Source organism: Schistocerca piceifrons, chromosome 1 (genome assembly GCF_021461385.2).
Source record: "Schistocerca piceifrons isolate TAMUIC-IGC-003096 chromosome 1, iqSchPice1.1, whole genome shotgun sequence".
NCBI lineage: Eukaryota > Metazoa > Arthropoda > Insecta > Orthoptera > Acrididae > Schistocerca > Schistocerca piceifrons.
This window is the reverse complement of record NC_060138.1, coordinates 1,064,746,864-1,064,979,561: the sequence shown is the minus strand read 5'-3', so window position 1 is coordinate 1,064,979,561 and position 232,698 is coordinate 1,064,746,864. Positions and strand designations below refer to the sequence as shown.

Here is a 232,698-nt window from a genome sequence, read left to right as displayed (position 1 = left end):
CACAGCATGTTCCGGAAAACGAACCTATCTTCATTCAGTTGCATGATAACTAAGTCTGAAGCCAATTTACGATCGCCATTTTATTGCAAAACTCTTACGCTCAAAACTGATTAATCGTCTTTCCATGAACACGCATCATTGTGTTAAAGATAGGTCTGTAACGTGGACATCGCAGATTTTCGTCGTTCATCTCATCATTAGAATAGCCCTTTCTCTCTTTTGCCTTTTATACTCACTACTACCAATATTAACAACTTACTTAACGGAAAGAGTGATTATAAATGGCGAGACCGCGAAAAGACTTATATTCACCTAACACTCTTTGGTTTTCTACGTTACATGTGCCACATCGCACGGAGAATTCACATTTAAAAAGGGAGAAAGAAATAAACTCAAGCTCATTATCCTGTGGTACATCGTATTATAGGTTAAAATCTACGAGGAGAATAGTAAATATTAAAACCAATTTCGATGAGTCGTCATGAGAGAAATATTAATTCACATCTTCATGAAGTTGCATCCACCAGTCCACAAATTTACTCAGCATGATGTCGGGCAGTGAGAACAACTGACACAGCTTTGTGAAGATGTGAACTACAATTTCTCTCAATATGACGATCAAAGATCATTGAAACAGTTTGCAATAATTATTATTTATTGCGATATGAACTGTATTATAAGTAAAAATTTAATACACAACAAAATAAACTTCAAGCACAAACCGAACTCGTTATATATGCTTGACAACTTATTCTACTCAATATAATTTTTGAAGAGTTATATAAGGTGTGTGGATGGATGTATATGACTGTGGCTAAGTGTAATCAGTGTCGGTAAAATAGAATTAGCGGTATAAAAGACTAATTTAGAGGACTATTGTAAAAATGGTCAGTGGTTTGTCATATTTTTCGCTGTTAACATGCATTATGAATGTAAAGAAACTCGTTCGATATTACAGTGAGAGACCACATTTATAATCCATTGAACAAGCAAACAATTAAACATCCTCTGTTGTGTTTGACTGTAGTTAAGTGTAATCACTGTGCGTAAAGAAGAATTATTGGTAGAAAAGACTAATGTAAAGGACTATCGTAAAAATGGTCTGTAAGTTGTCATATATTCCGCTGTTAACGGGCATTATGAACGTAAAGTAACTAGTTCGACATTACAGTGAGAGATCGCATTTATAATCTATTGAACTAGCAAACAATTAACCGTCGTCTGCGAATAACTCCAGGGAATGCTGACCGATAACGAAAACCACCGATATCACGACAAGTAACAGTTACTGTCATTTTAGGGCCTTATGCAGGTCATACCTTAAAAATGACAGGGGTTTACATGTGGAAATATCGGACTTTTGACGAATTTATCCAGCTACATTCTCGCTTATTATCAGAACATACAACATGATGGGAGAAGCTTAATTTCTCCTATGGGCAATATGTTTAACATTACAATCTGCATAATTGAAAGGATAGAGAGTCCTAATAAAAAGGCTAGGAAGTTCTCATTATTATGTGTGCATCTGATAAGTCGACAAACACGTTTTTTAAACCACGAGTCTTTAAAACTAAAAAATATTATTACTTTTTCCAAAGTTTATATCGTCATACCACCGTCACTTCAAGGCTTATATCTATCATGACTTCCCTGTCAAATTATTCTTTCTGAAGCTTATCAGCATGGCACACAGACTGTGCCCATACTGCAGGTGGTATGTTGTTTATTGCCTCACGCACAAGCGATTCAGTGTAAGCTATCTTGAATTTTTTTTTCTTCCACATAGCCTTAACCCTTTGCCAAATTGATTCCTTGCGGCTACACTGACAGTGACACACGGGTAAACGCAAAACTGTGATGAGCAAGCAAGTCAAATTTGAAAGTTCTGTCATGTGACTTGTATAAATTAACGTGCTGCAGGAGATCGGCATGAGTCTGGTTTACACTGTGCTTCAAATTTTTATTTTTAAGCCACGGAAAAATATCCGCTTTTCTGGTGTTCGTACTTGGCGCTGGGGCGCTGCAGCCATGGACTGTGCGGAGGTTCGAGTCCTCTCTCGGGCATGGGTGTGTGTGTTTGTCCTTAGGATAATTTAGGTTAAGTAGTGTGTAAGCTTAGGGACTGATGACCTTAGCGGTTAAGTCCCATAAGACTTCACTCACATTTGAACTTAGCGTTTTTCTGTAACAGTTGAATTATAACGCAATGATCGACCTTGAAGCAAGGTATGACAAGAATTGTGAATAACATCACGAAACTGACAGCGTTAATTTCAGAATGGTAGTTACTGCTGTTTTTCTTACACGTAAATATATGTTTATTTTCAGAAACAAAACCAGAAGAGGAGTCAGCATGCAGAATAATTATCCAGGAAACTACTCCTATGAGAAGTTTAAAACCGCCGGTACTATCACTGATTTTCCAGCAGAACTTCCTGGAATGATTCTAATTGACCCATGTTTCATCAAGGTAATACACTGTTGAACTATAATACACTGTTGAACTACCTTCTTCTCTTGTATCGTGAATCTTTATATGTGATGCAGTTCGTGCTGCACCTATGTCAATTCTCTGAAGCAAAAACTCTCTTCTTTACATATCTTGAACTAACGTCTTTACATTGACGAAGCGCTTACTTTGAAGCCAATTTTCTCCTGCATAACTGCAATACGTTTTTGTGATGTCAGGCATTCATCATTCATACGGAGCACTTTAAAACATCGTTGTTGAAAACCATCCATTTGTGTTACAGGTTCCTTGAGATTTCGATGCTTTCCGGGCGACACGAAACCTTTTTCTATGGTTCCTACACCTCTGACACTGTCGTTTACAATTCTCTTTACAGTTCTCTTGCCAACACCACATGGTTCTGGACCCCATTCTCGTGTTTTCAGATGTCAACAGTAGCAGACGTGCTTTCAGATTCACATGAAAGTTATAAATGCGGTAAATAATCCCCCTTGTCTGCTTGTGAAGCACTTCACATTTACTGCCGTCACCTCATTTTTTTAATCACACTTAAACATTTACGGATACATATTCACAGCTATACTGATACAAGATAAAAAAGAAAACAAAAAAAACTGACAGTTGAATGAATAATTCGATTGTCGCGAAGCAGCATGTGTAGAAGCGAGATTTTCCCTGTATAGTTGTAACTCGCTGCTAGCCACTCGAAAAGAGAATGAATATTATTGGCATCCGGTGGCTAGTGAAGGGTGATGCGCACGACGGCTGAAAATTGGGCTGCTATTTTACATGACGCGGACTTAGATAAGAAAATACTACACAGGAGTTGGTTTGGGAAGTCATTCCACACCCACCTTATTCACCTAAGCTTGCGCCCTCGGATTTTCACGTTTTCCACGCTCTATCCAATAACGTTCAAGGAACTTCCTTTCCAAATGAAAATGCGCTCTGTTTATGGCTCGACATATTCTTTGCATCAAAACCACGTGATTTCTACAGTCGCGAAATCGAAAAGTTGGCCAAGCGTGGAGGAGAATATATTATTAATGACTTAAGTCTCTGTTATGTATATCTGACGTGTTCATTAAGGTGGGATGGTTGGGAAGGCAGTAAGACAGGGTTGTAGCCTCTCCCCGATGTTATTCAATCTGTATATTGAGCAAGCAGTAAAGAAAACAAAAGAAAAATTCGGAGTAGGTATTAAAATCCATGGAGAAGAAATAAAAACTTTGAGGTTCGCCGATGACATTGTAATTCTGTCAGAGACAGCAAAGGACTTGGAAGAGCAGTTGAACGGAATGGATGGCGTCTTGAAGGGAGGATATAAGATGAACATCAACAAAGGCAAAACGAGGATAATGGAATGTAGTCGAATTAAGTCGGGTGATGTTGAGGGTATTAGATTAGGAAATGAGACACTTAAAGTAGTAAAGGAGTTTTGCTATTTGGGGAGCAAAATAACTGATGATGGTCGAAGTAGAGAGGATATAAAATGTAGACTGGCAATGGCAAGGAAAGCGTTTCTGAAGAAGAGAAATTTGTTAACATCGAGTATAGATTTAAGTGTGAGGAAGTCATTTCTGAAAGTATTTGTATGGAGTGTAGCCATGTATGGAAGTGAAACATGGACGGTAAATAGTTTGGACAAGAAGAGTATAGAAGCTTTCGAAATGTGGTGCTACAGAAGAATGCTGAAGATTAGATGGGTAGATCACATAACTAATGAGGAGGTACTGAATAGGATTGGGGAGAAGAGGAGTTTGTAGCACAACTTGACCAGAAGAAGGGATCGGTTGGTAGGACATGTTCTGAGGCATCAAGGGATCACCAATTTAGTATTGGAGGGCAGCGTGGAGGGTAAAAATCGTAGGGGGAGACCAAGAGATGAACACACTAAGCAGATTCAGAAGGATGTAGGTTGCAGTGGGTACTGGGAGATGAAGAAGCTTGCACAGGATAGAATAGCATGGAGAGCTGCATCAAACCAGTCTCAGGACTGAAGACCACAACAACAACAACTGCCATCAATGTGCAACGAGGAAAATGTCCAACAATGAAGACATTGAGAAACAGTGGCAAGAAAAGCATGCAGTAGCATGATCTAAAAACTATAATGGCTCAAGTGGGGGCATGGAGGCTGCTGCAGTTGTGAGGATGTTCTCAAGATCTGAGAACCAGTATGGTGTTAGATATACTAAATACCTTGGTGACTGGGACTTCCCTTCGTTCAAAGCTGTAACAGTCAAAAATCCATACAATACAACAATAGAAAAGTTGGAATGTTGGGCACATCCAAAAGAGGCTTGGTGGTAGGCTTTGTCGCTTGTTGAAAGAGAAGAAAGGTGAGGTACTTGAGGATGGAAAACCACTAGGAGGAAAAGGCAGGCTTACTCTGAAAGAAATTGATTCTCTTCAGTTTTTTTGTGGGAGAGCTATAAGGAAAAACACACTTAATTTAGAGGCAATGAGGCGTGCTGTGTGGGCATTTTTTTCCCCTCAAACTATACACTGACCAAACACCAATGCACAGTCTGTGTCCGAATGACGATTGGTGTAAGTTCAACAACAAAAATGAGATGTGGTCACATAAACACTCATTACCAGAACCTGTTATGAATGCAATTAAGCCCACATTCAGGTTTCTTGCAAACCCTTATTTATTGAGGAAGTATCTTCATGGAAAGACACGAAATGCAAATGAAAGCCTCAATAATTGAATTTAGATTAGATGCTCAAAAAGGACACTCTGTGGACTTGAAGTATTCAAAATACGTGTCTCTGATGCAGGTATGTTACAATAACGGAGATAATGGCAGAATAGAAGTGAGTTGGTATAGATCCTGATGTGTTTACAACAAAAGCATTTTACACGACTGATGAAAGCAGGGTCAAGAAAGCTAACAGATTAGTGTCAGTGTCAAATACAGGCCAGAGAGATTCGAAGAGGAGAGAAGAAAAACCTGGAGGCTGAGCAGCATCAGTATAGAGAATTTTAAAATTGAGGTAAATTTATTACTTGTATAAGTATGAGAAGAAAATCTTTGAATCTAATTTTCTCTGTTTTATATTTTTTTACGGCATTTATTAGCGGTAAATAAACCTAATGGCCAAGTACACTCGTTATGGATGTGTGTACTATTAATAAAATAATTATACCAGTCCACACACAACTAGAAAAACCAGAAGATCAATTGCAAAAATTTCATGCAGTATGTTGTTTGACCAGCCTAGAACTCTGCTCTTCCTATCGGCAGTTCTTACTGTCAAACGAGCCTAGGAACTAAACAGCTTTTTGTCAATGCAGGGAGAAGTTATCAACTTTGTGTTTTACTGTTTGGACTTAATGTACCTTCTGGTATATTTATGGTACTAGATATAGTTCTCCGAACAAATCTCTGAGACAAGTAAACACTATATGTTAACGACATCTTAACTGCAACTGCTGTGTGGGAAGAACACTTTGAGTTATTCGGCTGAACATTATGTAAATTTCCACAGGCTGGAGTCACGGTTAATTTGCGAAAATAAAGCTTTGCTCGTGGGGAAATAAAATTTTTGGGTCATGGCTGTGGTGCCTGAACCATGATGTGTGCATCCTGCATATGGGTGATGCGCCTATGCAACATTGCACTCGACCGTTGTTGGGGCAGTTCCCTCTTGCCACATCGCCCGTAACTCCTGCCTGAGCAATGAACTTGTGCCAAGTCACATGCAAGGTGACCTGTGCTGGCTGTTGCCCTCGTACCATGCCCTGTGCTGCTAGTGTGGGGGTGGTGCCTAAGCATCATGGCAGCACATAATCATAGTGGGGCAGTTCACTCATAGCATGTTGTATGCAGTCACTGCAGGCTTACATATGACCAGTGTGGGGGCAGTGCACTCACACTCTGTCACATGCAGGTGATGTCGAGAAGGCACTATCTCTGCATGGGTTGTGCATGACATCGCAGGAGGGGACCATTCCCACAACAATCATATATGACTTCTCATGAGGGCACTGCCCAAATTCCAATGTAAGATGCATGGCATGATGGCAATGTCCCTGCACAGTCAGTGCACGATGTGCCATGACAGCACTGCACTGCATTGGTTGCACGTGCCAAGCAAGAGGGCCCTGCCCCTCTCCAGTCATGTCCAGCATGGTGTGGGGGAACTGCTTCCACAAAGGTCGTGTGGGGCTTAGTGTGAGGGCACCACCCTCACTCTGGACGAGCACAATGTGGTGTGGGGGGCAATGTCCCAGACAGGTCATTCGTGATGTGGTGCGAGGGCACAGAGGACACACAAGTCACGTACAATGTGGCACGGAGAACTGCCTATGCAATGATCGCAAGCAAGGTCATGTGATGGCGTCACCCGCACACCAGTTGCACATGACTTGGTATGAGGTAACCACACCTGCACCAGTTGCACTTGATGTGGAAACAGGGCAATGTCCCTGCACTGTTCATGTAGTGTCGGTAGCTGGACCGACACTGTGGAGTTGATTGCTGAAAAAGAATGCTAAACTAACGCTGTGGCCGATAGTGCACGAACGGCAATAAACATACGGGCGTGAAGTCTGGAACATAAAAACTTATGAATGAATAAGAAGAAAAGTATGTAGATGATTTTTACTTATCTTTTATTTATCCTTGGAATACATCTCTCTTGAATACTCGTACGCTATAGGCACTGATACAAATGGCTCCTTGCTAGTTCGTAGCCCTTAACTTCTGATGGCTATTCTGTCTCTCGGCTAATGAGAGAGAAAGGCTTCGTACCACTGGGCGATAGCTAGGTTCGCGTACAACTGGGCGGTAGCTTGGTTCTCGTACAACTGGGGTCGAGTCCACTCTCGTATCACGAGACCTGCCTAGGTGGTGGCGCTAGGTCTGCGATCACAGTGGCGACACGCGGGTCCGACATGTACTACATGGACCGCGGCCGATTTAAGCTACCACCTAGCAAGTGTGGTGTCTGGCGGTGACACCACAGTTCACATGTTGCTTGGTGTGAGGGCCTGCGCAAGGTGGTGGAAAGGCACCACCCCCACACAGGATGTGCATGACGGGGCACAAGGCCACCCTCTCACAATGGTTGCAGAGTACCTGGCATGAGGGCAATGCCCACAATGCAAGGGCACCACTCCCACAATGGTCATACAAAAATGAGACATGAGGGGACCAAACTTGCAACAGTCACATGCAGTGTGGTGCACGGGCACCACACTGGCAATGATCACATGTGACATTGCATGATGGTGTGACTCCCTTACAACTCATGCACAAATTGATACAAAGGCACTGCTCCTGCACAGTCATGTGTGACATGGTGTGTGAGTACCACTCTACAATGTGCATGCATACTATGATGCAAGGGCACTGCCTTGACAATGGTTGCACACTACTTGGCACAGGGGCATAGCCCCTGTGTGGACATGCATGACTTGGCACAACAACACTCTCTCCACACAGGTCAGGTCGCACATAAAGTGGCGTGGGGGCACCGTCCCTGCACCAGTTGTTCACAGCTCTGGTTGAGGGCACTGCCCCCACATGTGTCATGAACAACATGCTGTGTGGGCGCCACTCCCACAACGAGTCAGTGTGGCATGACATGAGGGCACTGCCCTCGCACTGGTTGGGCATGTTGTGCTACAAGGGCACTGACCTCACACTAGTCTCATGTGAAGCGGTGCAAAGGAACAGCCCCAAAACCAGTTGTGCATGACATGGTGCAAGGGAATCGTCCCCACCATTGTTCATGACTGAAATGGCTGGAGGGCACTGCTCCCACTGGCTGCACGTGACTTTCCATCAGTGCACAATCCCTGTACCAGTCACGTATGGTGTGAGGCTACCACTCTCGGAACAGTCGCATGTGTATTGGCTTAAGGACATTGCCTCCACTACAGGCAACTGCAACATGGCACAAGAGCACCACCTCTCCGCCAGTCTCATGTGACGTGGTGCAAGGGCACAGAGATCGGAAACGTCGCAGTTAGTGTGGGGCACGGACGTGGCCCCTGCTATGAGCACATGTGTGGTGGTGCATTGGCACAGCCGCTGCATAGGTCACAAGTGAATTGGCATGAGGGCACCACTCACTCACTAATATGTAACATGGTGCAACAGCACAACAGCTGCACTGGTTATGTGTGATACAGCATGAGAGCATCGCCTCTGCAATAGTTGCATGTGATATGGTGCAAGGGCATCTCTCCAAACCATCAGAGAACAACTTCACGCAAGAGCACTGTTCCCACACTAGACATAATACGGTAACTGGCGCGACAGCATCGCCACCATACTGGTCATGTTGAACTTCAACATGGCATGAGGACACCATCCCTGCCTCACTCACAGCACATTACAGGCAAATGGCTCTGTCCTGATGATTTCAGGCCTTGTCACGCACGACCATTGGGGGGATAGTGCCCTTGTGGGACATCCCATGTGACTATTGCAAGCTTGGCACCCTTGTACAAAGTTGTGTGCTACTTGTGCAGGACAGTGCCCTCGTGCTGAATTGTGCATGATCATGTGGAAGCAGTGCCCTTGACCACATAGCAACTGACTGGTGAGGGGGATGTGCTGTCACACCACATCACAGGTGACCTGTTTGGGGTCGTTGCCCTCACACTATGTCGCACGCATCTCAAGTGGGGTGGTGCTGTCAGGCCATGTTCCACTCCACCATTGTAGGGGTGGTGCCATCAGGTGACGTCACACACGAGAAAGGCGAGGGCTGTGCTCTTTCACAAAATGGCACACAATAAGTGTGGGGAGCAGTAACCCTGCGCCAAGTTGTGCATGATCAATGCAGGAGTGGTGCTCTAACTCCACATTAAGCATAATGTTTGTGGAGCAGTCGCTTCACACTCCATCTTTCATGGACAGTGCAGGTGTGGTGCAATGGGCCATGTCACTTACGACTGGTGTAAATGTGATATCCTCACACAAAGTCGTGCACAGTTGATGTGGAAGCAGTATCTTCATCCACTCTGCACAACTGGTGCAGGGGTTGTGCCATTGCACCACCTCACAAGGGACATGTGCGGATGCTCTCATGCCACATCACGTGAGACTGGTGCAGGGGTGGTGTTCTTACATGAAGTCACAAGTGACCTGACAATGGATGTTACTAAATATTGCTGAAACTATGATGAATTCTAACATGATTTTTATCTAAATACTGGTCTGTAGCTATGCAGGAAAGATTACATAGGGAAGTTTTTTAACCCTGAGCCCTTCCAAGCCCATCAGGGAAATATAAGAAAATATTTTAAGAAATACTTGATTAAGATATGATTCTGGAGTAGTTCCATTTCACAACGAGATGTGATAGGAATTTTAAAAGCTAAACTGCTCATTGATATTAGAGAATAGTTAATTATTGTATCTGAGTCTAATGTCAAAGTATTCATGTTTGTATTAGATTACATTGACATGATATGATTAATGAAGACACAAAGGCATATTACCATTTGCACAGCAGTAATCATGAAGGAAACAGAAACAACACAGAAAATTGTAAACATCAACAGAATGATAATGGAGGATTCCACAGTCACCATAATAACAATCCAAACAATAGCCAAAACCACTTCAATATTAGAAAACAGAAGAAGCAAAATTACAGAGTCCGTTCTAGATATGCAAACAAAATTGGTGATCTGCAATGGCAATATGAGCCAGTTAACTACACCACATTCATTAATTGGGTGAATAATAGTAACATCAATAATGATAATTTGAGAGGAAATGGTACTACATTCAACAACCAACCACATGTATCACGTTCAGAAAACTAAATTCGAACCCGTTTAGTCCCAAATGGTCAGTCGAAGAATGGGAACTGGTGGAACAGGGATAGGTTAATTTAATGAAATATGACAATGATAATGGCATCTGGGATGAACTGATTGCTGACACCTCAAACTGTCAACCTCAATCACAAATTATGTCACAGTTGGCTATACATGCCATGATTGGAGACATACCTACCACAGTGTCAATAGCAACTGTTGCTGCAACAAGGATAATTTGTCTAGGCTTCTTTCAAAGATTATGCAGAAAAGTAAGCTGCCTACCTTGCCAGTCAATGGTTGTAGGATTGTAGGAGCTATTGGCGCATGATCTCAGATAATTAAATAGCACACCTACTTTCTGCTAGTTGTAGGCAATGTGACAATGGTAGGCACATTCCTAACAGTAAAGGCATTAATCGCAGACTGCACAACAGGTATTGATTTCTTGCATGAAAAGAAGGCTACACGAGTGCAAAGTGGACACTAATCTCATCAACTGTGATCTTGGCTTGGAAAATATTGACAGAGGATTAAAGTAGCGTTCATGGATAAAGAGAATACTAAATTACAGCAGCAGCATTCCGAAATAGTGACTAGGTTGAATACTGAACAGCAAATTGAATTAAAGTTGTCAGAATCTCAATGTCTGACTAGAATTCAGAGTACAGATTTGGTCAGTGTTTTATTGACTCATGCAGAAGTATTTGAAGAAAAATTGGAGTCATTTAATCATATTGATGTTGAAGCTCTTTTGTCTGTGTTTTCTTTAACAATAATATATGTTTTTGAGTGGGGTCCGCCTTTAGCAAAACAATTTTGTTTTTTGTCCCAGACATGTTTCACTGCAGTTGCAGCATGATCAGTGCGTTTTTTTATTATTACGGCTGTTAAACATAAGATATGTTCTTTACTGTTTAAATACATATAAATATTAATTTCTAAATCGTAATTACAGGTTTTTGAAGAGCACACAAAATTGTGTAGTCATACCTTCTTACCACATGGTGTGGTTTTCCTGCTATATTACGTTTTGCAGTGTCTGTTTTTCTTTACAGTTTGTCACCTGCAACTATATACAACTTAATGTAGGCTAAACATATACGATTTCTAAACCGTTATGGCTATGCCTGAGATTAATAATCTGTGTGAAAGGTTGTGTGTGTTTGTGTTTCTATTTACATTATGTTTCACCTATGGTTTCTTTTGTAGTCATCTTCTTCATTGTCAAGTTCTGTGTATTGAGTTGTCACTGTCTGGGACAAAAAACAAAATTGTGTTTTGCTTAAAGCGGACCCCATTCAAAACCATATGTTGGAGTCATTTAAGTTTATTTCTGTTACCTAAATATTTCTCCCCACAAACTATGCTGTCTGCTTGTATACCCCATTCCCTCATTGAAACATGCAGCTATTGCAATTGAGATATAAGTATCTGCCTACTCCCATACCCAGCTGCAATAAGGACAAAGGAAATACATGCCCATAACGATTTGAAAAGATATTGTGATTAGTAAGCTTCACAGTAAGAAATGAATACAGTGGAGACTTGATTAACCAGATTTAATTGTTGTCTTATGCCATTTGGATAACACAAAAATCCAGATAAGTATTAAGAAAAGGAATATCTGTATTATTTATGCTAGAAAGTAACCTACTTCAGTCACTAATGGTTATCTTCTACGCATATTGTCATATGGTCATCTGTCTAGGGTTAATCATATTTAGAAGTTTATTCAAAACAACAACAAAAATTAAGCTTATTGAAATCAACAAAAATCAATTTTTATTATGATACTATAACAACATTTTTGTATGTAGGTACATATTTTCTTAAAATTACGAAAATACTGCAACCTTAATCGTGAAATACCTGACAAAAGTAACTTGGGACAGTCACTGTAGCTTAATTTTGTTTAAAATAATTGGTAATGGTCATTTGGCACGAACGATTTTTTCTCCTCATTGCTGTTACATCACGAAATTGTTTTAATTGTAGTAAAGTCATGGTATCACACATTTTTTGAACAATTTGAAAGCTGTTCCTTGGGCTTGAAATACTTCTGCATTAAATGATTCTCCATCATTTTCTACATCTACGGTTTCCTCTGTTTCATCTTCTTGCATTTTCTGCTGTTTGTTTGCCTGTAATATATTTTCAATAATTACGTCATGTGCCATGATCTTTTAGCCAATTACAGCTTCTCTCTGACTGCCAAAGAGATCCAACGAAGTAGTTACACAATAACTCTTTGCTTTTTAAGCTCAAACACCAATCAAATGAAATATCTAAGTCAGTACAAAGAATTGTCATAAAAATCAAAGAGTAAAGCAGATTTTCCGTGCGCTCATCGCACAGAGTAACGCTGCGCTTCGTTGCGCATTTACAGATGTTTCTTCTGGCGATTCCCACATAGCCCCCCTTCCCCCCCCCCCCCCCCCCCCCCCCCCGCCTCACTGGTAGAGCGGAGCTCCGGGAGTGTAGGGGAATTTATATTCCACCCGACGCCTAGTGTGTACTGAAGGCGTTACTTGAACTTCCTCAGCCTTTGGTGCTGGCAGTGACGGTACCACTTCCTCTTGTGGCGCGGAGACGATGTTGTCCGTGTCCAGTTGTGTGAAAGACAACACTTCACGTCCAGCGTGTATGTTCTCTTCGGTCGGTAACATATGTGCAGGTTTGACCCGTTCCAACGATACCTCTTGTCTCTTCCCAGGAGAGCAGTCTGCAAGGACGAGAATATTGGGTCTGCAGCGGCGACTTGACAGCAACACATATGTACATGACAGTAGATCTTTGTGCGCAATCATAGCTACTGCCCCATGACTCGAGACGACGAACGGGCGAAGTCCGGTCATATGATCTCTCACCGTTTGCAGTACATAAGGCAATTCGGACTGTCGTCCTCCGGTTTCATCAGCGAAGAATTATGCAGGCAGTCTTAAGTGTTCACCACAAACCAGTTCTGAGTGAATGCTCCTAAATCCGCTTTTAATGCTGTACGCCCAAAGAAACCAGTGGCAAAGCTGAAAAGCTGACGACCAAGATTGCGTGTGGCACATTAAAGCTGTTTTTAACATTCCATGCCAGCGTTCCACCATTCCATTGCTTGGCTGGTATGCCGTGGTATGATGATGGTGGAAACCGCAGAGGTTGGCCAGTTCTGAGAACAGCGTCGATTCGATTTCACGCCTCTGGTCTGTAGTGACATGTAAAGGGCAGCCGAAATGTGCGATCCACGACTAAAGAAATACCCGTGCCCCCGTTTCCACAGACACGTCCGATAATGGAATCGCCTCCGCCCATCTGGTGAAGCGGTCCACTGTAGTGAGGAGGTAACGGTATCCTTCCGACGGCAAGAGAGGTCCCACGATGTCCATGTGCACGTGTGTGAAACGTTGCGTCGTAAGGGGAAGGTCTCCTAACGCTTTGTGCACATGTCGTCCAACCTTGGTCCTGTGAGAATCTAAGCATGTTTTTGCCCAACTACGCCAGTCCTCCTTTATATTGGCCACACGAATCTGTCCGTCATCAGTTTGACGCTGGCGTTTATTCCTGGATGAGCCATCCCATGGATACTGTCAATTATTGCCCTCCCAATTTCAGGTACAAAAGGTCTCGGTTTCCCCTGTGATACGTCGCACCAAACTCGGAAACGTTCACCAGCAGGTTGTATTCGCCGCAGACGTAAAGCAGATGTACTGTCGCAACGGAGTTCGGCGAGGTGTTGGACTGTCTCTTGCGCAGCAGGTAACTCCTTGCAGTCAGTAGCATGAGAGATCGAGTCCAACCGAAACAGGAAATCCGCCTGGACTTTCTCATCTACTTTTATGTGCTGCGGGTCTGTAGTGAATTGGGTGATGAATTCAAGTTATCTAAATTGTCTCAGTGAGCAGCCATCCTTGTTCCTACTGAAGGCGAAAGTAATCGGCTTGTGGTCTGTGAAAACCGTGAATGTTCTAGCATCCGATGGCGGCCGGAAGTGTCTGGCAGCTTCGTAAATTGCCAGCAAGTCCCTATCTTAAGCGCTCCATTTAACCTGTGTCGACGTAAGCTTACGGGAGAAGCCCAGGGGCTGCCAGATGCCTCCGACATGCTGGTGTAGAGCTGCACCAATGGCTTGCTGGCTAGCATCCACAACAATTGCCAGTCACGCCTGAGAAGCCGGGCGTGCCTGATGATTGCCTGACGTAGAGACGCCATAATCTTATCGAATGACGTCAACATCTCTGGTGTCCACTGCAAAGGTCGTTTGCCCACTGCGTCCTTGCCGGCTAGTGCTGATTTCAAAGTTGCCTGGATGACCGGTGCATTAGACAGATGTCTGTAGAAATTAACTGCTCCAAGGAACCGGCGAAGTTGGTGATAATCGACGAGGTGAGCCATGTCTTCGATAACGAGAAGTTTATCATGCAGTGGGATAATGTCGGCTGCTGTCACTGAGTATGCCAAGAATGGCACCTGACATCGTCGAAGCAAACACTTTGATTCAGTGACCGAAATGCCGTATGCATCAGTAAGCTGGTATACTGTCTTTAGTTGCAGCTCGTGTTCGTCGACAAACCGCTGCCAAGTTTGTGCCTCATTTTTCAAACCAAACGGCATACGGAGGTATTCGGATAAGCCGAATGGTGTCGTGACAGCCGTCTTCGGTATATCAGCAGGTGCGACCGGTATCTGGTGATATGCTTTCCAGCAATCAATGACGCTGAAAATAGTCCCACGTGCTAGCGCGAGCGTAAAATCCCTGATATGTGGTATCGGATAACGATCGGGAATGGTGCGTGTATTAAGTGCCCGATAGTCTCTTCCAGGTTTAGAAGCATGAAACCGGTATTTGGTTGCAATAATCACACTCTTTTGTTTGAAACTGATAAACAATATTCTACACATTTCTTCCGCCTCTCTGACAGGCTATGAACGCCATGCGAATAAAAAAGAGTTCTTCTTTTGAAGCGAACCAGTCAGCGAGCAATTTTCGTACTTTTTCATACGACCTGAAGCGTTGTGCAGCGAGAGCGTATCCCAGTGATGCAAATAGATGACAATCGGACGGAGTCAAGTCTGTAGAATAAGCCGCGTGCCATAGTATTTCTCAACTGAACACCAAGACCCGTTTTATTGCGTTGATGGGCCGTTATCACGGAGCAATACGACTTGCCTTTTTCCATATTCCGGTCGTTTTTCAGGTAATGCTCGATTTAAATCGATCATTTGCTGTCGGTAGCCATCAGTGTTAACACGTTTCACAAGGTTTTAGCGGCTCATAATAGATGACATTCTTCTCATCCCACCAAACACAGAGCATTGTCTTCTTTCCAAAGCGATTTGGTCTTGCAGTGGATGTCGATGGTTTGCCTGGATTTATCCATGATTTACGACGCTTAGGATTCTCGAAATACGAGGGTTGACTGAAAAGTAATGTCTCTACCTTCGTAACTCTTCAACAGTTGGCAGCACTGGTATGCGACAGGTACTGGTTTGTTCCATAGCCTCTTCTCCACAGCTCCAGTTGGCGGGAAGCAATTGAACGGTTGTGTTGTTACAGTGTAAGGTATGGAACCCTGCGCAGACGGTAGGTCAATGCGATTTAAGCAACGTGCTGTCATTGAATTCTTGATAGTAGAAGGTGTCACCCCAAAGTAGATTCATGAGAGAATGAAAGTAGTTTATGGTGATTGTGTTGGTGTGAGTACTGTGCGTCGTTGGGCGAGTAAGTTTAAAGATGAGGCGGGAACATTTGACCGTGACAAAGAGTTTGACGGCCTGTGACAGCAACCACCGAGTTTCCCAAGGAAAATGTTGAAGACTGATTCAGGACGAACGTCTTATCACTCAGACAGAAACTGCGAGCACGGTCGGTATTTCACAAGAACATGTGGGTCACATTATTGCTTTACATGGCTATCGGAAGATCTGTGCACGATGGGTACCCCAGATGCTGATTCCTGAAATGAAAGCACACAGACTTGAAATTTGCCAGGAACTCCTCTCACGTTACGAGAATGAAGGTGACGCCTTTCTCCATTCAATTGGCTGGCTCTGAGCACTATGGGACTTAACATCTATGGTCATCAGTCCCCGAGAACTTAGAACTACTTAAACCTAACTAACCTAAGGACATCACACAACACCCAGCCATCACGAGGCAGAGAAAAACCCTGACCCTGCCGGGAATCGAACCCGGGAACCCGGGCGTGGGAAGCGAGAACACTACCGCACAACCACGAGATGCGGGCTCTCCATTCAATTGTGACAGAAGACGTATCTGGGTACAACATTACGACCCGGAGGCGAAACCTCAGTCTATGGAATATCGACACAAAGGCTCGCCCCAGAAAAAGAATTTGAAGACGCAGCCCTCAGCTGGAAAAATCATGGCCACATTGTTCTGGGACGCAGATGGTGTTATCCATGTTGATTTTCTCGATTATGGAACACAATAAATTCAGAGCGTTACAGCACAACGCTGCGATCTCTGAAACGACGGCTAACAAGGGTCCGAAAGGAAAAGGGAAATGTTTTCCTACAGCATGACAATGCCAAACCACACACTTCACGTGCCACCGTATCAGAACTTCAGAGACAGAATCTCACCACTGTACGACATCCTCCATACAGTCCAAATTTAGCATCGTCTGACTTCCATCTATTTCCGATAATGAAAGACGATGTGTGGGGACATCATTATGCTTCTGATGAATACGTTGAGAGAACTGTGACGACTTCAGAAAACTGTATCCAATTGGCCGATGATTATGTGGAAAAGTGAATAATGTAATTAAAGATCACATTCTAAGGATTAATTAAGCGTTTGATTTATTGAAATCCATACCCAATTAACGAAGGTCGAGGCATTACTTTTCATTCAACTCTCGTATATCCATTTTTCATCACCTGTCACTGTTCGATGGAGGAACGGGTTTCTTTTGTATCTGGCGAGCGGCATTTCACAAAACATCTTCCGATTTACTTGTTGTCTTTCATTTAGTTCCTGTGGAACCAATCTTCCGACTTTCTGCACCTTTCCCATAGCTTTCAACCGAAGAGAAACGGCTTTCTGCGGCACATTCAATTGTTCGGCGAGTTTCTGTTGAGTCTGAGTATCATCTTCATCCAATAAGGCCTGTAATTCGTCGACTTGAAGTTTTTTCGGTGGTTTCCCGCGCTCGTCGTGTCTCACGTCAATATGACCACTTCTGAATTTTTTGAATCACTCGAAACAGTATGTTTTCCCAAGAGCACGTTCGTGGAAAGCTACGACAAGCATTCGATGCAATTCTGCAGCAGTTTTCTTCAAATGATAACAGAAAACCAATGCTGTCCGCAAATCGTAGTTTGCAGGCACAAAACTCGACATGTTTACGGGTTTGAAACAGATATCGATGAATGAAACTTGGGTTACTGTGTGTTGACATTCGTCGTCAGCAGTTGCAGTAAGCAGATGGCGCTGCAGACGCAGTCTCACGGACCCTACACTCACGGGTAGCACTGTCTATAGGGAAATTCCGGTTTTATACTTCTACACGTGGTACATCGGCTCCATGTCCCGTCTTTCCTCTTTACTAGATGAAGTGGCGATGACTACGGGCAGTCGGACTTACGGGCGAATTCAGAGGGCAAACTTCTTCGAATTCTGCCTTCGCTGCGGCGAAGCGACCAAGAGGTAACCTGCACGGGCGCTGAGACACTGACTGACCGGGTGTAGTCCTGATGTGATGACCCATGTTGTGCTTAACTGTGCGCACACGGCACGGAGTTTGCTGAGTTTGCTACGAGTGGCGCGAACCCTCCCCCCCCCCCCCCCCCTGCCGGTCATAAAACGTAGTCAGAGAACCTCTTCCTAGGGTGCATTTAATGCACTGCGTATCCCGCCAGATGCTCGACGAGTCAATAGCTACTTCAACTGCATATTGAAATACGAGGGGCAGAATGAGATTTTCACTCTGCAGCAGATATGAAACTTCCTAGCAGATTAAAAGTGTGTGCCGGACGGAGACACAAACTCGGCGCCTTTGGCTTTCGCAGGCAAGTGCTCTCCATCTGAGCTACCCCAAGAGCATTTGCCCGTGAAAGCCAAAGGTGCCGAGTTTGAGTCTCGGTCAGGCACACAGTTTTACTCTGCCAGGAAGTTTCAAATACGAGGGGCGTTTGAAAAGTCCGTGCAAAGCCCGAGAGATGGCACCACCGGCACGTATCGAGGTCATCTTTAGCTAGTAGCAGCTTTGAAAAGAATGCACACCAGGTTTCAACCATATTGGTCTATTTCTTTGTGTTTGGCATTAGTGTGAATCAAAGAAGTCGAGTGATTGTCAAAAAATGGACGAAAATGAATTTCGTGTGGCGATTAAACATTACTTTATGAAAGGCAAAACGCCTCAGGAGACTAAAGAGAAGCTTGATAAACATTACAGTGACTCTGCACCTTCGATTAGATCAGTGTATAAATGGTTTCAAAATTTTGGGCGTGGCCATATGGGCACAAGTGATGCTGAACGTTCTGGACGCCATGTGGAGGTTACAACTCCAGAAATCATTGTAAAATCCATGATATGGTGATGGATAACAGAAGAGTTAAGGTGCGTGAGATTGCTAGTGCTGTGGGCATCTCGAATGAACGGGTACATAATATATTGCATAAACATTTGGACATGAAAAAGCTATCCGCAAGATGGGTTCCACGATTGCTGACGTTTGACCAAAAACGGAATCGTGTGAAGTGTTGCAAGGATTGTTTGCAGCTGTTCAGGAAGAATCTGCAGGACTTCAAGCATCGTTTCGTCACTGTGGATGAAACATGGATACATTACTGTACTCCTGAGACCAAACAACAATCTAAACAATGGGTTACCAAGAGATAATCTGCACCGAAAAAGGCGAAGACCATTCCTTTGGCCGGAAAGGTTATGGCGACTGTCTTTTGGGATTCGCAAGGGTTAATCCTCATCGACTATCTGGAATAGGGTAAAACTATCACAAGTGCATGTTATTCATCTTTATTGGACCTTTTGTAAACAAGGCTGCAAGGACAACTCCGGCGATTGGACCGCAAAAAAATCCTTTTCCATCACGACAACGCACCAGCACACACCTCAGCAGTTGTGGTCGCAAAATTAATGGAAAGAGGATTCCAACTCATTTCATATCCCCCCTGTTCTCCAGACTTGGCTCCCTCGGACTACTATTTGTTCCCCAATTTGAAGAAATGGCTGGTGGTACAAAGATTTTATTCAAACAAGGAGATGATTCCAGCAAGTAATAGTTATTTTGCAGACTTGGACAATTCCTATTATTCGGACGGGATCAACATATTAGAACAGCGTTGGACGAAATGTATAAGTCTAAAAGGAGACTATGTCGAAAAATAAAAAAGGCTTACCCCAAACACGTAAGTAGTTTTTATTTTTGCACGGACTTTTCAAATGCCCCTCGTAAGAAATCCGCACCCAATAGTGCAATCACGAAAGTCCACGGTAAACTATGTTGTAAACCGAGGTCTAGATTTATCTGGCGTTTCCCATAAGTTCATTGTTGAAGTCTGGTTTGCTGTTGCGAGCTTTGAGATGGAGGACGCTTCACGTCGCAGCTTCTAACAGACAATGCACTGACGTCCGAACCTGAGTCGGGTTAGATAATCACGACTGCATTTAACGTCTGTGACAAAAAGTCGATGGGACAGCGAGGGTAAAGAAGAAAGGTTACTCACCAGTAGCTACCCCTCAGCGCTCTCAACTTGCAGTGGTAGGCGCTGGAGCACGAACTCGCGACCGGGCGGAGCCTATCGCCGGCCGCTGTCGCCATTTGGGTGAGTGCAGGGTGATGTGCACCGTGTCGCCTTGTTTACTAAGCGACGATGGTACCATTAGATAGCTCCTTAGACATGTTGCCACCTTCTTTGCTCTTCTTGTATGTGCCTGCCTTGCCTCCGAGTAACGTCGATATCTGTCACAGCAAGCCTGCTCTGCGGTAGACGATACTGAACGGTGCTGCGTTTGTTCTCCTACAACGGAATTAAATGTACGGTATCACCACCTTAGTTAACTACAGCTTATCTCTGTCTACTAAAGAGATCTAGCGAAGTAGTCAAGCAATAACTCTTTTTTCCTTTGAGCTCAAACACCAATCAACTGAAATATCTAAGTCAATATAGAGAACAGTCATAAAAATCAAAGAGTAAAGCAGGTTATCCGTGCACTTGTCGCCACAGAGTAATGCTGGACTTCACTGTCCATTCACAGATGTTCTTCTGGCGACTCCCATATTCTGAAAACCTTGATCATTACTGTCACAAGTGGGCCACTCTTCCATGTCATCAGCATAACGTTCCTGATATGTTTATATGTCTGTTCTTAGCTCGTTTATTTAACCCAAAACAGAATCATTCATATCGGTTACTGAATTTTCCTGCTTCCATTTCAGTATCCTGCTCCAAGCTTTGCTTCAAATCTTCCTTTAAATAAAATCCCACTCATCTACCAACATATAACAGCACTCCTTTATGTTCATTCGATTGAAAAATGACAAATTGATTTCTATATTATCTTCATCAACAGATAACAATCTACTTAAAAGTAGTTTTCTATAAAATCATTTTAACATTTCAATGATACTTGATCCATTGGTTGCTTCAAGGACGTCACATTAGAAGGCAACAATTGTGCTGTAAACACGGCGTTCTATCTCTCTAACACAGGGCTTAACAACTGGCCGGTTTTGAGCGCGAGTACTCGCGTCTGCTCAGGCATGTGCTCGCGAGCAGGTTCAAGGTCGCGGAGTAGGAAAGGAGGGGAGGGAGGGGAAATGCGCGCGCACGTTTGAATAGGGCCGCAGCACGCCCATTGAATTTGCACCTGCTGTGTAACGTTTAAAGTACTACGATCAGCTCTAACAGTCACTTCACTGGTTAAGAATCACGTCAAGTCGCCGTTGTGTAACCCCAACCATGCTTTCGCAGTTCAACCGCCATTGGCAGGAATTGTATCTGTTTACAGAAAAAGATGGAGTTGCAAAATGTTTAGTATGTCACAAAACGCTGAATTCTTTTAGGAAATTTAATTTGCAGCGACATTATATGTCGTACCACGCGAAAGACTACGGAAGTGGAAAATGTGATGGACCAGATCGTGCACAGGAAGTTATTAAACTTAAAAGGAAGCTATCCGAAGAAGATCTGGACGACGAAGAAAAATCAACAGGCAGCTCTCAGAGTGAGTTACAAAATTGCTTTGCTTTTAGCAAAATCCCTGCGCCCCTTCACTGATGTACGATTTAATAAAAGAGTGTTTGGTAGCTGCAGCGGAACATTTGTGTCCATCTCAAGTTGAACAGTTTCTGATTGTGCCATTATCTAACATGACCATTATGCGTCGCATACAGGACATGGCAGACGACGTCCAGAGCCAGCTTGCAAATATCTGTAAAGATTTTATGGCGTATTCTCTAGCTCTGGACGAAAGTGTTGATATCACTGGAACAGACAGCTTGTCATATTTATTAGAGATGTTAATAGAGATCTTCAGGTGAGGGAGGAGCTCCTCGATGTAGTAGCCATGAAGAACACTGCAACTGGAGGTGATATTTTAAGTAGTGTTGAAGAAAGTGTTGAAAATATAGGATTGTCGTGGAATTCTTTAGTTTCAGTGTCTACAGACGGTGCACCAGCGATGACAGGGAAAGAATCAGGTTTCGTTGCGCTGTTGAAGGAGAAAATGCAAAAATGATCGTGCCGAATGAAATAAGGGGCGTCCACTGTGTGATCCACCAGGAAAACTTATGTGCAAAGAGTATCACTCTAAAAAATGTGATGAGTGTTGTTGTTCGTACAACCAATTATATAAGGAAGCATGGGCTACAACACAGACAATTTAAAAGCTTTCTTGAGGATGTAGAAAACCAGTATGGTAGCCTGCCTTATCACAGCGAGGTCCGCTGGCTTAGTCGTGGCGAATTAGTAAATCGATTTTTTTGCCTATTAGATGAGATAAATATGTTCATGGAAATAAATAACATGTGTGTTCCTGAACTGAAAGAGCCTTCATGGAAATGTGATCTCGCGTTCTTAGCAGATTTAACTAGCCATCTGAATGCTTTGAACATTTCACTACAAGGTAAAGATCTGCTAATTACTCATTTCATAGATCGGATACGAGCTTTTAAAATGAAATTGACACTTTGGGGCCGGCCGGAGTGGCCGAGCGGTTAAAGGCGCTACAGTCTGGAACCGCACGACCGCTACGGTCGCAGGTTCGAATCCTGCCTCGGGCATGGATGTGTGTGATGTCCTTAGGTTAGTTAGGTTTAAGTAGTTCTAAGTTCTAGGGGACTGATGACCACAGCAGTTGAGTCCCATAGTGCTCAGAGCCATCTGAACCATTTTTGACACTTTGGGTGAGTCAGCTGGAAACAGGAAATCTAGCTCATTTTCCTAAATTACCATCCATGCAAGATGTTCACAAAAACTGTGAACGTTATTCACATAGTTTAGTTGCCCTTGAGGACGAATTTGATCAACGCTTTCAAGTTCTGACAGCACTAGACAGTGATTTTGATCTGTTCTCCTCTCCATAGTCAGCGAATATTGAAGAGATTCGTCCTGAGCTGCAACTAGAAATTATTGACCTGCAGTGTGACAGAGAATACAGAGACAAATTTCAGAACAAGAAAAACATTTTGGAATTCTACAGACACTTCCCTCAGGATAGATTTCCTCGTTTGCACAAACTGGCGGTTACAATAATATCAATGTTCGGTTCCACGTATGTTTGTGAACAACTGTTCCCTACAATGAAATGTAACAAGACACGCCTGAGAAACGCATTTTCTGATCGAAATTTAAACTACACGCTGCGCCTACAATGCACAAGAACAATTACTCCGAACATAAACGCAATTGTAAAGGGCAAAAAGTACAAGATAACCGAGAATCCCACACTTCAGTGACACCTTTTATTGTGTAACAGTTCACAAATTAATACGAATGTAGAGGCATACACTAAGCTAATAAAATTATCTGGTACGTGTATCATTTGTCGCAGTATAATTTGTGAGTGATATCCCTACAGGCGGCCGCGGATTTACATTGACTGGCGGCAGCTGTTATGTGCCCCACGTCACTTTCTCCACTCTCCGCTCTGGTCCGGTAGTGGGGGGTAGCGTGCTCGCGCTGCTCCGTGCTCGCTCCTTGCTGCTCACAGCTTGCTCCGCGAGCACGTATGTTGTGAAGCCCTGCTCTAACAGGTCAGCAGAAGGATGGGTTCGCAAATTATTCAGTAGAAGTAGGACTTCTCCTGGTTTGTCAGTTACGTTTTGAAATTTTTTTTACTTCAGGGATAAAATTGTGTGTATATCAATGAATATATCAGTGTTCATTCATGTACTTTTTTGTTTTTTGAAATTATAGGAGCCCTGATATTTTTGGAATGAGCAAAGGCATTTTATGGGTCCCAGTAGGGCCTGTACAAACTAATATTATTACTCACTCTTTATTAGTTTTATTTCCTAGAGCTGAACTCTCTTTATGAGAAGCTAAGGATTTTGATAATAATGATTTTCAGTTTAATCCAGTTTCATGAAAAATGTTAACAAAATCCAAGAAATAGTCATTTTCGACCAATTCTTTTTTAAAACCACCTTTAAAATAATTTGCTGCATCTCAATCAGCTGACAGTTTTTCATCTTGTATTTCCACTTCGCAAATTCCATGACGAGATTTTAAAACTCTACAATCATCTGTCACTTGCCACAAATGATTCATCACTACCTATTTGTTTGTTTAATTCTAGTGCCTACTAACAGGGCAAAGGACCAGTTGCTCAGTTGATTGTTTTTGTAAAAACTACCAATACAAAGCATCTTCCAAAATCTCATTTTTTTTTGTTTCATCATCACTTTTCAGTGTTTACTCCCATCTTTACCATCAAATTTAAAGGTGTACTTCAAAACTGGATTCGCCTTAATCTCACCTATCAATGGACTGCCTACGCCATACTTATCACTTAACTTACAACCAGTTTTCCTTTATTTTTAATGAATCTGAAATGTTCATTTTATCTTTAAGTTATAACACCATTCTCTTGCATTTTGACTTTTTCAGCAGACACATGACACGGAGCAGAGGTTGGCAACTGCCTAACTCAAAAATTAACGAAAGGCGCACTGTCTAACTTAAACAAAAATTAAATAAGCGACTCGCGGATTGCGGTGAGTGTGGGCGGGTAGTGCCAGCTATGTAGTGCCACGATATGTCCAGGCAGCACGAAATAAAGTATAAAGATGTTTGCTTGTGGTCGACGTTGGGGTAATTGCGAATCCATATAACTACTGAGATCCAGATAATTGATTCTCCATTGTAGTATGATAAGTGGGTAAACATCCATGTGTGAATGGATATGTAAAAGTAAGTGTAGAGTTAAGTTCTTTCATGAAACATGTGATATGTCATTAACATAATATTGATGTGTACTTGTGAACATTCAAGGGATAGTCAAAATAATGTGAACATCTGTATTTACTTGGTAATGGTTTATTAATAGGGGGTTGGACCCCTATTTGCCCGTAATACAGCTGCGATTCTTCTTGGAGTACTGGCATGTAATGATTGTATAGTCTCCAGTGGAATGTTATGCCACTCTTCGATCAGAACCTCTTCTAACTCCCGTAGTGACGAGGGAGGCGAAAATCTTCTCCGGAGTCCGCGCTCCAATACTGCCCACAAGGGTTCGATAATGTTCAAGTGCTGGGCAGGGAAGACGCTGCAGTTCATTGCACGCTCCTACTACCACGATTGTACTGTCCTGGTTGTGTGAATAGGTGCATTATCTTCCTGAAATATCTACGTCTACATCTACAAGGATACTCTACAAATCACATTTAAGTATCTGACAGAGGGTTCATTGAACCACGTTCACAATTCTCTATTATTCCAATCTCGTATAGCGTGCGTAAAGAACGAACACCTATATCTTACCGTACGAGCCCTGATTTCCCTTATTTTATCGTGGTTATCGTTTCTCCCTATGTAGGTCGGTGTCAACAAAATATTTTCGCATTCGGAGGAGAAAGTTAGCGATTGGAATTTCCTGAGAAGATTCCATGGCAACGAAAAAAGCCTTTCTTTTAATGATGTCCAGCCCAAATCCCGTATCATTTCAGTGACACTCTCTCCCATATTTCGCGATAATACAAAACGTGCTGCCCTTCTTTGAACTTTTCCGATGTACTCCGTCAGTCGTAAGTGGTAAGGATCCCACACCGCGCAGCAGTACTCTAAAACAGGACATACAAGCGTAGTGTAGGCAGTCTCCTTAGTAGATCTGTTACATTTTATAAATGTCCTGCTAATAAACAGCAGTCTTTGGTTTGCCTTCCCCGCAACATGTGTTCCTTCCAATTTAAGTTGTTTGTAATTGTAATTCCTAGGTATTTAGTTGAATTTATGGCCTTTATATTTGACAAATTTATCGTGTAAGCGAAGTTTAACGAATTCCTTTTAGCACTCATGTGGATGACCTCACACTTTTCGTTATTTAGGGTCAACTGCCAATTTTCGCACATTCAGATACCTTTTCTAAATCGTTTTGTTATTTGTTTTGAATTTCTGATGACTTTATTAGTCGGTAAACGACAGCGTCATCTGCAAACAACGTAAGGCGGCTGCTCAGATTGTCTCCCAAATCGTTTATATCGATAATGAACTGCAAAGGGCCTATAACACTACCTTGGGGAACGCCTGAAATCACTTCTGTTTTACTCGATGACTTTCCGTCAGTGACTACAAACTGTGACCTCTCTGACAGGAAATCACAAATCCAGTCACTTAACTGAGACGATATTCCATAAGCACGCAATTTCACTACAAGCTGCTTGTGGGGTACAGTGTCAAAAGCTTTCTGGAAATCCAGAAATACGGAATCGATCTGAAATACCTTGTCAATAGCACCCAACGCTTCGTGCGAATAAAGAGCTAGTTCTGTTTCACAAGAACGATGTTTTCTAAGCCCATGTTGACTGTGTGTCAATAGACCGTTTTCTTCGAGGTAATTCATAATGTTCGAACACAATATATGTTCCAAAATCCTGCTGCATATTGACGTTAATGATCTGGGCCGGTAAATAAATGGATTACTCCTACTACCTTTCTTGAAAATTGGTGTGACCTGTGCAACTTTCCAGTCTTTGGGTACGGATCTTTCGTCGAACGAATGGTTGTATATGATTGTTAAGTATGGAGCTAATGCATCAGCATACTCTGACAGGAACCTAATTGGTAAACAGTCTGGACCAGAAGACTTGCTTTTATTAAGTGATATAAGTTGCTTCCCTACTCTGAGGATATTTACTTCTACGTTACTCATGTTGGCAGCTGTTCTGCATTCGAATTCTGGAATATTTACTTCGTGTTCTTTTGTGAAGGCATTGGGGAAGGCTGTGTTTAGTAACTCTGCTTTGGCAGTACTGTCTTCGATAGTATCTCCATTGCTATCGTGCAGAGAAGGCATTGATTGTTTCTTGCCGCTAACATAGTTCACATACGACCAAAATCTCTTTGGATTTTCTGCCAGGTTTCGAGACGAAGTTTCGTTGCGGAAACTGTTATAAACATCTCGCATTGAAGTCCGCGCTAAATTTTGAGCTTCTGTAAAAGATCGCCAATCTTGGGGATTTTGCGTCTGTTTAAATTTGGCATGTTTGTTTCGTTATTTCTGCAACAGTGTTCTGTCCCGTTTCGTGTACCAAGGAGGATCAGCTCCGTCGTTTGTTAATTTATTTGGTATAAATCTCTCAATTTCTGCCGATACTATTTCTTTGAATTCAAGCCACATCTGGTCTACACTTATTAATTTGGCAGGAGTGGAGATGGTCTCTCAGGAAGGCGTCAAGTGAATTTTTATCTGCTTTCTTGAGTAGGTATATTTTTCGTTTGTTTTTGGAGGATTTGGGGGTTACAATATTTAGTCTCGCTACGACAACCCTGAATCCGTTTTGATGCTCGTTATTAACGCACGACTATTTGTTGCTTAGAGGTCAAGTTTGTTTTCACAACCATTTACTATTCGCGTTTGCTCATGAACTAACTGCACGACATAATTTTCGGAGAACGCGTTTAGCACAATTGCGGATGATGTTTTATGCGTGCCTCCGGAATTAAACGTGTATTTTCGCCAATATATCGAGGGTAAATTAAAGTCACCAACTGTATATCTGAATTGGAAGGTCGGTAATAGGATTCAATTATTATTTTATTCCGGTTGCCAACAATGACCTCTGGCCGTAATAACTCACAGGAAATATCTTCTTCAATTTCGCGACAAGATAAACTACTCCTAACAGCAACAAACACGCCACCGGCAAGGCGTATTTAGCCTATCTTTCGGAACACCATTAGGTTCTTCGCAAAAATTTCGGATGAGCTTATATCCGGCTTTAGCCAGCTTTCAGTACCTATAACGATTTGAGCATCAGTGCTTTCTATTAGCGCTTGGAGCTCTGGTACTTTCCCAACACAACTACGACAATTTACAACTGTTATACGATAGTTCCTGCATCCACGTTCTTCCTTTGTTCGGCCTGCATCCTTTGTGACTGAAGCCCTTCGTGTTTTCCCGAGACGCTCTAACCTAAAAAATGCCCATTCCACGCCACACAGCCCCTGCTACCCGTGTAGCCGCCTCCTTCGTATAGTGGACACCTGACCTATTCAGCGGAACCCGAAACCCAACCACCCTTTGGCGCAAGTCGAGGAATCTGGGCCTACACGGTCGAAGAACCGTCTGAACCTTTGATTCAGACCTTCCACTCGGCTCTGTACCAGAAGTCCGCCGTCGGTCCTGTCGACTATGCTGCAAATGGTCAGCTCTGCCTTCATCTAGCAAGCAAGACTGGCAGCCTTTACCTATTCTGTTAGCCGCTCGAAACCAGAGAGAATCTCTTCTGATCCAATGTGACACACATCACTGGTACCGGCGTGAGCAACCACCTGCAGCTGCCATGGCATCATTGTTGCGGAACAACATTTGAATCATGGGGTGCACCTGATCAGGTAAAATGTTCACATAATCGTTGGCTGTAACGCGGCTATTGAGAGTAATGATTGGACCAGCAGAATACCATGATACAGCTGTCCACACCATCACACTTCCACCTCCATGATAACCCGCTTTAATAAAGCAATCAGGATTGTAGTCTTCTTTTGACGTTCTCCAGACGTAAACCTGGCCCGATGTTGGAAATAACGAAAACGTTGACTCGTCGGACCATATGACGTGTTTCCACTGATCAGCCGTCCAGGATTTATGCTCCTGGCACCGTGTTTTATGCTTCTTTGCGTTGGTTGTCGTCACTAATGGTTTCGGTATAGCAGCTCGTCCATAAATATTCGCTTAATGGAGTTCTCGGCGGACAGCGTCGATAGATACGGGGTCTCTAAGATGGCTATTGAGCTCTGCAGTCACTTTAGCCACCGTAGTTTTGTGTTGTTTTGACACAATTCGTGTTAGGGTATGACTATCTCTGTCATTTAGTTTTGATTTGCACCCACTATTACGTTTAAAGAATGATATCTTGCGTAGGCTATCATGACTGTTGAAACAGTTACTCTTGAAATATTCGATAAGTTGGCTGTCTTGGTTACTAATGCTCCAGCTAATCGGGCGCCCACAACCTGCCCTCTTGGGAACGCTGTTAGATCTTTTATTACACGTTGATCTCGGCCTCTCAAAGCAAATACAAAGTGTGCACTACTCGTAAACAACCTGCACTGCTGCCTAGTCTACATCTACATTTACACTCCGCAAGCCACCCAACGGTGTGTGGCGGAGGGCACTTTACGTGCCACTGTCTTTACCTTCCTTTCCTGTTCCAGTCGCGTATGGTTCGCGGGAAGAACGACTGTCTGAAAGCCTCCGTGCGCGCTCTAATCTATCTAATTTTACATTCGTGATCTCCTCGGGCGGTATAAGTAGGGGGAAGCAATATATTCGATACCTCATCCAGAAACGCACCCTCTCGAAACCTGGCGAGCAAGCTACACCGCGATGCAGAGCGCCTCTCTTGCAGAGTCTGCCACTTGAGTTTATTAAACATCTCCGTAACGCTATCACGGTTACCAAATAACCCTATGACGAAACGCGCCGCTCTTCTTTGGATCTTCTCTATCTCCTCCATCAAACCGATCTAGTACGGATCCCACACTGATGAGCAATACTCAAGTATAGGTCGAACGAGTGTTTTGTAAGCCATCTCCTTTGTTGATGGACTACATTTTCTAAGCACTCTCCCAACGAATCTCAACCTGGTACCCGACTTACCAACAATTAATTTTATATGATCATTCCACTTCAAATCGTTCCGCACGCATACTCCCAGATATTTTACAGAAGTAACTGCTACCAGTGTTTGTTCCGCTATCATATAATCATACAATAAAGGATCCTTCTTTCTATGTATTCGCAATACATCACATTTGTCTATGTTAAGGGACAGTTGCCACTCCCTGCACCAAGTGCCTATCCGCTGCAGATCTCCCTGCATTTCGCTACAATTTTCTAATGCTGCAACTCCTCTGTATACTACAGCATCATCCGCGGAAAGCCGCATGGAACTTCCGACACTATCTACTAGGTCATTTACATATATTGTGAAAAGCAATGGTCCCATAACACTCCCCTGTGGCACGCCAGAGGTTACTTTAACGTCTGTAGACGTCTCTCCATTGATAACAACATGCTGTGTTCTGTTTGCTAAAAACTCTTCAATCCAGCCACACAGCTGGTCTGATATTCCGTAAGCTCTTACTTTGTTTATCAGGCGACAGTGCGGAACTGTATCGAACGCCTTCCGGAAGTCAAGAAAAATAGCATCTACCTGGGAGCCTGTATCTAATATTTTCTGGGTCTCATGAACAAATAAAGCGAGTTGGGTCTCACACGATCGCTGTTTCCGGAATCCATGTTGATTCCTACATAGTAGATTCTGGGTTTCCAAAAACGACATGATACTCGAGCAAAAAACATGTTCTAAAATTCTACAACAGATCGACGTCAGAGATATAGGTGTATAGTTTTGCGCATCTGCTCGACGACCCTTCTTGAAGACTGGGACTACCTGTGCTCTTTTCCAATTATTTGGAACCCTCCGTTCCTCTAGAGACTTGCGGTACACGGCTGTTAGAAGGGGGGCAAGTTCTTTCGCGTACTCTGTGTAGAATCGAATTGGTATCCCGTCAGGTCCAGTGGACTTTCCTCTATTGAGTGATTCCAGTTGCTTTTCTATTCCTTGGACACTTATTTCGATGTCAGCCATTTTTTCGTTTGTGCGAGGATTTAGAGAAGGAACTGCAGTGCGGTCTTCCTCTGTGAAACAGCTTTGGAAAAAGGTGTTTAGTATTTCAGCTTTACGCGTGTCATCCTCTGTTTCAATGCCATCATCATCCCGGAGTGTCTGGATATGCTGTTTCGAGCCACTTACTGATTTAACGTAAGACCAGAACTTCCTAGGATTTTCCGTCAAGTCGGTACATAGAATTTTACTTTCGAATTCACTGAACGCTTCACGCATAGCCCTCCTTACGCTAACTTTGACATCGTTTAGCTTCTGTTTGTCTGAGAGGTTTTGGCTGCGTTTAAACTTGGAGTGAAGCTCTCTTTGCTTTCGCAGTAGTTTCCTAACTTTGTTGTTGTACCACGGTGGGTTTTTCCCGTCCCTCACAGTTTTACTCGGCACGTACCTGTCTAAAACGCATTTTACGATTGCCTTGAACTTTTTCCATAAACACTCAACACTGTCAGTGTCGGAACAGAAATTTTCGTTTTGATCTGTTAGGTAGTCTGAAATCTGCCTTCTATTACTCTTGCTAAACAGATAAACCTTCCTCCCTTTTTTTATATTCCTATTAACTTCCAAATTCAGGGATGCTGCAACGGCCTTATGATCACTGATTCCCTGTTCTGCGCTTACGGAGTCGAAAAGTTCGGGTCTGTTTGTTATCAGTAGGTCCAAGATGTTATCTCCACGAGTCGGTTCTCTGTTTAATTGCTCGAGGTAATTTTCGGATAGTGCACTCAGTATAATGTCACTCGATGCTCTGTCCCTACCACCGGTCCTAAACATCTGAGTGTCGTAGTCTATATCTGGTAAATTGAAATCTCCACCTAAGACTATAACATGCTGAGAAAATTTATGTGAAATGTATTCCAAATTTTCTCTCAGTTGTTCTGCCACTAATGCTGCTGAGTCGGGAGGTCGGTAAAAGGAGCCAATTATTAACCTAGCTCGGTCCGTACTGAACACGTACAGCCCAGCGCAACACGTGCATTACCTGCGTTGTTGACCATCAAACACAACCATCTCATTACTCCCACTGTTCACATTATTTTGCCTATCCCCTGTAAGTTAAGTTTTGTTCAAACCCCTAATGAAATAGTAGAATTAACAAATCACAACGAAAGTTAATGATTCTTAGCAAAACTATATGACCACTCAGGTTTATTTAAGTGTGGATTTGAAAATGACCAGATTAGAAGTTAACTAGATGCTCTTTATGCAAAGAACTATTAATAGAATATTTCATCTTTTCTTCATTGGGTTCCTAAGTATTATAATGGAGATAGAAGGAATAGTAAGTATGCATGGAGATGTGTGTGTTATTTGCAAACAAAGACATAAATTTTGCTGGGGTTGTTGGTCAAAATAAAGTAATGGTCAAGCAAGCAGTTTAAATGCTACATACATGTGAGCTGTTGAGTACAGTCTAGTATCGAACTGCAAGACATTCTATGATAACTGGTTGCTGAGGAACAGATTGCACTCTAGATCGTTTTGGTGATTACCTGGCAGTTTTGGTTAACTATTCACCTCCCATGAGCATCACTCTTGATACACTCAGCTCTTCCTGAAAGGGTATAAGCGTTCAAAGGGCTGCCCATGTCGTGAAATAAAATGGCTAGAGATCTCAGACAGGTGAAAATTCCTTAAGTACAAAGGAGCAGAGTGTTGAAAGGATTTATTATTTTTTTGAAGCATAAAAGGTTTTCTATTACAAACTACTTAAGAGAATATGAGTAATATTACATAAACCTAGTTTCAATTGCGTTTCAAGATGGTGGTCTTTTTAAAGGCATGCAGCGTTTGAGGTTGTGAACCTGTAAGGTACCCCCTATTTTCAAGAATGTCCCGTCAAAACTACATGTAAGTAATAACCTAATGCACTGGTTGCCCTGAGGAGAACAATATTTATTCATATGGAATTACGAACAGTGCAGTGCATTAAGACTTTTGTGATTCGTGAAAGACGTACGTAAAAATGACGGAAAAACATTATCATTCAACGTTATTGTATTTAAACACAATATCGATTTATTATTCTTCGTTCTATGTTAAAAATATTAACAACTGTGAAACAGTCCAGTGTTTTGATGCAATTACTTACTCTGGTCTTGATCTTGGACGAGGGCAGATGTGAAATACATTGTAAGTGTATTTACGTTCCCTTTTGGTTAAATATATGTGTGTACTTGCTCTTAAAACCTTTACTTGTGTATCCTTAGCATCCCTACATGTTAGGAAAGTAATAACTTTTTTTTCAGAGTATCAGATCGCGCAATACAGTGCGAGCCTATGATTGATTGTCATCGGCAATTTACGAGGCCGTAACGTCTTATTTGAATTTTGTCAGTATTAAACGGCACAGAGCCGAGGAAATAACTTACAAATTTCACATTTTAATTATATTATTTAATTTATTATTTTAATTTATTTGCTAAGATTCATTAAATCCTTGTGGTTGCCGCATAACGGCTGTCTTTTATCTCAGCCACATAAATTCACAGAAATTAACTTACTCCGAAATAATCAATGGTAACCATGCCACACAATATTTCTCTGCGGGAACCCATGACATTAAAGTAGCAATAATTTCAATGAAATTACAATGCAAGAAGCACCAGAGATATTTTGTTAACACGCGAGCTAGTGCAGTGCTTCACACTGCTATTTGTGTGTTTCGCATTGCAGGCATTAAACCTTCAAATAATATTTCCATAAAAGAAACATTGTATTTTGTTGTGGTTCAAATGGCTCTGAGCACACTATGGGACTTAACATCTATGGTCATCAGTCCCATAGAACTTGGAACTACTTAAACCCAACTAACCTAAGGACAGCACACAACACCCAGTCATCACGAGGCAGAGAAAATCCCTGACCCCGCCGGGAATCGAACCCGGGCGCGGGAAGCGAGAACGCTACCGCACGACCACGAGCTGCGGACAGTTTGTTGTGTTGTCACATTTAGTGTGTGTGGCGTCATTTGATGTGGCACTATACCTGTATGTGCCCATAAATAATACAGTGTAATAAAATGCACGTGTACACACAATTAAAGTACACCACTTGACGTACAGAACAGAATACAACATACATATTAAAAACAGCACACTAGTCACGATGAGCAAATCCAAAACACGCCATCAGTTGAAGTAGGTTATGTTACGAAATTTGATGTCAGTAATGGGACTGAAAAACGTGGTGTGTCAGTCTCTTAAGTTACGCAAATGATTCCATGAAACTGGGTCAGCGTTGTCTAATAGAACAGAGTCGGCACAGATAATTAATTTAGAGAGATTCGCGTCAGTTGTACAAATTATTTATTCCAACCACAACAGGTTTCGGGATTTTAACATCTCATTTTCAGGTTTATGAAATTATTGTATTCAGTGACACATGACATGCGGATGGGCTAATCAGTGCAAGAGTTACAGTCACTGCATGTCGCTGGAAACCGTCTGTTGCCGAGAAAACACATGGCAGGAACGCCATTGTATTATTGTATTTGGTAACACCTATCATGCGGTCGGGCCTGTCAGTGCAAGAATTCCAATTACAGCCGGAATGATGAATGCAAGCATGCAAACGTGTATGCATTATGTAGTACAGGTGCCGAAAGTCAGTTTCGTGGGATAGTGTTCCGCGCCTGTCGCACTTGGTCGATCAATATTAGGGCGGTTAATATTGGTTGTGGATGACGCTGCAATTGTCGTCTAATGATGTCTCATATGTTCTCGATTGGAGACAGATCTCGTGATCGAACAAGTCAAGACAATATGTCGACACACTGTAGAGCATGTTGGGTTGCAACAGCAATGCGTGTGTGAGCGTTATCCTGCTGGAAAACAGCCCCTTGGAATGCTGTTCATGAATGGCAGCACACCTGGTCGAATCCGCAGACTGACGTATAAATTTGCAGCCAGGGTGCATGAGACAAACACGAGAGTCCTCTTGATATCATTCAATATAGCATCTCATACCATAACTCCAGGTGTAGGACCACTGTGTCTAGCACTGGCCTCCTCCTAACCACCACACGGCCATCGCTGGCAACGAGGCAGAACCAGCTTTATCAAATAACACACCAAACCTCCACACTCCCCTCCAAAGAGCTTTTGCTCGACACCATTCAAGTTGCAAATAGCAATGGTGTCGGTCAGTAGAATGCACGCTACAGGGCATCTGGGTCGGAACTGCGCTTGAAGTAAACAATTTGAAACACTTTGTTGGCAGGAGCAGAATTGTTTGGCAGTCAGCTTCAAATGACAGTTTTCTACATTTTCTGAATAGTGTTTCCCAAAAATAATGCTGCCTTCCCTCCAGAGATTCCCATTTGAGTTCCAGAAGCATCTCCAAAACATTTAAGTTTTGTTTTAACCTACCGGTAACAAATCTAGCAGCCCTCTTCTGAGCTGCTTTCATGTATTCCTTCAATCCGACCTGGTACAGATCCCAAACACTTGAGCAGTACTCAAGAATAGGTCACACCACCATCCTTTATGCACTCTCCTTTACAGATGAATCACTCTTTCCTAAAATTCTCCTAAAAAACCAAAGTCGACCATTTGCCTTCCCTACCACAGTTTTCACATGCTCATTCCATCTCATATCGCTTTGCAACATTACGCCCAGATATTTAAATGACTTGACTGAGTCAAGCTGGACAGTAGGAATACTGTATATGAACATTACAGGCTTGTTCTTCCTACTCATCCACATTAACTTACATTTTTTCCACATTTAGGGCTAGCTGTTATTCAACACACCAACTTTAAATTTTGTCTAAGTCGTCTTGTATTTTCCTATAGTCACTCCACTTTGACACCTTACTGGCATCACGGCATCAGAAAACAACCACAGACTGCTGCCCACACTGCCTGCCAAATCATTTATATATAGAGAGAGAACAACAGTGGTCCTATTACACTTCCTTGGGGCACTCCTGACGATACCGTTGTCTCTGATGAATACTCACCATTGAGGGCAGCATACTGGCTTCTATTATTTAAGAAGTCTTCGAGCCACTCCCGTATCTGTGAACTTATTCTATGTGCTCATACATTCGTTAATAGCCTGCAATGGGGCACCATGTCAGACGCTTTCTGGAGATCTAGAAGTATGTAATCTGTCTGTTGCCCTTCATTCGTAGTTCTCAATGTATCACGTGAGAAAAGGGCAAGCTGAGTTTCACCCAAGTGATACTTTCTAAAACCATGCAAAATCATGGATATAAGCTGCTTAGTCTTAAGAAAGTTCATTATATTCGAACTGAGAATGTGTTCAAGGATTCTGCAGCAAACAGAAGTTCAGGTTATTGGTCTGTAGTTTTGTGGGTCCATTCTTTTATCTTTCTTATACGTTGGAGTCACCTGCACTTTTTACCAGTCACTTGGGACTTTGTGCTGGGTGAGAGATTCATGATAAATGCAAGCTAGGTACGGAGCCAATGCCGTTGAGCACTCTATGTAAAATCGAATTGAGATTCCATCCAGAGATGGTGAGTTATTTGATTTCAAATCTTTAAGTTGCTTCTCTATGCCAGGTATGCTTATTTCTATGTCGTCCATATATGAGTCTGTCCGATGGTCAAATGATGGTATATTTGTATGGTTCTCATGCGTGAACGATTTCTTGAACATGAAATTTAAAACCTTGGCATTCATTTTGCTAACTTCAGCTGCCACATCAGACTGGTCAACAAGGGACTTAATGGAAGCCTTAGATCCACTTAGTAATTTTACATACAGCCAGAAGTATTTTGGGTTCTCTGCCAGATCCTTTGCTAAGGTGTGATGATAGTATCTTCTCTAGTAGTAACTACAAACCAAAGCTTTCATCAGTTGGTCTCCCTCCATAATAGCTGCAAGACGTCTAGCATGTTGGAGGAAGACATATTAATACTATCCACAGTCACAGAGGCCTCCTTTTACACTCTAAAGATCAAAAATGGTGGCATTTCTGATTTTGTTAAAGTAAGCAAAGTATGCTGGCTTCTTTTTATTTTTATATCACTTTGCCCGACAACATCCACATTGTAAATAATAATTTGTGTAGGTGCTTCACCAGTCTGGTGTTATGCTCCTTCCAACTGAATTTATTATCAGGTTGTAATCCCAGGACTATCACCATCAACCATTTTAGCTGTATCTTAGACATATCCGGAGAGGAAACCTTTCACAAGATCTCAACTACATGTAGTGCATCTGTTCAAAGTTAGTGACAACAAACTGGCTATGAACCTTTTATTAATGTTCACAAAAGACATCTTTTGAAGTGCATATTGATGGAGATAATGAAAAAGGGTACTTTTTGATAAAAATATTTATTATGTTTTACATTCAGCTTACCAATCCATCCTCAGCGCGTAACACTGTGTCACAAAATTGCTATCTTAGCATGGTGAGGCATACAGACAATATGGTTTGATTATATTTACACAACTGCAGTGAAGGGAAAGTCAGGTCATGTGGCATGCAACTGATCTATCCCACTGAACTCAGTATGCAGTGCCTTGTGGTCTCAAAGCGTTGACATCATCACCGTTTTTTCTTTGACTCGGCACGGACTTCTGGTGTAGCATGCCTTCGGCGGCACCTGCGAACCACAAAGAGGCAGAGCAACACTGGTACCAGCATGCAGACTGCAACGGCTGCTGCAACATCAAGCAATGCCAGCTGCCACCAGTAGAGGTCCAGTGCTGCACTGCGCAAGTGTGTTGCACCACCGTGCCGCAACACATACTCAGTCCAGAAGATGGCGCGCTCCAGAGGCTGCTGGGGCTGGTCATGGAACAGTTGCGACAGCTCTGCTGCACGCTGCCGGTACCTGAAACGTCATAAAAGTTCAAGCTGCATGAAGTTCACATCTTAACACACACTGACCTTTGTACCGAAAGGGTAATGCACGTGGCTAGCCACTGAAATTTTAACACCATGACGGCTGAAAGGAAGAAACAACAGATTGGGATGAACTGCACTACATACAAATGATTAACATTTCAACAAAGCCATGTAAAGTAGGTAGGAGAAATGGCCTGTACATTCCATATACAAGGAAAGATTATGCAGCAGGCATTTAATTCAGAAATCACATTTTAATGTTGTTTGTGTGGAGAGTGTGTTACGCCTCATGTAAGAATGAGAAATGTTGATGAGCACATGCTACAATTCAACAGCGGCTAGATAGTGGTTTATCATTCGCCTGTGTTACTGCTCATGTTGGTCAAGGTACATTGATTGTCATGTGGAATAGATGGGTTCAGGAGGGCCATACTCAACACCATGCAATGTTCCCATGTGACTGCACCCAAGACGACAAGTACATAGTTTGCTCAGCTGTGCAGGATCAAACAGTCATGTCACATACCTTCAGTTAGTGAATGGACTTTTTTCCAGCAAGACAAGTGTTCACAAGGACAGTGCGATGATTCATGGAGCACCCCAGGCTGTCAGTATGGTGACCACAAGTGCTGTCCCAAAGAGCCCCAGATTTGTGTGTAACAGCATGACATACATATCCATTTGTGGAAGCTCCAAGGAGAATGAACATTGTCAGATTGCCTTCATCATCATCATCATCATCATCCAGGCCAAGCCCATGGTTTTAACTGTATGAAGTGACACTGAGTACATAATGTGATCACCTCTGGCTCACACAGCCAGTAATTTCTCTACATTTCTTATGTTTTAAGGCTGTTGTGTTTGTGTCACGAATTCAAAAGATAATGCTGATCACTTGTGACAACTTAATAAAATCATTTCTCACTCACTTTTTTTAACATGTAAGCACCTACTTCTTTTACACAAGAGAATTCCTAGGTTATATTTTTGTGGCATTCATATTGGACACTTAAGTGCTTTCAACTGGCCACAAAAATAGTCAATACCAAATAATTCTCATACAGACATGCTGTTAGAAATCCACAGATACACTGTCGTATAGCCAAATATATAACAGTGCAGAGAGTTCTCTCAGCTTTGTTGCTGGTGCAGTTTGCAAGTAGTAATATGTGCTTTCAGTATGATAATCTACCCAATACTGCTTAGAACTGACACACTGCACAGAAGTGAGAAAAAGCTCAATTTCCACCACAGTTCAAGTCATTCTGTGCAATCATTCTTTACTTGCAGAAACACAGGGTGAAGACTGAAATCTTCATGCCAAGTACTTCTATAAGAGCCCTATGTACCCACTTTTCTCCAATTTTCAGAGGGGTGATTCATGACGAGAGCACTCATGCTCCTTATCACAGAACACGTAATACAGGCAGTAGAAATCAGTATGGAATAAGCCTCACTTCCTCCCCCTTTATAAAAATAGTTCTGCAGAAGTATAATTAATTTTGCACATACAAAAGTGAACTGAAAGACATTCTGAGTAACTCTGTGTACAATAACAACAATAATAATCAAATATTGACTATATTGTGTAAATGGATAGCTAAAAAATCTACTCACCAAGCGGCACCAGGGGAACTCACACAAAAGGGTTTAACTTTTACAAGCTTTTGGAGCCAGTGGCATTTCTTCTGGTAGAAGAGTTGAAGGGGAAGGAAGAGGGGTGAAGGGAAAGGACTAGAGGGGTTTAGGGAAAGGGGTACAGTTCAGAAAAGTCACCCATAACCCTGGGTCAAGGGAGACTTACCAGATGGGCTGAGAAGGATGACTGATAATTGGGGACTGCACCAGAGGAGATTTGAAAACCTGAGAGCTTAAACGTGGAAGACACGGTAAGATTCAAGATAGAGATTACTACTAAAACATCATACAAGAGTAAATAAGAGTGGAAAGCTAAATAAATTGTATGTAACAGACATGGCAGGGGGGGGGGGGGGGGAGAGAGACGGCAAAAAATAGATCAGAAAATGAAAAGTGTACGAAGCTAAAATGGAGTGAAGAAAGGAGTAGTTACCGTGAAGAAATGCTGAGATGGATGGAACTGAGATAATTAAGGCCAAGTGGATGGTGAGAACGAAGAACATGTTGTAGTGCTAGTTTCCACCTGCGGAGTTCTGAGAAACGTGTCTGGGGGAAGGCTCTACATGGTGTGTATGCTCTGCAATAGCGTAACATGTTATCCTGTTGCAGAGCATACTGTGCAACATGACAGTCATGACCTATTCTTCCCCCAGACACCAGTTTCTCAGAACTTCGCAGGTGGGAACTAGCACTACAATATGACCTTGGTTCTTGCCACTCACTTGGCCTTAATTTACATTAATTCCTTCCATCTCAGCATTTCTTCACAGTAACTACTCCTTTCTTCACTACATTTTAGTTTTGTATGCCTTTCATTTTCTGACCTGTCTATTTTTCGCCATCCACCCTCCCACCTCTGTTATATACAATGCACTTAGCTTTTCACTCCTATTAACTTATGCACAGTGTTTTATTAGTAATCTCTGTCTTGCATGTTACTGTGTTTTCCACAATTAACCTGTTAGGTTTTCAAATCTTATCCAGTGCAGTTCCCAACTATCTGTCTTTCCTTCTCAGCCCATCTGGTAAGTCTCCCCTGACCTGGGGTTCTGGGTGATTTTTCTGAACTGTACCCCTTTCCCTAAACCTCTCCAGTCATTTTCCTTCATACCACAAGTAGTTCAGATATAGAAATTTATTATAACTTTCCTTTACACAGCTATGGAAATAATACATATTCAACAACCTAGTAACCAATATTTTATGTGCTGCAATACAACAAAGTAGTTTACAATGAGACAATTTTCAATTTTTTATTTAAAATCAGTTGTACAATTTTCCATTCTATGAGTTTGTACAATTTTTAATTAATTTAAAACAAAACTTAAAATTTGCAATCAGATTCAAAATTTCAGATAAAGGTCAAAACTTATTAAAAACATATGCTACACAGCTCATTTATGTTTTAAGTTCTGTTGTGTAAGAATTTCAGCAGTATTTTATTGAAAGTATTTTCATTTTATTGTAAAGAAGTGACTGAAAACAAAAGAAGTCAGACTATGATAGTTACTCACATAGAAACCAGAAATGTTTTTATACGTTTATTTAAGCTTCAGGAAAACATGTACAAACAAACTTATTTTCTATGTAGTCTCATGAATAGGAGACACAGTTTTTCCAGTGGATAGGTAGTTTCTTGATGAAATTTTCATAAAATGAATGTGGCTACTACAGCAGCCAGTTGCACAAGAACACTTCGATAGTGCCATCCTCATAAACCTGTGTCCTCTGTCTGCTTCCTTTATTCACCCAAACACATGAAAATCACAGGTCGATAAGTGCAGACTGTAGAGAGGATGTTCTAGAGTGGTCCAGAACAATTCCTGAATTTGGTATGGTGGTACATTGTAACACATCATACATTATCAGGGGTGAACGTCACTCTTTAATATGGCACAGATTACGTTCGTCTCATCCAGTTCCCTACCTATCTTTGACAAATGTGTAGAAACATACTAGACGGCACTGGTGTATGGAATGATGTCACTGGGGACAAGAATGGCACCAGGTAGTGTTCTTGTTTATTTGAAATTATGACCACATTTTGGTTTGCCGCAGACAGGAGAAGTGACATCACAGTGACAGCATTTGCACAAGACGTACAGTGCCAACTCAGTGCCTTATGGTGTGGGGTGCCATTGGGTACAAGCACTTTTTTGTTTTGTGAACGTAAGTGTAATTATCTGTGTGTTTGCATCTATTTACTCCGGACAATGGCGTTTTCTCTCATAAGTACAATTTGCTTATATTCTGACTGCTAGTAACTCGAGTGATCAAGGAAAATCATCTCATTACTGCATCATTGGCTGCTCAAAGTCACCTGATGCTCAATTATAGTAATATCTATGATTGCTGAAGAGGACACATTACCACAAATGTGTCAAAAAAATTTACATGGGCGACTCTTCATAAACTCTTAGAAACCTATTTTTATTATTCTATTAGTAGTTGTTCTTCTCTCCCTTTCCACATTCTTTGCTGTAGAAGAGGAAAAATTTATGACTTAGTACTTAATACAACAGCACACTGAAAAGTAATGCCTCTGAATTTTTTATGAGAACACTCTTAAAACTTTTTAAATAAAATAAATGTTATTAACATTCTACATCTTTATTCTTCATGTCAAGCTGAAAATATACACGAAACAGTTAACAATGAGCCTATTGCCTCAAGGCCCTCAGTCAATGGAGAAGGAGGAGTTGGCCACTAGTAAGTCTATTAAAAAATTTGTCAATGGAGAAGAAGGAGTTGGCCACTAGTAAGTCTTTCAGGCTCCTTTTAAACTGATCTTTGTTTGTAACTAAATTTTTAATGTTTGCTGGCAAATTATTGAAGGTGAGTGTTACTGAGTAGTGGACCCCTTTTTTAACTAAAGTAAGTGCTATTAAGTCCTTGTGCAGATCATTTTTGTTCCTGGTATTGTATGTATGAACTGAGCTGTATGTTTGGAAAAAAGATATATATTATTTAGGACAAATTTCAGTAAGGAGTAAATATACTGAGAGGCAGTAGTTAGTGTACCCAATTCTTTGAAGAGGTTTCTATAGGACGTCCGTGAATTTACTCCACAAATAATACGTATTACACGCTTTTGGACTCTGAAAACTTTTGTTTGACTTGAAGAGTTACCCCAAAATATTATACATTATGACATTATGGAACAAAAGTAGGCAAAGTATGCAAGCTTTTTCATTTTTATGTTTCCTATGTCAGCTAACACTTTAATTGCAAATACAGATTTGTTAAGACGTTTCTGCAGTTCTGTGGTGTGCTCCTCCCAACTGAATTTATTATCAAGTTGTAATCCCAGGAATTTAAGACTGTCAACCTCTTCTATCTGCTCTTCTTCATACTTTATGCATATGCTGAGTGGAAACCTCTTACAGATTCTGAATTGCATATAGTGAGTCTTTTTGAAGTTTAATGTCAGTGAGTTGGCTTTAAACCATTTATTAGTAACCATGAAAATATCATTAGCAGATCTTTCTAACTTACAACTAACAACAATTACAGGTGATTTTAATGTATGTTTTCCAAATGAGAGCAATAGAAAAGTAGGTTTAGAACAATTAGTTGAATCTCTTAGCCTGATGCCACTGGTAGATTTTCCAATTAGGGTTACTAATAAATGTCAAAGTTTGATTGACAGTACATTTACCGATAAGTCAAGAGTCAACAGCATCAGTGTAGGACCAATTGTAAATGACCTTTCTTACAATGATGACCAATTACTTACACTCATTGACCTCAATCTGTGCAACAGTTCTGATCATTCTTGAAAATATTTTAGGATGATAAATTTTGAGAACCTTAAAATTTTTAACAAGAGCCTGCAACACATAGACTGGAGTCCAGTTTACAGTGAAACAGATGTAAATAAAAAGCATAATACATTTTAAAATGAACTCATTTCTCACTCTGAAGTTAACATAAAAAAAAATGTTAGAAACTACTATGTAATCACTGACGAGAAGACATGGCTCACTGCAGGAATAAAAACATCCTGCAGAACAAAGAGGATACTGTACTATATAGTTCTTTCACAACTTGTATGACTGAAAGAAACAGCAGCACTATAGCACTCTAAAGAATGTAATAAATAAATCTAAGAGTATGTGAACAAAAACTGAAATTGATAAATAAAAAAATAATATAAAAACAATTTGAGACGCAATAAAGAAGGAAACTGGAAGAAAAACAGGAAACATGACACAGATAGAAATTAAACAAGGTGGTGATATTACAAAGAAAGTTGAAATGGTTGCAGAAATATTGAACAAACATTTTTTAACAGCAGAAGGAAAGGCAGGCTGTAAAGGACCTGTGGACAAAGTACTGTCTCTTTACAGAAAGTTATCAGCATCAGAACCCCACAGATATCCTTACCTTTTATTACATTAAATGAGAGTAAAAGGATAAGTAAGTCATTAAAAAATAAAAGGTTCAGTCTTATAATGTAATAGGTTGCTTCATCAGGAAAGAGGGAAGGAGAGGGAAAGATGAAAGGATGTGGGTTTTAAGGGAGAGGGTAAGGAGTCATTCCAATCCTGGGAACGGAAAGGTAAGTCTTTCCGCCCCCGGGATTGGAATGACTCCTTACCCTCTCCCGTAAAACCCACATCCTTTCGTCTTTCCCTCTCCTTCCCTCTTTCCTGATGAAGCAACCATGGGTTGTGAAAGCTTGAAATATGTGTGTGTGTGTGTGTGTGTGTGTGTGTGTGTGTGTGTGTGTGTGTGTGTGTGTGTGTGTGTTTGTTATTGTTATTGTTTCTATTGTTTCTATCAACGCACCAACGCTTTCGTTTGGTAAGTTACAGAATCTTTGTTTTTAGATACATTTATCCCCCGTGGAATGTTTCCCTCTATTATATCATATCATTATAATGTAATAGGATAGATAAAAATCTACTCACCAAGCAGTGACATAAAAACACACAGATAAATGAAGGTTATACTATCGAGTAGATTTTTATCCATCTGATTACATTATATTGTCAAAAATTGATTATTTTCATAGTTATTTAAGTCTAGTTTTAAGCAACAAATTCAACACATCTCTCCAAGAAGGAGTTGTCCCTGATAGACTAAAACTGGCTGCAGTGATATCACTCTTAAAAGGTGATAAAAATGATGTTACAATCTACTATCCAACCTCCTTTTTAACTGTCTTTTCAAAAATTCTTGAAAAACTTACGCACAGATTGATTGTTGATCATCTCAACTGCCATAATATCCTCATCAATAGTCACTTCAGGATTTTTTTTTTTTTTTTACTGAACAAGCAATATTCTCTTCTCACAATCAAGACCTGGAATTCATTAACAAAACAATGTCTCCTGTAGGTATTTTCTGTGATCTCTCAAAGCCATTTGACTGTGTAAACCATCAAATTCTTTTGAAAAAGGCAGAATATTATGGTTTAGGTGGTGCTGTTGGTTTGGGGCTTCAGTAATACCTTAAGGACCAAAAGCAGACTGTAATGCAGAATGGTTCATCCAGAGAACCTGCCTCATCTGAGTGGGGAACCTTAAAATGTGGAGTGCCACAAGGCTGTTTTACTTCCACTGCTATTTCTAATTTTCATTAATGACCTCCCTCTTTGTTCCGATACGAAGATACATTTACTTGTTCTGCAGATGACACTACAATTCTCATTAATGAATTGTCTGGCAACAACCTTTAACAAACTATGAACAAAGATTTCACTGCATTTTTAAATTGGTTTTTCTCAAATGGTCTCTCACTCAATACAGATATAACCCATTATTTGAGGTTTCTGTTGTGACTCGCCGATCTTTAGAAGTGTCGCCGCGCAGTTACACGCATCCTCTACATGCGGCGCTGCCTGCCAGCGATGCAGCAGCCGCGCCACCTAAGCGGCCAGCCAGCCAGTGGCCGCTAGACTTGGACTCAGTGCTTATTTGACTGTTACCATGTACACATGTCTCACTTTGTCTACTTGCTCTGTGACTTACATGTATTGTGTCGTCTTTGAAATATGAGTGTTCAACTTGACGTTACAACAGTTTCATACACCACAAATAAATCTTGAAGTAATTAATATAAAGTGTAGAGATCAACCAAAACAAACAGCTGAGGATACAAACTTCCCGGGTGAATATATGGACAGCAAATGTAATTGGTCAACCCACATTCTTCATATTTTTAAGAGACGTAGCTCAGCAATATTTGCTCTACAAGTTATTGCATCTGTGGCTGAAATAGTCACTTTCATTCATTAATGTCACATGCTGTTATATTCTGGGGGAACCAACAGCCTGAAAAAAAAATTTCACTGCACGAAAATAAGTTATCAGAATAATTAGTCTTGTCCATCAAAGACACTCTTGCAAGTATGTGTTTCAAAAGAGGAGGATCCCTACCATCTTCTCAAAGCATAAGTTTTCCTCTTGTCCTTTGTCTCTAATAACCTTTCCCTGTAAAAAATAACAGTGAATATCATGACTACAACACAAGACCCAAAGTAACTTCCTGGCAGATTAAAACTGTGTGCCGGACTGAGACTCGAACTCAGGACCTTTGCTTTTCGCAGGCAAGTGCTCTACCATCTGAGCTACCCAAGCAAGACTCACACCCCATCCTCACAGCTTTACTTCCACCAGTACCTCGTCTCCTACTTTCCAAACTTCACAGAAGCTTTCCTGCGAACCTTGCAGAACTAGCACTCCTGGAAGAAAGACTGGCAGGAGAGCTTCTGTGAAGTTTAGAAAGTAGGAGACGAGGTACTGGCAGAAGTAAAGCTGTGAGGAAGGGGCGTGAGTCGTGCTTGGGTAGCTCAGATGGTAGAGCACTTGCCTGCGAAAGGCAAAGGTCCTGAGTTCAAGTCTCGGTCCGGCACACAGTTTTAATCTGCCAGGAAGTTTCGTATCAGCACACACTCCACTGCAGAGTGAAAATCTCATTCTGGAAACATCCCCTAGGCTGTGGCAAAGCCATGTCTCCGCAATATCCTTTCTTCCAGGAGTCCTAGTTCTACAAGGTTCACAGTAGAGCTTCTGTGAAGTTTGGGAAGCAGGAGACGAGGTACTGGTGGAAGTAATGCTGTGAGGATGGGGGCGTGAGTCGTAATCGGGTAGCTCAGATGGTTGAGCAGTTGCCCATGAAAGTCAAAGGTCCGGAGTTCGAGTCTCGATCCGGCACACAGTTTCAGTCTGCCAGGAAGTTTCATATCAGTGCACACTCTGCTGCAGAGTGAAAATCTCATTCTAGAACCAAAGTAGTTTGCACACTGAACTGAAATGTCTAAATTGGCTTAAAAAAGGAGTTTATTACTCCATCATTAAGCTGTTTAATGTACCCCCAATGCATATCAAATGCCTTCACAAACAACTGCCAAAATTTAAACAAATTCTGAAAGTGTACCTATTACAGAAATCTTTTTATATGGTCAATGAATTTGAGAGAGAAAACGAATACCATCACTAAACTTAAAACTGTTTTACAAATACCTATTTGAGCATTATCACAGACATTCAAAAATCCTGTTTTGGTGTTACTGCATTTATTTATTGATTTTAATACTTAGCTAAAATTTGATTCCTGTATATTTACTAATTCTTTCTCAGTGTTACACAACTTTCTGTTAATTGAGTCAATATTTTTAACTTTATATTTTATTTACATTGTATCTTTTATTGTATGTGCAATTAGACACATTCTGTATCCTTGTGATTTGTTCCCAAAACAGCCACTCTGGCAATGAACACATTTTGCCAAAGGAGAAACCAGTTTGTTGATACCATAACTGTAGAAACTGTGGCTCTATTGACAGAGCCACAACCTCATCTGTGCTTGCACCGCTTCATCACTATCAAAGTGATGTCCTCGAAGGTGTTTTTTAATTTATGGAAACAGAAGAAAATCGGATGGGGCCAAGTCAGGGCTGTATGGAGTGTGACTGATGCTAGTGAACCCAAGGTGTTGGATTATTGGAGATGTTGCAATGCTCACGTGTGGTCTGGCGCTGTCATGCTGAAGGAGGTGGCGTTTAATATGTGGATGAACTCTTCACATTCAAAACTTGATTACAACACACTGTTTCTCATCCAACAATACAATGAAGTTACACCGCCATGTACAGGGTGACATTTATTGAACTATATGGGGGAAGAAAAAAAAAAAAAATACCTGAAAACTATATTACACACACACTTTATTCAACATGTAAACATCACTACACATTTTTGGATTTAGGTTGTGGCATGGCCAATATGCCTGCCATTATTGGTGATGTTGTGACACAGATGAATAGCAAAGTTCTGCATGACCCGCTGAAGTGTCGGAATATCGATGCTGTCGAAGACCTCCTGAATGGCTATTTTCACCTTAGTAATGGTGTTGAGGTTATTGCTGTATACCTTGTCTTTAATATTGCCCCACAAAAGAGGCATGTGTTCAGGTCTGGAGAATATGGTGGCCAATCAAGGCCCATACCAATGGCCTCTGCATACCCCAGAGCCAGAATGCAGTCCCCCAAAATGCTCCTTCAGGACATCAAACACTCTCCTGCTTCAATGTGGTCAAGAACCATCTTGCATGAACCACATCTTGTCAAAATCAGGGTCAATTTGGATAATGGGGATGAAATCATCTTCCAAAATCTTCATGTACTGAAACTTCCTGGCAGATTAAAACCGTGTGCTGGACCGAGACCCAAACTCGGGACCTTTGCCTTCCATGGGCAAGTGTTCTATCACGTACTGTTCGGTAGTCACCGCACCATCAAGGAATAGCACATTAATTATTCCATAACTGGACACTGCACACCACACAGTCACCCATTGAGGGTGATTCTCATTCCCCCATATGTGCCAATTTTGCTTATTGAGGAACCCATCCAGATGAAAGTGGGCTTCATCACTAAACCAAACCACACAGTGCACACTAATTCCCATCATACCCACAGCCAACCATGCAATCTGAATGTCCTAACGCAAACCATTCAGCAGTTATGACAATTTTATTTCAGGTAGTTCTATAACTGTCACCCTGTACATGCTACAATTCAAGGTCCTCTACTAGCAGAGGGCTGCAAATAGCTAGATGTGAAGAATAAAGATGTAGAATGTTAATAACATTTGTTTTATTTAAAAATCTTTAAGAGCTATCACACTAAAAAATCATCAGAGGCATTACTTTTCAGCATGACCTCACATCTTAAGCAAATCTTTCATTAAAAAAAACTATTGACAATAACCCCGAAAATGCATTTCAGTTCACTAATTTTATTATTATCCAGTTTCCACTTAAGTTTAGGTCTCAGTGCCTGCAATTGTACAAACATAGGAATAAAACTGTAAAATTAGTCATTCACCCAAAGGTTCATTTCAATAACAAAGTACTTTTCTATGCCTGGTCCTACTGGGGTTTATAAGCCTTCACCTTCAACCTGGGGTACTTGTAATATGAAAGCTAAGTCACAATGTAACTTGGCGTTTTCTCTCCCATAGAAACCATACCCAGAAGAATAAATGATTTATCTTACAGAACAAATTCTTAGACTGGTCAGGGATCAAACTCTAAAAGTCATTATTTATGATATAAATATCATTATTAAAAAAGTGCTTACTTTCCAATTGTGAAATCTTTGATGATCTAAATAACTGTCTATCACTTCAGGTGAATATTTACTTCCCTCTATAAATAACCAAATAAACTGCCCTAGCTTAGCACTGAACAGAATGGTAATGATGGACATGCTAATAGAAATGAATGAATTAACTTACTTTTGCTGAGTTAAAACTTCATTGATTGCCCACAGTAATGACTCTTCTGTTACATTGTGGAATAGTAATTTAACTGCATATCCTTTGTCCTCAGCTCGAATCAAATTCACTTTCTGATCACCAAATAGTGGTATTCCTACAACTGGAACTCCATGGTAGACAGCTTCTTGAAGACTCAGTAAGCCACCATGTGATATAAACAACACAACATTTTTATGTCCTGTACAAAATAAAATAACATTATTGACATTTTTCCCCCATATATCTTAGAAAGCACACACACAGACAGAGAGAGAGGTTGGGGCGGGGGGGGGGGGGGGGGTTAAAAAGACATAAGAGTTCAAGCATAGTGATACTCGCATAACAAGGTGACCTCCCCAATAGTAACTAGGACATATTTCAAAACCTAAATCATTCTTTCTATAAACATGGTATTCGAAGGGAAATGGGCAGAAGGAGCCAGGTAAACTTGATTTGCAAGACCCATATAAAACTGTAAGTTGACAAATGTTAAACAAAATACTTTGCTACATGATATCTAGCAAGCCTTGTAACTAGATAGAAAAATTCTTGAGAGGCAGAATGCAGCAAGAAATCCTGGATGGACAGCCCTCTACAGCCACAGGAGTAAAATCAGGTCTGCCCCAGGAAACTATAACAGTGCTATTACTGTCCGTACCATTGGTAACTGATAGAATAGGGTATTTATTATGTGTACAGACTTTTTTTGGATGATTTTATATCCTTAACAAGTGATATTCAGTCAATATTGTAGCAACAATCAGTTAGATCTGGGCTAAAACCAACCATGTGAAAAGGTAAACAGTTTTTGACAAACCAAAGAAACGTTTTGAACTTAACAAAATATTAAAAAGTAGTAATCTTTGGATATAGAATTAATTAATTTCAACTGGACTCAGTCATGTCACACTAATGTATTAGAATCTGACATGAAGACAACAAATTCTCATTTTAGATCAAGCGCACGACAAGCAGTGATTTATTAATAAATACTGGGTAAGTGAATTCTGTCAACGAAAGAGATCCCTTATAAAACATTTATATGGCTCAACATTTATTAAAGTTCTATTAGTTGGGAACATGTCCAGTCAGCAATCAGACAAACAGCAGGCACCAAGCACACATAAATAAAAGCAAAATTAATTATCACTGTCTACTTTGCTTTGCTGTGGTTGGTGTTTCAAATGCTGAGAAGTCTGAACTTGCACATACTGTAGGAAAACACACCTAAAACTTCGAAGGATTTGTTTTGAGAATAATATCTACAACTGTTCTTTAGCCCTTTGTGTATCATTCTCATTGATAAAGTGAATATAAAATTATGAGACAAAACAGGTGGCCAGTACTTATCTTCATAATGTGATATTTTAGTACTGTCATGAGACACACAAAAAAATACATACACTAACCTAGCTTTCAGTTGCAGTTTCAATGAGTGAATTTTCCATTTTATTCAACTGTCGATCAAATTAGAGCAGTAATAGCTAACACAGAAAAAATATACCTAATCAATTTGTTACGTAAATGGAGTGAGAAGAAACCCTTATTTATGTTACAAAGACAAGGCACAGATAAAATTTGGGTATTGTAAATATAAGGACACAGATAATGTTCAGGATTCTAGAATGAGGCAAGAAATATAAATTGAGTCTATGGTATACCAAACATCTTCTTTCAATACTAACTATTAACTAACAAAAAAATCATTATTCTTAAATGATTTAAGTTCATTGCTTAATGATGACAGGATAAGACAATCTCAGACCAAAAATTAAGTATATTACCCAAAATATCATTTTGGGGAAACCATTTCCCAAGATGTACATTATTTGGCTTCCCAACCATAGTATCTTGATCCCATTTCCACAGTACTTCTTGCTTCAGTTTTGAGAAAGCTTTCATAAAGGCAATGAACTTGTCATTTGGCATTTCAGAGGCTTGAACATTTGTTCCCAAACTGAAGAATATAACTCCTTCTTTTGAATTATCCAAAATTGTTTTAAGGTCCTGCAACATCAAAAAGTGAACATTACTAAAACCTGTATTACTGGCTGACAAATACTATATATTCTTTCTTTTGATACAACACCTAATTTTCCTTGCAAATAAAGTTTCATAATTACTAATACAATAAATAACCTATGATTCATGAAGTTTAACAAAACACATACAGTGAAATGAGTACATTCATTCGTTCAAATGTAAACTTGACAGCACATAAAACTGGAAATGGAAAATCACAGCCAGAGTCGAAGTCTAACACAGTACTGACACAAATAATATGTATCATGCCATTTTCCTGGGTTACGCTGAAAACACATAGAAGAAGAATTATTGTGGTAATTACCTGTATTGGCTGACAGTAGTTGAACAAAGATTGTACACCTGTTGTAAATATACTAGTCACAGTGTATTTGCGTTACTCCAGGAATGTTGAATCAGATTGTGTACATGTATGGAAAGTGGTTGGTATTGAATTGTAAAGAGAAGGAGCAATAAAATACAGTCATCATCACGAGATCACTGGCGAGCCTCCAATTCAGTTACATCATCTTCTCATTTTATTAATCACGAAGTCAGTTTTCAGGTGGAATGGATTCTATAGGACATGGGGTGCTGTGGATGACCCTGCTCCATGGTTGATACTATTTCACAGATCCACTGTGAGAGCTGTCCAGATTCACTATTTGGGCCCACAGTGAGGAGTCCCTATGACCATAAATTACTCTTTCTTTACAGGTTCTGCTGATGCACCTGCAGTTTCTGTGGAGCATTGCAAACTGGATTAGAAACTAGATCTAATATTCATAATAAACACAATGTACTAAGAGAGAATTCATTCTGTCAGTATTCTAGTGCTATTCCAAGAAAATACAACAACCTTTCTGCAAATGAACTATACTGTTATTAGCTACATAAGCACTTAAGAGGGAAACTTCTGCTGGTTGCCACTATAGCTGAATGAATGTCATGTGGCAGTCTTTGTAACTGGTTAGAGGGCCATCAGCTACAGATGGAAGATAATTAAATAGTGGAACATCATCACACAACAGTAAACAAACTGCATCACAACAGATGGCATATCAACGGCAGCAGTATAGTGTCTACAGAAGTTCCACAAACACTATGGGTGTCAGCACAACCCACTGTGCTGCAACAAACAACAAATATCAGGCAGGTGTATAGACATGACCTTAATGTTTGACATCAGTGGTGTGCGCCTGACAGTAAATCGGATAAACATTTGTGCCTGAAGGCGATAAACTCAGCAGTCACAATATGCAACCACAAAGTACTGACTACCAACTTAGGTCTTGCCACACCCTTTACAGCGAAACTTGTATTTGTTAACACCATTGAGCCTTTATTAGGTGCTGATTTACGTGGGCATTATGCATTAATGGTGGTTTAGAGGAGAGGATGACTGCAGACCACAGTCATCGACAACACAGTAACTGGTACAAAGGAGTGCTCAGCCTACAGCACAGTACAAAGAATAGTGTACGATATGCTTGCCTTACTGGGTATCTTTGCCCTTGTATACTCTTTGAGGAAAGATGAGTAGTGGCTAGTGTGCTAAATGGTCATTGTTGCTGGAGTGCCAAGATATAATGAAACAGTTTGGGAGTATATGAATAAACAAAGTACTAAAGTGTGTGTGTTTATATTGTGAAAAAGAGCCAATTGCAGTGTAATAAACAGTGTTTCAATGGAACTGCTGCATGTGAAGAATTACTTCCACCTTTCTCATGACTGGTGTGTGGTATGACTGTATCTGACCAGTGTTTATTCCTCCCCACACTGATCAGAGTCATTACAATAGACAACACCATGATAAACTGCAAAGAATGCTTTAACCAATTTACAGACACGAGCACAGCACAGAAATGTGCATCATATCAATACCACATCTAGTTAACCCATTTAACAGCACACACACATAATTGCCCTAGAGCACCTAACAGAAACAGAGGCCATATTTGAAGAAATGGTCCAAGCTGGGATAATTCATCATTTTGAGAGCCCATGGTCTTCACCTTCGTACCTCATTCTCAAGAAATGTGCCTAATGGCACCCCTGTGGTGTTTTTCATGCTTTAAATGTCAGGAGAAGACCTGGACAGTTACCCTACACCACACATTCAAGATTTTAGATGTGCATTAGCCGGTCCAAAAGTTTTAAGTATCATACACTGCCACAAAGTGTACAACCAAATAACTGCAGTGCCTTGTGACATCCTGGAGATTGGTAATTACACCCTTTGGTGTACCCCAGCAGTTCAGACACACAGAGTTTGTCTATTAGTTTATGATGGATGTGTGCACCATATAAAAGGAGAAAAAAGATTGTGGTTCATTACTTTTTGTGCATCTGTGATTTGGCAAATACCATACACTACAAAGAACTCACCACTGCTCAGACTGCAATCCATAACTACAGCATTTACTGGCTGACCCTTCACAGGACTGTGACTTGCCCAAATCCTATGGTCAGGAACCAAGTTAATGTGATGGTGATATGTCTCTTGGTGGAAGCCAAGGCCCTTAGATTAGATTAGATTAGATTCAGTTTTCGTTCCATGGACCCAAAAAATGAGATGATTCTCGTGGCTGCTGAACTTGTCAGAAAGTATGGCATAAAAACATTTGAATATAATACTTACTACCCTGATCATTGTCAGGAGATTGTCAAAACAGGTGAATACAATGCGGTAAACTGGAACAGCTAATATTTACAGAATTAACACACTGTCAGAATGAAACATTGTTATGCACTATTAATAAAGTTATCATACATAAAATACCTAATCTTGACTGTTGTGACCAAGTGCTGTCAAAACTGAAATCTAAAAGACATTTTTATTGAAGCTGGCTTAACAGTCCCTGTTAAGATATTCATCTGTAGAGTAGAAAGAGTTGCCTATCAAAAAACCATGATTATCTGAAACTAAGTTTTTAATGGTTGCTGGCAATTTATTCAAAATGTGTGTTCCTGAATAGAGGACCTCTTTTGGACCAATGTAAGTGATTTTAGGTCTTTATGTAGATTGCTCTTATTCCTAGTATTGATACTATGTATTGAGCTATTGGTTCGAAGCAGAGACGCATTACTTGCAAAAAATTTCATTAAGGAATAAATATACTGAGAAGCAGTGGCTAGAATACCAAGTTCCTTGAACAGATTTCTTAATGATGGTCTTGAATTTACACCACATATGATTCTTATCACACACTTTTGCTCCCTAAAAACTTTTGCTCAGTTTGATGAGTTGTCCCAGAATATGATCCCATATGACATAATAGAATGAAAATAAGCAAAATATGCAAGTTTTTTATATTTATATCTCCTACATCTGAAATCATTCTCACTGCAAATACAGAATTGTTTAGGTGCTTAAGCAATTCTGTGGTATGCCCTGAATTTATTATCGAGTTGTAATCCCAGGTTGACACCTCTACTATCTGCATATCTTCATATGCTGCTTCACATACAGGAAGGAAATCTCTTACAGGTTCTGAACTGCATATAGTGGGTCTTCTCAAAGTTTAATGACAGTGAATTAGCTTTAAAGCACTTATTAATGCCAGTGGAAATTTGATTAGCGGCTATTTCTAAATCTCTACTTGACTTGCTACTTATTGCAATGTTTGTATCATCTGCAAACAAAGCAAATTTAGCATCTGGCAATGCAACAGATGAGAGGTCATTAATGTACACAAGAAAACCAATGGACTCAACATGGAACCCTGAGGAACACCACATGTAATTAATTTCCAGTCACATGAAAACTGACTGCTTACTGCACAGGTATTTCACAATAACACCCTTTGCTTCCTGTTAGATAGATAAGACTCAAACCATTTTGCAGCACTGCCGGTGGCACCATAATATTCTAATTTACTTAAGAGAATGCAGGGGTGTACCTAGGGGTTGGCAGGAGTGGCCCCCGCCACGGGCGCAAGAGCAAGGGGTGGCGCAAATTCCAAAGGCCGCCGACGATGATGTGACAGAGCGCCACGCCGCCCTCTGAAAAAATAATTCTGCGCCGCGGCCAGTCTGGTACTAGAAATTGTGGAAAAATTTGCTGCAGAATGGAGAAGAGATAGTAAAGGAAGACTGTCTGATGACAAGAATCCTCTTCGCTTTACTAGGAGGCACTTTCCTCAGGTCACTCCAAGTGATCAGTCCAAGAAATGCAGACTATGGTGTAGATGTGCAGTCTGCTCAAAACAGAATGTGCGCCGCGGTTGGTATTATCTTTTCAGATAAACTTTTGCAAAATACTACTACTACTACTACTACTACTACTACTACTACTAATTTATTCTTGATTTTTTGCAGTGCTCAGCTAATATAATACTACTACTACTACTACTACTACTACTACTACTAATTTATTCTTAATTTTTTTGCAGTGCTCAGCTAATATATATATTACCCAAGCTGAACCTCCTTACTCCATGAACTTTTTTATCAAAGCACAAGAGCACATAACCTTGCAAACCAGTTTTGACATCTTCATCTTCCTGCGAATGCATAAAGTGTGATTGTGGTCAGATCCAGTTGACATATTTCTTGTTTAATTGGACAAGTAAAAATATACTCTATATTCATGGCAAGTAAATATTATTTACTTGTTATATTACCTTATGGCAACAGTTGCAAAATATTACCGGAAAGTACCCAGAAAGTCATATTAGACATATTAGACCTATTTAATAACAATTATCACATACACCTATAAACAAGATTCGTTGTTAATATTACTGGTCTCATTAATTTTCTTGGAACAAGGGAAAATATCAGTCTTTCTGTATTGATAAAGGGGTGCATTTTTTGCTTCCTGGGGGATTCTTTAGATGTCACCATTTTAAATTCTTGTTAGGGGCGCCACATACCTAAGGTACACCACTGAGAGAATGCTGTGGTTCATACAGTCAAAGGCTTTTCACAGGTCACAGAAAATGCCAGTAGCCTCTAATTTATTATCTAATGAATTAAGTACATTCTCACTGTAAGTGTAAATAGCTTTCTCTATATCAGAACCCTTAAGAAATCCAGACTGTGACTTGGACAATATATTATTTGCAGTCAGATGCTTAAGGAGACACTTTAACACAATCCTTCCAAATATTTTTGAGAAAGCTGGCAGAAGTGAACTTGGTCGGTGGTTTGATGGTATCTCTTTATCCCCCTTCTTGTAAAGAGGCTTAACTTCAGCATATTTTAGCCAATCTGGAAGTGTTCCACTGATAAGAGTTTGATTACACAAATAACTTAAGATAGAACTCAACTTTCATGAGCACTATTTGATTAACTTTGTTGATATGTTATCATACCCGTTGGAATACTTAGATTTTAAGGATTTATGATGGATGCTACTTCTATGGGAGATGTTAGTGTTATTTGCATTTTATTGAAGTTATTTTTGAAGACTTATCTCAGGTACTCCATTGCACTGTTCACCAAACCCGAAACCCCAAGCTGTCAGTAACAGAAATGAAGTACTTGTTCAAGAGGTTTGCAACACTACCTGTACTTTTTACCAAAGACTCATTTATTTTTAAAGTTATCTGTTCCTCTACCTTTTTGGTCCCACCTGTCTCTGTCTTCACCATATCCCATGCAGTTTTTATTTTGATGCCAGATGTAATTATCTTTTTCACACAATAAAGCTGCTTCGATTTCTAGATTACTTGATTCAATATTTTGCTGTATTATTTGTAATTCATTACATTTCTAACAGCAGAGCTATTCCTAGATAGTAGATACAGCCTCCTTTTTGTCCCACATGATATCTTTATTCCTTGTGTAATCCATGGTTTATTTTTTGACTTCTGTGTGATTTGAGTTACCTTTAGGAGAAAACAATTTTCAAAAGTGGAGCGAACTTTATTAATGAATGCTTTGTATTTTCCATTTGAGTCATAAGTATTACAAACATCTATCCAGTTCATATATTTGAGCAATTTCCTGAATTTCGCAATTTTTGACTTATTTATTACCCTCCTGTACTCAGACTTAATAGATTTTTTATCCTGACAAGTTTCAACATTTAACATAAGATGCTGCATGTCATGATCAGACAGCACATTTACTATTGGTTATGTGATATGACTTTTTTTCCCTAGATCTGTCTACAAATATATATTATCAATAGCAGTCTCAGAGCATTTACATATCCTAGTAGCAAAGTTCACAGTGTGCCAGAAATCTGTAAAGCAACTGTCAATAGTGTTCAAACTCTGCACTAGCAAACAGCAAATATGACTCTCAAGTTACTGACTGACTGTTTTGTGTGGCTATTAATTAAAAAGATGCCAATGCATGGGCATGGTCATGTAGCCAGTGCCAGCAATGCAAATTTAGATAATGTGTACTTGCCAACATTAGGCCATTTCAAGGCTCTCAAGCCAGATGCACCCATGTAAACAGTGATCTCGTAAGGCTGCTTCCAACTATGATTGGCTACAGACACCTTTTCACAGTAGTGGACAGGTGTATTTGATGGGCAGAAGCTGCAACCTCCATAGATATTCCTGCTGAGACAATAACAAACACCTTCATTGCTACCTGGATAGCAGGAGTTGGTTGCCACCTCCACATTGCTACAGAACAGTGCCAGCAAATCAGATCCATTTTGTTCCAAGAATTACCCATTTTTTCTGCATCCAGCATCATCATATGACAACCTATAGTCCCACCAGCAATGGAATGTTAGAAAGAAGGCATGAGACACTAACAATGGCTCTCTTGTGCCACTGCGCATAATGGTCAGAGGCCTTTCTCTTCATTCTTTTACACCTTTGCACAGTGTACCAGTCAGACATCAGAGTACTGTTAGCAGAAATGATGTATGTGAAGCCGTTACACATTCTGGCAGACTACCTCACACCTACACCGTTACTGTCTGCAGAGTTGATGGAACAGCTCTGAGGCCTGCGGCCAAGATCTGAGGCCCACCTGCTTTGCACCATAGTGAACATCCCATTTTTGTCCACAAAGATTTGGACAATTGTACTCACATCAGGCTCTCACCACTCCATCCACTGTACACAAACCCCTGCTCAATGCTGTGATGAGGCAATCACACCAGAGAGAGCATACAAAACCACAAAGGTCTCAGTCAAGTGATTGAAGCCAGATTGGGCCCTACCTTCACCTCTCCAAGACACCACACTGATGCTACAAGTCTTACCACTCTCAGACATACTGACTCCAAAGAGCTTTGCAATAGTGCGCAAACTTCCTGGGGTGGGATGCCAGAAAATGAAAGATTTAGTAGTCATATCAAAAACTTACTTCCTCGCAGGACGCAGATGTTCTGGACGTGGAAGGCATTTGGAAGAGATATTAAGTGATAAAGAAGCCACATGCGGTGACCTTCTAAGCACCAAATGAATCTTGTTAAGAACTGTGAGCTGTTTGTTGTGTAAATTTCATGTTTTACATAGATCAAACAAATCAATGCAGTAAAACAAGGAATAGTTGTTGAAAGTGGGATTCAACTCAAAGACTGCTATTCTAGACTTGCTTATTAGTCTCTCAACTATGCCACCAAAGTATGAAGTCACTACATTAAGCATGGCAATATTCAGGTACCTCTTACTATTATTCTGTCCTTGACTCCACCTCATGATTTTGACTTCAAATCCATTTTCCCCATCTGAACAAACTTTCCGTGGGTTTTTGGAGGGTGCATGCTCTGTGCTGAGTGTCAATAAGGCACAAATATCCCAGTAACACATGCAGTTACAAGTGACCTTTTCTTTTATGAGCAGTACTGTGCACTTTGTAGAGTAACTGGTGCCTATGTAACATGGTGGGCAATTCAAAATCTGGCCACTTTTACTATTTGTGCTGCCAAGTGTGCATATATTCATTCTTCATGTTCTGTAGATCCTATCAAGAAAAAGACCTTCAGGGGTGTAGAATGAGTCAGGGTATATATTTATATGACTACACTTTTATTTTTCCAAGAAAATAGTTACCTACATCTGTGACAACAGAGGCTACTTACAGCACACTACTACTTCTCATACAACTTTACAATGGATCTGTCTGTTGGGCCCTAAGTAACTTTGGCTAAATATTCATTTTTTTTTTCAATTTTCCACTGTTATTTCTGTAGAGTCCCACACAGGGAAATATTGTGTCCTCTAATGTGGGCATTGACTCAAAATTCCCATTTCTGTATACTTTCAGAAGTAAAATACAGCTTTGGCATTAAAAATGAAATTTTCAACTATGAATATGTAACATAAGCAATAAAATAAAGTTTTGGATTTCAGGGCCAACTGTTTACCGAATATATACTTTTATTTTCAAGAGACATACAAAAATTTCAGTATTAAATCAATCAAACAGGAAATGCAAGATTGCTTTAGTTGGATATTGTATGCAAAATTGCTTTAGTTGGATATTGATCTTATATTCACCTTTGGAAGATCTTTTGCAGGTTTAATATGCATTCCTCCAACTTGAATTGTATTTGGTGTTAGTGGCCTGGAAAGGCCTATGCTTTCATGGTTGTTGATAAGAACCAGGGAACTGCTTTTGAACAATTTCTCAACAGATGGTAAATTATCAATATTCTTAGAATATGACAACATAATTTCTTGTTGATTGGGCACATAAACAAAGAATCGCAGTAATTCAACAAGGAGCCCATACATACTGTTTAATGTCCGTTGTAAAAAATTCATATTCACAGGAATGTCAAGCATTATGTCAGGAATGTAGGCATATGCAGCAGGATTGCCTACTGCATCACCCATCACAAATGCTAGAGTATTAGGAATTTGTTGTATAATACTGGCATTATGCTTGTGAGCCAATCCAAGAAAACACTCTGTGAAAACTCCAGCTATGAGGAGATCAAACTTCTGATTATTGGATGTTATTAGATCTTGTACTTCTGGTGTACTGATAGCATTCTTGCACATTGAACTTCCAATGGTGCTAGAGAAGAGAAGTAAAATAAATGGGTTAACTTCACCCATTTCAAACAGGGACATGTTTCTCTCTTTTCCTGTAAATAATAAAGTGAGGCAATAATAGGTAATGCTGTACATCAGATATGAGTTTTATTCTACTATGTATATATACTTTATATTAACACTGGTTTACTTACGGAAACTGTCCATTGTGACATTCAATTTAATATCTCTTATGTTCTTGACCGGGGGAGACTGTGGGAATGGACTAATCACAGTCAAATTATGTCCTCTCTGTGCTAGCTCATGGAGCAGTGGTGACAAAAAGACCATGTGGCTCTTGCTTGGAACTGACATAACTGACAGAATGTTAGCTCCCTGGCACTGTGTGATAACTCCAGTTAGCAAAAATATACACTGCCAGAATCTCTGTAACATAAAATTAAAAACAAAATAAAATCTTTGTGTATGTTAGCTATTTAGTTTTTAACCATTTAGTTTCATATTCCATGGATCATTTGTATGGTAAATTGTAATGATGTGCAATGAGTCATTTTACATTAACATTGCAAATTAATTTGTAAATGCTTTTATATATTGAACATTTACAGATAGTTTTATTATTATTATTATTATTATTATTATTATTATTATTATTATTATTATTATTATTACCACCTTTAACACACTGCAAATAATAGAAGTTCTTCTACAGATTAGAAGGCATTGTCAAGGAGAAACTTTTCAGTTTGTGTACAAATTTTACTTTTCTGTCTGTCAGACATTTTATGTCACTGGATAAGGGATAAAAGATTTTACGTATCACACTCACAGTCATCTGTTGTCATAAGGTCACCTAACCATAACATTTGAATAACTCTTATCTCGTCAAGATGAGTTATCATTTAACTTGTTTTGATCAGTTAAATAAATCTACCTATACATTGGATTTTGTTCTAAATTAATTACTTATGTGCATCATTGTATTCACAGGTTTTATGATTGTCGTTTCAATAGATGATGAATTGAATTTATGTAATAGAAGACATTTGACACCAAAATCTGCATGATGGATAACAACAACAATGACAACAACAGTAGATAGATGAAAAAATATCAACGTAAGAGGTAAGCTGAAATCAGTTAGAGGCTGATATACACCTGCAGTTAAACACAGGGGTCCACATTATTTACCTCACCACATGTTATCCTTTATCCTCTTTCATCACTTCAGAACCAAACACAAGTACAATTTATTTTAACCATGTTATATACTGTATTCTGTTATTTTTGTTCATATTGCTTGGAGGAAGAATATTTCCTAAAAAAAAATTTTCCTGACAATTATTTGAATGCTACAACTACGTACACCTTATAATCAGACTTCTTTTTAGACGGTCATTAACAAAGTCAGGAAATGCTTTAATATGTGTTTACCACTTGCTTTGTTTCACCTATGGCTGTAATATTTTATTCCAGATTGGAAAGGCCCCCTTAAACACTGGAATTTTGTGACAACTTGCGATCACTATTCCATTAGGACCTATCTACCATGGTAAAAGTCATTGGAGAGTCTTAGCGAATTAGTGTCAACAGATCATATACTATCCACCCACTTTCTTGTTGCCACTTTTAAGGATAGGCAGGAAGACAAGTCTCCAGCACTCACAATAAGTTATGCAGTGAGTGCAGAAGATAAGCTCCTTCTCACTCATACAGTACTGACAACTAGGGACATGGAATTCATGTAATATGTCTCAAGCGTCACACCTGTAATGTGTAGGACTGATGTACAGAGACAAACACTTAAAATTTTATGTGATTGGAGGCTTTCCTGGCGAATGTGCTGCATCCAAGGTTCTCTGATGTCCAGCTGGATCCGATCGTCGAAGTTCCACAATATTTCGGCGAATATCCGTTCCGCCATCATCAGGTGGTGCTGATGGAATGATCTGTCTGCGCTATGTCTGTGGTATTTATATCCGCAGGGTCCCAAGTCGTATCCCGGCGTGGGCGGTCGGCGGGGCGCCATGTGGTGTGAGGGGTGGGGGTAGCTGCAGCCATGCCTGGTGGTAGGTGCATTTCATCTCCATCCGCCGTGACGGAAGGATCTCGCGTCCGCTCGCGCTGTTGCTCTTTGATGGTGTTTAATAATGGTTTCCAGGCCTTGCTAAGTTGAAACCCGGTGTCCCTGTTGATGAGGTTATCTGTTACCCGAATTTGTATGGCCTCCTTGTAGATACTGTCCCAGTAGGCACTCGTGGCAGTCAGGATTTTTGTCTCTTCGAATTTCGCTGTGTGTGTGGTTTCAATGCAGTGTTCTGCTAGGGTCGAATGGCTGGGTTGGCATAAACGGGTGTGACGTTCGTGCTCCTTGCATCGGTCCTCGACCGTGAGAACTGTTTGGCAAATGTAGTATTTGCCACAGTCGCACAGGATTTTGTATATGCCCGTTTTCTTAAGGCCCACATCATCTTTTGCCATTCCTAGCAGGTCACAAATCTTTGCTGGTGGTCAGAAGACTGTGTCAATCTTGTGTCACCTTAACAGTCTCCCTATTTTTGACGACATGTTGCCAGCAAACGGCAGAAAGGCCAGAGCTTCCTTCTCTCCTTTGGGTTGTTCTTCATCTCAGTTCTTGCTGCACTTCTGTTGTTGGAAGGCCCTTTGGATTTGGCGGTTGCCATACACATTCTTGCAGAACACGGTCTCCAGGTGTTTGAAGTCCATTGGTAAGTTCTGTTCATCAGAGATCTAGTGTGCTCTATGTACCCAGGTGTTGAGCATTCCATTAAGCTGTGTCGGATGGTGGCAGCTGGAGGCATGTAGGTACAGGTCAGTGTGTGTAGGCTTTCGGTACACACTGTGACCCAGTGAGCCATCAGACCTACATTCCACTAGGACATCCAGAAAGGGTAGTTTTCCATCTTTCTCAGTCTCCATGGTGAGCCAAATGTTACTGTGGACCAAATTTAGATGTTGTAGAAAAATCTGTAGCTCTTTCTGTCCATGTGGCCAGATGACGAATGTGACGTCCACGTAGCGAAAGAAGCATACAGGTTTCAGTTCGGCGGCTTCCAGTGCTTCCTCTTCGAAGCTCTCCATGAACAGGTTGGCCACCACTGGGGAGAGCGGGCTCCCCATGGCTACTCTGTCGGTCTGCTCGTAGTATTGACCATTGAAGAGAAAGTACATAGATGTTAACTCGTGCCTGAACAGTTGTGTCAGTTCAGGCCTGAATTTCTCACTGATTAAGTGGAGAGACTCTTCTAGCCGAACATGTGTGAATAATGAGACGACATTGAAGCTGACCATGATATCAGATTCTTGTACTGTCATCTCCTTCAGGTGGCCAATTAAGTCTGTCGAGTTCCAGATATGATACGCACATTTCCCCACATAAGGTCTTAGCATGCCCGCTAAGTGCTGCGCCAAAAGATACGTCGGTGCCCCTATGTTGCTGACTATGTGTCGCATCCCTTCTTTGTGCATTTTTGGGAGACCATATATCCTTGGAGCTACCGCCGAACATTGGAGAAGTCTTTTGATGTCCTTGTCCTCGAGCGTGCAATTTTTCAGCAAGGTGGCGGTGCTTTGTTGTATCTTCCTGGTCGGGTCTGTGTTGATTTTCCGATATGCTGGATCATCTAGCAATTGCAGCGTCTTCTGTTCATAGTCGCATCTCTCAAGGATGACTGTGGCATTTCCTTTGTCGGCATGAAGAATGACTATCTCCTTATTGTCTCTGAGGGCTCGTAGTGCTGCTCTTTCTGCTCCCGAGATGTTGCTTCTGGCCGTTTTGCCCTTGAAACAATCCGGCAAGTTTCCCTTCTGATTTCTTCTGCTTTGTCATCTGGTAAGCCACGGACTGCCTATTCTACTGAAGAGATTATTTCATTGAACGGTAGAGGTGCAGGTGTCAGTGCGAAATTGAGTCCTTTTTCAAGTACAGCTGTAGCTGCATTGTCGAGTGGTTTACCCGTGAGGTTAATCACGGTCGGCCTAGTGGGCACCATCTCATTTTTGGTTTGCCAGGTAGTCGTGCAAACTTGGGGATCTGCTTCTCCGTGGATTTCTGGTGGGTACAGTCTGCCTGGGCCCAGGTAACACCGTCCACCCATTCCCAGGAGTGATCTTGGAGTACGGAGGATAATCATAGGTGAAGATGCAGCAGCTCCTTGGCGATCTTGTCGAGTTGTAGACGGGTGTAGCGAATCCTCTCCCTGACTAAGGCCAGACTGGCTCTTCGCTTAATACGATTCGCTGCAGGCGTGCATATGTGATGCATCAAATAGGGAGACTGTTAAGGCAACACAAGATTGACACAGTCTTCCGACCACCAGCAAAGATTCGTGACCTGCTAGGAACAGCAAAAGATGACGTGGGCCTTAAGAATGCGGGTGTATACAAAATCCTGTGCTACTGTGGCAAATCCTACATCAGCCAAACAGTTCACACAGTCAAGGACCAATGCAAGGAACACCCGTTTACACCAACCGAGCCATTCAGCCCTAGCAGAACACTGCATTGGAACCAGACACACAGCGAAATTCGAAGAGGCAAAAATCCTGATTGCCACAAGTGCCTACTGGGCCAGTATCTACAAGGAGGCCATATAAATTCGGGTAACAGGTAACCTACTCAACAGGGACACCGGGTTTCAGCTTAGCAAGGGCTGGAAACCATTATTAAACACCATCAAAGAGCAACAGCGTGAGCGGATGCGAGATCCTTCCGCCACGGCGGACGGAGATGAACTGCACCTACCACCGGGCATGGCAGCAGCAACCTCCACCCCCACGCCAGGGAATGACTCGGGACCCCGCGGAGATAAATACCATGAGCACAGCGCAGACAGATCATTCCATCAGCACCATCTGATGATGGCATAACGGTTATTCGTTGAAATATCGTGGAACTTCGACGATCGGATCTGGCTGGACACCCGAGGACCTTGGATACACTTAAAATTTTATTAGTAGGCACCAAAAAACTCTGGAACAATTGTGAAAATACAGTACAACTTAAAAGGACAGTTTTCAAAAAAAGTACAATAATGATTTTTATGAAAAAAGAGCCTTTTTATAGAAAATCTAAGGCTAACAGCATTTTTAATTACAATCGATTGCCAGTCATCACATAGGGAAGGCACTGACTTGCAGACAGCCACATTTCAAACTACACACACACACACACACACACAGTTGGAGGTCCTTATCTTTGACATGAAGATAACAACATCTGTCACAAGTGATATCTATCTCTAAAATGTGTAACACATTGTAATGGTATTTGGTGAGTCATTGCCCCTTTACTCCTAAAATATTTCCATTCTGTCAGAACTTTCTGTCAACGTAATAAATATCAGATTGTATTATAGCATAGCTGATAGTGTCACGAGATCTGAGTTGTGAAGACAAAGATAGCAAATTCACATCCACCTCTCCTAGTTCTTTTTTCCCAGGGGCATTTAAACAGTCATTCTTCCCACACTCCGTATGTGAATGGATCAGGAAGAATCTCTAATAACTTGTACAATCAGATGTACCCTCTGCTGTGCACTTCACAGCAGTTTACAGAGGTTAGATGTAGATGTTCACACACCTTTAATGCATGCAGTGCATCCTCCATACCAAATGAATTCTTTGTCATGGTATGTTCTAGTATTTATCTCAGTAATTCTGAGGCAGTGTTGTCTGTTCTAGGTATCATGTTGCATCTTAGGCCTTTCAAAACTCTTTCGTGTTTTTCTCACTAATAGTGGGATGAAGCCAGTTCTGCACCACTTTTGATATCAAATTAATTGATCAATTAATTACTCCCTCCCTTCTGGAGAATCCCCAGTCCTTCCTCTTGGAGATCAAACCTGCATTTGAAGTTTGGTAGATAAAAGAAGAGGTTCTAACTCAAACTTGATATCAAATTAATTGACTAATTAAATTGATCAATTAGTTACACCCACCCTCCTATTCCCCTACCTGAAAAAATGGCAGGAAATTCAAAATTGGTGGGAAATTCAAACATTCATTCAAACATTTGAATGCTAATTATACTGCACCGCAAAGTACGTGCTGATGATGATGATATATTTATTGTTTATAAAAGTTCAGTTTCAATATCTCCATGTGGATGGACATAGGATACTCTATTCCATCATCTTTTGAATACTGGCACAGTCTAACTATAACATCACAATCTTAAGATGACTGGCCCAGAATACTAATGCAGTCTAATTCCCTTACTCATATTGGCGGGAAATTCAGAATCAGTGTGAAAATTCAACTTTTTCCTCTGGCTGTGAAGCATGGAAGTTGGGGGAGGGGTAGTTGCCATTGATTGAGTGCCAGAGAGTACCTCTAGCTAGTCTCATCAATAATTACTGGATGTAGAGAGGATACTTTCAATAGTAGTCTAGCACTTGACAGTTTCTCCAGCTAGTATAGCCAGTGACCCTCTGTCCTAGTGCTGCTCTATTTTCTTCTTCTTCTTCTTCTTCTTCTTCTTTATTGTGATTTGTTGCACCCCAGATGGGCAAGGGAGGCCTGGCAGTGGTACAATCTGCAGCTCTTCAGCTGAGGGACATTACAGACATGAGAAACACAGTTTGGGATGTGCATTGCATGCAAAAAATACAATAGTACAATATAAAAGTTGACCACAGCATTAAAAATCCACACCAGACAACAGCGCTAGTAAAACCACTGCATGAGGCAGAGCACACATGACAAAGAGTAAAAACTGCCAGGAGAGACCTGCTGAGGGAGGGGAGTAGAGGAGGGAGCTGGAGGGGGCGGGATGGAAAGAGAGGGGGTCCGATAATGCATTAAGGGGCAGGTAATGGGTGGGAGGGAAAGGGAGAGGGAGGGGGAGGGGGAGAAGGAGGGGGAAGGGAGAGGGAGCCATGAGGGAGTGCAGACACATGGAAGCGGTACACTGGATAGGAAGGGGCTGTAGGAGGGCGGGAAAAACTGCTCAGGGGAAGGGAATAGGAGGGGAGAGGGAGCCCTGAGGAGGAGGGGGGAAGGTGGGGTTAGAGTGGGTAGGAGGGGTAGATATCAGGGCGAAGCTCATCATCTGGGAGGGGCAGGCTGTGGAAGGTACATTGGTAAAGGGTGTGGGGATGGAGAGAGTGGGGGGACTATGGTAAAGGCATGGCAATGGGTGGGGTTTAGAGAGGATAGGAGACACCAGGGGGTGGGGGTGGGGGAAGGGATCATCTGTGGACAATCTACAGGGTTCTGATTATTCAGGGAAAAAGAGAAGATGTAGGAAGGGTATGAGATCATAAAAGATCCGGGTGGGGGAGGGAGGCGCATACAGAAAGCAAGGCAGAGTGCATGGCATCAAGGATTTGGAGGGCTTTGTAGAATCTAGGTGGGGTAGAAATCCAGGTGAAACTGGCACAGCAAAGGATGGGATGGATCAAAGATTTCTAGGTGTTAAGGATAGTGGAAGGATGTAGTCCACATATCTGGCTGGACAGGAGTTTCAGGAGGCGGAGCCTATTGTGGGCTTTATGTTGGGTCATAAGGAGATGGGGGGTCCAGGTGAGGTGATGGTTGAGGGTGAGGCCAAGGTACTTCAGGGTAGGAGTGAGGTGGATAGGATGATCATAAATGGTAATGGACAAATTGTGGAGCCGGAAGGAGGGCGAGGTATGACCTGTGGCGATTGCCTAAGTCTTGGAAGGGCTGATGCGAAGGAACCACAGGTTGCACCATTGAAGGGTAGGATACAGAGCCAGGAAGTCAGTGTCATCAGCATATGGAGAGGCAGTGGCATTAAGTTGTGTGCATGTCTGGCACCAGTCCTGGCGTTTTTTTTGCTATTAACCCTCGAGCGGGCACACCATTTCTCATAACACAAGTGGGCGCGTGGTGCACTTTGTACACACATATGGAATAGCTTTCCTTATGTTACCAAGGTAAGACATGTATGATCAAAATCACAGTTTAATCTTAGTTTATTTAAGCAAGGAGTAAATAAACTTACATAATATGAGATAAACTACTGTTTTATTAAACAACAATGAAATAAATTTTCACTATAACTCTCTGTTGCCAAGGACAGGTGTTAAAGAGACAGTAATGATGCATTAGAAGCATTAAGCAATGCAGTTGCATCAGATCTCAGTCAGCTGCTTATTTGATCACTAATTATCTTGTAGACAACTGCCTCAATGTGGGATTATGTTGCTAGTTCGTAACCAGGGTCATTTTTTTGGAACTGATCTTACATTTTTTTCTCACCTAGCTTGCTTTGTATTTTATATTACTGCTGCTCACTTGGACATATGACAACACAATTTATTGCTGTGTTACCTAAAGCAATACTGAAGGATTCTGTTTGCAGTAGTGAAACAAAAATGGAACCACACAAAATCATTTTATTTTTGGTTGGTAGCAAGGATTAAGAGGTTACAGATGTGTCATCATAATTGCCAGTGGCGGAGGAGTGTATCCTGGTTATGGGTGCGGAAGAAGGAGTGGCAGAGCCAGTAGGATTTGAGAAGGAGGAGGAGGAGGAGGAGGATGGCCTGTGGAGGAGTGGTAGGGCTTTGAGGGTGGATAAGTTTGGTAGAAACATGGGCCTCCCCAGTGTCAGTGATGGTCTTTAGAGGAAGGATGAGGCATGGGCGATGTCAGCAGAATGTTGAAAGGCAAGTGGGTGGCTTTGGACCCGGGAGGCAATGGGCTCCCGGTAGGTGTCCCAGTCAGCTTGGCGGTAGTCATCCACAGCTTGTGATCTCGCAGTCGCGTTCTCAGTTCCCAAGCACAGGGTCCCATGCTCGATTCCTGGTGGGGTCAGGGATTTTCACCTGCCTCAAGATGACTGGGTGCTTGTGTTGTCCTCTTCATTTCATCATCATTCATGAAAAGTGGTGAGATTGGGCTTAGCACAGGTTGGGAATTTGTATGGGCACTGACAACTGCACAGTTGAGTGCCACAAATACCAATCATCATCATCATCATCATCATCATCATCATCGGTGGTAGTCATGGATGGACTTTGGACAGATGGCAGAGCAGGAGGCAGGAGGTGGGCAATGGGCTGAGGAGATGGTGAAAAGGACTGGGAAGGTGGTTGCTACCAATGTGGTCCAGGACATGTGCAGTGATTTGACCAAAGATGTTGGGGGAAGTGAGGATGACATCAGGGGTGTAGTTACTTTCAGGACAGGTGTGCTATTGGGGGGGGGGGGGGGCGAACAGGGTGGGTCATCTTGGAGGGTAGCAAGAAACTGATGCCACTGCCGAAGGGTGTCAGGGTCTCAGCTGTGGATGTTGAGGTCTGCAGCAATCACATAGGTGGAGAAGGTGTGGTCAACATGGGAGATGAATTAATAGGGGAGAGGGACTACTGGATGGACACAGAAAGTGGCACAGGTGACAGTGAGGGAGGGAAAAAAGTTGCTGAGGATGTGGTGTTTGTTCGGGTCATTGAGAAGGGGTTGTGACTGGACAGAGATGTGCTTGAGGTGCCCAATAGCAGTCCCACCTTGCACTAGGGGAAGGGGACTGTCAGTGCAGTGAAGGAGAGGTGTGGACAACATGGTTAGGTTGGAGGAAGGTTTCATTAAGGATGAAGGAGTCGACCTGGTGCTAGGACAGGGTATACATGAAGAGGTATTTGGTGGCAGGGACGGAGCAAATGTTTAGGTATAGGAGACAATAACTATTGGCGTGCCAGGGTGTGGGGTGTGGGAGGGAGTGGAGGAAGGAGGAAAGAGGCTTAAAAGAGGGTATCGAGGTGGGCGAAAGTGAAGTGGGCCTGGTTGTGGGAGTGTGTGGCGTAGGTTTTCAAATGGAAGATGGAGTGGGTGGCAAGGGAGATCTGCTCAAGGGTGTAGGGGCATTGGATTGGTTGAGGTGGATATTCTGGAGGATCATGGTCAGGAAACAGATGTCTGCAGTCATAGGGGGTGGGCAGAGGGAATTGTTGGGGTGGTTGGGCTGATCGATGGTGTGAACAGGAACAGTAAGCTTGGTGGAGTACGTGGGATAGGGTTCATTGCAGGTGTTACAGGAAGGAGGAGAAGCGAGGTTACGACACTGTTGGAGGACGCACAAGGGCAAGTTGGAGGGGTGGGGGTTGGGGTTGCAGTTTTGGGTGAGGTAGCCATCATAGAGGAGACAGTGTTGGCAGCAGAAGGATTGAGGAGGGAAAAAGGAGGGGTTAACAGGGTGGTGATGGTTAAAAATAAGGGCTCCCTGAGTGAGGTTATCTACAGAGGAGGCAGACTCTGAACACACACATTAAGAAGGTAGGGCCAGAGTTGTTACAGATGCATCTGACTGAGCAGATTTCCAGGACGATTTGGGAATTTAATTCCACCAACACCTCTGCCTCTATGACCACAGGGTTGAGCTTTGTAATCACAGTAGTTGGCAGATGATGAGGAGGGGTTTAGGGTTGATGGGGAGAGAAGGATGTAAGGAAAGGTGAGAGAGACCATGTGCACCAAAAGTGATGTGAGGAAGTTCCCGGAGGAGGCCAGTGTGAAAAGAGGGAGAGGGAGATTTGATAAGGATGGAGTCTCTGCTGGGGATAAGCTGACCAATGGGGGCACTGGAGAGACACTTGCAGATCTCTAGCACGAGGGTGAGGGCATCGAGGAATTTGGGATTGGAGTTGGAAAGGACGAATATATGCAGAATGGGGACTGGGGAAGCAGGAGAGGGGTGGTGCCCATGGGGTGATCAGAAGGAAGAGGTGTGGGTGATGGTTTCTTGGAGGAGGGGGTGGGGGTAAGTTTGGCACTCTGGTGTTTGAAGGGTTTTTGTGGGAGTGGTCTGGGAGGAGGGGTGACAGACTGGTTGGAGTGGGAGGTGGTTGGAGTGGGAGGTGGTGGGAGCAGGCCCCTCATACGAGCTGGAGGCACTTTGAAGGGTGGGTGGGTGCTCCATGGTGGCGACTGTGGTGTGTTTGGTGGTGAAAAGGGAGGGAGAAGGAGGGGCGGTTGTAGCAGGGTGAGTGGGCAATGGGGGAAAGTTGTCCCAATGGGTAGTAGCTGCGGGAGTGGGGGCAGGAACATGAGTGGGAGCACAGGGAGGAGCAGGAACGGGGTTAGTATATAGGGGAGAGGAAGAGATGGAAGGGAAGGAGACTGTGAGGAGGGGAGGTGGAGCAGAGGGGGAAAGCCCGGAGGAAGCACACCAGGAGGTAGTGGTGGGGACAGGGGTAGGGGAGGTGTATATGATGGTTATGATGGGGGGTTTCCAGTGACCACGCCTGCTGCTGGCCACGGACCAGCAATGCTATATCCTGCTGTCTCTGCGAGACAAGCTAGTGCAACTGGATAGATTTCTAACTCCAATTCTACCCTCAATGTAGACTCCCCAGTTTAAAAATTCACTTTACCCAATCCAAGACACAGATATTGTTGTTCATACACCTCAATTTTCTCATGTGAAATGATGGTTCCTCCCTTTTAAATTTATTTTCAAAGACAGAACAAATTGAAGCATTTATGCATTTTCCCATCACTAAAATATTGTTACTTGTTGACTCTTAGTGTGGAAATCCTGTACAACAGTATGGCATAGTCTATATTTCCTTTAAGTATTCTCTCATCCGGTAAAAAAAAATCTGTTCTTTTCAGCATAATATCTTTTAAATCCTGCGTCACAGGACTTATTTTTGGCACATGACAGAGTACTAAGAGCATGCTCTACCTCTGTCACAGGATGCCTCCCCGCATTTGAACTATCACAATGTAGTCAGATGCCTCATCACCTACGAAGTCTCTTAAGGTAACCACACCCTTACATACAAGTGGCAGAGTGCATTAAACAAATGGTAGAGTACAATTCTGTACCTGAAAGTAGTTTTTGACAGAGTAATACAGCACACTAGCCAGCTAGTGGACTGTAGAGCTGCACCCAGGTGCAGTGCGTGAATATGTGGTACCGGGCAGGGCATTGCTCATGAGGGCAGTTCCTCTTTCCCTTCCATCCCTCCCTCGCTGCCTGCCACAGACATCATGTGGGTGTGGTTCATTTGTTCAATACATATACATGTCTGTGACTCATCACATTTACTTGTTCTGCTCTAAAGTGTCTAGCAGCCTTCAACTTCTTGGTAGAAGGTGGAGTCCAAGTGACGACACTTTCGAATGCGTACAGTTTCTTTAACAGGTGTTTGTGTGTTAAAAATCTTTAGCGCACATCTGTCAAGGCTGAGAAACCATGTCTCCTGCATGAGGATGACAATGTGATGTCAGTCAGAACACTAGGTAAAAACAGCAAGAAAGCACCGAAAGACCTATGATCAGACCGTGTAAGTTGGAAATGGTTGATGTAAAAAAAACTGCTAATCTGATGGAGCAGCTGTCTGGAATATTGTGACAGCTGCCAGTTCTTACAACTCTTTCTCCTATAGCTTACTCTTATTTCTTAGAGTTTCGAACATCTGTTCACCACCTCATCAAAAATCTACCTTCCTGGTAGGGACTGTGTCACAGATCTTCCTACTTCTGTAGAGTGTGACAGGATGATACTTGATAACAGTCATATGTTGGAATAAACTGTGAGAAGCCATATTAGAAAATTTAACTCTTAGACCTTTCAGGGATAGCAATGTAGGGTGGGGGTAAGCAGGAAATAGCATGCTTCATCTAAGGGGTTGTAACTGAAAATGAGATGCGTCATAGCAAGAAGAATTTAAGTGTACCTATACACGTTACAGAACTGTTATCAAGTGGACTGTCAGGAGCAATTAGAGAAGGAGTGGTCTGCAATGTTAGAGGACGAGATTTGTGGATCATTTAACTATTATCTACATAGTAAATTCTCCAAGTTCATCACTACAAGACATGGAGTGAAGGCAAAACTACCTTTACACCTACATAGGTACAACAGTGACAACATGGGGAATACTAGAGAATATTGGCAAGGAAGCATGGAAACCATTTCCACAGAATATAAACATCCAGTGGTTGTTGTTGTTGTTGTGGTCTTCAGTCCTGAGACTGGTTTGATGCAGCTCTCCATGCTACTCTATCCTGTGCAAGCTTCTCCCAGTACCTACTGCAACCTACATCCTTCTGTATCTGTTTAGTGTATTCATCTCTTGGTCTCCCTCTACGATTTTAACCTTCCACACTGCCCTCCAATACTAAATTGGTGATCCCTTGATGCCTCAGAACATGTCCTACCAACTGATCCCTTCTTCAAGTCAAGTTGTGCCACAAACTTTTCACCCCAATCCTATTCAATACCTCCTCATTAGTTATATTATCTACCCATCTAATCTTCAGCATTCTTCTGTAGCACCACATTTCAAAAGCTTCTATTCTCTTCTTGTCTAAACTATTTATTGTCCATGTTACACTTCCATACATGGCTACACTCCATACAAATACTTTCAGAAACGAATTCCTGACACTTAAGTCTATACTCGATGTTAACAAATTTCTCTTCTTCAGAAACGCTTTCCTTTCCATTGCCAGTCTACATTTTATATCCTATCTACTTTGACCATCATCAGTTATTTTGCTCCCCAAATAGCAAAACTCCTTTACTACTTTAAGTGTCTCATTTCCTAATCTAATCCCCTCAGCATCACCCGATTTAATTTGACTACATTCCATTATCCTCGTTTTGCTTTTGTTGATGTTCATCTTATATCCTCCTTTCAAGACACTTTCCATTCTGTTCAACTGCTCTTCCAAGTCCTTTGCTGTCTCTGGCAGAATTACAATGTCATCGGCGAACCTCAAACTTTTTATTTCTTCTCCGTGGTATTTAATACCTACTCCAAATTTTTCTTTTGTTTCCTTCACTGCTTGCTCAATATAAAGATTGAATAACACCCTCAGGAAGAGGCTACAACCCTGTCTTACTCCCTTCCCAATCACTGCTTCCCTTTTGTGCCCCTCGACTCTTATAACTACCATCTGGTTTCTATACTAATTGTAAATAGCCTTTCACTTTCTGTATTTTACCCCTGCCACCTTCAGAATTTGAAAGAGAGTATTCCAGTCAACATTGTCAAAATCTTTCTCTAACTCTACAAATGCTAGAAACATAGGATTGCCTTTCCTTAATCTAGATTCTAAGATACGTCGTAGGGGCAGTATTGCCTCACGTGTTCCAATGTTTCTACGGAATCCAAACTGATCTTCCCCGAGTTTGGCTTCTACTAGTTTTTCCATTCGTCTGTAAAGAATTCGCATTAGTATTTTGCAGCTGTGACTTATTAAACTGACAGTTCGGTAATTTTCACATCTGTCAACACCTGTTTTCTTTGAGATTGGAATTATTATATTCTTCTTGAAGTCTGAGGGTATCGCGCCTGTCTCATACATCTTGCTCACCAGATGGTACAGTTTTGTAAGGACTGGCTCTCCCAAGGCTATCAATTGTTCTAACGGAGTGTTGTTTTTGTTTCCACTTAGGTCTTTCAGTGCTCTGTCAAACTCTTCACACAGTACCATATCTCCCATTTCATCTTCATCTACCTCCTCTTCCATTTCCATAATATTGTCCTGAAGTACATCGCCCTTGTATAGCCCCTCTATATACTCCTTCCACCTTTCTGTTTTCCCTTCTTTGCTTAGAACTGGGTTTCCATCTGAGCTCTTGATATTCATACAAGTGGTTCTCTTTTCTCCAAAGGTCTTTTTAATTTTCCTGTAGGCAGTATCTATCTTACCCCTAGTGACATTAGCCTCTACATCCTTACATTTGTCCTTTAGCCATCCCTGCTTAGCCATTCTGCACTTTCTGTCAATCTCATTTTTGAGACATTTGTATTCCTTTTTGCCTGCTTCATTTACTGCATATTTATATTTTCTACTTTCATCAATTAAATTCAATAAATCTTCTGTTACCCAAGGATTTCTACTAGTCCTCATCTTTTTACCTACTTGATCCTCTGCTGCCTTCACTACTTCTTCCCTCAAAACTACCCATTCTTCTTCTACTGTGGTTATACCATACAACGAGGCATTAGCCAACATTTAAATTGGATGTTCTAATGGAAGAGCTGCCTGGAATATTGTAGCAGCTATGTGTAGACTACTCTTACCTTTTGGTTTTTGACATAACGCAAGACTTTTCTGGAATTTTCAATAAAATGAAGATGTGTGACTACTTAATATCAAACCGTAACTTCTTAATGGAAGGTGACCATCAGTGAAGCAGTAATGCGATTGTGGACAATGATAAGAGACAGCTGGAATAAATTGCTATACGTGGATGACTTCTAATTGTAGAGTAAATATATACAATAAATTTGTACATTACATCACAAGTCCAGGAGTAAACAAAGTTGTTGATAGCCACCTTACAGGTCAGACGTGAGACTATGAGAAACTTTTACATCTTCTTTGGCTAAGGAGCATGGCATTACCAGGTTGGTGACTACAATATACAACTACAGAAAGGATCATATGTTCAACACTGTTTAGACATGTGACTAGGAGAAACTTTTATGTTTTCCTTCACTAGGGGAGTATGGCATTACCAGGCTGGTGGCTACAATATAGAACTACAGACTGTTTAAACATATTAGACTCTAAAACAGTATTTACACTATGCTCTACCTTAAACTATGTGGAGAATCGTAACACTGACTTCAACAAAGATGATATAAGTCCTATAAAGAAGTGTTGTATTAAAGCAGGTGAACCATATTTTTCACAATCTAGGACATTGTTCTCCAAAATACCATCAACTACAGATACTGCCAAATTTGGCCTGGTTCCCACAAACAGTGTAATTCCACAAGTGTTAAGGGAAAGAACAAATGTGTCAAACAGACTAAAACCATTCCCTATTAAGGAACTCTGCTAAATACAGTTAATCTATTATGTGCATGAAAAAGGAAGCTGGAAATACAGGACATCAAAGGAAGGTACATTTCCAATGAGGTGGTAAATAGATGTTTGAATTTCTAAGAAAATAAGCATAAGCTATAGGACAAAGAATTGTAAGAACTGGCAGCTACTGAATATTCTGGACAGCTGCTCCATCAGAACAACAGTGTTTAATGCCGGCCATTTTCAACTTATACTGTTTGATTGCTGGTCTTTAGATGCTTTCTTGCTGTTTTTACCTAACATTCCTACTGCCTTCACATTGTCATCCCCATGTAGGAGACATGTAGATAGCTGCTAAAGGCACCACACAGATTTGACAGTGTTCATCAGTTGGACTCCTCCTGCTACAAAGAAACTGAAGGCTGCTACATACCTTAGAGCAGAACAAGCATACATGATGAATCACAGACGTGTACATGTATCGAATAACTGAGCCACACACACATAGTGTCAGTGGCAGGGAGAGAGGGTTGCCCCTCATGAGCATCACCCTGCCTTCTACCGCATAATCACACACTGCTTTGGAGTACAGCTCTACACTATACCATCAGTCTAATACGATGTACCACCCTCACCTGAAACAGACTTCAGGTACAATGCTATAGTCTACCAGCCAGCTAGTGCTCTGTACCACTCCATTGAAAAAGATGTTTGGGTACAGCACTATACTCTACTGTCTGTTTAATGCACTGTACCGTCTGTATGTAAGGATGACGCTCAAATTCATTTACATGGATTTTTAAGGGTGGCATAATCTGCCCTAAGGAGTGACAGTGTAGGAGGTGAGTGACCGAAAATCTCGTTGGTATGTTACCTACAGACTGTGGCACAACAATTCAGATCGAGGTGTAAGAGATATTAATATGATTGCTGTTGCTGGAGGAAAGATTGACACTGATTTGGTCTGGCTTGTACTTGCTGGTTAATTGGCTCTCGATGCATGATAGTTGGGTAAGAGTAAGTACTGGGTTTGCTTCTGAATAAATAACTACCACTAGACATATGCATACTACCCATGTTGATATACCTCCTCTAGACAGATAACAGTATCATGTTCAGTCCATTATCGAACAGCACATGGTGGTAAAAATGAGCAATGCTGTGACTAAGTTCCTACATCTACATCTACAGGATTACTCTGCCATTCACAACAAAGTGCCTGGCAGACAGTTCAATGAACAACATCCAAACTGTCTCTCTACTGTTCCAATCTCTAACAGTGCACAAGAAAAAACGAGAACTTAATTTTGTCTGTGCGAGCCCTGATTTCTCTTATTTTACCATCATGATCATTTCTCCCTATGTAGGTGGGTGCCAACAGAATGTTTTCGCAATTTGGAGAAGAAAACTGGCGATTGAAATTTCATGAGAAGATCCAATCGCAACAAAAAATGCCTTAGGTTTAATGATTGCCACTCCAATTCACAGATCATGTCTGTGGCACTATCTCCCGTTTCACGATAATACAAAATGAGCTGCCCTTCTTTGAACTTTCCTGATGACATCCATCAGTCCCACCTGATGCAGATCCCAAACTGCACAGCAATACCCCAAAATAGGGTGGACAAGTGTGGTGTAAGCAGTCTCTTTAGTAGACCTGTCGCACCTTCTTAAGAGTTCTGCCAATGAATTGAAGTCTTTGGTTTGCTCTACCCACAACTTTATTTATGTGATCGTTCCAATTTAGGTTATTTGTAATTGTAATCCCTAAGTATTTAGTTGAATACACAGCCTTCAGATTTGTGTGACTTATTGTGTATTCGAAATTTAGCAGATTTCTTTCAGTACTCATGTGAATAACTTCACACTTTTCTTTATTCAGGGTCAATTGCCACTTTTCAAAACATACAGATATCTTATCTAAATCATTTTGCAAGTCGTTTTGATCATCTGATGACTTTACAAGATGGTAAATGACAGCGCCATCTGCAAAAAAATCCAAGAGGGCTAATCAGATTGTCTCCTATGTTGTTCATATAGATCAGGAACAATAGAGGGCCTATAACATTTCCTTGGAGAATGCCGGATATTACTTCTGTTTTGCTCGATGACTCTCCATCTCCTACTACGAACTGTGACCTTTCTGACAGGAAATCATGAATCCAGTCACACAACTGAGGCGATATTCTATAGGCACGCAGTTTGGTTGTAAGACGCTTGTGAGGAACGGTGTCTAAAGCCTTCTGGAAAGGTTCCAAATCTTCCTCTAGTTTTACAGTCTCTCTGAATTATGCATGGAGGTGTGAGGCTGTTGACCCAGTAAATAATTCAATGGATAGTGTATTGAGAGCTGTGTGATACTGCTAGATTTGTATTATGAAGGTATGATCTATTTGAAGAAAGGGTGATGAATTTCTCATATCTCAAGAAATGCTACCTGTCAGTGAAGACTCTGACCCCATTACATTGTCATATTTCTAGCGTAATAATCACATGAATACAATAAAGGAGATCAGAACACATACAGGGGGTTGTTTATAGACTCCCATTCAATGTACAAACCAAATATGCTGTACCACCCACTGCCTGAAACAGTCTGGTACAGTGCTATAGTCGACCTGCCAGCTATTGCACTGTGCCTCTCCATCAGAAGACATTTTTAGTTACAGCACTGTACCCTACTATCTGTTTAATGCACTGTGCCATCAAGGGGCATAATCCGCTCACTAAGGAGGCGAGTGACTACAAATTCCTTCGGTATGTCACCTAGAGACACTGACACTACAATTCAGAGCGAGGCATAAAGAGGTGCTGAGATGACTGCTGTTGCTGGAGGAAAGATAGACACTGATTTAGTCTTGCTTGTACTGCTCGTTAATTGGATGTGACTTGGCAGGAACATCTTGTACACATCAAGATCAGGTGGATTCAAATGTCGCATATCAAAGCCTGAAAGATTAATGAGAACAGTGTGGGTGAGCGATACTTTAACAAAAGGGAAGAGGAGAGGTGAGCTCTTATACCAGTTCTTCTAAGTGTTGTGGGAAAACATATTTCAACATCTTAAATAGGTCTCGCAAAGTCATTGCAATGAGAAAAGTCGAGGCTAATATGAAGGTTTTTACTGAGAGACAGTCACCAGCAGAAGCTCTGTTGTTTGTTTTCTTGCTAAATAACAGACAATGTTCTTCCCTGAGTTTTGAGTGTCTATAAATGGATGACTGATGTCTAAAGAAGTAGACTAAATTTACATCTACATCTATATGCATACTTAGCAAGCATTACACGGTGTGTGGGGGAGGGTACCCTGTACAACTGCTAGTCACTTCTTTTCCTATTCTGCTTGCAAATAGTTGCAAGGGGAAAAAAAAGATACTCAACACACCAGCACTAATTTCTCATATTCTTATGTGAAATTCATGTTGATGACAATAGAATCCTCCTGCAGTCGCCTTTAAATCCCTAAATTTTCTCAACAGTGTTCCTCGAAAATAACATCACCTTTCCTCCAGGGATTCCCATTTGATTTCTTGAAGCATCCGGACACTTATTTGGTGGGAGCCAATAGGAATGCTTCTACAGAACTCTATTCTGAGGGAAAATCAGGTCTGCTGGCTCGCACACATTTGGGATTGGGTGCTCAGCTCACAGGTAATTTTCTATTTTTCACTGGGTGAGCCTTTCCAGCATACCTCGAAAAAACACCTCCAAACATTTCAGTTTGCAGGTAGGATGGGGGAAGCACACTGTTCATCATCCTGGATTTTACACCAGTGACATTTAAAGTGCCCAGTCTTCCAGAGAAGGATGGGACAGCTTTCATTACTCTAGAATCATTAACAGCTGTCTGGTCCGGTGAGTGGTGGTTGTTGGCTGGGAGCAGGACAGCCTTGATCTGTGGGTGGATGTTCGTGACCTATTGGTGGCAGTGACAATTGTTCATATGCGACCAAGTGGTGGTGGTGGGATGGGGGTGCAGGCATCGCACGGCTGGAGAAAAGAATGAAACACCCTACTGCACTCATAGGTTGAGTGGTCTCAGCAGGTTAAATTCAGGAGCAGTATACCAGAATTCTAAGTGACTTACTTCCACCACCATGGCAAGGCAACTGACAGACAAAACATAATTAGCATCGGGTAACCTCAGCTATCTGATAACTGGTTACCACCAATTTTGGGGTCAGAGGAAGTGACTACCTACCCTGTGGGAAGCCCCCAGAGATACCCTAGAAATGTCTGTAACAGTTACCTGGTGAGTATAATCTGACTGCAGTAAAAAAATTACCAACCATTGAAAGGGACTCCAATGATCAATTCATTAAACAGTCAATCAGTTTGATATCAATGACGTTCTGCAGTACAGGTGGAAGCAAGGGCAAGAGTGACACAGAAACGATTTGGTAACTGGAGCAGAAATCAGGCAATTTCTCGTCGAGACAAGATTTTTTAACAAGACTGCTGCAATCTCCCACCTACACAAGGAGAGGTGGCCACAGTAATAAAATATTATCATATTTATGAAGTGACATGTAGTACAAAATTGATATTTACAACTTCTCTGTGCTATTATTTGGATACCTTAACCATTTCAGACCCACTGGTTAATGTATAAAACTGTGTACCTTAACTTTTACTGTGTCTTATCTGCAACAGAAGTTGTTGTTGTTGTTGTTGTTGTTGTTGTTGTTGTGTTCAGTCCAGAGACTGGTTTGATGCAGCTCTCCCTGCTACTGTACCCTGTGCAAGCGTCTTCATCTCAATAACTAATGCAACCTACATCCTTCTGAAGCTGATTAGTGCATTCATCTCTACTATTCTTACCCTCCATGATACCTTCCAATGCTAAATTGTTGATCCATTGATGGCTCAGAACATTTCCTACTAACTGGTCCCTTCTTTTAGTCAGGTTGTGCCACAACTTCCCCTTCTCCCCAATTCCATTCAGTACTTCCTCATTACTTACGTGATCTACCCATCTAATCTTCAGCATTCTTCTGTAGCATCAAATTTTGAAAGCTTCTATTCTCTTCTTGTCTAAATAATTTATAATCCATGTTTCACTTCCATACAAGGCTACCCTCTATACAAATACTTTCAGAAAATACTTCCTGACACTTAAATCTATACTCGATGTTAACAAATTTCTCTTCTTCAGAAACACTTTCCTTGCCATAGCCAGCCTACATTTTATATCCTGTCTACTTCGACCATCATCAGTTATTTTGCTCCCCAAATAGCAAGACTCATCTACTACTTAAAGTGTCTCATTTCCTAATCTAAACCCCTCAGCATCACCTGACTTCATTTGACTACATTCCATTATCCTCATTCTGCTTTTGTTGATGTTCATCTTATATCCTCCTTTCAAGGCACTGTCCATTCCATTCAACTGCTCTTCCAGGCCCTTTGCTGTCTCTGACAGAATTACAATGTCATCGTCAAACCTCAAAGTTTTTATTTCTTCTCCATGGATTTTAATTCCTGCTCCAAACTTTTCTTTTGTTTCCTTTATTGCTTGCTCAATATACAGATTGAATAACATCGGGGATAGGCTACAACCCTGTTGCACTCCCTTCTCAACCACTGCTTCCCTTTCATGCCCTTCGACTCATAACTGCCATCTGGTTTCTGTACAAATTGTAAATAGCCTTTCGTTCCCTGTATTTTACCCCTGCCACCTTCAGAATTTTAAAGACAGTATTCCAGTCAACATTGTCAAAAGCTTTATCCAAGTCTACAAATGCTAGCAACGTAGATTTGCCTTTCTTAATCTATCTTCTAAGATACGTCATAGGGTTAGTATTGCCCCATGTGTTCCAACATTTCTAAGGAATCCAAACTGACCTTCCTCGAGTTCGGCTTCTACCAGCTTTTCCATTTGTCTGTAAAGAATTCAAGATAGTATTTTGCAGCCATGACTTATTTAACTGATAGTTTGGTAATTTTCACAACTGCTGACACCTGCTTTCTTTGGGATTGGTATTATTATATTCTTCTTGAAGTCTGAGGGTATTTCGCCCGTCTCATACATCTCGCTCGCCAGATGGTAGAGTTTTGTCATGCCTGGCTCTTCCAAAGCTATCTGTAGCTCTAATGGAATGTTGTCTATTCCCGGTGCCTTTTTCTGACTTGGGTCTTTCATTGCTCTGTCAAATTCTTCATGCAGAATCATATCTCCCATCTCATCTTCATCTATGTCCTCTTCCATTTCCATAATATTGCCCTCAAGTACATCGCCCTTGTATAGACCCCCTATATGCCCCTTCCATCTTTCTGCTTTCCCGTCTTTGCTTAGGACTGGTTTTTCATCTGAGCTCTTGATATTCATAAAGGTGGTTCTCTTTTCTCCAAAGGTCTCTTTAATTTTCCTACAGGCATTATCTACCTTACTCCTAGTGATATATGCCTCTACCTCCTTACATTTGTCCTCTAGCCATCCCTGCTTAGCCATTTTGCACTTCCTGTCAATCTCATTTTTGAGACATTTGTATTCCTTTTCGTCTGCTTCATTTGCTGCATTTTTATATTTTCTCCATTCATCTATTAAATTCAATATCTCTTCTTCTACCCAAGGATTTCTATTAGCCCTCGTCTTTTTACCTACTTGATCCTCTGGAGCCTTCACTATTTGATGTCTCAAAACTACCCATTCTTCTTCTACTGTATTTCTTTCCCTTTTATTTGTCAATCGTTCCCTAATGCTCTCTGCAGTAGCCACCAGAAAGATCGCGGGAGGCGCACATTGGCAAGGCGCGTCACGGATGGTAGTTAATGCCGGTAGAGTCCCGCCCACCAGAGGGCACGCGAGAATTCGGACGCGACCTCTGCCGGCATAACAACAACAACAACAACAACTACTCCGGCAGCACGGGCCGGACCCAGTCAGTTCACATCGGGCAGGTCTAGCAGACAGTTCCCGGTCTACACGAGGTGAAGTGCGACGAAAACGTGAATCGTGTTACTACACAATTGGCGACGAGTAGGGTCGTTCTTTCGCGTGTTGCGTCGTTGTTCCGGTTTTGCAGCTTCTCCACGGCATGGAGGATTTGGTGCGGGTTTTGGTTGCGCAGCAGACAGAGCTCATGGCCACCATGAAACAAGTGCTTCCGGGGTTGCTCTCCACGCCGTCTGCTCCGGCGCAGTTCCCTCCTCCCTTTCCCCCGTATGACGAGACGGCGGAGGATTGGGACGCATATGAACATCGCCTTCGGCAGCATTTCCAGGCGTTTCATGTTGCCGATGCGGAGGTATGTCGTGCTCTCTTCTTGTCTTGGATATCTCCCTCACTGTATCACGTTTTGCGGCAGCTAGCGCCGTTGCAGGAACCCTCGTCCTTGTCTTTTGACGCATTGTGTTCCTTGCTGTCTTCATATTATCGCCGCCGCATGCATGTTGTGGCCGCTAGGGTCGAGTTCTATCAATGCAAGAAACAGCCCCATCAGTCTTCCCGGGCGTGGGCAGCTACCCTGCACGGTCTTAGTCGCAAGTGTCATTTTGTCACGGAGCAGTTGCGAGAGTCGTATGCCCACGTTATGGTCCGCGACGTCATTGTTCGTTCGGCCCCTGATAGGGAGGTCTGGCAACGGGCCCTGCAGTTAGAAGACCCTTCCCTCGAGAAAGTCCTGTCCATTGCTCAATTGTATGAAGTCTCTCACGCAGCAGGTCAACAGCTGGAAGCGTGGTGCGACGTCGCGGAGGTTCACGGCGGCGCAGCCACGTCCACTGTGTCTGGGGTGGACGACGTGCGAGCGGCACAATCTGGCCGTTACGGCCGCTCCCGCACGGCGCGTAAACAGAATTCCGGCCGCCGGCCCCTGTTGCCATCCTGTGCGTCGTGCTATATACATCATGATCGGTCAGAGTGCCCCCAGCGTTGGGCCGTTTGTCGCAAATGTAATAAAAAAGGTCACATTGCTAAAGTTTGCCGCTCAGCCTCAAAAGAATCGAAGGAAGCAGGTACAGAGGACATGGACGTTGACATTCAGGAAGTTTCATCGGGCCAGGCTCCCGACGCATCGGCACGCGAACTCTTTATCGAGGTGTCGGTTCAGTCGCGCCGATTACAACTGCAAGTAGATACGGGCGCGCCAGTTTCGCTGTTGAATGCACAAACTCATTCCGACCTTGGATCGCCCCCGTTGGCGCCAGTTTACCGGCGTCTACGCGGTTATGGTAAACAGTTCATTCCCCTGCTGGGTCAATTCACTACCGACGTGACTTACAAATCAGTCACTCGGCCTATTACTTTTATTGTTGTCAGTGATACGAGCTCCGCTAACATTTTTGGCCTGGATGCCTTTCAAGCTTTCGGTTTTTCTATCGCTGACACCATACAGTTGGTCTCCGAAGACGTCCCCTATCAATCATTGGAATCTTTGATCTCAGACTTTCCAGATATTTTTGAGGAGGGCCTGGGGCGTGTTTCAGATTTTGAAGCTCACTTAACGTTGAAGGCGTCGGCTCGCCCGCGTTTTCTGCGCGAGGAAGATCCCCTTGGCTCTCCGCCCTCAGGTCAAGGAAGAGCTAGACCAGCTGACAGCCCTAGGGATCGTTCTTCCCATTTCTTCCAGTGAGTGGGCTTCGCCCCTCGTTATTGTAAGGAAGCCATCGGGCAAATTACGTCTTTGTGGCGATTTCAAGGCCACCATTAATTCACAATTGGTGGTGGACACCTATCCTTTGCCTCGTGCTGATGAATTGTTCTCCGCCGTGGCGGGAGGCCAATATTTTTCGAAAATCGATCTGTCGGAGGCTTATCATCAGATACCACTTGATGAGGACTCCAAACGGCTGGCGGTCGTCAACACCCCGTTTGGCCTTTACCAATACCAGCGGTTGGCCTTTGGAATATCCAGTGCCCTGGCGATATTCCAGCGTTATCTTGAGCATGTCATGTCGACAATCCCTCATTGTATTAATTACCTGGATGACATAATTGTCACAGGCCGCAGCACGAAGGAACACTTGCACAACCTTCACACCCTCTTTCTCAAATTCAGGTCTGTGGGCTTGCGTTGCAACCTGAATAAGTCAGCTTTCTTCCAACCGTCCATTGAGTATGTGGGCTACACCATATCTCGGCACGGCATCCAGCCACTAGGAAGTTTGGACCAAGATATCGTCAACCTTCCTCGGCCCGCTTCCCTGAAAGAGTTACAAGCGTTTTTAGGCAAGATAGCCTATTACCACCGGTTCATTCCCAGGGCTTCCACTATAGCCCACCCCCTGTACTGCCTTCTGCACAAGGGTGTTCCTTTTCATTGGTCGCCTGCATGCGTTCACCTCGTTGAAGGGCCTCCTCACGTCAGCCCCTTGTTTGGCTACTTTTAATCCCCATAAGCCGTTGGTCCTGGCTACAGATGCTTCGCAGTATGGGGTGGGGGCGGTCCTGGCCCATCGCAACACAGATGGTTCCAAGCAACCACTGGCGTTTGCATCTGAAACGCTTAGGGCCATGCAGGCTCATTACTCCCAGGTGGAAAAAGAGGCTTTGACCATTGTCTACGCTGTTACCAAGTTTCACCCTTTCTTGTATGGCACGAAGTTTGAGTTAATCACTGACCATAAGCCGTTAATATCGTTATTTGGCCCCGCCTCTCAGATTCCGGATAGGGCGGCCCACAGACTACAGCGCTGGGCCTTGTTCCTCTGTAAGTACCATTATGACATTCATTTTCGCCCTACAGGACAGCATGCCAACGCCGACGCTCTTTCCCGTCTTCCGGTGGGCCCGGATCCTACGTTCGATCGAGAGGAGATTATGTGTTTTCATTTGGATGTGGCGTCCTGCCAAGCGGTTGATGGCTTCCCGATCACTAGTTCTCGAGTCGCCAGGGAATCGGCGGCTGACCCGGTTCTCCGGCAAGTAGTTCGCCTAATTCAGCAGGGGTGGTCATCCCGCCCTCCGGGCCAGGCCTCAGACCCTCTTCGTAATTATTTTCTTCTACGAGACCCCCTCTCGGTCTTGGAAGGAGTTCTCCTTCTGGCTACCGATGATACAGCTCCTCGCGTGGTTGTTCCTGCAGGTTTACGAAGGGAGGTTCTCACGTTATTATATGCGGGGCACTGGGGTGTTTCCCATACTAAAACCTTGGCTCGCAGACATGTGTACTGGCCCGGTATTGACAGAGAAATTGAGCACTTGGTGGCTGCCTGTTCCCAGTGTGCGAGCCAACAAGCATCTCCCAGGGCTCGACAGCTCTCTTCATGGCCGCCGGCAACCCAAGCATGGGAACGTGTTCACATCGATTTTGCGGGCCCGTTTCTCAATGGCTTTTGGCTCATTGTCATTGATGCTTATTCCCGATTCCCATATGTGGTTCACTGCTCCTCAACCACTTCAGAAGTTGCAATCCAGGCACTAGCAAAAATCTTTTCTGTGGAAGGTCTGCCAATCACCCTGGTCTCGGTGTTTATTTCGCAGACCTTCCAGGATTTTTGTAGGCGCTTCGGTATTCGGCACATTTGCTCTCCCCCCTTCCATCCATAATCGAATGAGGAAGCCGAGCACATGGTGCGCACATTTAAGACGCAGATGAAAAAGTATGTGCACGAATTTCGTGCGGAGGAAGCATTGACGTTTTTCTTGACGGCATACCGGACCACACCAATGGGAGAACATAGCCCCGCAGAGCTCCTCCATGGGTGTCAACCTAGGACTCTGCTGCACCTCCTCCGGCCTGGTCCTCGCCAGTCTTCACAAAACGGAGTGCCTGGGTTTCCACTGGGTATGTCAGTCTGGGCCCGTGGGTTTGGTCGCAATCCACGTTGGATACCGGCCATGGTCCTGCGCCGACGTGGCCGCCGGCTCTATACCTTGCAGGCGGGGGACCGGGTGGTACGTCGTCACCAAAATCAGCTTTGTCCACGTTCGGGCACCCACCCTCCGACCCCTCGGACACCGGCTTCCCCATTGCCGGCACCCGTGTTGGTTTCACAGGGGACGTTCCCTCCTCTCCCCGCTGTGACTCTGCCGCACTGCGATGGTTCTCCACCTTGGCAGCCTCCAGTAGCTCCAGCACCGGCATCACCATTGTTCAAGATGCCCCAGCGAGAGCTGGCCCCCCTAGCAGGCCTGGGTTCTCAGGAGGCTGGTTCACCTATGGTCGTCCCTTCCCCTTCGCCACTGGGTCTTGCCCCTCCCGAGGTGGAACAGAATCCGGCGTTCGACAGCTTGTCGCGTGTTTTGTCCCAGGCTCCGGTTGTGGGACGACAGGAGCCTCTTTGTGTGGGTCACTTCCAGCCATATTCAAAGGTTCCGGCTCGAGGGTTGGCAGATCCCCTCGACTCCGGCCATCCAATGGGTGTGGAGGTCATCGCTCCTGCCCGACGCTCCACCTTCCGACGCAGTGGATCACAGTGGCTTCACCCCCCGAAGGAGGAGGGGTGCTGTAGCCACCAGAAAGATCGCGGGAGGCGCACATTGGCATGGCGCGTCACGGACGGTGGTTGCTGCCAGTAGAGTCCCGTCCACCAGAGGGCACGCGAGAATTCGGATGCAACCTCTGCCGGCATAACAACAACAACTACTACTACTACTACTACTACTCCGGCAGCACGGGCCAGACCCAGTCAGTTCACATCGGGCAGGTCTAGCAGACAGTTCCCGGTCTACACGAGGTGAAGTGCGACGGAAACGTGAATCTTGTTACTACACTCTCTCTGAAACTCTCTTCAACCTCTGGTTCTTTCAGTTTATCCAGGTCCCATCTCTTTAAATTCCTACCATTTTGCAGTTTACAGAATTATGTTTTCCCAACAGTAACCTGAGATACATATTTGTGAACGTTCAATTTTTTCATCATGAGCAAGTTCTTCCAGCTGTTGGGCATCACTATGAAAATATCGGCCATTCAATGTAGCAGTACACAGCAGTCGATACCACCAGAATACATGGGTGTGTTTGGTTCACTAAATTAATTTAATTGAGTATTGTTATTGTTATTTTGCATGGTAATTATTGAATTATTATTTTACTATTTATTACAACAAAGAATATTCCAAACTTAGTTATTTTAGTCAGTGAAATAAAGCCAAGTGTACACAGTAAGTTTTGCAAATGCATACATACTTCTGTATAAATCTTACATCTAAAATAAAGAGAGTCACTTAGGAACATTACCGCATAAAGAAAAATTGTCCTTCCTCCAGAAATATTTCAGATCTGAAAGGGTCAAGAGACTTCATAAGTGATGAGGCATTTGACTACATTAAGAGAGTTTGAAAGTGAGGAGGCATCCTGTGACAGAGGTAGAGTATGCTTTTAGCACCATGCCATGAGCCAAAAATAAGTCTAAAATTCTAGCCCTGTGATGCAGGATTTAAAAGATATTAAGCTGAAAAGAACAGTTTTTTTTTAACTTACAAGAAACACAGACTATGCCACACAGTTGTACAGGTTTTTCACACTAAGTATCAACAAGATATATCCAATTACATACCATGACTTGCTAAATATCTCAGAGCTTTCCAGTTCGGGTTCCAGCCAACACTCGGTCCCAAGAATAATCTGAGCATGAGAACTTTATTATGAATACTTTGACAGTTTACTGATACAATTCTGACAGTCAAAGTATCTTATTCATAATGAAGTTCCCAAATTTACTGCCTTGCAGGAAAGTTCTTGCACCCAAATTATTCTTTGGGCCAAGAGCTATCTGAAACTCAAAGTGGAAAGCTCTGAGATATTTAGCAAGTGGTGGAACAAATATTCGAAAGGCAGATTAGTGGCCATAGGAGGGGGAGTGTTCATTGCAGTTGACAAAATTATTGTCTCTATCGAGGTGGAAGTTGAGTGTAACAGAGAAGTTACATAATCATGTATAAGAGGTGTAGGTGACACCAAGTTAATTGTTGGATGTTTTTCCCCGACTTTACTGTGACAGTTCTAGAGTCATTAAAAGAAAGTCTGAAGTCAGTAGTGTGGAAATACCCAGATCATGTTGGAGGTGACTCTAACCTACCAAGTACAGACTGGGATGTCTAATGATTCCCATTCGAGGGGGGGGGGGGGGAGGGGGGGGATACAGACAGACAGTCATGCAAAATACTTTTGAACATGTTTTCTGAAAACCATCTTGAGCAGCTAGGCTGGCTGTTGTGCCCAACAGTCACTTGCTTGGTAGGTGTATTCTGACTGCAAGAAAAAAAAATTTCACCATGCAAAGGGACTCTCGTGATCAATTTAATTACTCATTCACTTTGATAACAATTATGTGGTGCTGGGTAGATAGAAATGGGGGTGAGAGTGCCACAGATACGATTCATGAGTTGGAGCAGTAATCAGGGTTTTTTTCGTTGTGGTGAATGTTTAAATGAAACTTCAATCTCCCACCTACACAGGGAGAGACGGCCATCATACAAAATCACCTACATTACCAAATTTATAAAGTGATATGTAGTATTAACCCGATATTAACAACTTTGTGCTGCTTTCTGGCTATCTCGAAGTATTCGACTACCTTAAGAGGGTTCAAAGGTGAGAAGGCATCCTGTGACAGGTAGAGTATACACTTAGCATTCGGTCATAGGTAGAGTATACTCTTAGCATTCTGTCGTGAGCCAAAGATAAGTTTAAATTTCTAGTCCTGTGATGCAGGACATAAAAGACATGAAGCTGATAGGAACAGATTCTTTTACCGGATGAAAGAATAGTTACATGAAATAGAGCCTATGCCATACTGTTGTGCAGGATTTTCACACTCAGAAACAACAACCAACGATACTTTAGTGATGTGAAAATGCATGTATGCTCCGATTTGTTCTGTCTTTGAAAATAATGCATGTAAAAGGGAGGAATCCACATTTCAAGAGAGAAGTGTGAGGACTGTGGATAACACCCACATCTTGCAATGCGTAAAGTGATTTTTTTTAAACTGGAGAGTCAACATTGGATGGGGAATTAGAGTTAGAACTCTATCCAGTGGCACTAGCTTGTCTCACAGTGTGCTAGGAGACAGCAATGCTGCTCCACGGCCAGCAGCAGGTGTGTTCATGAAGACTCAGTTGACTGGAAGCTGTGGCTTAGCGCCTGTTATAACTGAACAGGTACAAAGAATGGTCCTTGTTGGTTGATGTTCAGGTACATGGTATATGGCACTGGAATAGCCTGGAAGTGACTGGCCAGCATAATGAGCACTATACTCATGAAAAATATTGTACGATGTATTTCCTACATTTCTGTTGGCTAGGGTGCGACTTTCAACTCGTAAATAGATACCAATCTGTTTCTTTCCCCAATTCTGTTGCTGTGTGACTCGTGTATATAGGAAGCATGGATTTATACACTGAAAGAAAGTGGTACAACTCCCTAATATTGTGTAGGGCCCCCACAAACACACAGAAGTGCCGCAACATGATGTGGCATCGATTCGAACTATTGTCTGAAGTAGTTCTGCAGGGAACTGACACCATGAATCCTGCAGGGCTGTCCATAAATCCGTAAGTGTACGAGAGGGTGGAGATCTCTTCTGAACAGCATGTCGCAATCAATTCCAGATACGATCAAGAATGTTCATGACTGGGGAGTTTGGTGGCCTGTGGAAGTGTTTAAACTCACAAGAGTGTTCCTGGAGACACTCTGTAGCAATTCTGGATGTGTGGGATGTCACACCGTCCTGCTGCAATTGCCCAAGTCTGTCAGAATGCACAATGGACATGAATGGATGCAGGTGATCAAACAGGATGTTTACATACATGTCATCTGTCATAGTCTTATCTAGATGTATTGGGAGTCCCATACCATTCCAGCTGCACATGCCCCACACCATTACAGAGCGTCCACCAACGTGAACAGTCCCCTACTGACATGCTGGGTCCTTGGATTCATGAGGCTGTCTCCATTCCCATACATATTCATCCACTCAATACAATTTGAAACGAGACTCATTGGACTGGTAACATGTTTCCAGTCATCAACAGTCCAATATTGGTGTTGATGGACCCAGGCAAGGCCTAAAGCTTTGTGCCGTGCAGTCATCAACAGTACACGAGTGGACCTTCGGCTCTGAAAGCCCATATCGATGATATAGTTGCTGAACAGTTCAGAGAAAATTTGAGTCTCGTAACAAATAAATACCCCACTCATACGGTTATAGTTGGTGGGGACTTCAACCTTCCCTCGATATGTTGGCAAAAATACCTGTTCAAAACCGGTGGTAGGCAGAAAACATGTTCCGAGATTGTCCTAAATGCTTTCTCCAAAAATTATTTCAAGCAATTAGTCCACGAACCCACGCGAATTGTAAATGGTTGCAAAAACACACTTGACCTCTTAGCCACAAACAATCCAGAGCTAATAGAGAGCATCATGACTGATACAGGGATTAGTGATCACAAGGTCATTGTAGCTAGACTCAATACCGTTTCTTCCAAATCCACCAGAAACAAACGCAAAATAATTTTATTTAAAAAAGCGGATAAAGTGTCACTAGAAGCCTTCCTATGAGAGAATCTCCATTCCTTCCGAACTGACTATGCAAATGTGGACGAGCTGTGGCTCAAATTCAAAGATGTAGTAGCAACAGCAATTGAGATTCAGACCTCATAAATTGGTAAGAGATGGAACTGATCCCCCATGGTACACAAAACAGGTCCGAATGCTGTTGCACAAATGGAAAAAGCATGCGAAGTTCAGAAGAATGCGAAATCCCGAAGATTGGCTAAAATTTACAGACGCGCGAAATTTGGCACGGACTTCAATGCGAGATGCCTTTAATAGGTTGCACAATGAAACATTGTCTCGAAATTTGGTAGAAAATCCGAAGAAATTCTTGTCGTATGTAAAGTCCGCAAGCGGCAAGACGCAGTCAATACCTTTGCTGCGCAGTGGCGATGGTACTGTTATCGACGACTTTGACGCTTGTTACCGACGACTGTGCCGCTAAAGCGGAGTTATTGAACGCAGTTTTCCGAAATTCCTTCACCAGGGAAGACGAACAGAATATTCCAGACTTTGAAACACGAACAGCTGCTGGCATGAGTTTCTTAGAAGTAGATACCTTAGGGGTTGCGAAGCAACTCAAATCGCTTGATACGGGCAAGTCTTCGGGTCCAGATTATATACCGATTAGGTTCCTTTCAGATTATGCTGATACAATAGCTCCCTACTTAGTAATCATATAGAACCGCTCGCTCACCGATAGATCTGTACCTACAGATTGGAAAATTGGGCAGGTCGCACCAGTGTTTAAGAAGGGTAGTAGGAGTAATCCATAGAACTACAGACTTATATCATTGACGTCGGTTTGCAGTACGTTTTGGAGCATATATTGTATTCAAACATTATGAATCACCTTGAAGGGAACGATCTATTGATACGTAATCAGCATGGTTTCAGAAAACATCGTTCTTGTGCAACGCAGCTAGCTCTTTATTCGCAGGAAGTAATGGCCGCTATCTACAGGGGATCTCAAGTTGATTCCGTATTTCTAGATTTCCGGAAAGCTTTTGGCAACGTTCCTCACAAGCGACTTCTAATCAAGCTGCGGGCCTATGGGGTATCGTCTCAGTTGTGCGACTGGATTCGTGATTTCCTGTCAGGAAGGTCGCAGTTCGTAGTAATAGACGGCAAATCATCGAGTAAAATTGAAGTGATATCAGGTGTTCCCCAGGGAAGCGTCCTGGGACCTCTGCTGTTCCTGATCTATATAAATGACCTGGGTGACAATCTGAGCAGTTCTCTTAGGTTGTTCGCAGATGATACTGTAATTTACCGTCTAGTAAGGTCATCCGAAGACCAGTATCAGTTGCAAAGCGATTTAGAAAAAATTGCTGTATGGTGTGGCAGGTGGCAGTTGATGCTAAATAACGAAAAGTGTGAAGTGATCCACATGACTTCCAAAAGAAATCCGTCGGAATTCGATTACTCGATAAATAGTACAATTCTCAAGGCTGTCAATTCAACTAAGTACCTGGGTGTTAAAACTACGAACAACTTCAGTTGGAAAGACCACATAGATAATATTGTGGGGAAGGCGAGCCAAAGGTTGCGTTTCATTGGCAGGCCACTTAGAAGATGCAACAAGTCCACTAAAGAGACAGCTTACACTACACTCGTTCGTCCTCTGTTAGAATATTGCTGCGCGGTGTGGGATCCTTACCAGGTGGGATTGACAGAGGACATCGAAAGGGTGCAAAAAAGGGCAGCTCGTTTTGTATTATCAAGAAATAGGGGAGAGAGTGAGTCAGATATGATACGCGAGTTGGGATGGAAGTCATTAAAGCAAAGACGTTTTTTGTCGCAGCGAGATCTATTTACGAAATTTCAGTCACCAACTTTCTCTTCCAAATGCGAAAATATTTTGTTGAGCCCAACCTACATAGGTAGGAATGATCATCAAAATAAAATAAGAGAAATCAGAGCTCGAACAGAAAGGTTTAGGTGTTCGTTTTTCATGCGCGCTGTTTGGGAGTGGAATGGTAGAGAGATAGTATGATTGTGGTTCGATGAACCCTCTGCCAAGCACTTAAATGTGAATTGCAGAGTAATCATGTAGATGTAGATGTAGGTCGATGATGTTTCATTGAATGGTTCACAAGCTGACACCTGCTGATGGCCCAGCTTCGACGTCTGCAGCAATTTGTGGAAGGATTGCACTTCTGTCACTGTTCGTGCACCGACTATAACCCGCCGAAAGCTTTAATTGTGTGAATCTTTTTGTTGTGCCAATCGCGACTCAGCAACTCCACTATATGGTGAGTAGCAACTTTCCTTCTCTGGTATTGTTACATTCCAGCCTGGATTTTCCATTGTTTGATTTACACCAAGTTCAGACTCACTTAAACCTTGAAAACATGCCGATTTAACAACTGTACCAGACACTTGTTGTCTGATATAGGGGTTGCCGACCACAGTGCCATATTCTGCCTTTTTACATACCTCTGTATTTGAATATGCCATTTTTAATAGTGCCATCATTGTGGTGTGGATTTTTAATACTGTAACCAACTTTTATCTTGTGCTTGAGGCTTAGGTGTATTTTACATGCTATGCACATTGCAAACTATGTTCTTATATGGCCTTTTTAAACTGTGTCTCCTCATGACAGTCTCTGTGTAAGCGTATATTTTAAACCACTTTGTCTCCCATCTTTTTGTATGTGTTCCCCTTTTATCGCCTTTTATATATGTATATAGTTTCATCCTCTTTTGTGTCTGTAATGTCCCTTGGCTGAAAAGTGATGGACTGTGCCACTGCCAGCCCTCCACTGTCCTATATGGGGCAGGGGCATGAAATCACAATAAAGAAGAAGAAAAAAATATATAGCTGCACTGCGACAATGGGCCACTGTCCTAATGTCATTACCCTTCTTTATGTCCCTCCCAGCAATTACTCGCTTTGTAGGTCGGCAGGATGCTACTCCCTTGCACTTCAGTGATACTTTGCTGTTCTGTTATTATATCCCATCATTTTCACAAAGTGCTATTGGCTAGACTGGCTGGAACAGCTGTCTACTGCTAGACTAATAGCGAAAATATCCTCTCTACATCCAGCAGTTACTGATGAGACTGGCTACAACTACTCTCTAATGCTCAATTAACAGCAACTACCCCTCCCCAACTCCCATGCTTCACAGCCAGAGGAAAACAATGAATTTTCCCAATGATTTTTTTTTTTATTTCCCACCAGTATTCTGAGTTGGCTATCTTGAGTTGTGACATCATAATTAGACTGTGCCACTATTCCAATGATGATTAAATAGAGTGCCCTATATCCTTCCACACCAGTGATACGCAAATTGAATTTTTATAAATAACTGGCTTTGAGCCTCTGTTTCACTCACATAGACTGTATGGCAGAGATTTTTATGTTGTTCAGAAATTGCAACAACTTAAAGCTTTTCACGCTATTTAAGACCATGTAAGCATGGTATTTTGCGAATGTACTTCTGGCCAAAATGTGATTCTGGTAGCTGGAGTCCAAAGCTTTTGTTAATCATGACTATTGTGTTCTTGTGGACATATTTCGGTAGCAACTTTAATCCCCTAGCAAATATTGCTTTATCTCTAACCAAGAAGTCAAACACCAATTGTCACAGATGTAGCCTTAAAAATCCTTTAGTAGTTATTTAATAATTATTTATTTTCAAAAGACTTTCAACCACAGACAAATTTCCAAAAATGCTGAAACACCAAATACCAATTTTCGTACTTCTAGCTTCATAATTCCCTTAACAGCAATATACTTTAAAAAAGCCTTTTATCCCCTATTTCACCCATTAGGAATGGAATTTCAGTCAATCCCTTCTTAAGCGATGCCTGCAGCATAAGATCCACACCCTCTCCAATCTTCAAGTTGTATCCTTAGCAGTTTTGCCCAGGCAATGATGAGTCGGTGAATCAGTCTGACCCTGTTTGGACCCTTAGGGACTGAATTTCCAAAATACACTGTTCAACACATATTTTTTCATCTCTAACTGAGAAGCCAAACACCAACTAGCTTCAAAAATGCTTTTGCAATGAAATATTTTCATAAAACGTTTCACCCCCTTATGGGTTGAGTTTCCAAAAGAATGAAACACATTTTTTTTTAACTGAAAAGCCAAATTTCAATTTTCATTGATGTAGCTTTCAAAATACTTTAATAGCTCTTTAATAATTACGTATTTATAAAAAAACCTTTCATTCACTATGCCACCCCCATAGGGTTAAATTTCTAAAAATATTTCTCTATTTCTGATCCAGAAACAAAAACACCAATTTTCGTACATCTAGCTTCAAAATTGCCCTAACGACATTTTTCAAAAAAATTCAAAAACTCCCTCCTTAAACGACACCTGCAGTATGATCCACACATTCTCTAAATTTCAAGTTTCTATACTTGGGAGTTTGGGCTAGATGATGATGACTCATCAGACAAGACACTGCCTATTATATATAGAGATGAATACATTATTATTATTATTATTATTATTATTATTATTATTATTATTATTATTATTATTGTTATTACTGTTATTATTATTATTATTTTGTCCTCTACAATACAATGTAATTAGTATTAGAGTTTACCACGAAAATTTGAACAATTTCCCGCCGATTTTGAATTTCCCGCCATTTTTCCAGATGGGGAAGAGGGAAAAGAGGTAACTGATTGATCAGTTTAACTAATCAGTGAATTAATTTCTTATCGGAATTGAGGCAGAACCTCTTCTTTTACCTTCCAAACATCAAGGCCAGAAGTACTAGGTTTGAGTCCTGGTGCAGCGCATGTTTGATTTCTTAGGAGGGAGGGTTGGCGTTTTCCCAGAGGGGGAGGATGGAGGGACTCCCCTATGGGCTGGGAATTTCCCAGAGGGGTAGTGGGTAAGGAGGGGTTATTAATTAGTCAATTTAACATCAATTTGACATCAAAACTGGCGTATAATCTGCATTATCCTACTACTCTCACTCTATCAGATGTTCCCTCTCATCTTCATCTAAATCCTTTTCCCTTTCAATAATATTGCCTTCAAATTCGTTTTTATACGGCCCTTCCCTTTAGTCAAACCCAAGATTTTGGTCTGGGAGTGCTGAGCTCATAGAAATTCTCTAGAGTAAACAAAGGTATTTGCTTAATTATTATAATAGCAATTACAACAGCGTGAAAATTGTTGAGGCGTAAGTATGAAAGCTATGTTGCTAAGAATCTGTCTCTCTTTTTTTCATTAAGAGAAAACTGGTGTAGTTCTGGCGTCGATGGGGGAAGGGGACGCTGCAGCCTAATAACACCCTCCTCCCACCCTCCTCCCTGGTTTCGCCTCGTCTCTGCCTTCTCCAATTCCACTAAACATGACAACATTGTGAAACAATCTTTCAAAGATTTTTACTCGCCAGTAAACACTCAGCATTTCTAAGTGTGATACTCTGCGAATTTTACACACGTGAGACAGTCATATAACTGAAAGAAATGTTTTTAGTTATACAGCATTCTTTGCAACAATTAGAATCATGTGCTAACAAACTTCTCAAAAAGCACACCAACTGTGACTTACTGTTCTCAAATTCTCCTCGACTCTTTCTATTTGGAGAACGCTACAAAACATTAGCTGTCAAATTGTCTTGGCTGTAGTGTACGTTGTCTGTGTGCGCAACTTTGTAGGGTGACACACGAATAGTTGACATATTTATTATTGCCACAACACTTATTTCTAACATTAGAATTTTCAAGTTTTGCACATAGGTAGTATAGCCCCAGAAAATGTATTTTATTTCATCACATGTTCAATATGCGCTCGACTGCAGCGGACAAGGCGAGTACGGTACACATATTCTTTGCGGCAAAAGTCTTCATTTATCTCGTTGCACTATCCGGACTCTATAGCTGGCCAACGTTAATCAAAAAGTTAACTTAGCTAATCGTTAATCCGTTACTAAAAGAATTAAACGTTAAAGCATTACTTTACAAGAGATTTATCCGATATTAAAGTTAATAGTTGAGTCAGAATAATGAGCTTTTACGTCTTGGGTGCAGTTAAATGAGCAAGTGAATAAAACGTGTTACCTATGCGTAAACAAAAATGTTTTTGTTGCGGAAGTTTGGGTAGGATATTGAAGATACATAAAAAACAGTTTAATCATTTAATCACTTAGTTTAATAATTATTTGGTTATCAAAGTTAAATCACAGGAAAAAGATATACAGAAGAATTTGACTGCATCTGACATAAGGTGCATATTTCCTTTTATGTACATCAATAAGTTTTCATCTGAGACTTTTTAGTCCCTTAAGTTGGCTAACCTGTTAAAGCTTCACAGCTGCTTATCTTTTATTTATATGAAGGGTCTGATTATTGTTTTCTGTTGTTTTGGCGCGAATATATTTTTAGAGCGAAATAATTGTGTGCATGAGTTTCTTATTCCACTTGAAAGCAGGGGGAAGAATTAAGAAGTTCGGTGTTAAAAAACGTAAATTTTATGGAATGCAGTTCGCCAAGTGGATTAACTCTGGTGCTTCGAAGCAACAACTGAAATATTTGGACGATGGGCTTGACAGTATTAATGCTGATAATATAGAGACGCCTTCTATTGATTCAGGTTGTGTTATTGTTGAGCTCTCTGTTTTATCTGAACTAATAAATAAAGCTTCGCAGTATAAGCAATGTGGCAATAGTGGCGTGTAGGTAGTTGAGGAGATGCATGCTAGAAGAGACTGTGTGTCATAATTAAAAATTGTTTGTAATTTTTGTGATTTAAACGAATGTGATTACTTGTGATATAACTACACAGAGAGTGTTTAACACAAATATTAAACTTGTTTATGCTATGAGGTGTATAGGCAAAGTGTACAGAAGTGCAAAATTTTATGTACTCTTATGTATGAACTTAACCCCCCCTCCAAGGTTTGACAGGCAGGGTCAGTGGCAAGGGGGGAAGGCTATGGGGGCTATATCCCCCTCCCGGATCCCCGGATGGAGTATCATATTACACTGGATAAAATGACTTCAGAAATCAATCTTTTTTTATAATTATGTAGCAATATAGGTTGCAATGTATTTCAAACACATTTTAACAAAAGAATAAGAGTGGCAAATAACTTACTATCTCATCATCATCATCATCATCATCATTTAAGACTGATTATGCCTTTCAGCGTTCAGTCTGGAGCATAGCCCCCCTTATACAGTTCCTCCATGATCCCCTATTCAGTGCTAACATTGGTGCCTCTTCTGATGTTAAACCTATTACTTCAAAATCATTCTTAACCGAATCCAGGTACCTTCTCCTCGGTCTGCCCTGACTCCTCCTACCCTCTACTGCTGAATCCATGAGTCTCTTGGGTAACCTTGCTTCTCCTATGCGTGTAACATGACCCCACCATCTAAGCCTGTTCGCCCTGACTGCCACATCTACACAGTTAATTCCCAGTTTTTCTTTGATTTCCTCATTGTGGCCACCCTCCTGCCATTGTTCCCATCTACTAGTACCTGCAATCATCCTAGCTACTTTCATATCCGTAACCTCAACCTTGTTGATAAGGTAACCTGAATCCACCCAGCTTTCGCTCCCATACAACAAAGTTGGTCGAAAGATTGAACGGTGCACAGATAACTTAGTCTTGGTACTGACTTCCTTCTTGCAGAAGAGCGTAGATCGTAGCTGAGCACTCACTGCATTAGCTTTGCTACACCTCGCTTCCAGTTCTTTCACTATGTTGCCATCCTGTGAGAATATGCATCCTAAGTACTTGAAACTGTCCACCTGTTCTAACTTTGTTCCTCCTATTTGGCACTCAATCCGTTTATATTTCTTTCCCACTGGCATTACTTTCGTTTTGGAGATGCTAATCTTCATACCATAGTCCTTACATTTCTGATCTAGCTCTGAAATATTACTTTGCAAACTTTCAATCGAATCTGCCATCACAACTAAGTCATCTGCATATGCAAGACTGCTTATTTTGTGTTCACATATCTTAATCTCACCCAGCCAGTCTATTGTTTTCAACATATGATCCATAAATAATATGAACAACAGTGGAGACAGGTTGCAGCCTTGTCTTACCCCTGAAACTACTCTGAACCATGAACTCAATTTACCGTCAACTCTAACTGCTGCCTGACTATCCATGTAAAGACCTTTAATTGCTTGCAAAAGTTTGCCTCCTATTCCATAATCTTGTAGAACAGACAATAACTTCCTCCTAGGAACCCGGTCATATGCCTTTTCTAGATCTATAAAGCACAGATACAATTCCCTGTCCCACTCATAACACTTCTCCATTATTTGCCGTAAGCTAAAGATCTGGTCCTGACAACCTCTAAGAGGCCTAAAAGATTGGTGTGATTACTGCTTTTGTCCAGTCTGATGGAACCTGTCCCGACTCCCAGGGCATTTCAATTATCCTGTGTAGCCATTTAAGAGCTGACATTCCACTGTATTTGATGAGTTCCGACTTAATTTCATCCACCCCAGCCGCTTTATTGCACTGCAATCTATTGACCATTTTTTCCACTTCCTCAAATGTGATCCTATTTCCATCATCATTCCTATCCCATTCTACCTCGAAATTTGAAACACTACTGATCGCATTTTCACCTACATTGAGCAACTCTTCAAAATATTCCCTCCATCTGCCCAAGGCATCCACAGGATTCACCAGCAGTTTTCCTGGCCTGTCCAAAATACTTGTTATTTCCTTCTTACCTCCCTTTCGAAGACTGCTAATTACACTCCAGAATGGTTTTCCAGCAGCTTGACCCATAGTCTCCAACCTGTTTCCAAAGTCTTCCCACGATTTCTTCTTGGATGCTGCAATTATCTGTTTGGCTAATTGCAGCATCCAAGAAGAAATCGTGGGAAGACTTTGGAAACAGGTTGGAGACTATGGGTCAAGCTGCTGGATAACCATTCTGGAGTGTAACTTACTATCTAAAGCAATAAATATCATTTAACTTAAAATGGGCATCTTATTATTTATTAATACACATTTTTTACCCTGAACCCCAAAACAGTTACCAAAAACTACTTTAAGCAACATTAAATTTTACCATCTTGTCAGTGGAGGACCCCAACTCTCCTTTGATTTCCAAATTGCTCCTGTTGACAGGTACAATAAAATTATTCTACATACTTTAGAAGAAGTAGCAGATGGTAGTATGAAAAATGCTGTTCAGGAAAGTAGACATGAAGACAGCAATACATGTATGTCTGCATCCCTGGAGGCATCCTGGTAACGAAGAGGCCATAGTTCCCTAAATTGTGTAATGACGGTTACCTCCTTGGACAATTGTAAAGTCACTGATGTGGAATGTATTACCAAGTACTGTCATGGCTGTACTAGTGGAACAGAAAATCATAAATGTTTGATTAATTTTAGTGGTTATAGTGGAATAATTTTAGTGGTTATAGTGGAAGCACAGAATCTGAAGGTGTTGTGAATATATTTCACACGTCAGTGCAGAAATATGGTGTGATGTATACATCTTACCTAGGAGATGGACACTCAAAAGGGTATCAGAAAGTTAGTGAATCCAAACCTTATGCTGACACAAAAATTGAAAAAATGGAACGTGTTGGACATGTCCAGAAAGATTGAGGAACTTGGAGAGGAATTTGAAGGGAAGGAAATTAGCTGATGGTAAGTGCATTAGTGGATGTGGTGGGCTTACAGACGAAGAAATAGAAAGGTCGCAGTGTTGTTATGGACAAGCCATAAGACAAAACACAAATGACACGGATGGAATGAAAAAGACAGTATGGGCTACCTTCTTTCGTAAATCCCCCCACAGATGACAACCCATGTCATGCACTCTGCCCACCTGGCAGTGATTCATGGTGTGGCTACATATTGCTGTTACTCAAGGAGAGATGTACAACCATAAACATTCTTTACCATTTACTATATTGGAAGTTATAAAACAAATATATAGCGATCTTAGTGACACCAGACTATTGGAGAAATGTTTACAGGGTAGGACTCAAAATCCAATTGAAAGTTTCAACAATTTTATATGGGAACGGATACAAAAAACTGTTCTCATGGGACTAAATACTTTGAAAATAGGTGTGCTAGATGCTGTTCTATGTTTCAATGATGGTGCAGTATCAAGGCTTAATGTTATGGAGCTGATGGGAGTCCCTGGTGGACTAAATACGCATAGAGCTCTAATAGCCACTGACCAAAGGAGACTCTTCGAAGCAGAAAAATCAATGTTGAAAGCCACCGATGAAGCAAGAATAAGAAGAAGTAGTGTGAAAAAGGGAAGGGAGGTAGAATAAAACAGGAAACAAGATGAATATGGATCTGAGATGCATTAGTGCCATGCAAGTTTAACAGAAAACCAAGTTTAGCTTTTACTTGTATTTCCCTAAAGTCAAATTATTTCATGTTCTGGTACACTTTGGATGAAACTATTAAAAATAGAAAGCTGAAATTTTGTATACTGTCTTAAAACATGCTTAATTAAAAACTAGACTACATTTGTGACATAACTTTTCTGAAGAAAAACCCTGAATTCATTTCCAATTTTTTTAAGAATCTACTTAAAAGTTTTTTTACCACAGTTTATGGCAGCACTATCTTTTCAATAGACTACTTAAAACATAATAGTATAAAGAACTTACAGAAAATAAATAAACCTACTGCCTTGTTTGTATTTTGAGTAATGTGTACCTATCATGTACATAAATAATTAGCATGGTTTATTTTACTTGCAACAAAATACAATTAAAAAAGTGAGACCTAAAGCTGTGGTTCATACATAAATATGTTCCCAAAAGATGTCTTGAAAGATGGTAAGCATTATATGGACTTACAAATCTTACTCTATGGACCAGTCCTCTTAAAAGGTATGTTAACATTCAGATGTTAATCCATTACTCGAAAAGTTAACTTCATATTTAGCGATTAACGGTCTAGTAGCCAGCTATGCCGGACATGCATTTCCATAATATTCTGTGGTCTCAATGGGAACAGCTTCTCTTTCAAACATCCCCATTAAAAAAATCACATGGCTTTAAATATGGAATTGAAGGAGGCCAAAGAAATACCCCTTGGGACATCACAAGATTGCCGAATATTTGCTGTAGACAATTCAGTACAGCGTTAAGCCATATGAGGTGTTGCGCAATCTTTTGTAAACCACTATACGTTCATTGGAAAACTGGTGGCAAGAAGGTGTGGCACAAAGTCACTTTCCAAGATTGTCTTGTATCAGTCAGCACTGACAGTTTCATTTAATCACACTGGTCTGACAAGGCCATGACTGGATAGTGTGTCATTTTTTCATGAACAATAACATTTTGTGGTTATTTTCTACCCATTATGGAAATGGAAGAGGACGCAGACAAAGATCAAATGGGAAATATGATAGTGCGTGAAGAATTTGACAGAGCACTGAAACACCTAAGTGGAAACAAGGACAACACTCCGTTGGAACTATCGATAGCCTTGGGAGAGCCAGCCATGACAAAGCTCTGCCATCTGGTGAGCAAGATATATGCGACAGGCAAAAAACATTCAGACTTCAAGAAGAATATAATAATTCCAATTACAAAGACAGCCGGTGTTGACAGGTGCGAAAATTACCAAACTATCAGTTTAATAAGTCACAGCCGCAAAATACTAACACAAATTCTTTACAGATGAATGGAAAAATTCGTATACGCTGACCTGGGGAAAGATCAGTTTGGATTCTGTAGAAATGTTGGAACACGCAAGGCAATACTGACCCTATGACTAGAATTTGTAGAGTCGGAGAATTCTTTTGACAATGTTGACTGGAATACTCTCTTTCAAATTTTGAAGATGACAGGAGTAAAATATAGGGAGCGAAAGGCTATTTGTAATTTGTACAGAAATCAGATGGCAATTACAAGAGCCATGGGGCACGAAAGGAAAGCAGTGGTTGAGAAGGGCGTGAGACAGGGTTGTAGCCTATCACCGATGTTGTTCAATCGGTATATTGAGCAAGCAGTATAGGAGACAAATGAAAAATTTGGAGTAGGTATTAAAATGCATGGAGAAGAAATAAAGTAAAGTAGTAGATGACTTTTGTTATTTGGAAGCAAAATAACTCAAGATGGTCGAAGCAAAGAGGACAAAGTGTAGAGTGACTATGGCAAGGGAAGCATTTCTGAAAAAGAGAAATTTGTTAACATCGAGTATAGATTTAAGTGTCGGGTAGTCTTTTCAGAAAGTATTTGTATGGAGTGTAGCCATGTATGGAAGTGAAACATGGTCGATAAATAGTTCAGACAAGAAGAGAATAGAAGCTTTTGAAATGTGCTACAGAAGAATGCTGAAGATCAGATGGATATATCACATAACTAATGATTAAGTACTGAATAGGATTGGGGAGAAGAGGACATGTTCTGTGGCATCATAGGATCAGCAATTTAGTATTGGAAGGACGTCTAGAGGGCAAAAATCGTAGAGGGGAGACCAAGAGACGAATACAGTAAGCAGATTCAGACGTGTGTAGGTTGCAGTAGTTATTCAGAGATGAAGAGGCTTGCACATGATAGAGAAGCATGAAGAGCTGCATCAAATAGTCTCTGGACTGAAGACCACAACAACTACTCTACCCCGAAATCGAGCATTTTGTTTCTTTATTGTCCCATTGAAGTGCAAATAAACTTGGTCTGAGAACTAGGTATTGAACATTATTTCATCTTTTCCTTCCGTTTATAATGAAGACTCCAGTCTTCTCTGTTCTGCTTAGTCAGTTTCTGTAACACAGTCCTTTTATAAGGGAAGAGCTTGAGATCACACTAAAATTGTCTGTACAGCACGACGAGATATCCCAATTTCCCTACAGCCCACCAGGATGACTTTTTTGGATTTAAATGGCGGCCAATAACACTGCGATGCTACAATCGGTAACCGAGATCATTTCACTTCCAGCAAACTGTCATCATTAAATTTTCTTATTAACTGAAGAACTGTGTTCCTTGATGCAGCTCGACGCGTGAAGAACATGCCCAGTATGCTGTTGCTGTGAGACTATTCAATTCAGCATAAAGAAGAACTGCCTGAACATGCTGCTTAATAGCTAAAAAGACGTCCATGCTCGGCCACTGCGAAAGAAAGGACTGGCAATATTGCAACAACATGAGCTACAGACATTTCCATGGAACAAAACACTTTTAAGCGATATTTGACTGCAATATAACTCGAGGTACAATTTTTATTTGATGTTAAAACACACTGATGGAAAAAGAAATCACAACACCGAGGAGGAATTGTGCGACACAAACAAAACACAAACTAAAGTTGGTAGGCGTGTTTCTACATCTGGAAGATGATGCCTGTTGAAATTTCGCGCCAGTCGTGTAAGAATAGCGCTAGTAGCTCCACCATGAGGCTGCAAATCAGGTTTGCTTTATATACAGGCTGTAACGACTACGGTCGTGAGCATTAGTTACCTTTGAGGTTGGGCGTGGTGAGGTGGTTATGGCCAAGAATGCCTTCAAGTCGAGAAAGATGCCATTATCAATACCTCACTGAGTTTGGGAGAGATCGTGTAATAGTGCTACGAGAAGCTGGATGCTCCTCTGCGATATTACGGAAAGACTTGACAGGAATGTGGCCTCTGTACAAGGCTGCTGGCAGCGGTTGTCGCGGGAATGTACTGTACAAGATCAGCTCCGGACGACCACGTGGCACTAACAAGAGGAAAGACCATCGTGTTCGGAGTATGGCACTGGCACATCATACTGCATCTGCAGCAGCAATTGGAACCACAGTGACGCAACGAACTGTTATAAATGGTTAGTTCGAGGAGCCAGAGCCGGACGCCCTGTAGTGTGCGTTCCATTGACCCTAAATCACCGCCATTTGTGTTTTCAGAGGTGTCAAGCGAAAGCACCTTAGGTAACGCTCACCCACATACCGCTGCTATTACCCAACATGCTCTATAGTGTGTCGACTTGGTGTCTTCGCCTGCTCGATCACCAGATCTGTCTCCATCATAGGACGACAACTCCAGTGTCATCCACAAACAAAACTAACCGCCTCTGTATTGGCCGACCAATTGCAACAGAAAGGAATTCCATCCCTCAAACTGACATCTCCCTCAAACTGACATCCAGCACCAGTACAACGCAATACATGCAACTTTGCACGCTTGAATACAAGATTCTGGCAGTTGCAACTGTTGTTAATGTACCAGCATTTCACATGCGCAATGGTTTATCTCATACTTACATTATAATGTGATCTTGTAATGTTAATCACGTAAATACGTTACCTAGACAAATGTGTTCCCAATATTTCATTGTTGTTGTTGTTGTGGTCTTCAGTCCTGAGACTGGTTTGATGCAGCTCTCCATGCTACTCTATCCTGTGCTAGCTTCTCCCAGTACCTACTGCAACCTACATCCTTCTGTATCTGTTTAGTGTATTCATCTCTTGGTATCCCTCTACGATTTTAACCTTCCACACTGCCCTCCAATACTAAATTGGTGATCCCTTGATGCCTCAGAACATGTCCTACCAACTGATCCCTTCTTCTAGTCAAGTTGCGCCACAAACTTTTCACCCCAATCCTATTCAATACCTCCTCTTTAGTTATATTATCTACCCATCTAATCTTCAGCATTCTTCTGTAGCACCACATTTCAAAAGCTTCTATTCTCTTCTTGTCTAAACTATTTATCGTCCATGTTACACTTCCATACATGGCTACACTCCATACAAATACTTTCGGAAACGACTTCCTGACACTTAAGTCTATACTCGATGTTAACAAATTTCTCTTCTTCAGAAACGCTTTCCTTTCCATTGCCAGTCTACATTTTATATCCTATCTACTTTGACCATCATCAGTTATTTTGCTCCCCAAATAGCAAAACTCCTTTACTACTTTAAGTGTCTCATTTCCAAATCTAATTCCCTCAGCATCACCCAACTTAGTTCGAATACATTCCATTATCCTCGTTTTGCTTTTGTTGATGTTCATCTTATATCCTCCTTTCAAGACACTTTCCATTCCGTTCAACTGCTCTTCCAAGTCCTTTGCTGTCTCTGACAGAATTACAATGTCATCGACGAACCTCAAACTTTTTATTTCTTCTCCGTGGATTTTAATACCTACTCCGAATTTTTCTTTTGTTTCCTTCGCTGCTTGCTCAATATACAGATTGAATAACATCAGGGAGAGGCTACAACCCTGTCTTACTCCCTTCCCAACCACTGCTTCCCTTTCATGTCCCTCGACTCTTATAACTGCCATCTGGTTTCTGTACAAATTGTAAATAGCCTTTCGCTCCCTGTATTTTACGCTGCCACCTTCAGAATTTGAAAGAGAGTATTCCAGTCAACATTGTCAAAAGCTTTCTCTAAGTCTACAAATGCTAGAAATGTAGGTTAGCCTTTCTTTAAGCTTTCTTCTAAGATAAGTCGTAGGGTCAGTATTGCCTCACGTGTTCCAACATTTCTACGGAATCCAAACTGATCTCCCCAAGGTCGACTTCTACCAGTTTTTCCATTGTCTCTAAAGAATTCGCGTTAGTATTTTACATCCGTGACTTATTAAACTGATTGTTCGGTAATTTTCACATCTGTCAACACCTGTTTTCTTTGGGATTGGAATTATTATATTCTTCTTCAAGTCTGAGGGTATTTCGCCTGTCTCATACATCTTGCTCACTAGATGGTAGAGTTTTGTCAGGACTGGCTCTCGTAAGGCTGTCAGTAGTTCTAATGGAATGTTGTCTACTCCCGGGGCCTTGTTTCGACTCAGGTCTTTCAGTGCTCTGCCAAACTCTTCACGCAGTATCGTATCTCCCATTTCATCTTCATCGACATCTTCTTCCATTTCCATAATATTGTCCTGAAGTACATCGCCCTTGTATAGACCCTCTATATACTCCTTCCACCTTTCTGCTTTCCCTTCTTTGCTTAGAACTGGGTTTCCATCTGAGCTCTTGATATTCATACAAGTGGTTCTCTTTTCTCCAAAGGTCTCTTTAATTTTCCTGTAGGTACTATCTATTTTACCCCTAGTGAGATAAGCCTCTACATCCTTACATTTGTCCTCTAGCCACGCCTGCTTAGCCATTTTGAACTTCCTGTCGACCTCATTTTTGAGACGATTGTATTCCTTTTTGCCTGCTTCATTTACTGCATTTTTATATTTTCTCCTTTCATCAATTAAATTCAATATTTCTTCTGTTACCCAAAGATTTCTACTAGCCCTAGTCTTTTTACCTACTTGATCCTCTGCTGTCTTCACTACTTCATCTCTCAAAGCTACCCATTATTCTTCTACTGTATTTCTTTCCCCCATTCCTGTCAATTGTTCCCTTATGCTCGCCCTGAAACTCTGTACAATCTTTGATTTAGTCAGTTTATCCAGGTCCCATCTCCTTAAATTCCCACCTTTTTGCAGTTTCTTCAGTTTTAATCTACAGTTCATAACCAATAGATTGTGGTCAGAGCCCACATCTGCCCCTGGAAATGTCTTACAATTTAAAACCTGGTTCCTAAATCACTGTCTTACCATTATATAATCTATCTGAAACCTGTCAGTATCTCCAGGCTTCTTCCATGTATACAACCTTCTTTTATGATTCGTGAACCAAGTGTTAGCTATGATTTAGTTGTGCTCTGTGCAAAATTCTACCAGGCGGCTTCCTCTTTCATTTCTTAGCCCCAATCCATATTCACCTACTACGTTTCCTTCTCTCCCTTTTCCTACTACCGAATTCCAGTCACCCATGACTTAAATTTTCGTCTCCCTTCACTATGTGAATAATTTCTTTCATTTCATCATACATTTCTTCAATTTCTTTGTCATCTGCAGAGCTAGCTGGCATATAAACTTGTACCACTGCAGTAGGCGTGGGCTTCGTGTCTGTCTTGGCCACAATAATGCGTTCACTAAGCTGTTTGTAGTAGCTTACCCGCACTCCTATTTTTTTTTATTCAGTATTAAACCTACTCCTGCATTACACCTATTTGATTTTGTATTTATAACCCTGTATTCACCTGACCAAAAGTCTTGTTCCTCCTGCCACCAAACTTTACTTATTCCCACTATATCTAACTTTAACCTATCCATTTCCCTTTTTAAATTTTCTAGCCTAACTGCTTGATTAAGGGATCTGACATTCCACGCTCCGATCCGTAGACCGCCAGTTACCTTTGTCCTGATAACGACATCCTCCTGAGTAGTCCCCGCCCGGAGATCCGAATGGGGGACTATTTTACCTCCGGAATATTTTACCCAATAGGACGCCATCATCATTTAACCATACAGTAATGCTGCATCCCCTCGGGAAAAGTTACGGCTGTAGTTTCCCCTTGCTTTCAGCCGTTCGCAGTACCAGCACAGCAAGGCCGTTTTTGTTAGTGTTACAAGGCCAGATCAGTCAATCATCCAGACTGTTGCCCCTGCAACTACTGAAAAGGCTGCTGCCCCTCTTCAGGAACCATACGTTTGTCTGGCCTCTCAACAGATATCCCTCCGTTGTGGTTGCACCTACTGTACGGCTATCTGTATCGCTGAGGCACGCAAGCCTCCCCACCAACGGCAAGGTCCATAGTTCTTGGGGGGAGAGAAAATTAATTAAAATCCCGTAAATATCATTCCCAGAAATGCGTAACTTGCATTATCGAAAATGCATTGGAGGCTGTGAAGCTCTGTCAATCTTTGTTGCCATGATTTTCGGCTGGAGAACTTTCAGTTCGGAAGCGAGAACGATTTAAAGAGAAACTAGAGAACGCTTTGGTAGCAGTGCAATGCATTACCCGCGGAACTAACCCAATTCCCTCTTCCGCTGTTTGGTTTTGATTGTAGGTGGTTCATTTAATGTCAGGAGTCTGTTGAAACACGTGGGGATTTAAAGAAGAAGTTAAAATTAACAAGACATGAAAAGAGAAGCAGGATGGTTACAGTGGTTATGAATGGCCTTTCGTCGATGAATGAAGCTCCAAGTTCCTGGAAACCACCATACAGCTCTGGTTCTGTCATGTGTGACTTTGTCTTGGAGACTAAAATGAAATATTTACTGCGGACGCACTGAACTTGCACGCACTGTTTATTGTCGGAAACTGCTTTGAATAATTTTGTCTTTGTGGCTGTGTACGAAGGATGAATTTATGAACAGAACATTAGGGGAAGCTATTTTGTAAAGTAAAATAAATGGCTATGTACTGTAATACTACTTAAGGTACCACAATTTTTCATGTATGGCCATCCCTTAACATGCTACAGTTGGCGAAAGAAGTACGTATGGTATAACATTTATGGTCCATCTGGTAATCCGTAGACGACACTGTTCTAACAACCAGCTTGATAACGGAGACAGAAGATAAAATTCAGTGTGCCTGTAACTGCCGTCTGCGCATTACAAAACAGAAGAGATCTGCTACTGCTTCATAGTTTCCTCCGAGGAGAAATTCCCGCTGTCTCTTGCTGTGAAAGTAGCGCCTACGGGAACAAAGCAGGATGGTCGATAGCTTTAAACAAGGGGTGTACAGACTTTCTAGCATTGCGGGCAGCAAACCCCTCACGGTGACTACGTAAGGGTCACCAAAAACGGGGTGGTAGTAATTAAACTTTTGCTACATGATCCAGAGTAGACAGATAACTATTTACGGTATGAGTACCCAACTTTATAGGAATCATGTTTAGAATGTGCGTTGCAGGATTTGCGTTTTAGTAGTGTTAAATGTCACAACCAGCCGTTAGACGCCGGTACTGGTACGGCGACGTAGGGATAAAAGACAAGCATAGCTGCAGATGCTGAACATGGGTCTGGACAAGATGAGCAGGGGTTTACTCGTAAAGCTGTTTTGTCAAAACAGTAGTGCTGCTGTTGTTCTTGAGTATCGACACATTAAAGGAATAAGGAGAGGTCGTCCTCCACAGGGTTGAAGAAAATTTGGAAGTTCGAATTAACTGGCGATTTGGGAATTGCTCCTGGGAGAAACAGACGGCCAGTTGCACCACAAACTGGTGAACAAGTTACTTTTAACGAAATTAAATTAAATTAATAAAAAAAATCTTTACCTTTTTTTAATTTAATTTTTAGTTAATTTGCCTTGCTATCTTTCTGTACGTACGAACTTTGTTGTAGAACCCCTTATTTACATGTGGTAATAAAAATTCATTTAGACAGAATTAAGTACATTTAAAATTACGTGAACTTAGTCAACCCTCTCATGCTGATAAATTCATATTAACTGACTAAGAATATTTGGTTGAGAATTAAATATTTTACATAATTCGGCCTTGGCACACATTTCCTAAATGCAGTGGTGTTTTTTTTTTAAATATTTACTGAATTCTTTCCCGGCGTTAGCTATGGAACACAAGGCTGTCTCTATTAGCAGAAAATGGTTAAATATTGCCAAGCCGACGTTTAATTATCATTGATAAAACACACTTCACTATAATTTAAGTTATTTGAAAGAACCAACAAATTGTTAAACTTCAGTGTTAACTATCCGCCTATGAATGCACAAATGTGAAACTAGTAATAAATTCCGTCAGTCTCTGGATCGCTGTAAAAGAAAAACAATTTCTTAATTCACTGCTAATTTTTATCTGCTCCCGATTTACAGGTTTGGTTAATTTTTCTTAGCGGAACAATTTTTTAAATGTGCCGCCGCTGCAAATCGTTCGGTCGCGGCACAGCCCAGCAACACCAGCGAACATTGCTAAAAATGCTGAAAATTCTTTAAAGAAATATTATAGATGACGTGGGCAAGCTAATTTACATTAGTAATACACACTTTTGATAAATTATAATGTATTTAGACCACAACAATAATTCAACTTACATTAGTTTGTAATTTCTCCTCTAATGGCGGCTAAATCTAGATACAGACAGATGAAGTCTACCCATTCATAAAATGCTACGTCACAGGTTCCTCTCTCTCTCAGCTCTCGAGGAAGACGACAAAGAATGCACACTATGTATTCCTATTTATACGACTCTCAACCCTTATTGTCTCTTTGCAATCTGCAGCTCTATTTTACATTTTTCTTATCGCAGATATTGACACATTTCGTAATTACATTATGAGTATAGAAATATTACAATCATAAATACAGCAATAATATTACTACAGAAAATATTACAATAATAACGAATGTCCTTTATACAAAATTAAATAATATTTTATGTTAAATAATTACAATATATACAAATTGCTTAATAGCGGCGTATATAGTACAATTAAATTTTATTTTATTAATTGTGTGTGTGCTGCCAGGGAACGTTACATACTGTTGCCATGACAGAGAAGGCTGGAAGCGATCTTCAAGCAGCGCACGAGCTGCGTCACAACAACTAAACATTGTATGGTCCACCGTTCAAAAACTGCTGCGAACGACTGTACAATGGTATCCCTAATCCGGTTCCAGACTGTCGTGGATTCAGATACGTTACAATAAGCGACATTTGTAACCTGGAATGAAATTAACCTGCAACGAATTTAACAAATGTTACCCTCTCATGAGGAAATTAAAACGTGTTCCTTTGACTGGTTTATTCGCTATTTCTGTCCCAAATGCCCTTACAAATATTTCCACAGAGTTGCATTGTCCTACAATCACTTGTTTCTGATGGGGGCCCTCTCAAATAGCTAAAGTTTAATATAACAATCCCGTGTATACACTGGTGACCAAAATTAAAACAACAAAAAGAAATTTTGAAGGTTGCGTTTATCTTGCAACAAAACAGCATAAACAAGTAATAATAAAGTAGAAACAATGTAAAGAATGAAACTTCCTGGCAGATTAAAACTGTGTGCCGGACCGAGACTCGAACTCGAGACCTTTGCCTTTCACGGGCAAGTGTTCTACCAACTGAGCTACCCAAGCACGACTCACGCCCCGTCCTCACAGCTTTACTTCTGCCAGTATCTCGTCTCCTACCTTCCAAGCTTTACAGAAGCTCTCCTGTGAAGTTTCATATCCGCGCACACTCCGCTGCAGAGTGAAAATCTCATTCCGGAAACATCCCCCGGGCTGTGGCTAAGCCATGTCTCCGCAATATCTTTTCTTTCAGGAGTGTTACTTCTGCAGGGTTTGCAGGAGAGCTTCTGCACTGCATACTTACGTCTAGTTAGGCGAGACGTACATATTGCATCATTGATGAATCCATTCGTCAATTGTCGATGATGGTAAAATAGTCATGTAGTAATATGACAGTTTGTTGACAGTTCTCAATGATGCTGTATGTTTACAAAGTGATTATGGCTTAGTCATCGGTAATTTTTTTAGTTAAACATAATTTAATAGTTTGTGTAATCTTTGATTGTATATTTTTTTATCTGTTTTCATGTTCCAGAATATTAATAAAATTTTCCAGGTAATAGTTGTGTTTGAAGTCGGTCTGTTCATTTACTGTGTCGTGTGGATAATTTTCCATATTTATGTAAATTTTCAATTCTTCCAGCATGTTCATGGTGAGTCCTTTTAGTATTATATGAACATTTGAAGTGCTTTTGAATTTTGTCGAATTTATGGTTTTAGCTTTTTAAATGCGTGAAAAGGGGACGATTGATTGTTATCACTATATCTATTATGTTCTCTAAATCTGATTTTAAAATTTCCTTCCTGTTTGCCCAATGTAAAATTTGTTACAGTCGCCACATGCAATTTTGCATATTGTGCGAAATATAGTACAACAACGTGGAAGATTCAATTCAAAATGTCATATTATGTCGTGTTTTATGCTGTAGGCTCAACTATACCAAAAATATTGATGAAAATCAGCTAGGTGTTAACAAAGTTCCGTGTAGACATTTAATAAGCAGCGATCTAATACTAATAGAAAATGAGATACATTCCATTTTCCATAGTGTGTAAGAGGTCCGAGCAGATGTAATTTCGATGTATTGCTCACGCGCTGCCTGCGATATGTAAGGTATAAGAGAATCTCAGACCAGAGAGCAGTGTTGACTGCAGTAGGAACTGTGTAGCAGTAGCAGTAAGTAGTTGCTAGCGAGCAGTCTGGTTTGGTGTATCGTGTCGGCTGGGCCGGTCGTGGTGCAGCGATGCCGGAGCCTGAGCATTATTGTATAAGGTAAAAAGCAGCCTCGCGCATATGCAGTATTGTTATTTCAAGTCCCATGTAAATGTTTTAAAAAATGTCCTGTTAATAATCTTTCTCATAAAAAGTAATTTTTAACAACCATTCATTTCAATTTAAAGAATTTACTAATTTCTCCAATCCATGATCATCCCAAATATTATTGCAAAAGAAAAATCAGTTGTTTCCTTTCATAAATGACAAATCTATCGGCCAGCATTGCACAGGGCTGTGCCAGAAAAATTTATTGTAAGAGCAGATATATATGCGTTATCCGGCGACTTCATTGAGGTAAGAATTTTTCTTTTTCTTTATTCAGAATTATCTTTCAGGGCCATGACGCAGCACTGCTGACGTCCAAAATTTACCAGGTTAAATTCACAGTCAAATATTGAAAAGTTACAAGTGAGTGACAATTTAATTGAGAGGTTAGTTACATTGTATTATCACCAGGTTTACTGAATTTATTTTTTGGTGAGACGTTACACTGAATGTGAACGACATAATTATATTTTTTACTGTTGAGAAGTTTAGGAATTTTTCTGTTTTGTGGTTACACTAAAATGTGAAGGAATTTTGTGGGGAGGTTACACTTGTCGACAACCGGCCAGGATCGTATTTTTGTGAATTTCTGAGAAGTAGTCATTTATCTGCTCTTATTTACTTAATATTAAATGTAGTTTGCATCTGGCGCAATGCATTTACTAATTTGTCACTCTTTCTTCCACAGATCATCGGCAAGTTATTGCTCTTTGTTGTAATTGTATTTGTTCCATTTTTGCTTCGTCTTTGTTTCATTTTTGTGCTTAATTTTGATTTGTGAAAAATGCCGCGAAAAACTGTTAACAGTACATCGCGATGTGCAATGAGTGAAATAGCCGACTCGAATAATTTGACCGATAATACTTGCGACACTCAGTGTAATAGTGATAATCCTCTCATTACAGATAATCAGTGCCTGCCGATCACTAGTATTGAGTTAAATCCTAATGATGGGCAAACAAATTCAATTATGTCCACAGTAAATTTAACAATTGATGGCGCAGCACGTTCCGATACAACGAACGCCGCCCAGTTTGACACGCCTGATTCGCATAGTGAACAGATAAATTTTTCTCACGAAGGTGAACAATGTACTCAAAATATGTCAGATTTGTTTGATTCCGGTGTAGTGACTAACAGTGCACATGCAAATGGCGAACCTTTACAAGAATCAGAGAATGACCAAATGGTTACACAAAACGTGACAAATGCAGATATACCAACACACAGCATAGAAAATGGAGTCGCTACTTTTGGCATGGATCAAGTTATGGCAGTATTGCTACAACTTAATGAAAATCTCAAACAGTCTAAGAAAGAACAAGGCGACAATTTCAAACGACTTAATGAATCGAACAAACAACTTAATGAAAAACTAGACAACCTTAATTAAAATTTCAAACTACTTAATGAACAGATTACAGCTGTTGGCGTGCAATGTCATGATACTAAAGATCAATTGCGTCAGGAAATTAAGGCTTGTGCTAGGAATAGTAGTGAAGAAATTAGATCTGCGGCACAAGAATTAAGTAATACACATGCAGCCACAACTAAATTACTTAGAGATGAAATTAGTGCAATCGCTAAACAATGTTCTGAAAATGCAACACAGTTACGCGACGAGTTTAAATTAATGTCGGCAGAACTTTCACGCACACTGGATGCGAAAGTAGACGCGGATTTTGACCAACAGAACAGCCAAATTGACAAACGTTTTAATCACCACCTACAAAACAGTGAAACGCGTTACCGTAAATTTATACAGGAACAGAATAAAGTAAAGCAACAAGTCATGGACACAATTACTGCACAAAGACAGGAAGATAAGCGTAAATTGTTTACGAAAGCAAAAACATACATAGACAACAATATTGCTACATTATCAGATGAAATCAAACAGTTGAACACCGAATTGCATGATGAAATCTCCAATCTTAAAACAAAAACAGACACACACACGTTAGACTTTCAGACAATGACCAACAGACTTGAAAAGTTGGAACTAATACAGGATCCCGATGCCATCAAAGCAGACGTTAAGAAATTGAACAAAACCACACGTAAAATACAAAAACAAATTAATGCTTGTGATAATAAAAACGATGATCAGGTAAAAGCACTGACTGAAAAATATGATGAATTGGCCAGTCGTATTGATGTTATCGAAAATAATAATGACACCAAATCACACGATACGTCACCAGTTTCGTTTAATCAAACACCCGAATTCCAAAATTTACAGCAGACGATCAGTGAGATAGGTTCGTCCAATAATACATTACGTAGAATATTGTCATCTTTACAGCACGAATTGACGGAGATGAAAAATATTTCAGCCTTTAACACATCACAGCATACGCCACTCTCCAAACATTTGTCAGTCACACAGCCAGTATAATTTAGGTAATTTACGTGAGTTAGATTCCGAACAGTGACAGACAAACAAGTTATCATACGATCCTGAACCTGTTCAGACATACAGAGACGATAATTTTGATTACAAGCACTTTCTATCTGTGAGAAAATTTAAGGTATTTAAAAATGACAGAACACAGATTCACCCCTTGGATTGGATACAACAATTTAGCTTTGCTTTTCCACCAACTTGGCCTGTAACACACAAACTTGAATTTATTTGCAGTTTTTTGGAAGGCGAACCGGCAACTCGTATGAGACCGATCACGAGAATTTCAGAATGCTTTTTCTGTCAGCGTATTGGTCGAAGACGAAACAGCGCGGAATCAAGGATCAATTAATTAGCTTACCGAATAATGAGAACTCAAATTTTCCCACTGTCACGCAATTTTTTGGACACATGGTCCAACAAAACCAGTACTTAAGCGAGCCATACAGTGAATCAGCACTTATCCAATTATGTATTTCTAAATTACCACGATCATTAAGAGTGTCACTTTTAACGGGTCAGCAGAAAGAAAATATTTCGGCATTCAGAGATCTGTTACAGCTTTTGGAAGTTAAGCAATCAGATTATTCCTTCATAAACAAAAATTTTTCACATCATAACCAAGGCCAACCAACATACAGTAATTACGATCAGCCACGCTATTTCAATAGCAAAGGTAATAGACGTTCCAGGAACGACAACTACCAGAACTTTAATCATCAACATCATCTTGGACGGTTTCCAGCCACTGGCTGGGTCTGTCGGGAACACAAGCCTCTCCATCGTGTTCTGTCTTTCCACCATTCCCCCTCTTCCACCTTCGTCCAGTTCTCTCCTCTTCTCATCACACATTCCTTCACTCCCTTCACCCATCTATCTCTTGGTCTTCCTCTGGGCCTCTTCCCCTCCAGTTGCAGATCAAACATCCTCTTTGGAATTCTTCCCTCATCCATTCTCTTCATGTGTCCATACCACTGCAGTCTTGATTTTTCTATCCTGTCCTGTACTGGTTCCTCCTTTAGTCTTTCCCTCACATACACATTTCGCAATCTGTCTCGTCTTGTTACACCCAACCTGCTCCTCTGGAACTTCATTTCACTAGCCTGTATTCTACTTTTGTCGCTTTTGTGCATTACCCATGTCTCACTTCCGTATGCCAATATGGGGACAAAGTAGGTTCGGTATATAATTCCCTTGGATTTCTGTGGCACCTCCTTGCTCCAAATAAGCCCCCTAATGCATTTGTAGAACTGCCCTGCTTTTCTGCACCTTTCGTTTATTTCCATTGCGTTTCCCCCCTTACTTTCAATCACGCTTCCCAGGTACTTGAAGTTCTCTACCACTTGTAGTTTTTCCCCTCCACAAGTTATATCCACATTTGGCCTATTCTTCTTCCTTGTTGTGATGATTATTTCACTTTTCTTTGCAGAGAAATGCATTCCATATTGTGCTGCCATTGCCTCCCATGCATCTAACTGCTCTTGCACCTCCTTCTCGCAATTTCCCCATAACATCAGGTCATCGGCAAAAAGCACTGCTTTCATTTTATGATCTCCAATTGCATCTGATACTTGCTGTAGGATTTCATCCATAACAGTAATAAACAATAAAGGCGAAAGTGCACTTCCCTGTCGCAGCCCATTTTCCAGCTTGAACCATGCAGTACGTTCCCTCCCCACTTTCACACAACTCTCACTTCCCTCATACATTTTTCTGACTTTTTGTGTTATCTCTTCATCTATCCCTTTTGCGTTCAGCACATCCCAGAGCTTGTCCCTACAGATACTGTCATACGCCTTCTCAATATCCAAAAAGGCCATGATTAAGTCCTTCCCGTATTCATAGTGCCTTTCCTGCAGTTGCCTTACCGCAAATATGAGGTCCGTTGTTGATCTTCCCGGTCTGAAACCGTACTGCTCCTCTTGCAGTCTACTTTCAATACTGCTTCTTATTCTCTTCTCCAGGATCTTTTCATAGATTTTTCCACAGTGGCATAGCAGGGCGATTCCTCTGTAGTTCTCACATCTCCTTTTATCCCCTTTCTTGAAGATCGGGACTATAATTCCTTTCTTCCAATCCTCAGGAATTCTGTTCTCCTTCCACACCACCCTCAGCACTCTGTATAGCCACTGGGTTCCTACTTCTCCTGCTGCTCGTATCATATCCACTGTTACTTCGTCCCAACCTGGTGCCTTGCCCCCTTTCATCCTCTTTATGGCTTCTTCCACTTCATTCCAAGTTAGATCATCAATTTCCCCACTATTATAATCGTCTGCTGCCTTAGGCTCTCCATCGCTGTTAGTTACCCGCTTGGCGGCATTCAACAGATCTTCAAAGTACTCCTTCCAAATCTTTTTGAGCTCATGCATTTCCTCCACAACTCTTCCATTATTATCCATGATCCTCAGGCACTCGCTTCTGTCGTTCCTCTTATTTCTTACCATGGTGTAAAGTACTTTTTTGTTCCCTTCACTGTCCTCTTCTAACATTCTTGTCCATTTTTCCATCCACTTCTTCTCCGCCCTTACTATGGTCTGTTACGCTTTCTTGCTTTCCTTATATTTTACCCTAGCTTCCTCTGTTCGGGTCTGGAACCATTCTCTGAAGGCTTTGTTCTTTCGAAGTACTGCCTCTTTACATATGTTGTTCCATCTTTAATAACACACAAAATTTTAATTATCAGTATCGTCGAAATTATCAGCAACAGGAACCACATTTTGGTAACAATAGAGGTTTTTCCCAACAACAGCAACAAAACCAGCCGGTTAGCATACCTAACCAACAATGTTATGTGAAAGGTCGACCAAGCTTTAATGTTTCGCCGCCTACACGTATAGCGTCGGCTCTGCCAAATAGTAACACACAACAACAAGGAAATCACTACGTACAGAAAACACATCATTTCAATTCCTATAGCAACGCGCCGTACAGCAATGATTATTATGACAGACGTAAAAGTAATGAGCACAGTTTCCAGCGTAACAGTCGGTCTTACCAGCAGCAGAATCATCCGCAACAACAGATTATCATGAATGAACCAGACAGTCGGTATCATCCCGAACGTAATACGCCAGGAAGAAATAACAGAACAGTAAAAATAGTTGAAATGCCACAGCATCCTCCCGCAAATAACAGCACGTCAGAAAGAACTTGACTAGATACAGTACAGGTTGCATCTTCCAGCAAAGTAAGCAATACTTCAGATACACAGAATCTTGTTCACGAAAATGTTATTTGAAACAAGCTTTGTTGAATGCGCCACTTTTATCACATCCAGATCTTACTAGAAATTTTGTCCATTGCCACCGACAATTTCTAACACCGCTTTAGGCGTACACATTTTTCAGGAAATTGAAGAAGACGGTACTACAGTAATTAAAAACATCGCCTTTGCGAGTCGCATTCTGTCACCTGCTGAACGCAATTATTCTGTTACAGAACTTGAAACATTATGTGTTGTATGGGCATTTACGAGATTTAGGCATTTTCTTTATGGAAGACATACGATCGTTTACACAGATCATAGAGCTATACAGTTTTTTCTTTTTACTTTCAGCAAAATTTACACATGACAGATTAAGCAGATGGAAACTTTATTTACAGGAATTTAATTTTACAATTGTTCACATTCCTGGTACACAAAATGTTGTAGCAGACGCACTATCCCGTTCTCTTAGCAACAATCAGCAAGACATCGCAACCAACCTCTGCCAAGCAAATTCTAGCGTCATGTACATTTACCAAGTCGCATTCGAAAATTTTATTTCGGCATCATTACCAGACATAGCACAAGAGCAGAGCAAAGACAACGTATATAAAGAAATTAAACGCCTTTGGCAAGATAGGAATAATGTTACCATCAGAAACCATTACACTGAACGCAATAACATTCTGTTTCGCCGCTCTCACCCTGACAGCAACAACTGGTTATTATGTATTCCTGATGAGCTTGTTAACAAATTAATTTGGTATACTCATTTAAATTACGCACATTACGGAGCCAGAAAATGTTTTCTTATACTGAGACAGGACTGTTATTTTGTCAACATGGGGAAACGTATTCGACGAGTTTTAGCGTCATGTAAAATCTGCCAGAAAGCTAAATCACGCACGACTTCACATGTTCCTCCGTTACATCCCATTGTACCCGTTAAATTGAGACACATGGCCGCTGTAGACATTTTTGGTCCGATTCCCAGAACTAATAGAGGTTTAGAGGTTTTTGCTATATCTTTGTTGCTGTTGAACTCACTTCGAAATTTGTTACCTTCACCCTGTTACGCAAAGCTACTGCTAAATCTGTTTCGAATGCATTTGTAAAATATTTTCTATTTCATGTAGGGCATGTATTGAAAGTAATTTCCGACAATGGACTACAATTTTGATCTGCTAAATGGACACGTATGTTACGAGCAAGAAACATTTCTCCGATCTATATATCCAGGTATCACGCTTCTTCGAACCCTTGTGAACGACTAATGAAAGAAATTGGTAAACTATGTAGAATATACTGCCATAAAAACATATTGATTGGTACACACATATACTCTCATTTCAGGATGTAATTAACTCCATACCAAATGAATCTACTTATCTATCTCCGACTGTTATATTGAAAAATGTTGAACCACCCAACAAAATTAAAGAACTAGCATCTTTTCCTACATCCCGTCGACTACGCCACCATGAAATAATTGACATTGCGCTGAACAACAGCAAACGTGCTGCAGAGCGCCGGAGGAGACAGCAAAAACAGGTTTGTAGATGCCGTGACTTTCACATAGGACAGAAGATATTAGTACGTATACACTATTTATCCAACAGAGGAAAGAGTAGATGCAGTAAATTTGAGCTTTTATACGTAGGTCCATATTGAATTCGCAGCATTCCTCACCCCAATGTAGAACACGTCGAAACTTTGAGAACCAGAAAAAGCAAGGGCAATCACCATGTCTCCTATATTAAACCCTTTATTGAATGAATATACTTTATGATTTATCACACTGTAATGCCATTTCCTGAATTTTATATGAGCACTTATGCAATTATATTTATATGAACACTTACTGATGATTATCATAATTTTTCTTGGTAAGTGCCCGGCAAGGTAAGGTTAGCAGGTCGCTATTCTTGTCATTACACATCAGACCGTGCACATTTTCCATTTTTTGTGTATGTATGATTGTTTTCCTGTTTTGTCTGTATGCACTATGAAATCTTTAAGATATAACAAACACCAGTTGACTTTGACATTTTTTTCTTATGATATCTCAATATCTTGACTATTCTACACTTTTTGCCATTACATTATGATACTGCGTGTACATATTTTGCACTTGAAAACTGTCTATGTTTTTGACCTAATATGTTTTCTGTCATGCTATGTTGTATGCTTAGTTGTATCACTAGAAACAAGTTTTTATTTAATGAGTATATGATTTAAATGCAAGATATTAGTCCTTATTCATCAGTTTCAGAAACCAATAACATGTACAACAAATAAATTAAACAAACCACAGTGGTTTACTCTGAAATGGAAATTGTTACCATCGGAATGAACGAAAGAAAATGCAATATCTTGTCATGAAGAGTAAATGGATCAGAATTAACAAGCATTAACCAGAATATACTACTATACACATCGTATGATAGCAGTCTTGACTAATTATTTTTCTTTCAGAATACGAGGTGATTGAGCAAGCTGTCAGACAGAACTACACATCTTAGTTTTAGTGATGAAATATGCTAGAAATAAGAAACTCTATACTATGAATAGTTGTATGATGAAGTGTCTTTTTGCAGATGATAATGAATGGTGGTGAATAGTGATGAAGAATGTAGTGATATGGATAATGAAGTTGTATGAAGTAAATGGTAATATGAATGTGAATAATGAAGTGTCTATTTTTTGCAGATGATAATAAATGATGATGAATAGTTATATGAAGAATATGCTAAAATGAATAATGAAGTTTTTCTTTGCAGGTGATGATAGTGATGAAGTTATGGTAATATGAATAATGAAGTTTTTCTTTGCAGATGATGATAATGATGACATTTATATATTTACTATTAGTTAAGAGATGCTATGTAGTTAATTAAGTATTTGTTGCAGTTTGTTTTGACAGTATGTCTTATGTCGCATAGTATAATGACTTAATGTTTTGGGAAAGACAGCTACAGTACATACATATTAAATACACATTTCATTACCTGTTAATTCGAAGTTCACTACTTGTCAACATAATATGCGTTTCTTCTTTCAGCTCAATAATCCATTTTGTATTTTTTCCAGGAGAAGCTATTCATGAAATTAATGTGCTATAAGCAGTTAGTCATTAAACCTGTTCTATTACTTGCATTTTTTTACCCATTTGTGTGTATCATTCATGAATGTGATCACATATACTCTACTTGTTTCATAACCTTGCTACAGCTGACTCATGACGAATGACGTTATTAATCCTTATTCCCAGCAATAAGTCAAAAGCAAATATTTTCATGCCCCAGCAATTAATTATCGATCCCAATGCAATGCATTGCTAGCACAAAAAAATCTATTACCAGTCCCAGCTTTTACCGGTATACAACCAAATAATGCTACCAGTTTAAGATATATTTCTAGTCCTAAATGTAACGCAAATTTCTCTGGTGTATTGATTCCATTATGTCTATGTATTATTGTAATACAGACTTTGAGTAATAGTTCCAATGTCTTGTATTTTAAATTTGTCTTATGTCACTTACATGGTTGTTGTTGTTGTGGTCTTCAGTCCTGAGACTGGTTTGATGCAGCTCTCCATGCTACTCTATCCTGTGCAAGCTTTTTCATCTCCCAGTACCTACTGCAACCTACATCTTTCTGAATCTGCTTAGTGTATTCATCTCTTGGTCTCCCTCTACGATTTTTACCCTCCACGCTGCCCTCCAATACTAAATTGGTGATCCCTTGATGCCTCAGAACATGTCCTACCAACCGATCCCTTCTTCTGGTCAAGTTGTGCCACAAACTTCTCTTCTCCCCAATCCTATTCAATACTTCCTCATTAGTTATGTGATCTACCCATCTAATCTTCAGCATTCTTCTGTAGCACCACATTTCGAAAGCTTCTATTCTCTTCTTGTCCAAACTATTTATCGTCCATGTTTCACTTCCATACATGGCTACACTCCATACGAATACTTTCAGAAATGACTTCCTGACACTTAAATCAATACTGGATGTTAACAAATTTCTCTTCTTCAGAAACGCTTTCCTTGCCATTGCCAGCCTACATTTTATATCCTCTCTACTTCGACCATCATCAGTTATTTTGCTCCCCAAATAGCAAAACTCCTTTACTACTTTAAGTGCCTCATTTCCTAATCTAATTCCCTCAGCATCACCCGACTTAATTAGACTACATTCCATTATCCTTGTTTTGCTTTTGTTGATGTTCATCTTATATCCTCCTTTCAAGACACTGTCCATTCCATTCAACTGCTCTTCCAAGTCCTTTGCTGTCTCTGACAGAATTACAATGTCATCGGCGAACCTCAAAGTTTTTACTTCTTCTCCATGAATTTTAATACCTACTCCGAATTTTTCTTTTGTTTCCTTTACTGCTTGCTCAATATACAGATTGAACAACATCGGGGAGAGGCTACAACCCTGTCTTACTCCCTTCCCAACCACTGCTTCCCTTTCATGTCCCTCGACTCTTATAACTGCCATCTGGTTTCTGTACAAATTGTAAATAGCCTTTCGCTCCCTGTATTTTACCCCTGCCACCTTCAGAATTTGAAAGAGAGTATTCCAGTCAACATTGTCAAAAGCTTTCTCTAAGTCTACAAATGCTAGAAACGTAGGTTTGCCTTTCCTTAATCTTTCTTCTAAGATAAGTCGTAAGGTCAGTATTGCCTCACGTGTTCCAGTGTTTCTACAGAATCCAAACTGATCTTCCCCGAGGTTGGCTTCTACTAGCTTTTCCATTCGTCTGTAAAGAATTCGTGTTAGTATTTTGCAGCTGTGACTTATTAAGCTGATAGTTCGGTAATTTTCACATCTGTCAACACCTGCTTTCTTTGGGATTGGAATTATTATATTCTTCTTGAAGTCTGAGGGTATTTCGCCTGTTTCATACATCTTGCTCACCAGATGGTAGAGTTTTGTCAGGACTGGCTCTCCCACGGCCGTCAGTAGTTCCAATGGAATATTGTCTACTCCGGGGGCCTTGTTTCGACTCAGGTCTTTCAGTGCTCTGTCAAACTCTTCACGCAGTATCATATCTCCCATTTCATCTTCATCTACATCCTCTTCCATTTCCATAATATTGTCCTCAAGTACATCGCCCTTGTATAGACCCTCTATATACTCCTTCCACCTTTCTGCTTTCCCTTCTTTGCTTAGAACTGGGTTTTCATCTGAGCTCTTGATATTCATACAAGTCGTTCTCTTATCTCCAAAGGTCTCTTTAATTTTCCTATAGGCGGCATCTATCTTACCCCTAGTGAGACAGGCCTCTACATCCTTACATTTGTCCTCTAGCCATCCCTGCTTAGCCATTTTGCACTTCCTGTCGATCTCATTTTTGAGACGTTTGTATTCCTTTTTGCCTGTTTCACTTACTGCATTTTTATATTTTCTCCTTTCATCAATTAAATTCAATATTTCTTCTGTTACCCAAGGATTTCTACTAGCCCTCGTCTTTTTACCTACTTGATCCTCTGCTGCCTTCACTACTTCATCCCTCAAAGCTACCCATTCTTCTTCGACTGTATTTATTTCCCCCATTCCTGTCAATTGCTCCCTTATGCTCTCCCTGAATCTCTGTACAACCTCTGGTTCTTTTAGTTTATCCAGGTCCCATCTCCTTAAATTCCCACCTTTTTGCAGTTTCTTCAGTTTTAATCTACAGGTCATAACCAATAGATTGTGGTCAGAGTCCACATCTGCCCCTGGAAATGTCTTACAATTTAAAACCTGGTTCCTAAATCTCTGTCTTACCATTATATAATCTATCTGATACCTTTTAGTATCGCCAGGGTTCTTCTTACATGGTATCATATATGAATACCAGTAGCTTGATGCTACACTCATTAGCTCCTGTTTTGAATGATGACTTCTGAATAATACTGAATAATGTTTTGTAAAACTATATGAATACTTTGTAACTGGCCAATGAGTGCCAATAATTACCGCAACCAGATGAGTTGTGAATAGTGTTTTGTAATATTCAATACTTGCTACATGGTTAGCAACTGGCAAATGAATGCCACTGTTTACTGTAATATGATGACTTGTGTATAAATGCTATGCCATTAATTAACTCTTGCTTTGAATGATGACTTCTGAATAATGCATAAAACAATGCTTTGTAACTGGCCAATGAGTGCCAATATTTACTGTAATCAGATGACTTATGAATAATGTTCTGTAATACTCCATACATACTACTTAAATGCTGTGTAAATAGCCAATGAATGCCAATAATTACTCAAATCGGTTGATAGACTAGTGTAATTCTCAATGATGACTAGCATAAGACTTAATGTCCTTCACCTTCTGACCCAATTACCAGAAATTACCGCAATATCGGTTTGTCCTGTCCATCCTCATGATCATGGAGCACTATATTTGGTTTTTGCACTAATTCTACGTTGGTGAAAGGGTATGGATTCTACAAGAATGTGGTGTTGACACATCATGCTGTCCACCACCTTGAATTATGTTATTATGGTCCTACTGTTTGGTGTACCTAATGTACTACCAAAATGATAACACTGAATATTAATACAACATTTCAGTGTCTTGGCTACACTGATAAATACTATAGGGAAGAGAACTTCAGATTGTCTCACTTGGTGTTGTGCTTCTGTAGAAAGATATGGACTTTCGGTGCAACCTACTGTGCTACAACCATGATGCAATCCTTCCCATTCCTTTCCTAGTTCTTGAAATATGCTAAAGACTTTTACAGTGTGTGTGCACTTCATTTCATTTGTTAATATGATCAGTCGTCCTAAATATGCTAAAGACATCTACAGTGCGTGTGCACTTTATTTCATTTTTAATGTAATCAGTTCTTGTAAAATGCTAAAGACTTATACAGTGTGTGTGCACTTTATGTCATTTGTTAATATATTTTGTATTCAGTGTGTGTGCACTTTATTTCACTTCATGAATGTTATGTAAAAATGCTAAAGACTTATATAGTGCGTGTGCACTTTGTCATTTGTTAATATCTTTTGTACTCATTGCGAATACTTTTTGTCATTTCTTGATATGTTCTGTACTCAGTGCATGTGCACTCTATTTCATTTCATGTTCTGCACTTACATATATGTTTATACTCTGTAACTGTAGACTTAGTTAATTAATTAGATTATAGAAAAATTTGTTGCTCATGGCAAGTCCAATTGACATAGCTCCATTCAGCAATACTAAACAGTCCTCCAAAGTAGTACGTTCAGTGAACGATTTAACAATTGCAAATTTCAGGGAAAGCCTACAGCAGTTAGACTGGGATGAGGTGTTCCGTGAACCTGTTGCCAATTTAAAATAGAATTTATTTCATGACATTTTTGTAAATGCATTTGAAAACTGCTTCCACAAGAAAATAGTTAAATATACTCATAAGAAACCTTGTAACAAACCATGGCTTACTAAGGGTATAAAAATATCTTGTAACCGGAAAAGGGAAATGTATCTGACAGCAAGAAAGAGTAGTGACCCAGAAACTATCAAACATTATAAAAACTACTGTGTTATATTAAGAAAAGTTATTAAAAAATCAAGAAGTATGTGTATCATGTCTGAAATCAGCAACTCTGATAATAAAATTAAAACAGTTTGGAATATTATTAAAAGAGAAACAGGTCAACCAAGAGCACAGGAAGACAGTATTACCATCAAATTGAATGAAAACTTTATGAACAAAAAGTCAGAAGTTGAAAATATTTTTAATAATCATTTTCTGAATGTTGTGGATATAGTAGGATCCAGGTGTTCATTAGAAGATGCTAGGCTGTTAATGGAAGAGGCCATACCTATGCAATTTAATACAACTGAAATCTCATCCACTTCTCCCTCTGAAATTAGGAATATAATAAACTTGCTTAAAAGCAAAAACTCACATGGAATTGATGGCATTTCCAGCAAAATACTAAAAGCTTGTTCTCAACAGATAAGTAAGATTCTCAGCCAGCTGTGTAATAGCTCTCTGGAACAGGGCATTTTCCCTGATAGACTGAAAAATGCTATTGTTATACCTTTGCATAAAAAGGGGGATAGATCTGATGTCAACAATTACCTTCCAATCTCCCTTCTAACAGCTTTATCCAAAATTTTTGAGAAAGTTATGTATTCAAGAGTAGCCTCACATATCTGTAAAAATGTCAGTTTGGTTTCCAGAAAGGTTTTTCAACAGAAAATGCCATATATGCTTTCACCAATCAAATTTTGAATGATCTGAATAACCGAACACCACCCATTGGGATTTTTTGTGATCTCTCAAAGGCTTTTGATTGTGTAAATCATGAAATTCTGCTAGACAAGCTCAAGTATTGTGGCATGAGTGGGACAGTGCACAGATGGTTTAATTCATACCTAACTGGAAGAGTGCAGAAAGTTGAAATAAGCAGTTCTCATAATATGCAAAGATCAGTACATTCCTCAAACTGGGGAACTATCAAGAATGGGGTTCCACAAGGTTCAGTCTTGGGTCCTTTGTTGTTCTTAATATATATTAATGACTTGCCATTCTATATTCATGAAGAGGCAAAGTTAGTTCTCTTTGCTGATGATATATGTATAGTAATCACACCTGACAAACAAGAATTAACTGATGAAATTGTCAATACTGTCTTTCAGAAAATTACTAAGTGGTTCCTTGTAAACGGACTCTTACTGAATTTTGATAAGACACAGTACATACAGTTCCGTACAGTGAATGGAATGACGCCATTAATAAATATAGACCTTAATCAGAAGCATATAGCTAAGGTAGAATATTCCAAATTTTTAGGTGTGTCCACTGATGAGAGATTAAATTGGAAGAAACACATTGATGATCTGCTGAAACGTTTGAGTTCAGCTACTTATGCAATAAGGGTCATTGCAAATTTTGGTGATAAACATCTTAGTAAATTAGCTTACTACGCCTATTTTCACTCATTGCTTTCATATGGCATCATATTTTGGGGTAATTCATCACTGAGGAATAAAGTATTTATTGCACAAAAGCGTGTAATCAGAATAATAGCTGGAGTCCACCCAAGATCATCCTGCAGACATTTATTTAAGGATCTAGGGATATTCACAGTAGCTTCTCAGTGTATATACTCTATTATGAAATTTGTTATTAACAACCAAACCCAATTCAAAAGTAATAGCAGTGTGCATAACTACAATTCTAGGAGAAAGGATGATCTTTACTATTCAAGATTAAATCTAACTTTGGCACAGAAAGGGGTGAATTATACTGGCACTGAAGTCTCTGGTCACTTACCAAGTAGTATCAAAAGTCTGACAGATAACCAACAAGTATTTAAGAAGAAATTAAAAGAATTTCTGAATGACAACTCCTCCTACTCCATAAAGGAATTTTTAGATATAAATTTAAAAAAAATTAAAAAATAAAAAAGTTGTTATATTAACTTAAGTATGTTGTTAAATTAACTTAATTATGTCATGTATTGGAAAATTTGACTCGTTCCACATCATTACAAAATATTGTATTCATGATCCATGGAACTAGTATTAATCTAATCTAATCACCATCGCTGCCAAATTTTTTGCCCCCCCCCCCCCCAGTGGAGGGTTATGTAAGAAGTCCAAGCAGATGTAATTTCGATGTATTGCTCACACGCTGCCTGCGATATGTAAGGTATAAGAGAATCTCAGACCAGAGAGCAGTGTTGACTGCAGTAGGAGCTGTGTAGCAGTAAGTAGTTGCTAGTGAGCAGTCTGGTTTGGTGTATCGTGTTGGCTGGGCCGGTCGTGGTGTAGCGATGCCGGAGCCTGAGCATTATTGTATAAGGTAAAAAGCAGCCTCGCGCATATGCAGTATTGTTATTTCAAGCCCCATGTAAATGTTTTAAAAAATGTCCTGTTAATAATCTTTCCCATAAAAACTAATTTTTAACAACCATTCATTTCAATTTAAAGAATTTACTAATTTCCCCAATCCATGATCATCCCGATTATTGCAAAAGAAAAATCAGTTGTTTCCTCTCATAAATGACACATCTATCGGCCAGCAGTGCACAGGGCTGTGCCAGAAAAATTTATTGTAAGAGCAGATCTATATGCGTTATCCGGCGACTTCATTGTGGTAAGAATTTCTCTTTTTCTTTATTCAGAATGATCTTTCAGGGCCATGACGCAGCACTGCTGACATCCAAAATTTACCAGGTTAAATTCACAGTCAATTATTGAAAAGTTACAAGTGAGTGACAATTTAATTGAGAGGTTAGTTGCATTGTATTATCACCAGTTTACTACCTCTCAATTAAATTGTCGCTCACTTGTAACTTTTCAATAATTGATTGTGAATTTAACCTGGTAAATTTTGGACGTCAGCAGTGCTGCGTCATGGCCCTGAAAGATCATTCTGAATAAAAAAAAGAAAAATTCTTACCTCAATGAAGTCGCCGGATAACGCATATAGATCTGCTCTTACAATAAATTTTTCTGGCACAGCCCTGTGCAATGCTGGCCGATAGATTTGTCATTTATGAAAGGAAACAACTGATTTTTCTTTTGCAATAATATTTGGGATGATCATGGATTGGAGAAATTAGTAAATTCTTTAAATTGAAGTGAATGGTTGTTAAAAATTACTTTTTATGAGAAAGATTATTGACAGGACATTTTTAAAGCATTTATATGGGACTTGAAATAACAATACTGCATATGCGCGAGGCTGCTTTTCATCTTATACAATAATGCTCAGGCTCCGGCATCGCTGCACCACGACCGGCCCAGCCAACACGATACACCAAACCAGACTGCTCGCTAGCAACTACTTACTGCTACTGCTACACAGTTCCTACTGCAGTCAACACTGCTCTCTGGTCTGAGATTCTCTTATACTTTACATATCGCAGGCAGCGCGTGAGCAATACATCGAAATTACATCTGCTCGGACCTCTTACACACTATGGAAAATGGAATGTATCTCATTTTCTATTAGTATTAGATCGCTGCTTATTAAATTCTATACGGAACTTTGTTAACACCTAGCTGATTTTCATCAATATTTTTGGTATAGTTGAGCCTACAGCATAAAACACGACGTAATATGACATTTTGAATTGAATCTTCCACGTTGTTGTACTATATTTCCCACAATGTGCAAAATTGCATGTGGCAACTGTAACAAATTTCACATTGGGCAAACAGGACGAAATTTTAAAACCAGATTTAGAGAACATAACAGATATAGTGATAACAATCAATCGCCCCCTTTTCACGCATTTAAAAAGCTAAAACCATAAATTCGACAAAATTCGAAAGCACTTCAAATCTTACACATAATACTAAAAGGGCTCACCATGAACATGCTGGAAGAATTGAAAATTTACTTAAACATGCAAAATTATCCACACGACACTTAAATGAACAGACGGACTTCAAACACAACTATTACCTGGAAAATTTTATTAATATTCTGGAACATGAAAACAGATAAAAAAATATACAATCAAAGATTACACAAACTATTAAATTATGTTTAACTAAAAAAATTACCGATGACTAAGCCATAATCACTTTGTAAACATACAGCATCATTGAGAACTGTCAACAAACTGTCATATTACTACATGACTATTTTACCATCATCGACAATTGACGAATGGATTCGTCAATGATGCAATATGTACGTCTCGCCTAACTAGACGTAAGTGTGCAGTGCAATTAACTCACCATACAAACACAACTAAAGTAAGAGAAATTTACAAGCTGTCATATTCGCAAGTGTATTTGATAGTGGCGATACCGCCGAAATGGGCCTATTGTACGAAAATCTAATAAAACTGTTAGCTGCTAACTCCGTAGATTCAGTATGTTCTCAACAATATTTCGCCGGATGCTGCAGATTTATTTTCGGTGTCTACTTCGCATCAACTATGTATGTAAATACTACCAATGTATCCAGATCATTCGAATTAAAACAAGAAGTAAAGAGATGAGGGACCTAATAACATACGCACACAAGTATAGTTTTCTATTGTTGCGGAAAACTATTACAATACAGGGTGTTCAGAAATTCTCTTTAAAAGCTTCTAGGAATTATAGAGGGAGTGAGTACGTAATATCTGAGTGGGGACCCACGTCTGGAAACCTACCGTTTCCATTCTACGACGGTTTCAATTCAGATGTTTAACTCATCCACTTCTGCTTGAGGAACTGAATTAGGCGTGACGCAGTACAATTATTAGGCAACAGTTCGAATGGAAACATAACGAAATATTCATTTATCACTTAAGGACTTTTTTATTAACATTCAAACATTACGTGTTTACATTATTTCAAAACAAAAACGGACCTAGCATATTGTACGGTACAAAACGGTACTGATGCATTACAACTGTGTCTTTATGTGGTGACCACCAACGTTGTTACAGACATTGCACTTACGAAGCATATTCTGGTACACACTCTCCATCTCAACTGGTGTTCTTCAGTTCCTAGTGCAGCGACCAGAATTCGTGGCAGCAGATCTTCCTCTGTCCCTAACAGCAGTTTCGTAAATCAAACTTTGCATACGACCCCACAAGATGTAGTCAGTAGCAGTTAAAGCCGGCAATTGCAGCGGCCACGCGGTTGGACCACCTCGTCCTATCCATCTCTCACCATATTGTCTGTTGAGATGTCTCCGAACCACTCATCAGAAATGAGGTAGTGCAACATTATGCTGAAACCACATTTCCTGGCGGACATTCAGTGGCACATCTTCTAAGTGGCCTAATACTGTTGTAGGAAAATCAAGTATGAAGGAGTAGAATGAGGTATGGCCCAGTCACATGACTGCCCAGAATACCTACCCACACGTTAATGGCAAACAGCAGCTGAAATCCCTGAACATTCGTAGCACGAGGATTTTTTTTCTGCTCGGATATGGCTCTTTCGTGAATTCAGAACACAGTCCCTAGTGAACTTACATTCATCTGTGAAGAGAACTCGACGTGGAATCAGGGCTGAGTCGATGCAGCGGTGCAGGTGTAAGACGTGTATATTTCTATTGTCAAACCACAATTTATGAAAGATGTTTATATTTTATTAATAGGATTAAGTAGGAATAATTAATATTTGTCATGTTGGAAATAATTGTGGTAGCAGGGAATGTCTGCACTAAAGTATTGTTGGCAAGAGAGACTGCAAATTGATGTAATTTTAAAAAGGGTGGGAGAGACCGCGTATGGATACATTTTAAGAAAAGAGCGGGAAAGACCGCGCATTGATACATTCTGTAATGGAAGCAGGGATTGTCTGCACCAGAAAGCATTGTTGGCAGGAGAGACCGCACTTTAGCGTTCGTAGGAAGTCAGTAGTAAGCGAGATGTGAAGCGAGTTGGTAGCAGATCTGAAGCGGCAGGTTGAGAGGAGCAGTGTGCTTGCCAGCCACCAGCTATTTACACGAAATTATAAACGGATGTACAGAGACATCACTAACTATTATCATAAGAGGAACTAATATTATTGAACTATTTTCTTTGCGAAACTCAAGACTACTGAAGGTATGTTTGCGCAACGCTAGTTGTAAGATTATTGTATAAAGTAAGTCCCATTTGAACGTTTGTATAATCATTTCATTACAAACTGTAAATATTTGAAGCGTTTTCAGAATATAATTAAGTTTTGCCAGCAATGTTGCATTACTGATTATAATCCATCCCAAAAACCATCAATGTAAAACTTTGCAAAAATTTTCTTGTTGTCAAGAAAAAGTGTAACTATGAATTACGTAACTTCAGTAAATTAATTAAAGAAAAACGTCAGCTTTGCTATTAAAGAATAACGTCAGCTTTGGTAATAAATACAGCCACTTATTATGACAGCCCACCAGCAGTTAATAGAGTATAGTAAACCAGTGTTAGTATATTCATGTCGCTGTTCGATATAGCAGTCAGATGGCGATCCAGTAACAATAAAAAAAGGTAAGGAACAGTTTTGGGTTATTGCAGATAACGACTGAGGGCCATGACGACGACACATTCTATTTTTCGTCGAAATAATCAGAAAATCACTTAATAAGCAGCAACTAAATTTGAATGCGAAGATTGAGAAAGAGAATAAATTTCAAAGGGAAGATTTCATTTGTTATTATTAAGCAAGAGATAGAAATCCTAAGGAAAGGTTTCATAGGTTACTGTAGAAGGGAACAAAAGAGATATAGAGGAGACGGGAAGGTTTCACAGGAACCACGTGCAGCTGGACCCGTAGCTTGTACCCTCTGTGAGTGGTACGGATGCAATTGCTCATGTAGACCCGGACGTTGTGGCCGAGCGGTTCTAGGCGCTTCAGTCCAGAACCGCGCTGCTGCTACGGTCGCAGGTTCGAATCCTGCCTCGGGCATGCATACGTGTGATGTCCTTAAGTTAGTTAGGTTTAAGTAGTTCTACGTCTAGGGGACTGATGACCTTAGATGTTAAGTCCCATAGTGCTTAGAGACGTTTGAACCATTTTTAAGCTCATGTAGAACTTCCTAGACGATACTGTGACTAATACCCACTGCACGCGCAGTTGTTCGAATGCTCATTGACGGGTTCTCTGCAACACGATGAAGTATATCTTCTTCAAATTCGGGAGTGCGGCGTTGCCCTGGAGCAGCACAGTCCTGTCTCTTCACGATGAAGATACCTATTTCACGGGGCCGCTGCGTACTGCTTGTGCGGTGGCGTGCTGGGTAGCGGAAAACGTGATACAGCCGACTAGCAGCTCTTCCGTTACCTCGAGCTTCACCAACCACAAGGAACATGTCTGTGTATTCCGAAAACGTGTACCGAACCACGTTTAAGTAGAAACGCAAAGGCACTGAATATGTATCGCAGCAAGGCAGGCGTTTAGTGACACCAGGTGACCGTCTGACGCAGTACACGTCATCCTGTCTATCTTATCGCATACCAGGACAACTCAGACTTTTCTCTTTCCCTCAGCAGACGTGGACGCGTTACACATGTGAGTGGGGTTGGGTTGTTTGGGGGAGGAGACCAGACAGCGAGGTCATCGGTCTCATCGGATTAGGGAAGAACGTCGGCCGTGCCCTTTCACTGGAACCGTCCCGGCATTTGCCTGGAGCGAATTAGGGAAATCACGGAAAACCTAAATCAGGATGGCCGGAAGCAGGACTGAACCATCGTCCTCCCGAATGCGAGTCCAGTGTGCTAGCCACTGCGCCAACTCGCCCGGTTTACACACGTGAATTGAAACCGTTGTAGAAAGGAAATAGTACGAACTTTGTAACGAGAATTTCCGAACACACTGTATACACGTAAAAGACAGACATGTCCCGACTAACCAAATGACTTTGTCATCTTTCTGAGGATCTGTTCCACTTCCTTTGTTGTAAATGTACGGATGGCGCTAATTTAAATAAATATTCAAATGGCTCCAAGCACTATGAGACTTAATATCTTAGGTCATCAGTCCCCTAGACTTAGAACTATTAAACCTAACTAACCTAAGGACATCAAACACATCCATGCCCGAGGCAGGATTCGAACCTGCGACCGTAGCAGCCGCATGGTTCCTGACTGAAGCGCCTAGAACCGCTCGGCCACAGGGGCCGCCTAAATAAATAATGTTCGTTGCGGTTTTCATGTAACTTCCAGCTTCACTGGAAAATACAGGACGGATTAGTGAATATTTTAGGAGGTGGCACTGTAGATTAAGTCACTAAAACATTCCATGCAACACGTGTCGAGTTTTTGTTGGTTAGAGGGACACAAGTGTTAGAAAGTTACCCAAATAGATAGTCAAGGGCGATGTCAAGCAAAGAAAAATGATTAATTTCAAAGCTTATTTTAGTTAAGTTCCACCTCCAATTTCAAATAATTCGAATAATCTTTGACAACACTACGTGTAGATCTTCTGAGATGGTCTATGGCAGTGGTCGTCAAACTTCTTTGCTCAAGAGCCAATATTGACATTATAGGGCGCAATCTTAGACCGCATAAGAAGGAGGGGGGGGGGAGGGTTAAAGTGGCCACTCAAAGGGAAATTTAATTATCACCATGTCATGGTTACTGATAGAAGCTTACGACTTACACATTTTGAATGTACATAGTTCATGAGATAATACACGAAGCATTTTTAAGTGAAAAATAAAATAATACGAAGATAGGTGTTAGTTGCGCATGCTCGCATGTTGTGTGTGTGTGTGTGTGTGTGTGTGTGTGTGTGTGTGTGTGTGTGTGTGTGTTTGAGATTTACGGGCGCTAAACAGCGGGGTCATCAGCGCCCAAACGCATAAAAACAGGAACACATGCAGTGAAGGGACTAAGACGAACAACGAACAAGGGGAACAGCTAAAAGACACAGACCTGACGCAGTTCCAAATCCTCACGTACAGAGGCAAAACAAGAGGAGAAGGAGTGCACTAAAAAAGGAAAGGAAACACAAGGAAGGGAGGACAGAAAGCGAAGGGAATTAAGGAGGTATTCGTGACTGGCGGACCTCTTACCTAAAATCTGGGTGAGCCAGTCATCCAGCAGCACATTAAAACCCTCTCCCTAAAATCCGTGGCAACAAATTGGACAGGACACAAAACCGTAAAACCTTCACCACATACGATGCGTCGTCTTTCAAAATAGAGGGCAAATCCGGTGGCAAAGAAATAAAGAATAAAAGACAATCAAGTAAAATGTGGCGGACAGTAACCTGGACGCCACAAGCACTGCAGATTGGGGGATCCTCCCGCCGGAGTAAAAAACCATGTGTGAAGGGACTGTGCCCGATGCGGAGGCGAGTGAGGAGAACCTCATCCCGCCTGCATGACCGGGAGGAAGTACGCCATGGCCGTGTGGTGGCCTTCACCAGACGCAGCTTATTTTCACCGACTGCCAGCCACTCCTCTTCCCACTGACGCATAACGCGAAAACGCAGGAGGGAGGTAACAGCATGGAGGGGGACGGCACATTCAACAACGTCAGGAAGGGAACATGCATCTTTGGCAGCCACATCCGCCAGCTCGTTTCCCGTAATACCCACGTGCCCCGGCACCCAGCAGGAGGAAACCTCCTTCCCCTGCCGCTGCAGGTGGAGTAGGGCATCATGGATGTTCTGGACGACCGTATCCGCTGGGTACAAGTGTTGCATGGTCTGAAGGGCACTCAGGGAGTCAGAACAGATGAGGAACTTACGGCTGGGGACACATCTCATCTGCTCCAATGCCCGCAAGATCGCAAACAATTCGGCATCAAAGATGGTAAACGCCGCAGGAAGCCGTAACTTGACGAGTCCCCCTGTTTAGAGCCATCCGTAAATACTGGTACATGGTCGGGATGCTGGTTTAAAATATCAGAAAATAAGGAGGTAAAAACAAACGCAGGAGTGCAGCTCCTCCTGGGCCTCTGGAGCAACCAGGGAGGCAGGCGAGTAAAACCTTGTCGTTGGGGGGCCACACGCTCCACACCGAGCGACGCAAGCAAATGCTTGGCACGAATCCCAAATGGTCTCGTTGCCCTGGGACGACTGGAAAAGAGACGTTCCATAGGCGGTCGGGCAACGGTAGGGTACGCAGGGGAGGTAGGACAGGCAAGGAATTGACACACCTGTCGCACCATGAGGAGTTTCCGCCGGATGGCGAGCGGCGGTTCCCCTGCCTCAGCACACAGGCTGGGGATGGGACTAATACGGAAGGCACCAGTGGCCAGCCTGATACCCTCATGGTGTACTGCATCAAGAATCTTCAGATACGAAGGCCTTGCTGACCCATACACGGTGCAACCATAGTCAAGACGCGATCGGACGAAAGCCCTATAAAACTGCAGCAGACGCGCCCGATCTGCTCCCCAGGACCGATGGCTCAGACACTTCAAAATATTCAGTGCCTTCAGGGCCCGCACCTTGAGGTCTTTAAGGTGAGGCAACCACGACAACTTTGAATCAAAAGTGAGGCCCAGGAACCGCACAGTGTCGCTAAAAGGAAGAATGGTGTCCCTCAGACGCAATTCAGGGGAGGTAAAAAGATGTCGAGAACGATTAAAATGAACACACACACATTTCTCTGCAGAAAAGGTAAAACCCGTCTTCGCAGTCCATGCCTCTAATCGCTGTATCGTAAGCTGCAACTGCCGACTAGCAGTGACAAGACTGGAGGAAGAACAGAAAACAGCAAAATCGTCCACAAACAAGGAGCATTGGGCAGGACTCCGGATAGTGGACGTGATACTGTTAATGGTGACGGCAAAGAGGGTGACACTTAAAACGCTTCCCTGAGGAACACCATTCTCCTGCACATACAAATCAGATAGTACATTACCAACCCTATATCGAAAGAGGCGGTGGGAAAGAAAGGACCGAAGGAAGATGGGGAGACGGCCACGAAAACCCCACTCATGGAGTTGATTGAGGATATGGCGGCGCCAAGTAGTGTCATACGCCTTATGAATGTCAAAGAAGACACCGAGACAATGCTGGTTACGGAGGAAGGCCTGCTGGATGGCCGCCTCAAGGAGGGTCAAGTTGTCTATAGTTGAACGACATCTCCGAAAGCCACACTGCGAGGGGCTAAGGAGCTGCCTGGTTTCGAGCAGCCAAACCAGGCGACGGTTGACCATGCGTTCTAACGTCTTCCCGACACAGCTCGTCAAAGCAATACTTCGGTAACTGCTGGGATGCGTTCGGTCCTTCCCCGGTTTGAGGAGGGGGATCAAAATCGCCTCCTTCCACGAGTCAGGGTACGTGCCAGATAACCATATCATATAAAAAAAAGTCAGGAGAACTTCCTTGGAAGGCAGTAACAAGTGCTGCAGCATGCTGTACTGGATTTGATCATGGCCAGGCGCAGTATCATGAGCCTCAGACAGGGCCGAATCCAGTTCCCACATTGTGAAGGGGCAGTTGTAGGGTTCAGAATTTGGAGACCGGAAGTCCAAGTGACCCCTCTCGATGGCAGTGCGGTACCGACAAAAATCCGGATCGCAGTTAATAGTAGCGGTAGAGTCCGCAAAATGCATGGCCAGTGTCTGGGCAATGTCTCTCGGCGCCGTGAGGAGACTTCCCTGATGCAGCAATGCCGTGACAGGTAGCTGGCCGAGTTTCCCGGAAATTCTCCTGATGGCTTCCCATACTTTCGTAGAACTAGTGGAGCGGGAGATGGAGTTCAAGAACGCTTGCCAGGACCGTCGTTTGCTCTCTTTAACCACTCGCCGCGCCTTGGCCCTTGCCACCCGAAAGGCCGCAAGATTGTCAGCTGAGGGACGGCACCTGATGCGGCGCAGAGCTGCACGGCGGGCTCGGATAGCTGAGCGGCACTCAGTGGTCCACCAAGGGACAGGACGCCTCTTGGGATGACCGGATGACCGTGGGATTGACAATTCAGCAGCATGGGAGATCACGGCTGTAACATGGTCTACCCATTCGTGGACACTGGCACGGTGTTCCAAAACAGCCAGTTGGCTGAAAAGTGTCCAGTCAGCCCTGCAGAGGTGCCACCGGGGCAGTACCGGAAATGCCATAGCCACATCCAGGAGGCGAATCCAAAGGGGAAAGTGGTCACTAGAATGGAGGTCAGCAGCAACCTCCCACAGAGCAGAATCCGCGAGTGCTGGAGAGCAAAAGGAAAGATCAATAGCTGATGACGACCCAGAAGCAGTACAGAAATGAGTGGGAGCACCAGAGTTGAGGATGCACAGTTCTTCAGACATCATGAGGCTTTCCAGAATGCGACCCCTGGGGCAAGTAGTCGAAGAGCCCCATAAGACATTATGAGCATTGAAGTCCCCCAGAAGAAGAAATGGGTGGGGGAGTTGGCTAATAAGGTCTGCGAGAGCCTCAGAGTCTATCGCATCCTGAGGTGGTAAATAAAGTGAACAGACTGTGAGCCTCCGACCCACAAGAAGGTCAACTGCAACTGCTTGCAAGTCTGTAACGAGAGGGAGCTCAGAGGAGGGGTGCATGTCACGGACAAAAACCGCAACACCACCCTTTGCCCTTTCCCCCGTCAGATCATCTTTCCGATAGACAGTATAGCCCCGTAAAGAAGGAGCATCAGTGGCCCGAAAATGTGTCTCTTCGAGACATAAGCACAAAGGGCACTCTCGTACAAGGAGCTGTAATTCGGCCACATGCGTCCTGAACCCATTCAGGTTCCACTGTAATATGGGAGCCAGTGATCAGGGTGGCTGAACTCTCACCCTGCCTCTGTGCTTTGGAGGAGAGCCCGTACTGGCCGGAGATTTATTCCTGGGGCGAGAAGAGCGCCCCCGGTCGACGTCAATGTCCATCAGCTCCGATGACGACCCACGGGAGACGTCAGACAGTACGATGGCCTCGTCATCGGACAGACCCTGACTAGTCTCCGCAGGTGGCAAAACCTTCAGCTTCGGCGTCTTCGTCTTGGGGGGCTTAGAAGGCAGAGCCTTGTCAACAGGTGGAGCATTACTCGCCTGGGCAGAAGGCCCCATATGGGGAGAGGGAGGAAGTACCCCAATGTCAGCAACCACAGCCTTGTCCTACGTGGCGGGGAGAGCCGCAGGTTGCAAAACAACCGCAGCAGCACAAGTGCACTGGCAAATGCAGGTATTAGTGCTAACACTAGCAACCTCCGTTTGCGTAGCAACAGTGGCCATTTGTACCGGTTTTTTCAGAACGGAAGCGAAAGATGTAGTAAACACAGGAGGTTGCATGGCCTTAAAGAGCTTCTTGGCCTCACCATAGGGGATGCGCTTAGATGTTTTAATCTCCTGTATCTTCCGTTCGTCGAGATAGATGGGGCAGACCCGGCTCCAGACAGGGTGACTCCCAGAGCAATTCACGCACTTCACAGGTGATGAACAATCAGCTCCTTCATGGGCAGGCTGACCACATTTACCACAAGTGGCTATCCCATTGCACCCCAACGTAGAATGCCCAAAGCGCTGACATTTAAAGCAGCGCATTGGGTTGGGGAAATATGGCCTTACTGGCAAACGTAAGAACCCCGCTTTAACATGCTCTGGGAGTCGTGGGCAACTGAACGTGAGAATAAACGAGTCGGATTTGACTAGGTCCCCATCGACTCGTTTCATAATATGCTGCACGTCAACAATACCTTCATCAGCCCATTCAGATTTTAACTCGTCTGTGGGGATATCCACCAGGTCCCTACATGTCACAACACCCTTACTGTAGTTCAGAGTGGAGTGAAGCTCGGTCTCGATAGCGTACTCACCGAGACAGGTTGCTTTCCGAAGAGAAGCGACTTGACGGGAACTAGATGTCTCAACTAACAGAGTCCCATTGCGCAGTCGCTTCACAGATTTAAGTGTTCCTGCAATTCCCTCAAGACCCTTGTGGATGTAAAAGGGAGAAACCCTCTCAAAGCTACCCTCCTTCCGTTTAATAATCAAAAACACATTCTGATTATCAGCATGTGCTCTGTTACGACAGTGTGACAAATCTCGATCAACACTTGGCGCTGGAGGACTCGCAGCACGAAGTCGCTTCTTCGATGGGGTGTGTTTTCCTACCAGTGGCCCACCCAAGCCACTGGTAGGGGGAAATGTAGAGGTCGAAGGGTCCATTGCGGTCCCACGAGCAGCTAGGGAACTAAAGGTCCGCTCAGACAGGGCCCCGCATGCCTGAGTAAGCCTAATACAACTGGGGTGCGGCAAGTGCCCCAGAGGTTGCCCGCTTGCAACTGTTCCTCCTCAACAGCCTTGCATCTCATAGGCGCGGAGCACACCGGAAGATTGAGGGGTTTTTAGAGAGGTCGGCCTTCCTCGCAATCCAGGCGGTCAAGCCAAGATTACCATTCCCCGCAGCACACAACATTCCACCGCCGCGCCATACGGTGGTCGCTGAAGCATGTCCAGGGGTTACGGTGACAGGAGACTGGCGGCGCCGACCAGTCCCCAGCTCAGGACCCCGGGGTCGCCAAGCCCGTACTCAGCAAATGAATGCTGAGCCCCTGGGGGAGCTCGCATGTTGTCAGCATTGGAAGACACGATAAAATACCGTCCTCTCACTTCCATTACCCCACAGTGGCCCACTCTGCCCCAGAAGTAAGACGCAACTTTACCTAGTTCAGGGCCGAATTCATCGAAGTCATGTAAAATCAACCACATCTTCAAGTAGGAACATGTGTTTGTTATTGAGCAAGAAAAACACACTCTTAAGAAGCTCTATAATGTCAGTTTCGTCTAGGGTTGCGGCATCTAGCTGCAACCTCGCCGGGACACTCTGGGATGAAGTTGTAGAAATGAAGTAAAAAATTTATTTAATGTAATTACTTTTTATTTAGATCAGACTTGTATGGAACTTGTACCAATTACTTCTACCGAAACACCATATTTTTCAGAAGATTTCAACTTTTTCAACAAGTCTTTTTCCCTTTTACATATTTATAAAACTCCATGCAAGCCGGCTTGCAGTTAAACCGGTACATAAGACTGATTCAGCAGTCCCTGGCAGCAGACGATTTCTTTCATCAGTCCACTGAAATGAAATGATCGTATGGCATTTATTGGCCGGGATATCCCCTTCGGGGTTCGGCCACCGTATCGCAAATCTTTTTAGTTGACGCCACTTCGGCGACTTGCGTGTCAATGATGAAAATGAAGGACTCACAACAGCCAGTCCCCTGCCGGGAATCGAACCCGGGCCCCCTTGAGTGGTAACGCTACCACTGCGTGACAGAGGCAGAAATGAGGAAAATTACTCTTTCCATAGTGGCGTTTCGTGCAGAAATAGAAAACAAATTCTCCCAAAATTTTAGCAGTTAGCATTTGCGTTCAGAATTTTCGGCTCCCGTAAATCCACCTTTCTTCCACGGAGTTTTTAGACTTCCATTCTCTTGATTCAAGCTTAGCTTCTAAAAAGCCCTTCAGATGCATACATTCCTGTAAACAACTGTCGCCTGAAATCTTCACACCAGTTTTAATCAACGTTTTCAACCATCACCCAATCTGGGATTTCAGATAATGTCATCCAAAAAAATACTTGATATTTTTTAAAAGAAATAGCCCATTTCTCTAAGTAATAAATGCTATGGTGCAGAAAGCCAGTGTCTCTCCTTCAGATTTCGAAATTTAATTAGTCATTTCTTGGTTTGAGTTTTCATTCTTTAATATGTTCAAATTCATCCTTGGTTTGCATGATAATACAAGTGGCAGTCTTCCTTTCACTCAGACATCTTTGACCGACGATTAATAAATTTCTTATTTCAACTATCGAGACTATTCTTCTCCGCGTTTTTATGTATATTTTTTTCAAACACAGTGAAGTCTGTCTGCAGAAACAAAGTAAATTTCACTGATCGGACTGCTTAAAGAATCTGAAACTATTTTAGGTGGCCTGTCTACGGCGTAAAAAATTATTTTAATGGAATCCAGAGCTTAAGAATTCTCTCAAGTGTGGGCACTAGCGACAGCCACCGTGTTGTTGAGTGAGACAGAGGAGTCTGAGGATTAACAGCTACGTATAAACAGAACTCTTTCAGCTTTTTTGTCCTTACCGCGTGTATTGAAAAAAATAATTAAATATTTTCATGACAATTATTTAAATGTCGACATTTAAGACTCCAGTAGAAACCATGGCCAGGGCATCCAATTCCTTCTACATTTTTGTTTCTAGTTCTTCTTTCATTTGGCGAAACACCTCTCGCTGGTCGCGTCGATGAAGCCCTTCGAAGTTTGTTTTGGTATGGTCTCTACAAAAAGCGATTAATTTAGCTAATGGAATTTGCAGTTGTCAAAGTGTCCAGACAAAACTTTGCAGTTGTCTCCTATGTTCCTATTCAGCGAATCAAACTTCAACAGTTTCTGTTGAATTCCATCAGTTTCAGTAAAGTATGGAGCAACTAAATGAAACATCTGTTCGGTCTTGCGGTTCGATATGTCGATGCCTAACTTCTTGCAATTGTTGATACACTGCGGCATTCAGTTCTACGGTACAGCCAAGACAACTGAAGGATTGATATGCTCGAAAACTTCATAGGCCGTCGTTATAAGTTCCGTAGCAGCAACGAGCAATCCTTCCTAGGTATCTTCTTTAATCCTGAATGTAGAAATAGGCTTCGATTTCGATGCTAACACGAATCTATTTGTATGAGTCTTCGTAGAAAACTGATGCCTCGTACATGCTTTATCTCCGTGAGTTACTGAGATGAAACAGTTACAAATGTCACACAACGCTTCCTGATCCGTACGTCCTTTCTTGTTTGAAGACCACTCTTTTGTGTAATCGTCCGAAAAGTGACTCTCTTTCCATCCTTAGGGATTTTCGTGAGCTATGATAAGTTTATTAGATTGTAAACAGTCGACAATAACACTTTAGTCATCGTAGTACACGTCACTATACACTTCAAACATAACTAACTTGCACTCTTTGTTCGTATTTCGTTTGGAAAGAATCGTCTTATCAGATCGCTATTCAAATGGGAACTGCCCGATTCTTTCGCGTGGCGCTGCTTAAATAGTTCCATCCCTGTACTACTGAAGATGTCTGGTATTTTCTCGAATGATGGTGCTAGATCTAGAAGGCGCTTGCATCGTCGAAAAAAGGATGCGCAACGCTATCTGTAAGACGGCCTTGTGAACAACATGTTGACATAAATATAACTGTGACTGCACTTACATGTTGCGCTAACATAACAGACCGCGTTACTTCAGGACATGAGCCCAAGGTCGAAACAGTATTTTGCAAAATCGGGACAGAATTGGGTCTTGTCGAGATGTCGGTGAGATAACGGTGACGGTCTCGATATATCGGGACGGACGGCAACGGTAGTTTCGTCTCAGTGACACACACTAAACTGTGAGAGACATACAATACGGCCGGCCGTCGTGGCCGAGCGGTTCTAGGCGCTGCAGTCTGGAACCGCGCGACCGCTACGGTCGCAGGTTCGAATCCTGCCTCGGGCATGGATGTGTGTGATGTCCTTAGGTTAGTTAGGTTTAAGTAGTTCTAAGTTCTAGGGGACTGATGACTTTAGAAGTTAAGTGCTCAGAGCCATTTGAACATACAATAGAGTGAGCCTTACAGCTAATTATCTTTACCATTTTATAAGCCATGAGTGAACATTAAAACTGGCTTTCAGTTTAACTTTTTGCTTGTCTTTGGCACTGGTACTTCAATTACTTTTCGCTGACGGTGAGTTCAATTGTAAAAATGCTTCACATCAGTAACAATAACCAACTGTTTCGATCGATTTGTGAGTCGCTAAGTTAGCTGATTGCAAGCCCTACCTCCACATTCACCGCCACCATGCGGCGAGAACAAGCCACAGCTGCTTCTGGGAAAACACGTGACACATGGAGGTAAAAATCGATTAAGTAACAAAGCAAACAACAATGGGTACCTCGCACAGTACTGTCAGCACAGTGGGTAACGTTGGCTGCAACCAAAAAAACAAATAACTGTCGGCCGAAGCCTATCGACTTCTACAGATTCGGAACTTTTTTGTCCAAACTTTTCATTTGTTCATCGTCATACAGCGATTAAGTCAATGGAGATGACTGACCAACTTACAGTTGAGACTCTGAACGGCTATCGAGTGCAAATCGTTTTCAACAGAAAAGTCGGGACAATTCCGTCCAAATCGGAACACCTGACTACCCTGAACGGGAGTGACGAGTGTGTGTGTGTGTGTGTGTGTGTGTGTGTGTGTGTGTGTGGAGGAAGGACAAGTGATGTGTCGCTTGCGTGGAAAAAAAAAAAGGAGGCGAGGGAGTGGGAAGGCGCCGAAACATATGTTGATTATAGAAAAATCTTCTCGAACCGGCTCTGGATGTTCCACCCAACGACAAGACTATGCAGGGTCCCATCTTACTGGAAGAACACACCCATCTTGTAGCCAAATGAACGTCCTCCAGTAATACTGGAAGCTCGTTCTCAAGAAAGTTTAGGTAACTGTAGGACGATGCGGTATCACAGCAGTCCGTGTCAATCAACTGTCCGTTATATCGCACAACGCGTTTACAGAGAAGGATTTTTGAAAGTGTGCCTCCACAATGCCACGTCTGTTTTACGTCGGATCACCGATGTGAGTTACGAGTGATGTTGATACCGTCGCGAGAGAAAGTGGCTTCATCAGTACACAATTTTAATGGTATTATTCGGGTCCGCAGCTCTTGGTCGTGCGGTAGCGTTCTCGCTTCCCACGCCCGGGTTCGATTCCCGGCGGGGTCAGGGATTTTCTCTGCCTCGTGATGACTGGGTGTTGTGTGCTGTCCTTAGATAGTTAGGTTTAAGTAGTTATAAGTTCTAGGGGACTGATGACCATAGATGTTAAGTCCCATAGTGCTCAGAGCCATTTGAACCATTTGGTATTATTCGGAGGTTTGAAATTAGCCATCAACAAAATTCCAGTCAACTAATTTCATCTCCTTTTCGAAGGTGTTAAGCCGCCGTTAATGATAAGGTCAGAGGCCGTGCTTACATTACGTTCGCCATATACTTTTATGTAAAATACAAATAGCACGTAGTTATCAGCACACTCAGCATTTGTAAATACGTGCAGCATTCTTAAACGATGCCGTAAATGTGGCTAAAAATATTCAGTCACAAATGAGAAATTAAATTATGTAAACTACAGCGTGACATCAAAACCTAAAACTTCAAAAGAAAAATGACAATCTATGAACAAACGCATAGAAATCGAAGTACCAATAAGCAAAATGAAAACCTGTTACAGTAAACAGCGGACTATCTGAAACAAAAAACCTTATATTCCAATTAGTCTAAACTATCGCCATCTAAAATATTTACTACTACTGAAAAATCCAGAATACAGAGTATCATTATGAACAATATCCTTTATGTGTAACAGTGTGAAACACAGCATCGAAGCGGCTTCGAATTAGTTTCAATATACCGCACATGGCGACAGTTTGTACTGCATGTCTTCATGCTTGCCAAAGCCCTCATTGGCTAACAAGTCCGCCGGGTCTCTCCCCTCGTGAGAGCCTTTGGAGCATTACGGGCAGGGTCCTTCAACTAGCACATGATTTTGACAATCTAACGGGACAATTGGACAGAATTTGGAACAATATACCTCAGGACGACACCCAACAACTATCAATCAATGCCAAGCCCAATAACTCTTTTCATAAGGGCCACAGGTGAACCAACGCGCTATTGACTTCCTCAATTTGTGAAGCTCTCTCCCTTGAATAATCCATGCAAATTTTCTGAAACTGTAATCTTCTGTTTGTATGTAGATGTAAATCACATTTACCACTTTCTGTCACATTGTGATAATTCCTTCGTGGTTTTTTTCTTTAGCCTGTTATTTCATCATCTTTGAATGACGCCAGAACTCTCATGGCGGAATCGGGTGGCCGGTAGAAACATCCATCTCCCCTGTACCTGTTATAGGTGTCCAGATAACTTAACAGCCCACTCAAATTCGACTTCAATACAGACGATGTATTTCAGCTCTCTACTGCGAGTTTCTGCCAGCTCTCGGTCCCGAGAATAGTTTGAGCGCTACAGATTTCCTCGAGCGCAGTAAATTCGGAATCTTTGTTACGAATACTTCGACAACGTACTGATAAAATTTTGATAGTCTAAGTGTCTTTACTCTGAACGCGTTATGATTTCGCTATCGCCGTGTCATTTGGCGAGTGTTTATCAGAGCACGTCAAACTACCGCCAAGCCTAGAAAAGCCCGTGAGCACTCCGGACTTACTGCGCCAATAAAGCTTCTTCGTTTGTGTAGTACATTCCTGACCTATCGAGCGGAGTCCTACAATGCTCCACCGTGTAACACAGTTCCAGTAATCCCTTATCTCAGCCATTTAAGCGCCCGTCAAATGGCCGGTCTCCCGGTTCTCTTCTCTCAGCAAGTTATACGCATCCCAGAAAAGGGCGATTTATCACAATAATGTGGAATTGTTCGGCACTGCGGTATCTGTATTATTTCCGACAAAATGCGTCTAGAACGCGTGCATACAAATGACGTGCAAAATACTGCTCAACAACAGAAACTCGTTGCGCTTGCAAAAACGGTTCGCTGCGCAATGCTACAGAAATCATGTGACCTCTACCCGTCACATTAGCTTCTTCGTTCGTCCTCGGTAATACCTGTGGGGCTATCTTGCTGTGGCCGATCCAATGAATGCAATGCAACTCCTATATACAGACACTGCTACACTCATTTTCAGAAAAAAATCAGTACATCTTGAACGACTAGAGATATGATGTTCATATTCACAGGACATTTACATTAGTATGTTCTGCGGAAATGATTAGCATTTCAGTCGCCTTGCTTCAGCATGTGTCTTGCTGCCTAGTATATACAGGGTCGGCCATTAGGACCTGATAACTTGTCCCGACCTCGGGGAAGATCAGTTTGGATTCCGTAGAAATGTTGGAACATGTGAGGCAATATTGACCTTACGACTTATCTTAGAAGAAAGATTAAGGAAAGGCAAACCTACGTTTCTAGCATTTGTAAACTAAGAGAAAGCTTTTGACAATATTGACTGGAATACTCTCTTTCAAATTCTGAAGGTGGCAGGGGTAAAATACAGGGAGCGAAAGGCTATTTACAATTTGTACAGAAACCAGACGGCAGATATAAGAGTCGAGTGGCATGAAAGGGAAGCAGTGGTTGGGAAGGGAGTGAGACAGGATTGTAGCATCTCCCCGATGGTATTCAATCTGTATTTTGAGCAAGCAGTAAAGGAAACAAAAGAAAAATTCGGAGTAGGTATTAAAGTCCATAGAGAAGAAATAAAAACGTTGAGGTTCGCCGATGACATTGTAATTCTGTCAGAGACAGCAAAGGACTTGGAAGAGCAGCTGAACGGAATGGACAGTGTCTTGCAAGGAGGATGTAAGATGAACATCAACAAAATCAGAACGAGAATGTAGTCGAATTAAGTCGGGTGATGCTGAGGGAATTAGATTAGGAAATGAGCCACTTAAAGTAGTAGATGAGTTTTGCTATTTGGGGAACAAAATAACTGATGATGATCGAAGTAGAGAGGATATAAAATGTAGACTGGCAATGGCAAGGAAAGCGTTTCTGAAGAAGAGAAATTTGTTAACATCGAGTATAGATTTAAGTGTCAGGAAGTCGTTTCTGAAAGTATGTGTATGGAGTGTAGCCATGTATGGAAGTGAAACATGGACAATAAATAGTTTGGACAAGAAGAGAATAAAAGCTTTCGAAATGTGGTGCTACAGAAGAATGCTGAAGATTAGATGGGTAGATCACGTAAGTAATGAGGACGTACTGAATGGAATTGGGGAGAAAGGGAAATTGTGGCACAACCTGACTAAAAGAAGGGACCGGTTGGTAGGACATATTCTGAGGCATCAAGGGATCACCAATTTAGTACTGGAGGGCAGGGTGGAGGGTAAATATCGTAGAGGGAGACCAAGAGATGAATGCACTAAGCAGATTCAGAAGGCTGTAGGTTGCAGTAAGTACTGGGAGATGAAGCTTGCACAGGATAGAGCAGCATGGAAGGCTGCATCAAACCAGTCTCAGGACTGAAGACCACAACAACAAAACAACTTGTTCCATGCATGATGGCATCGACGCTTATACGGCGTGTAGTGTGGTCATCCAGGCTGCGATCACCTGGTTCCAAAGTTCATCTTTTTTTTTGTGGTTTTAGGGCGCAAAACTTCTATGGTCATTAGCGCCCAGCCCGTGACGTAGGAAACAGGAAAAAAACGAAATTTAAAATCAGCAGCAATGGGAACAAAGTCATAAAATTTGAGAAATTAAAGGCAGAAGGAATGCTTAAAAATCCACTACAGAAAGGGGTTGGTTGTCCCCAAAAAAAGCTTCAAATGACTGACGTCATTTCACTGTCACTAATAAACTGTAGAACGCGGTCAGCTGAGCGCGTGTCATCTGCTAAAATCGACGATAGATCAGGCGATAGCTGTAGACGGGAGCGTAACGGATGAAAATAGGGGCATTCAATTAAAAGGTGTCTGACCGTCCACAGCTGAGAGCAGTGGGGACAGAGTGGGGGAGGATCATCGCTTAAAAGATGTCGATGACTAAAAAGACAGTGCCCTATCCGGAGTCTAGCTAAAATTACCTCCTCCCGACGACGCGTTCGGGAGGAAGAGGTCCAAGCGCAAGGAAGGGCTTTCACTTCCCGCAATTTATTATGGGGAAGTGTTGACCAATGCGCATGCCATAAATGAGCAACTTGGCGACATAAACCGCTCCGTAGATCGGAAAACGGAAGAGACTGAATAGCTGGCGAGGAAGAGAGACTGCAGCCTTGGCCGCTATATCGGCCGCCTCATTCCCACAGATACCAGCGTGTCCCGGGAGCCAGAGGAACGCCACTGAGACGCCCCCCCAGGTGGAGCAAGCGCAGACAGTCCTGAATCCGGTGGACCAGAGGGTGCACAGGGTAAAGAGCTTGGAGACTTAGGAGAGAGCTGAGAGAATCTGAGCAGATTACGTACTGTATCCGCTGATGGCGGCGGATGTAGTGGACAGCCTGGAGAACAGCGTAAAGCTCCGCATTATAAACCGAACACTGGTCGGGAAGCCGAAAGTGATTTGGGGTGTCGCCAACAATATAGGCACTCCCTACACCTAACGATGTTTTCGAGCCGTCGGTGTAAATAAATGTGGCTTCCGTCATTTGTGCACATAGAGCAGCAAATGCCCGACGGTAAACAAGTGTAGGGGTACCATCCTTGGGAAATTGACATAGGTCTCTCAGCAAGTCGATCCGGGGACGGAGCCAAGGCGGTGCTGTACCCCAAGTTGTCAAGAAGGTTTTAGGAAAGCGGAAGGAAAGAGAATGGAGCAGTTGACGGAAGCGGACTCCCGGGGGTAGTAGGGAGGAGGAGCGGCCTGCATACCCGACATCAAAGGAGGCGTCGAAAAAAAGGTCATGGGCTGGATTAGCAGGCATGGAAGACAGATGGCTAGCATAACGACTCAGAAGGACTGCCCGCCGATTGGACAGCGGAAGTTCAGCAGTCTCAGCATAAAGGCTTTCCACAGGGCTGGTGTTAAAAGCTACAGACACTAAACGTAATCCACGGTGGTGGATAGAGTCGAGACGCTGAAGAATAGACGGCTGAGCAGAGGAGTAGACTATGCTTCCATAATCCAATTTCGAGCGCACTAAGGCGCGATAGAGGCGGAGAAGGACCACTCGGTCCGCTCCCCAGGAGGTACCATTCAGGACACGGAGGGTGTTAAGGGAACGCAGACAGCGAGCCGAAAGATAGGAAACGTGGGAGGACCAGCACAGTTTTCTGTCAAACATAAGACCCAAGAATTTAGCGACGTCGGAAAACGGAAGGTTGACAGGACCTAGATGTAAGGAGGGCGGAAGAAACTCCTTACGTCGCCAAAAATTAACACAAACGGTCTTACTGGGTGAGAAACGGAAGCCGGTTTCGATGCTCCACGAGTGGAGGCGATCGAGACATCCTTGAAGACGTCTTTCAAGAAGGCTGGTCCGTTGAGAGCTGTAGTAGATCGCAAAATCGCCCACAAAGAGGGAGCCCGAGACATCAGGAAGGAGACAATCCATAATTGGATTAATGGCAATGGCAAACAGTACAACACTCAGCACGGAGCCCTGCGGTACCCCGTTTTCTTGGGAGAAAGTACGGGAGAGAGTAGTGTTCACCCGCACCCTAAATGTGCGCTCTGCCATAAATTCGCGAAGAAAAAGGGGCAGCCGGCCTCGAAAGCCCCAAGAGAACAGTGTGCGGAGGATGCCTGTCCTCCAACAGGTATCGTATGCTCTCTCCAGATCAAAAAATATTGCTACCGTTTGGCGTTTCCGGAGAAAATTGTTCATGATATAAGTGGAGAGAGCAACAAGATGGTCAACGGCAGAACGATGCTTTCGGAATCCGCATTGGGCTGGTGTTAAAAGACTGCGGGATTCCAGCCACCAAGCTAAACGGTAATTCACCATACGCTCCAAAACCTTACAGACACTACTCGTGAGAGAAATGGGGCGATAGCTAGAGGGGAGATGTTTGTCCTTTCCAGGTTTCGGAACGGGAACGACAATAGCTTTCCGCCATCGCCTGGGAAAGGTACTGTCGGTCCAAATTCGATTATAAAGGCGAAGGAGGTAACGCAGGCTATGGGTTGATAAATGCAGCAACATTTGGACATGGATACCATCCGGTCCTGGGGCGGAGGAGCGAGAAGAAGAGAGGGCATGTCGGAGTTCCCGCATGGAGAAAACAGTATTGTAGCTTTCGTGATTTTGAGAGGAGAAAGCAAGATGTCGCACTTCCGCTGCACGTTTCTTTGGGAGAAACGCTGGCGGGTAATTTGAAGAGCTCGAAATCTCAGCAAAGTGCTGACCCAATGAGTTAGAAATTGCGACGGGGTCCACTAAGGTATCATGCGCGACAGTGAGCCCAGAGACCGGGGAGAAACTAGGCGCGCCTGAGAACCGTCGAAGCCGACTCCAAACTTCCGAGGAGGGAGTGAAGGTGTTAAATGAGCTAATAAAGAATTTCCAGCTTGCCTTCTTGCTATCGCGGATGACGCGACGGCATCGCGCACGGAGCTGCTGATATCGGATACAGTTGGCCAAAGTTGGATGGTGACGGAAAATGCGAAGAGCACGTCGCCGCTCACGTATTGCGTCACGGCATGCCTCGTTCCACCAAGGAACTGGGGGGCGCCGGGGCAATTCGGAGGTGCGTGGTATTGAACGTTCCGCAGCTGTGAGAATAACGTCGGTAACATGTGTGACCTCATCGTCGACGCTGGGAAAGCGACGGTCATCGAATGTCGCTAGAGACGAGAAAAGTGTCCAATCGGCTTGGGCAAACTTCTAGCGTCGCGAGCGCATATATGACAGTTGAGGCTGCAGTCTAAGAACACATGGAAAGTGGTCACTCGAGTGTGTATCATCAAGGGCGAACTATTCGAAGCGCCGAGCTAGCGGAACAGTACCGACCGCAAGGTCCAAATGAGATAAATTTGTCGTGGAGGCATACAAAAATGTGGGGACCCCAGTGTTGAGGCAGACTAGATCCGCTTGGTGGAAGACGTCTAGCAATAGTGAGCCACGTGGACAAGGATGCGGAGATCCCCAAAGCGGGTGGTGGGCATTGAAGTCCCCAACCAGCAAATAGGGGGGTGGAAGCTGATCAAGAAGATGAAGGAGATCAGCTCGTGCCATTGGTGTAGACGATGGCATGTATACCGTACAAAGAGAGAACGTGTATCCAGAAAGGGAAAGACGGACGGCGACAGCTTGGAAAGAACTGTTTAAGGGGATTGGGTGATAATGGAGAGTATCATGGAGAAGAATCACGAGTCCTCCATGGGCTGGAGTGCCTTCAACAGAGGGGAGGTCATATCGGACGGACTGAAAATGAGGGAGAACAAAGCGGTCATGGGGACGCAGCTTTGTTTCCTGAAGACAGAAGATGACCAGCGAGTAGGATCGTAAGAGGATCGACAATTCATCCCGATTGGCTCGAATGTCGCGGATATTCCAGTGGATAATGGACATAGCGTGAACAGAAAATGGAGGAACGTGACCAGGGGTGCTGTCAACTCAACGACTGCTCAGAGCTTGTGACCGACAGCATGGAATGGCATTCAGTCGAAGGCAGAAGATCCTGATCTATAGGTTGGTCAGGAGCAGCTCCTGCCACCAACGATCGGCCAGTTGACCGGCCACCAGCTGTGCGCCTCGGCGACACAGAAGATGGCCGAGGGCGATTTCCGCCAGGTGGTGCTGTAGATGGGACACGCCTTGGCGGAGAAGGAGAGGAACTGTGTTTCTTCGTAGCCTTCTTGGAAGTATGATGTTTAGATGAAGGAGGAACCGATCGTTGTGAAGTTGCGGTACGTAAAAACTCTTCACGAGAATGCTCTTTTTTCGAAGACTTGGCGTCTGACTTTTGGGCCTGAGATTTAGCAGAACCCGACGAAGGGTGAGCCATAGAGTGGGCAGGCGAAAGTGGTGAGGTTGAACGGGCGATCTTTGCGCTGGCCGATCTGACGACCGTGGTACTAAAGGTGAGGTCGCAAGTCTGCGTGGCCGCCTCCTTTGTTGGCCAAGGAGAAGCAAGGACAGTGCTGTATTTTCCTTTCTGAGGCACGGTGGGCTGTCGACTGGCGAGTAACTTTCGAGCAGCAAAGGTCGACACCTTTTCCTTCACTCTTATTTCCTGGATGAGCTTTTCGTCCTTAAAAACGGGACAATCTCGAGAGGAAGCAGCGTGGTCACCCATACAGTTGATGCAGCGAGGGGATGGAGGTGGACAAGCACCCTCATGGGCATCCTTGCCACACGTAACACATTTGGCCGGATTGGAACAGGACTGGCTGGTGTGATTGAACCGCTGACATCGATAGCAACGCTTAGGGTTTGGGACATAAGGGCGAACGGAAATTATCTCATAGCCTGCTTTGATTTTTGATGGGAGTTGAACTTTGTCAAATGTCAAGAAGACAGTGCGGGTTGGAATGATGTTCGAGTCAACCCTTTTCATAACCCGATGAACAGCCGTGACGCCCTGGTCAGACAGGTAGTGCTGAATTTCTTCGTCAGACAATCCATTGAAGGAGCGTGTATAAACGACTCCACGCGAGGAATTTAAGGTACCGTGCAGTTCCACCCGGACAGGGAAGGTGTGGAGCAGAGAAGTACGCAGCAATTTTTGAGCCTGGAGGGCACTGTGTGTTTCTAACAACAGGGTGCCATTCCGTACGTAATCTGGAACAAGACTTTACAGGACCCGCAATTGCGTCGACACCTTTCTGAATAATGAAAGGGTTGACCGTGGAAAAGTCGTGACCTTCGTCAGACCGAGAAACAACAAGGAACTGTGGCAACGATGGAAGAACCGTCTGTGAGCAGACATAGTGGAAGGTGAGGAAACCATTGCGGAAGAATCCCCCATGATTACCGGCGTCTCCGATGGCGCGCTCCTCCCTTGTGGGGACCCTCACCGAGGGCACACCCGCATTAGGTGATTGTTCACACCTCAGGTCACACCTCCCGACAAACGGACGGAGGGACCAATCGGCACTTTCGGAAGGTATCAGCTCGGGTAATCACCCCTCCCTGGGCCTGGCCGTTACCAGGGGGTACGTACGTGTCCTACCTGTCTACCCGGGGCGGGGAATTACGCGTTACCCCGTCACCGGCTACGCTTGGAAGTGCGTGGGTCGGCCTTCAGACACGCACAGGGAGGAAAAAAGAGAAAGGGAAAGGAAAGAAGAGGGGGTCTCAAACGCCGCAGCGGAGAAAAGGGCAAGGAGAAGAGGGAAGGAAAAGAGAAGGACAGAGGAAGGACGAGGACTTGCAAGTGTAGAAAGCAAGGAATTTGGAACAGTTTCGAGCGTCCGTCTCCGGACGTAGGCACAAACCATACTCCCAGAGGGGGAGAAAGGGAAGGAAAGAGCCAGAGGTGAGGGGGGGGGGGGCGAAGATGGGGGACGGGGAGGGATACGGAAAGGGAAGGGAAGGTATGCAGCCCGGAAAGGAAGGAGGGCCACATTAGCTCGGGGTCCCGTGCTCGCTACGCACGTGTCCACAAAAGAGTTGTGAACCCCCTGGGGGGTCCAAAGTTCATCTGTGGTGGTTGGCATTGGTTCACAGTGTTGCACCCGTCGCCTCACCATATCCCACACATTTCCGACTGACAAGTCTGGTGATCTGGTGGGCCAGGGCAAAAGGCTGACATCCTGTGATAGGAAAAAAGCACTTGTTAGTGCAGCAACATGTTGTCGTCCATTGTCTTGCTGAAAAGTGTCGTCTGTGGTATTGCGTAGAAAGTGTATGGCTACACGTCCTAGGATGTCATTCAGGCAGGTCACACTGGTCACAGTGCCCTGGACACGCACCAACTGTGATTTGTGATTGTATCCAATAGCACCCCACATCATAAGGCCTTGAGTTGACGCCGGCCTCTGTGGCCGAGCGGTTCTAGCCGCTTCAGTCCGAAACCGCGCTGCTGCTACGGTCGCAGGTTCGAATCTGTGGTGTCACCGCCAGACACCACACTTGCTAGGTGGTAGCTTAAATCGGCCGCGGTCCATGTAGTACATGTCGGACCCGCGTGTCGCCACTGTGATCGCAGACCTAGCGCCACCACCTAGGCAGGTCTCGTGATACGAGAGAGGTCTCGACCCCAGTTGTACGAGAACCAAGCTACCGCCCAGTTGTACGCGAACCTAGCTATCGCCCAGTTGTATGAAGCCTTTCTCTCTCATTAGCCGAGAGACAGAATAGCCATCAGCTAAGTTAATGGCTACGAACTAGCAAGGAGCCATTTGTATCAGTGCCTATAGCTTACGAGTATTCAAGAGAGATGTATTCCAAAGAACCATTAAAAGATAAGTACTAAGCATCTACATACTTTTCTTCTTATTCATTTATAAGTTCTCATGTTCCAGACTTCACGCCCGTCTGCTTTATGCCGTGCGTGCACTATCGGCCACAGCGTTAGTCTAGCATTCCTTTTCAGCAATCCACTTCACGGTGTCGGTCCAGCTACCGACACAACAGAATCTTGCCTCGGGCATGGATGTATGTGATGTCCTTAGGTTAGTTAGGTTTCTAAGGGACTGATAACCTCAGAGGTTAAGTCCCATAGTGGTTAGAGCCTTGAGTTGACGCTGTACGCCTTGTGCGAGTGCAGTCACTGTGATGCCGCTCCCCTTGTACGCAGTGAACCGAATTCGGTCACCATTTTCAAACAAACAGAACATGGATTCGTCAGAACACTATTTGATGCCATTCCTGTCCCAAGTGACGTCGTTCCTACACTACTGCCATCTAGCACGTTTCTACATATTCGTCAAAGGTGAGCTGAGAAATAGACGACGCGCACGTAACCCATGCCATAATAAATGGCGATGGACTGTCACTCCTGATAGTGTACGATTTATTACACTGTTCCACTGTTGCGCCATTCGTCGTGTTCCACAGCCTTCCGTGCACCATTTCGCACACACCCGTTGCACTACCGGAACACTTCGTCCCACATGGGCAGCAATTTCCCGGGTGGATACATCACATTCTCTCATGCCAATGATGTGTCCTCTTTCAAACTTACTGATTTGATGGTACGATTCGCGCATGCACCTGCGAGGCATGCTGCGCGTCTGCTCAAGTTGTACTTATCCAGTATCTTCGGTTCATAACGACAACGAGAGCTGCAGGCACATTTTACCGGTCGGCGGTGTTGCGCCACGATATCGACGTTGACGTCTACCACGTAGGCCGGCATCGTTCAAATGCTAACCATTTCTACAGGATATACTAATGTACATGTTCTGAGAAAATGAACGCCATACCTCTACTCGTTCAAGGTCTTCTACTTTTATGAACATGCGTGTATTTTCAAATGTGCTATTTTTCGATCGCGTTGCAGTTATCATATTCTCAAGAGGTGCTCTATATCATCATTAACATCGACACACAGTGTAATGGCATCACAAAATTGTTGGGTTAACTTATGTGACTGCATTGCAATTTATTTTCGAGATAAATTCTAAATAAACACGGCGGTTTGTGAGCGTGCTGTCAGTCGAACTAGTGAATATATACACAATTTGGCCGGCCGCAGTGGCCGTGCGGTTAGAGGCGCTACAGTCTGGAACCGAGCGACCGCTAGGTTAGGTTTAATTAGTTCTATGTTCTAGGCGACTGGTGACCTCAGAAGTTAAGTCGCATAGTGCTCAGAGCCATTTGAACCATATACACAATCTGAGAAATTTACATCTGCCGATCATATTTATGTACGACAGTGAGTCATTGCCTCCGGATTAATGCGATGTCCAGACCATCAGCTCTTTTTGAAGTTGTCACAACAGGAAACACTAGTACTAAGATTTCCTATGGATAAGCAGAGATTAAAGTGTGACACTGAAAGTAAAAAGTGAAGAGTTTTGCCCCTAACAATGTTTAAAAGTGCGAAAAAACACTACTTTGCTGCATGTCACAGCTCTAAATTCGACGCTCTTCGGAACACTTCCACTTTGGCGTATTAACAAGCTATACTTCCTGGGAAAAAAGAAAACATCCTGAAGGAGTAGTATGCATCCACTCATCAGAATGGTGCTGCACTACTCCTCAGTTCAATGCGTGTACTGATTGGGAAGGGTGTTATACTGGAGTTGTCTCCTCTGCTGAGGCAAGCTGACCCACAATTACAGGGTGTTTCACAAAGGACTTCGCAACTTTGAAAACTCATATAAATTAATTTATAGAACTTACAGAGGAGATTGTAGTGTCAATTAGTAGGGAAATACATCAAGTTGTGTCTCGCGTAGTTCGCTAGTGCCGAATCGCACCGTAAGGAGTGCTAGCGGCAGTTGCGTTATAGATGGCTGCCTTCACTGGACCCGAGCATGCTAGCTGTGTATTTTGGTTTGAAGAATCGAAGTCGGGGACAACAGTTCAGTGTTATTTCCGTGCCAAGTAAGCTAACGATCCTCCTAGTAGGCCTACAGTTTAAGAGTGGCGTAAATGTTTTGAAGAAACAGGGTGCTCCGTAAGAAATGGGAAACCACCAGGTCGTTCAAGCACATCTGATGACATCTTGAGCAAATGCGACGTTCCCCAGACCTGACACCACTCGATTTCTTTTTTATAGGGACTCATCAACGACATCGTGTTTTTACCTCCTGTGCCTGCTTCTTTACCTGAACTTAGAGCAATAACTTAGCCTCCATTCAGAACTGTGACCGACGCCAAGTATGTCTGTCCTACGTTCCCATGCAGTCCACCAACAAGCCACCGTCACATCCGAAGGCCTTAAAATGTTGATGTTACACGATTAAAATAGTCGGCTAAATGGATACCCACCCCTTTCAAACGGTCATGCGCTGACAGCGCTGTCTCCAACGAGTACACAGCGCCTCCGTGTGCTTTACCGTCGCAATACAGCATCTGACGCTGTTTACGCTCCTTACACTCAGAGGTGACAGAAGTCATGGGATACCTCCCAATATCACGTCAGACCACCATGTGTCCGGCATTGTACAACATCTCGACGCAACACTGACTTTTATCAAGTCGTTGGAAGTTCCCTGCAGAAATTCTGAGCCATGCTGCTTTTATTTTAGCCGTCCATAATCTCGAAAGTGTTGCCGGTGCATGGTTTATTGCACTAACTGACCTGTCGATTATGTTGCATTAATATTCGAGGGGATTCATGTATCTGGGTGGCCAAACTATCCGCTCGAATTGTTCAAAATGTTCCGACATGGAACATTGTAATCCATAAAAATTCCATCGTTGTTTGCGGACACGAAGTCCATGAATTGTGGGTCTCCACATAGCCGAAAATAACCATTTCCAGTCAATGACAGATTCCGTTGGAACAAAGGACGCAGCCCATTCCATGTAAAAACAGCCCACACCACTGTGGAGCCAGCAGCAGCTTGCTCAGTGTCTTGTTGACAACTTAGATCCCTGGCTTCGTGGTGTCTGCGCCACACTAACCCATCCACAGCTCTTACCTACCGATCTGGTGACGAGTGCAGGAGAGGGGCTGCAGGCGATGTCGTGGTGTTAGCAAAGGCTCTCGTGTAGGTCGTCTGCTGCCATGGCCCATTATCGCCAAATTTCGCCGCACTGTCCTAGCGGATATGTTCGTCGTACGTCCCAAATTGATTTCTCCGGTAATTTGATGCAGTATAATTTGTCTATGAGCAATGAGAACTCTACGCAAATGCCGCTGCTCTCGGTCGTTAGGTCAAGGCTATCGGCTACTGCGTTGTACATGGTGAGAGGGAATGCCTAAAATTTGTATTCTCAGCACACTCTTGACAATATGGACCTCGGAACAGTGAAGTCTCTAACGATTTCGGAAATGAAATGTCCCACGCTTGTCTAGCCCCAACTATGACTCCGCGTTCGAAGTATGTTAATTCCCGTCGCGCGGCCATAACCACGTCGGAAACCTTTTCACAAGAGACACCTGAGCACAAATGACACATCCTCACTCACTCACGCAAAGCACGGATTGAACATCGAGTCCGATGGGGCATGAGTCTAAGCAGCTCCATGGTAGGCAATGGTGGTAACGATGGCCTCTGGTTCGGATGGTCCCCAGACTACTTTCGAAGATTTTCCAAGTAGGCGATAGCGGCTGTGTTCTCTGGGGCAGGTTGTCTTCCGCCGGAGCGTCACTCCCACTTCAGCCACTTCTCAGCGACCTGGTAGACGTGCTCCCAGTCGTCGGGGGTGAAGATGGGGAGTGTGTCGATCGCTCGTAGCTCCTTCCTAGACACCACCTCGTGCAACAGGCCACGAGTGTGGCGGAGGTCGCGCGGGCGGTGGGGAAGGGAAGGCTTGGGTACGTCTGGCGGCGTAAAAGGATATGGGTTGTCCCCGTGAGGGTATGTCCCATCCTTTGTGGACGCCGTGATCTTCTTAAGGAAGGGCTGCACATTGCACTCATCTGGGAGCGGCAGGCACAGGGGCAGCTCCTCCTCCTCGACTGTCTCTTCCTCAACATGGGAGCTAACTAGCGGCACCTTTTCCCTGGTTCGTGGGACTGCAGCCACAGCGGGAGGCAGTCCAGATGACTCGACGTCCATCGCCACCCGCATTTCTGAAGGTGGCGAGGTGATGGGCGGCTGCCTCTGCGAGGCGGCGTCCACGTCCACTGGGCTTCCCGCGGGACAGGCGGGCGCGGGTACCTTCTTCTTGAGAACTCGCAAATTCATCACGCAGCTGCTGAAGTTGACCATGAACACTTACGAGCTCTTCCTTAAGCGCGGCCCGTTCGGCCGCAAAGGTGGCTTGGAAGGCGGCCACGGCGACGTCAGTGGCGGCTTCGAGTCGACGGGCTCGCACCCCTCGATAGGGGGGGGGGGGGGGGGGGCGTGCGTCGTGGTGGCACCAGGCACCGCCGCAGGGCGCGTCGCGGCGGGCTGGCACCGAAACTCCTTAAGATAGCCGCAGCTACGCGAGTTGGCGGCGTGGGAACCGCCGCAGTTCGTGCATCTGCTGGCCACCCCTCGTGGCCTGGTGCAACTGCGAGTGTCGTGTGTGCCGCCGCGCACTTCAAGCACGCGACGGCGTTCTTGCCAACATTCGCAGTGTGCCCCAGTTGCTAGCACCTGTAGCAGTGCACGTCCTTCGGTTTCCGCTGAGACCGCTGCTGTGGTCGGCGGCCGCTGTTGCTCCCGATCGCGTCGATGAGAAGCTGCTTTCACTACGTCCAACCATGGCGTTGGGCTAGTGGCATTGGCGTGGGCGAGCGACGGTAACGAAGTTAGCCGCAGCGAGTCGAACAGCGGAGGTGCGTGATGATAGATCCGCCAATGCAGTGCCCAAAAGGGCACCTTGTGTGAGCATTACTACCGCCATCTATATATGTGCACTATCGCTATTCCTTGACTTTTGTCATCTCAGTATATACCCTAACAGGATTGGTAACAACTCTACACGGGAACAACACTAATGTCCTCTGGTGACCATTCTATCTCCCACACAGAACGGCAACTCTAAATCATATAAATAAATCGTGCACGAAGTTCATTAACATCTGACCATGTCTTCTGAGTGCTTAAATATTTTTGCCCGGCAGTGTATTTCGTAATGAATCTGGATCATAATCTATAAAATAGGGACTCGGGAATACTATCAAATGCAGTATAAAAGCTAAAAACGTAAGTGGCCATCCCATTTTTTTCCTGTAACAAAAAAAATTTTTTTTAACTGTTATGTCTCTACTAGCGATGTCATGACATTCAAAAGCTGCAGAGCACTTGTGAGAAAATTTTGCAACATACTCACGCGACTTTTAGAGTTCTGGTAACAAAAATTCTGTTCTGCGCAACGGGATGCTCACTCCATTCACAGAAAAATAACGGCGTAAGCTGATAAACCCAATTTGCGTAAATTTTCCACATTTCCGCGTAATACTTGGGGCTTATTCTCGCCACCCATTCCCACTCCCCAAACTTCGGCCTTTTATATAACAGATATGGTCCTAGTCTTCCGCAAAGTCAACTTAATATGATCGGAAAATATTCTGAACTAATACGTTCTAGTTTTAAATGTACGCATGCTGGCTACGCCAAGACTGGGTAAAGGGCATTTTCATATAGTAAACACATTTCCCTTTGTCTGCGTTAACAGTCATAATTTTAACTCTGTAGCAGTCGCGTGAATTTTTGCTACGTTATTGGTCGCGTTGCTTTCAATGTTATTTTAACAACGATGAAACAAGATGGGATATATACTTACATAGTGATACAAGATTCGGTTAATTTCTCAACTCCACACCTGAGTGCTCTATATTTATTATAATATCCACACATAATCTATTTCAATGACAACAAACAGACGTTAACTTACATTGCATTAAAAATGAATAATGAGTGTAGATTGCGCACCATACAATGCAATACCTATACATGAGCCTCATTAACACGACAGTTAAACAGTATTTCCAGAATTACATTCTCATACATGTATTATTTCAGTCATCTCTGTCCAGACAATTGACACAAACTTCCTTCAAATGATCGGGCCAGGTCCACTTAAAACACCTAACACACCACTTTCTGGTTGATTTCTCCATGATCTACCACACTCCTAACATCTTCCTCATTTTCCCTCTGTTTCCTCTTGTGGCTTGCATACAGTCTCTTCCATTCCAAACAGAGAAAGTCCACACGCCTCCTGATATCCTTAGGAACCTGTAGTGCTTGATATCTCCTTTTTATTTGGGCTTCATAAGTTCCCGTAGAGGATTGGTTAGGAAAGTAATTCTGATCAGTGCTTTATCTTCCTTTTTACTGAGTTTATAAATGCAAAATGCACTAAGTATAGTAACAGCAGATCACTATGATAGGCCAGTGCCTTGTATTTCGAGCCACATTATTTTTTGAGACAGCTGGTCAACAAAGTCCACGCCAACTTTGTCACTTTGTAAACTGATATGATCTCAGACAGTTTCGCATCCCCTGTACTGCTATCACTAACATCGTCGTGGTGTATTGTAGAAATTACAAGGATAGCTTTATATTCTTACGGGCGGTGCGATACAAGGGTCGTTTCCTCTGGAAAGACTAAAATTGAAGATTTGTCTGTCCTTTGTTCCTTTGGAAGGAACTCCAACGGTACTTGCGCTTGTTTCGGCAAAGTGTTCCCACATAACCAGGCTCCTTATCTTTGAGACTTTTAGGAAAAGAAAAAAGAAGGTCAAAACGCAGTTATCGGCGGTTAATTTCCTTAAGTGCCACAGCTGGCTCCACCATTCTTACTACTGCATCATGTGGGCTATTGCTTCGTTCGTATGGTACATGGGACTGCAAACCAACAGAGGTTTCAAGAATATTATACAGTGATTTCCCTAAATCGCTCCAGGCAAATGCTGGGATGGTTCCTTTGAAAGGGCACGGCCGACTTCCTTCCCCATCCTTCCCTAATCCGATGAGACCGATGACCTCGCTGTTTGGTCTCTTCCCCCAAACAAACCAACCAAACCAAGCATATTATACAATATTTAGCATAAACCCAATAATATAGACACCAAACAGTGGAAAATAAACAATTTACCTATAGAAATTGAAACGGAAATGGTAACACCAGTTGTGGCGTGGATGACAACTGTCAAGTGACAACTCATTTATACGAGGTGCAACAATAAAGTAATGAGACTGATGTGAAAAAAAAAAGTTGCTTACAGTTTTAGTCAAGTTTAGTGTTGTCTCCTTCAAAGTAGTTCCCTTCTGATTGCACACGCTTTTCCCAGCGCTTCTTCCATTGATGGTAACATTTCTGGAACTCGTCTTCTGTAAGATCCCCTAAGACCCTCGCCGCAGCGTCTTGTGTTGTTTGAATATGGTGTCCCTTCACCGCCGTTTTGACTCTTGGAAATAGAAAAAAGTCGCAAGGAGTGATATCTGGTGAATAAGGTGGTTGTGGTAGTACTGAAATTTGTTTTGAGGTTAAATATTACTCTACTGACAGAGCAGTTTGGGATGGTGCATTATTGCATGCAGAATCCAATTATCAGCAATGTTGGCACAGACACAAAGAACTCTTATGCGAAGTCTTCCTAAAATTTCTTTGTAGTAATATTGGTCAACTGTTTGTCCAGGAGGCATCCACTCTTTATGAAAAATTCCCTTGGAATCAAAGAAGCATACGAGCATGCATTTCACTTGTGACTTTGACATGAGACCTTTTTTTGGTCTGGGTGATCCCTTTGAGTACCATTGCGAACTTTGGCGTTTTGTCTCTGGATCGTACTGAAAAAACCAACTTTCACCACCAGTGATAACACAGATCAACAATTCTGGATTGATTTCCGTTTGCTCTAACAGATCGGCTGCCAAATTTTTCCATGTTTCTCGCTGTTGTGGTGTGAGAGTTTTGGGGACAATTTTTGCACAAATTTTTCTCATACCAAGATCTTCAGTTATTACTAGATGAACCGTTTCTCGATTGATGTTCAGTTCTTCTGCAATCATTTTCACAGATAATCTTCGATCAGATCGTATGAGTTCACACACCCTGGCCAAATTGACATCCGTCCGTGAGGTTGATGGTCGTCCACTGCGGTCTTCATCTTCAACATTCGTTCTTCCTTCACTAAACATTTTATGCCAATGAAAAACTTGAGCTCCTCTCCAAAAGCCTTCTGAAGCTTACCATAAGTTGTTGTCGCGTTTTCACCCAATTTAAGCAAAAAGAAATGGCATTCTGTTGCACAATATTATGCAATTCCTTTTCCGTGACGAGAGACACAAGCACGTGTTAACTTATTACAGCACAACTCACGACTGAGCAGTTGCATCGATGTGCCGCTTTGACTAGAAGCAGTTTATAGACGAAGGTCAAAGATATTGTGCCTATGCAAGCCTGCAGGGTTGCCACATCTTGCAAAGAAAACAGTCTCATTACTTTATTGTCGCACCTCGTACACTCCCTAACAATAGCCAAGTTCAAACAACAATGGTGGAACACTGACCTTTAAAGTGTAACTCGAGGTTATACAAATTCACGTCTGTGGACAACCATACAGGCGACAACACAATAAGAAAATCGCTGGGTGACGTACGTCACCCGCGCAACTACCCAAGCGCTGAACAGTCCCATGCATTTTATTGCGACAACAATGGTGGAACACTGACCTTTAAAGTGTAACTCGAGGTTATACAAATTCACGTCTGTGGACAACCATACAGGCGACAACACAATAAGAAAATCGCTGGGTGACGTACGTCACCCGCGCAACTACCCAAGCGCTGAACAGTCCTATGCATTTTATTGCGACTTCCGACGTCTTACAGTGGATACCAGCACTGGTAGAGCGTGAATAAACAATTACGCAAATGCCAAAACGGATCGGTACTACAGTCTACAATGATAATATCTGTCCTCCTTGAAAATCCTTTGCAGACACGGTTTTGTCCAAATAATCGTACGCAAGTGCCAGGTGATGTATCCTTAACTTCATCATTCGCCGCACTGCTAACCGACCATCTCCCTCCCCCCCCCCCCCCTCCTAAAAAAAGAAAAACACACCCTCTTGTTCTTTCACAGCAGTAACTTGCTTATGGAAATGTTTGGATTCGAAAAAACAATTGCCAACTATTTTCTACAACAATAGTGTTAAAACTGATGCTTAGGCTAAGGCCAAACGGGCTTTTTTTAACACAACAAATTTACGGATATTACCGCAGCGTTTTCTTACCGCAGACATCTGGCTACATCATACGTTAAATAAAGCAATGTTTCATGAGGTACATGACAGGTTTGCGAGCACGCTAGCTAGGGCAATATGTTTTTAAGTTTCCTGTTTAGCACAGTCCGTTTTGCACCGACTTAAATGAACTACACGTGTAGAGAATTGAGAAGTACAATGACAGGACTGAGCATAACATCAAAAGCGATTTTTTCGTTATTGGCTGTCAGACGACAGAAACAGAAAATGTTGTGGATACGTCCAATAACTGCAGATTGGCCTCGGAGAGGGAAGTTCATAAACATATATGGAAGACTTGAAAACTATCCAGCCTTGTATCTCAGTACAATCATCTTAGTATCTCCTTTCAAAATACGGCAGGAACTTGCACACGTATGCGACAGTCTGCTGAATCTTGTTTCTTATAACAATTTTTATAATTAGTGTCGCAAAGATCAAGCAAACATCAAAAAACAATTTCCGTACCGCATACCCATGCCATATGCCACAACAGAGGATCCATACTTTTTTGCGTTATTTGTGGCTCAAAAACTGCATTAAGAAACGGCCGTGTAGCCTGAAGCCTTTGCGAATTGCTGCACGTCATGCATACAGTAGGGGACTTAACAGTACGGACAGCTATGAGAAACGATTTTTCAGTTGGTGGTATGATTCCACGAGATTTCCAGGTTTTTCTAGAATGAAATCCTGAATTTCCTTGACAATTTTTTTGTGTAAAGGTTTTGCTTTGCTAGTACTCACAGCCACACGATGTTCTCTGAACAGTCACACTATTTTGTCACTCTACCGAAGAAAGTACTGATTAAATTTTCCAATCAATATGAACAACTCAATACGATCGTAACAGTTATTTGTTGGAACTCGACGACGAAATACTCTTACTTGATTGCACAAGTAGCCAGAAGCGCTGCGAAGAAAACGCTGCGCAGCTTTAGCAGCTGTAGTTCGTCGTCGTATAGCTAGAAAGTGATGCATTGAAATTGCTGAGATATGGTCTTATATTTGACCTCTATTGCCTTTAAGAGTTGGGCAATTTGCGCCTGTCGTGACTGTCAGACGATGTTGATCTATAAAGCTCCATTAATCATCCTCAGTCTAGAGCTTATTCTTCTAGGTCATTGCTGTGACAATACAAAATGAGGATGGAAAGAAATGCGATATACAGATAGTGGCTGGAATGAAATGGAAAGAACTTCGACGACAGTACGATGCAACTGCTAAAATGAGAGGCTCTTCAGAAGAATAGAAAAACGGAAACAATTGCATGATGAAATGTTGGTATAGCAAGAATGGTGACAGACATATCAGATCGATCCTACACTCATGTACTGGCGTGGAAAACTTACGAATAAGAGTAACTTCTGCAGCGTTGCCAGACATCCCTTATTTCCCGAGACGTCCCCCGAACAGGCTCTGTCCCGTGTTCAAAACTTGTTCGATTGTTATTGCGAAATCTTTCGCCATACAGCTGGTAAGCCGGCCGGAGTGGTCGAGCGGTTATAGGCGCTACAGTCTGGAACCGCGCGACCGCTACGGTCGCAGGTTCGAATCCTGCCTCGGGCATGGACGTGTGTGACGTCCTTAGGTTAGTTAGGTTTAATTAGTTCTAAGTTTTGGGGGGGCTCATGACCAAAGAAGTTAAGTCCCATAGTGCTCTGAGCCATTTAAACCACTTTTTGAACAGCTGACAAGTACCTATCATCGACGTACGTACCACGTGGAGATACGACTAGCTTGGCTATCAGTCTATGATAGTACCGGGCGGGGACGACATTCACCGATTCCCACCCTCTCACGTGGCGCCACGCGTTTCAGTTTACCTCTGTCTTTTTGTTTTACGTTCTTCTATTTGTTTATTATCCACCTCAGTTACTTTCTACAATTTTGTGTTCAACATTTTAGTTCGTTAGCTAACTCGTTTAAATGCTACACGTGTTAACATTACTGAAAGGATTTTTTAAATTCCATTCTTGATTGTCATTCTATTTAAAAGTTCCGTTCATTGTTTTGTGAGAACTTAAGTGCTGAATGTGTTACCCTTGTAAATTATTTCAAAAGTATAGAAAAATAGAGCTTTTAAGTGACAGTGGCACAGATAATTCGTCTACGAATGGTGAAATACCTTTTAAGAAAGCCAAAACAGGCTTACAAAGTATAATCCGAACTGGGAAATAATTATTACTGGATACGTCAACTAAGAGAAAACTCATACAAGGCGTACTGACGCCTGCGCAATAAAGATTTCTCGTCTGTTCATTCAGGCGTTGCTGATGTAAAACAACATCCATCTACTAAATCTCACGTGACTGTTGTAAGTAACAGAACGTCAAGTAACTTATTCAAATATTTCTCTAAGCCTGAACAATCTACCTCGGAGGCGGACGAGATAATTGCTGGAGATCTCACATCCGTTTGTTGCACGGTAAAGCATTCTCGTAGTTAACAACAGAATGGACTGTTCACGCAAATTATTACCATATGTCTGCAGTGATTCAAAAATCGCTTAAAGTTTTAGCTGAAGAAGAACAGAAGCGGAAGCTATTGTATGCGAAGCACTGGTCAAAGTATATATTAAAAATATTTTAAAGAACACGCAAGAAAAAATCTATACTTTGCTATACCGACACATGCACGTAATAAAAAAATAGAAAAATGTTTCCAATTTGCTTATACAGTGTTCTTTGATTATGATACTGGAGTTTTCAACCGTCTACTGGAATCTGTAGAATGTGACCATGAATGTGCTTATCAAGTTTCGAAGTTATTAACAGACACAATGGAGAAGAATGGATCGTCCGGCATTCGCCGCTAACAACACTAACGTCAGTTTCGGCAGAAACCATTCCATTTATACTCTTCTTTTGGCTGAAAATGATAAAACTGTCAAAGCTCCATTCTCCAAAATGTTGCAAAATACAGTACTGATAAACTGGACTGTTAACAGCTGTCCACTGCAGTGGACAAGTGCACCGCAGGATTAATTATGACAGTCAACATAAAAAAATAGGACTGTAACCCAATAAATCAGTTAACGCAATGAGAATGTAATTTCAGACACTTAATTAAAAAGTTTGCACTCATAATCAAATGAGGAGTAGAAGACTATGTACTTTGCATACTTGCCTCAAAGGTGTCAAAGTAATTTACTTTGTTCCACAAATCTGAGTGGGTAATTATCAATCGTTTACGATACAAATTTAGTTCTTGTGACACGAGTACTGTTTTCTTCAGACTGGTTTGGTGTAGCTTTCCACGCTGTTCTATCTCGTGAAAGCCTCTTCGTCCCTGCACTACTACCGCAACCCACATCCATTTGCATCTGTTTACTGTGATCAAGCCCTGGTCTTCCTCTGCCATTTTTACTCCCCCACACTTCTCCCCCCCCCCCCCCCCCCCCCGCCTCCCTGGCCCCAATTCTTTGACGCCTCAGGATGTGTCCTCTTAACCAACCCCCTATTTTAGTCAAACTGTGCAATAAATTTCTTTTTTCCCCAATTTGATTCTGTACCTCCTCAGTTATTCGATCTACCCATCTGATCTTCAGAATTCTTCTGTAGCACCACATTTCAAAAACTTCTGTTCTAGGGTAACGCATCCCGTGTTTTACGGGATCGTCCCTATGTAGCGGTAAGTGTCCCGTTTACCCGACAAAATACGTATGAGACGTAAATTGTCCAGTTTGTCATTAACTGTCCCGTTATTTTTAAATGCCGCGTTTTTAAATAGCGTGTAGCATACAAAATGAAGAGTAAACGTGTTTGTACCGAAAGAATAAAAAAAATACGCTCTTTGATTAAACCGAACTGAACGGGGTCTATCATTGTCAACTTCCTTACATCTCAGCATAACTGCTACAAGAATTTGCACCTCATTACTGTGTTTGTGCTAGCTCTACCTTGCACCAGTGCTACTGCAGAAAGAGTGTTTCCGATCACGAATGATTTATGAATCGTTGGAAAGAAGAGGGTTAGTGTCGAAGCCGTTACGGAAACAGATATAACTGAAATTCATTTGCAGGATACTTCATATGTTGATTTTTATAAAATTTCGCTCCAAAACAGACTCCAGAATATATATGTTTTGAGAGTTCTTGTCCATGTTTGTTCATGACGGAGATTAATATAATGACTATAATTATGGTTTACTTCCTGTGAAATATCGATGTTACAGACAAATTTCGACTAGGGAGAGAAATGCGAATTTTAGCGAACAAACTGTTAGTCTCATAACTCAGGTGATTCACAAGTGGAGTCTCTCAAAGTCCACGGCCGTTTTTTTCTTCATCCTACACAAACAAGTGCTCCGTCGTTAATGACCTAACGACGGAATGAGTTGCTAAACACTAACAGGAAGGAACTAATATTCCTGTCACAGACACGTTTCCAGTAATACTACTGCATTACATATTTCTCCAAGGCCGGCCTTGGGCATGTGCAAACCGTGCAACCCCAAAGGGCTCAAACCGTGCAACCACAAAGGGCTCCGCGCAACACATTAGAAGGTAATTTGAAAACTACCACCCGTAATTTTGTTATTACAAACTGATAACAATAATGTGTTTCTGAAACTACTTTTAATGTAATGTAATTCAATTATATACCCACCGTGATATGGTTATGGCCACTGGAGCGTCTCAGAAAATGAAGCCTGCATCGGAGTCGAGGGAACCAGCGGCTATGATACTGATGCGCTGTAGTAATATCTGTTGCCAACACATAGCTATTGCTTATGCGAAAAATTAAGAGGCACTTGATTCAGTGATTCTCAGCGCCTCTCCGCGCTCTTTCTACTCATTGTTGTGGCTAACAATCAAGCATTACAATAAGGCGCTTTCGAAAAATTTCTTCGTCCAGTAAATTCAGACTGAGACTAAAGTCTGCTGTAAGGACAATGGCATTAACAGTAGCCTCTCATCATGTGATGCTTTAGATACAAATGAACTTCAAGCATTGGAATGGGGAACCTTCTGCGAACCCACATTCAGCTAGACCTAGTAGTAGCGATTGTGGAGTAATCACAAAATTCGGACCCAGGCACTTGACCTAATACGTTAACATCCTCCATGGTTACTGAAACTGTACGGAAAAGCCCTATTTTTGAGTATCCCTAAAATGAGAACAGAAGAAAATTTTCAACTCACTTTTACAAAAGAACTTTACTAAATGGAGAAAAAAGGGATCGTAAATGGCTTGTGTATTCGAAATCACAAAGTTTTTTTTGTTTTTGTTGTAAAATTTCGAATCTCCTTGAAACAAGATGTCAAGTGATTGGGTTCGTTGAGGAAACCGGCTTCAAGAGCATGTACAAAAAATGTATAGAATGTGAGATACGTTTAAAACAAAAAAGGGTGCTGATCAAATTGACCTTGAACTACTGGAAAAAGAGGAGGAACATTGGTGTCATGTTCTAAAACGAATTATACTCAGTATCAGGTACCTGTCTCAAAGCCTTAAGGGGAACCAGCGACAAACTCATAACATAATAATAATTTTCTTGATTTGATTGAAAGATAGCAGAATTTGACTCTGTTTTGCAGGAACATTTAAGGCGGGTAAAAACTCAAGAAATTCATGACCATTATCTTGGGAAAAACATCCAAAATGAATTCATAAATTTGCTTGTCAACAAAGTAAAAAACAGCATTGTTCTGTCACACTTGATTGTACTCCTGACAGGAAGTTTGACTGAATCCCTTTCGTCGAAACTAGATGAAATAGGGCTCGAAATTCATGATTACAGAGGCCAAAATTACGATAATGTCGCAAATATGAAATGTTATCGAAGTGGTGTTCATCAAGCCAGAATCCTAAAGTGCAAACCATGAGCATTTTATATGCCACGTGCCAGCCATAGTCTTAATCTTGTGTTATCAGATGCGGCAAAATCTACAGCAAAAGCACTCAATTTTTTTTTTGTATAATTCAAAGAATATATATGTTTCCAGTGATCCACTCAGAGATGGGAAATCTTGTCGAACTGAGCACCAACTTTCAACAGTGAAGAAGCTTTCAAATATTCGATGGGAAAGTAGGGTGGAGAGTGTCAAAGCTATAAGGTACCAGGCAACAGAAATCAGTGATACCCTTCTTGATGTGAGCAACAGCTTTGTAGAATCGAAAACAAAGAGCGAAGCACACTCACTTGCTGCGAACGAATTAGAAAGCTACAAGTTTGCGTTGTGATATGGTATGACCACCTCAAAGGCGTTTAACGCAACATGTAAGGCAGCTGAAGCAGAACACATGGATGTGAAAGTAGCAACTCAACCCCTCTAAAGACAAGTCAAGTTTATTGAGAATTTCAGTGGAGAAGGTTTTGTTAATACGCAGACAACAACGTAAGAGATAGCTGAAAGTTTACAGATTGGACCAAAATTCGAAAAAAAGTGAACTGGAAAGAAGGTGAAGCAGTTTCATTATGAAGGTGACGACATGGTTTGCACAGATTAACCTTCAGAGGAGAAACACAAAATCGATTTTTTCTACCCTGCCGTCGACACAGTGTTAAAAAGCTTGAAAGTAAGGTTGGCCAAGAGGCTTTGTATACCGAAATGTTCAGCTTCTTGTTGTATCCAGAAAGTTTAAAATAATACAGGACGAAGAACTGAAAGTGCTACGTAAAAATCTTGAGGAGGGGTTAAGTGTGAACGTAAATGTTGAACGTTAGAAAGACATTGTTGCGTCAGACCTTTTGACGGATATTGAAGTGTTCACTGAAATGGTGCCAGAGTATGTGAAAGCTATGTTGATATTGAAATACTTGAATGACACTGAAAAGCCATTTGCCAACATTTATATTGCCTACAGAAAGGAGCTTTTCACGTTTCAATCTTATCAAGAACTATTTCAGAGGCAGCATCTCGCAAGAACGTCCGTCTTCTCTTGCCATGCTGACAGTGGAACATGACATGGCTTCAATATTGAATTCTGAATATATTACTGATGAATATGCTCGTCAAAAAGTAAGGAAAAGATGTTTTGCATTAAGTGTGTACAGCAGAAAACCCTTACTGTTTATAACCTACAACGTATTTAATTTCTTGTAAATATAGAGAACTGTCAAGTGATGAAAACATTTAACTACTTCCTGAACAAGACTTGTGAACCTCATTTCACTTAGAATTTCATTAAAAAGGAAGGATTCCCATAGCTAAGTTAGTTTTTGTTATTAACATTTTAGTAATTACCATACCCATTGAGATTCCTTCTCCAATTAATTATTTTCTTATCACAACGGAAGTCTGCAGTAGTGACAGTCTTGATATATTGGTAATATGTCAGTGACGAAACTTAGAATTCTTTTGAACGCGACGAAGATGTATAACCTGAGTTGTAGAGGGGTTGGGGGAGAAGGGGGGAGGGGTAGGAGGGAGGAGAGGGGGGAGGGAGGGAGGGGTAGGAGGGAGGAGAGGGGGGAGAGAGGAGAGGGAGGGGAGGAGGGGGAGGGAGGAGAGGGGGAGGAGGAGGAGGATGATGCGGGAGAGTCCTGCGCGGAGGCTGTGGGCATGGCCCCGCTCCAGCTAAGGCCAACCCTGTATTTTCCTCTATAAACTGAACAGCAAGTTTCATAACCTTCGGTTACAGCCCATGTTTGTCTACTTTACTTTTGCACTCGATTTCAACCAAACATACTCATGCAGTAACTATGATAAAACAGAATGGAAGTTGTGAATGCGCTACATCAGTGTCGCTGTCGCATAAAGTCACTAAAATCAACACAATGTCTTTTGGATGTTGTTCATGTACACAGCTTTTCCCCAGCGAGAAATTGAATAGCGCTTTTCACATTCCTCGGAAATTATTACGCAAATATTTCAAGTCGAGACATCCGCCCCCATGGCTGAACGAACATTGTGTGAGTGGAATATGGAAGAGCTGAGTTCGTCCGCGAGTACGGTATCTTGGTGGCATCAGCTGGCCGCTGCTTAGCGACTGAAGAGCTGCTTGGACAGGAATAGAGGCTCCAGTTTCGAAAGCCGGCATGAATACCGGGGGATACTCCTCCAGAAATTTCTATTCTCGGAACACAGCAGTTATACGGAATTTATAAAAACTGTGAAGAGTGAAGTTTTAGTTCTTTCTCAGCAGGGTAAAAGAACGTTTTTCCAATTGTTAGGTAAACATGAAGAACAGCTTAGAACAGGCACTGTATTCATTTTAGCGGCCGTTCGTCAAAGACATGAAGACAATCGCTGTAAAGTGTCGGCTACTTCGGCATTGTTATAGAAATATTAATATTCCACAGCGTAAATATTAAGTTGCTTCAAACTGCTTACAGTCTTAGTTCTTTCTCTACCATTGATTGGCCAACTAATAGGCTTATAGCCGTTCTAGTCTCATTGTTATTTTATTTGTGTAAACGTAAATCTAATATGATGTTAGTAGAATTTCAGAAGGATCTCAGTTTAGAAGTAATAGTGTGCCTCCTAACCCTAATTTTATCAGGAACAATAAATTCAGAAGTGAAATATCTTCTGTAATTAGCTCCAAAAATTTCCCGGGTGAATGTTCTAAATGTTAAGTAGAACGACAAGCAACGAACACCTTGCTTACCTGCCACTTTCTCCCATCAGCACAGGAAACTAAAGACATCGTGTCGTTTCCTGCGACCACCGGTTCCGTAATGATACTCTCTAGCGCGCTTTTACGTTGTGCGTCCTTGCTGCAAGAAAGCTGCGACTACCACATACAGCCGTCGGCCTATGAAACCGTCAGGCATCTGAGCATCCCGAGTCGTATCAGGAAGGCGGAAGAGTGGGGGGAAGGAGGAAAACAAAAACAGCTCGATGGTGGCTTGGTGGGGGTAAGTAGTGGCTGGCTAGCGGCTACCTCGCCACAAACGAGTTCACAAGTTCACGACCTGAAACGCCGCAGTGCGCACAAACGGTTGAACACCGGGATGGTAGTCGCAATCTGGAACAGAACGACCTATACAGCCGGATTTTCACATTTAACGAATGTGATACCATTCGAGTTGTGCCATGGAAACTGCAGGTGGAAACATCCAGACTGCAATGGCGTGACTTGGGTAACGAAATGGAATAAAACAGTCAATACACAATCCCGCATTACACTTTGAACACATTGTTCTCACAATAGATTTACAGTCGTTGTGTAACTTCACTGTTTATACCATAACATTAAAAGCTGAAGTCGTGACGCTGCTGACTTTGCCCTACCTATGAATTGGTGTTAACCGACTGTAGCCTAGCGGCTTCATTTCTGAACCCGTCAACCTGTTACTATTTTTTTCGGATGGCACAATAAACACTTGAAAGAATTCGTAGGAAATAACAGACGAGACGATTTGTTTTTTACAGTTATATGCAGAAAAGATTCTACTTTCAGAAACATATGTGCCACACTGTTGTTGTGTGTGTTACAAAATTATCAAAATGTAAATGAGTTTTTCATTACTCCCCACACTGTCAGTTCACTGTTGTTAACTCTTTCTTTTAATTGGCACTTGTATTACTTTCCATGTTTAATACCTCTTGAAGTTGTCTCGTCAAGTACCGTTTTTATTTTACTCGGTTCATTTATTCAATACTAACTGTTACATAGGCACAGTTTTTGAGTGTATTTTTCGTGTTTGCTCCCTTTTGAGTACAGCGTTAATGTTTTTCCTGTTTGATTCCTTGTATATTGATCAACTTTTACTTTTGAAATGCAGTACCACCACTTTCTCAAATATGGCATTTACTAAACATTCCATTACGTTCCTCCATTTTCTTGCATTTATTCATTTCTGTTTATCTTGTTGATATTCCTTAAGTTCTTCATATATTCTGTAGCTGCAATTGCTAATTCTTGTGTTTCGTTTGTGTATCACACTCCATTTTTTATACCTCTTCAAGTATTCTTGTCTAGTACTAATTTTATTTTATTTTATTGGTTTTATTTATTAATATAACCTGTTATATATGCATGGTTTTCCAGTTTTGTGTTAAAGTTTTTTTCCTGTTTAGTCCCCATTATATTTATTTATTCTTCAACTTTTTACTTTTTACGTTGCATTAACACCACACTGTCAAAGATGTCATTTACTATGCTTTCGTGCTCCAATTTAAATGCATATCGTCTTTTTCAGGTCGTTTACAAACATTTTAACTCCTTTGGCGACCGTAGTCAGTAAATGTGTGATGATGGCCTTGCAAGCCGAAAACTGGCTAACAATAAATTAATACTGTAGAACAAAAGCAAACTATTAGCTTTTCATTTATTAATTTGACAGAGTTGGAAAACGTTTATTACTGTCCACACGTACAATACACAGAAAATGTGAGCAGCAACCGTGACAACAAAACGATAGTGATTCATGAAGTGGGTACACACTACACAGTACCTGAAGTGGTCGTCAAACTTCGGCCCTAATCAAGCATTCGTGCAGCCCGCGGTTCTCAGCCTTATTTTGTGATGATATGCATCTAGAAATTAACAGCTAAATCCAAAAATGTCAGCCAAAGCTCAGAGCTTCTTACGAGCGTAGTTGTCCTGTTCAGTAACAAACAAAAATACTTACAGAGACAATAATATCAAGATATGTCTAATTTTAATTGGCGTCGGTGAATTCGGTCGTGAACTAAGCAAAGGGACAGAAGTGTTAGTACCGTGGTGACTGCGGGGTTACAGGATGTGAGAGGGGGCATGTTTTATTGTTCGTTTTCTAGTACTAATAATTCACAGGCGTGCGCGATTCGTTCCATTAGCGGCTGTGGTAAAATTTTGACCCAGAAGTAACATGAATTCACGATTACAGACAGTGTCAGTTTCAAATGCGGTACATATATTCAGAAAGAAATTCAAAATTAAATTGCGGCTGTTGTAATACAATGTAACAAGTAGAAAAAAAACGCATTCAAAACATTTAGCAAACATCCGTGATGGTGTCTTACATTGCATAATGCATTTCAACGTAAGTGCAAAAACTGTTGTCAGTCAGTCATCCGCTGACACAGACCATACAATACAACTTCGTCCGGAAATTAACTGTCACAACTTTGGGGTCGCTAAGAATAGTAGCAATATGAAACAGAGAGCAGTTGTCACGAAGTTTTCCTGATGTTGCGTACTTTTTGACAATCGGTACTTAAAACCGGCGACCAACTTATGGCAACCTTAATATATATCCTTAATACGAGGATGGTTGCAAAGTTCTCGGAATCACTACGAGAGGTCAGCGCCAGCGCAACGAGTTTTTCACGTGATATTTATTGGACTCTTGCCTGTAAACACGTGCCACGTCAGTGCTCTTGAAAGAGAGCTGTGGCGGTGACGTGGTTCTGTTGTTGTTCCCGTGTGGTGATTTGCGAAGATGCAAAAAATCGAGATTCTAGCAGTGATTAAGTACTTCGTAAGAAAAGGTATGGAAGCAAAGGACAGTCACGCCGATTTCCAGAATGCAATGGGGGAGTCTGCTCCTTCATATTCAACTGTTGCCAAGTGGACAAATGAATTTAAATTTAGTCGGGATTTGTCACTACTCCAGAAATCACTGCAAAAGTGCACTGAATAGTCATGGTGGATCGCCGATTCAAAGTACGTGAAGTTGCTCACGCTTGCCAGATGTCATCTGAAAAGGTATATCACATTTTAATTGAAGAATTAGGAATGAAAAAATTATCTTCAAGATGGGTGTCGCGACTCTTGACGCTGGATCAAAAATATGTGCCGTCGCCATGGCAAAATTACACGAACAAAGGTATGAATTGTTGCCACCTGATATGGCTCCGTCAAACTTTCCTCTCTTCCCAAAACTGAAAATTTTTCTTGATGGACGAAGATTCACTTCAAACGAAGAATTGATAGCTGGGGTTGATAACTATTTTGCAGGCCTGGAGGAAACTCATTTTCGGGATGGGATCAAGGCACTGAAACATCGTAGGGCCAAGTGCATTAATCTACAAGGAGACTACATTGAAAAATAAAAAAAAGGTTACAGTGATACAAGTATTTTTTTCTATTCCTTTCTGAGAACTTTTCAAACCACCCTCGTATATATGACATCTGTGGGCTCAAAACACACTAACGAAAAACCAGCCCACGTTGCTAGTTTCACTTTTTTTATTCCCTCGATGACTAGTTTCGGGCAGGGACCCATTTTCAAATCACCGTAACATAGTGCATGGGGGCTTAATTAAATATTTATAATTGAAAATGATTTTTTTGTTACGGTATGTCCGATTACGTAAGTCTCGTAAACGGCTGGCCCTGACTAGTATTATTTACGCTATCTGACTGCAACAAACAATGTAAGAAAATTTTCGTAAACACAGTTAATTAATTAAGACCCCAGCAACTAAAAAACCTACAAAATCCAAGCACAAGAGTAACTGTTCTGTATGTGGCAGTGTGACTCAACGCCCACATCTGGCACGGTTCTTTTCCAACAAGACAAGAATTTTTAAATACCAACTATGCTGGCGTGACAAAAGAAATTTAGAAAAACTATAATTACGCTAGAAAACCAGAATTCACTCTAATCCAAGAACACAAGCCAGATGCTTTGTTGACTGAACCTGTAGTGACACATTATTTCAGATACACAATCAATAAAAAAAAACATTGTAAGTTTTACCTTCATATATATTGACGAAATGCACTCATTACATAACATCTGCTATCTCTCCCATCAAATAACTGCATAAGACATGAAACAACGCTCTTTACTACAACATCTCGCTCCAACTTCACGACAACCACGAGCTCTTAACACACACTGTCTTCAACGAGCTCTCAACAACCACTTACTGCTATGAACTCTCAACAACCACTGTCTTCTCCGATCTCTTAACAAGCACTGACTGCCATGAACTCTTAACACGCACTGTGGAGGCGGCTTAATAGTACTCTTTGGCGCACTCTCTGGCGCAGTGGCACAGTGTAGCCACCTTTCATATGCCCCTCCTCCACAGGCCAGAATTTGATGGTATTTTTGCCAGCATTGGTGGTGAAAATTCCACCAAATTCGTCCAGAAAAATACAGACAAAAATAAAAGATAATATTAATATCTAAATATCACATAATTAGTTAAAATTTTGGCTTTGCACTGACCTTTCACTAACCTAACATATGAAATACAGTAAGCAATACAAGTTCTTTTCATACATGTGATTTTACATAATAGTTCACAATATACAAAAAATCAGTTTATACAAATGTTCACATAAAATGCTTTCAATGATTAGTTTATACAAAAAAAAGATACTAACAGGTGACATCTTTTCAGTAGAAGCAGTCCATCTGTTGCACCCAGCAATGTTGAGCAGGTGCAGACAGCAACAAGTGACTTCATTTCAGTAGAAACAGTTCATCAGTTGCACCCAGCAATGTTGAGCAGGTGCAGACAGCAACAAGTGACTTCATTTCAGTAGAAACAGTTCATCAGTTGCACCCAGCAATGTTGAGCAGGTGCAGACAGCAACAAGTGACTTCATTTCAGTAAAAGCAGTCCATTAGTTGCACCCAGCAATGTTGAGCAGGTGCAGACAGCAACAAGTGACTTCATTTCAGTAGAAACAGTTCATCAGTTGCACCCAGCAATGTTGAGCAGGTGCAGACAGCAACAAGTGACTTCATTTCAGTAAAAGCAGTCCATTAGTTGCACCCAGCAATGTTGAGCAGGTGCAGACACCAACAAGTGACATCATTTCAGTAGGAGCAGTCCATCAGTTGCACCCAGCAATGTTGAGCAGGTGCAGACAGCAACAAGTGACATTATTTCAGGAGAAACAGTTCCATCTGTGGCACCCAGTAAAGTTGCAGAGGTGCAGACACCAACAAGTGACTTCGTTTCAGTAAAAACAGTTCATCAGTTGCACCCAGCAATGTTGAGCAGGTGCAAACAGCAACAAGTGACTTCATTTCAGTAGAAGCAGTCCATTAGTTGCACCCAGCAATGTTGAGCAGGTGCAGACACCAACAAGTGACTTCGTTTCAGTAGAAGCAGTCCATTAGTTGCACCCAGCAATGTTGAGCAGGTGCAGACAGCAACAGGGGACATCTTTTCAATAGAAGCAGTTCGATAAAATTCACTAGCACTGATCACACAGTTCATCAGCAGAAATTAAACACGACCAAATGTCACACATCATGTTGAAAAGTGCAGGTAACAGTTCAGAATATTTATCTTCACTAATCAGACAGTTCAGGCATGAACAATAGTTTGAATGCACATACAAATGCTTTTACAGTAACATACAAATCATAACAAACACACAAATGATGTCAGATAATTGTCCTATTAACTATTACAAATACTCAAATACCAGTAAACCTATAATATTTATGGGTGTCAGTGCAAGCCACTACAAACAAATAAAATAATATTTAGGAGATAGGTGGTTAGGATTAGGAAAGGAAAACACACAAAACACACTCACTCATCTCTCATCTACATTAAGTACTACTGTGTAACTGAATAGTGTTAATTGTGTAAATGTAATTCTGTCAAAATCTGATGTTCATCATGTGTATCAAGTAGTACTGGCAGCAATGTATAACAGTCACTAATAGTTAAGTCAACGTCATAGTCATCATGTCAAGACCAATGTTTGCCAAGCCAGATCAAATGTACTGTTGCTGAACAACTGTCAGTGAGCCACGATATGCAATTACTTCCTCTCTCCAAAAAAAAGTATATACTGCTTAGTGATTTAACAAAGTGTGTGTATAGACTGTCTTCTTTCTACTTTAGTGTTTTAGTCTGCTCTCTTCATCCTCTTTGTTCCATAAGACCAACAAAAAAAATATGCTCCTCACTTACTTTACCTCTTATCCACCAAGACTCCAATAATCAACAGCATCACATAATCTCAATAATACCTCAATAATACGTCGATAAATGTAAACCTCAGCACCAATATCACCTTACCTCTTGTCCACAAACAACTTCATATACTCTCAATACCTATAATAATACATCGATAAATATAAACCTCAGCACCAATATCATTTCACTTCAATAACAACTCTTTCCTCTAGTCAGTCTCCTCGAACAAGAACAGATAAAATCCTAATGCAACTTCAATTCAGCATCCCATACAATCCGAAGACACAGTGTCCACACACAACCTCTGTGTAATCCATCTGACCCAAATTTTCTACTCATTATAAATTATAAACAAAGAAATGCATACATGACCTCTAACAGACTTAGTTCGAATAACTCTCAGTAATTAAGTACGATTACGGAGTGTGAATGATCATAATATTTCACAGTGTGTACACCACTTCAAGAATTATGGCAAACAGAAGCAAACATGTGGAGTATTTCTTGTGTCAAGTGTCACTTCCTATTTCAATTGCTTACGAAAAATGCAGTCTAATAATTGTTAATGGTCTAAATCTCGTAATGGTATGTCATGTCGTTAGCTTCCTTCCTATTAGCATAAATTTATACAGCTTCCATAAAACCTCAGCTCATGTGACTTCAATGACTTTCTTGTACTAATGTCGTTCGTCGAATTATAGCAGTTCATTTTCTTATCTTAAAATGTAAGGCACTGAGCGTAAGCAAAACAAGCAATAGCGAGTAAATATACCAGTGGAGAACAGAAAGTCAACAAGTGGATGCAGCACAATCCCTACAACGAGGCTCTGCCAAGCGAACGATCTATAATTAATCCAATAGTGTGACCTAAACTCTATGTTTATACACAGTATATCAGCATTTCTATACACCAAATTAAAGAGCAGTTATGGCAACAAAACAGAAATGTGTAAATATGTAATCCATACAAAAAGCAGCAAACATATATCTTACGTAATAAACAGGTCATTAGCATCATATCAGCATAAGCAAATAAATGTTCATGTGTCATCCTAATAAGTAAACATGAAGGCGCAAGCAGATAAATGACAAAGTACAACATACATACATAATCATAGTCAGCACAATTAATCAGATTACAATTATAATTTAAATAAATAAGCACAGCAGGAACATAATAGAAAAATATGACATCAGTGAAAAAGCATAGCAGCCAAGCGATGCATAATATATACAAGTCACAACCCAGTTCATTAATCAATAATTGTCAAAATCAGTAAATGTATACAAGCACGTCGCTTCACAAGTAAATCCATAGAACATGAAATTAGCACAAAGTATGAATCACGTAATCGCGAGCAGCAAATTACGTCTAAAGTACGTACCTAAGTGGAAATTTGTTACCTGAAAATAAACTCAATTAATAGTTACCTTTTTAGTTTATTAGTTTCTTCTTGGAAATTACATTCTTTCTGAAATTTTCTCGATAGCAAGTCGTCTTAACGTCGGACACGCACAGAATTTACCTGAAGTTCTTAAATACTTTATACAACCGTATCCTGCAAAATACTGAATGTTAATAACACAATTCAACAAGTCCTTATAGCTTTATACAGAATTTAGTCGGAGAAATTAGACTGTGTGTTTGTTTACGGCTGTCAGTGGATTCGCACTGAGCGCTCGATCAGCTGTAGGCGCGTGACGTAGGAAGCAATTGTTTGCGGTCAACGACTGCCTTGTGCGGCGCGCAGACTTCACTGTTGCTTTGAGTATGTGCCGCCGCCAAAACACAGCGCGGTATCCTTGTACTCTCCGCATGTTTACATCTAGCTGTTGGTTTCTCAAAAGTATGTCATTCCACAAAAATTTTAACGTTTGATATGTGATGTATTCCTTTAGAGCGTCGTGATTTAAGAGTTTCTACTTCGACAGTGTTATCATGAATAATTTTGCGAATTCTATATGGACCGTTATAAAGCAGAAAAAATTTGCGACACAAGCCTTTTCCTTTGTGAGACAAACGGTGGGACTTAATTAACACCTTCTGACCAACTGACAAGATTTTTGAACGACCAGGACGTCTAGCTGATTTCTCTCTTCTAGCAGCTGCAGATGCAATATTTTGTAGAGCCAGGTTAACAACTTCAGAATGCCGCAGTTTCCGTGAAGGCGGAAAAGGAACGATTTCAGAAATGCGATTTGTTGGTGCTTTGTTTTTTAGTATCAATAGAGGCGGTAAAGAAGTTGAATCATTAGGGAGATCATTCAGAATGTTTTGAAAAATATGAAGATACTGATCCCAAGTTCTGTGATTCTGATGACAATAAAGACGACACAATTTATTGATTTCCTTCATCCATCTTTCTGAAGCGTTAGATTGAGGGTGAAAAAGTGAAATGAAAATTGGTTTAATTTTACGACGCTGTAGAGTACGAAGCCAAATTTTAGAACGAAACTGTGATCCATTATCTGATATAACCTTATCAACATGACCAACTTCTTTAAGAAAATGTTTGATGAAAGCATTAGATACTGAACGAGCTGTTGCTTTGCGTAAAGGTGTAAAACACACATATTTTGATGTCAGTTCCACTGCTACGAAAATGTACGCAAAACCATTAGTAGAACGAACCACTGGACCAAACAAATCGACTGCAGCCATCTCCTTTAATTTCGCTGGGATGATGGGAAACAACGGTGCTCTGTGAGAAATCGTTGGAGGCTTAGCCATTTGACATAATTTACATTTGGCAAGAACAGATCGAATACGTTTTTCCATATTACTGAAGTAACAATTTTCTCGTAATTTGTGAAAGCATTTTCGGGGACCAAAGTGTGCATAACTGAGATGCGTATACCAAATCAATTTATTGACCCACTCATCGGGAATACAAACTAACCAAACAGAGTTGTCGACCGATTTTCGTTTAAAAAGAATGTCATTGCGGACTAAATAATGCTGTCTAATCGCCACGCTTTCCTTTCTCCTCCACTTCTCCTTAATGTCCTTCCAGATTGGATCCTTATTTTGCTCCTTAGCGATATCCTGGAGCGAAGACGAAATAAAGTTCTCAAAAGCAACACCTTGAATATACATCAAACAATAATTGTTTTCCTTGCAGTCCTCTTCAGCACTTTGTTTCAAACCCATAGGTGCACGTGATAAAGCATCGGCAACAATATTTGAAGAACCCTGTATGTAAACAATACTAAAGTCAAATTCCTGTAGGTACAACGCCCATCGTGACAATCTGCCGTGAGTTAATTTTGTTGACATAAGAAATTCCAGAGCTCGATGATCGGTGTAAACCTTAGTATGTCTGCCAAACAAAAATGTGCGAAATTTTGTAAAAGCCCAAACAACAGCCAAAGCTTCAAGTTCCGTAATCGAATAATTCTTTTCGGATTTAGAGAGAACGCGACTTCCAAATGCAATAGTCTTCTGTACTACAACGCCGTTTTCTTCTATCTCTTGAAATAAATGTGCACCTAGGCCCTTGTATGATGAGTCCGTCGCCAAACAAAATTCTTTAGATAAATCTGGATGTGAAAGAAGTGGAGCAGCAACTAAAGCATCACGAAGCTGTTCAAATTCTGACTGAGCTTCCTCATCCCAACACCAATTAGATTTCTTTCCAGATAGTTCACATAAACGAGGTGTGGCCAAATCGTCCAATTTAACAAAGCGTCTAAGAAAATTACAGACACCAAGGAAACTACGAACATCACGTTTTGTAGTAGGAACAGCATAATTACGAATAGCATCTAATTTCTCTGGATCAGGAAGAATACCTTCTGTAGAAATAATGTGGCCGAGAAATTTCACCTGAGAACGACCAAATTCAGATTTTTCCAAGTTCACTGTCATGCCAACTCGTGCAAAAATACGTAATAATGAATCCAAAGTTTTGTTGTACTCACTCCAAGAACGTTTAACAATAAGAATGTCATCAACATAAGAAGTAATGTTGTCACGAAGATAAACAGGTAACATTTCGTTTAAACTGCGAATGAATGCTGCTGAAGATACAGTAACTCCACATGGTAATTTCCAAAGTCACTTTTGGGTAAAACAGTCATATCCGGTTATTGTTTATCTACTCACTAGATAGATTGATAGTCGAAGAGTTCGTTTGACAGATGCAAAGAATAGTAAAAGAGTAGGTAGCGGTGCAGAAAACTAAAAGAGAAATAGCACCACTACAGCTCGGGGCCCTATGCTCGCTACGGCACATATTCACTTAGAGTAGTGAATCCCCTGAGGACATTAATAGCTGTACATAATTTCCAGTTTGTGACTTTGTGGCACATCTGGCGGAAGTGCGTACGTAAATTGATCTAGCCATGAACATGGATGTATCTCATTCTTAGAATTACGGAAGATCTTAAATTTCCGAACAGTCAAAAAGTGTTTATAGTCAAAATTTTCACCTCGTGGCGACAAAGACCTACCGCGTCTGTCCCAGTCCGAATGTCGATTATTGTAAAGTTCGCGCGCCTGGCGCTCTCTTGTTGCATCCCGTAAATGAAACAAATTATTTTCTTCATACCCCTCTGCTACCTGTGATTCTAAATTTCTTCTGCTATCTTTTCCTATAATTTCGCCTTCGATTTGTTTGACTTGCTTTCGTAATGCCTCAAATTCCCTTTTCACGCGTTCATTAAATTTTCCCTGATTTTCAACATGCTTATTTATGTTCTGATACTCTTCGGTTTCTGCAAATGGTAATGGAGCTGTATCATCCGAATCTCTGTCCCCATGTAAACTAAGATTTGTCAATTTATCTGAAATTTCCTCAACTCTTTCCGATAAGTCACCTAATTGTTCTTTCTGTTTATTTACGTCTTCCGTAAGTGTCGCGACTCGGGTTTCAGTATTGTCACATTTGGCAGTTAACTGTTCATATTGTCGTGTTAGATTATTTATTCTATCATTTGGTACGGATTCCTCGATTCTTTCTAATACTTCTTTCTTATCGTTTGCACGTTGTAAATTTAACTCTGAAAATTTTTGTACTATCACGCGATCTCTTTCTTCCTGTTCTCTATCCTGTTCCCTTTGTCTGATTTCTACTGCAATTAATCTATTATTGTGAGAATTCAGAATCGGTTGTACTTCTTCCCTGATTTCTTTCTTTAATTCATCTTTCATATTTTTGAAACATGTCCCTATTCGTGAATCTATCCGTGTTTCCAAAGTTCCCATCTCTGTTTTAAATTCAGATCCTAACCGTGTTTCCATTGTTCCCATCCGTGTTTCCATTGTTCCCATTTGTGATCCCAGTGAGTCTAACTTTGTTCCCATTGTTCCCATATCAGTTTTAATTGTTCCCATCTCAGTTTTTAATTCAGATTGAAAATTTAATATTACACTCATCAACTGCTCCATATTAAATTGTTCAGAATTCTTTTCGCCCCTAACATCTCCCGCAAAACTAACTTCCTTCGTCACAGCTGTAAGGCTATCTGTGTTCGATACTATTTCAGAATCTTCTGTCGTTAATCTCAGATTCTGTGAATTTTCCGATTGAGAAAAATTTTGAAATGGTTCCGGACTGTCTTCCCGACTTATTACATTGTTTTCCACTTCATTATCCATCATACTGTTTTCCTCTGTTGGCGAGTTCGCCATGTCAACAATTTCGTCCTCACTATTCATCATTTTTGCCTTTTTCATAGGTCGCGTAATCATTTACAAAATACACAAAAAATTCGTCACTGTTCGAAAATCACACACAATGACTCCTTATCTCCAACAGTACTATTCACACGAGATGTTTCCCTCAAACACGATTAACGAACAATTGAAATAATTGCACAAGATTGCCAAACGGGTATACAAGGCAATAAAAATTAAATTTGAACAATACCATTAGAAGAATGCCAATTACCAAATCTACACATGCAAAATAGACTACAATTACTAACTACAAATTACTACAACAATACTACAGTCTACAATTTCACAATCAGAACAATTCCAAGGGACGATCCGAAGCAGCGGTCGCCACGTGCATGGGGGCTTAATTAAATATTTATAATTGAAAATGATTTTTTTGTTACGGTATGTCCGATTACGTAAGTCTCGTAAACGGCTGGCCCTGACTAGTATTATTTACGCTATCTGACTGCAACAAACAATGTAAGAAAATTTTCGTAAACACAGTTAATTAATTAAGACCCCAGCAACTAAAAAACCTACAAAATCCAAGCACAAGAGTAACTGTTCTGTATGTGGCAGTGTGACTCAACGCCCACATCTGGCACGGTTCTTTTCCAACAAGACAAGAATTTTTAAATACCAACTATGCTGGCGTGACAAAAGAAATTTAGAAAAACTATAATTACGCTAGAAAACCAGAATTCACTCTAATCCAAGAACACAAGCCAGATGCTTTGTTGACTGAACCTGTAGTGACACATTATTTCAGATACACAATCAATAAAAAAAAAACATTGTAAGTTTTACCTTCATATATATTGACGAAATGCACTCATTACATAACATCTGCTATCTCTCCCATCAAATAACTGCATAAGACATGAAACAACGCTCTTTACTACAACATCTCGCTCCAACTTCACGACAACCACGAGCTCTTAACACACACTGTCTTCAACGAGCTCTCAACAACCACTTACTGCTATGAACTCTCAACAACCACTGTCTTCTCCGATCTCTTAACAAGCACTGACTGCCATGAACTCTTAACACGCACTGTGGAGGCGGCTTAATAGTACTCTTTGGCGCACTCTCTGGCGCAGTGGCACAGTGTAGCCACCTTTCAATAGTGAAAATGGTACTTCCGAAAATGCAAAAACATTTCAAAAATGTGCAAACGAACAGTTATCTGTAGGCACTGTAATTGTTCGTGTGCACATTTTTTGACACGGTTTTTGGGTTTTTGCATTTTGTCGGGGTACTATAGATGATAAAACCTCTCATGCTCCTTTCTGCACCGTCCCACACTGCATACCGTTTGGCCGACATAAGAATACCCTTACTCACAAGGTATCTTGTAGACCTTAGGTGTTCTGAGACCTGCTGCGTCATTGACTGGTCTTAGTAACTGGCGGATTTTCGTCGGAGACTTGAAGATCGATTTGATCTTGTGTCATTTCAGCAGGTGGCTTACCTTTTCCTACATGGAGCCACAGAACGGCAAGAAAGCAAGTTTCTTTTCCTGTTCCTCATCGGTGGTCTTGTTGTGAGTGTTGCAAGAAATCACTTCATTTACATATGGACCTAAGAATTGTTGTTCCTGATACCTTGCTGAGGTGACTCAGCTCATTGGGCGGGTGATCAGCGTCTGAAATCATTCATGCACGATGACTATGTTTTTTAATCAGTGTTACGAGACTACATTCTCCAAAAATGTGTGTGAATTCCAAAGGGACCAAATTGTTGAGATCATCGGTCCCTAGACTTACACACTACTTGAACTAACTTAAACTAACTTATGCTAAGGACAATACACACACCGATGTCCGAGGGAGGACTCGAACCTCCGGTGGTAGGGGCCGCGCAACCCGTGGCATGACACCTCAGACCACGCGGCAACTCCGCGCGGCAGACTACATTCTTAAGTGGGTAAGACTTCTTTGCAAGTAAGTATTATCCAGAGTAAACAATTGTACACTACTGGCCATTAAAACTGCTACACCAAGAAGAAATGCTGGTGATAAACGGGTGTTCATTGGACAAATATATTATACTAGAACTGACACGTGATTACATTTTCACGCAATTTGGGTGCAGAGATCCTGAGAAATCAGTATCCAGAACAACCACATCTGGCTGTAATAACGGCCTTGATACGCCTGGGCATTGAGTCGAATAGAGCTTGGATGGCGTGTACAGGTACAGCTGGCCATGCAGCTTCAACACGATACCACAGTTCATCAAGAGTAGTGACTGGCGTATTGTGACGAGCCAGTTGTTCGGCCACCATTGAACAGACGTTTTCAGTTGGTGAGAAATCTGGAGAATGTGCTGGCCAGGGCAGCAGTAGAACATTTTCTGTATCCAGAAAGGCCTGTACAGGACCTGCAACATACGGTCGCGCATTATCCTGCTGAAATGCAGGGTTTCGCAGGGATCGAATGAAGGGTATGAGCCACGGGTCGTAACACATCTGAAATGTAACGTCTACTGTTCAAAGTGCCGTCAATGCGAACAAGAGGTGGCCGAGACGTGTAACCAGTGGCTCCCCATACCATCACGCCGGGTGATACGCCAGTATGGCGATGACGAATACACGCTTGCAATGTGCGTTCACCGTGATGTCGCCAAACACGGATGCGACCATCATGATGCTGTAAACAGAACCTGGATTCATCCGAAAAAGTGACGTTTTGCCATTCGTGCACCCAGGTTCGTCGTTGATTACACCATCGCACCGCTCCTGTCTGTTATGCGGCGTCAAGGGTAACCGCAGCCATGGTCTCCGAGCTGATAGTCCATGCTGCTTCAAACGTCGTCGAACTGTTCGTGCAGATGGTTGTTGTCTTGCAAACGTCCCCATCTGTTGACTCAGGGATCGAGACGTGGCTGCATTATCCGTTACAGCCATGCAGATAAGATGGCTGTCATCTCGACTGCTAGTGAAACGATGCCGTTGGGATCCAGCACGGCGTTCCGTATTACCCTTCTGAACCCACCGATTCCATATTCTGCTAACAGTCATTGGGTCTCGACCAACGCGAGCAGCAGTGTCGCGATACGATAAGCCGCAATTGCGATAGGCTACAATCCGACCTTTATCAAAGTCGGAAACGTGATGGTACGCATTTCTCCTCCTTACACGAGGCATCACAACAACGTTTCACCAGGCAACGGCGGTCAACTGCTGTTTGTGTATGAGAAATCGGCTATAAACTTCCCTCATGTCAGCACGTTGTAGGTGTCACCACCGGCGCCAACCATGTGTGAATGCTCTGAAAAGCTAATCATTTGCATACACAGCATATCTTTCCTGTCGGTTAAATTTCGCGTCCGTAGCACCCACCTTCGTGGTGTAGCAATTTTAATGGCCAGTAGTGTAATGTATTAAGAGAAGGACAACGATAGTTTCCAGCGGCTTTGAAGCGGAAAAAATTAAAGATCTACAGTTTAATGAAAAACAAAAAATAAAAAAATAAATAGTTACCTTTTTTAAATTTGTTTTTTGTTATTTGCTCTTTTGTTTTCTTTCAGTCAGTACGAACTTTGTTGTAGCACCTCTAATTTACGTGTGGTAATAAAAATTCATCCAGACAGAATTAAGTACATTTAAAATTACGTGAATTCATATTAACTGATTAAGAATATTTAGTTGAGAATTAAATCCTTTTCATAATTCGGCCTTGGCACGCATTTTCTAAATGCAGTGTTTTTTTTTAAATATTTACTGAATTCTTTCCCGGCGTTAGCTATGGAACACAAGACTGTCTCTATTAGCAGAAAATGGTTAAATATTGCCAAGCCGACGTTTAATTATCATTGATAAAACACACTTCACTATACATTTAAGTTATTTGAAAGAACCAACAAATTGTTAAATTTCAACGTTAACTATCCGCCTATGAAAGCACAAATGTGAAACTAGTAATAAATTCCGTCAGTCTCTGGATCACTGTAAAAGAAAAACATTTTCTTAATTCACTGCTAATTTTTATCTGCTCCCGATTTACGGGTTTGGTTAATTTTTCTTAGCGGAACAATTTTTTAAATGTGCCGCCGCTGCAAATAGTTCGGCCGCGGCACAGCCCAGCAACACCGCTAAAAATGCTGAAAATTCTTTAAAGAAATATTATAGATGACATGGGCAAGCTAATTTACATTAATAATACACACTTTTGATAAATTATAATGTATTTAGACCACAACAATAATTCAACTTACATTAGTTTGTAATTTCTCCTCTAATGGCGGCTAAATCTAGATACAGACAAAAGAAGTCTACCCATTCATAAAATGCTACGTCACAGGTTCCTCTCACTTTCAGCTCTACAGGGAGACGACAAAGAATACACAGTACGTGGTGGTTTTTAGACTACTGCTGACCATTAACATCTCTTTGTAATCTTACAACATTATTTTCCTCTGTGGCTGAATTTTACATTTTTGCTATCGCAGATATTGACACATTTCGCAATTACATTATGAGTATAGAAATATTGCCATCCTAAATACATCGAGAATATTACTACAGAAAATATTACAATAATAACGAATGTCCTTTACACAAAATTAAATAATAATTTTTTGTTAAATAATTACAGTATATACAAATTGCTTCATAGCGGCGATTATGGTACAATTAAATTTTAGTTTATTAATAGTGTGAGTTTGCTAGGGAACGTTACATTGCCCCCTGGCAGCATTTGGCAAAGAGTTTCTATACTTTGACACAATGGTGCCAGTAACGTTCTTTACAAATCTGTATTTTTTTTATGGAATAGCTCTTTTAACTAGTCCCAGGGTTATATATGTTCATGGCTCCCCCATTTGGGCGAAGGCAGACAGGAAACCTGGGCAAAACTGTGCCGGAGCCCAGCCATCCCAGTTGGTTAATGATTAATCTTGTCTCTTTAAAAGTCATTCTTTTGAATTGATTTAGCAGTTTGTCATCAACGGTTACATAATATATGTTCAATGTTTATCAGAAACGGAGTTCATTGACATGTTATGCAGTTTGTGTAAATATTTTGGAATATGTTAATAATGCTGTAGTTGGTGAGCGGTGCGGAGTGATTGTTGAGCGGCGCTCGGCGCGGCGCGTCGGCTCCGTGTAGGTCACCGCCCCCGGTGTTGACAGCTACGGCGCGGAGAGGCGTGTGGCTATCTGCTACGGGCTGCTGCGGCCGCTGCATGGCTGAAATAGCCGGATGCGCGTTGTATATCAGATCGCCCGTGTGACATCTTCTTGCAGTATTCCAGCAAACATGCAACAAGTTCACAAACAGTGTACTATCCTTATGGGCATTTTTCCTGCTGTGGGAAAAAACGCACACAGTTATTGGCAGTTATTATTCAGTAGACCTTCACTAGTCTGGTTTGCACAATGTTTCGTTGTCATAGTAACACGTTTTATGGGCACACAATATTTTTTCACCATGTCATGACTTGTCATTAGTCACACGCAAGTTTTCACCTTAGGACAAAATGTATCTCTGTAGTCAATGCGCTTTCCTAGCGTCCCTTGACACACAAAGAGTTATAGTTTGACACTAACTTGGTCCACCGTCTGTTATCGGCTCACTGTTCGTGTCGTGCTAGTTCCTTGTTCACTTGCACACACGGCGATGATACAGTTTCATATTGCTTGTTCAAAACAACCTCGTGACGTATTGCCGCAGGTTTAACAGTCACTGTCTGTCTCTGCCACGCAATACTGCACTTTTGTTTAAGTTTTTTTCATTTACAGTGTCCGTTGTGCAATTTTTGTAACAGCACATTCGTAACTTCTTTGTTCGCTCTTTACCAAGGTGTGTGATATTTGCGTACATGGTAACAAATATTAAAATTTCGTATTAGTTTGCCCAAAAATCATCTATATTTATGTTCGCGTAGATTTTATTTGTGCATTCCAGCCGGATTCAGGCATATTGTTCAATAACTCCTTTGAAATTATGTCACACTTTACTTGCAAGGTCCTACATAACTACAGTGTAGTCTCTGTAGGCTAAAATTGACTTGGACTGTATCAGGCTAGCTCTTTTTTACTGATTGGATCTGCACATGCTTCAATTGAAGCTTCTTTGTGCGTAACCTTACGCTACTTAAATTTGCAATAGGTTTGCCTCCCATGGTGCCCTCGGGTCACTACTGGGTGCATTATTCTCTTTGATAACACTGGTTTGAAAATAAAGTTCTCAGGGTCTCATATTATTGATATTATTCTGGGTTCGAATCTGTCAATCTGACAGCTACACATACTGTATATACATATATATCTATAATAGAAAAGATTGTACCAAGAAATATTTCAAGTTTGACACACATATAGAATATTATGCAGTACACAAACTAATCACTACTAAAATGTTCCTCCTGACTGAACTCTGTCACAATTTAACACTATAAATAATTGCACTAATCAGGTTATCTGTGCAGACATTTAGAGCATGTTTAAGCTAACACTAATTAAAAAAAGACATAACACAAATACTCATAAACAAAAGAGAAAGTCAATCATATTCTTATAACTAAATACTTCTACACTAGTACATTATTTCTACACATCACACATTATTAATGTTCATTCATTTTCAAAAGAATGGTGTCCCTTTTTTTTACACATAGGACTATTAGTCATTTACTGTAGGAATATTTTTACATCCTTACGCGGATATAGTCCCCGTACTCTCCGTGATTGGGGATCTGCTAAGAGATAGCTAATATTTCCTTCTTGGACTAAGGAATGGAGTATGAGGCTCGACAGTAGGTTTTGTGAGGCTTCACCTCGATATTGTATTGATACCCCTTAACAATTCCTGGTCGTTCTGAAAATACATTTGCATAGTTAGATAATAACTGTACCAAATCCTGCTGTTGCATTGAGTTCAAATTTTCGGACTGTGATACTTTGTTCACAAGTGCGTCCACATTTGCTTTTAATTGATCACTTTGTACGTCTGGATAATAGCGATTTTGTTCTAGAGAATGATTGTCTAGATGTAGTATCCACTGATTCCTACATTTTATGTTAATAGCATTACAATTAGGCACAGGTACCTCTTCAGATCTGAGCATGGACAATTCTATCCTCCTACCCGCGTTCATCAAACTTAATTTTCCCCGAGAAAGGTCGATTACTGCGTCCCTTTCTCTCAAAAAATCTACCCCCAAAATGCAGGCTACCTTTAAACCCTTTACTACCAGGAATGAGCACGCTATGGCTTCTCCCCCTATATACATCTCTACCCGCACTTGGAGTTTAATTATTTGTCGCTGTGCACTGATGGCTCCAGTGACTTTGCAATTGTTCGCAGGAAAAGTCAGCATACGCTTTTCTTTCCTCAGTACTCTGAATAAGTCCATACTCATGACACTGAAAGTAGCACCTGTATCTACGATTGATTGCACATCAATATTGTTAATTTTGATCTCTATTATCGCTTGTACTTTGTCTTTGTGCTCCTTTATGCACGTGGGTGGTTCAGTTATTAATTCATGTCCCATCTGTACCCCGTCATTACACCTGAGGATACAGATTCCCGATGTTTTGTTCTGTGTCGGGCTGCTCTCACTCCAAACCTCAGCCGACGATGGAGAGCGTATCTCGGCTGAATCTAGTTTGTTGGATTATTACTGGTGGATGGGTGTGGCTGCTCTGTGTCGCTGACCTCCACTATGTGTAAGTTGTGTTGCGTCGGCCGCCACGGTTGCGCAATTGGCGCATTTTGTGGTGGCGGTCGGTTATTGTCATATCTTTCACTGTTTTGCCGGTCCGGACTGGGCCTCTGGTTCTGTGGCCAAGTTCGGTTTGCATCGTTATAGGTATTAGCGTTCCACGGCCCCCTGGCATTTTTCCATCTACTATTGCTTGGTGGGCCTGTTTCATATCGGTCATCAGACCTCCTTTTCCGGTCATTATTCACCGGCGGACTATTGCCGTTCCGGTCTCTACCTCTATTCCCATTTTGTACATAATCTTGTCTCCTATTGTTACCTCCGCCGTTTCCATTATTTGGTGGAGGCGTGTTATTTCGACCATTTCTGTAACCGTTTCCGTTACTTCTAGCCTGTTCAGAGGCTGCCTTAACATCCTCCTGAATCAGGTCAATTGAGTCCAGAACAGACAAGAAATGTTCCATGTCGTTCTCCGGTACGTGTATAAGTTTTTCCTTTACGTGTATCGGCAAGTGTGATTTCAAAAGTCTGATCAAATCCCGGGATGAAATCTGCTCGTCCCAGTAACGGGTTTTATTAATGTATTTCTCAAAATATTTTCGCAAATTTCCTAATCGTGCAGAATACGGCTCTGGATTATATACCTCTTTCCGCAATCTCTCCTGAATACATGTTGACCAATATTTGGCCAAGAATGCCTTTTCAAATTGCTCATATGTGTCGCAACTGTCAGCTGCTTCGGTTGCCCATAATGCAGCATCTCCTTGTATGTAAGACATAACGAACTGTATTTTCTGTGTATGACTCCAAACGCTCGACAAAATGTTTCTAAATCCCTTGATAAATACTACAGGGTGAACAGATTTTCTCTCCGTTGTAAAGATCTGAAACTGTCGGTTTCTAATCAGGCTTTCTTCAATCACTATTTTGGAGTGACATTTGTTTGTTTCGCTAACATTGGTTGCCTGTTCTGTCTCGCAGTCGCAATTTTTCACTGCTGTACTTAAATGCCTATCATTGTTGGACCTGGCTGGCGTGACACACACCTGTGCGTCGCCGTGCAGCAAGCTGTTTTCCAGCTCAGCAAGACGACGGTTGACATTCGGCTGCCACAGCGGAATGTCAGTGTGCACCGCCTTTTTTAGGTCCTGAATTTCCGCATTGGAGCCCACGTCTTTGGCCTCAATCGCGGCGTGCACCTTTTCGTCTATTTTTTTTATACATTCCTTTTCAATTTTGTGCACTTGTTCGGACATTTTCTGATCAATTACTTGACTTGTGTCAATTTCTAATTGTTCCATCCTGTTAGCCAGTACACTAATTTCATCTACGATACTGGTGTTAGCCACTTGGATACTATCTACTCTTTCGCTCAGTTCTTGCACCGCTTTGGGTATGGTTTCATAGTTTTGTCTCAAACTAACAATCTCACTTTGCATAGCTTCCAAAGATTGCATTAACTGCAAGTCTCTCTCATGCAGGCGTCGATCACGCTCTGCTTGTTTAGCATCACGTTCTCTATCGCGTTCTGCTTGTATACGTGCAAATTCAGCTTGGAAATTGAGCATGCGCTCGAACATAACTCTTAATGATTGCACTTCTGACACCTCACCACTCTCTGGTCCGTGTCTAGTGCTTGTGGGTGGCACAGTATTTCTACTATCAACTGAATCACTGGCTGACAGTGGCAACATTTCTTGCCCTTCTGCCCCCAGATTCTCACATTGTACTTCCTGAACTACGCCACTAACATTACTTTGTGCCTCACTTTCTAACTCGGTATCACTACTTGCTAACTGTTGTTCATTATCCATGTTTATATCTTTCTGACTACGCAATCTGACCATAGTCAACAAAAGAAACAAAATCTGAACTAAATATCCTAACACTCAGGTGTCACTGACATAATCACACAAGAAATGGTCATTTGTTGAAACACACTTATTATATACTACAATGACTAACTACTCAAATGTCCTGTTATTTTTAAGAAAGAACACTAACAACAAGCACACCACTAATGATCCGAGAACACTGCACTGAGGCTGCTTTACTACCCACAGGACAACTACACTGTAGCTTTACCTTATGGTGATCTACCTTGGGTGCAGCTGCCCCCTGGTATTGTGGTAGGTAATTAATTTTTCGATATAATGAGCTCTCTTCTTCAGCTTGCCTCTGGGTATATAGTGTTCTCATGCAAAAAATCATATACAGGTATTACCACACAATATTGGTTACGCAATACATACAATACATGAAAAAATATTAGTTGTTCTCCAACAAAGTTCGACTACAATAATTCCCTAGTTATCTCATGGGTATTTTGTGGCCACTGCATATTCGTGCCCTACGTTGGGCGCCAATTTAATGAAATTTCATTAAAAAGAAAAAGAAAATAACCATCATTAAAAAGAAAAATAAAATAATCATAATCAACAGTTACCTTTTCTTTAAATATTTGTTTTTTGGTTAATTTACCTTTCTTTCCTTCTGTACGTACGAACTTTGTTGTAGGACCTCTTATTTACGTGTGGTAATAAAAAATCATTTACACAGAATTAAGTACATTTAAAATTACGTGAATTCATATTAACTGATTAAGAATATTTAGTTGAGAATTAAATCCTTTACATAATTCGGCCTTGGCACACATTTTCTAAATGCAGTGGTTTTTTAAAATATTTACTGAATTCTTTCCTGGCGTTAGCTATGGAACACAAGACTGTCTCTATTAGCAGAAAATGGTTAAATATTGCCAAGCCGACGTTTAATTATCATTGATAAAACACACTTCACTATACATTTAAGTTATTTGAAAGAACCAACAAATTGTTAAATTTCAACGTTAACTATCCGCCTATGAATGCACAAATGTGAAACTAGTAATAAATTCCGTCAGTCTCTGGATCACTGTAAAAGAAAAACATTTTCTTAATTCACTGCTAATTTTTATCTGCTCCCGATTTACGGGTTTGGTTAATTTTTCTTAGCGGAACAATTTTTTAAATGTGCCGCCGCCGCAAATAGTTCGGCCGCGACACAGCCCAGCAACACCGCTAAAAATGCTGAAAATTCTTTAAAGAAATATTATAGATGACATGGGCAAGCTAATTTACATTAATAATACACACTTTTGATAAATTATTATGTATTTAGACCACAACAATAATTCAACTTACATTAGTTTGTAATTTCTCCTCTAATGGCGGCTAAATCTAGATACAGACAAAAGAAGTCTACCCATTCATAAAATGCTACGTCACAGGTTCCTCTCACTTTCAGTTCTACAGGGAGACGACAAAGAATACACAGTACGTGGTGGTTTTTATACTACTGCTGACCATTAACAACTCTTTGTAATCTTACAAAATTATTTTCCTCTGTGGCTGAATTTTACATTTTTGTTATCGCAGATATTGACACATTTCGCAATTACATTATGAGTATAGAAATATTACCATCCCAAATACATCGAGAATATTACTACAGAAAATATTACAATAATAACGAATGTCCTTTACACAAAATTAAATAATAATTTTTTTGTTAAATAATTACAGTATATACAAATTGCTTCATAGCGGCGTATATGGTACAATTAAATTTTAGTTTATTAATAGTGTGAGTTTGCTAGGGAACGTTACAACAGTTAATGAGAATCTATCATTCACTGTTGGTGGTTCATTCAGATTTGGGCGGTCAGAGAATTATCTTGTCACATACACTATCTGGTCAAAAATATCGAGACACCTTTTGGTGTGTCCACACTTCGCCAGAACTTGGAACACTGGTGGCGACACTTTCAAAGAGATGTCGGAATGTTTGTGCAGGAATGGCAGCTCATTCATCTTCGAGAACCAAAACCAGAGAAGGTACTGAAGGAGGACTCTGCGCTCTAGAGCGAAGTCGGCGTTCTACATCATCCCAAAGATGTTCCATTGGATTCAGGTCGGGACACTGGGCAGGACAATCTATTTCAGGAATGTTATTGTCCGCAAACCAATGCTCCCCAGATGCTGCATTATCAAAGGGTGCATCGCAATGCGGCCACAAACAATAATCGTCTCCGAACTATTCCTTTACTTTACGCAGTACAGTACTTTGATTAAGCAGCAAACCGTTCCATCGGATTGCCACCGGTTGATTCATCAATCCAGATCACTTGTTTCCAGTCATCCACTGTCCAGTGATGTCGCTCTTTACCCCACCTCAAGCATCTTTTAGCACTGATTGCAGAAATGTGTGGTTGATGAGGAGCTGCTCGACCCTTGTGCCTAATTCTTTTTAACTCCATACTCACAGTCATTGTGCTGGCTGGAATGCTGGTAGCACTTTGGAACTCACGAGTGATTCCTTCTGATGGTTTCATGCGTTTTGAAACCATCCTCCGCAGTGCTTGACTGTCCTTGTACGTCAGTAGATGAGGTCTGCCTGGGCTTGGTTTACCTGTGGTTGTTCCTTCAGTCATACGACCTGCAGTCGACTTGAGAGTCTGTAGGAGGATTGAAATGTCCCTGATGAGACTGTTACTCAGGAGAAGTGCAGTGAGTAGTCCATATTCAAAGTCACGGAACTATCCTGATCGACCTATTCTGCTGTTACAGGTTCTCTCCTGACAGCACAATACTCCCCAGCTTCTTTTATACTGGCTGGTCCACCCATCGTTATATCTAGTAGTTAGTTCGGCATCACATAGGGATGTCTGTATACTTTTGATTAGATGTTGTTATTACTTAAAGGCCTGAAAACTGGATTCTCGAGATAACTTGCAAACTTAGCTGCATTGAACGCACGCATTGCGCAACACATTCTGAACGTGACCCCGGAAACACTTCGATCAGTTGTGGAACATGCTGTTTCTCGATTTCTACTTGTTGCAAAAAACGGTGCATAGCATACTGAATATGTTTTGTGCCAGTCACACGGATATTAATAATCCGATTTGATTTAATCTTTTTATGCAGTTTTTGGCCTCAGGACGATTAAAAACCGATGTGATTGATGCTTTTTATGCGGTTTTTGGCCTCAGGATAATTAAAAACCAATGTGAGTTATGCTTTTTATGCGGGTTTTGGCCTCGGGACAATTAAAAACCGATTTTTACCATACGATGTGATATGACCTTGTCGTGGTGGATGGACGTACGTAGCTAACAGTATCATAGCTGTACATCCCAAGCCCAAAGAAAGCAGGTGTTGACAGATGTGAAAATTACCGAACTATCAGTTTAACAAGTCACAGCTCTAAAATACTAACGCGAATTCTTTACAGACGAATGGAAAAACTAGTAGAAGCCGACATCGGCGAAGATAAGTTTGGATTCTGTAGAAATGTTGGAACACGTGAGGCAATACTGACCCTACGACTTATCTTAGAAAACAGATTAAGGAAAGGCAAACCTACATTTCTAGCATTTGTAGACTTAGAGAAAGCTTTTGACAACGTTGACTGGAATACTCTCTTTCAAATTCTAAAGGTGGCAGGGGTAAAATACAGGGAGCGAAAGGCTATTTACAATTTCTACAGAAACCAGATGGCAGTTATAAGAGTCGAGGGGCATGAAAGGCAAGCAGCGGTTGGGAAGGGAGTGAGACAGGGTTGTAGCTTGTCCCCGATGTTATTCAATCTGTATATTGAGTAAACAGTAAAGGAAACAAAGAAAAATTCGGTGTAGGTATTAAAGTCCACGGAGAAGAAATAAAAACTTTGAGGTTCGCCGATGACATTGTAATTATGTCAGAGACAGCAAAGGGCTTGGAAGAGCTGTTGAACGGAATGGACAGTGTCTTGAAAGGAGGATATAAGATGATCATCAACAAAAGCAAAACGAGGATAATGGAATGTAGTCTATAACACTCCACTCCGCTACTGCTCTACCCTAACCTCAAAACTGGAGGCAGTTTGCAAAACAGAATTATTTTGTTATAGCAGTTATGGTATAAAGCAACAGAGCAATGTTACCCTCTGAGAGGAATTTTGTTATGTTGACCGTGTCGTTCCTAACGGAGGTGGCTTATCGGAAATGAAATTCAAAATTACGTAAAAATTGGAATAGTAACAAACAAAATTTTGCCTAGCTATATTGTTTACAGAATAAGGGAAACGGTCGCCAGCCTAATTAGGCAAGAGAAAGAATAACGTTCTCGTTTATGAATGTAGGTAAAGTAACTATAACGGACAAACACAACCTAGATTAGGTCACATGCGAGTGCAATGAACCCTGACACACATATGCTTTAAGATTGAAGCTAACAACTGGGGCAGCACAAAAACTATTTGCAAAATTATAACACGTACAGAAAAACACTATCACTTTCAAGGCTTACACAAACTGAGTGGTCTTTACACTGTTAATATGCACACAAAAGAGACAAACACTTGGTAATCATGAACATATAATTTCCTACTATGCAGTGTTCCACTTTTACTACCATGAGACACAATGTTAACGAAATTGCAAGAAACTGACTCACCTTTTAGAATTTACTACAGATATCAAGGTGATCATAGCTAAGCAAAACTTTAGAAACCTCAGTCTTAAGAACTTTTAATTTTGCAGTTGCGACAGCACTTTAATAAGCAGTTTTAATAGGAAAATTATTTTCGGCAAACAACATTTAACTCATTCTATTGCCACATTAACTTTAAATTTCCTTTTACTAAGTTCAAGAGGTTTTAATTAGCATAACATTGGTCATAAAAGTTCTTTCAGTAGGGACACTCGGTGATTACTTTAGTTCAAACGGAAAGGAACCTGAGAGGTGTTATGATGAGGAGAAAATTCAAGGTAGGTACATAAATTCAGATATAAATTACCTTATATTTGAGCACAATAACACATCCATTAGGCTGATCCTTCACTGTACATCATTATAGTATTGCTTTACAGTGATTGCGCAACGTGGTGGCAACTGCATGTTGGTAGGTGGATTCGCAGATTGAATTGCTGGACTCTGTTAATTCTTGGTGGTGACGACAGATACAAATTCCAGAATAGTTCCAGCTAATTATCCATCCATCCGAGGCCTTAGAAAGAAGCAAGAAAAGCCTCTCTCGGAATCAGCACAATATGCACACTTTGCATAGCAGTGCGCAGTTTGGTAGCTCATCTCCGACCGGTGGCTCGTCCCCGACTCGTAGCTCGCCTCCGACTGCTGGCTCGTCCCCGACTGACTATATGTTCCACCTTTTCCACCTAGGCCAACCACAATTTGCGCGCGCTACACAGTTCCGTTCCCGAGGGGAACCACACTACCTCTTACATACAGAATAACTAAGAGCCCTAAGTGAGGATCAGCAGTTTACATAATAGCAACCAAATGTATTAAATAAAACAGAACATTTTCACATATTGACACTTCTACAAAAATTATTCACACAAAATTACAATCATATACAGTAAGTATTGTTCCCTCCAAATGGGTCAAAGCATTTAAACGAGAGATATGTTACACAGCATACAATCAAATCATGACATCAAAGTTTGACAAAGAAAAGAGTACACAATTTTATGTTATCGATTCAAACACATTTACAAAAGATCAACAATGTGACATTAAATAAAGCAAAAGCAAAAAAATAAATAAATCCATACATCATAAGAGCTGTGGTGTTACAAGTCGAATTAAGTCGGGTGATGCTGAGGGAATTAGATTAGGAAATGAGACACTCAAAGTACCAAAGGAGGTTTGTTATTTGGGGAGCAAAATAGCTGATGATGGTCGAAGTAGAGAGGATATAAAATGTAGACTGGCAATGGCAAGCAAAGTGTTTCTGAAGAAGAGAAATTTGTTAACATCGAGTATAGATTTAAGTGTCAGGAAGTCGTTTCTCAAACTATTTGTATGGAGTGTATGGAAGTGAAACATGAATGATAAATAGTTTGGACAAGAAGAGAATAGAAGCTTTCGAAATGTGGTACTACAGAAGAATGCTGAAGATTAGATGGGTAGATCACATAACTAATGAGGAGGTATTGAATAGAATTAGGGAGAAGAGGAGTTTGTGGCACAACTTGACAAGAAGAAGGGACCGGTTGGTAGGACATGTTCTGGGGCATCAAGGGATCACAAATTTAGCATTGGAGGGCAGCGTGGAGGGTAAAAATCGTAGAGGGAGACCAAGAGATGAATACACTAAGCAGATTCAGAAGGATGTAGGCTTCAGTAGGTACTGGGAGATGAAGAAGCTTGTACAGGATAGAGTACCATGGAGAGGTGCATCAAACCAGTCTCAGGACTGAATACAACAACAACAACAACCTGTACATCCATGCTCACTGAGTAGTACAGCTTTTTTAACGTTAACCATACTCCTTAGGCATTGTTGTATGATTAATTTGGCGTTTGTACTCGACCACTATTAAATTATGATGCTTACAGCGCCATATATTGCTACATTTTTAAATATTTATTTTTCTTCTGCCATACGTTTCCCCGCTTCTGCGGTAATATTCCGTTGCAATTTAACGTCATTATGACCAGCGGTTTGAAAGTTTAACTTTAATTATAATCACTCTGTACGTATTTTCTATTCCTCTCAATGAGTTTTGGACGTATATTTACTCCCAGAACCTGCACTTTCACCTTTATGCCTATTATACGCTTTCTGTTAAAGTCATACAGAAAACTGGACAGCTAGAGTTTCGACTGTGTCCAGGGCTGCTGAGAGCCAGGACTGGGCCCACGGCAGTATCTGTGACAGCCCCCCTCCCCCCCCCCCCCCCCTCTCCGAATATAGCAATCCAGTTTTATTGTTATTTTAAAGAAGGTTTGATTTAATCATAACATAATTTGAGGAATATTGGAGATACACCAAAAATACTCGTTGGTATGAAATATAGAATAAACATAATTTCTTATTAAACACTAAACATGTGTTCCAAATGCAATGTATACAAGGCTACTATATATTGCACGAGATATAGGCGGCTGAACTTGAGCGAACTAACAGTTGTTTATGGCAAGGACGTCCATACGATAGTTTGGAGGCGGGTAGATGTGTGTGGAGTGGAGGGGGGGGGGAAGGGGGGGGGGCTAGATCTGTGGGTATGGAGTATCTTTAATATTTTGGAAGACGAACAGCGACTTGTATCATTTTGGTGATAGAAAAACAGCTGACTGTACCATATTTCTTTCCCTCCCCTGAGAGCTAGGCGGGGGCCTTCTTGCCACCGGATATCGGAGCTCTCTGTTCATGGCGCAAAAGGTCCAATCATATCGCGTGGTAGTATACACACTTGTATTAACGAGCCATTTGAAAGTAGATGCCCCTGAAGAAATCGCGCAAACTGTTCCGACGCAGAGCAGCAAATCTGTGTATACACTGACGGTAAAAGAATCGCACAACAAAGGAGGAGTACTGCCACGTGAACAAAAGTAGGTACGCGTGTTTCTACGTCAGAAAGGTGATGTCTATTAAAATTTGGCGCCAGTTGCAAACAGTGGCGCTACTAGCGCCTCTACGATGATGCAAATCAGTTTTTTTATTTTTAAATAACGCTGTAACGGTCGTGATCGTTAGTTACCTTTGAGATTGGACGTAGTGAGTTGATGTTAGTCAAGAATGCCTTTAAGGCGACAAAGACGCTACTATCAACGCCTCATTGTGCTAGAAATGGATCGTGTAACAGAGCTACAAGAAGCTGGATGTTCCTTCTGCCGTTTTGCAGAAACGCTTTTCACGAATGTGGGCACTGTACATGATTACGATGGGCACGAGAATGTACGGTCGCAAGAAGACTGGGCTCTGGCCGTCCACGTTGCACTACCGGGAGGGAAGACCGTTTCGTTCGGCGTTTGGCTCTGACGCATCGTACTGCATGTGCAGCAGGAATTCGAACAGCAATTGGCACCACAGTGACACAACGAACTGTTACAAACCGGTTACTTCAAGAACAACTCTGACCCAGAGTTGATAATAAAGGTTCACTTTGTGAAAAATTTTTAAATTGTATTTTTTTTCATATTATTGGGACTCAAAGCGTTAAAAATGACCAATAATCCTTTAAGGTGCTAAAACAGTACTCATCAATCAATAACTTTTCTTTTATTAAGCGACCAACTTCGAAATCGCAAAAAAGTAGAATAAAAAAATCAACTATAGCCCATAAAAGTTACATATCTACTAACCTACTCGGCCAAAGTGTATGAAACAGCTGATGTTTTTCGCTGTTGCACATGATGATGCACCGCCACACTTTGAAATGAATATGTGTAACTGTTTAAATAAAGCGTTTCCAGAAAACTGATTAATCGTAGAGGCCCAACGTCCAGGTCTCCACGGTCCTTAATCCACTAGATTTTTATCTGTGAGGACACTTAACGGTACAAGTTTATAGTACTCCACCATGGCTATACGAGGCCTAATAAACAGCGAGCATGCCGCTTCGGCTGTGGTGGAGGTAGGTGTGCTGCATAGCCTCCAGCAAAGTATGATCCAACGAGTGAAGTGTTTGCGTACGCAAGGTGGTCACTTTGAACGTTGCTCGTACGTTGCTCTGTGAAGATACGCCTGGACGTCAAACGTACAGAATGGAATTGTTGTGCATAGCATAATCTGCAATCTAGTGTAGCTTATCTACTGTATTTTGGTACCTCATTGGATATAGTCGATGTTACTGTACCCATTGTTATTTTCTACTGGATTTATTTGTGGAGGTATAAAATGGATACAAATTGATGCTTTAATTTAAAAAAATAGTGTGATGCGAACGCGACTCGGAACGTCAGCGAGTCTGCATGTCGTTACACACGGCATTGCCTTATCTCAATGACCTAATGAGATACAGTACAGAGTTCATACCACCTGTTCTTGGGCACGCTGCTCGCAGTTACAGCATTGCCTAACCTCCTTTTTATACGGCGTTTCTGTTAAACCTGTTGTGGGACTCAATTTTACTAGATACACTTTTGTCTTGAACTGAGATAATGACTCGCATGCCGACCGCCAAGTATGGCATTTTTTCTAAACCCTGGTGCAACGTCGCAGTTATTTGTGATTCGTCCCAGAGAAATAATGTCCACTCACCTTGCGAAGACATCTTCTTCTGCTGTCCAGTCCACAGGCCTTTCCTGTTAAAAACAAATAATGTTCCTCTACTGGAAAAGTTATACTAGAACCGCTAGCATCACACGAGTCCGAAGGGTGCAAGAAATGTTTTTCAGTATCAGGTTACCTGAGCGATTAATTGAAAGGCAGTTTGCGAGTGAAAACTTCAATATATACTGTCACTTGTTTGACACAACACACTGCCAGCTCCGTGCTAATCGAAAGTCATAGTTTCGAAATTGACACGCAATCACATTCACTCGTTACAGACATCTTATGGTAGTTAACCCTATTCGATAAAAAAAAACGGTTACAAAACGGGTGATGTGTGATAAAATGCTCACTCAAATATTACATAGTTTGATCACTACAAACGTTCAGTCGGCGGGCTGGGCTTGTGTAAAACTCCACAGGGATTTTGGTTATTCAACAGTCAGAGTTTACAGATTAAAATCGAAATTCCACGTTCTCGTCTTTTTCACACGTTCGCGTCCACTTTGAGGCACTTCACGATCAATTTTTAACCATTATTCCGTAAAATTTTCACATCTATTCAGAGCTCCTTTTAGCTACGTCCGAACGTGATCATGGCTAGGCTCCCAACTGCGCTTAGGCTTCACAAAGCAGTTCTCTTTAGAGCACAAAATATGCACGAACTTACTGTTCTCTGATTGGCTAATACATATCGTAGTCAATCTGATATTGGTATTAAACTGCACAGTCCCGCATCTTTTACCTCTGACCAACACCGGCTTAATAGCTGTTATAAACAATTTACTAAATGAACAAATTTAGGAAATTCACGATTATGAAAATCACTCCCTCTTTAAATAACAGAATTATAGTAAAATTTTTCTTGTTTTCAGTCTTATAAACTGGTTAGTTACACTTTACAATTTCTCCTGAGTATGTTCACTCTGTCAGTATACAATTCTCACGCTTACATATACTCAGTTAATTGACATAACAATATTCATTTGTTTAATACTTCGCATTCACACCAACATTCACACTAATAATCAAACAAATTAGCAATAATTAATTAATGTCGCAATAATCATGATAAACACAGGTTTGTTTCCCAAATATACAGGTTTAACTACTTGATAATTTCATAGTCCGTAAGATGTTGACACCTTTCGGCCACAGTCATAATTACTTACAACTAGCTAGTGGATCAGAGCAGGTCTGCGATTCGATAACCGTGACTTGTGTATGAACCGTGTAGGAGCGATGTAAGGCGCTATTCCTCACTGTATTAAGTTGCCAAATCTGTGAGACGTTGATGCATGGTTGATTTGAGGTAATTTTTAGCGCACGTCAGAGTGCTAAATGATCTTTCTGCTTCGGCAACAGTCACTGGAAGAAATTAAAATACTCGCATACCCACAAATAAATCTGAAAATAAGCTTGAAATTTTAAGTTCGTACATCTTAGTGAAGACGTCCAATGGTTCCAAAGAAACGTATTGAGATTTTGAAGTATGAATTATTTTCAAATGTTTCATTTCTTCTTCTGAGTCTGTTGTGACGTCATTACGGTATTCATGTCTCAGTGACCGGATCGCCAGTCATCACTGAATATTTCCATAGATCTAAAATCTTCAGTATTACATATTGGGTTTTCAAGCTAGGTACTAGATTCTCAATAATGCAATAAAAACTGTTAACCTCCAATAAATCTTCTGAATTCACATGTGACACTACATTCCCAATTCCACCTTGAAATGACTTTTTCTTCTTAGTGCGCACCTTCCGTAATTCAGGATCGATATTAACTGCAATGGTAATAACTTTAGATTCAGAGAGAACAGTTTACCAATTTTCGCGAAGATATTTTAAGTCATTTAATAAACTCTCAAAATGTCTTACCTCAACATCGATGGAAATATTTCGGGCTTGTAGTAATTTGCTTCTGTACTGCAGTTAGTTAGTACCAACAACTTTAGCCAAATTGACGCTTGAAAGATGTTACATAATCGAAAACACCCTATACCACAAAACGTGTTTCAGCTGATAAATTTTTAACTTGGTGAGTGTTTCACCAGCAATGACAGTCTTATCCAAGAGATCTGAAATTGGTTTTGGAACGCCAACCAGAGTGTTTCAACGGGTATCAGAAATGGAATACAAAGAAGCTCCAACACTCTGTATCAGAATTTCCCATCGTTGTGTACTCCAACTGAAGATGTAGTAACGCAGTATCTGCTTATCGTGGTCGAAATTGTGCCAATATATCATTATTACTCTTATTATTTTATTATTATTAAATTAAACTTGACTGCCGCATTTGCGTATTAAATCATAGGAATCACAATACAGGGTGTATCAAAAAGAATCATCCGATTTTAAAAAATCATAACTATTACGTTATTTGAAATATATGTAGGAACAATATATTGTAGGAAGGAGCAAACTCTCGTGTTTTACATGGTTCCTGCTAGATAGCAGCACCTGGAATTGCGGTAATTTTTAAATCAAAGGATTACTGAATGATGGATTGGTGGCACTGGATCAAATGACTCAGCCTTAAATTACTGGCCTCGAAGGTTACCGGACCTGACTGTATGTCATTATTTCTTGTGGGGTGTTTATAGAAAGCTCTGTTTATGTGACTCCGTTACCAACAACAATGGATAATCTGAGAAACGCATAACAGCAGCTGTGGAAGCTGTAACTCAAGACATGCTGGCTGCAATGTGGGAACAATCTGAATACGTCATTGAAATATGCCGTGCATCTCAAGGGGGCATATTGAACACCTATGAAACGGTATGAAAAAAACTTTTTTGGTTTCCCGTTCATCAAAAAAACAAAATTCATTGTATATGTTTACTAGTTTGAGAAATATAGACATGCCAAATCGAATGATTCTTTTTGATAGACCCTGTACATCGTATTGCACTTGAGTGCGGCACAAGCATATTAATTAAAAATGAATCGCAATGCCTTAAATTGCACTTGAATGCGGCATTTCAATGTTAAATAAAAATGGTTTGGAACGCCAGCAAGAAGAATGTAATGAGAGTAGTTATCAGTAGGACCCAAATGCATTTGGACCACGGTTATGCAAGTAAATTTACAACTTAAATTTATTCGCAAGAAGAGAACATAATAATTTGTCCAGTATCAATTACAGAATTCTAAGGGTCGTTACCAGGGCGTTTAAATCGTGGTTGCTGTGAGACCTAGGTACCTGGCAGGCAGTCTTTGATGAGATCGAGAGCTACAGTGTATTTTTATAGGGTGGTGGTCGTTTGTTGTCGGCGAAGCTGGTGGCGGGCTATGATCGGTTAGCGTCGTTTCGTACGTTTCGTAGCAGCGTGAAGGGAGCGGCCGGAAGTGTTGCAGATATGCATACGGCTGGCCTCATCTCTGGTGGACTGGCGCCAAGTCCAGGTAGTATTGGCTGGCGGTGTGTATGCAGCGGGCAGTGAGTGTCTTCGGCTGCTCCCGGCGCTGGACACGAGGCTCAGACGACCACCAGGAAGTATTGCTGTTGCCATCTCGATCACAAGTGTCCCTCCAAGGCGAATCCTTTGTGTCCTCCAGAACTGTCCTGGGGCGTTGCCATGCGTTGGATTAAAAGCTACTCCGTCCGTACAGGCCTCGGAAATCCCAATGGTACCAACTAACGACCTTCATCCTCAGCCGATAGGCGTCACCGGATGCGGATGTGGATTGGCTGGTTTATGTTCTTCTTCTGGCCGATCACATTGTTGTTCGCGGTCATTTTTAAACATTGTTGAACCGCCCACAGTTCTCAAATTCTCACAGTACGAAAAGAGGACCACACACAGACTTTCTTGTGGGTAGAATGCCTTCATTTGGAAAGCTCCATGTTGCCAATAAAGAATTGGTATCCGGTGTTCTGTCCATTTGTCACCTGCCATCCTCTTCTGCTACCATCTCCTTCCACTTCAGGCTGATCTTTCCCACACTTCCTCTCTTCCAGAGAAAAATGGCTCTGAGCACTATGGGACTTAACATCTGAGGTCATCAGTCCCCTAAAACTTAGAACTACTTAAACCTAACTAACCTAAGGACATCACACACATCCATGCCCGAGGCCGGATTCGAACCTGCGACCGTAGCAGTCCCGCGTTTCCAGACGGAAGCGCCTAGAACCGCTCGACCACATCGGCCGGCTCTTCAAGAGAGCACACGTAGATGCCAAAAAGACTCTTTATACAAGCCCCCTCGTCTGGGCGTAGCGTCTTTGACTAGTAATCAAAATGTCCTCGGTCCCGGGTTCGGATCAAGCCACTGCTTAAATTTTGAATAAAAAGTATCAACAATAGCGGCCAAAGACTTCCGGCATAAGAAGTCACCCTCATGCTACCAAGGGCCTTGACAAAGACGCCGGAGGAGCGTACAGAGGTTCAGGGCACTCTCTTGCCTTTGAAGTCGGAAACTGCCCTGAAAGGTTGAAGAATCAGCAATAATCAACGTTACGAAGATTCAGAAGGCAATGGAAACCAATGCACTAAAGGCACATAATGTTTATCCACAGGACATGTAATAATTTACATGACCATGTAATAATTTACACGAGTCATAATGTTGTCTCCATTGGTAAAAGATTCCAGCCTAGTCCCCCATTCGGATCTCCGGGAGTGGACTGTCAAGAGGGAGGTGACCATGAGAAAAAAATTGAATAATTAACGAAAAGATAACGTTCTACGAGTCAGGGCGTGTAATGTCAGAAAAATGAAAGAAGCAATAAAGGTAGCAAATCTGAAAAGGTGAGTGCTAATGCTGAATCTAGATATAGTGGGGGACAGTGAAGTGAAATGGAAAAAAGAAAAAGATTTCTGGTGATATGAGTATGCATAATATCAGCAAGAGTAGAAAATGGAGTAACGGGAGTGGGAATCATTATGAAGAGGAAGATACGCAGAGTGTGAGTTGTTGTCAACAGTTCAGTGAGAGGTTTATTCTCATCAGAATCGACAGCAGACCAACATCGACAACGATAGTTCAGATATACAAGCCGACATCGCAAGCTGAGGAGAGAAAGAAAGTATTTAAGGATACTAAAAGGGAGATAAAATCTAAGAACCATGCGGGACTGGAATGCGGTTCCAGAATGAGATTTTCACTCTGCAGCGGAGTGTGCGCTGATATGAAACGTCCTGGCAGATTAAAACTGTGTGTCCGACCGGGACTCGAACTCGGGACCTTTGCCTTTTGCGGGCAAGTGCTCTACCAACTGATCTACGCAAGCACGACACATGCCCGGTCCTCACAGCTTTACTTCTGCCAGTATCTCGTCTCCTACCTTCCAAACTTTACAGAAGCTCTCCTGCGAACCTTGCAGAACTAGCACTCCTGAAAGAAAGGATATTGCAGACATGGCTTAGCCACAGCCTGGGGGATGTTTCCAGACTGCGGTTGTATAGGAAGGAGTGTAAGATACGGTTATGGGAGAATATGGACTTGGTACTATGAATGAGAGAGGAGAAAGACTAATTGAGTTCTGCAATAAATTTCAGCTAGTAATAGCGAATACTCTGTTCGAGAACCACAAGAGGAGGTATACTTGGAAAGAAACAGGAAAACGGGAACGTTTCAGTTAGATTACATCATGGTCAGGCACAGATTCCAGAATCAGATATTGGATTGTCCCATGTACACACGGGCAGATGTAGACTCAGATCACAGTTTAGTAACGATGAAGGATCGTTTGAAATTTAAGAGTCTAGTCATGAAGACTCAATCCATAAAGAAGTAGGATACGAAAATGGTAAGAGATGAAGAGATATGCTTTATGTTCTCTGACGCTATAGATACTGCGAAAAGGAATACTTCAGTAGGCAGTACAGTTGAACAGGAACGGACATCTCTGAAAAAGGGCAGTCATAGAAGTTGGAGAAGTTGGAAAGAAAAATTTAGGTACAAGGAAAGTAACGGCGAAGAAACCATGGGTAACAGAAGAAGTGCTTCATTTGATTGACGATAGAAAGAAGTGCAAAAATGTTCAGAGAAATTCAGGAGCACGTAAATACAAGACACTTGGGAACAAAATAAACAGGAAATGTAGTGAACCTAAGGCCAGACGTCTACACGAAAACTGTGAAGATATCGAAAAAGAAATTACTGTCGGAAGGACTGTCTCAGCATATAAAAAAGTCAAAACAACCTTCGGTGAAATTAAAAGTATGGGCGGTAGTATGAGTGCGGTGGAAAATACAGCGTTAAATGCAGTGGAGTGAGTACACTTAAGGCCTCTATGAGGGGGCAGGGGGGTTGTCTGATGACATGATACAGAATCGATAGGGAAGGGATAGAGGATCCAGTATTATTAGAATCAGAATTTAAAAGAGATTTTAAATAAAGGAGAGGGAATTTATAACATTCCATCGGAATTTTTAAAATCACTCATGGAATTGCCAACAAAACAACTATTCACGTTGGTGTGAAGAATGTGTGAAACTGGCATTATAGCCTACCATCAAACTTTCAGAAAAACATCATCCACACAATTCTGAAGATCGCAAGAGCCAAAAAATGCGAGAATTACCACACAATCAGCTTAACAACTCATGCATCTAAGTTGCTGACAAGAATAACGTACAGAAGAATGGAACAGAAAATGGAGGATCTGTTAGTTGAAGATCAGTTTGGGCGCAGGAAAGGTAAAGGCACCAGAGAGACAGTCCTCACATTGCAGTTGGTAATGGGAACAAGATTGAAAAAAATCAAGACACGTTCATGGCATTCGAGAATGTAAGATGGTGCTAGATGTTCGAAATTCTGAGAAACAGAGGGGTAAGTTATAGGGAAAGATGGGTAATATAAAATATGTATAAGAAACAAGAGGGGACAATAAGACTGGAATACCAAGAATAAAGTGCTCGGATTAAAAGTGATGTAAGACAGACAACAGAATGAAGTTACGGAATTCTGTGACCTAGGCAGCATAACGGCCCATGATGGACACAGCAAGGAGGAAGTAAATAGCGGACTAGCACTGGCAAAAAGGTGCTAGAATGTTGAAAATTAGTTGGACTGAAAAAGTATGGAATAAGGACGTTCTCCATCGAACCGTCGAGGAAAGGAATATGGGGAAAATATTAACAAGAAGAAGTGACAGGATTGACAGGATAACAGGACATGTATTTAAGATGTCAGGGGATAACCCCGATGGTACTAAAGGGAGCTTAGAGGGTAAAAACTATAGAGGAAGGCAGAGACTGGAATACATCCAGCAGATAATTGAGGACGTACGTTGCAAGTGCTACTCTGAGATGTAAAGGCTGGCGCAGGAGAAAAAGTCGTGTTTCCCTTAGCAAACTGGATATCGCCCGTTTCACAAAAGCGTCTCAAATCCTGTGGAGGCATCCAACTGTCCCTTCCGCCCCTTCATCTAATACCGTGTCCCTACTACTCAACAGTACAGAAAATCATTCCGGTGTAAGATAGCGTGGATGTACGTGAACGGCTGATGAGCAATGGGGGGGGGGGGGGAGAGAGAGAGAGAGAGAGAGGATGTGAGGCCTCTCTTCCGCCGTCGGCTGCCTACCTGCCTTCCACAGAGGACCTGACCTGGGATAGGGGTGGCCAGGCTGCTGTTCCCAGCTACAGGCTTCAAGACAACTCGTAGCTCCATGTACGGCTGCGACAAGCACACAGACGAAATTTTGCAAGAGGGTTCCACTGAAGAAAATGTGTCTGAGCTCCTTTATAAGACCCTCCCATACTACTTCCTTTATCATAACCCTGTCTGCGGCATTCACTGAACAGGGATTGAGTGTTTCACAAGCACTGATCGAATTAAATGTGCAATACCAACTACTGTTTTCTGACTACAAATTACGCATTCCTAAAACCGTTCATTTGCTTCATATTTATCAATTTACTTATTGAAATAAGAATAACGCAGAACTAATGTTTTCTGTTCAACAAGATTTGAATCAGGAGTTGCACCAACGAAAAGTGAATAATACTTCTCATTATCTCTCTGTTCCAAGATAGCACGGCTAGAGATAAGTTAGTTGGTTGGTTACACGTTCCATACATCATTTGAACGATTTTTTTATCGAAATGATGTGGAACTAGTCTGTCTACAGTATAAGTATACATGATTAGTGTTAACGTTAATGAACACATTATTATTTCATTCCTACTCATGCAGCTACACTTAAAACCAAGACTTATTTACTTTGTCGTTATCACTTGACGTAGGCCGGTAATAACACACTTTAGATATTGTGAATGCATTTATTAGACACTCAAGTAAGCGAGAGCAACGTGCCAGTACAAAAGTTGCGCGCCGAGAGACCATAGAACAAAAGGTAGTCCAAAGATGTCAGAGTCAAAGATAGGGCGCTCTACGCCAGAGGCACCACAACTTATTTTTTGTTACTGGGTACCAGATTTTAAGAAGTAATTCGTCAAAGGAATAGAAGGAGATGTCCAAGAGAAATGATTTTAAATGGCATTTAAAATGATTTTAAATTGGATTTAAAACTTGCTTCGCTTCCTGTCAGGCATTTTATATTATTGGGAAAATGACCAAAATTTTCATTGTTGCACACCGAACTCATCTCGGAGCCACTGACAGCTTTAACAATGGGTAATAAAGATCATTTTTCTCTCTCTAGTGTTGTAGGTATGCACACCACTGTTCTTATCAAAATATGATGAATTTTTCCAAGGAATTTCACTAGCGAAAATATGTATTGTGACTGTCTAATTAAAATGCCTAGCTCCTTGAAGACGTGCCTACATACGTCTGTGGGTCAACACCATACATTATTCTTACTGCACTTTTGTGCAATACTTTCTTTCTAAGTGATGACTTACCCCCAAAAACCATTCCATACATTATTGAGTGGAAATGTGCGGAGCATGTCAGGACCCTGATACGTTTGTTCCCAAGATTAGCAATTATTCTAAGATAAATTCATCTTGAGTATGATTTGACAGATAATGCACTTGTAAATACTTTCCAGCTTCTTGTCCGTCTCTGACCATCCTAATGTGTTTTGCAAGAACCGGATCATAGTGACTCAAGAGCTCTAATGTTCCGAGGCAGTTTTCGTTATTTACGTCTCAAATTGTCTGAGATGAGACACTGAGACCAAGCCTGTTTGCCCAAGAAATAATGTTACACCAAGTAACACGAGGGTTCCCACGTAAATAGGCTGTTCACGGATGAACCAAGAAAGAACATATCTGCTTCCGAGCAGCAGCATAACCATTGTACCTCTTACTTGTTATTTCATTTCTTCCCATTCACGATTTTTCTAGGACAACTATAATCAAATAAATGTATTTTATTTTGTGTTTGCTCTTGAATGCAACATCCTACCAAGTTATGGCGACGTTTCACAGCTGTTGCCATGTACATTTGTTGGGAAAATGTTTTGGCAGAATTTCCAACAATATCTAAAGAGAGTGCATTTTCGACTCCATCGCAAGGTGGTTAGTGCACAATTTATAAAGAAAATAGTGAGCATTCGAGGATAAACACGAAATAGAATTGTGTGCGACTGGCCTGTAACAAACAGAACAGTGAAGAACTGAAGTGGAAAGCATGAGCTAGATTGGCTGTGTTAGTGCTGGAGTAATGTTCTTTTTAAGCTCTAGGGCCCGATGGAATCCTTCTCTGATTCTACACTGGATTCGCAGCGGAGTTAGCCCCTCTGCTAAGAATACCGCAGATCCCTCAAAAACAAAAAACAAAAAAATGTCGAGTTCTTTGAAAAGGCACAGGCCACACCCGCCCACAAGAAGTGTAGTATAAGTGATCCACAAAACTACCGTTCAATATCTTTGACATCGATATGTTGTAGAATCTTAGTACATATTCTGAACTGAAACATAATAAGGTATCTTGAACAGAATGACCTCCTCAATGCCAACCAGCATGGATTTCGAAAACATCGATCATGTGAAACCCAACTCACACTTTCCTCACATAACATACTGAAAGTTTTGGATCAAGCAGTTAGTTAGATGCTGTATTTCTTGGTTTCCGAAAAGCATTTGACTCGGTACAACACCTACGCTTATTGCCAAAAGTACGTCCGTATGGTTTTATGAAGTGGAATTTGTACTGGACTGTTGACATTTTGTTTGTAAGGACGCAACATGTTATCTCTGACGGAGAGTCCTCGTCAGATGTAGAAGTAACTTCGGCTGTGCCCCAGGGAAGTGTGTAGGAACCCTTTCTATTCACTAATGACCTCGCAGACAATATTAATAGTAAAATCAGGGTTTTTGAAGATGATCCAGTTATCTGTAATGAATTACTATGTGAAAGAAGCTGCATAAATATTCAGTCAGATCTTGATAAGATTTCAAAGTGGTGCAGAGATAGGCAACTTGCTTTAAATGTTCAGAAATATCAAATTTTGCGCTTCACAAAAAGAAAAAAAAAGTTGTATCCTATGACTATAATATCAATGAGCCGCTGTTGGAATTGGCCAATTCATACAAATACCTGTGTGTAATACTTTGCAATGACATGAAATGGAATGATCACATAGTTTCAGTCATGGGTAAAGCAGGTGGTAGGCTTCGGTTTATCGGCAGAATACTGGGACAGTCCAGTCAATATACTCGTACAAAGAAGATTGCTTGGAAACCACTCGTGCAACCGGTTCTAGAATATTGTTCAAGTGTGTGGGACCTGTACCAGATAGGATTCACAAGGGGATATTGAACGCACACGGAGAAGGGCAGCACGAATGGTCACTGGTTTGTTTAATTCGTGGAAGAGTGTCACAGAGATATTGAAGAAACTGAACCTGAAGACCGTTGAAGATAGACGTAAACTGTACCGATAAGGTCTATTAACAACGTTTCAAGAAGCGGCTTTAAATAATAGCTCTAGGAATATACTAAAACCTCCTACATGCCGCTCCCATAGGGATCGAGAAGGTAAGATAATAATAGTTAGTGCACGCACAGAGCTATTCAAACAATCGTTCTTCCTGCGCTCCACACGTGAATGGAACAGAGAGAAACCCTAATAACTGGTACAATGGAACGTACTCTTTGCCATGCACCTCGCTGTGGTTTGCAGAGTGTAGAGATAGATGTAGATACGATACAAAATTTATTTTACAATAGCAATCTGACACGTGCCAACTGAGTTCCGTGAGGATTTGAGAGTCTGGGGCCCCAGGGATTGTACCCCCCTCCTCCATCCTTCCTCGTTGGAAGCGTGAGAAACGGCAACTAACGGCCTCACTGCAGATAGAAACATTACAACTCTTGCAGTGGCAGTGCCGGTTCGAGATTTTTCGGCGCCCCCTCCCCAAAAGCCTTTCCTCTTGTACACTTTCACGCGTGTCAGTTCTCACTACTAATACTGTATACCGTATACAAATCTTTCACTTCGGTGTTCCTGGCGCCCCTAACAATGGTTCAAATGGCTCTGAGCACAATGCGACTTAACATCTGTCATCAGTCCCCTGCCCCTAACAGTTTGGCACCCCAAGCAATAGCTTTTGTCTTAGACCAGTCGTGTGCATTGGTCACCCTTTAACTGTTTTTAGAAATTAAGTCCAGTACACATGAATGTCAAAGTTACTGAGTATCTACTTCTTTTGGTTGGCATCCCAGAAATGCATAGTAATGCATTGAATATTTTAAACATAGTTTCCATATGGGACTGAAGTAATCGAAGTTGAAGCTAAAAATGCCCAGAAGTGGTGACATAGCTTGAATGATGAAACTTTCTACAATGACACTCAAACTTCAGGCAGTTGGAACCGGGGCCCACGGGAATTTCGTCGGCCCCAGTTTGAACTTAGTGGTGTCACTATCCTCTCCCAAACTGACTAACGTCGTTCGACTTAATCCTGGCAATTGTACTTCAAAACACCTTTCTCATTGACTCACGAATGTAAACAGGCTTCTGACCTCACGATTTCGTGCTAGTCGCAGAGCAAGAGGCTCGGTCTCTTACATAATTGGTCAGTAGGCCTTCATTCATACCGAACAGCATACGTGCAATCTGGTAGGCTTGCATTGCCAAACACAAAAGGAAAATCATGTCACTTTATTTTAGCTTTATGATTCGTCCGGTGTGAGTAGAAGAGAGTTCTACTAACTTAATATAGGATGTATCAAACAGGACTTTAAAACTTTGAAAACTAATAATGATGTATTCATTTAACCTACAGACATGGTTTTGGTGTCATTTTATAGCAAAATACATAAAAGTTTTTACCATATACCTAAACAGGTTAAAAGTGACCTTCGTTGGTTATGTGGCACACGTCTCATCCGTCAATGGAAAATCCGGGATGGGATGTAACAATCATCTGAAATCGATGTCTTGTCAAACTCGCTGCAGCATGTCAGGCGTGACTCGTTCAGCTGCGAGGTAGATTCTAGCTCTCAGCTCTGATAGAGAAACTGGTAAAGCTGGAACAAACAAGGTGCCCTTGATGGTGTCCAAAAGAAAAAGTTAAGAGATGTCGCACTGAGTGAAGATGATGGCCATGCAATTGCGCGCCTCAGTCCATTCACTTACGTGGAAAGCAGACATCTAGGAAAACCCTAGACGTTTTAACAAACAGTCAAAACTTGATATATTTTCCTTCAAAATGACACAAAGACTAAGTTTGTACGAATTTTCTGATTTTACAAGTCCTTTTCGATACATCCTCAACTTGTAGTGGTTATTGATCGCAGCAAAGAGAAAATCACAGACAGTAGATTTTTTCTCCGATGTCCCAGAAAACGAAGTGTAACATCGTATTTTTTCCCGGAATATTAATTTCGAAAGGCAAACTGGAGTGGGCATGATTCCCCGGTTGAAGAACCCAGAGATATTTCAAGACACTTTGGTATAATCATAGTGCTGTTTTGACTAGCAACGATAGTATGTTCTCATTTTCTGCGGGTGGAAGTTTCTGTACGTGTGTTAGGGACAAAGCTTTTCGATAATAACTTCTTAAGTATGCTACCATTAAACTGGTTTTCTTACTAGTTGCCTTACGTAATTACGGTACTTCTTTCCTTAACTTCTTCCACTCTAGCTTCATGTACAATTAGCATAAAATTAATCTAGACACCTAGCTATTTCACTTTTTGATCATTTTTAGGAGACGACCACCAGCTTGTAAACGAAAACGATCACAGCAGATTGTAGATGTATGAGGTTCGAAATGTTCTCGGAATCACGACGAGAGGTCAGCGCTAGCGCAACGAGTTCTTCACGTGACGTTCATTGGACTGTTGCCTGTAAACACGTGCCACGCTTCGACCATAGATATTGGTAGACTGGTCATGACGTATATTTCGTGGCACTAACATCTCTACTGCTATACCACGTGACTATTGGCAAAACAATGATGGTATCCTGTTGTGCTTATGGTTGTACCGAGCGTTTTGTGAAGGAAAGTAACATTAAATTTCACGTGTAAGTATTATTAGTTTAATTTAGCGGCATTTCTTGAGTACTGATAAGCTATTGTGTGCATCATATCCTTACCCAGAACGCCACAGTTATGTAAATTGGCGGATTGAAGTGCTGTGTGTGTTTCCCGGCGCAAATTGCAATCGTATATACTTCTTGAAATGTTAAGGTACAAAGCTGCTTTTTCTCTTTCGTAGAGGTTTCCAAAGGATGAAGGGCGCAGGCAGATGTGGATACAGGCAGTGAAACGAAAAGATTTCAAGCCTACTGCGCACACACGCATCTGTTCGAAGCACGTTGAAGAATATATATATATATATACAAAGATATATACAAAGATATATATATATACAAAGATGATGTGACTTACCAAACGAAAGCGCTGGCATGTCGATAGACACACAAAATTCAAGCTTTCGCAACCAATGGTTGCTTCGTCACGAAAGAGGGACAGAGAGGAAAAGACGAAAGGATGTAGGTTTTAAGGGGGAGGGTAAAGAGTCATTCCAACCCCGGGAGCGGAAAGACTTACCTTAGGGGGGAAAAAGGACAGGTATACACTCGCGCGCGCACACACACACACACACCCATCCGCACATACATAGACACTCCTATATATTTTGTGTGTGTGTGTGTGTGTGAGAGAGAGAGAGAGAGAGAGAGAGAGAGAGAGAGAGAGAGAGAGCGAGAGAGATTTATTACCAATAACCCTTCCCACTCCAAAAGCAATGGCAATGTGCATTGCTACTACACAAGAAGAAAGGATGATTTTTACTATCCTGGATTAAATCTGACTTTGGTACAAAAAAGGGTGAATTATGCTGGTATTATTTTAAAGAACAATTTGCAAAAACATGTTAGGGGTTTGATTTCTCATCAGGGTTTAGTTTTATTTTGTACTTCCCAGTTACAAAACATACGAATATCAGAAACAGATACTGAATACCATTTGCAAAAAGGTAGTTGTATGGCCTATGTTAGTTTCCAGATAATAAGCTGTAATGTATGGGATAAATAATATGCTGCTACAAAAATCTTTGGTCATTTACCAAAAAGCGTTAAAAGCCTGACAGATAGCCAACCAGCATTTAAAATCAAACTAAAATAATCTATGAATGGCAGCTCCTACTCAGTAGACGATTTTTTAGGTATAAATAAGTGATTGGAAGAATTGTCATGTAATGATAGGTCTACCTTTCATTAAACTGACATCATTGCGAAGTATCGTATTCGTGATCTGTGGAACAAGTATTCATGTAAGTAGGTACTGATTTTGTAGATATCTTATTTGATACATCTAAGAAACAAACTGTCTAAACAAAAAAAGAGCTTTCAAATGAAACTGCTTTACGTTTTGTGGGTGAACAACACAATTGAGTTCGTTACATTCGATGTGAACACGTGTGTTTACGTTACAGGTTTCGTTGTTTACGCCGATTTATGAAGTCTATAACACTTTCTACAACCAAGGCACTAAAACACACACACGCAATATTTACATTTTATGCAGTGCATAACGCGTATTGTTAGTAGAGAATGCATCTCATAATTGGTAACACTGAAATATTCGCGGCGAATATATTGCCGAACATCGAAAGTGTTTCAGCAGTTCACAAAGTTCATTGTGAAGTAATGGCTGTAAAACTAAATTTGTACAGTGGTTAAGCACTAATTTATTACTTCTAGCTGTGTTTACATAAGCCACATTTAATATGGTGAAGTTAGCAGGAAATCCACTGAGAAATACTGGAAGTGAAATCAGGAATCAGAATGCTGCCTTGAACTCCCGCCGACGTTCTGCCAACAGTCACGTGATTCTATGTTGCAGCCACGGCAGATGTATAGCCGCTGCACTGCTTGCCCAGTCTATTAGTATCTATGGTCGAAGGTGCCACGTCAATGCTCTTGGAAGACAGCTGTTGCGGTGACGTGACTCTGTTGTTGTTCCGCCGTAGTGATTTGCAAAGATGAAAAAAGCCGACATTCGAGTAGTGATTAAGTACTTCGTAAAGAAGGGCATGAAAGCCGATTTCCAGAACACACTGGTGGACTCTGTTGATTCATATACAACTGTCGCCAAGTAGACAAATGAATCTAAATTTGGTCGGGAGAACTTAGATGATGAACCACGCAGTGGTCGGCCAAGATGTGTCACTACCCCAGAAATCATTGCAAAAGTGCCCAAAAGGATCGCTTATTGAAAGTGCGTGAAATTGCTTGCGCTTGCCAGATGTCATCTGATTAGGATCACATGTTAGCTGAAGAATTAGAAATGAAAAAGTTATCAGCAAGATGGGTGCAACGACTCTTGACGCGCGCCCGCACACGTGTGCCGTCGTCATGCCAAAATTACACGAACTAAGGTATGAATCGTTGCCAGACACGCCTTATTCACCTGACATGGCCCCGTCAGACTGCCATTTCTTCCCAAAACAAAATTTTTCTTGGTACACGAAGATTCACTTCAAACGAAGAAATGGTAGCCGGAGTTGACAACTATTTTGCGCGCCTGGAGGAAACTCATTTTCGAGATGGGATCAAGACACTGGAACATCGTTGCACCAAGTGCATTAATCTACAAGGAGACTACATTGAAAAATAAAAAAAGTTTCAGTGATATAAGTACTTTTTTTCTATTCTGTTCCAACAACTTTTCAAATCACCCACGTATTATTTATTTTACATGGGAAACATTGCTTCAAATAAAAAAAACTTAAAAGTAGCCGTCCGTTTTAAAAGTGCAATAAATATTCGGACACATTGTATTTTCTTGTTACCTTTTAACAGTTCCTGTGAACAAATGAATGTGCTAACACAGACTGGGTGTATGGCCTGCTAGAAACATAAAAAATGTTATCTGGCACGAAGGCAAATAGACGTTGATGGTTGTGTGAGGATGAATTACTGCGACAGCATCTACATACAGAAATGTCTGCAAATCCTAAACTGCGCAGAGCCATGCTAATCTTCTCTGTATCGTTGCAGTCTTATTGTATGTGTATGTACTGCCAAAGTGTACATTACGTTCTACTATTTATTTTATTTTTATTCACATTTTTTCGTTTGCAGGCACAACATGATGACTTTTGCAAACGTCATATTGTTGAGAAAGGTACACTACATATCTACAAAGATTGATACGTAATATGTACAGCATGATTCAGTGAATACGAACATTTATTTACCAGCGGAAAAATACTCCTGTCGGAGCACAAAAAAGGGGAATATGTTCCTCTCTGAAAGACTGACTGAAAAGTGAGGAACCAGTTGCCTCAATCCTTATTCCGCCTACCCCACCAAAAAATTTGGCATAAGATCATATTCGCACTCTTTTAATACAGAGCATTCTAAATCCTTTTGCCTAGTCTCTCCTAGTTTTGAAGCCTTCATACCTATCATGTCCCTCGCACTGCCACTGTCTATATACCCTGAAGAGCCAAAGGAACTGGTACACCTGTCAAATATCGTGTAGGACCCCCGCGAGCACGCAGAAGTGCGGCAACACGACATGGCATGGACTCGACTAATGTCTGAAGTACTGCTGGAGGGAACTGACACCATGAATGATGCAGGGCTGTCCGTAAATCTGTATGAGTACGCGTGGGTGGAGATCTCTTCTGAACAGCATGTTGCAAGGCATCTGAGATATGCTTAATAATGTTCATGTTTAAACTCAGAAGAGTGTTCCTAGAGCTACTCTGTAGAAATTCTGGACGTGTTGTGTGTATCATTGTCTTGTTGGAATTGCCCAAGTCCGTCAGAATGCACAATGGACATGAATGGATGCAGATGATCAGACAGGTTGCTTACATATGTGTCACCTGTCATACTCGTATCTAGACGTAATGAGCGTCCCATATCACTCCAACTGCACATACCGCACACCATTACAGAGCCTCCGCCAGCTTGACCCTGCTGACATGCAGGGTCCATGGATTCATGAGGTTGGCTCCATACCCGTACACGTCTATCCACTCGATACAATTTGATACGAGACTCGTCTGACCAGATAACATGTTTCCAGTTATCAACAGCCCAATGTCGGTGTAGACGGGCCCAAGCAAGGTGTAATTCTTTGTGTCGTGCAGTCATGAATAGTACACGAGCGGGCCTTCGGCTCTGAAAGCCCGTATCTATGATGCTTCGTTGAATGGTTCGCACACTGACACTTATTGATGGCCCAAAACTGAAATCTGCAGGAATTTGCGGAAGGGTTGCATTTCTCTCGCGTTGAACGGTTCTCTTCAGTCGTCGTTGGTCCTATTCTTGCAGGATCTTATTCCGGTTGCAGCGATGACGGAGATTTGATGTTTTACCGGATTCCTGACATTCACTGTACACTCGTGAAATGGTCGTGCAGGAAAATCCCTACATCATCGCTACCTCATAGATGCTGTTTCCCATTTCTCGTGCACCGACTATAACACCACATTCAAACTCACTTAAATCTTGATAACCTTCCATTGTAGCAGCAGTAATCGATCTAACAAATGCGCCAGACACTTGTTACCTTATATAGGCGTTGCCGCGCGCAGCGCCGTATTTTGCCTGTTTACGTATCTCCGTATTTGACTATGCATGCCTATACCAGTTTCTCTGGCGCTTCAGTATGTATACAGCTTCTTTCATTGAATACAAACATTTACTTACCAGCGGAAAAATGCTCTGATGGCGCACAAAAAGGTGAATATCTTCCTCTTTAAAAGATTGAAAAGTGAGGAGCCAGCTGCCTCAATCCTCATTTCGCCTTTTGTCGTGCGAACATATTCGCGCTCTTTTAACACGGAACATTCTAAATAATTTTACCCAGTCTCTCATTGTTGTGAAGCCTTCATACTTATCATGTCCTTCACACTTTTATTGTTTATGTATTTCTCCTTTTCCTCCCAGCGATTTGCGGTACATCTCACGGCCAGTGCCTCCTCTCTCACTTACACTGTCTCCTTTTGTCTTGCTTTTCCAGTGCCACTGTCTCCACCATACTTTGTTTGGTCTCTAAAAAATTCTGGGGGTTCGACGGTCAGGAAGGGTCTAGACAACCCTCCCCGCCCTCACCCGCTCCCCCCCTCCCCCAAGCTTATGTAAGTTCTCCACTCATCTGTGTTTCTCATTTCCACGTCTCCTCTTTCTTTTGCTCACGCTGCTTGTATCTCCACCCATATTTCTCTCTCCTTTAATGCCACTGTCTTTCACTGACCATCAATATCTCCTCTCTCTTTGGCTTCCAGTGCTACTAGCTTCATCCCACGGGCTCTGTCTCCTTGCTACTCTCTTTCAGCACAAAAATGTTCGCTTGCCGACGCTTTTGGTGAGGAAGTTAGGATTGAGGCAACTGGCTCCCCATTTTCCTATATTGTCAAAGCCCGAATTAACAAAACAAAGCACAGAAACTATTAAAAAACGACACAGAGCACATTATGTCACACTATTTCACTGCGGGATGTGTCGCTTACATAAAACGAATTCTATTCGTCAGTAAAATTTTGACAGTTTTCGACACATTTATATACTTTGATGCATATAAACAACAAACAAGTAAGTGTAATATAACATAGACTCAAAATCTGTTTGTTTACATTTTTCCTGGACCCTTTGCTCATCGATCGCAATTCATCGAAAACACCTAGTTTATGATTTGTATTTTGAAAGAGTAAAAATATTATTCGAAAAATTCTACTGAATTTGCCGTCTTTGCAGGCTTATATAATTTTTGGCAGTTATTTTAAGTTCTTTATGGGCGTGATAAGACCCTTTTTTAGGCCATTTTCTTCACCGCAGTACCGCTTTGGTCATATTTTGATAGGCATCGATTGTCCGTTGTAGAAAGATAGCGCGTAATAAAATTTTATTGGTGAAAAAATACTGACTGAGAACATAGTTTGGTGATCTAAGAACCATTGCAATCACGCTAGAACCCTCTCTAAATATTCACAACGTCAGCCAAAACAATATTTACGCTTTACCGCATATTAAGTGCATATTTTACATGCATAAATACGGTAACTTTGAATCTGTGCATCTCAGTGATGGATAGTGATATCAAAATAAGATGCGAAGCTCGCCGAGAATACCATTTTAAGAGGACATCGTAGAAATTTCGACGGTCTGCCATGAACAGAAATTATAGAAGTGACCATCCCCGCAATTGGTACTTTTCGTGCTCCAAAATCGTGATTTTTCGGTGTTATCTCAGGAACCACCCACGAACAAATGGTACTTTTGCAAGCCACCCACGGCCCACCCTAGATCACACCTAATGCAAAAGAACCAACCGATTTGCCTGGGCTGGAAGAAGTGAACCGTAACTTTTAAATTTGGACCCTGTACTGTAGCAGAGCTACTGTACGCCCATTCTGCCGATGACATACAAGTGATCACTAGGCAAAGGGCTGTACAAAACACTTGACCTCTTATCTCTGTGATTAGTAGAACCCAAGGCGTGATCCCCTGAGAAGTCGCATTTTCGTGCCCAGCTTTTTGGTACATATTCATACCATGCACTGTCGGGCACGGACCGACAGGCAAAGATGTGTTTTAAGTGGATTCGTAGTAGTGTTCTTATGGATGCTGACAATTTGTTGTACGACATTGAGCCGCTGATCTATGAACTGTGGTCTGTTACTTTTAATTTGATTCTTAGTAATAAATGTGCTTATTTCTTGTGCTTTGGCTACGTACATCATAACATTTGGGTGTATAATCGTAATGGCTTATGAAAATGTGATAAGTCTGTATACATACAACGAGTATAGAGTGAGTTATTTAATTTTGATAAGAGACTCACGACAGGTCTCCTTGTATTCCAGATCATGTATCATCCTAACAGCTCTCTTTCGTAGCGCCAGTATTGTGTTCAAACGCCCATCAGCAGCACACACCCACAGCTCTATCCCATAACTTTTTTCATTACATCACTTTTGGGCAGTAGGCTAAGTAAGTATAATGCACATAGTTTTCCCATCGAAAATTACTATCCAAGTATAGCCGAAGGAATTTACAGTCGTCATTGTCTGTTTACGAAACTCCACAAACATTTCCTATACATCCTGACCTGAGTTGCCTGCTTTGAACTCCAATAACTGTGATTTTGTGATATTGATATTTAGATCATGTTTACTAAAATATTTACTCACTTCTGATATCTCATCTGTTGAAAATGTTATATTGTCCTCATTGTCACCATAAAACAGCTAAAATGCGTTATCGGCAGTAATTGTATGGTAATTAGGAGGTAGTACAATATCATTTACATAGACGAGAAACGAAATGTTCCCTGTATTGATGCCTCATGCCATGCATTACGTGCTTGACCAGATCGAAAAGCTTTGCGACATCTAAAAATATGCACACAGTATTCTTTCGTTCATCTCTATAGATATAGAGAGTTTGTGAAAAAGTTCTGTGACAGCTGTTGTGGTGTTACGATCTTTCCGAAATCGCACTAAGCACTACTGTAAACAGATGCCATCTTTTCTTCTGCGCCAGTGATCTTTGAAAACATTTATTAAGCGATTCTATCGTTTTCGAATCTCCAGTGGTAATACAGGGTGATTCAAAAAGAATACCACAACTTTAAAAATGTGTATTTAATGAAAGAAACATAATATAACCTTCTGTTATACATCATTACAAAGAGTATTTAAAAAGGTTTTTTTCACTCAAAAACAAGTTCAGAGATGTTCAATATGGCCCCCTCCAGACACACGAGCAATATCAACCCGATACTCCAACTCATTCCACACTCTCTGTAGCATATCAGGCGTAACAGTTTGGATAGCTGCTGTTATTTCTCGTTTCAAATCATCAATGGTGGCTGGGAGAGGTGGCCGAAACACCATATCCTTAACATACCCCCATAAGAAAAAATCGCAGGGGGTAAGATCAGGGCTTCTTCTCGGCCGTCCAGAACTTTTCCCTTTGCACAAACACCCATTCTCTGTAAACTGTTTATACCAACGTTTAATACACCACCTATCAGGAGCTTTAACACCATACTTCGTTCGAAATGCACGCTGAATAACTGTCGTCGATTCACTTCTGCCGTACTCAATAACACAAAAAGCTTTCTGTTGAGCGGTCGCCATCTTAGCATCAACTGACGCTGACGCCTAGTCAACAGCGCCTCAAGCGAACAAATGTACAACTAAATGAAACTTTATAGCTCCCTTAATTCGCCGACAGATAGTGCTTAGCTCTGCCTTTTGTCGTTGCAGAGTTTTAAATTCCTAAAGTTGTGGTAATCTTTTTGAATCATCCTGTATTTTTCCCCAGGCTTATGGAAGTGGCTTCATCATGTCGCTTTCATTTTGCGATATGATTGCTTTTAGTGCAGGATACTAAGCCGTTTTAGATTTTCCACATAAGTACATTAGGTGACTTGAGTCAATTGTTTCGGAGTGTTTACACATGAACCTCATTATAGCACTATTGGCAGTATTCATAACGTCCCAGTCCTTTCGGTAAATAAAACTTTCTGTCTACCGTTACATCTATATTCAGCACGCCAACACACGGTGTGGTTAGTTTTTTCGCATTCGTGCACGTTTACTCTCTGTAAAGCATGAGGCCTGAAACGAATCGTATAGGACACGCCTTTGGGGCGGCAGCAGTACTAGTAGTGCGATTGTATTTTGGAGTAAATTGAAAACAGAAAAATCCCGAAGCCAAAAGTGCAACTGAACTTGTAATGGCAACTTCGTAGATACCGCTAACTAATCCCATTTAATGAAAATTGTGTAGCTTGCTTTACGTACTTTTTTAACTGTTGCAGGGATTGGTGGTGTCGGAATGACAGATATTGGGCCTATCTAACATCAAACAAAAAATAAACTGGGAGGTTTGAGTATTCATTAATGTAAGTGGTATTATGGACTGGACTGTTTGTGCTCCCTGAGTGTTCGATTCGCTTATTAAAAGATTTAATGACACCCACGACAGCCACATAATAACACGACATTTGTGTGATAGCTGAGCTGAATGCAATGTGAGTTTCAGACTTGTGACCCGGTTGAGGCTAGAAAGCTGTAAGGTGTGAAGAACCGCGGAGGAATGCAATAGACACTTTTGTAGGTGGCTGACCTTGAGGACGAAACACACTTCAGTCCCGCATATGTGGAAAAGCTCTGCCATGTGGCGGTCTCTTTTAAAATTAACAGTGGATTTTATTTTTTTATTGCAGGATTTGTCACTCAGATTTGTGAGCAAACAAGTCCGTGTTGTCGAAGCCCACTGCGTAACACTGCCAGTGCACTAATGCCAGGCACGACAAATGAAATTTGCACACCCCCCAATAATAATGGACTCTTTCATTGATAAAATCTACAAATACCACAAAACGCTGGAAGCTGAGAGAGAGCAATACCGCAAAGAAATCGAGGAGCTAACAATAGACAATAATTCTAGAAATAATTGTTCCATTTGCTATTTAAGAATATGCGACTTAAAGTAAACGGTAAAAAGTTCCAAGCAATTTTAGTTAGCACAGTAACTCATGAGAAATTACAGTACTTCTTAAATCCGCGAACGATTTTCTCCTATTCTTCTCGACAACTTCAGAAAACAGGGAAGAACCTGGGTGCAACTTTCGACTAACACATAGACTGGACAGAAAACACTCTTGTTGGATGCACAAGACCTCTGCTTCCTTCTATGCCCTCCAGAGGTTTCGGAACAAATTTATACAGGATGTGAAAACTAAACCTGCGTTATTGCTCTTTCAACGAACACTCACTATTGCGATATAGTTCAAAATGGCATGAGAACTGAAAACTCTACACCAGTGGTCGTCAAACTGCGGCCCGCGGTACGCAAACGGCCGAATCACGTATTCGTGCGGCCCACAGTTCTCAGTCATATCTTTTAATAATGTGCATTTAGAAGTAACAGCTGAATCCGTAAACATCCACTAACAGTAAGGGCTTTGGTGTTGCCATTTGGCAACAAACTGTAAATTTACTTACCGGTATAGTATTAAGGAAACCATATTGAATGATGTTGCCGTCTGGCAAGACACGCAGAATGGCTGCATTGAGCTGAACTGTGTTTAGTGTCATTATGTTGGCAGAAACAGTTAAAAATATAAAAACTTTGCTGAAGGTCGACTGTATGAAAAAAATTCGTGGAAAGAGCTGATAGAGTGAATTATTTCTACCAGTTAGATCACATCTATTTAGATTTTCAAGGTATGCAAGGTGAAGCTTAATGATAGCCGACATTATATTTCCACGTCTCTACAACTAAACGATTAATAATTAGTCAATATTTTCGGCGAATAAAAATTAAAGTAAAATTTCCATGTTCAATCTGTTACACAGTATTTTGTGTATCAGACCCCACCCTCACACTTTTTTTCACTGAAATTGGCTTCCTAAAAACAAGTCATGCATGGAGGGTTAAGAGTGTAGTTAATATCCTGCTCAGTGACAAAAACACTAAGAGACAAAAATATTTTAAGAAGTGCTTAATAATTTTAATTGGCGTCCGTAAATTCGGCCGTCAGCTAAGTGAAGTTGGCCGGTTACCTCAGGGCAGCGGGTTATAGACCGGTCACTGCGATGTTAAGAGGAAGTGAGAAGGGTAATGTTTTATTGTTTGTCTTCAGTACTTGGACAATACACGAGCGTGTGCAACTCCAGATTAGCTGCTATGGTACACAGAAGTAACAAGGATTCGTGAATGTCCATAATGGTGACAGCCATCTTCAAATGCGGTACAGATTTGTTGCAAGGAATATGAAATTAAATTTAGGCTGTTGTAGTTAAACGCAATGGGTATAAGAAAAATGACATTCGAGACATCTAGTAAACATTTATGATCGCTTGTTGTATCTGAAATTGTTAGGGAATGAGAAACATATCAAACATAGATTGCACAACATGTATGTCACTAACTTGTTTAAAGTTCTCTCTGTGCCATTCCCTAACACAAAAATATTTACAAATTCCTTCTCTGTTACGACTGATCACCAGATTAGCTGCTATGGTACACAGAAGTAACAAGGATTCGTGAATGTCCATAATGGTGACAGCCATCTTCAAATGCGGTACAGATTTGTTGCAAGGAATATGAAATTAAATTTAGGCTGTTGTAGTTAAACGCAATGGGTATAAGAAAAATGACATTCGAGACATCTAGTAAACATTCATGATCGCTTGTTGTATCTGAAATTGTTAGGGAATGAGAAACATATCAAACATAGATTGCACAACATGTATGTCACTAACTTGTTTAAAGTTCTCTCTGTGCCATTCCCTAACACAAAAATATTTACAAATTCCTTCTCTGTTACGACTGATCACCAGATTAGCTGCTATGGTACACAGAAGTAACAAGGATTCGTGAATGTCCATAATAGTGACAGCCATCTTCAAATGCGGTACAGATTTGTTGCAAGGAATATGAAATTAAATTTAGGCTGTTGTAGTTAAACGCAATGGGTATAAGAAAAATGACATTCGAGACATCTAGTAAACATTTATGATCGCTTGTTGTATCTGAAATTGTTAGGGAATGAGAAACATATCAAACATAGATTGCACAACATGTATGTCACTAACTTGTTTAAAGTTCTCTCTGTGCCATTCCCTAACACAAAAATATTTACAAATTCCTTCTCTGTTCTGATCACCTCTGGAACATGTTACCCTACCTTCGATGCACACTTGGATTTAAGAAAAAGTTGAAGCACTTGCTCAGAAGTCGGCCTCGTAACTTTGGTCGTAAAAAATTAATGTGCAGTGTGGTCAGCAAGTCTAAAAAGCTTGTAAAGGTGTTGCAGGGCAGGCTGCGCTAAAAAATAATTGTTAAGAAAAAATAGATGCGTTGCGTCGTTTGCGAGTTAATTAGCACTGAAATTAAACAACGAGGCAGTTGAGCGTCCAAATTCAAGTGGCCCGCCAAAGACGGTGTCACCAAACGTGCTCTTCGTTTGGTTTCCTAAAACTGATAAAGAGAGCGATGCAGAAATTGGACTTAGGGCAGTAGTAAGGATCGAACCCGAACCAAAGGCCGAGCAGTCTCGTGCGCTATCATTTACACTATAATTACAACTGCCACTAATTGTATCTGACGAGACACTTGAAACTGCGCGCGCACTGGCCTGATTGGCTAACTTCAACGCTAATTAATTCGGAAACGGTGCAACGTATCGATTTTTTCCTTAACAATTATTTCTCAGCATAACCTACTTTGTAACACCCTAACAAGCTTTTCAGATTGTTCCCAATCATCCTCTATATGGTTAAGTTCCGTGTGTCAACCAGTAAAGCAAATACTCCAGTCTTCAAAATAGGAGTCATTCTCTTTTCATTTCTGTCAGTCAGTCGTGGCACTTCCTTTTCCCCTATCTTCATAACTTGTATTTTATCACGTTTCTCTGTCTCTCCCTTCTCTGTCCGTTCTCTCATGTCCACAGCGAAATCTTACACAGTCCTGTCACGCAACTGAGCCAAGATGAAGTATTTCGTTGTTTGTATGAGTTCAAGTTACAATCTATAATGATCTTATCTTCTGGACTTATATTTGCTGAATTGCCATTCTGCGAAACCGTGTAGTTTTTCTGATGGATGACTACTTCTTTGCTGCAACTGCATCTGTGCTGAAAATCTAAAAGTACTTAGCTACGTCTTCAACTTTCTACAAAATAATAAGAAACCACTTCTTCTCACATACAGTTATATTGATACATCAGTTACAATACGCAAACACTTAATACAGTGTTCATCTTTAAGCATGAGCTATGACATCACATGTGCTCAGTACTACGTGATTGACATTTATCTTTAGAATGACAGCTCAGCTTCGTCTTTGGTTCCAATGAGTTAATACCCATTGTCAGCATAGGCATATACAGAGGGTGGGAGAGGGTGGGGGCAGCGGTGGAAAAGCCATTCGCTGCCCTCCACCCATTCTGCCTCCCAGCAATGCAATGATCAGTGCTAAAAAGCCCAGTCTTCATAATCCATACTGCGGGTTTGGCCTACTCAGTCTATCTGAACATAACTCTGACGTGACCAGCTATTTAAACAGAGACAATGAGTGAAAGATCACGAGGCATGAAAAATTGTTTGGTTGACTGGGCATGGGCTAGAAAGAAATAGGCCTATGTGGTATCTGAATCTCACCATCAGCTGAGGCAATGCCAAAATGAAGAAATACTCCTACACTATGCGAACTGTGAAGGCAACCACATGCCATACTCTGTCAAATGCCCAGAAAGGCCTAAACAGGGGGTGCCAAGAGATAGGGCAGCTCCAATAAGAACCATAGACAGCCTTACACCCATCCCAGACCTACACATCCAGGACATGATCGAAGACATAACACTAAACGATGACGTCACATGCATGACTACATTGGTCCAATGGTCAGTATCCACGACAAAAGACAAGAAATATCCAGGGCTATTGATGATATGGCGAAGAAACTTTTTGGAAAAGGAGTCCATATAACCCAGGTGCAAGCAACAGAATCCAAATCACAACCACACCCACCCAATGCAGTAGACATTAAGCAAAGAAAAGCCACCAAAACAGCACAACAGAAGCAGACCACAAAATCATTAACAATGACAGAGAGAGACCCCTGGTATTCTTGTTTATTAACACAACAGAATAAAGAACTAGACACTGCACCAGCACAAAGTAAATGTGTTTGGTATAGCTGAAACATGGAGAATACCACAAGACAGGTGCGACCTCAGCAAATATAACAGCTGCACCCATGACCAACATGACGGCAGAACTGGAGTCGCAATATGCTTGCAAGTCGCAAAACAAATAGCCACAAAAGAAGAAACCTTACCACAACACTTCAGAGATCTAGAAGCTGAAGTAATTAATATCCTGACCAACGGAAGGGCGAAAATGACAGTTATATGCCAGTGTACTCCACCCCAAAAGCCCTCTGCCTACTGGCTTCACCAGACACCTGACGACAACATACTAATAACTGATTGTAATACAAGACATAACCAATGGCAATGTAGCAGACAACAACACTGGCCAACTCCTATTTGATTGACTCGCTACAGAGCCCAGAAATCGCATACATTACCAGTAACAGGGCTTACATTCATCAGTGTCAGGGTATACTCACTGCTGGATCACATGATCCACAGCACAATGACACAATCACAGAATACTGCATAGGAGAAAGCATCACATGTGGCAACCTGCCCATCTTATTTTAAACTGCCTCTGATTCCCCACCACCACCATGTCCAACATAGTGAATAATATGAAAATACGCCAATGCAGAGTGGCAAAAGTATGAAGACATACTCTTAAAAGATTGACAGAACCAACAACCATAACATCCACAAATGAACTAGAGGCAACAAACAATAAGGTAGAAAGCACCCTACAATGAGAAGTTAGTGAAACAATACCACTACAGACAGTAAATAACTGGAAACTTACAATTCCCTAGGCAGCATCAGACTCATCAGACCATGACCTAAAGACAAATTGGAACAGCTTAAATACCAGGATAAGATGGATAATATCAGATTTCTGGCAAATACAACAGGGAAAAACATGTACAAAGAGCTCAGTTACAGGGATGGAGGAAAATTCTGGAAAAAAATTTAGAACTCACAACAGACCACTGCCTCATAATAGACAATCTGCCCACAACTAACAATCCCAAGCAGAAACCTTCATAACGGTATAAGAAACGACACACTCATTCCCTAGTAATCCAAAATTTAACAACAGATTTAAGAACAGAATAGAACAAAACTTCTAGGAACACAAACAATGCTGACTGACAATGATACAGAGACTAACATAGATCTAACTAAACCCATAACAGAAGAAGAAATAAAAGATGCTTTACTGACAGGTGTAACAGTCCTGGATGGTAATCCCTCTTCAGAATTGATTCTATCGATGGTGATCTCACAGTGAATGAAACACACAATACCACTTTTTGTCAATATTTGCATTATTCTCAGCACTCGTTGTGGTACTGCTTTTCATTTTATTTATTCATTGTTTCTATTCTTTTGCCTTATTGGACAAATATTATAATGTTCAGTATGCTTTTTGTACAAAAATAAATGCATTCTGAAAAAGTAGTCATCCAGGTATTTTTAATCTCAAGTTAAAGTGACAGGAGATAAAAATAACTATAAATGTCAATACACTTTATACTTTGCAATAATTTCTGTTTTTGAATGTGCAAAATTAATATCACAGTTTATATTTTAACATAAATGCAACTCTATGAAGTAAGCTTTGATTCGCGATAATCTTTGTTTGTTAGCCATTATCATGTGGCAGTATGTGGTGTTATGTCTCTGGAGAAGTCAGTCAAAAAAGTGCTGCGTTATGGTGCCTATCTGTTTAGTATTTTCATCTTTTTTTGTGAAATACTGCTGAATGCTTAAGTTATGAATTTGATCTAAAGAATTTCTGTGATGAGAGTGCAAAATATTATCTCTGTAAAAAGTATATAAAGAAATTTTTGCTGGTTTGAATGAACATCCAAATAGGAAACTCGTGTTTTATTCAAGCAGCTGATAAAAACTCAGACCATTATTAACACAGGTTAACAGAAGGAATGTACCTTGAAACAGAGATGCCAAAGTTAAGTATCTTCAATCATTTATTGAATGAAATCCCCTACAAACAAATTCCAAGTGCAAAACAGATATGCCTTCATTCAACTAATTGTATCTACTAATATCGTTGTGGGAGCTTGGTACAGTTCACTGGTAAAAATACAGCACCAGGCAAAATGGCCTTAAAAGGCTCCATTAACAAAAGCCCCCTTTGAAATCCTAGTCTCATCACTTCTCAATAGATTCAACTACTGCATAACAGAAGAAACCATACCAACAACATGGAAAACCTCCAAAATTATTATGACACGCAACAAACAAACCAAAGACAGATGCACAATCTTACAGACCAGTTTCACTC

General features: G+C 41.6%; 1 protein-coding gene across 1 annotated transcript; it reads right to left on the bottom strand.

The window, feature by feature from the left end:
- Positions 1-36,888: 36,888 nt before the first annotated feature.
- LOC124797618 (UDP-glucosyltransferase 2-like) lies at positions 36,889-172,941 on the bottom strand. Its single transcript, XM_047260800.1, has 6 exons — positions 172,790-172,941; positions 59,960-60,191; positions 59,265-59,857; positions 50,610-50,832; positions 48,805-49,024; positions 36,889-37,406 (listed from the first exon to the last, which is right to left on the bottom strand). The coding sequence occupies exons 1-6, from the start codon at positions 172,826-172,828 to the stop codon at positions 37,118-37,120; spliced, it is 1,596 nt and encodes a 531-aa protein (XP_047116756.1). The 5' UTR covers positions 172,829-172,941; the 3' UTR covers positions 36,889-37,117.
- Between the last annotated feature and the right edge of the window lie 59,757 nt (positions 172,942-232,698).

What these genes read in the sequence shown, in the direction of transcription:
- LOC124797618 (XM_047260800.1), bottom strand. Translation starts at nt 172,828, where the DNA reads ATGTCTTTAGTTTCCTGTGCTGATGGGAGAAAGTGGCAG. An exon ending in CTGATGGGAGAAAGTGGCAG is followed by an intron (nt 60,192 to 172,789) that starts GTAAGCAAGGTG and finishes TTTATGTTACAG; the next exon opens with AGATTCTGGCAGTGTATATT. An exon ending in TGTCACAATGGACAGTTTCC is followed by an intron (nt 59,858 to 59,959) that starts GTAAGTAAACCA and finishes TATTATTTACAG; the next exon opens with GAAAAGAGAGAAACATGTCC.